General features: G+C 44.0%; 1 protein-coding gene across 1 annotated transcript; it reads right to left on the bottom strand.

Annotated features, from left to right (window-relative positions):
• Positions 1-44,225: 44,225 nt before the first annotated feature.
• KCNB1 (potassium voltage-gated channel subfamily B member 1) lies at positions 44,226-265,040 on the bottom strand. The gene is made up of 3 exons (XM_019484532.2): positions 264,550-265,040; positions 262,327-263,006; positions 44,226-56,032 (listed from the first exon to the last, which is right to left on the bottom strand). The coding sequence occupies exons 2-3, from the start codon at positions 262,891-262,893 to the stop codon at positions 54,011-54,013; spliced, it is 2,589 nt and encodes an 862-aa protein (XP_019340077.2). The 5' UTR covers positions 262,894-263,006; positions 264,550-265,040; the 3' UTR covers positions 44,226-54,010.
• Positions 265,041-280,393: the final 15,353 nt, after the last annotated feature.

Below are 280,393 nucleotides of genomic sequence, written 5' to 3'. Positions count from 1 at the left end.
GACAGGATCCTGGATGAATCTGATCTAGCGAGGCATTTCCTATGCTGCTTTAAATAACTTGCTGTTCCATAGGATGGGGGGCTCTCAATCTTTTTAGACTCAAGGCACCCCTCACAAAATGCGATCTCTTAGCTTTCACCTGGTTGTCGACTACAGAAAAATAACAGCAATTCTTTTGTTGCAAAGACTCACAACAGGTGGGAATGTTTTTAACATTGTGGATTCCTATTTGAAATCTCTGGGTTTGTTTTGTGAAGCATGTTTGTACACCTAACAATCCTAGCTGTATCATCCTGGTCGAAAATCACTTGCTTTAAAGACAACAGCCTTGAGAGTGTAGTGCATTTTGTATCTCTCAGCATAGAAAAAGAAAACTCTGTGAAGCACAGCAGTAGGAGTGCCATTTCAGGCTGGATTTTAATGAGAGTAGTTTTACAGATGATGGTGAAGCACAATTGATGACTGCTAAGGAGGGCAGGCTTACCAGATATGTCACCTCCGCAGCTGACTAAAATGAGCACATCCATCAGGGGGACTCCTGGAAGCAGAAACCTGCCAGCCAGGATAGGAAAGACCTCGACACAATGCACTTACTAAATCTTATAGGACTATGGTTTTACCCTACTGCATCTTGGTTCAGGATGTTTCTGATCAAGGGCGGGTTCCACAAGGTAAAAGCCACATGATTTTGTGTGTTTAAGCTCTTCGGTGCTCTGTGTACTAACGTCATCTTCCCAATTTTGAAACAGTCATTCATGCAGAAGAGCTTAAATATTTCCAAGAGCTGCACTACTATTTATTGTGCTGGGTAAATTGGAAAGTCTTGACTGTGCACTGCACTCCCCAGCCTGAAAGGGAATCAAACAAGGTGAGAGCGCACACACACACACGGGACACAAGCCATCTAACAGGATGATGATACTGTTACTGCAGTGAGGATTAAACTGGTATAAACCTCCCAACCCCCTCCTTTCCTTGCCTTAGTTAAATCAAATGCCAAGGAGCTGTGCTGTAAGCCCAACAAAGGGAAGGCCGTAGGTGAGAGTGGGACAGGAAAGGCAGGACTGGGGACTGAGTTCTCTCTAGTCTGGAGGCTACCAGAATAAGCTGCAGACTCTAGAAGGGGACACCCTTCAAAGTCCTGGCCCCAGAAATGTCCCTTTGTAGCCAGAGGGCTGCCAATAGCAAGAGGCTCTGAAATGCACGTTGAAATATTTCAGATGCTTGATATCTCTTTATGGCTTAGGCATTTTACCTGTGCTCTTGTCTCAGTAAGGTATATATTTTAATAAGACCCTGATCCTACAAACACTTGTAAATAGAATTATAGAAATTAAGGCCAGGAAGGGACCTCAAAAGTCATCGAGTCCAACCCCTCCTGATCTCGGCAGGAATACTGCTGAGATCAAATGATCCCAGCAAGGTGTCTGTCCGGTCTCCTCTTGAAGACTTCCAAGGTTGGAGACTGCACCACCTCCTTGGGAAGTCCACTCCAGATTCCTCCTTACATCCAACCTGAAACTGTCCTCTAACCATTTATGGCCATTGCTCCTTGTCCTCCCCTGGGGCGCCCTAGTGAACAGTTTTTCTCCCAGTTCCCGATATTCACCTCTTACTTACTTAAAGATGGCCACGAAGCCCCACCCCCCGTCTTCTCTTCTCCAGGCTGAACAGTCCCAGATCCCTTAGTCTTTCTTCATAAGGTTTGTCCTCCAGGCCCTTAATCAGCAGTGGATTAAAATTCACTGGGGCCCTGGGCCCATTTTCCCCCTACTCCCCATTGTCTGGGGTCCCCCCCAATCCGCGCCCTGCCCCGTAGGCATGGCTTCTGTCCCCAGCTGGCACGGTAGGAGCAGTGGCCAGAACGGGACACACTGTCCCCCAGGCCCAGGGCAGGAGCCACGGCTGCCCCCACCTGCGTGTCTGTGCTGGTGACAGCACCGGGGGTGCGGAGCCACTGCCCATTGGGAGCATGTGGCGTGGATCTAGCTCTGGGGGCAGCCCCTTACCCTGCCGTGGCTCAGTCTGGCTGTAGTGGTGCCCAGCAAATGGCACCTGGCAGCTATGGCCCACCATATTGCACATGCTCAGCCCAGCTGCCAGTTTCTCGTGTGCCAAGACAGAGGCCCCTGGGCCCAGGCCCAGCTGGCCCGTGCATTAATCACTTATGCCCTTAATCATTCTTGTGGCCCTTCCCTGGACCCTTTCAAGATTCTCCATGTCTTTTTTGGAGTGTGTTGCCCAGAACTGGACACAGTACTCCAGCTGTGGTCTCACTTCCTTAGCCCTGCTTGCAACACATCGACTAATGCCACCCAGTATGCTATTAGCTCTGTTGACTACAGCATTGCACTGGTGGCTGTAGTCAACTATACTGGCTTTTCTCACAGGATTGAATCTAGTTGACTTCAGTGGCACCACTCACATTAGGAAAGTTCAACCAGTTAGGCACATGTCTACAAGACTGGAGACCCTACTCCTCAATCATGTGCTATGTCTTTTATTTTCCAGTCAGCACCATAGTTGGTGCTCTGGGGGACTGAGACACATAATCAGCAAATTTGTTAGCCTTCACACAGACACAGCTTGACTTCCTTAGATACAACTCAGAAGAGGAGACGGTTAACACCGAGTTCATTTAACTACAAATTTAGGTGGTCTGTATTTGCCAGCAATTGTTCACTATTTATATCACACTTAATCTGTAGCGTGCTGTGCAGAGTTTACAGTGTACTTTTCATAGGTATGATGCTAACTGTCTGCTTTCAAGAGAGCACCAGCGTGCAGCTGCACAGAAAACAAATGGTCTGATGTAGTTAGACAAGGTTCTTTGAGTAGATGTGATATCTTTTATTAGACCAACTAAATAGTTGGAAAAATTGGTCTTTGCAAGCTTTCAGGCACAAGCACACTTCTTCAGGCATAAGGAGAGTGCTGTTGTATTGAGTTCTCCTGGATGTAGTATACTTTTGAGAAATTGCATGTGATCAGGTAATTAAAGATCTCTTATTTGGTGATAACAGCTAAAGTAGAATTTATTAGAGCGAGAATCCAGAGTGCCAGTGAAAGACTTACCTTTAGCAAATGCAGGAGGACAGGCTAGGCTGGGGAGGTGGAGACTTGGGTTTGTTGTTGGCTCTGTCACTGTCTTGCTCAAACTGTGCAAGTCCGTTGTGCTTAGGACCTCCTTATTAGAGCTGGGTGAATAAATGATTTGTTGGCAGTTCCAAGAAATTCAAAGATATTTCATTTCTGGGTGTCAGAACATTCTGCTTGACTCAGACTGTGCTGTCTCAGTTTGTTTTCAAGGCTTTTTAGTGTTTTGAAATGAAGTGGAGCTAAATTTAGAAAATAATTGTCATTTTGAATGTTAAAAAAATCAAACTGTTTCTTTTAAAAATGTGGAGACAACATGTTCTGAGGGGTTTTCTTTCTTGTTTCCAGAATTTACTTCAGGCTTTTTTTCTTGACTGAAACCATTTGATGAAATCAACACAGTGAATTATTTAAATTGACTCAAATCTGCAATTTGAGGGAGAGGCGAAAAAAGATTGTGCCTGATAAATTTTGTCCCACCCCGCATCTACCAGGCCAGGTTGGGAGTTCTCAGCTCTGGGCTATGATCCTAAAGGAAAGCTCATGGGTGGGGTCACAGCTATTCTTCCTTTTCCACACTGTTCAATAGGACTGCTAGATCTTGGCTAAATAGGAAAGGAGATTGCAGCAGTGATGGGGTCTGGGTTCAGATTTGAAAAGGTAGAAAACTGTTGTGTTAATGATATTGTAAGTGTATATCATAAGAAGGCAATCTCTTCCCTGAATAGCTAACACCAGGGCTAGGGACAGAAGTTGCACATAAACCAGTTTAAGAGATCAGAAACTGGTTTAAACTTGTAACAGAACAGATGTTCAGTGCACATAAACCAGTTTCAAAATGGCTGAAACTGGTTTAAGATAAACCTGGTTGAACATAGTATCAGACTTAACTGATTTAGGTCAAACCAGCTTATGAAACTTGTGTCCCAGCCCCCTTCCTGGTTTAAGTTAAATCAGAGTCCTCCAGCATCCCAGCATGCTTTTCAGCCCTGGCCTGGGCTGTGTTGTCTGCTCCAGAGAACAGGGCTGGCCCTGCCCATCTGCTCCCTGTCTGGAGCAGTGACAGCTGGCTCACTGGCTAGCTTATTGCCCTCTAACCCCCTGCAAGCCCCAGCTGGGGTCTGGGACCAGGGAGGGTGTTTGAATTTACCTTTCCCCAAGGACAGAGCTGCCCTGCCAAAACTTAGTGCTGGCCACAACTGTGGACTACAAATCCCAGAGGCACCTGGAAGCAGGAAAAGGAAGTGAGTGATGAGCAACCCTGTAGAGTCCTGTTGTTCTCATTGTGAACTCCAAATCCAAGAGACCTCGGGGGCTGCAGGAACAGTAAGCAAACTCTTGTGTTTATACCTCTTCAATTTATAGTTTTTCAGAAAGAGAACTATTCTTGTTCAAACGTTTATGAATTTAATGCCGCTACCTCCCCTCACCCCCGCTCAGACAGAGCATGGGCTGGGGCCTAGCCACGCCCCCTCCATTCCAGCAGGGTTTTCTCTTCCCTCCCCTCGGCAGTGGCTGGCAGCTGTCTGGCTTCAGCCACTGTATATGGCTGGATTTCCTGAATCCGAAGTGAATGTCTGTTCATTTGCTTATCAGTTCATTCTCTGCAGCTTAGACTAACCTACAAAGACTGAATCAATTCAGCCTTTGGCTTTTTGACTGTCTGGGTAATAAAAATCCACTGCTTCATAAGTGGTAGTAAAACTTCCTGTATTAATGTGTGTGAAGTATCTGAGGTCCCTGGATGATAGGCAGTAGGGTTGTGTGAAGCTTTGGTCCCTGATTCAGTTTGGCAGAGATTCAGCCCAATTCAGTGGTTGAATCTCCAAATCTGAATCGAATCAGAGGACCCTTTAATCTCTCCAAATTGAATCGGAACCCTCCAAATCAGTTCGGAGAGATTCAGAAAGATTCGGAGATTTGGACATAGAGACAGCTTTAAATGTTTTTTCTCTAGATAGCAGGCGGCTCATGAGTGCTGTGATGCTGGGGCGCATGGAGTGTCCCACAGAAGCATGGGGGCTTCCCAGCGCACTCAGCAGCAGACCCAGAAGTGGGCCAGAAGCACTTCCGGTCCACTTTTGCGTTGGCCGGGGAGTGCGCTGGGGGCCCTCCACACACCCTCTGGCTTGGCAACTGGTGCCTCCTGGATCTGGGGATGGGCACCCAGGATACCCCTGCGGCTGATCACTGAGCCGGGGAGGTGTGGGGGGTGGGGGCCCCTAGCACAATGCCCAGCAGACCTGGAAGTGGACCAGAAATACTTCCTGTCCGCTTCTGGGTTCACTGCCCAGCATGTGGAGGACCCCATGCACTCCTGGGGGATGCTCCATATGCCCCAGCATTGCAGCGATCACGAGCCATGCCTGGTACCTTGAGGTATGTAGAAAAAACTTTTAAAGCTGTGTGTATGTCCAAATTGCTGATTCTCCAAATCAGCATCAAATTTTCAGATTTGGATTTGGCTGAATTGAATCAGGGACAGTGATCCGAATCAATTAGTCGAATCACTGTCCCTGATTCAAGCCGAATCCGAATCTGAATTGAATAAGGCCTGCTTCGCACACCCCTAGTAGGCAGTACAGACTTTTATGAGTTAATCTTGCTAAATGGTCCTGCCAGGCAGATTTCATTCTGTGTGCCTGTGATGGCTGTGAGCACTATTTTTAGTAAGTTCTTGAGTTTTATAACAAATGAGATGTTTCTGATCTGGATTTAAATTTTTAGAGAGAAAATTAAATATATTTTTACTACAAGTGGAGGTGGTTTCTTGTTCCAGCCAAAGCCAGATAAACTCAAGTGATGTCCTGCCCCGATGCTTTTCATCATATAAATTATTATTTCACTAGTATAGTGTGTCTTAGCAAACTGTCTTATAAAACTTGGAAGTTGGATAAATCTTCTGTTCACAGGGTAAGTATGAAGATTTTCTTAACATGCCAGATGCTTGGCTTAATTTTTGTGTGTGTGTATGTGTATATAACACAAACAGCCTGATGGCAGATGGGAACACTGGGTTTCTGAATTCATTCAGATCCATTAGGCTGCTTTTTGACATTGAGAATTGTAATATTAATGGCAGTTAATGCAGGTTTCATGGAAACAAAGATGATAACTTGAAAACAAATACGTGAAGTAAACTGATATGTTTGCAGGTGAAAAAATTAGTGAAATGTTTACAACAGTTAAAAGGAGGCCGGATACAAATGTTGCTGCAAATGCAAAGGAGACGACGTGTTCTGTGTGCGATAGGTGAAGGCTAGGGCTGCGTGAAACGGCACCGTTCCGTTTCGACTTGCGTTTCGACATTTCCATAGAACAGAATTTCATTTTGAATTTAGTTTCGATTTGAAACTGCTGCTCCATTTTGTTTAGTCAAAACAGTGATGCTGTTTCAACACTGTTTCAACGTTTTGCCCACGGGCTATAATGGGGAAGCTTGAAACAGCCTCTTTCATCCTGCAGGCAGATCAGGCGCCTGCAACCCCAGGAGGGCTGCAGGGGCTGTGCCAGTTCTCCCATGGTTGCAGGCCCCCAATCTGCCTGCCAGACGAAGGAGGGAAGCTGGGTACTGCCGCCTGGGACTGGCGCCAGCACACCTCCGGTCCCAGACAGCAGCACCTGGCTTCTCTCATGTGGCAGGCAGATCAGGTGTCGCAACCCTGGGAGGGCTGTGAGATTGGGCTCAGTTCCCTTCCCCAGCCTGATCGAGCTGGGGAAGGGAGCTGAGTCCGATCGCTCAGTTCCCCTCCCCAGTGCTGCGATCGATTAGGCTGGGGAAGGGAACTCAGTCCAGCTGAGCCGAGTTCCCCTCCTCAACACTAGGATCAGGCTGGGGAAGCCTGATTGTAGCACTGGGGAGGGGAACTTAGCCGGGCTGCTTCAAAACTCGAAACATTTCGAAACTTTTGATATGTTTCAACTGCCCTTGTTTTGAGGCTGTTTCAAAGCCCTTCGTTTTGTTTCGATTTCACTGTTTCGAGCTTGAAATGAGTCGAAACTGTTGAAACGAAACAGCCAGTGAAATTTTGCACAGCCCTAGTGAAGTCATAGCCACTTCTGGCTGCAAGGAGCAAACACTGTGGTGAGGTTTGAAGTAACTGATTTGATCCTAATATTATACAACGGGGTAGAACAGCAGAGACCTAGAGGTAGCACTTAGTTACTGTTGGTGCCAATGAGGGATGATTGTGGGAGTGGAGAGGTCAATGTTAGAGATATGCAAGACTGGGAATCCCGATTGCCAAATGAGCAAGCAGTCTTTAAACACAACCTTCCAAGTTGATAATGGACCTGAAAAAAACCAAATCTGAAGTCACTGCAAAAATAAAGCTCTCTGCTGGTCTCTCACCACACCAATTTCAGTTTGGTACTTGCACTCACTGAACTCAACAGAAAGGGATGTGGTAGCAGAAACATTCAGCAGCACAGCCCATGATTTTAACTTGGAATATATTCTCTACTAAGCTATGGCAAGGAAGGAAGAAAGCAAGAATGGTAGTAGCTAAGAAGGGAGTGAAGTGAGCACTGGTGGGGGGGAGGGAGCGGGAAAGTAGGGACTAAGGCAGGGAACCTGATGACACAGTAAATATCAGGAGAGCTGCATGCCAACACCGAGAACTGCAGATGCACATTGAGGACTGCAAATTTTCTTATGAACAGCTTCTTAAACAGGAATATAACAATTGTATCTACATTTCTTTTATTTGCAGTGGCTTATTAAATAGTTATGATTGGGCAGCCAACACTATAAATGCATTTGCTCTGGATTAATGGTTGCACATTTCATAGTAAATGGTTTAATGAGCGTATTTAAGTTGCTTATTGTGAAGTGTAGAAACTTGACAATTAGGCAAATGCATTTTCCAGGGTTCTAATTGTCCTATGCTCTATACATTATGTAAATTTGCAATGTATTTATCCAGGCTGGTGCCCTATTGATAAGACATGTATAAATAGAATATAAATATAGTGCCCAGTATAGCTCATGTATATACAAAAAAAAGGTCCTTCTAGTTTTCATCCATCTGGAAAACAATCTCAGTGCCACTCAAGCCCAATTGGCTAATTAGGACTTTTCAGATGCAGCCAAATCCTACCAACCTACCCCCATAAAAATGCCCCTATACCAAACGAAAATAATTTGCACAAACTCAAGAACTTCAACAACTCAGGAAGGGAAATCCACGTCCTGGTTTTCGTAGAAGATCTGGAGATCGTTCCGAAAAATATAAAGGAAGCCAGTCTTACTTCTGTCTGTCTGCCTTTTTAATGGATTTAGAGGTATAAGAGGCCCTACCGCTTCAGTGTGTCTGGGTCCCCAGAGTGAACTTGCACGGAAATAATTAGAAAGAGAGCATCTCTTTACTTGCAAACTGAAGAAAAATCTCAGCTACTGTCACTAAGACAAAATAAACATGGGAACTGTCATCATTTAAGAAGCACTTTTCAGAATGAAGCTCTGCTGTGTATCCTCTAACTGCTGCAAGAGTCCACTTCAGACTAAGGATAAAATTAAAAAAATATGTATTATTTTTTTAACCAGTTGGGATCTGAAGTCCAATTATAAAAGTGGCTCCTTAAGTGACCAAAGCCTGTAGGTGCCTATGTTTTCACCAGTGAAATGTCCTACTGCACATGTCATGACTACACATGCTCAGAACTGCCTCCATCTTGGTAGGACACGGCAGCTCAATACCTATTTCATGCCCAAACCCAATCTGGATCTTCATTCTAGGGATTAGTCTGCTGAAGCCCCTTAGGTGTGCTCAGAGCGCTCCCCAGAACACAGTGGTTAGGTCTCCTCTTGTTCATGAATAAGTATTGGTAAGAGTCTTCAGCCAGGGAGTAGGAGGCTCAGCTTCTACTGACAGAGGCCCACTTATTCAGTTTAGGTATCCTCTCAAGGGCTGCATTTCTCTCTCTCCCCCTCCCTTCACCCCTCTCTGGAGCTGCAGCACACCTGGAGCCTCTCTTGCTCTTCTCCTCCCCAGAGGTAGCACACCTTGATCCTTTCTCTCTTTCCCCCTCCCCAGAGTTGTAACATGTTCCGATCCTCTCTCCCCTTCCCTGGAGCTGTTGATGTCCTGATCCTCTATCTCTCTCCCCTTCCTTCCCCACCAGCCCAGAGCTGTAGCATGCCCCAATCCCCATCTCCAACCCAGACCCTGCTGGCCCCATCTGCAGTTTATACCATCACATGTATGGCAGAAGCAGTCCCAGGTGGGGGCCAGCCTCAGCTGTGGATGCACCAGGCAGGTTCTAGGTGGGGATTGGGGCATCCACCCAGGTCCCCAGCTGATGCTCCCCCATCAGTGCTAGGTGGAAGCAGTCCTGCCTACCTACCCTGCACAGTGGAAGCCGTCCCGCCAGCCTGTCTGGCACCATGTAGTGGCTGGAGCTGGAGCTGCCAGACATCCACATCTGGGAGCCACTGGATCCCATGAGTTGGTGGTCACCTGCCTTTGGGCCGGATACAATCAGATAGCAGGCTGGGTCCAGCTCGTGAGCCAGATTTTGCCCACCTCTGCTCTGCTTCATCCTCTGGGATTTCAAGCCCACATCTCTCATGTCCATACAGCAGAAGCTCTCTCATGGTTCAGAAAACAATTCAAGATTCATTGGGCCAGAGAGAGGGAGCTAAGAGGCAGCCTGGTTCTCTAGGCCAGCAAATGGGGTACTCCCCTGTATTTTACATGATTGTGAAATATAAAATGCATAAACAGAGACTGAAAACTGGGTCTCTGTTCTCCCAGGTGGAGGGAATGTACTTAGGAGTCAATTCAGGGCTACAAACCTAGCAAAGCAATGGAAAGACTGGCACTTTCAGTGGAAGCTAAGGGTTATTCTGCCCCAATCCAAAAACAATGTTAATTTGATGTTTAAAAACCCTTGGGTCCTCTGGAAGTCTCGACTAGAATAGTATTTAGATCTAACTGTTGGTGATGGAGAGTGTACAGCTGTTTTAGTCCTGGACGGTGATGTAAAATGATGAGGAGAAGTGAAGGGTGGGACAAAAGTAAAAGGGGTGGTAGGATCTTGCCAGCTTGCACCATGAGGGATTTATTAAAGGTTAGCTGGAAGGTTGTCAAAAACCTAGTATGTGTAAGAGCCTAAATTGCTGTTTTCTGTGTCATCTCTCAAATAGAAATCAAAATTAGTTCTCTATTCACTTGAATTTTGCATACGTTCCTCCTCATAACATTTATAATGGAACCGGGTTGAGCTGGTCAAGGTTAATAAGAAAATTAATTTCAAAGTCCTAGGGATGTAGGTAGTTTTCTTGTAATTGACTATGAAAATAAGGAGTTGCCTGTTACTCTCCCGGCTTTTATCTTTGCATCTATTAATTATTCTGGAACATTTCTTACTCATAACTCATTGGTTGTTTCTGCTCTTGTTCTGAAATTATAAAATGATACAGTTGGCAGGATGGGCACAGACATGCACAGTTAATTGGGTTTTCTCAGAAGGAAATTGCACAGTATAATAATGTACCCAGGGTGCCATGGGAAGTGTAATTTCTCATTGCCTTAGTAAATAGGATTGAGAGAATATGAGCTCAGGATTACAAATTGCTTTAGAACATATCCAAAAGTTGCAGATATTTTTTAAAAGAATAATAATAGAGAGGCTTCTTTTTCCTTGTCAGAAATCACATTTTTTTCCATAACGCTGTTGGGACCACATACTTTTTTTCTAACTGGTGTAATTAGTTGATCACATTTACCATGTGGCCAGCTTGCCTGGGGTGTTCTCTGTGGCTTGGATAGAGTTGGACTAGTATTTACTGTCTGTTGACTCTGGTTTTCTGTCTTCAGCCCTCCATCTCCCTGCATGAACTCATCAAGGTAAACCCACTGCTAGTTTAATTCCACTGAACCCAATGGAATTGCATCAGGGGTAACCTTTATTCCCCTCTTATATCTAGCAAAGCTGGTACATTTGTAAATTTTCTGATGGAAATTGTCATGGATATTTTAAAAATGAAAAGGGAGGGTTTTGTTTTTTTTAGCTCCTTACATTTTTATATCCCCTCTTTCTCCAGAAGTGTGGCCAATTCTAGCGGGGTTGCTGTATGATAGCTCATAGCTACCACCACAATAATGTTTGTCTTTGTTCACCAGAACTGCATCATCCTCTCACTTATATTGTGCCTCCAGGTTGGATTCTCTTGCATGGGATATTGTGTACTGTGAACTTTTCACAGTAGCGACCTTAGGGGAGGGCAAACCGGGCAACCACCTGGGGCCCCACACTTTATAAAAATAAAAATTAATTACACTCAATATTTGTATTATCAATATTGTATTAAGATAGTTTCATTGCAGTTTCATGGACAGGGCAAAGTGAAATTGAAATTGAAAATGTCCAGCTTGCTTATAGGTCATCGAAATTAAACATCTAAGGGGCCCCAAACACGTCCTCTGCCAGGCTGTCCCATTGCCTCCAGTGTTTCCTATGATTTGCTCCAGCTGGTCAGCACAGCAGAGACATGGAAGTGGGGACACTGATCCTTGCTAGACTTTGTGAACTGTTTGGAGATCCTAAGATGAAAGATGCTAAGTGAGCACAAAGAATTAGTGCTCAGCACTGGATACAAAATGTGAAACTCTTCCAGCCTTCTGCACTAATCTCATTAAAACTGTTTTTATGAGTTGGGGATTTTTGTTTGCTGCCGCTGCTGGTGCCTTGCATCAGCACTCATTCTTATAATTAAAGTGACAGCTCCCGAACTAGTACGTCAAAACAGCACAGTTGAGACAGCAAAATGCTGAGAATATCATCTTTAATCAGACAAGAATGATTCATGTTTAACTGGGTAGATGTTAAGTCTAACATCTTGCTGCTCAGACTGAATTCAAGTTTCCCCAAGGATAGTGTGTCGTTGAGAGTTTTCACGCCCCAATTTGGCTTTCTGTGCTTGTTTTTAATTGAAATAATTTGATATACAGCTTCTGTCAGCAGTGTCTTAGGACTGTCACCAAGGAACTCTGAACACCCAGTAAATCTTGCAGGCTTATTTTTTTTAGAAGCTGCATCGAAGAGCTGAGAGACAGGCCCAGACTGAAGCTCCATTGCCAAACTCTGAGAAGTGTGAGCCGTCACTGGGAAATTCATGGACTCGTGGCAGTCAGCTTCACAGACACTGCTTCCTTCTGTCTCTGGGTCAGCAACTCCAGGCCGCCATCTCCACGTTGAACAGAAGGCCCCCTACCAGGCACAGACTCAGCCCCACATTTTCCACCAGCACCCTTAACACCAGCAGCCTTTCTGGTGTGAACAAGGATAATTCTGGGAGTGAGAAGTGGTGCGGAGTCTTGCCCTTCAGCTATTCTGTGGTTGCTGTAAGGTCTGTTGGGTATCTGACTGCAAATTGCAGGCAAACCTAACAGAACAGGGCTTGGTTTAGCTCTTTTCAGCTCTAGGAGTAAAGTCACCAACATCCCCGGTATCAGTCTTTGCACTGTCTCAGAGAGCATTCAGTCCAGAGATCCAGATTGTCGAATGCTCCAGCTGTCATGGACTATCCAGGGTCTTTGGATTTCCCCTGTCCCTTCAGCTTAGCAGCTTTCCATCCCATTTCAAATCACATCTGAGACCATCTTTTCTGCCTTTATTTTTCCACCTGGAGTTTCTATGTGTCTCTGTAAGTAGGCTGTCCCTTTTAATTCTGAGAAGGGTTTGTATATTTATTGCATGAAATACACCCTATAATATAAAGTTCCTTGGTGTTGCATGACATGTTCTATCTGAGACTTTTCTGTGGATTTCCACTTGCCATCAGCAGGAGTGCTGTGTACAAACTAGGGGCAGAATTACTCTGCATACCCGTATAATATGAATGAAATGCAGCTATTTGTCTCTGGACTCCAGACTTATTAGAGTTTAAGTACATTAAAAATACTTGTCTGGCAGCAGCAGTGATCTGAGCAGTCCTGAATGGAGATTAACTCCTGCTGCTTGGTGGTTGCATTTCAGTAAATGAGCTTATTCTCTGCTGCAGATTTGCTGTAGAGTTTATTAGCACTGAGATTGCCTGTCACGCTGTCAGGCAGTGCTGACCTTTTGTTCCAGGTGTTTTCTACACCAGACACTTTATTTAAAAAATCTATGGCAATGTCAAAGGAATTAAGAATAGGTTAAAGAAACTATATTAGGTTTTTATTATGTAAGTTAATCAGAGATGGCTCATTCTTTCTCAACTAATACCATATTTTCTCACATACAACTCACAACTTTCCCACCAAAATCAACCACCCAAAATTGGCATGCATATATTAAGCAGGGAAGCTGATTTTCTGCCTGGGATAAAAGCACCCTCCTTTATTCCTGCTCCACAGTGCGATTGTTGTTGTATTACTAGTTGGGCACTGAGGGAATCAGTAGACTTAATGGCTCATTGTTCTTCACTCCAGAGGTGTTATTCTGTCTTTCACAAATAAAGTGTGCATTATATTCCAGGGTGCATTGTATGTGCAACAATACAGTATGTTAGTGTCTTCTAGAGATATGAACCAAGCTCATGCTTGTTCATATTCTGGAAAGTCATCTCAAGCCTTTAAAAACATATTCAGACCAGTTCAACACTGAATAAGGAGGTAGGCTAAATGGCCAAATAAATCTTCATCTTTCCCTTTCATCTTCACCACTTCTTTTTAAATTGAATTGAATGGAGGTTCATGAAAACTGTTGGGTTGTGTTCCCTACCAAGTGAATGGCCAGGCTCATGCTCCACCCAAGCCTTGTAGCTCATTATTAGGATAGTGTGGCTGAAGCATGCTAGATTCAGTAGCTAACAGCCCACAAAAAAGTGCTGTAGCTAGCATTGCATGTTGCATTGCCCAGTCCAAATAGCTAAGCTCCCACTCATGCCCCTGGGAACAGCCTTTGGGCTTGAACTTGTCTCTCTGGGGCTGTAATAAGACATATGATCCATCCTGCCACAATATCCCAATGTCTTCTATATATCCAGGTGGTACATAATAGATTTCTGGTTACCCAGAAAATAGCTTCCTACTAGACTAAAAATGTATCCCAATTCCAAAGCAAAAGCATGGCTTGCAGAGTCACAGGAGAATTTGGCTTCTATGGACCTTTTAGTCCTTGAACTCTGTTCTGAGGCTGCCTGCTAGTGTTAGGTTTTGTGACATGCCCCTCTAATAGATTCATAAATTCGTAGACATTAAGGCTGGAAGGGACCTTGTAAGATCATCGGGTCCAGCCCCCTGCCCAAATGTGCATCTCTAACCTTACTCTAGTTGGCCCTTTTCCTTTGTAGTGCACTCCTTTACTAGGAATGAGAGTGAGCTTTCCAAATACATTGTTACTTAAGCCACTGGGCTCTCCTCAGATAATAAGAGCATTTAGTCAGGCATAATGGGGGTGAGTTTGAGCTTTTCAGATGAGGGCTTGCCTGTTGCCAATCCCAATTAGACACAAAAACCATTATAGAGCAGTCAGGGGTGATTTATATCTAACCTACCTGACATCTGAACATCCAAGCAAGGAGAATTGCTGTTAAGGTACTGAACAGAGTGTGCCTTTTACTCCACTGGCCTTGTCACAAATTGCCCCTGAGACCTGAATCATCCCAGCCTTCAACCTTCTCCAAATAACCCTTTCTAAACACTTCAGTCTGCCCCTATGTGCCATGTTATGCATCCCTGTTGACAGCTGGTGTGAGTAATGTTATACTAGATGCATAGGCACCTTTGATAGGATGCCACCTTTCACGGGCACAAAATGTGAGGAAGGGTTGTCCACACTTTGACAAGCCAGGAACACAGGGACAGGGACTTGGTCAAGCTCAAACAGAAATTTAATCTAGGTCCCCGGAGTCCTAGTCTGGTACATTATCCATGAGGCCATTTTTTAATCAGTGCCAGAATAGCTGCAGTACAATAAACCACTGGCTTTGGGAGCTAATTTTTTTAACCCAAACATGAGTGCTTGTGATGCCATATAGTTTTAAATCCTTTTTTTAAACATCATTTTGATTCCTTTTCCCCCAACATACTGCAAATTGCTATCATTTAGGCATGCTGAGAGGCCTTTCTCCGTAGCCCACTGTGCTGCAAGCTGACAGTGTCTCGTTGGCAGCCAGAAAGGAGTGCAGGTGCCAGTTCTTCCTCTCATCTGCCAGTCACACACATGTTTGTTGGCAAGTAAAGGTCTGTGACTCTGGTCAGGTGTGAAGATGCCATGAAAATTGGGGCTAGGAAAAATAAGAATATTCCTTGAGCCCTGGCTATGTTTGGAACCAACCCAAATGCACAAAAGCAGCAATGTCTCCAGTTTCTCCAGTGACCTTCCTCTTCAGTGGACCAAGCCCTAACCAAGCCCTCACTCCAAAGCACGAAAAATCAGGTGCTTAAAGATAGCTGCAAGGTGACCTGTCTCTCTCCCCTGGACTCGACAGTCCTAAACCACCTTAGATGTGAAAGAATTAGTTGATCATGACCCCACCTACCTGCTGGCCCAGGTGACTGTCCGATTTCAGGCCTTCCCTGTTTTACTACTACAAAAGAGCAAGTTCTTAGGATTTCTAGACCAGCAGCCTGCTTTGTCCAGCTTACTGAGCATGTAGGCAAGGTCTCTATTTTCAAATGCCCCCTTAGCATCCGATTATGACGTGAGGACAACGTATGTCTGTGCCACAGAGGCAGTGACACTTGACCTTGGCATATGACAAGAGTAAATGATTCTTTTCATCAGTTTTCTCTTCCTGACCAGCAGCATGTTCTTCTAGCAGCCATTTACTATCCTGCCCAGTTATAGCCCAAGACCAGTGAGAAAGGGGGAAGCTGCTAAAAAGCTTTCCTAATTTCCTGACAGAGCATTTTATTATATTTTTGACTTCAAGTCATTAGTCCCGATAGCCCTCCTCACAGTCTCCTTTTTCTCTCACCCCTTCTTCTGGCTTTATCACTCCCCTGGCTGGATCCCTCCAGACACAATCCTTTGCTCTATTTTCTTGAGGTTTCTGTTCACTCAGGCACAGGCCATACATTCAGTTGCACTAAATTAATTTTTCTCTCCCTATCAAAATTTAAATAGTCTGTGGCCTCTAAGGCTCCTTGGGTTTTGCTCTGTGTGAAGGCTGTTACTTTATTACACCATCTACCATTCAGAGTCATTCTTACTGGACTTTATTGGTGGTTGAAATCTGCTTGTTTGGAGTACACCGTTTAACAAGCACAAAGCCCCAAGGCAGACGCACGGGTTTAGGGGAGGTGCTCTCCTTCTCTGAGGGCTCTCTCAATAGGCATCCTGTGGTCTTATGTCTGATATGACTTTTGATTTTGTTCTTCTTATATTAGGTCCAATTTAGCATTCTGTCTGTGGGATTGGAAGGACTTTTCAGATCCAAGTCTTGCTATATGTGAGAGGTGTTTTCCCTACATGTTGGCCCTATATTCTGATTGTGGGACCTGTGAGTCTAGCTGGGTTTTTCTCTTTTCACCAGAACAAGAAGTACTGCAGGCCAATTTATGCCCATGGTATCAGGTGTATAGTCCTAGTGCCTTCAGTGGGGTAGATATAACGGACTGGGAACAGGTAAACAGATCCATTGATAGATCCATTGCTTGTTGTCAAGTATTGTAGACAGGAAGGAGTCAAATGGTGCTCTCATCTGCTCGCTCGCATAGTAAATGCATAGTAAAACTTTATCTTTGTCACTGAGGATACTGAATCTCTGAAGATCATTAATTCTCCCAGGGAGCAGATCTACAACATAAAAAGTTGACATTTCCCTACTTCCCTCCCCCACTCATTTTTCAGAGTAGAATTGTGCTAAAAAGTAAGAAAGAGGTCACCTAAAATGTTTAAAATCTGGCCCAAAGTATTGACCAGTTTTACATTATGGCAGTCTACCAGCAGACTTTGACCAGAGCTTTCTGTTTTACTGCATAGCTGTGTTAAGTAAAATATATATTTGCCATCTGGTGAAATATTACAAAACCATTTTACACTTGGTAGATAAAAAGGATGACGTTTTGTGGTCTGAAGTGGTTCTACCAGGCAACAGGAAAGAATCAGTCTACCTAAAGTACTACACCGCACCCAGAATATATTATGGGTAGCTTGTCTTCCACTGAAGCATCAGATGCTGACCTGTGCTGGAGGAAGGGCATCAGACCAGATAGGCTGGTGTTGATCTGGCGTGGTTGCTTCTGCTATCCTACAATATTTTATGTTTTAATATGATATTTGAACAAAAAGATTTTGGAATTCCACTCATGTACTAACAGATATTAACTGGAAATTTGATATACTGTCAGGGTGGGGAGAGGGTTACATTTTCTTCTCTCTTCCCATCTGCAGCTCAGCAGATTGCAGGCGTGTGACTGATACCTGAGTTTGGTTTTCTAAGTGAAACAGCTGGAATAATGTGCTGGATAAATGAAGGTGCTTGCAGGGATTTGAGTGCTGCTAGAAACCCTGCCAACATGGAAATGAATATACATGACACACTTGTGAATTGCACTAAGTACATAGTTGAACGGTGGGAGGGTGAGGAGGGGGCAGGCTCCCTTCTAGTGGTCTATAATACAGTGAGAGCCTGATGGCTGGGAGCTACTGAAAGGGTTGTAATTGTCTCGCTGAGGACAGCAAATATAATTAAATGGGACAGTAGCAGTTCTTTGTATTCAAAACATTGCACTTTGTCTTGCATGACAATTTTAGTTGTTTAGCGCAGGTGCCACAATCCCAGCAGTTTTAACCTGATCTAATTTTGATGTCAAACTACAAAGAAGAAAAGAAAGTAGTTCAATGTCTGAGGTCACCGACACAGGTGCGGGGTTAATGTGAGAAAATAAGGCAGTAGAAGTAAGGTGCTGTTTTTAAAGACTGAATAGATGTGCCAAGAAAACTGGTAGAGCAATGAGAGCCAGGAGAAACTCGACCGTAACTCTGAACTAGAAAGCACTGGTGGGCATCAGGGAGAAGAGAGAACATGTTATTCCTAGGTGAGTCTGTGCATCTGTCATGCTATTGCCCACAACGATGGTAAAAGATGACTGAAACAGTGTCTGCAGATGTCATTTACTGCATTTTTGCTGGGGACAAGATGTTCAATCACACGGTCTCCAGGATAACAAGCAAAACCTATCATAATCGTTTTCTTTCCTAGTTCAAATATGTAGGTGTCTCTGTTGAAGGAGAAGTCATTGCTAGGATTTACCGACAGAGGCCATGACTCAGGTGCGGATTTGGGAAGCTTTTGTATGCTAAGTATTTAGCTTTCCACAGCTAAGACAAATGAAAATGCCAAGTCTTCTGAAGAACCAAGAGTGTTGGTTTCATCCTGTGCTTGGCCGAAGACGGTAGGCTAACTGCAAAGCTTTGCTCATGTAGAAAGAGAGAGATGGGGCTAGGAATTGGTGAATGGTATTGGTGAAAGGTCAATATATTGCCCACAGGTCCATAACCTGGGCTTGCATTTTCTTTTACTTCTTGGATTAGGTTGGGAACCCATCCTGATTTGGAATAGCATGAAGAGTCATTCTGCAACGTCTTTATTCTTCAGGGATACAATTTCCAGAGCTGTTAGTGTCACATAAAGACAAGATAAGCAGCTGCATGTTCCCCATTCAGATGAATATTTCAAATAAAACAACAACCAACCAAACCTTCACAGAAAACTGGATCTGAACTTTCAGTGAGATTAAAAAGTCTGTGCAGCACTCCTCCATTAGTTATTTACATTACCGATTTCTTTCTGGGACTAAACACGAGTGAGTCAACGTGTTGGGGGAAATCTGTTTTCATCATCTTTCTGCTTTTAGCAGCACTGGAAGGGACCAGGTATGTTTCAGGAAAAGCTGTTCTTTCAAGACTCCCACTCCCAGACTCAGAAGGCTGAAGGCTAGACTATGTATGATGTGTGGCCATTCACCTTGGCCTTACAGCAATGGACTGGATAGTTAAACTGTCCTTTTTTGGTGTTTTATTCACTTTCTCTAACTCACCTTCTGGCCAGTTATAGTTCATAAGTAGTCATCCATCCATTAACTAGTGATCCTTTGTTTTGAAGGGACAGAGTAGTTTCAGGAAACCCTACTTAGGAAGGTAAATGTTAAGGGGTAAATTTTCATCTTGATAGCTCCAGAAAACATTTAAAATATACCTGATTGTACCCTACCTTTAAGATGAGAAATCCAGATTTCATAGATGAATGTATAAGATGTAACTGGAGGGTAAGATGTAAAAATAAAATTGCAAAATTGCCAATTTTGTTTCACATCCTGAGAAATGAAGAAAGAATTTTAATCTTAATGAATAATTTCTAAAAACGCTAGTAGTTGCTACAGGAAATATTCTCTTCAAGGTTTTCCAATGAGCAGGTCTCACTTAAACATTGATTAAAAATTACCAGGTACCTTGATTGGAGCAGCTTAGGCTGTACACGTCTGATGCTCTGGAAGGATGCCAAAAGAAGTAAGTACTGGTATGCTTGGTGCAGCTACCATCAAGCAATAGAAGCAGCTGCAATAGTTATTGATGGATGTACCCCCAGATTTGGGAACGGGATAGACCCTGCACAAGCCTCTGGCAGAAAATTGTCTTAAGGGAGGTCTCCAGAATGTCTCTCTAGTAATGAAAAGCTCCAGCGCTTGATCTTCTCATCAGGGAATTCCTCTTTCTTGTGATCATCCCTTAAAAGCATGGCTTCTGAAAAAACTTCTAGAAAAACTTAGTTATATCCTAGGTAAAATGGTGTCACTTTGACAAGCACTTGGCCCTTGATCTACAAATCACAGGTGAAATCCTGGCTGTGTTGAAGCCAACCGTCTATTCCAACAGTGGGCTGGAATTCCTCCTTCTGCTTCCAGAGACATTTATTGCTGAGCTGACCAGAAGCATGAAACCAGACACAGAAGCCTACTGGATGCTTTGAAATCCTGAATTTGCATCCCTGTATTTAGGAGAGAGGAGATTTGAAATTTAGGCCTAAACCTAGAAGTGGAGCTTGTGAAGAGCTGGGACTGTTCTGATTAATTTTGCTGCCTATTGCTTAGCAATACCATTGGGATGCCAAGTGACTGAAGGATGTGTCATGAGAGAAAAAAAGAAACAGATGGTAGAGGGAGTTACAGTGGGAGGAAAACCCAATTAGAAGCCCCAGTCTGGCTTGTAGTGTGGAGATGGATCTTGTGCCCTGGGTCTCAGCCAGGAAAAGGGAAGGACCCAGTCTTAGCACCAATGATTGGATTGAGACCGTTCTGTTTGCAGTTAGAGGTTGCTATTGAGGCATCTTTTCAAAACTGTAGATTCTTTTCACTGAGAAATGGGAGGAGTGGGAAAGGCAGAGGGAGAGAGAGTTTGTGTGTAGGCTGGCTGCTTCCATAACACTGGCTTGTTATTTCTGAATATTTCCCTTGGAAGAACGTTTTCTTGGCTAAGGCAATAGACTGAGCCTTGGGAGGTTAGTGTTCTGCACCCCTCTTCCTTTTTTGCCACACAATTTTCTTGTGATGCTGGGCAAGTTGCAGCCAAATGTGTCAAAGGGTGGGGCCCTCAGGTTTGGTTGTCCCAAATGAGACACTGGGGACCTGCCTTGAAGAAGTGGTAAGCACTCGCAATTCCACTCAAAGCCAGTGGGATGTGGTCTCCATGTATCTAGTCTTTTTTTTAATCTTAAACTGGAACAACAACTTTCCTATCCACAAAGGGGTTCCACGAGACTAAATTCATTTACATTTGAGAGATGGGTGAATACTACAGTACCGAGTCCCATAAAAAATCTAAGACACACATAAATAAAAAGTATTTCCAGCATAATCAGCGAGAAGACAGTCCAGGCCCAATCCAGCATTAAAATGTATTACAGGGAGCTACATTAGAGCTTTCTTCCTTCTAACATATTCTGCCAGTTCTTGTTGAACTTTACAACACGATTAAAAGAACAGCAGGGAGTCTTAGCTACTGTGAAGGTCTTCTCTTTTCAGAACAGTGCTCAAAAGCAAGGAATCTCAACTGGAGTATTAGAGGGGAGGGTATGATACTGTCCTTAGTAGAAGGATAAATACCTTTTAAAATCCTATCAATAAGTTACTGCAGGCAGGGTCAGAAGCAGCGGTTTTGTTCTCCAGCTATTTATGATCAAAGCCTGCCCTTCTCACTGTGGGCCAGGTACAGGAGGGATCACATTATCTTATGAATTTGCAGCTCTAGTTGAAAGAGCTGGGCATTTCAAAAGCCCAGGTCCTTTCAGGAGCAAGTGTTGGCCCTTTTTTCGTACAGGACAAAGATCATGTTTTGGCCTTTAGAATTTCTCTTTTTGAAGGCATTGACAGACTGGTGGGTTGCTACATCTGGTATGGCAGTTGGGCAGGATTTCCCTGAGCTCCTGCAAAGTGCTGCAATTTGAGTTAGCTTGAAACTGAATTGACAAAAGGGGAAGCTTCTTCATTTCCAGGGTTACATGAGTGCAGCTTTGTTGGATGAATGCCATCATATTTGGCATCTCCTCAGCATTGAATAAATAATTTTGCTCACCTTTGGATCCATACCATAACATCTAGGGCTATGCGAAATTTCGCTGGCTGTTTCGATTCGACACTGTTTCGACTCATTTTGAGCTCGAAACAGTGAAATTGAATTGAAATGAAGGGCTTTGAAACAGCCTTGAAACAAAACAAGGCTAGTTGAAACATTTTGAATTTCAAAGCAGCAACTGGGAGTGCAGCCCTGGGTCTCCCCGTCTCCCGCCACCGGGCTGCAGGAAGCCGATAGCGCAGGGGAAGGGAACTGAGCCCAGCCTCCCCAGCACTGTGATCAGGCTGTTTTGACGTTTTGCTAGATCGGGCTTGGGTCAGGGAGTCAGCCCAGCTGACTTCCCATCCCCAGCGCTAGATTGGGCTGGGAGCGGGAAGTCAGCCCAGCTGGGCTGACTTCCCGCTCCCAGCCCAATCTAGCAAAACATCAAAACAGCGTTGAAACAGCCTCACTGTTTCGATGGAGCAAACTAGAACGGCTGTTTTGAATTAAAATGAAATTCGAAACAGAACGGTGTTCCACTGAAACCTTGAAACTCAAGGCGAAACGGATCGGTGCTGTTTTGCACAGTGCTAATAACATCCATATAAGAAAGCACTGAGTGATGGTTATTCTCAGTCTTTCTCAGGCTGTATGTAAATGAAACAAGAGGCATGTGTGCATGACACTTTAAAGCAGGCTAAATGTTTTTGCACCGCTTTAATGGTGTCAGTGTTTGCATGCCTCGGTGGTGTAGCATTAATTCCAGCCACTGTAGGAAATTCGGTGGCGTAATGCGCCTTAAATGACTTGGGGCTCAGCAAACTAAAACTCCTTTGAGGAGTTTTAGTTTGCTGCTGTGTCCCAGCTTCAGTTGATGCTACCCATCCCAGAACTGGCTCTGATGTTTGGAGCAAACACCTATCGATCCGGTGTGCTGCACAGCTGGGGAAGAGGAGATCAGTGAAGAGGGAATATACATTTGCAGTTTCATCCACCGCTATGATGAGAGTTTGGTTAAAGGACTGGTGCAGAGTGCTCTCAGAATCTCATAATTTCTTCCTGGTGAATAACTGTTCCTATTGTAGATCCAGCAACAGGTCATACGTGCAGCTGTATTTTCCTGATTCTGATCTGTCCAGCTCTAAGACTTTTGATTTCCACACTTCCTTAGCACCTGAGAATAATGTCATATTGTGTCTAATGTTTATTCTGACCCTTAAATATTTTAAGCATGCACTGCATATTATTAGATCACTCATGCAGTGGTAAAATGTAGCAGACGGTCTACATCAGCAATGCCACCTGGTAGAAGTGGGGGGATTGACCACATCTCGAACTGAAACATGAGGGTGAATTTAGGGAGAAGGAATGTAATGGCTGAAGTTGGAATATGTCCATAACATTGTGGCTCAGATCTTCTTTATAGTCTTTTTGAAACTGTAGGATTTTAACAGATCATAAGCCAAATATGGCCTCACTGAAGCCATGGCAAAACTCTTCTTGACTTCATTAGGCCAGTATTTCCCCCAGCTCTTAATATGATTTAGTACAGGCAGGTCTCACTAATGTCGGAAGACTACCATCAAGTCCTTTGCAGGTCATTGGTGGTCTGTGGACAACAGCGTGGATACTAACGTGACGTGGAACACTCAAGCAGATTTACCATTTGTATAGATGTACGATTTGTATAGATGTACGGTTTCACATTGCATAGCCTGCAACTGGTGCAACATGGAAGAAAAATTGAATTCAACAACAGAGGTGATAGGTTTATATGTTTGAGGGGAAGGGCAGGAATCCTAAACCTGTTGCATAGTTGGATGGATCATGTGGTCCTTGTTACGTGGGCTCCCATCTGACCCAACTATTTTCGTAGTTGATTGCACAACACAGCTATCTACCTATTTTTGACTGGTTAAATATTATATATTTTGGGCCTTCGCCCAACTAGATATTATATCTACATGTATAAATATTTAACCAGTCAAAAATAGGTAGATAGCTGTGTTGTGCAATCAGCTATGAAAATATAGCTTGTGTACATGTGGATAATATGCTCAGTAGATTAAACTAGTGTCAAGCAACTTTTAGTCATCAGGATTTTTTTTCTGTTTAAATTGTTTTTACGTGAGGGACTGGACACAACTTTTTTGACTTCCCCATAGGGTTCCTGCCTCATTCAGTGCACAGGAAATGGAATTCAGGTTGTGTGGACCACTGTTAATCTGGCACTTTTTACTATATATATTCAGTATAGCTTTGCTGGGTGATTTGCATACACAGCGTGAACTTCAGCTCAACATTCATGAGCAAAATGAAATTACCGAGCAATAAAGAAATAGCTGTTTATTCTGGAATCTGACAGGGATGCCACTGAAAGGATTAGGGAATATATTAGTGAAAATAGCTTCTGAACAGTGTATAATGAGGCAAAAAGAGGGAATTTGAATGTTTTATTACTGTGGCCAGTTCTTGATTCAGAATTATATTTCTACCTGACATTCCTCTTTTAATAATAATGTTTAATACTAATATACCTCTTTCTAGCCCTGAATCACTTGATCAATATTAATGAACTCATCCATAAAGTACTCCTCTGAAGGTGTAGATAATCATCCACATTTTACACATGAGGAAACTGAAACAGTTAATTGATTTGTTCTTGAAAGAATGGAATGATCGCAGGAAAAGTTACTTTTAAAGTTTAGGAGTCCTTGGGATTCAGTATTATCCTATGGTTGGTAAGGCAAGCTAGATCTCTCCTAGATCATTGTAACCTTGGTGAAATGGACTGAGCACACCCTTCTAATCCTTTTGTTTCACCAAAAAAAAAAAGCAAAAATGGGGAACTGTTTTGGTTTTAAGGGTAGCCAAAGTACGTGACCCTGTACCTTCATGAGAAGTTAGGGCAAACAAAAATCCCAAATCTGTAAATGTCAAATGCTTTTCACCAGCAATAATTGTTTTCTGTTCAAAGTAGCAAATTAGCAATGTTGTAGAATTAGCTGACGGACAGCAGCAGATAATAGGTGGTGTAGAGCTTTCTATTTGGATGAGCTGGTGAGCTGTTCCTAGACCGAGTTGTATTTTTGTACATGTGTAGTCAGCAGCTGTCTTCCAGGACAATATAAATTATCACGGCCAAAGCTAAAAGTGAGAGAGAAGTATTTTTGCAAAAGTGAAAAGCTCTTCCTAGAGCTGAATATTGCAAAACAAGAACCTGAAAAAGAAGACAGTATTATGAAGTAGTCAAGCAGTCCTACAAATTCGGAAATCAATTTTCTCTTCCAATTGATATATCAGAATCTTATAATTGTGAACATTACCAAGCCGTTTAGGGAATACTTCTTGATTAGCAGGCTGCATGGAAACATTATAATATTATAAAAGCCTTAAACATTATAATATTATAAAAGCTCTGTCTGTCTGTCTGTCTGTAATGCTTTATTCGCATGCTGGTTGTCTCGGCAGCCAATCAGAGTGCTCCAAGATCATTCTGGACAGGTGGTGGCAGCACAGTGGAGCCTCGCCAACCCCCGCCCCCCAGCCCTGCTCCCTGGAGGTGGCAGTGATGGAGCAGATGTGGAAGGGGGGTAAGGCCAGCGCTGCTGGCCTTGTCGCCCCCCTGCCAGCCCCTCAGTCCCCACTGTCATGGCATCGCTGTCCCTGCCATCCCCCAGCAGGGCCAGAGCGGGAAGGGTGAGGTCAGCAGTGCTGGGCAAGAAGCTCTGTCCCCACCTGCCCCCCACTCCATGACAGCAGGGACTGAAGAGGGGGGCCTTGTGGGGACTGAGGCCCCCATGACAGCGGGGACTGAGCGGTGCTGGCCTCACCCCCCCACTCTGGTGCACAGTGCCAGACACGAGGGGTGGGGGAGGGCACACAGGGCCAGAGGTGGATCCAGCCTTGCCGCCACATCCAGCAGCACCCCCTGCCACTGGCAGCATGCAGCACTGGCCTCACCCCCCCACCCTGGTGCACGGGGCTGGATGTGGGGGGTGGGGAGTCGCATGGGGCTGGAGGAGGAGCAGCAGCACCACAGGGTGGTGGATGGTTGTGCTCCATCCCTGCCCCACCCATCAGTCATGACGGCCAATGGTGGGGACAGACTGGGATGGCAGCGCAGGGCGGTGGGTGCTGGCGCTCTGTCCCTGCCGCACCCCCCAGCTAGTATTTCTATAAGGTTCAATAAATAAAATCTTTTTTCATCCCCAAATGAAAAGTTTTTGAAATTTGTGAACTGTCTTGAGAAGTGACTTTATTGTAAAAGAACATCTCTGACAAATTATTTCAAAGGAAATTTATGATCATTACCTGAGCAAAAATAATCAAAATGAAATTATTTGAGCCTTTAGAATAGGATCTAGAGGGAAATGATTTTTGCCTTGGAAGCTGCCAGGTATTATTTTATTATACTTGACAGCAACCAAGACATTGTTGTACAAGAGCAGGTGATGATGATTACTAGCTTTGTTTCTGCCGAAGACGGGCTAAGCTGAGAGAAAGCAGCATTACGATCAAAGAACATTTCATTTGCGAATGTGACAGATTTGACTGTCACTGAACTGACAGAAATAGTCCTTGAGCAGTAAAAGGAAATGAGGGATCTCACTTGGTGATTTGCAAAGTCAAGGCTGCGACAATGGGCCAGCCATGAAAGGCAAAGAACAGAGCTCAGAAGAGAATTCAGGACTTCAACAAAAGCATTTTCTTTGTTCTTTGTCGTGTATGTCCTTTGACTCTTGAATATGATGCCCTGAGTTGTTGCATGAAGCTATGGCATTTTTCAATGAGGTTCGAAGTGTTTTGGCAATGCACATCCCACTGAAGCACTGGGGAGTAATTTGTCAACAGGTGACAAACCTATTTCTAAAACCCTTAAGTGAAACAAAAGGGGAAAAGAATGGATGCAATCTGCATGTTTTGGTATCAAGTTTTAAATGTCTGCAATGCTTTAGTTTCAATGCCTCTGATTCAAACCTTAAAGGGATTTGCAGGAAATAAGCAGTGCACCAATGCCAAATTGATGCTCTGTTACTCATAAAATGTGCACCTCTACATTGTTGTTCAATGTGGTGCTGTAGTTCAGCATGAATTACTTTATGAAGTCAACATTTCAAGTATAATGCTTCAAGAAATTGAGGTGGGTATCCAACTTTGCATTAGATAAAAACCTCAAAGGTTTTCATTGAAAATGACTATTCTGATGTAGGATTTACAAGAGTCTTGACTGATGTTAAGGAACTGATTGATGAGCTGGAAATTGAAGATGATTTCCTACAAGAGAAGCAGACCAAAAAGGGAATGTAGGATCACAAGGCCAGAGAGGAATCATTAATTCATCCAGAAAATAACTAGATTTTTTATCATACTCTTTTAGATACTGCCTTAGCGGCACTGAAAGAGAGACATTTACAAGTGGCAAAGCATGTCCTGTTTGGATTTTTGTATGTTATCTGGAACAATGAAGACATGTCCTCCCCCATAAAAAAAAATCCAGCACCCCCCCACCCTCCAAAGAAAAATCTCAAAAGAATTACAGCAACAAAGCATTAATGATGGACAGTCTGATGGAGAGACATAAATGTCATGGATCGTCTGCACCTAACCTGAAGCTCTTGGCAAGCAGCTGAGACCTGGGACATGCCCTAAAGCTACGCTGGGGTTTCTGTGCAAAAGTAAGCCTCGATCCTTGTTTCCTAATGTATCCAACACAATTAGGGTACCAGTAACCTTTTCTGTCACAAGTAGAGAAGGCATTTAAAAACCCCCCACAAATTTATGAAGATATATTTGCATGCAACAAGGTCTGTTTTGTTTGATAGATCTTCCTTTTCCTGGGATCATCTGCAAGTATTTTAATATAACTAAATTCCCTATCAGTGGTTTGGTCTTCCCTGCTCGTTACCTGTGGCACACCTGTAGCATGGTGCCATGTTTTGTTTTGTTTTTTTAAAGGTGTTTTTGCAGCTCTGGTGGTGAGAGTGGCTGTGGGTATGCCATTTTAGACAAATGGTTGCTTGTGAATGCAAAAGACTGGACTTCATAGCTTGAGGCCCTTTCTAGTCCTATGTTCCTATGTTTGATTTCAACTGGAAGCCAAATGGAGAACTTTTATCTGAAAGATGCCATGCACAGGTTTTCAGAGCTGGAGGATACTAGTGACTGGTCTCAAATGTTATTGAAAAAAAGCTTTTGAAGGTCTGGCTGAGTGCTTGATTTGCAACTTCTTCCTTTTTTGTTCCTTTTTTGGGTTATCAAGGAACAGGGGTGATGAAAGTTATTTTCTTATAACCTTATCAGAGAGTCAGGAAGTTAATGGGGAGACTGGCAAGAAATAAGCTAAATTGGCTAGAGATGTCACTAGAATCCCATTAGAACAGGAATGGGCAAAATACAGCCTGTGGGTTGGATCCAGCCCAACGGGCACTTTCATCTGGCTAGCCACCTCCCCAACGAGTTGCACCCTGCCCAGCCCCTCTGCCCATGGGGGTGGGAGCAAGACTCCCACGCATACCAGCCCCGCAACATACCCTATTGGGCCTCGATCCCACCCCCTTGGGCGGAAGGGCTCTGCCCAGCCAGCAGCTTCCAGGCGGGCTCCTGCTGCAGCAGACCCTGCTTGCTCATGGCAGCAGGCAGGGCAGTAGTGGGGCTGGAGGGGAGGGTAGAGTTGCAGCTGGGTGGAAGCGGGAGTGCAGCACGGAGCCTGTGCCCAGAGGGGGAGTACGGACCTCAGCTGGGCATGGTGTGAGGGAGGGTGGGAGTGTAGGGACCTCCCACATGCTCCGCCCATGACATGCAGCCCCTGGTGCCTGGCAGCAGCAGCAGCCGGGCAGGTCAGGGAGCTCAGCTGGGGCTCTGCGCTGTGTGCCTGCAGCTCCAGCACTCACAGCGGGGAAACCCCTGCACTGGAGCCTGCTGGCTCCCCTGCTGCACAGGGCCCTGCACTCCTCCTGGAGTGGATGGAGTGCCTCACCTGCTCCCCCATGGAGTCCAGCATGGGGCTTCCCTGCTGCAGGTATGGAGCTGCAGGCCCGTGGCATGAAGCCCCTGTGATAGAGGTGGCCAGCGCTGCCCTGGGGGCCAGGAGTGCTTCCCTCGCACAGCCTGCCCAGACACTTCTATCACTGGGACTCCGAGCCGTGCTCCTGCAGCTCCGTGCTCGCAGAGGGGAAGCTCCGCGCTGGACTCGGTGGGGAAGCAGGGGAGGCGCTCCGTCCACTCCAGGAGGAGTGCAGGGCCCTGTGCGGCAGGTGAAGCAGCAGGCTCCAGTGCAGGGCTTCCCCCCTACGAGTGCTGAAGCCCCAGTGACAGGGCAGGCTCCACTATTTAATCTATCTATCTATCTATCTATCTATCTATCTATCTATCTATATGGAGAGAGAGAGAGGAAATTCTTCCTCTCTCCCCACTCTGTCCCTTAGTGCCCTTTCTTTCCCTCAGTCCATTTTCTTTCATTGTCAAAAGGATCAAAAACTGGACTAGTTAAAAAAATGGAGGGACAAAAAAGCAAAATATTCAATAGACTAGTGCAGCTGGAGTTACAATCTTACACATCAAATGTAACCCTCAGAGAAAAAAGTGAAATAATCGTGTATCCAGGAATTCTACCCTTACATAATTCAATAAGAGTCTTATTTTCCTACCTTGAGGCAACATGCCTTCTACTATATCTTAATTCTATTCGAATTTATTGGTAGTTATTTTGTTAATGATAATACTCAGCTATATACAAAACAAAGTGTTAGATGTACTGAGTGGAAAAAATTGAGAGAGATAAAATAATGTTCTAATGCTTTGATAATCATTAATCTGAAAACTGGGCTGCAGCACTGCATCTAATATTGTAATGCACAATGTTAGAACAAAGCAAATAGAAAAAAGAAGATCTATCTGGGCATTAAAAAGTGTTGATTTAAATTATTTAATAAAAACACATTCCCTTAGATGTTCTCTATCTAGTTTTACTCCTCTCCACAGGCAGACTTAATTGGCAAACGATGCAATCAATTGGATTGCACACAGCACAGAAAGGTTTAACTGGAGTATGATGGGAATTAGACACCAGTGGCAACCAAAACTGCCCAGATGAGCAAGCCGGGATCAGGCTGACCCTCCAACAGAGAATAAAAGGAAGGGAGCTCTCTGACTGAAGAGATGTCTGTGTAGGAATCTTTGAAGAAGAAACAGGAGCAAGGAATAGATGTATATTATGGCCATAACTAAAAGAGTAACAAGCAAATTCAAGAAAGAAACTGGAATAATGAGGTCAACAGACAGAGCTACTGAAAATGTAACTTCAGGCCCTGAGCTGGGACTCAGGGAGAGGAAAGGCCTTGAGTTGCCCTTTCTCCAAACCCTTTTTTCCACTGGAGGGGGAGGACCTTACTGGTACACAGCAGAAGGATTTATATCACATGCAGCTGTGAAGTCAAATACAAAAGGACAGATTAGATTTATTTTACAGTTGTCAGCTTCATGTTAACGATTAAAGTAGCTCTCAGTACCTAGTCTAGTTAGCCCTGAGCTATTAGGCTTCTGAGAAGTTGCTTGTGTGATCCCTGGACATCCCAAGATTAAAAAAAACAAAAAAAACCCACATTAATATGGCTAAGAGCATCTGTCATTACATGAGAGAGAAAATGAATTAGGAGGTTTATCAACCCTTGTGCCATATGGAATAAAGTAAATATTTGTCCAGGTTTATTGCCTTGCAGCCTTCTCTGAAATAACTGGTGCCGGCCAAATACAGGATACAGACATGTCTCAACCATTAATCTGATGCATTACAACAATTTCTATGTTCCTATGTCCTTGCTCAAAGCAAATGGGTGTATCATATGCATGTGTGTTAATAAGCACTAATATGGTATAAAGGTATACACTGTGGCCACGTCCAGACATGCAGGGGCATGCACTTGCAGTGGCACAACTTTGTGCTGCTATTTTGTGCCTCAGTCCACGTGTGCTTTGTGCCGCTTTTTTTCCGGGTGCTTTTTTTTGCTACTGGGAAATCCTGATAGCAAAATTTACTGCCATGCTGCAAATTTGCAGTGGGGCATGATTTAACATTCTGCAGGTACGGTTTGTGGCACCACAAAGCCTATATGCCTGCATGTCTAGACACGGCCTGTGTTGTCTGTTGAGCAGAAGTGCCGTCCAATGACACACAAAAAAAGCCATTTCCTGCAGGTCTTATTGCCCAGAAGCATCTGTGGTTCTCTCCCCATGCAAGAATTTTTTTCACATGGGGAATATTGGTTTACTCTGAAATGTAGCCTATCCTGACAAACAGATGTTCAACAAAGTAAAGGGCTTTTAAAGGAGTTAAAAGATCAGCATTTAAAGGAATAGCCCTTCTGTCTATGCCACTGGGAACCTAGATAAGAGGAAGAGTTAATTTCCTATTAATATAAATGAGCTCATTAGCTAGTTTGATTTCAGACTGAGTTCAGAAGTTCACAGTCCTCATTTCAGGAAATATAAAAGTTATATAATAAAAATTAAAAGAAAATGAAGGAAGTATACTGTAAATGCCTGCTTCCTGACTAAGTCGTTTTGGTATTCTGGTTTGATGAACAATAAATAAAGCTTTGATGTGATGTTGTACTGACCGGGTCATACTCAGACTTGCTAAGATACGGGTTACAGATCAGCTATAACTTACTAGCATACTTACAGAGGGCTGCCAGAATACCCTGTGTCCCATGATGCTTTGCAGTTATTATACTAGCTGCAATTTCTCTCCTCCCAGCCCCCAAGATCTGTACAATCAATGCAGCACCGTACCTAGACTCCTGGTGGCCCCAGGTTAACTTTTAGTATCAGGCCCCCCCCCCCCCCCCTTCACCAGAGATGATGATAATAATAATTGGACAACAGAAAAAAAATTACCATTTTCGGGTCCCTTTTTTGTCCGGGCTCTGGGAAGTTTCCAGTTTGCCCATACCTGTGTCTGGGTCCAAATCAATGCTTTTAATGCAGGGACGGGCAATTATTTCAGGCACAGGGCTAATTAACAAGTTTTGGTGAGCTGTTGGGGGCCACATAGGTAGCCCTGCCCCTTGATAGTTGCCCTGCTCCCTAGCCGCCACATTGGGACTAGAAGCCCTGCCCCCTAACCCCTGACTTTTGCCACCGGAAGTCCCTCCCCTTGCTCCCCCCTCCCACCCCAAATACTCCTTTTTGGAGGGAGGGTTGCCATCTTACAACCAGAAAAAAACACAAATCATACACCGGAAGGCCAAACCTACTATAATATATTTTAATTTTATTACAAAAAACGTTTGTCATGACTTGTGATTGTGTACTGTAAAACAACTCAAAAATAAAGTGTCACTCTTTTATAGTGTGTGTGTGGGGTGGAGTGTGTGGCTGTGCAGGGGGCACAGGGTATGTTGGGGTGTATGTATATGTCAATGGGGGTTGTGCGGGCAGGGTGTGGGTGCCCCACACACTCCCCGCATGGTGTACAGCTCTGCTGCCTGGCAGCAGTAGCAGCCGGGGAGGTCAGGGAGCTCGTGCCCAGTGTAGGTGTGGCTCCAGCTGCACAATCTCTATGTCAATCTATCTATATCTATAGATAGATAGATATAGATATAGATATATCCCACTCAGAAAGGTTTTAAAATATTTAAACCATCCAGGATTCTTCTGAAATGTTCCACAGTTTTGAAAAATCCAGCTCGACCTTATGTGTTTATATGACCTTCTCAGAATTGATGAATTAGGGCAATATGGGGGCTGATCAGGATACGACTCCTTGGAAAGTGTTGTAACAAAACAAAAATATTTTTATTCAATGTTTTTTGGTTTTGTGGCAGACATTTAAAAAACGAATTAAGCCCCTGCCAAAGTCTTTTTCAATTCTTGTAAGCCAAACAAGTTTGAATCGACCGCTGTATTTTCCCCCCTCAGAAACTCAAAGAAACCAGACCTTTACTATGGAAATTTCAGTTTAGGTAAGAGAAAATGTTGATGGAAAACCTCCCACTTGCTTTAGCATCATGAACCCACAAGTCCGTGTACTTACATGGAGCCCAGGTAGCTCTTTGACTGGTTTCCAGGGAAGGAGGGCACCAATGATGTTGGTAGTTTTCCTCCAGAGCACATGCTCCATTCCCAGTGCAAGTCCCATTTCCTGCTGCAGCAGGGAACGTAGGAAACTTTCGAGAGAGGCTTTAGAGGCTAGCAAACATGTGAAAGGGGTATCACAAAGACAAGGGTGAAGTGATACAAGTGGTCACACACCTGTGCTCTTTTCCTGCTGCTAATGTAGCTAATTGTATTTCTTAGCATGGGATCTGTGATACATCACGTGTATTTTTCTACAACCCAGAGCTCAGGTCAAATCCAGCCCTGGTTAAAACCCCATTAACTTAAGTTAGCTCATAGAAAGATGGAATTTGTACTACACTTTTTTGTTAGTAGAGAACCAAAGTGCAAAACTTATTAAAGTGCATATGGACCCAGAGCTCAGCATTTATCTGCCAGATCTCCCCCTGTTGTGATCCTGCCTTTGGAAAACAAGTGCCATGCTCTAAACCCATATGACATTTTTAGTGCATAGTCATATTTGCATTAGGCAAAGCATTACATAGCACAGTGATATCAGAGGAGAGCTGAAGGCACCATAACAGTTTCATACACATTTGGCACTTTCCTCACAGACATTGGCTCAGGCTGCCAAAATGCTGTGCAGTTTTCATTACCATATGTGCTGATCTTTCTCCCTCTGCAGTAAGTTAGGATTAGGAGAAGATGGAACCAAGCCACTAGTGCTTTGAAGATGTTTAGTTTATGTATTCCTTTGTAGGGTTACATGCTTTCCCTGGCAATAGGTTTTCATTTGAACACTCCATCTTTGTGTTTCTTGCAAGACTATCTACTGCTTGAATTCATAAAGCCCAGACCGTGGCTTGTTCTGTGTTTTTATGCAAAGGAAGTAGGGGGCATAAACTGTCCCCATGATCCTTTGCATTGGGGTGTCATATCACCAAGTTATAGTCTCTAACAGGTGCTGTTTTAGAGGTGGTCCTTTTATCGCTAGCATAGACAAGCCCTTAAGGGAATCATTCTGGAGATGAGCTGTTAGGTCTGAAAAGTTGACTTATCTTCTAGTCTGTTGCTAAGACAAAGTAAAGTCCCCGTAGTTGCAGGGGTGTAGGTTGTGGCCGTGTTGGTCTAAGGACATAGGCAGACAAAGTTCTTTGGGTAAATCTGATATTTGTTATTAGACCAACTCCAAGAGTTGGAAAAATTCTTCTTGCAAGTTTTTGGGTATAAATACTCATCGTCAGGCTGTGGAAGTGTGTTGGAAAAGGAAGAGCACAGACCAACTGCAGATGTTTCCTCAGCCTGATGAAGAGTATTTATACCCAAAAGCTTGTGAAGAATTTTTCCAACTCTTTGAGTTGGTCTAATAAAAGATATCAGATTTACTCAAAGAACCTTTTCATAGATTTCATAGACATTCAGGCTGGAAGGGACTCCGGAGGATCATCAAGTCCAGCCCCCTGTCCCAGGGGCAGGAAGTCAGCAGGGATCGCAGGAGCCCAGCAAGATAAACATCCAAATGTGTCTTGAAGGCGTTCAAAGGGGGTGCTTGAACCACCGCTGGTGGTGGTCTATTCCAAACCTTGGGGGCTTGGACAGTAAATACGTTCTTCCTTATGTCCAGCCTGAATCAGTCGCTGCAGAGTTTTTGACCATTCGATCTTGTCATCCCTTGGGGGGCTATGGTGAACAGATGTTCCCCCAGATCCTGATGAGCACCCCTGATAAACTAGTAGGTGGCCACTAGATCACCCCTGAGCCTGCGCTTTTCTAGGCTGAAGAGTCCCATGGCTCTCAGCCTCTCATCATAAGGTCTGTTTTCCTGACTTCTGATCATGCTCGTGTCTCTTCTTTGGACTCTCTCAAGCTTCTCCACATCCTTTTTGAATTGTAGAGCCCAAAACTGGACGCAGTACTCCAGCTGCGGCCTCACCAAGGCCGAGTACAATGGGAGAATGATGTCCCAGGATTTGCTTGAGAAGCATCTGTGGATGCAAGCCAGCATTTTGCTCGCTTTACTAGCTGCAGCATCACATTGAAAGCTCATGTTCATCTTGTGGTCAATCATGACCCCCAAGTCCCTTTCATCTGTAGTGCTAACCAGCGAAGCACTGCCGAGCCTATAAGCATGCTGCAGGTTTTTCCTCCCAAGGTGGAGAACCTTGCATTTTTCGGTGTTGAACACCATCAGGTACTCATCCACCCATTTCATGAGCCTGTCAAGATCTGCCTGGATCACCCTCCTGTCCTCAGGTGTGGATGCTTTACCCCAGAGTTTGGTGTCGTCAGCAAACTTTGCCAGTCCACTGCTGACACCAGTGTCCACATCACTGATGAAGATGTTAAACAGTACAGGCCCTAGGACAGAGCCTTGAGGGACCCCACTGGTGACCACGCACCAAGGCGATTGGCTCCCATCGACCACCACCCTCTGGTTCCTACTGTGGAGCCAATTCCCCAGCCAGCAGATCGTGGTGAGGTCGAGGCCACAGTTAGCCAGTTTTGCCAAGAGGTGGTCGTGGGATACCAGATCGAAGGCTTTTTTAAAGTCAAGATATACGACATCAATCTCTGCCCCCAATCTCTTCCCCCTTGACAGGTCACCTGGTCATAAAATGAGATTGGTCAAGCAAGACCTACCCGCAACAAACCCATGCTGGGCATCCCTCAGGATATTGCAAGGATATAACCTTGTCTGCCTAAGTCTCTGTAGTGCCATTCACAGGGGACCCAAGTCTTATAAATTCATAATTCATAAATGTTAGGGTCGGAAGGGACCTCAATAGATCATCGAGTCTGACCCCCTGCATAGGCAGGAAAGAGTGCTGGGACTAGATGACCCCAGCTAGATGCATATCCAACCTCCTCTTGAAGACCCCCAGGGTAGGGGAGAGCACCACCTCCCTTGGGAGCCCGTTCCAGACCTTGGCCACTCGAACTGTGAAGAAGTTCTTCCTAATGTCCAATCTAAATCTGCTCTCTGCTAGCTTGTGGCCATTGTTTCTTGTAACCCCCGGGGGCGCCTTGGTGAATATAACCTCACCAGTTCCCTTCTGTGCCCCCGTGATAAACTTATAGGCAGCCACAAGGTCGCCTCTCAACCTTCTCTTGCGGAGGCTGAAAAGGTCCAGGTTCTCTAGTCTCTCCCCGTAGGGCTTGGTCTGCAGGCCCTTAACCATACGAGTGGCCCTTCTCTGGACCCTCTCCAGGTTATCTGCATCCCTCTTGAAGTGCGGTGCCCAGAATTGCACGCAGTACTCCAACTGCGGTCTGACCAGCGCCCGATAGAGGGGAAATATCACCTCTTTGGTCCTGTTCATCAAGCATCTGCTGATGCAGGATAAAGTGCCATTAGCTTTTCTGATGGCTTCGTCACGCTGCCGACTCATGTTCATCTTGGAGTCCACTAGGACTCCAAGATCCCTTTTCACTTCCATGCCACCCAGCAGGTCATTCCCTAGGCAGTAGGTATGCTGGACATTTTTCCTCCCTAGGTGCAGCACTTTGCATTTCTCCTTGTTGAATTGCATTCTATTGTTTTCTGCCCACTTGTCCAACCTGTCCAGGTCTGCTTGCAGCTGTTCCCTGCCCTCCGGCATGTCCACTTCTCCCCATAGCTTTGTGTCATCTGCAGACTTGGACAGAGTACACTTCACTCCCTCGTCCAAGTCGCTGATGAAGACATTAAAGAGTATCGGTCCAAGGACCGAGCCCTGCGGGACTCCACTGCCCACACCCTTCCAGGTCGAGACCGACCCATCCACCACAACTCTCTGGGTGCGGCCCTCTAGCCAATTCGCCACCCACCGGACTGTGTAGTCATCCAAGTCACAGCCTCTTAACTTGTTCACCAGTATGGGGTGGGATACCGTATCGAAGGCCTTCCTGAAGTCTAAGTATACCACATCCACCCCTCCTCCTGTGTGCAGGTGTTTCGTAACCTGGTCATAAAAAGAGACTAGATTAGTCAGGCATGATCTGCCTGCTACGAACCCATGCTGGTTTCCCCTCAGCATAATTTGTCCTGCCGGGCTCTCGCAAATGTGAGCCTTGATAATTTTTTCAAAGACTTTGCCAAGGATGGAGGTGAGACTGACTGGCCTATAGTTGCCCGGGTCCTCCTTCCTCCCCTTCTTGAAAATGGGGACCACATTGGCCCTTTTCCAGTCCTCTGGGACTTGGCCCGTGCGCCATGAGCGTTCAAATATTCCCGCCAGTGGCTCTGCAATGACGTCAGCCAGTGCCTTCAGCACCCTCAGATGGAGCTCATCCAGGCCTGCCGACTTAAAGGCATCCAGTTCTTCCAAGTGACTCTGCACCATCTCAGGGTCTACACATGGAAGTCTGGCGCCTTGCTTCTGCCTCTCTACAATCCCAGTTAGAGACTTGTCTTGCCCCTCGCTTAGGAACACTGAGGCAAAGAACTCGTTGAGGAGTTCAGCCTTGTCCCCCCTGTCCGTCACCAATTGCTTCTGCCCATTTAGTAGGGGTCCTATTCCTCCCTGGGCCTTCCTTTTACTCCCTATATATCTAAAAAACAATTTCTTGTTATCCTTTACTTGGAATGCCATCCTCAGCTCCATGGTAGCTTTGGCCCATCTAACTGCCTCCCTACAAGCACAAGCAGAGGAGGTATACTCCTCTTTGGTGATCTCTCCCTGTTTTTTATGTGCTCCCCTTTTGGCCCGTAGGCTGCCCTGGATTTCTCTGGTCAGCCAAGGAAGCCTCCTGGCCCCTTTCCCTCTTTTTCCTTGCATCAGGATCGTCTCCCTTTGTGCCCAAAGGATCATTTCCTTAAGGCACAGCCACCGTTCTTGGGCTCCCATCACTTCAAAACTCCTACTCTGCCGTGCGTCCTTGACTAATCGCCTGAGTTCATTGAGATCAGCTTTCCTAAAGTCTAGCACTTTCACCCTACTAGTTACCTTACCCACTCGACGTCTTATGAAGAATTCTATTATTAGGTGATCACTGTCTCCCAGATAGCTACCAATCTGGAGGTCCCCTACCATGTCATCCCCCGTTGCCAATACCAGATCCAGTAAGGCATTCCCCCTAGTGGGACCATGTACCTCCTGTGTCAGGTGGAGGTCCTGTACACAGGATAGGAACCTATGTGAACGGTGGGACTTTGCTGTCTGCGTCTCCCAGCAGATGACTGGGTAGTTTAGGTCCCCCATGACTACTGCCTCCTTAGCTTTTATGGTCTCCGAGAGTTGCCTCAGGAGCCCTGAATCTCTTTCTTCCCCTTGATGTGGGGGTCTGTAGCAGACCCCTACCACCAAATCCCTTTCTCCTTGCCCCCCATGTAACCTAACCCACAATCCTTCTACTTCCTCATCCTTCGATTCCGTCTTGATGAGGGTCGATGTATATTGCTCATTGACATAGAGCGCAACCCCTCCCCCTTTCTTCCCCACCCTGTACTTTCTGTACAGCCTATAACCTTCGATATGGGTCTGGTGTCCTAAGTCTCAGGTCTGATATAAAGATTCTCTGGAAATCAAGAATAAAGTGGGCATTGCCTCAGTTTTCTGTCCTCAGGTAGCTATGCGATGCAGTTTATATGTGGGAGTAGGCTTAAAAAGTTATTACACTGAGTTCTTCTCCTCACTTTCTGTCTAGTAGACCTGTGCAAAGCAGCTAGTATTCGCTTCAGATTTGGCTGATTCAGGGAACAGTGATGCAGTTTGGTGATTCGAATGACTGTCCCGAATTGATTCAGCCAAATCTGATTCAGAGATTTGGCTGCTGTTGAATCAGCTGAATCTCTGAATCAGCCAGGCCCATCCCCTCCAGCCCAACAATTGCTGCGCTGCCTGCTCTTTGAAAAAAAAAGCCCCAACTCAGAGGGTGCTGCCAGGCCAGGGGGGCAATCCCTGCTGCCCCCCACTGCACCACGCTTCATGGGGAGCTCTGCAGGAGCCCCCCAGAGCCCCCTCACTCTCCCAGGCCCCCCATAGGTGCCCCGCCAAGGCCAGCTCCAGCCCGTTAAGAAAAAAACAAACAAACAAGAAAAGCCCCAGGACTCACTGTTGCTGATGGCAGGGGGTGATCCCTGCTGCTCCGCACCATGTGGGGAGCTCTGCATGAGTCCCTGAAGCCCCAAGGCCACTGCAGGAGCAGTGAGTCCCAGGGCTTTTCTCCATTTTTTTTTCTTAAAGGACCAGAGCTGGCCCAGGTGGGGCAGCCATGGGGGGAATAGGGTTGTGAGAGGGGGTGGCGGGCTCATACAGAGCCCCCCATGCAGCGTGGGGCAGTGGGGGGCAGCAGGGATTCTCACCTCTGCCCAGCAGCACCCAGTGAGCACTGGAGCTTTTCTTTAAAGCACTGGGAGCTGGGGTGGGCGGGGCAGCCATGGGGCTGGGGGAGTGGAGGGGCTTAGGGGGGCTGGCAGGGGGAAGATTCGGAGAGCTTTGAATCAATTCAGACCTTTTAATTGGTCCTCTGATTTGATTTGGATTTGGAGATTCGGCCACCGAATCAGGCTGAAACTCCTCTGTATTGAATCAGCACCCAAAGCTTCGCACAGCCCTACTGTCTAGACATTAACTGCACTCAGGGTAAATCTATATGGTTCTGTGCAGAGACTGAACATCCAAGCCAGAAGCAATGATGTTAGCTATGTTTGCACTTTGCTACACCCATGCTAATGAGTTGGGCAAAGAGCTAGCTCAGAAGTCTTTACAGACCACTGTACCCTCAATGCCTACACAGAAAAATGAAGGTATGACTGACTAGCATCTTATAGTGCACCATTCCTGGTTTACTCTCTATGGCACCAGTAATGGTAACAATGAAGACACATCAGGAAGAGCTGGGGAAGCAGGAAGACCCTTTTAAGGACCCTGTTTATGTCCTTCTGTTGCTTTTATGTGCTAAAGCCCATGCCACATACTATGATCTCATCTTTGATTTGCTCTGTAGACATCCCCCTCAGTAAGAGCAGGTATTCTGTGTTGAAATTTTCAGTGTCTGTAACCCAAACAGCCTTTTCTTCCATTGAGCTCTCAGTGGTGGTTATTTTCTGCTTCAGACATTTTATGAACATTAATTTCTATTGCAGTGTAGGAGTCCCTGATAATTTACAGTAGCAAGAGACTCCTTTTCCTACTTGGAAGATTCTACAGTCTAAATAAGACATAGCAGACACAAGATGTGGCAACTAGTCAGAAATGGTGAAGTAACAGCATTATTAATGAGAAAAAGGGGAGGGCAGGATCGCCTGAAGAATAAGCTTGGGGGAGCACAAAGTGGATATTTGACAGATATGGAGAAGGGGAAGAAGTGGCTGCCTTCCATTAGTACATATGAGGTCTGCAATGTGCATTGGAACAGCTGTAGAATTGGAAAATCACATTTTTTCTCCCTCCTTGGCAATGTTCCTTTTCTTAGTGACAGTGCCTGAGACAATGGCTGAGCTATTGCTAAGCACATAATGGTCGCTGTCTCTCTATTTAGTCAGTGAACTACTAGAGTCTAACTCACCACTTTGTATATTGCCTCATTATATTTAAGGATGGAAGATGTCCTTAAAAATAAGTCCCTTTGTATTTTAGCTACACAATCATTAATGTGCCTCAATTACAGCACATTAAGTTTAGTACCTGGAATAACAGGTACTAACTTAATGTGCCATAATCTAGCGCTGACGTGGTTTTTTGTAATACTAATGTGCAGTAGGCCCGTGCAAAGCACCTAGTAGTTACTTTGGATTCAGGGCCACTGCTGAATCGGCTGAATCTCCAAATCGGACAAGCCACATCCCCTGCCCACTCTCCCAGCCCTGTCAATGGCTGCCTTCCCTGGCCCCAGCTCCCTGTTCTTTAAAAAAAAAAAAAAAGCCCCAAACTCACCAGATCCTGCCAGGTTGGGGGGGTGATCCCCGCTACCCCCCCACTGCCTTGTGCTGCATGGGGGGCTCTGCCATGAGCCCTCAGAGGCCCTGGCAGCTGCTGCAGCAGCTGGTGAGTGTGGGTTTTTTTAAAAAAACTAACCAGGAGCTGGGGTGGGCAGGGCAGCCATGGGGAGCGGGGGCTGGGAGAGTGGGTGGGGGTCAGAGGGTACTTGGGAGGCTGGGGGAGCATGCAGGGGATAGGGCCTGGCAGGGGTCCCCCCTGATCCCCTCCCCCTAATCCAACTCCTGCTCCTCCACCCTCTACTTACCAGCACAGGTCCAGCTCCCTGCAGCGGCAAGTGGGGACTGTTCAAATCTCTGAAGCTCTCTGAATCTTTTAGAATCAATTTGGACCTTTTTATTGGTCTGCTGATTTGATTTGGAGATTCAGCCACTGAATCGGGCCAAATCTCCTGTGAATCAAATTGGCACCTGAAGCTTCGCACAGTCCTAATGTGCAGTAAACTAAATCTACTGTGCATTATCATGGCTTTTGCCATGATGTGCTAATCAATGCAGAAGAATTAGTCTACTGCACATTTAGTGTCTCACAGCTGTGCTCAGTGAGCCCTAAATTAAACCTTTTTGAAAGCTTAGAACAACTGCCTATGTAACAACTGCAGCACCTTTTTTCCATATGGCCTCTTTAAAGTTGTTTTATGTCAACCCATTGACATACGTTGTAACAGGTCTGGCAAAGTTGTGGTCTGGAAAATTCATATAAAACAAGGCATATTTTCTGTAAATTGGCTTTAACCAGGATAGAAAATACTTAACGTTTCTGATGTGCAAAAGATTTGACAAATTCACTAACCCACCCTCACAATACCCTGTTATACCAGCATTATTCCCATTTTAGTGATGGCTGAGGAGCAGAGCGGGGGATCTGAGCTATAGAAAATAACAAATCAGTTATGGAGTCTGGGTTAGAATTCAGGAGTTCCCATGCTCAGACTATTTAGACAGAAAGCTAAAGCAAAGAAAATGTTGACAAATTCTGCAAGTCTTGGCTTAAAAATGCCAGGGCTCTTATTGCATGGGTTCAAGTCTGCCGTCTGAATATATTTCTACTCTATAGTTGTTTGGGAAATGTTCTATTTCACGAAGTTGAATTTGACTAAATTAAATCAATGCATATTTCATTGTAGTGTTCTGAAGCACTTAGGCCTCGATTAAAAAAAAAAAGCATCCTTATACAAGTCAGCTTTTTGAAGCACAAGGTTAATTTCTAGGCCTGTGCGAAGTGGCAAGTATTTGATTCAGATTTGGATTTGACCAATCGGAGGGACAGTGATTCAATTCAATGATTTGAATCACTGTCCTGATTCAATTTGGCTGATTCGGATCCAAAGATTTGATGCCAATCCAGAGATTTGGCCATAGACTAAACAGGCAGCAGCCCTCAAGGTTGCTGGATGCAGTTGCCTCCAGCTGGTAAGTCTGTTATGGTGGGCAGAGGAGGGAGAAAAGATGTGTGGGGAGGGGGGGCAGATCAATGCCCCTACAGTGAGGGAGGGATCCAGCTGGGGTGGGGGGGCGTGGGCAGAGCCGTCCCTAGGGGTGTGCAGCTAGAGCCGGCAGAGCAGGAGGGGAGCAGGGGTAGTGAGCAGCTGGAGCTGGCAGTGTGCACTGGCAGCAGAGTCAGCAGTGTGCGGCAGTGGTGGCACAAGGCGGCCATGGTGGGGCCTGTACAGGACTGTCCAGGGGCCCCCCATAGCGCAGGGCTCAGGGCAGTCACCCTGATTCGCACCCCCAGGGACGGCCCTGGGTGCAGGACTCAGAGAGGGGGGCTCCCACCACTGTGCTGCGCATCACCGCTCCAGGAGGGCATGGGAGTGGGCATGTGCCCCTGGATTTGCTCAGGGCAGGTTGGGCCAAGCTGTGCTCCGGACAGGTGGTGGAAGGTACTGGGAGTGGGGACTATGCCTTCCCACCGTTTGCCCAGCCTCCCTGTGCCTCCGGCTTCTCCCTGGTGGATGAGCAGCAGCAGGGCATGGGGGCAGGAACATGCACTCAGATTCGAGTGGGGCCAGCAGTAGGGGTTATGGGGAATTTTAGGGTGGCTGCAGCCCCCCCATAACTCCTGCTCCACTGTCCTCTGTGGGGCAGGAGCCAGGGCTGCACTCTGGGCTGCAGCTGGGGCTAGCCACCCAGAGTGCAGCTCTGGCTCCACCTGCCCCGTGGAGTGCAGCCCAGTGGTGGGTGGCTGGGGCTAGCCTCCCAGACCGCAGCCCAGCCCAGGCCGCTCCACACAAATCCAGGGGCACATGCCTGCTCCCATGTCTTCCTGGACCAGTGGTGCGCGGCGGCTCGCAGTGGCAGGGGCCACCTCTCCCTGAGTCCCATGCCCCCCCTGCTCCACCTGGGCAGCTTGCCCCAGCACCAGCCCCAATCCATCCCTCTCTGTGGGGGCCTTGATCTGCCCCCCACCCCCACACCCCTTCTCTCCCCACTCCACCCACCACAACAGACTTACCAGCTGGAGGCAGCTGTATCCAGCATCCTCAAGGACTGTTGCCTGTTTAGTCTATAGCTAAATCTCTAAATTGGCACTGAATCTTTTCCAAATTGATTTGGAGGGTTCCGATTCAATTCAGAGTTTTTATTTGGTCTCCCAATTAGATTCGGAGAGTTGGCCACCAAATTGGGCTGAATCTCCTCCTAGTAAAATTGGCTACTGAAGCTTCGCACAGTCCTATTAACTTCATGTATTAAGTTAATCTGATTTAAATACCATATTTCACAATGTATAAGTTGAGGTTTGAGCACAGAAATGTTACCCTTAAATTTCTACTGTGACCTATACACTGTATCTGGAAGTTGGATCAGGAAGTTGGATCAGGCCCCTGGGAGATTGGGCAGCACCTGGCCAGCTAGCAGCCAGCCTGGCCAGGCCTGGGGGGGTGCTGCCACCATGGAGGGAAGAACTGCCCCCCACCTGAAGCTCAGGGGCTGCCCAGCCTGCCATCAGCTCACCCCCTGGCTGCGGGAGATGTTGGGGGTGGGCAGGCTCCACTGAAAGCAGCATCAGGCCCCACACCATTTTGCCTTGAGCAGGCTTCGGTGGCTGGCAGGATGCCTGGCACCACCTGGGAAAGGGCTGCCTTGCCAGAAGGGCTGCCCTGCCCAACACCTGGCTCTGCCCAACACCCCTAGCCTCTCTTTCTGTATTGCCCTTGGGGTGAGGCAGCCCCTTCCTGGGCAGTGCCAGGTGTCCTGCCAACCACAGGAGCCTGCTGAAGGCAGAAGCAGCGAGGGGTCCAGAGGAGCCTGCCTGCCCCCCACACCCCGCAGCCAGGGGGCGAGCTGTCGGTGGGCCGGGTGCTGACTGAGCTCCCAGGGGCCCAATCCAACTTCCCTAGATCCCACCAGCATATGAGGGTCTGATCCCTTTTCACGTGACAAAGATCAAAGTGAAAATCAACTTATACATTGGAAATATGAAACACTTAACTTTTTTAATAAAAAACTTGGGGGTCTACTTATACACTGTGAAATACGGTACCTGCTTAAAGTTGTGTATGTGCTTAAGTGCTTCCCTGCCCCATATTCTAGATATGAGAATACAGTGTGGACCTAAAACCTACTATCAATTGCTATGACATTGAACAAAACTCAGTGCCAATTAATTGTAGTTATTTCAGTATTACACAGCTCAGTACAGTGAAACCAACCAAGTCAAGTCTCAGTTTTATTCATAGCTTTTTATTTATTTCCGCAGTCTGTAGTAAGGGACCATTGCTTTAAAATCCTTAGACATTTGGACATATTTTACAAGACAGTACAGTTTCTGAATGTCACACATTGATCACAGTTTCATACCACTACATGCATATAAAGACATTGATTTTTTTTAAAATTTGTTGTTAACTTATTTTTATGGAAACAACTGGAGAGATCAATAAACTTCAACAAGGACTAAATTAAAGTTACAAAAAATGTCAGATTAAGTACACTACTAGATGACTAATGGAATTACAATTGCCCCAAAACATTAGGGTGTTGATAAGTGCTCAAATGGTGAGAAAACATTTTCTGATGCACTGCTCTTTACTTTCACGAAATCTGATAGATGGAGAGCTTAGGCTGTGTAGAACCAGCCAGGCCAGGAGGATATTCATATCCTTTCAGCGAGTGCACAGTACATGTGTGCGTATGTAATAATGTTAGGCCAGATTCACCATGTCCTGTGCTTTGCGCACACAGAAAAAAATCCAAAAAGGTACAAGGCAGGTGAGAAAGAGGTCTTGCATTTTCTGCCTTTTGTTCAATCTGGGTTCACAATAACGTCATTTTCCAGACTCATTAATAATCCCATCCAAGGCAGCCTGGAGAGCCACAGGACATAGTTCTAGTTTTTTGTTTGCTATTACATTTCACACTTTTTTCTTACCTTGTGTTGCTTTTATTTCTCCAAGGCCACATCTAGACTGAAAGCTTTCCATGCCTGGCAATGATGCCCTAAAATGCCCTGTGCTGCTCTGAGCAGGGTGCCTCCTAAACCTACAGAAGCAATATAGCCATGTTTGCCCACTGCAATGAGCGGGCTGAGTGACAATACCCATTAGCCCACCCACAGGCTGATTAATCTACCTTCAGCATTGCTTGAACATGGCTACATGCTTATGGAGGCAGCTTGTGTGAAGCCACATGGCATGTTTGAACATGCTGCTGCCACGCATAATAATTTTGCAGTGTAGACGTGGCCTACCATGCTGGCTCGCCCGTAGGCCCATGTCTGCCCTCTGAAGAATACAGTCAGAACTATTTGTGGGTCATCGGCCGTGCCTGTTAGTAGCTAACAGAGGGTGACAGAGCCTGTGCTTTTGAAGTAGGAGGATGCACGTGCTATTACCACTGGCTCCGTGAAGTTCCTCGTTGCCATGATGCGTAGCTTGGTGACAGAGATGTGATTTCCCTAAGTGGTCACAAGTTTGTTCCAACATGCTGGTATGTCCTTGAGGGCATACATAGTAATGCATCTTTAGGTTTTTCTCCCCATTTAAGAACTGCTTCACTGGATTGATTTAAAAAGCAGGACTCTTCCATGTTAAAGTTTGGTGCAGTGACCCAAAATCTAGTCAAAGTACTAAACTAATAAAAGAACATTAAAACAAAAAAAGAGAAAAAGATGTGGGTGGTTTAGAAGCTGTGGCCAACCTTTCAGATTCAGGTGTCATGGCGTCAAAATTCGAAGTAACATGGAGACTCTGCCCCCAAAACAAACCAGTGGGGAATGTTTCATTATGAAAAGAACTATGTGCACCAACCATCACAAAGGGCTCAAAAGTGCCCTGTACCTGTACCTCAAGCCAGCAGCATTGTGATTACAAAAAAAAAAAGTTGTTGGTCAAATGAGGGAAAGTGAAGTTAATATGTCAGAAACAGAAATAACAGGACTTACAAACTAAATGATGTGACTGGGGACAGATCTTAATTGAAATACTGCACAATGACCATGAAATACCGAGTACAGATCAGAACTGATGTGTCCTGAAATAGTCTTAATTGCAAATTATCAAGGAGGCTAAAAGGTGTGGCAGTGTGGCACAGTCAAACATAATTGTTTAAAATATCTGTGCGTAGGTGCTTTGACAAATCCATTGTCTTTTTTCAAGGTTCTGGTAAGTTTAAAAAATGTGGGGTAGATTTCTGATCCCCCTGAGTGAGTTCAATGTGAGTTTCCCCAGGGATATTATTAGGGCTGGTATTCTACCCTAAGTTTTTGATCTAGCTTACTTAGATAGAAATGATGTGGATTGGTTATAAATAAACACATCTTAATGAAATGGTTGTCATTCCCTTTCATGGAGTATTACCCCATTCACATGCTTTCATCTGAGTACTACTGCTTTTCCTTTCCCCCACCCCTCTGGTTTTCAAGCAGATGCATGGACAGATGTCTTCTGTCCCTGAGATTACATAAAGCCTTTCGCTTTTAAAAATATAGGGCCAAATTCTGCAGGGATGTAAATGGGTATGGCTCCATTGGCTTCAATGGACCTTTACTACTTTACATCACCAAAGAGTTTGGATTGTAAAGTGAATTTGGCTAACTGGCATCTTAAAAAGATCTCATTGCGGTGGGCCTTCACTTTGAGTCCAAATAGAATTTTTGTCTTCTTGTAAGTGTAGCATAGCTGTAATATTGTAAGGGTCCCTTTTGCATTTTGAATGTTAATCTTTGCTCAGACCTACAGAACATCAAAAGTATTAATTTCTATTTAAAAACAAAAATGACAAGTTTTCATTTTTAAGCTGAAGACTAATGTGCGACGAAGCCAGAATCAAGCAAAGCAAAATTCTGAGTATTTACAGTTATGAACAGTTGTGGCACCCTACCATTGGTGTCAAAGGACACTTATTGGTGGCTTAGGTAACACCAGCAACAAAGGGGATATGCATGTTGAATGTGAACTTTTAGTTTTCAGAAGGTTTCCTTTGCCTTGCAGAAAAGTAACATTTCTTTAAGGGCATAAATCATATTAGCATATGGCAATATCATACATACTGGAAAACAAATATCTCTTCTTTAATAAGAGAGTTGGCATTTGGAAGTTTTATTTCTTAATGTGGGAGAGGTCAAATGTAACATTGGGATAAACAGGTGCAACCTACATCAGTGATGAGTTTTGCCCATAATGGGGGTGTCCAGATGAGTGTGCACGTGCTTTTCTGGGGGACAAGTAGCAGCAGCACAATGTGTGTCGGGGAATGTCCCTGGCACATGGCAAGTTGCCCTGAGTAGGGTAAGGGAGGCTGGGGCCAGCACCTGGGCTGGCCTCAGCAGCCTCATCTGGGGTCCTGGGGGCCTCCCAGGGCTTCAGCGGCGCGATCTGGCAGTAGGGAGCCTGGCTGGCAGCCGAAGTGTGGCTCTGCCCAGCCAGGCTCTAGTTTTGGGTGGTGCATGCTGCCACCACATGTGCCACTGTTTTTTTCAGGTATGGTTTTTTTGACACTGTGATCTCTTGGTATCAAAAACTGCCCCCACACTGCAAATTAGGAGCAGGGGGAATGCCTGCACGTGTGGTACATGTGGTGTGCAGCACTGCAGATGGATTTGCGTCCTGCATGTCACACATGCACGCTTGTCTGGACCTGCCCAACATGTTGAGGAACCAAATATTGTAAAGGTGTGGAAGGGGCCTTTTGACAGTATCTTGTATGGTCTTTGATATCAGACGTCCAATGCCATCCAAACTGGCTGGCTGTAGGTGCAGCTGCCTTTCAGAAATAAGAAACGCCCATTCTTTCATTTGTTTTCATGGCCTCATGTGGTTGATGAATCTTAATAAGCATAACTGCATGCAAACTAATGTTTGCTGGCTATATTGCAAGACTGTTCATACTGTGACTGCTGATTATTATACACTTTAACAAGTATATACTTCATAATAAATCTTGGTTCAGGTTGGCTCTCTAGGGCTGCAGGCATATAGGAAAATTCTTCGAAGAGACTATCGCTGTATAAATGTGGAGTTGGGCTAACAGAAGGGAACTGTGCCAGACTTTCATCTCGGGGAAGAAATTGCCAATGCACAAATAATCACCTCATTTTTAAATATTTGAACTAATTGAAAAGGAAATACTTGTATATAAATTTAGGGCCAAATTTTAAAACTTATTGTGCAGTTCTTAGCCAGCAAAACTCCCCATTGACTTCAAAGGCCATGAGATGGTATATATCAAGGGCATGCATTTATCTCATGTATTTCGATTTTATTATAATTAGACAGCAGCAAAATGATCATGAAGGAATAAGTACATGGATGAACCTTTGCCCTTACGGAATCCAAATCCAATACCTTTCTGAAATTTGTAAATTCAGGATTTAATTCCCCCAATTTTCCCCCCTTTCCTGGATTTGCCTAGGACTGAAATACCAAAATACAGAAGAATTGCTTGACCCTTCAGTCTTTACACAGGCAAAACTTCCATTTGTGCTTCAGGCTTCACTGGGAACTTCACTTGAATAAAGAATGCATCATCAGGTCTTTGCCTTGGACTAGAGCCTGAAGTTTTGATTATGATGTTTGCCCCACTCCCTCTCTCAAACTTTTGCAGTTGACTCCATTAGTAATTTTTATGACAATGAAGTTGCCAAATTTAGTTCCTTCAACATACTGGGCAAGATTCTGATCTCACCTAGTTCAATTAGTGTAAATCTGGAAAAACTCCACTGAAGCCAAAGGCTGCGGTTAAGAGTTGAAGTCAATAGAATTCCTCTACATTTACACCAGTGGAGCTGAGATCAGCCTCTACCCAGCCTCTCTTGTTCTAAGAAGAAACATCTTAGTTCCCGTAGCCAGTCAGTCCCTTGTTATTTTTGAGTACCACAAACAGGAGAATACAAAAATGTGACAACATCAGACAGACTCTATGACTTTTGGTGGACGCACTTCCAGGAGGGATGTTGCAGGTGTTTTTCAGAACAGAAACATAACAAAAAAAAAAGAGAGGTCAGGAAATCAGCTATGTTAAGTGGACAACCATAAAGCCTCTAATATATTATTCTGTAATACAAAAAGAAGAAATTTGACTTGATTGCCCTATTATAAATTTGCTAAAAATACAGATATATATTTATATTTCATATATATAATTTTTTGAATCTGAACAGAAAAATAGACTACTCTGGAATGCATGAAAGTCACATGACTTTCCAATACATCAGATACTTATAGAGCCAACACAATGGCAAACAGAAGGTACAGAGGTAACTAGAACATCTGTACTTTAATCAAGAACTATTTAAAGCCATATTCTCCCCGACTGGGTGATTCTAAAGCAATCTAAGATAATGCTTTGTTCCTTTTGGTTACCATAAGCTTAAAGATTGATAAAAATCTGAGAGCTTTTCTTAAATAAATATCTCATTTTAACTAATCTTGGAGTAGTCTGGGAAGCTCAAACTCCCCATTTTGTTGACTGTCTGAGCTTGAGCTATGTAATACAACATAAATGCCATACAGTTTCCATTGTTGCATTACCTTACTTAGTAAATCTACTGTTTGCTTAAAATGAGGCGTTCAAAACTATTGTAGATAACATTTATGTGGAATTTATCAACAGAGAGAGAACCTGGCTTTAGAAACCTTGTCTTTTGTAATGAGTTTTAAATACCCCTGTTATTTACTATAAACTGTACCAGTCATAATTCTGTGAAGACATAAATATACAATAGGTACAAATATTAACAATACATTACAATTTTACAGAAGAGAATACTGTTTTCCTTAGAAATGTTTTTCTTATTAGCTGCAAGGGAAGAAAAGGCTACAGTTTATCACAGCCATAGTTGCCAAAGAAACCAACCCCATTGGATTTGTTTCTGCGTGACGTGCACAGACTAATATTCCCCTGGCCTTTGACACACAGCATGTTCAGAAAGGGAATGTGCGTTCCAGTGGTTTTCTTTTTTCTTCTTCTACATTATAGATTCTTGAACCTCTCGTCAAATGTGGGTTTCACAGGAGAGACTGTTTTTCTTTTTCCTTAAGTGTGCTTAGGTGAAGTTGTCTTGGAAAAGGCACTGAGAAATCTACTACAATAAGTTACTTCTGTTTTCTTCTGTACAAAGCTAAAAGTCAAAGAATCTTTGCCTCCTCGTTTAAAAAACTGCACCCATTCTTTCCGCACATAAATATATATTTATATATTTATATTTAAAGGAAAAAAAATTGATTGATTGAGTTACAAGCAAGAACTCCAGACATCACGCATACATGGTCTTTCAGATATAATGTCCTCTGCAGCAGTAGGCAACCCTCTCTCAGCTTGCTTGACACATGGTACACAGTACAGGACGCTAGATGTTAGTGACTGAACTGCAGACTTTAGCCTGATGCAAGAGATACCGCATATTCCCATCCTGTCCCATCCCGTCGCCCAGTTTTATAATGTCAGGGAAATGTGTAGCAAATGAACTGCAAAATGAAACCATCCTTTAAATACCTATAGGATTTGGTTAGTTTAAATTTTTTTTTTTTCAAAGCACTGCCCTTTCTTTTGTAATGAGTACAGACTTACTCTAGCTTAGCTTTTCATTTGAGAGTAGATTTCCCAGTGCTTACATAATATATATATGTGCTATGGGCACACATATGGGTACTTCTTATTCCAACTTTATTTCACTAAAATAAGTTAATTATATATATTTTTAAACTGGGCACAAATCTGAGCTACATCTTCACACACATATAAGAAAGAAATGCTCTTTAAGCATATTATATGCTTAACTTTAAAATAATCTCTTTCTATAAGAAATCTATAGGACTTTGGCTATTAAGACTTAAAAGGTAGATTTTTTTAGTGATACTTTTGAACTTGGCTTTCAAAAGTGACTCCATAAAATGCTACTTTAAAGGTAAGACTAAACTGATGATATAAGGTGTGTGTCGTACTGATCACACAAGGCAGAGAGAGGGCCTTTGGTTACAAGGAGAGTTGCACCAGTTGATTATTGGTAAAAAATGATGTAATTATTGATCTGTACATTTTTGTCAGTGCCATCTATAAACCAAATACTGGTATATCAATTTGAATGAAGGTCTGGAAAATACTACACTATATGGCTATATTTAAACATCCACTTTCCTGATATGTAAAATATGACTTTTTCCACATGAAAGCATCAGCTCTAAAAACATTTAAATTGGAAATCACTATTATTTACTTTATCAAAAAAGTTATTTTTCCCTGATTTTTTTTTATTTTTTTAATTTTTTTTTTTTTACATTTGTGCTGATGGCAGACATGACTGATTGATTACTGAAACATAGAGATTATGTTAAGACTGTTCTCTTTAAAATTTCTCATTTCCACTCTATGGTCTAAGAGCCCATAGAATAAATGAATATTTAAAGCTTATCTGCTGGAAAGTCACTTTAACTTTGCTTTCTAATAATGACTCAATCTTAACAAGTATCTCAGCAATACAATAGTTCCCCTAAGTACACTTGTATTTACTACAGGCCATAGCCTGAAATCCTTAATCAGGCAAAATTCCCGTTCAAATTAATGGGGGTTTTGACTGAGTAAGGACAGAACAAAAGCTAAGGACCCTCAGGAATTGGCCCTATCTAGGTTCTCTGAAGATGCTTTTGTGAGTACGGTACTTTTTATTTAGCTTGAGTACCACCTGTGTAACTCTTTGCATGGAATGAGGTCTGCTCTCCAGTGACCGGGCAAATTCTTGCAATTATTACTCAGTTTTTACTCCTTACTCAAGGAAATTAACAGGTAAAAGCAAGTAAAAGAAAGTACCCCAATTCCCTAGGGGAATTATCAAGATAACTGCAGCACATATGGATCCCTGCATGTGTACAGTATTGTGCCAAGGAGAGACCTAAAAAACTATACTTACAACCCATAATGATTCCTTAAAACATACATGTGCTTATTGCTTTTGTCTGTACATGCTGCACTCACTCTTACTGATCGCAGACAGAAGTGGCATACAGCTTGGATGGACAGACCATTCGTTACGTTCAGGACTAATCAACAGCTATTTCACAAGAGAAAGGAACAGAATGCGCCAGACACAGGTGGTTCATGGGCTTCCTCCAACACATAATGTATTCTTTATAAAAAGTTACACGTTATGTTTACGTACCAAGACCTGTTGCATGCAAGTAGTTACACAGCCCAGCAGGTACTCATAAATATGTACGAAATGCTTATTGACTAAATTATTTACAATTTACTTTTACAGTAAAACAGACGCAACATAAAATGGTTACCATCACAGTTATCACAAGACGGATTGTGGTTTGTTACAGACGTGTAACAAAGCACATTCATGACAGGAGGCACAAATTAAGATAGTGCTTGTTTAAAGTGCTAGATTCTTTTTATCTCTCTCTCTCTCTATATATGTGCACTCTGTTTTGTTGTTCCACCTTTGTGAAGGAAAAAAAGTCAACATAAAGTGCTTTTACTTTTAAATATTAAAAACCAAACAAAAATTACTTTCCTACACAATTTGATGCAACTTGTATTTGAAGGACAATATTTAAAAACCCAAAACCTAGGCTGGTGACTGCTAGTTGTGTTTTTGTTTAAAATGGTCAATTCTAAAAAACTGATTGAATGATATTAAAATTCTGGACCTGATTCTTCTCTGACTTGCTTCCATTTTGCGCGTGCATAACTCTGTTTGGTTTCTGAGGAGTCGCTGCTGATTTGCATCATTACAAGTGAGAGCACAACTAGGCCAGTGGTTCAGAATTCAGCAATCCCTCTTTTTGCATATTTGTTTAACACTTGCATATCTTTTCATTTGACACGGCTTGAGTGCAAAACGCTTCTGACCGACCAGCTCCTCTCTGACTTTCCAAGGTGACCCTTGCATGAGAGTGCGAGTGGCAGCGGGAGAAGCCCAAGGAGCCATCCCTGCCATTCCTTGCCCTCCTGTACAGGGGCTGGCTACAACACAAGCACTGTACAACCTAGGGCTGTCACTATGCTTGGACTCTCCAAACGAGGCCGGGGCGCAGGCCCCACCCTTCCGCACAGGACAGCCGACGTGGGGTAGTGGAACAGTAAGCAAGAGCATGCTACACCCAATAAAAGGGCTGAGCTCTCACATAAGTGTACTGTCCCCCAGCACCGTGGAGGAATTCTGGCAGAGTCAACCAAAATGGCTCTGGAGATTTCTCCTTCTGCATGGCTCCTTCACACTCTCCCAGCGTGGGCTGTTGTTTATTCTAGGGCCATGTTATAGCCCTAAAGTAAGTACTGCTTTTAGCCACGGGTTTCACTATGTTCCAATGGGGGGTGTTTTAAATTAGATACAAGTGGTGCAACTCACCCTGCTGATATTTCAAAATAAAACTTCAGGTCCTACAGTATCTTGTACTATTATTTTGTATAAACACACAGAGAGCATTTTAATAATTTAATTCTCTAGACCACCATTGTTTTAAATGGTTTGATTTTCCCCATAGTGAGAGTGTTCCCTGTTACCTTTAGGCATAGTATCCATCAGAGAGGAAGCTGTGGAAGGGAATATTTGGAACAGCTGCTCTGAAGCAGCGAGTGTTGCATTTCTGCTAACTTTATACCGACCCCAGTAATTTGTTCCAGAGTTTAAATCTGGCTGCTTTGGCCTCTTTTACAGAAGCAATGCAAATCAGATGTTAACATTTCCAAAAGGAGATCCATCATACAAGGGGATTGGATGTATATTTGGTCACACTGGCTTCAATGGAGGACATGAAAGGAGACTGATGTGTAATCAAGATTTGTAGTCCTTATTTTGACTGACATTGGTAGCATGAGTTTGGGCAATGTTAGTATAGCTGTTCCAAAGAAGGACATTTTCACAAACCCACACTGGACCTCCTCCTAGACTTTTAGAAACAGGTGGCTTGTTTCAGTCAAAGTTCATGCCATGCAGAAGCTCTTTTCTTGTGTTGAGTGTAAAGACATTTCTTTTAACTTTCAACAAGTTTTTTTGGGGAGCACGCATCAGATGCTTTGATCACGTATGTTAGTGTGTCCTCCAGGTAATACATGGACCTCTGGTGAAATGTGATTTTCTAGTCTGACCATCTCCTGATTGCCCTGGCTTTTTCCAGTAATACCTTCCATGGAGTAAATGCAGTTTTGCCCTATCAACTTAGGCGAGGTGGGTAAAGCAGCAGCCCCTAGATAGTTCTTCTCTGTTCTATAAATGGTATCCTTTTGCTTTAGATAACCACTGTTTGTAACACTGTACTTGGGGCTTATGTTTCCTGGGAGGCCTTTGGGAGGGCTTGAGTCATAAAGCAACTGACCTTCGTCATCAGTGTCAGCATCTATGTATTTATGTATGCTGGCATCATGGAAGTTGAAAGCTATTGCTGTCTGCTTCTCTGGAGACTTTGGGGGTGTTCTAGCACTTGCAGTAGTATAGATGGAGGTTTCTGGACTCACTAATGATCGATCAGAGAGTAGGGAGCTATCTGCAGCAGCAACTCCCCTGCTCTTGAAAGGATCTGGGTATATTCTCAGTACATTTGATGCTGGTACTAATGTGCTGGTGTCCTCTTCCATAAAGTTGACTTTCAGAGATCTTAATTTTAAAGGATTACTGGCTTGGATGGACCCTTTGGGACTTTCTATGAAAAAAGAAGAGTGGTGGCTGCCTTCAGAGTTGGGATTTGTCTCTATAAACCTGGCCCCGCTCACCTCTGGCCTGACTTGCTCCTGAATCGGATTAACACCACCTTTGCAGGGAAGTGTAGCAAGTGGGCTGTGGGAGAACCTCCCAGAATCAGGAAATTCTGCAGCACAGCTTATAAAACTGTCAATACTTGACATGCTCCTCATGTCAATGATCCCGTCTGCGCGGGTTGTCAGCAGAGGGACCGTAGGGCCAGGAACAGTTTCCATTTCTAGCTCTTCCATTGGCTTTCCAGGCTGACCTGACTCTTTAGTGTTAAGATTTGGCTGTGACTGAGCCTTTGCCATTTTATTGTACATATCCTCCAACTGCTGGACATTCAGATGTTGGGGACTAGAAGAGGACCGAGCTTTTTCTGGAGATCCTTGTTCCTTTGTTTCAAAAGATTTACTAGAGCTAGTTTCTGAGAGAGTTCTCTTGGTCCATTTCCACTTGTTGGGAGATAAGTGATTGTCTTGAACTTTATCCTTTTTGCTTACACCTTCACCGTTCTTTTCTACCACAATGTCCATCAGTTCTATACTGCGAGCAAAAGCATCCTTCATATTCATGGAGACAATACTGCCATTTCTTTTTGCTCTTTCGAGTGCTTCTCTGCGCTTGATAGCTTTCTCCTGCCTCTTTTGCTCTTTGTAGAACTCAGAGAAGTTATTGACAATGATTGGGATTGGAAGAGCAATCACTAGTACTCCAGCAATGCAGCACAACCCTCCTACTATTTTACCTAAAAGAGTTTTGGGGTAGATGTCTCCATAGCCTACTGTTGTCATGGTGATAGTTGCCCACCAGAAGGAAGCTGGGATGCTTTTGAATTTTGTATCATCTTCATCTTTTTCTGCAAAAAATACTAAGCTGGAAAAGATCATAATGCCCATGGCCAAAAACAAGATGAGTAATCCAAGCTCATTATAGCTCCTCCTCAGTGTAAATCCCAAGGATTGTAAACCAGTCGAGTGCCTGGCAAGCTTAAGAATTCGGAGTATCCTCATGATCCGAAATATCTGAACCACCCTTCGTACGTTTTGGAACTGAAGTACACTTTTGTTTGATTCTGTGAGGAAGATAGTGACGTAGTAGGGTAAAATAGCTAGCAAGTCAATAGCGTTCAGTGGGCCTTTGAAAAACTTCCATTTCTTAGGCGAGGATAGGAACCGCAAGAGGTATTCCATTGTAAACCATGCAATGCATACTGCCTCCACATGGGCAAGCTGAGGATTATCTGTGGTTTGTCCAAATTCATCCACGCCTTGTAGTTCAGGAAGTGTGTTAAGTGACAAGGCAATTGTAGATAATACAATGAACATGATGGAAATGATTGCCAAAATCTGCAAGAGAGAGACAGAGAAACTCGTTAGTTCCATGTACGACATATGCTCTGCTTTTATCATCATCAATTACATAGTATTGGAAGTTATCATTGAAACGTTTCAAGCCTGATTTTGCTTTTAGTTATGCAAGTTTAACACCTTTCAATGCATTAGGAGTACATTCTGAAGAGGACCATGCACTGGTTTAAGGTGTATTATGTCTACAACCCAAGTTCAAATGAATTCCAAACCATAAGTCATAAACTTGTAGCTGGACAAGAAACCATGAACAGCAGCACCCTCCCAGTTTTTTAGGGAGTTTGAACCTGGGTCTTGTTAATAGAAGCAAAATTGGCAGGTTTTGCACCCTCTGCAAAATCCTGGTGGTGGCTGGGGGCAAAGGGGAGGGGGAAAAGGTGCTGAACACTATAGAGAAGAAGGGGTGTGGGGTTGACCCCCTGGGGATCCACCATTCTGGTGCCCCCTGTACGTGAATGTCCAGGGCTGATGCCAGGCTCACCCACCCCAAGTTATACTACACTACTGCTTATTAACTTCCCATCACAGCGCTCTAACCAGAATACCACAAGTCAGGATCACCCAGGCCCTCCACCTTTCCTTTCAAAGTGGGGCCAATGAGCAGCCAAGAGAAGTAGATTGATACATTGCACTGGAAGGACAGAAGAGAACCAGGTAGAGAGTGCGGATGCTGTTCTCGAACAGTGCAGGCCCTGGGTTCTAGCCTGGACCCTTGTTCCCAGTGGGACAGAAACTTCCCCTCCTTACTGCTCTCTGTGACTTCCATCCACTGCAGGATAATCTCATGCAGCTGTGAGTCATGCCTAACCTGCTTAACACTTAAGAAGCTGATATATCTTAAAGACTCCAGGGGCTCGAACAGATGAGCGTGGTTGTGCAGTATGTGGCGCTGCGAACACATTTGCAGCACCATATACCTCACAGTCCAGTGTTCTCCATGCTGCAAAGGCATGCTGCCCAAGTGTGTCTATGCCAGTTTTTTTTTCCTGTGGGTTTTTTGACTCCTGGATATCCATCAAAAAAACCTGCAGGAAAAAAAAAATGGAGCAACGACATCTGGAGCCACACTCTGCTGCCAGCCAGGCTCCATGTGGCAGAATCGTTGCGGTGCAGCCCTGGGAGGCCCCCAGGCCCCCAGTTAAGGCTGCTGGGGCCAGCACTGTGCTGGCCCCAGTCTCCCCTACCCCACCCAGGGCAACTTGCCATGCACCAAAGCATGCATGGCATGGGTGTTCCCTGGGGACAAGTAGCTACTTGTCCCTGGAGAACCAAACGTCCATGCACGTCTGGATGTGGCCTAGGTGTCTATACACATGCTCTAGGGTGTTGGCAGAGGGGAGTGTTTTAATTAGAGCAGCTCCTGGACAGCCACTGTAATTAAAACTCTGCAACATCACACGTATTCAGCATCCTGTGTTTCAAAATGGCTTGTTCGATGAGTTTTAATTAAAGCACCCCCACTGCCATTTTGAAACATGGGATGCTGAATACACGTGACATATTCCTAACCCGTGACACAGTGGTTAGCACACTGTACTTGGCATTTGAAGAGAACCAGATTGAAACCCCCACTGGATGAAGGGATTCTAGATCCTGGTTGCATACCCTCACCACTCAGGGCTGAAATATGGATGAGCTCTGCTAATGCTATTTTTTCCCCCAAGACTTATACCACATTACAGCATTCCAAAATGTTCTTAATCCAAATCAAATAGATTTCATAGACATTAGGGCTGGAAGGGACCTTGGAAGATCATCGAGTCCAGCCCCCTGCCCAAAGGGCAGGAAGTCAGCAGGGGTCATAGGATCTCAGCAAGATAAGCATCCAGTTTGTTCTTGAAGGTGTTCAATGTAGGCGCTTGAACCACCTCCGGTGGCAGGCTGTTCCAGACCTTGGGGGCTCGGACAGTAAAGAAATTCTTCCTTATGTCCAGCCTGAAACGGTCTTGTCATGGTTTATGACCGTTTGACCTAGTCGTCATCCCTTGGGGCGCTCTGGTGAACAAACGTTCCCCCAGATACTGGTGGCCACCCCTGATAAACTTATAGGTGGCCATCAGATCACCCCTGAGCCTGCGCTTTTCCAGACTAAAAAGCCCCAGGGCTCTCAGCCTGTCATCGTAGGGTCTGCTTCCCTGACCTCTGATCATGCGCGTGGCTCTTCTCTGGACTCTCTCAAGCTTCTCCACATCCTTTTTGAAATGTGAACCCCAAAACTGAACGCAGTACTCCAGCTGCAGCCTCGCTAAGGCCGAGTACAAGGGGAGAATGACGTCCCGGGATTTGCTTGAGAAGCATCTATGGATGCAAGCCAGCGTTTTGGTCGCTTTACTAGCCGCAGCATTGCACTGCAGGCTCATGTTCATCTTGTGGTCAATGATGACCCCCAAGTCTCTTTCTTCCTTAGTGCTAGCCAACATAGCACTGCCGAGCCTATAAGGATGCTGCGGGTTTTTCTTCCCAAGGTGGAGAACCTTGCATTTATCGGCGTTGAACACCATCACATTCTCGTCCGCCCACTTGCTGAGCCTGTCCAGGTCAGCCTGGATCACCCGCCTGTCTTCTGGCGTGGATGCTTTGCCCCAAAGTTTGGTGTCATCGGCGAACTTGGCCAGTCCGCTTCTGACTTGTGTCCACATTGTTAATGAAGATGTTGAACAGTATGGGTCCAAGGACAGAGCCCTGGGGGACCCCACTGGTCACAGGACACCACGATGAGTGACTTCCATCAATTACTACCCTCTGGGTCCGACCACAGAGCCAATTTTCCAGCCAGTGGATCGTGGAGGACCCAAGGCGACAATTGGCCAGTTTCTCCAAGAGGTGATCATGGGAAACCAGATCGAAGGCTTTTTTGAAGTCAAGATATATGACATCAATCTCTTCTCCCTTGTCCAGGTCGTAGAAGGAAATGAGATTGGTCAAGCAAGACCTACCCGCAACAAACCCATGCTGGCTATCCCTTAAGATGTTGGCGTTGGCCAGTCCATTAAGGATGGCCTCTTTAATAAACTTTTCTAAGATCTTCCCCGGGATAGAAGTCAGGCTGATGGGCCTATAGTTAGCCGGATCCACTTTTCTCCCTTTCTTGAAGATAGGCACCACATTGGCCTTCTTCCAGTCTTCGGGCACTACACCGGAGCGCCAAGAGTTTTCAAAGATCCGTGCTAGAGGCTGGGCTATGATGCTCGCCAGCTCCTTGAGTACCCTGGGGTGAAGATTGTCAGGGCTGGCTGACTTGAAGGTATCCAGCTTCTCAAGATGTTCCTTCACGAAGTCAGCAATAATGGAGGGCAGGGGATCACCCTCACCCGGACTTCCCGGCCCTGTAGCGGGCATGGGCGTCCCATGGGACTGATGAAAGACTGACTCAAAATACCTATTTAATAGGTTGGCTTTTTCCTGGGCGTCAGTTGTCAGTTGCCCCATCTGGTTCAGCAGGGGTCCAATGTTGCCCCTGCTTTTCCTCCGGCTCCCCACATGTCTGAAAAAGGACTTTTTATTGTCCTTGATGCTCAAAGCTAGCTGGAGTTCAGTTGCAGCCTTGGCTTTCCTGGTCTGCTCCCTACAGGACCGGACCAGTGCAGAATAATCCTCCTTGGAGGTGACTCCCATCCTCCATCCTTTGTAGGCCTTTCTTTTTAGCCTCAAGAGGTCTGCTAGGTCCCTGGAGAGCCAGTGGGGCTGCTGTGCCCTCTTGCTGCCTTTCCTCCGAGATGGAATAGACTTAGTTTGTGCATTGAGGATCGCTCCCTTGAGGAGCAACCACTCTTCTGTGTAATGAAATTACACAGCAATGAGAAGGTTAGAGCAGTCAGTTCGAACTTCCAGAAAGCAAAGCATCCATTAGACCCTCATTCCTGGGACAGAAATTTTATTGAGAAAGAGAAAATGGCTGAATTAGAAGAAGAAAGCTGATCTCTTACTGGACCACTGCCTATTGAAACAGGAAATGGTACAGACTTGAATTAATCTATTCTCATTATAAGCTTTGTATTTTATAACAGAGCTGCCTCTCCCCACCTCCTCCCTCCCAATATGTGTTTTATACAGACTTAAATGTTGCATACCTTCATTTTTTGCTTTCAGAAACTCAGTGCATTTTATTTTAAACTTATTTGTAGGAAGCCCTAGAACTGACAGAGAATCTGAGATGCTATTTCTGTAGCAATGGATTGTTTTATTGGTGACCGAGAGGATATCTCATTTCTTAGATTTCTGGCAAAATAGAAAATGCCATAGAGATGCACACACATGACTAATATTTTTATGTATTCCTTATGCTGATTCTTCCTTAAGATTCTTTATGCTTGCTTTTCTGCCACATTGTTTTTAAAAAAAAACAACGTACGGAAATACCACATTGATTAAATATACCATGTGAGACAAAGTCCCCATGGCAGGACTTTAACATAGGCCAGGTATAGACACTCAAAAAGCCTGAGGCAGAAGTAATTTAAGTGTGCTTTACTTTAAGTGGCTTAGGTTAGGTTGGGAGTGAACAGAACAGGTGTTTGCTGTTCGGGGGGCAGGGACTCGCAGGCGGAGGACACTCCTGCAGGCCTCCCAGCAGGCTGCCAGAGAATGCCAAGCCTAGCTGAGCAGCTGGCCACCCCGAATGGCCAGTGCAGTCCCTCTCCCCAGCCTTGCCCCCCCACCAGCAGCCAGCTGTCCTTGGCAGTGGGGAATGGGATGGGGAAGAATGTAGGCCCCTGCCCTGGCCCCCACAGACCTGAGCCAGCACACTTGGGGGGTTTGGGGAGGTCGGCATGCCTCCCTTTTCCCCCTCCACTGCCCAGCCTGGCTGTCAGGTGGAGGCAGGACGTGGGGCTGGGGACAGAGGCTTTGCTGCCTCGGCTGTATGAAAGCCCAGGGTCAGGGCCAGCTAGGCACTCAGCTGAAGCAGCAGTGCGTGAGCTGAGTTCCAGCTTGCCTCCATGCGAGGGTGGGGAGCAGGGGGTTGCAAAAGCACTTGGGATGCTGGCAGACCGCGACCTAACTTGAGTTGGTGGGGGATCTGGTACAGAAGTTCAATAGATTGGTCTAACCTAAATCCCTTCAGTCTGATATTACATCCATCACCTAGGTCTATCTTAGACCGGGTTCCACCATTTTTAAACCAGTCTATGTGTGTTGAACTGTCTTGGTATAGGTGTAGCCTGGTTTCCAAGCACTCGTACCAATATAGGTGTAATCTGTACCTAGCCATAGTGAAATGGAACCATGAAATATGACCCTCCCCGTCACTGGACTTGTCAGACATGTTAGTTTTCCTCATGACAATGTTGCTCAACATATATTGTAGAAAGAATCTGTCAAATATCAAATATCAATTTTCCTGTCATAAACTACAAAAACCACTGCTATCAAGATTCATCAGGCTCTCGTCTTCCTGGACAAAAGCTAAAATGGAACAAAAGAACAGCCGAACCCGAGCTGCTGTAGAAGAATCATCCATTTTGAATCACAATCAGCATAAAGGACAATCCAGTCCTCGGCATGACAGTGCAAATGCCCATTTCCAATCATAATCAAACATACTGCACCTGCCTTTTATTCAAGAAGTAAAAGAAGGACGCATTGTGTAATGTTTGGAAGTGTTACATAGGCTGATGTAATGTGCTTGGGATATGGTTTCAGAGTAGAAGTAGGTTACCTATGCTTTGGGAAAAAAATCTGAAGAGACACTAAATATAACTTTGTGAGAGAACTGGACATGCAGAATGCACTTGGGACAAATTACCAGTAGGAAACAAATAGCTTAGAAATGAATTTAAACAGATACATGAATTGAGTGCTAGACAGTTCATCAGCAGTACAAAGCAGACCCATGAGTAATGAAAAAAACCAGACAAGCAGTGCTTATATCAGCCTATGCCCAGCTTGATTATTGAAGGAGGAGGAAATGGAAGAGATGAAAATTACATCTCCAGGGGTCAAAAGAACCCGTGGAAAAAAAAGTGGAAATGTGCACGCATGGGCAACACGCGCAGCTGAAAAGCTGAGCTGGGCAGCCTGGCTCTGCGCTGCGGCAGCCAGCCAGGCTCTGCCTGGCAGGATAGCTGTTGCTGCAGCCTTTGGAGGCCCCCAGGACCCCAGGTGAGGCTGCTGGGGTTGGCCTAGTGCTGGCCCAGGCTCCCCTACCACCCCCGAGATAATTTGCCATGCGCCAAAGCAAGGTGCACCACTGCTACTTGTCCCTAGGCAACCACATTTCCGTAGTTGTCTGGAAGCAGCTCTAGGGCGTTTCCACACATGCAGGCACGTGCGTTTGCAGCAGCTCAAATAGCAGCAGCACAAATTTGTGCCAGAGATTTGTGCCTCAGTACACGTGCCTGAACGTGCACTTTGGGGTGGGGCACATTGTGCCACTTGGGGCAAACAGACCCTGCACAGCCCCTCCTGGATCTTCAGTCAGGGGGAGCTAGGGGCCAGGCCAGAATCTTCATTCTTGGAGGTTTTCAAGACCCGGCTGGTCAAAGCTTTGGTGGGATGATCTAGCTGGGGGTGGTCCTGCTTTGAGCAGGGGGGTTGGACTAGATGACCTCCTGAGGTCCCTTCCAACCCTAATTTTCTATGATTTCTATATAGAGAGATCAGTTGGGCAATGTGTTATTGATATATTTACAATCTGAAAGCGATTTGGAAGCCTACCAGTGCCCCTAGCATCATAATAAAACAAATTATAAATATAATTATACTTTGGTGTTTGGTTTTGGTTTTTTATTATAGAAAATCAGAGCTGCTCCTGCCTCCTTCCCTCATCAAAATGTTGGGTGCTGAACAGCACTGATATGCCGATGCCCTGCCCCTGCCCTTGCCCCTCCCTCCCAACCCAAATTCCTACCAGTGCCCCTCACTCCTGACCTGCAGCCCCTGCCTGCCCCCACTAGCTCCCTCCCGGCTGCAGCTCCATCTCAGCACCAGGACATGAGTCCAGCTGCAGCTGTCCCACCTGCTGCTTTGTGGCTCTGAGCAGTGCCAGCCCTTGCTGTTCTGGTCCCTGCGCCTGTGCCCAGGCCCCAGTGATCCCCATGCTGTTCCTGGGAAGCCCCTTCTCTTCCAAGCCAGCTTCCCCCTGCACAGGCTGCTCTAGGTGGGGCAGCAGGGGCTCTAAGCCTGGCTCTGGTGGATGCTCTACTCAGAGCACTCCCCCATCCCTGACTCCCATCGCTCTCTCTCACACACACCCCTGTTGCCACCTCTACCCCTCCCCACAGCCCATCACACCCCCCCAAGTGGTTCCTGGGACCAGGACCCCCCCAGGCCAGGGCCACATGTCCCAACACTGGTGTGGGCACAGGGCAGGGCTGCAGTGTGGTGGTTGCCCCTGCAGCCGCGGCTCCTGTCCTATCCCATCTGGTGACTGGGCATGCAGGATGTGAGATATGTGGGGGGGGATGTGGGGTTTGGGAGGGGAAGCAGTGTGGCGGGGGTGTTGCAGGGGTGCTGCTCAGGAGGGGTGGGTCCCCCGCCCGCATGGTGCACAGCCCTCCTGCAGCAGCAGCAGCGGCTGTCAGGATACTCGTGGCTGCTCCTGGCAGAGACCCCCAATGGTGCAGCACCACCGCAGACCCCGGGGGCTGTACATGGTGCATGGTGTGGACCCAGCCTAGTCATGTGCAGCCTTGGGCAAAACCAAGCTGGCTCTTCCTGTCACCTGTGGTTCCCTGCACTGCAGGCAGAAGCTGTGCACCCTCGGGCCAAGCCGGCTCATGCCTTCATGTGTGCCCTGTGTGCTGTTGGGCCAGGCCAGCTCCATGGAGGCAGGACCCGGCCTGGCCCAAGGGTGCATGGCCCCTGCATGCGGTGCTGGGAGCCCGGATAACAGCAAGAGCAGCCCGGTTCTGCTTGAGGGCGTGCGTCAGCAGACCATCCTGTGCCATGTGGAGCCCCCGGGTCTGAGGTGGTGCTGTGCACTGCTGGGGGGCTGTGCCTGCAGTGGGCCATGAGCGCCCCAACAGTTGCTGCTGGCTGCTAAGGCGGGGGGGGGGGGAGGAGGGATACTGTGCACCATGCGTGGGGGCAGGCAGGAAACCCACCCCTCCCAAGCAGCCCTCCCAACCCACAGTCCCCCCCCCACAGTCTCACCCCACCCCCAGTTCCCCCCACCCCCACAACTCCCCACCCCTGCATCCCTACTTGCAGGGGACAGAGCCTGGGTCCAATCCACTGCTGCAGCTTTGCCCCGCTCCTGTTTGCTCTGGCACACTGAGGCAGAGCAGCAGGTGCCAGAGCATCTCTCTGGAAGACGCAGCGTCCAGTTGCTTCAGGGCACACTCCAAGAGCATGCCCTGCACCGCTTTTTCTAGCATGTAATTTTTTGATACCGGGATTTCCCAGTATCAAACGTAGAGTCCACACCGCAAATATGCAGCACAGGGAACATTTTTTCATTCCCAGCGTGCCTCTTGTGGCATCTCAAACTGCTTTGAGGTGCCGCAACAAGCATGCGCTCGCTCATTTGAACAGTCCTAGAGTCTTTTAGAGAGATCAGCTTCTTACGTGAGTCAGAAAGGAGCCCAAGGAGCACAGGTCTTACTCTCCTGCTGCCTGAGGGAATGCTTAGGATCTAAGAAAAAAGGCAGTGCAGGACAGCAGTTGAAATGGCCACCAAAAGAGATGCAAGCAAGACCAGGGTGAAGAGAAGACTACAGCCATGTTGAGTGAGGCCAGGAAAGTTAGAAGGAAGGAAAGCTGGTGAAGGCTACACTACAAAGAAAAATATGAAATAATGGGAGGAGAGGCACAAGGACAAGCAGTAGAAAAGGCCTTTAAAATCTACAGGAAGAGTAGCTTTCAAATCCTGAATTAAAACTTGCAGTCAAGTGTCCAAGCTAAAGCTAGGGGAAATCCAGAATTTTACTCTTTCAGCACTTTGATTCTGCAAAAAGCATTTTCATGAAGGGAAAACACACAACATTGGAAATTACTGCATCATCCTAAAGAAAGCCCCTCATTTTCTGTCCTATAAGGTTTTACTGTTTCTTGCAAATTTTTTTTGGGGGGTGATGTCACCCAGACTTTCCAAATATGTTTGGTCCATTTAAAGTGGTAATTCCCTCGTACGTGATGGGTTTGGTCTTTGCTGAACGGCTTATTTATAGATGTTGGTATGCCTAGTGTGTTTCATCTCCTTCATCTTCAAGGCAGATCCCTTCAGCTTTACTCAATAGATGGCATCCAGCAATAATAACTGGTGTCATACCTTCTGTTTCATTTGATATACTCTCTTTTTTTGAAGATCAAGGCAATCCCAGGTGAACACAACTTGGAGTACTAAGAGATTTGAGAGTAGAATTTCTTCTTGTTTTATCAGATCTGGTCACTGAGCTAAGCAGTAAACAAAGCAAACCTTTTATCATTTTCCTGCAAGTCACAGCAAGATGTCACTTGAACTGCTAAGCTACATATTTCCCTTTTTTTCCTAATCTACAGTGATTCTTTATCTTTAGGAAGCCCATCAAGCTATGAACAGTTTCAAATTAAATTTGTTGAAGCCATCCTGAAGTAAGCAAGAGGGTGTTTCAGCCAGGAGTGTTCCTTGTCCTACAAGGGGAAAACATTTCCAGGCAAGAGTAGAACCTCTTTTTTTCCCCCTAATGCATGAATTCCCCTTGGATCTGATTAACAAGGTAAGGTCTGAACAAGGGAACATTACTAGAAGGGCACTGGATGAGCACATTCAGATCTAGCTGCTGTTATTAGTTATCACACACTAGCAGAAGACTTGGTCACTGTCCCAAAGTGATTGGAATCACAGAATCACAGGTTTGAAAGGGGTCTCGAAAGTCATCTAGTTGAAGTCACTGCAGAAATGCAGGTTAAGCTATTCCTAGCAACCCCAAGAAAACCTCCAGTGGAGGAGACACCACGACTTGCATGGACAGCTTGTTCCATTGCCTCTCTGTTCTTAAAATACAGTCTTTTCTCTTCAGATGTTAATCTCAATCTGTTTTGCTGCAGTTTAAACCCCCTGCTTTGTGTCCCACTTTCTGTGACAAGAGAAAAAGGCTGTTCTCCTCCTTCCTTATGATGGTCTTTCAAGTACTTGAAACTTGCACTCATGTCCCTCCTCAGTCTCTTCTTCTCAAATTACCTCCTTCCCTCAACCTTTCTTTTATGGTTTCCATTTCAACCCTTTTATCACCTTCATCACTTGCCCCTGGATTCCTTCCAGTGTCTCCCCATACTTAAAATGCAGAGCCCAAAACTACACACACAACTCCAGCTGAGGCCTAACTGGCGCCAATTATAATCTGACCTATCTACAATAGAAAAATCAAATCAGATATAACTGGGCATTCCCAACACAGCTGCACCAGACTTCTATTTTAGCAGCGTTAGTAGATTCAGAGCATGCTTTCAAATGTAATCAGTTCTTGCCTTGATTAGATACATGTGTCTTCTTGGTCAGTTTGGAGAAAAGCTGGATTGCCCCTTAGTTTTCCAAGAGGGCTACAGAGAGAGCAGGGATTTGGGATCCATCAGCAATGCAGACAGAGCAGACAAAGGCGGTGTGTGAAGGTGCCAGCGAGGGAAGCGAAGGAGTAGGGAACGGGTGGAATGGTGTCATACAGGGAGGATTCCTATAGGAATCAGAGGGTCCAGCAGAGACTGCAGTGGGTGGACAGAGGCTGCAATGGAAGTGGAAGAAATTATGAGAAACTGGGGTGGACCATCAGGTCCCACAGCTTCCTCCCTTATGTTGTTTAGTTAGCATCCTGCTGAATTTGTCACTGTAAAACTCTTGTAGGAGCAGGAGGTATTTCACCATGAGCTCTCTGTGCAAACCAGTGCAGCCCCCTCACTGCTGTATCCTCCTACAGAGCTAGAGGCTTTTCTTTGCTCAGTTCCAGGAGGCACAGAGATACAAGGAAGAAGTCAAACAATTCACACCAGTAAAAAATCCTCATCTATGTGTCTGAAGAGCAAATATGTTAGTTAGGGGAACTGCGATCCTTGCCTTTGCATTCTGTTTTCCCTATTCCACACCTGCCTGCTCTTCCATCTCCTTTGTCCTCCTCAGATTTCTCTTCTGCCTGATGGGAAGGGTCACTGAGGTTAAATTTCGGCCCAAGCAGGAACAACCCCTCTAAGGGGAATAATTTTCCAGCTACTTAGGCATGTGATAATTTGATACCAATATCTTTCCTACCTGCTCTAGAACATTAACTCTCACTAACAAGTGAATCAACGACCTATCTGCATTTAAACTTAGCTAAAGGGATTTGCTTTTTCTCTATGCTACTTAGCTGGGCCCTAGTCACTGCTCTAAGCACTTGAAACGTTTAGTCCTTTACGGAGAATGTAGAATGGCTTAAGCCTGGCAAAAGGTCTTAGTTTGACAGCCCTCAGGGTGAAGTCCTCTCTTCAATCACAGGATGTGGGCAGAAGTGCAATCTTGGCCTACCCTGCCTGGACAAAGGCAGCAGAAAATTCATTATCCATGGCTTCCTCAGTGATGAGTTCTCTGTTAACATAGCACTAGATGTCCTTAGATGAACTGGAGCAATTTTGTGCTAGGCACTAGACAAATGCATGGCTATAGTATAGATGGTCCAAGATGGTATAATCTAATTGCAAAGAGGACAAAGAGTGGAAGAGGAATAGGAGGACCAGAGAGGTGAAATGACTTGTCTATGGGCACCTGAGACAGTGGCAGAGTCAAGAATAGAAATCAAGTTCCCCTGACTCCCAGTTCCTAACAGCTAGACTATGCTGTCTCTCTTATCAGTTAAGGTCCAAATGGATGGGCATCCACAATGCATCCCCGCAGACTCATCAACACCATTTCTCATCATATTTTTTTTACTTGGAAGCGTGCTACCCGTTCCTTCCCGCCTGAGTTTCAATCCCCTTACTGCAGTTAATTACATATAGGCTGTAATATGTATTCCCCACCTCCTGATTCTTTGTTTAATTATCGGCTGTAATGATTTACCTGCAAGAAAGAAACAGAGTTTGTAATTCCCAATCAAAAACTTCTCTGGGCATCTGCCAGAAGGTATTGGATTGCACTTGCTCCTAATTATATTGCTGTCTTGGAATGTAAGTCTTCATAACTGCAGGCAGAATTTGAGAAGCACAAGAATGCAATAGCTTCCAGAAAAGCTTTTTTCTATGCTAAATTGTTCCCATCACTGCAAAGATTTCATTCATTAGTGCTAAGTAACACTGGGCTAAGCAGGGCAAGGCTTTTAAAGAATTTAAGAATGCAAAATATACATCTAAGGGTAATTATCATGATTGCTTATGCAAATGAGCCTAACAAACCAGTTCTGCGCACAGGTATAACCAGTTTGTGCTTGCAACTGTTGCATAGAGATGAGGCTCAAGTTTTGCATTGTCATTTGCATACTATATTAGTTCCTGAAAAATCTGGCACATCTCTGATTTAGTTAGCCTAGAAGGTACAGCTGTATCCTAACCTTGCCCTTGTCTGCAGAGTGAAGGGAAGGAGGGATCAGAGCAACTATTTGGACTGTGCACTACGGTCCCTTTGCTTATTACTTGTATTATGCTAGTGCTAACCAAGACCAAAGGGGAAAATTAGTGATTTTTTTTCAAAACTGTCAGTATCTGGATGCCCTGTTCCCATTACATTTAACAGGGATTAGATGTTTTAACTGGAAAAAGCTTTAAACATCTTAGCTGAAGATGTGTGAAGATTTGTGATCTTGCTAATAGCAACCAGCCCTTTTGTCTTCGTGTCCAGTAATAAAGTAGCTCTTAAGGGGGGAAGATGAGGTAGGGATGAGATAAGATGGTGTTTGAATATAGATCCAATATTCTTGGAAACACTGCAAGGAAACTGATATGTAATTAAAAAAGCCAATACTGTAAATGATTTGGTCCAAGGCAGGGGCTGTCAATCTTTTAGGAACACTGGGCTGAAAAAATGCAGTTACGTTTGAAGAGGCCACTGCTTGCAACCTGAATGCCACCACTTCCCTCGTGGCTGAATTATTGCTGACAAGCCTGAGATTCACTTATGAATCCCCCACCTCTACTGAACTGTGGTCAGCAGGGGTGGAGAGGGGCTTTGCAGGCCAAATGAAACTACTTGGCAGGCCGGATCCAGCCTCTGGGCTATAGGTGGCTGACCCTGGTCTAAGGCATCTTTTTAGCTACACAGGCATAAACTTGGCACCGAGGCCAAGTTTCATTCGCATATTCCCTTGTGCTAAGGGATTTCCCTGCAGACTTCCTTTTCCCTGCAAGTAAGCAAGGTCCTGTCACTTAGTATAATCCAGGATTCCTTCCTCCCTCGCTAGAAACAGCTCTGTGCAGTTCAGAGCTATGCAGCCTCTGGAAAGTACTGCATAGCTTGAGTGACACCATATGTCATCAGCCTGGCATGGATCTGTTGTAGGTATAAAGCACTCAGCAAGGGTCCATATAAATGCTATCTGCAAACACCCACAGTCAGCCAGATGCTGCTTGGAGACCTTGCAGTTCCATAGGCCTCAGGAAGTGGTTTAAGGGCAAGCGACAGTTCAGAGGTCAAACTGGTGGCAGTATGAAGAGCTAGAACTTCTTCCTGAAGGCTGTTATCTTGTGCTCGGAGAGACTTAGCACAGGCTTCTTTGTTTTCCGTTGTGTGAGCCCTTGTTGTCAAGAAGGCTAAACGGCATACTGGGTTGCATCGGTAGGTCTGTTGCCAGCAGGGCAAGGAAGTGATTATTCCCCTCTATTCAGTGCTGGTGAGGCCACATCTGGAGTACCGTGTTCAGTTTTGAGCCCCCCCCACTACAGACAGGATGTGGACAAGTTGGAGAGAGTCCAGTGGAGGGCAATAAAATGGTGAGTGGGCTGGGGGACATGACTTATAAGGAAAGACTGAGGGAACTGGGTTTACTTAGTCTAGAGAAGAGAAGACTCAGAGGGGATTTAACAGCAGCCTTCAACTACCTGAAGGGCAAGGTTCCCTCTAAGGTGCGCGTGTGCGCGGCAGTGCACAAAAAGAAAATCTTGTTGCACATTAGCTTTGTAATGCCATGCACCTGCCCGGAGAGAAGCTGGGCTGTGGCTTCCTAGAAACCCAGAGCGAGGCAGAGGCACTGGGACCGGTGGTAAGCTACCACTTGGCTGCACTCCACTCCTCACCACGCCGGCATCCCCACAGGGAGAGAGAGCGGTATGGGGCAGGGAGCAGCTCCTCCCCAAGGCAAGGTGGGGGCGGGGACAGGGGCTGGGGTTGGGGCACTGCACGGGCTCCGCTGGCCAGCCCCTTAGGGCGAGCTTCGCCTTGAGCCCCAACACCTTGTGCCTCAACACCTTGTGCCTCCTCGCTGCCTGCTCTGCCCAGAGGCAGGACACACAAGGCTCCACGCTGCTTTCAAAGGCTGCGAAGGCAGTGTGGATCATTTCTGAAAGAGTGATAAAATCTGCCAGATAGGGCAGACCAGGCATACCTTCATTGTTTCACAGGACCTGAGAGCTTTACAGAGTATATTAAATGATGTGATTTATGTCTGTCACATGAAATTCCTTCTCTTTTGCATTCTCAGGTGGAGAATTATACATAAACTTTTCTGTTTTGGTAGGGATTTTTATATTTTAATTTTTAAAAAATAAAATATATAATATATATATAGTTTAGTATTTCAAGAATCTTTTCTCCCAAATAATGTTGTGAGAATAATTTGCTCAGCATGCTGAAAAGGGGAGCTGAGACCAATTCGGGAACAGACCAAAGCAGCACGCTCACAGTCCGAGCAGCACACTCATGAACCAAAGCGGCGCACTCACGGATCACTAAGCCTTAGAGGGAACATTGCTGAAGGCAGGGTCCAAAGAGCATGGAGCTGGATTGCTCTCAGTGGAGGCAGATGACAGAATAAGGAGCAATGGTCTTAAGATGCAGCAAGGGGAGTTCAGGTTAGATATTAGGAAGAATTTTCTCACTAGGAGGATAGTAAAACATTGGACCAGGTTACCCAGAGAGGTAGTGGAAGCTCTATTCTTGGAGGTTTTTAAGCCCCAGTTAGACAAAGCCTTGGATGGGATGATATAGTTGGGGATGGTCCTGCTTTGAGCACAGGGTTGGACTAGATGACCTCTTGAGGTCCCTTCCAATCCAAACTTTCTATGATTCTATGAATCAGGATCAAAGCCCTACAGTGGACTCCATTTCATAGAGGTAGATAGTTTATCTAAATAACTGAATGACTTCTCCCAACACTGATGAATGGCTTAGAGCACCATTTATACACAGGTGCAAGGGACTTATCCCATGTCAGATCCAGGACTAGAATCCAGCTATCTTGATGACTACTCCTCCATGCTTAAGCACTGCATACAATGCACAGGAAGTTACAAAAGGCTCATTGGAAAATCAAATAAAACTGCTTGCTTTCTAAGAGCAGATACTTAGCCAGTGAAACAAAGTTCTCTTCTCATTCATGGACTTCTTTAGCCATATCCTCAATTCTGCATACCATGTGTAGGGATCTTGCTCTTTATGTTTCCAGTGGTCCAGCAACAAAGACTAATAGCTATATTCTATTAAATTACCTAAATGGTCCCAAGGGCTAAGTACAGACAGTCAAAAAGCCTGAGGCTGAATTGATTAAATCTTCTCAGGTTAATCTAATCTGTGTAGATTGACCAGATAAACCTGCAGTGGCTCAAGCCAGAAGCCGGAGGGCACTAGAGCACACCTACCTGCTTGGCTGGAGCAGACAGCTTGGGCCAAGGCTAGTCTTTCCACCCTTGTGGGGGAGGTTGGAGGGGAGGTACAAAGCATCCTGGGATACTGGGGGACTGTGAGTTAGTTTGAATCTGGAGGGTATCTGGGACAGAAGTCCAATAAACTGATTTAACCTAAGTCAGTTAAGTCTGATACCGCAGCCATCTAGGTTTATCTTAAACTGGTTTGGGCCATTTTGAAAGTGGTTTATGCACACTGAACTTCTGTTGTGTTACAGATTTGAACCAGTTTCTGATCACTCATACTGGTTTATGTGTAATTTCTGTCCTTAGCCATGCAGACTGGCAGGCACACAATGTGCGTTGTGACACAGCTCCACACACTCCTGGTATGTGCCCTCAATACACTCCTGGTATGACAATACTTTCAGAGTTTTCATCCACTGCTGAGGAAAACTATAGCCATTTCTAAAAGGATGAGGAGCAATGCTTTTGGTTGTTTAAATATGTATGGAACGGCCTAGATTTATTTATCGTGGTGTAGAAGCAGCAAATGTATTCAGAAGGCAAAAAAGGGATAGACTGTTCAATGGAAAATGTCTAGGATTCAGTGGCAGACAATGTTCTTCGGGTAGATGTGATATCTTTTATTAGACCAACTAAATAGTTGGAAAAATTCTTCAGTGCAAGCTTTCAGGCAAAAACACCCTTCTTCAGGCACAGGGAGAGTCTGGAAGGGTGTTTGTGTCTGAAAGCTTGCAAAGAAGAATTTTCCCAACTATTTAGTTGGTCTAATAAAAGATAATCATATCTACCCAAAGAACCTTGTCTGCCTATAACCAGCAACCCTAAAGCAGGATTCAGTGAAGCAGGGTCTACAGATACATCCAAGCTGCAGGAGCAGCTAAAACTGCATTAAATATTTATCCCTTTTGGGGATTCAAAAAAACCTCTGTACTATAATATGCAAGGCCAGGCCCTCAGTGACAGCCTATTTAGACTGAGCACAACTTGGGAGCTGGGTGTCTGACTCTAAAGTAATTTCTCAGAGGAGGAAGGTTGATCTTGTGGATAAGCCACTGGATTGGGACTCAATTTCTCATTGATCCTTCTGTTCAAGGGAAAGGGTTTAGGCAGGAATGGGTGCATCCTGCAGATCAACAGGCCTCTGGGCCTCCCTCAAAATTGTGCCCCTCCAGACTGAGGAGGCACCAGGCACCCCTGCTTTGTCTAGCTGGGTCTTGAAAACCTCCAAGGATGGCTTCCATCATCTCTCTGGCTAACCTGCTGCAGTGTTTTACTACCCTCCTAGTGAGAAAATTCATCCTAATATCTAAACCTGCCTTGCTGCAACTTGAAACCATTGCTCCTTGTTCTGTCATCTTCCTCCTCTGAGAACAGTCTAGCTCCACCCTCTTTCAAACCCTCCTGCAGGTATTTGAAGGCTGCTATTAAATCTCTGTCTCCTCTTCTCTAGACTAAATAAGTTCAGTTCCCTCAGTTTTTTCTCATAAGTCATGTGCCCCAGCTCCCTCACCATTTTTGTTGCCCTCCACTGGACTCTCTCCAATTTGTCCACATCCTTTCTGTAGTGGGGACCCAAAACTGAACACATGACTCCAGATGTGCCCTCACCAGTGCTGAATGGAGGGGAAGAATCACTTTCTTTGACTTACTGGCAACACACCTACCAATGCAGCCCAGTATGCCATTAACCTTCTTTGCAACAAAGGCACACTCCTGGCTCATACTCAGCTTATTGTCCACAGTTGCCTCCCAGGTCCTTTCCTACAGAACTGCTGCCCAGCCAGTCAGCCTGTCCTAGTGCATGGGATTGTTCCATCCTAAATGCAGGACCTTGCACTTGTCCTTGCTGAACCTCATGAGATTCCTTTTGGCCCAATCCTCCAATTTGTCTAGGTCACTCTGAATCCTAATCCTACCCTCCAGCATAGGTGATGCACGTGCCCCCCCAGATTGGCCACTGCCAATGCTGCCGCCAGCATCTGTGGGTGGTTGCCACTTACCATGCTCCCCGCTGCTGCCGACACTTCTGACACTGCCACAGCTGCCTGTGGGCAGTCCCCGCTTGGCCCACCCTCACCGCCATCATCACTGTGGTTGCCAGCCACTGCCATGTCCCCACTGCTAACACCACTGCCGCTGCCTGCGGACAGTTGCCATGCCCCCCCAGCCTCAGGAGGCCCGAGTTGTTCATGCCCTCCAGTGTATGTACTACTCCTCCCAGCTTGATCTCATCTGCAAATGTGCTGAGGGTGCACTCTATGCCATCTTCCAGGTCATTGATGAAGACATTGAAGAAAACCAGCCCCAGGCCAGACCCCTGGGGCACTCTGCTTGATACTGGCTGTCAACTAGACATTGAGCCATTGATTAGTACTCTTTGAGCCCAATGTTCTAGCCAGTTTTCTATCCACCTTGCAGTTTATTCATCCAGCCCATTCTTCCTGAGCTTGCCTGTGAGAATACTGTGGGAGACCATATCAAATGCCTTGCTAAAATCAAAGTATACCACATCCACCAGTCTCCTCACATCCACAGAGCCAGTCATTTCATTATAGAAGGCAATCAGGTTGGTCAGGCATGACTTGCCCCTGGTAAATCTATGCTGATTGTTCCCAATCAACTGCTCCTTCAAGTTCTTAGAAATGAATTCCTTGAGGATCTGCTCCATGATTTCTCCAGGGACTGAGGTGAGACTGAATGGTCTGTTGTTCCCTCTATCCTCCTTCTTCCCTTTCTTAAAGATGGGCACAACATTTGCCCTTTTCCTGTCATCTGACACCTCTCCTGATAGCCATGAGTTTTCAAAGATGATGGCCAGTGGCTCTGCAATCACATCAGCCAACTCCCTCAGCACTCTTGCATGCATCCCATCTGGCCCCATGGACTTGTACACGTCCAGCTTTTCTAAATAGTCCCTGATCTGTTCTTTCACCACTGAGGGCTGCTCACCTCTTCCCCAAACTGTGCTGCCCAGTGAAATAGTTTGGAAGCTGACCTTGCCTGTGAAGACTGAGACAAAAAAAGGCATTAAGTACTTCAGCTTTCTCTGCATCCTCTGTCACAAGGTTGCCTCCCCTATTCAGTAAGGGACCCACACTTTCTCTGATCTTCCTCTTACTATTGACATACTTGTAAAAAACCCTTCTTGTTACCCTTCACATCCCTTGCTAGCTGCAACTCCAATTGTGCTTTGGCCTTCCTGACTTCATCCCTAGCAATGCTCTTATATTTTTCCCTAGTTATTTGTCCAAGTTTCTACTTCTTATAAGCTTCCCTTGTGTGATTTAGTTTACTGAAGAGTTCCCAGCTAAGTCACACTGATCTCCTGCCATACTTGCTATTCTTCCTGCACATCAGGATGGTTTGTTCCTGCACTCTCAGTAAGGCTTCTTTAAAGTACAGCCAGCTCTCCTGGACTTCTTTCCCCTTCAGACTGTTTTCTCAGGGGATCCTGCCCATGAGTTCCCTGAACAAGTCAAGGTCTTCTTTTCTGAAGTTCAGGGTCCTTACTCAGCTGCTCTTCATCCTTCCTTCCCTCAGGATCCTAAACTCAATCATCTCATGGTCATTGCTACTTAAGTTACCATCCACTACTACATTTCCCACCATGAATGACGCATGCCCCTGGAAGCTGGGGGGCAGGGCGACCGCCCACAGGTGGTGGTGTCGGTGGTGGGGGATGGCAGCGGCAAGTGAGGAGCTCCCACAGGCAGCCACAGCAGTGTTGGTTGTGGGGGGTGGGGGGTGGCAAGCGCCAACTGGCTGTCGGTGACCACCTGCAGATGGCTCTTCTGCTTGCTCATATCCACTTCTATACTTCTGTGCCATGGCTTCGTGCTCCCTATCCCAACAGGCCCATGTGGGAAAAAAAACTGCCCCGTCCTGAGCGGTGCCAAGTTGGGGGGTCAATCTTGGGGGTGGCGGGCACATGTCCCCCTGTAGCTCCCTACCAGTCACCTGTGAGACAGAGTTTTGGCTGGGGTGATCTAGTTGGGGATGGTTCTGCTTTGAGCAGGGGATTGGACTAGATGACTTCCTAAAGTCCCTTCCAACCCTAATTTTCTATGATCCTATGATTTAATTTTTGCTTTCATCACTGACTTTCTTTGTGAGTTTGAGCAAGTTCCTCAGTGTACACTGTTCTCTAGCTCTTCATGGCGATAAGAGTCTTTTCCTAATGAACAGCAGATGCATCAATGTTTAGGGACAAATGTATAAAGGTATGTGGTATAGCCAGCGAGGAATTTTTTGATGATTTTTTTTTTCCATTAGAAAATGCCAATTTGTCAAAAATCAAAGCTGTTTCCAGGAAAGGGTCAGTCTTGATGAAAGTCTCGTTTCAAAACATTGAAATGTCCCATGTAGACATTTTGTTAAAACAGAAAGGTTTTAAAAAGTCTAAACTGACATGTTTGGATATGTAAATTATATAGAATATAGTATATATATATAGTATACATATATAGTAAACAAGTACAAATAAAATGTCAGTGTTAGTATCATTGCAATATAATTTTTCAATAAGCCTGACCCCAGATTTTTTTTTTAAATTTTCCTTTGTGAAAATGTTTAAGATAGCATAATTTCATCCTGATTTGCAAGAGGAAATCTTTCTGGACATTGTAAAATTTCCCACAAGATAAGAAAATTGTTTTCTGTCTTGGTCTTATATTTAGGTGCCTGGAGATGCATGGGGAAAGGGGGCATATGTACAGCTAGCTAAATGTTTAAGCACTTGCATAATTTAAAAAAATGGATCTCAAATGCCTTATTCCTATGGGAATGCAAGCCATATAACTACCTAGATAATGATCTTCAGAGCACTTTTTTGAGGTGATCACAATTAATAAATAAATTACATCCTCTTTGGAAGATTTCTAGTCTCTGGGTAGAAAATAATCACAAAGACTTGAGCAGATTTGATATTCCTGCCAGCAGTGGGTGGTGATTCACACAGCCCATTGAACACATGATCTTATGCATCTTCCCAGAACATAAACACCTTATTGCAATAGATCCTGGTTCTGTGAGCTGTTGCGTGTAGACAGATTCATGTGCCTGTGTGGCGGTGGAGTGTCTGTGCGGAGTCAATTACAGGATCTTGGCCTTGCATTGTAAGTATAAATAAAGACTACAGTTTCCCATTGTGAATTCAGTATGACAGTAAAGTCACCTGCTACACGCACTATAGGCATATGATGGATGCAATGGAAGTTAGAGATGCAGCATTGAGGTGGAATTTTGCCACTGGATTAGCCCATGTGGCCATTTTTCAATACAGGCGTTTGTAGTTCCTCTTCATTAGCTTCAAGAGATTTTTTTTTCCATCTGGCTATTTGCATATTAAGAAACCATACTCTATATTTATTTTATAGAGTAAGGCACCACATTTGTCTATATGCAGAACAGAGAGTTTTCTTAGCAAGGGGCTGGTGGAATTTTTCTCCCAGAAATAGTGAAGCTATGAAGAAAGGCAACCTTTGCTCCTTGAGTACTTCCTTGGGCAACAAGACAAAACAGATGTCAGGAATAAGGCAGAAAGAGGGAGAAATACAGTGATCTTTTATTGTGTTTAGTGTTCCAATTTTTAAGGCACTGAGATACTACAACATAGGCTGGACATCCAACACAGCTTATAAGCATGCCTTTAACTGCACCCTATCCAGCAAAACCCTTATATCCATACATTCAGTGGGATAGCTTGTGCTTAAGTCCTTCACTGATTTAGGGCATCACACCTGCTGGATATTTAGACCTGTATAATATCTCTACACTGCTCTCATTATGAATGCCATACATGCCTATATTATCAGTTGCCCTCTGGTGGTTGAATACTTCCACACATGCCTCATGACATCTCTCTAGTGTGAATGAATATATGTTGGCTGTGTAAGTTTAAACCCGTGTACTAGTCCATAAGCATTAATGAATCATGAGTTTAATGGCTGTAAAACTACTAGACAACCATTTTAATTTTGCTTTGGAAAAATCTGGGTTCTTAAATACTGTATTCCTTGACACAACCTAGATTGATTATTGACTATTTTTATGTCAATTATTATTGCCATGATTTATTTGTCATGAGATCCAATTAAAACGAAATACAGGAATGTTGCTAATTAGGATTCACTAATTCACTTGCTCAAGGCAACCTTTGCATAAGACTCCAAAGAGCCATAACTACAACAGCTGCTGAGCCTGAGCTGAAGTGGCTAGGAAAATACCCTTCAAGCATGCTTGCTTGCAAATTCCTTAATGCCGTTACTTGTCAGAGGATTGTCAAGTCCCATTAAGTGATAGATGTTGTCAGTCTTCCCTTTGAGCACAACCTGGAGTTCTAGATACAACTTTTTGCAGGGAAAATAGAAAATGGTGGATAAAAGAAAATACCAAAAAGACAAACTTCAAAGGCACATAGCATCAATGGACATAAATATAGCACTCAGGCTCAAGAAAGGGATAGGAGGACAATACCTAGAGCATATGAAGTTATAGTCAATTCCCACTACTTCTAGCACAGGAAATATGGGGACAAGAAAACAAAGTTGGGCTCAAGGACACTGAACTTTCTAAATATTTCCTAGACCTTCTTTCTAGCTGGAAGGATAATGCTTTGTAAGAGGTCATTTAAGCCAGAGGTAACCAGAGTACTTAACCAGGCAAGCCTGAGTTGACCCAGTTTCCACAGCTCAGTTGCACTCATCTTTAATGTAGGCCTAGAACACTACAAATCCCAGTAGGCAATGCTCCATTTTATTCTGATCTACCATTTATTTAAATTGAATAGCCTTATTGTTTCTAACAAGCTGACAATGTGGCAGAATTTGGGATGCCCACATTATACTCCATTTCAGTTACCACAATAAAAACAATTCAACCCTATGCTGCAAATGTAGTGACTGAGACCACCTACAGACTGTAAGCATCTCCCGGGAGAGTTGCTACAAAAAAATGGTTGTTCCAGGAGAAAAACAACCTGGGAACAACCATGGTCAAATCACTTCCAGGAGAGTTTCTCCTGGGAGAGCGAATGCCTGTATACATTCCCTGAAAGCAGAGGCAAGTGCCATGGTGGCCATGATTATCATCAATGATTTTGTATCACAGTCCTATGGATTGGTTTCACTAAGTTGGCTATTTTCCACCTTGAGCTAATGATCAGCAAACACCTAGCCAAGTTGTATCTTCAGCACTTGTCTACTGTTATTTCACAACATGAACTCCGAGCCAGTGTGCACGAAGAGCCTGATGCTGTACTATGCACAGTGTGAAATGGGCCATTCTTACCCAGTTAGAGCAATTCTTAGGAATTCTGACCCTTTTTCCATACAGAAGGGCTTTGCCTTCCACCTTGGAAAAGGCCTTTATATTCTGTTTGGTTTTCTTTCTACCTTTTCCCACAGCTCTCTCTTTACTTGATAATTTTAAACTCTTTCTTTTATGTATTCGTAATGCAACAGCATCTCACTGTCATAGATTAAGACCCCATTCTGATCAGCAAAGTACAAAAACACACCACAAAGACAGTTCTGCCTTAAAGGGCTTCCAATGTAGGTTAAAGACACAAGATAGAAACTAACTGAGAGAGAGAGAAACATGCAGGGGGATGACAGCTCAGTACTGGTCAGACTTGCAGGCAGTGCTTTTAGCACCACAGCAGCCTAATCATCATTAAGTTTTTCACAGCTATCGCAGCAAATACTAAGATGTGATCAAGGTTAGAGTCAAGGCCAGGTTTCCAGACACAGCTATCAATGCACTTTGTACTGACTGCCAGCCCCACCCCCCCACCCCCCACCCCCACCTTTCCTTACAGTCATATCAAACTGTGCAGTAGTTTTGTGGCTCAGATAAATCTTCAGTAGGGAATAGGGTGGAACCAGACCACTTAATACGGCCATTCCTGCAGCAGCTTAACATCTGAGCTAGCCCTCCTGATGAAGAGTGCAAACGTACCAGCCTCTTGTAGTACCCAGTTCCCATGGATGCTGTTCTTGTGAAGGTCCTTTTTTGTTTTCACAACTTTACACTGAAAGAAAAAGATTGTAAAGACCCTGCTGTCCTAAGCTATTTGGTTCAACCTTGAATGCTATTTACAGGAAATGTCAGGCTAGAAAATGTTGATGTTGTCTGGTGTGTGTGTGTGTGGGGGGGGGGGGGGTTTGTGGTTAAATTCAATCAGCAATGAGCCAAGATAGCATGAAATCAACTAAATGTAATTAAGCAAAAACTATTAGCTTGATTGCTGAAACCGGGTTTCCTCCCATGAATATGTATGAGAATAATTGATATTAATTCCTTTTAAAAATGAACCCACATTATTATGGCACAATAGGCTATAGGATTTTTTGAAAGAGTAAAACATTTCCACTGTTGCTTTCTAAGAGAGAGAATTATTTTACTGCAGGGAGACGTACGCAGTTGTTGATGTGAGGCAGGTCTGCCACATTGTCAGGAAAGAAGAACAGCATGCAAGTGATGTTAGTTTGCAAAAATGGCTGTGGCCTGCTAAATAATGTTTCCACAGATGCGTTAGCAGAAGCAGCAAATATGGCTAAAGACATCAAACATTCTAATGAATCTATTGACAGACCTGAAAACTAGGGCTGTGCGGAGCTTTAGTAGCCAATTCGATTCGGAGGAGATTCGGCCCGATTTGGGGACCGAATCTCCAAATTGAAATTGAATCAGGAGACCAATTAAAAGCTAAGGATTGATTTGAAGCATCTGAATCAATTCAGAAAAGGTTCGGAGATTTGGCCATAGACTAAACAGGCAGCTGTCAGCTGCCTCCAGCTGGTAAGTCTGTTGGGGTTGGGGGAGAAGGGAGGGCAGGAGCATGGGGGAAGGAGGGATTGGGGCTGGGGCTAGGACATGCAAGTGTGGCAGCACTCAGAGTCGGGACTCTACCCTGCTGCTGCTTGTCCCCTTCTGCCCAGAGTGAACTATGCCTGCATCGAGCCCTGCCATGCCAGCTAGGCAAGCAGCAGCAGGGCAGAGCCCCTGCTTTGAGCGCTGCCATGCCTGCATCCCATGCCCCCCCCCCCAAGTAAAGCGCCCCCCTGCCCTAGCTGGGCAGCTTGTCCCAGCCCCAACCCTAGTCCCTCCCTTCCCCATGCCCCTTCCCTCCCCCCTCCCCCAACCCCAACACACCAGCTGGAGGCAGCTGCCAGCTGTCTGTTTAGTCTATGGCTGAATCTCTGAAGTGGCGCCAAATTTTTTTGGATCTGATTCGGCTGAATCAAATCAGGGAAGTGATTCGAATCTCCGAATTGAATCACTGTCCTCCAAATTGGCCGAATCCGAATCAAAAGTGAATACTTGCCACTTCGCACAGGCCTACTGAAAACCCTAATGAATTTGTTAGCAGCAGTCCAGGTAATTAATACCAGTCAATGCAGCATTCTATCACTGTTCAACGTGTAGGGATTTATGTGGCATTACATTATCCCAGTGCCTGATGTCCTCATGACCTTTAATGTAGTTATGCTCACAACACCCCTAAGCAAGAAGGAAATGCAGTTTTTCTCATTCTACTGGTGGAAGACTGAGCCATGCAGAGACTCAGAATTGGATTCAGAAGGGTATATAGGTACCTGGAGATGCTTAGCAGGACTGCACACTTTTACATGTGCTCCAGGGGTGCGAGGAGCAATGCTTTAAGTAGAGTGGCTCTGAGAGCCGCTCTAATTAAAGCACTGCCATGTCTTGTGTATCGGCCCCCCTGCACTTAAAAATGGTGCTAGGATACTTGAACTAAAGCTCATTCAACAAGCTTTGGTTCAAGCGCCCCCACTGCTATTTTTAAGTGAGGGGACACTGATACACCAGATGCAGGAGGCTGCTGGAGCGCAGTAATTGTCACATTCCAGCAGACTCGCTTAATTGAGTCTGCTCCAATGTGCTGGACTTCCAACCTGCCTATGCATTTCTGAAAATCCCATTGCACTTCTATCTACATATTTACTTATCTAGGCCCACAACTGTTAAAGGTATTTCAGTGGAAGTTCGTTGCCTAAGCACCTTTATGATCTAGATTTTCTAAATGGCAGAGTGAGCTGGAGAACAACCACTCTGATCTGCAACAACTCTGGAGGTCTTGAAAGTTGTTTTCATTTCTCATTAGAACAAAACCAAAACCTGTCAGTGTTCTGCAAAAATGTAGTTGTGTCACGCATCCATTTTCTGAACAAAAGCCTAACCTTTTTATTCAGTACTCTGGAGGTCCACGCTAGACCTTAGTAACCTTCTTGTCAAAAAAGTCTTTCAAAAGCAAGGTTTCTGCAAATATTATTAGGGCTTTTATAAAAGAGCATATTCCAACCAAAAATGTTCTGAGCAGCTTTGTTAAATTCTCTTGAAAAGCTAGCTGTCCGTGACTTGCTTAAGGTCAAGTAGGAAGCTTGTGGGAAAAACAACATAGTTCTTCCAAATTTGAAGCTAGCATGCTCACCACTCATTATACTGCATTGTAGGTGTCCTGATGTCCGTGGAAGGACCAAACCCAAAGATACTAAGACTACAAATGACAAACCCCACTCCAATTATAACCTAGGACTCAAGGGTTGCTAATAGGATATGGGAGTTCTTCACTTCCAAATCACTTACTAAATGTGCTGAGATAGCTGTTACTATATGATGTTTGCCTGCATGATATAGGTTTGGTGCATATTAGCCCCATTCCTAGTGGACATGTATTGACTTCAGTGAAACTACAATCACATTTGGGATATTTTAACAACCTCTTAAGACAGGCCAAGATTATGAAGATTCAGTTGGAAGAAATGAAGCTGAGCTCAACTTGAAGCAGAGAGGTAGGGAGGTGGGAGAAACTGAAGTGTAAAGCTGAACAGAACTTAGACAAAGCTGCAGTATTATTGATTCACGTGTTGAGGAAAAAGGCTTTGTTCCATTATGGGCTAAATTCTCAATGGACCTTGTTTAGTTTGCAACCATAAATAGTGCAAATGGTTGCAGCTCCACCAGCACATATTCGAAGGCATTTTTGTGCCAATTCCATATTGACACATGCACTTACCTGGCCAGCATGAATAGTGGAGCCAAATATTATGAGTGCATTTAAGGAAGCCTCTCAAAAAGTAGTCCTGTTGGTTTATGGCATATCAATGCTTTGCTCTTATATCAGGTTATGAACATTATGGATTGGTTTATTTATTCATTAACAACAACCCACCTTGCAAAAAAGATGCAAATAATCTTATTTTAAGATGGGGTATTTTCAAACCAGAGATGAAGGGCAAACATCAATATATCAAAGCCTGGTTCAGTCTCAATAGGTTCCTAGGTTCTTGTCTTTTGCTATGATCACACCTCTCATCAAGCAGCATACTCTCCCTCTCTGTAATTCTTCTATTTATTTCTGTGTCTCGCAAGCAGACCTTGTATCAGACACAAAGTCTTTGCTTTTTTAATCCCAACCACATTTTTATGTAAATTGATCCATTCATCCCAAGCTAGGTCCCCAAAGCTTTTGCCTGACTGTGATAAATCATAAATCCTTTTGTTAGGGCATCAGTATGAAGCAAATCAAAGTGTTTTAATCTCAAGCACAGATGGTCCTTCTCTTTGTAAGAATTAAACAGTGGATTAGATATCACATATTTAATAAATGGCAGCAATTGCATACAAACCAAAGCAGCTAAAACTAATCCTTGGCAATTAATCATTCATTTTAGCACAAGACCTTAGTAAGTAGTAAATAGATAGTAGATATGGAGTCTGTTTGAAGGAAGAAAAATCAAAACAAAACAGCTTCTGTACACCAACAATTCAACAACTGAGTTAATCCCAACTCAATACAGTTATTTTGCTGCATTCTAGCTGTAAGTATAGAAGATAGAAAAGGAAGCAGAGGGGCTGCATATTTATTGGCTTATTTGTAAAATTCTTTATTAAAATGACAAAATCCTTTTAAATATCAGCTGGGAATCCTGATACACTCATTAGTCCTGTGCTAGCTGGTTTTCTTTATTAGTGATGGGAGTGATATTAACATAATACACTTTTAAAAAACATAGGAAATGAGCATCTTTTTCTCTGTACCTACTCCGGATCTTTTCAAAATCTTTATAGCAGCACTTACTATGGTACAGTATCATATGGGTATGCCAAACAGGCAACACACAGGCAGAGACTAGTCAAGAGGTCAATGTGCATGCACACACACACCCCCATGAGAGAGAGAGAGAGACGGGCCACTGGATCAGCTGAGAATAGCTGGTGCTTTGTCACATCTTCCCTCCTGGCAGTACTCCCAACAAGCTCTGTATGCTAGGGCCTAAACAGTGGCCCACTAGGTTCATCTATGCTCAGTCTACGTCACCTGGGGAATCTCCTTATGTAAAGGACATTCCCTTTAAAGCCCCTTTACGATGCTGGGGTTGGTGGAGAGGGGCTGTATCACACTGGAGAAATGTCTTCATAAAATGGAATCTCATGGCACAGATTTTTCACCCCCATCCCTTAAGATAAAGTCCTCTGAAACCTTATGATGTACAGGGATTACTGCCTTTTGGGGTGGTAGGTGGAAGGAAGATTTTGCTGTAAGTGACAGATTAACATTGTCATGTTGTGCTTCACATTATAATCCACACGTAGACTAGCATGTACTAGTGTCTACAATTAAGGGAAAGGCTGCACTTCACCAGGTTTTACAGCATTTTGACCTGTTTTTACTTGGTTATATGCTAATGTAAGATGAGTCCATTCTATATACCTGACTTGGGAAAATGAAGTGTGTCACAAATGTACTCCTCAGAAAGGTCAATCCTACTCTGGGTCTTAAATTTGAGTTGATTTGACAGTCAAGTTATTCCAAGCAGCAGGCTGTGGAACAGCAAAGTTGAACCTTACTTGAACTTGTCTGTGCACGGACAGTACTTTTTTCTTCTTTCTCTAAACTCCATAGAAGATAATACCCAGGATAATTTTTTTTACAAGTGCAACCTTTTAGTAGCTGTTTGCTAAACTAACATCGAGATCATTGCTATGCTAACAAAGTCACCAGGGAGAGGCCTGGAAAGGAGACAAGTTATCATTTTGCATGGATCGAACCTGTCAACACAATTCTGATGTCCTGGGAAACATGGAATTGTAGTTCTTTTTTTTAGATATGTGGTCCCCATCTCTTACTGTGCTGTTAGTTCAGTGCCTATTTCTTAAATGCTTTTGTTATTTATTTTCTTTTTTTTAAACAAGGAACATTAGTGAGTTGAATTCAGGTCTCTGGGACTGTGTGTCCAAGGACCGAGAAAAGGTCCACTTCTGAGGAATGGGTACACACAAAACACTGACTGGCTAAAGCACTGGACTAGTTCTGTTCTTGACTCTGCCAATGTCTTAGTGCAAATTGCTTAATCTCAACCTTTCTGTTTTCCCATCTATAAAATAGTAAGTTGATACTTCTCTCCTTTGAGAAGTGTCTTGATATCTATCGATGAATAAAAACAGAGACCTTGGTATTATTTATCATTACTTATGGCACTTAGGTCACAAATCTGAAATAAAAAATATGTGGGGGGCTTGAGACATTGGAGGACTGGTAGTAGGGGATGAGAGTTTTTCATTTCTAGGTAACTGTTGCTACTATGACTCAGGCTGGTGGTGATGAAAAGTCATCATGTTTAATAGACAATGTGAAATGAGTTTGGTGATATCAGTGCACTTAGCAGTGACTCTTATTCACATTTATAGACTTGATTCAGTTTGGGTGGGGGTAGTAGGCCTGTGCAAAGTAGCTAGTATTTGCTTTGGATATGGATTCAGCCAATTTCGGGGACAGTGATTTGATTCAGTGATTCGAATCACTGTCCCAAATCGATTCAGCCGAATCTGATTCGGAGATTTGGCTGCTGCCAAATCTCCCAATCAGCCAGGCCAGGCCCATCCCCTGCTTGTTCTCCCAGCCTGGCAATGGCTGCCCTGCCCACCCCAGCTCCCAGCACTTGGGGGGGAAAAAAAAGCCCTGGCTCAGCAGGTGCTGCCAGGTGGGGGGCGATCCCTGCTGCCCCCACTGCCCCACGCTGCGAGACGGGCCCTGTATGAGCCCCCTGACCCCCCCCCCCACTTCCCCAGACCCCGCATTGTTGCCCTGCCCAATGCAGCTCCAACCATTTAAGAAGCTGCAGGAGCTGCAGGATCCTTGAGTCCTGGGATTTTTCTCAGGTTTTTTTTTCTTAAAGGGCCAGAGCTGGGGGAGGGGGGGCAGCCGTGGGAAGGGCTGGGACAGTGGGGAGGGGGGTGGGTTGGAGGGCTTGTGGCAGAACCCCCTGCTTGGGGCAGTGTGGGCAGTGGGGCTGCCCCCCATGCAGCATGACCCCCCATGTACCGGGGGCAGCACCCAGTGAGTCCAGGCTTTATTAAAGGGCCGGCAGCTGGGGTGGGCAGGGCAGCTATGGGGGGAAGCAGGCTGGGGTTGGGAGGTCTGGGGGAGCAGGCAGAGGATGGGGCTGGTAGGTCCCCCCATGGTCCTCTCTCCCCTCCTCCAGCCCCCCCTCCTCCACCCCTACTTACCAGCTCTGAGTCTGGCTCCAGCTCCCTGCTGCAGCCACCAGGGACTGTCTGAATCATCAAAGCTCTCCGTATCTTTTCCAAAGATTTGGAGAGCTTCGAATCAACTTGGACCTTTTTATTGGTCCCCTGATTCAATTCAGATACAGAGATTCAGCCACCAAATCGGGCTGAATCTCCTCCGAATCAAATCAGCACCCGAAGCTTCACACAGCCCTAGGGGATAGCATCTTGTTTTCCTTTTTTTTCTGTTTTACTAAAGTCGCTGTATAGCCCAGCTAAACAGTTCTTGTTTTGATTCGCTGCTGCTTTGAATTTTTCATTTCAGAATATTGGTTTCATTCACTGAATTGGGCAACTGCTGCTTTTTGAATCACAACAAGAAAACAGCTAGAAAGCGAGCACAGCACAGTATGGGTCAGTTGTGTGTAAGAAATATTGGAGGTCTGAGTGATTGGCTGGTAGTACCTGCACCTTCAACTGCATGGGGCTCCTGGCTTCCTTCAACTTAATGTTTCTGTAACACAAAAGCTGAGTCCGTTCTCCTGAAGTTCTGATACCCCCAGAGCACGCGTCTGGTCTGGGTGGGCCAGACTCAAGATATTTGTTCCCTCTGGAGAGACTACAATCTGGTACAAGGTCAGACAAAAGCCACCCTATGAGTTCATTTAGTCATTGGATTATGCTCTGTCTATAATCAAACTGAATTATGCCTAATTAGCATTGTCAGATGCTTCAGCACTGTTCTCCAGTCAAGACACACTAGTAAGGTCCCACATTCTGGATGGCAATGTTGAACTCAAGCAAACTTGCTTGAGTTGCTCTGGCAGATGACGGTTTATTTGCAGAAGCCCTAGTTAGCCAGCTGATGAATGGGGATGCTTGAATTACAAAGGGGTTCCTTAGCAAGATACCTGAATCCCACTTACAGGGTATTAAATTCCAGTTTTACAGAGTTGATTGCTGGTCTGAGCACCTGGGGCTTCACTGATGAACAAACTGGGCTTGAAGTCTGAACAGAGGGAGTAACATTGAAAAAGCAAATGTACAAAAGTCAAAGACTGTACAAAACAATGAAGCCAAAAATCTAACATAGCAGGCAGGCTTGCTTCAGAAATGAAGCAGGTATTTTCTATTAAAGATGGTGTTAGTCTACCAGCTGCTGATCTGAATCCACGCTTTTCTGAAGTCAGGGAATGTTTAGATCCAAGGACTTGTTCTGGGATGTGCTATGGTTTTACATGAAATAGGCTGACAGTCTCAGTCTAGTTCTGTATGGGCAAGTGTCCTCAAATCATAACTTTCCGAAGGATGCAGGATATTTGTCCTTGGCTTGTAAAAGATGATGTTTAGAAATAACAGTGCTGCTAACACTTGCAATTTTGCGGTCCTCACAGTACCACGTGTTTTTCTTAGAGGTCCAACTCCAGGTGAGAATATCATCTCGGGTCTGAGTTTTTGTCTCTTGTGGTTATACAAAAAGAACGAATAAGTGCCTAAGGACATAGCTTCATTGCCTAGAGATTTTGGCAGTGAGTACCTAAGTGAAGCATACCATGCCTGTTTCATACATGCTGTGCCCTAAAACAAATGCAATGCAGCCTCTTTGATCTGGTGCTGGTACCTATGAAGAAGCTCAGTTACTTTTTCCCTGTGTACCTCAGTTTCCATTTCTGTAAAATGGGGCTGTGGAGGAAGAGGGAGTTATATGCATTATTGGTTTTTCATATATATCACATGTCCCTCAAGTTCTCTCCCATTATCTTGCCTGACAGCCAGGAGTAAAATCACTAGAGGCAACCGTGTCAAAGAAAATTACATTATAAATGACAAGAGTCTTAGGGCAAACAATGGAAAAACTTTCTGTTGGGGATTATTATCCAGCTGCATCCAGTCTGGAATTATTAACTCTTCTCAAGGCTGAGTTTTGGAATAAAAAAAATCCTAATTCCCACCCCCTTCCCCCCATTTTATTTGAGGAAGCAAAGGAGGAATCGGCGGTTATCAATGGAAGCTGACATTCAGATTGACAGAGGTACACAGCCCATTTTGCAAACAGGACAAGCTGGCTCTCAAGATCCAAGATGGGATATCCCTGAGCTATGATTACAGATATTAAGATTAGGTAAGGAAGCATGTCTCCAGGCCTTTCACTGTGCTGTACCTTTGAGGAATAAATAAATAATGCTTTATTTTGAAGAGGCTGCAAACATATGCCATAGCAAGTGCCAAAATCAAGTTGGGCCTCTGTTGTTAACATAACATGGAACTGGGAAGGCTGCGGACCAGAGAGCCCATTGCTGGGGTGACTGGATCAGATGATTCCACACATGAGGTTCAGAAAGGCAAGCGTGTCACTGGAGAGATATCTAGTACCTGAGAGGTACTAAAAGAGTCAATGGCACATGGGGACGAGACAGTTGTTTTTATATTTTTCAAATAAGCTGTCAATTTTTTCAAACTTTTCTTAATTGAAATTTTCATTGGGACTGTTTTCAAAATGCAGCACTTACTGAAAGCCTTTTTTTCTGGGGAAAAAATACAGTCATTGATGGAAGTGCTGATAATGTTTTTGCTTAAAAAGTTGAATGAATCTTGTTAAAAAGACGTTTAACCAATGAAATGGGTATCTTGGGCCCTATGAAATGGAAACAAGCTCAACATTTTTCACGCTTTTTGTCTTTGAAGTTTCAGGCCGCTCTCATGTTTATCTCAATGCTCAGACACATCAGGAGGGGGAAAATGGCATGAAATTCTGGCTCTGCTGAAGTCAAGGGCAAAATCCCCATTGCATTCAATGGCTAGGTACAAACATTACCTGCCCTGACTGCCTGAGATGGGCAGGCCATGTCACCAGGATGTCAGATGAGTGACTGCCGAAGAAGGTCTTTTACAGTGAGCTAAAGGAGGGAAAGTGCTCTCAGGGAGGCCAGAAGAAATGTTTCAAAGACTCCCTCAAGTCATCTTTGAAATGTTTCAACATTGACCAAAAGTCTTGGGGAGATCTCGCTCATGATCGTTCCCCCGGCAAAGCTTCATCCATGCTGGAGCTCCAGTCTATGAGCAGAGAACTTTTGAGGCAGAGCAGAAGTGCAAACAGTGTAAATCTCGCAATAGCGGCACATCTGCTGTTGTTCAAGCAACCCAAAGTGGCATCTCTTGCTCAGTGTGTCAGAGACAGTTCAAAGCACAGATTGGCCTGGTCAGCCATTCACGTGCTCACAGAAACCAAACCAACCGGTGATGTCATGGTCATGTTCAAATTTGAAGGATGAACAACAACAGACGTTACACATGAACTGGTATAAATGATCCAAAACGGATCTAAATGTGTAATAGACCAGCCGTTTGGGGCACACAGACTGGTTTAAAAATGGCAGAACCCAGTCTAAGATAGACCTGGATTGATGTAGTATCGGATTGAAGTGATTAGGTTAGACGAGTCTATTGGACTTCTGTACCAGATCCCCTCCTGACTCAAGCTAGGTCACAGTCCCCCGGCATCCCAGGTGCCTTTGGGGGTTCCCACTAAATGTCCCTTGCAGGGCAGCGTGCTAGCCTCAGCGCGTACTCATCTGCTCCAGCTGAGTGCCAGGTTGGCTCCACCCTTGAACGGTCATGAGATGAGCCAGAAAAGCCTCTGTCCTCAGCTCTGGCTCCCGCCTGCGCTTCTCAGCTCCTGTGTGTTCCCCGCAAAGGGTGGGCATGTGTTCTGCTCACTCCCAACTAAACTAGGACGCTTAGAGTAAAGCGCAAAACATAGATCGCTCCTGTCTCAGGCTTCTTGAATGTTTGTACCTGCCAGTGAGGACAGGATTACACAAAGGGTCTTTTCTTTCATGCTGCTTGCCAGTATACTATATAACTTGCATAATGGGTTTTTTTGTGGCAAGAAGGCCTATCACAAAGCAAGAGCTCATTAGGAAACTAAAAGCTAGAGTGAAATCTTATTTGCTAGGTGTCAAACTTAGGTTTAAAACTGAACTGGACCTGAGCCAGTAAGTACTGGCATGGATGTCCAGCTCTGCACACCTGCTTTCATTGCAAGCACAGCCAAGGATTATGGAAAGCTTGCAAACCTCTCTGGTAAATTTGCTTGGAATAGATGTATATCTACTTCAACATGTCCTATAAACTAGTGGCTTCATGTGAGTTTGACTCCAAAGAAGGCAAAACTTGAGAGTTTTGTTTCTGTAACTCGAAGGGAAACTCAGAAGACATGAATCCATTTGTAAAGGTATAAATCTATCCAAAACTACAAGATCCACAAATACCTAATACCCAATCAACAGTAACTGCCAGCTATTTTGGAAGAGAAGCTACTGCTGATTTTTAAAGACATTTCCGCTAAAGCCAGCCCCTTACTGTACTATTAACTTTTGTTCCAAAATCCTTTCAAACAACCAAAGCTAACAATGGTCCTAATTACAAAGGAAGAGGTAACTGAGACAATGAATAGATGGGGGGGAAGGGAAAAAATGGTAAAAAACACATGTTCCTGGTCTTATTTCACTGGGTCACAGGGGATCTTTAAAACACTGCCAGTTTTCCTTGAAGTCCCCCCAAACATTGATGATTGATAAAATATTACCACAAACAGCAACATACCAACAGGGGTCTCTGACAATGAGTGGCATCAGATCCTATTTACTGCACTGTAGTCAGCATCATTTTAACTGCCACTCACCAAGTAGATGTAGTATGGTCTCTTTCTTTCAGTCATACACTTGGAATATATTTCAATATAATTTTTTCACTTTTCACATGCACAAAATGAATATGAACTTACACACGCACAGAATGAACTCTCCTCTGACCCCCAATGCTACTATCACAATTTGAAGAACAAGGCCACGCAGGCACATGTATGATCAGATCGTAATGGAAAAAAGACTAGAAGCAAGAATTGTGGTCAAATACATACGTTTAACAGCACCATCTTTGTGTCAATAAGACGAAAGGATGGATCTTGGTTAAACATCTTTTTTAAACCACTGTCAATTCCAGCACCATCTCTCACTTCTCTCCCCCACCACCCCCAAATTCCCAAAGGAGAGTAAGCTCTTAAAAATACTAGAGAAATAATAATAATTAAAAAAAAATCACTGTGTCTTCAGTAATGAACAGCCCTAAGTCACTGCTGTAATCATTAATCTGAGCTGCAGGAACTGGATCCTATGGTAGGAGAGTTTATCACGGGTAGGTTGGTGGAATTGTGCTCTAGGATGGGCTATCCCTAGTATATAGTAGCTAGGTAGTTTGTGAGCTGTCTAGTCGTTCTCGCAGTCTTCTACATTTTAGAAGTTTGACATGTTGTGTAGAGGTACTAAACACAGTTTTCTGGACCTAACTGTTCCTTTTGCATCTTCCAATGAGCATAACTAAGGGCAGTTAACTGGGACAGGGGGCTGTGCTCAGCGTTGCTCATCCAGAGCTCTTAGCTCTGGCTGCACAGACTGGAAGCAAGAATCCCCTCATCAGCCTCACTCCCCTCCCTCTGCTGCGCGCCCAACCAGTGCTGCATTAACCCTCTCAGTCACTGCTGGAGCATCCGTGAAGCCAGTGAAGACTGCTGTGTGTGACCAGTCCATGGAAAACACCCTTCCTCCCTGCACCAACCTCTTGCAATCCTGCTCCTTCTCGTATGGTGGGAGATTCCTGTGTCATGGAAGCTTCTGCAGCTGCAGAATCAAGGGCGAGATCTACCTGAGTCATGCTTAGGTCCCTAAGTATGCAGTTCTGGTTGGCACAAATCATGTCACACTAGTTGCAATGACAAGGCACGGTGCTATAAAATAAGGTTGTAGATTATGGGCCGAATATTCGATTGTAAACTTCCACGATAGGAATTTTTAATCCCACCATTGGAAGCTTCCCTGGGTACACAGGCTTGCAAAACTAATGCTAGACCCTGTTGGTATGTCTATGGCATGGTGGCAGCACTTCTAAGAAAGGATATTCTTGCTTGCATGTTCCAGACTTGGAAACTTGCCAGCGAAGCAGCTCCAGAGCCTCTACAAAATTTAGATTTCTTCCACGTGAAAACAACCAGTTCTTCCAAATGGGGAGAAATGATGAATTACGAAGGAACCGCAGAATTGTACAAAGAGAAATGGCAACTGTTCCTGTAAAATTTCTCCCAGTTTCTTGGAGCTCTGCTGTGAGGTGGCTGTATCTGAAACTGAGCCATGGCTGATGTTATTTTTGGGGCTGAATGTCAGACTTGCTGTCATTGTCTCAGTGTTTTTGGCTTTATTTATCCTATTTCATTATTCTAGAAAAACTAGTCTAACAGCTGGATTTCTTTGGCAAAATAATAATCAGGTGAATGCTCAATGGATATGGGCAGATTCCAGACAGTCTCTAAGCCCCAGTACAAGTGGCTCCTTCTCTTTATAGGGTCACCTATGCAGATCTCACTACCCAACAGGTGCCCAGGTAACTTTTACAAGTGTGACTTTTGATGCCTGCATTTAAAAATGTGACCCTAGCTATAGAGAGATTTTTTTTTGTCACATCTATAATTTAAAAATGTCCAAACATATTTTTAAGTAACCCTGTAAAATAATGTGCTGCCAGGGTGAGTGATTCTGGTTAAATTATATACCCATGAAAATCACAGTGTGTAAAGGGAAATGCTGAAAGCTGACAGAGCCCTAATTATGCCAGTACCAGTGGGCGATACTGTAATAGTACTGTAGGGTCTGATCAAGTCTGTAGTTGCAGGTCACTGTTTGATCATGTATTTTTTGCATGTTCTTTCAATCTGTATTGCTGGTGAAACAGGTCTACAGGTATTTAAAAAGAAATAACTTTAAAGATTTCAAAATTCAATGTTCTTGTATTAAGTATCCAGACAGATTTTTTGCTGCTTTTGGGAAAAAAAAAGGTTTCTACCTAATATTTGTAGGTACAAAAACATTTGCTGTTCTTTTGTGACAAGGACCTTGTAAAATATATACTTCTTGTGTTGCTAATTCTAGAGTGTTCAGCTTGATACTTAAAATGAAAGAGACTGTCCTTCAAAACTCCCCCATGTACAAAGCCAGATGTCTGCTATGCTGTTTAAAGCCTAAACAAATCATTTAATCATTATGATGTAGAAGGTGTGAGGAATGCTGGATAGACAGTAAAACTAATGAGGTGATGCGTATTTTCCAAGTATTTTGTGACAGAAAAGATATAGTAGAATGGACATGTACATTGGAATGGACATGCAAACTTGGACAAAGTAAATGTACCTGCTTGGACTTATCCAGTTAAATGGGAATAACTTTGCTCCCCCCAAAAAGTGAAATAAACCTTGCATCCAGCATTTCCCTTAAAGACATTGTGACTGGATGAATAGTTTCAGGTGAATATAAAGTCTCTCTAAATCTTAAGGAGCTCCTTTTACTGTAGTATCTGATTGCCTACCAGTCATTAATGAAATAACTCACCCTGTGCCCCTGAGGGCGTGGGAAGTACCATTGTCTCCATTTTACAGGTAGGGAGTGGAGACACAGAAAAATTAAATGACTCGCTTATAATTAGCCATGTGGCCTATGTTAGATCTAGGAGGTGAAGCCACATCTGTGCCGTAAGGCTTGTCTACACAGGGAAATAAGTACACAACAAGGCAGAATGTAAGTCTACACTTCACACCGACTCTCCATGTGGATACTCTTTAGTATCCACGTGTTGGCAGTTATGAACTATTTACTGCACTCTAACCTCCCCATGTATAGCAGCTCCCAAGCTTCAGCCACAAGACATTAGAACCAGTGAGTGTATAGCAAAGTGGAAGGTTATCAATACGTGCCGGCACCTTGGTTCCATGTCCTTCCTGCAGTACTGACCAGAGACTTGCTTCCAGAACTTCAGGTGAAGTCTGGTTATGAGCAGCGTTGTTTAAAACAGCTCCCAGTATCAACCAGATGGTTTAGGAAGTCATACTACATTTTCCACTTCCTAAAAAAAGATTGCAACTGTATGGAAGCCATTTGAGCTCAGCTGAAAAGCAAGAGTTGACCATGGCAAAAGCATAAGTATTATGGCAAAGGAAAAGAAATGTCACATTGAGAACATTGGCGCATGTGACCAAGGTCATTACATTTCCCCAGGATTACAGGGAATGAAGCTCTGCATGTCCCCCAGCAGGCTGAGAACAGATTTCTCACTGGATAAAACTCACAGCTCTCACGAACATTTCTGGGGATGCACAAAGAAAGTCATGTGACACAAAAGTAATCCTTTGTGTGGCTCTTCATTCCTTCTTACTATGGAATTGCCAGATCTTTAGTGAGTGTGCTACTCACAGATCGTAAATCCACTGTGCTTTGGATGCATTTATTAGTCCTATCTTCTGTGGTACCTCAGGCAGGGATTTAAAAAAAAATCATTGAGTTGTTAGTGCAATGTTGTATGGAGACGGTCAGTCTATAGTGCTCAATCTAGGAATTCCAAACTGTATATATAAGGAATCTTTCAGGTTTTGTAAAGATTTAGAGTAGCTCTGTGTGTGAGTGCAAGTACCTAGCTATAGAAACCTGACTCTTTTATCAGTGAGTTACTGCTACTGTAGAGAAAAGGCAGAGATAAGAAAACAGTTGTGTATCTGCCTTGCTGGGCAGGAGTATTAGCAGGATTATTCACTGGCAGCTGAGATCTGCCTCTTTTTATTGTGCTCGATGTGACATTATCACAGCACGATGCAGACTGAGCTCTGCGATCTGTATACCGGGAAGGCCTCAGGAACAGCACTAAATCTGTGGCACCAGCTAAACTCAAACCCAAAGCCACATTACAGTTAATAAAGTAATAGTAATAATAAAACTTTACACTCCTGTAGCTCTTTTTCTAGCAAAGATATCAAAGACCTTTATGAATACAGACTAGCTGTCACAGCACCCTTGCAAGACATAATTTATCAGCTCATTTTACTTTTGGGCATCCAAGGCACAGTGAGGATAACTGCTTTGCCCAAAGCTATAGAGCCTGAAAGACAGGAAGGACTAGAAACCAAGAAATCCGTTGATCTTTTTCTGGCTTTAACCATGACACAAAACCTTCTCTAGCATGAGAACAGTCCAATTCTCAGCCTATTGCACAGCCCACATAGATCCTACAAACACTCTCCACCCCTAAAATGTTTTATGTCTTCTCCATGTTCTGAATTATAGGGTGATTCCAATCCCACGACTCAGCGATCAAAATGATGGCCGGACTCCTACTGTGTGTCAGCTCTGGGCCCACCCAGCTCTCCCCAGCTAGCTTGGGGGTTTCTATTTTGGCCTTCTCCTCCCCTGCGTTGGCCAGCTGCACAATGCACATTAGCCATTAGTCACTCCAGAGGGTCCCTTTGCCTGCCTGTCTCCCCTCATGAACGTTTGCTTTCCTCCTCTGCTTGGTGTCCCTTGTAAACAGGCACTCCCTTCCCCCCATAAAATTCTGCACTAACATAAATCTTCTGCTCTAGTCTAGACTAATTTATTATTGCCTTAGTTTAGCATAGGCTTCCACGGTAGGCTTTAAAAAATGCTATGCTATAGATACAACTGTGCTAATGTGACCACTGGTAATGTGGTCATGTGTTCACTGGCTTCATTGACTCCGTGCTCGAGTGCTTTTGAATATTTCAACCTATTCTTTTAGGTTAGTTTGGTCAGTCTGGACATCCCTTGTGTTTCCATTCATCCCCAGTATTTGCCACAACATACTGTGACTACTGCTGGTTAGTAACAAAGGAAACATTTAAACCTGGGCACTGATGATGGTAGATTTTCCTAGGCTGTTTCTTTTAAGGATTCACAAAGCTCTAGCTCCCAATATATCCTTGCACTGCAACTTTCCTCTCCGCCAACAGTCTTCTCTCCATAGTGGAAACATATACACACTCCATCTAAACAGTTGCATTTAGCTGGAGGTCTGTTGTATGGCATCGTTTTGTAAAAGTTAAAGTTTTAAAGAGGTAGTATAACAACAAGGCTCAGCCAGTGATCCCTTGCATACTCTACCATCTGGAAGTCAACGGCATTTCAGCACAAAAAAAAAGACACGAGAGTATCTTAACACTATAACATAGGGATAGGTTTCAGTCACTTGACCAAAGGAAACTGTTAAACAGGAACATTGCTCTATATTAGATCAACTATGTGTCTAACTCCTCATGACTTGAAATGCATATTATTTATAGGTGATGACTGCGGATGGGGTTGGTGCTGAAAAACCTTCAGGAAGAGTAAACTTCCCCCCAAATGTTTATAGCGTGTATATATGTACAGTATATAAAAAGCATCTTTTGAAAAGATTTTCCTACTGGGTAAAGGCCCATTAGGAGGACTTCCTGGCTTACACAGCTATATATAGCAAGAGCAATCCTATTATACTTATCCTAAACTGTCCTCCACCGAACAGTGAAATGAACTTTACAGAACACTAGAAGCTTAATTAAGCCTTCAAGCCTGCTGTGAAAAAGTGTAGTTCTGCCTCCACATAACTCACAAGCATGTTATCATGGACAACACAAACGCCATACCTGTACCACATCCACACCACACTGCTTTACAATCTTCCATCAGCTTGTTTGTAATCGCTTCTCAATAATTAAGGGCTCAATTCCACTATCACATATATGAGTAACTTTTCTCTTGTAAGCAGTTGCACTGAGATCAGGAGTAATGTTACATGAGTTCACTGTGTTTGCAGAACATTAGTCTACTTCTTGGTTTCTCAATGTGAATAATGATGTTCAGCCAGTAATTCCCAGAGCCTGGCTCCTACAGTAGGCTCTGAAGCTCTTTAAGAAACAACACGTCAAATGCACACAAAGCATTTTTGAAACAAACCATTAGATTGCAGAAACCCATGATACTGTTTTCTCGATCCCTGCAAAATTATTTTTTTAGACCTTCAGCCTACATCTTTTAAAACCAAAAGCAGAACGTAGCAGTGAACAGCTGCGTGCGTTTTCACTGCCAGAGGCCACAGACAGGAACATATGTCCTGGTTATTTCATTTCAGTTGTATACACTGGGGAAACAAAGCCACGTTTTTCTTATATTTTTCCTACTGCATTCACACAGACACACTTTGAACCATTCCAAAAAGAAGTAGGCTCCGATTAAGTTTGGAGGCAGAAAGCATAGAACCTGGGAACCAGTCACACGAATTAACTAGTTAATTAACTAGTTAAAAAGTTAAAGAAATGGCTTTTAATTTGAACTAGTTACATTTTTCAGCTGTCAACTTTTAACTTTAACTAGTTTTAAAAAAAAGTTAACTTCAACTTTTTTTAAAAGTATGAGTTAAAAGTTTTTTTAAAAATGAAATCCAGCTTTCCCAGAGTTTTTCCTGACACAGCCACTCTCTAGGACTTACATGGAATGATATTTTGTATTGAAACTCTAGGACTCCTCGTTCGAGAGGGTAGTGTGCCTTCCTATGAGAGACGGTCTCTTAAGCATGCTGACTTCTGCAAAGGCACAGAAAATGCCAGCATGAACGAAGGAGCTGGCATTTTCTGTGCCTTTGCAGAAGTCAGCAGGGCAGCCAGCTGGCTGCAGGAGAAGGAACAAGCACAAGCAAGCAGAGACATTGATCCCAGGAAGAGTGGGAGCAAGTAGTGAGGGTAAAGCAGATGATGACTTTTTTAATTTTAATGAAGATCAGAATCAGCAACCCAGGGCCCAAGAAGTTGAGCGTTACTTCTCATGTGTGAAAAATTTATCTGAGATGTCACCTACTATGAAATAACTCTTCATCCCTTATAACACAAGAATTCCCTCATTTGCCCATGGAGAGCAATTGTTCAGTAGTTGGGGCTTAGTTTTGCAAGACAGAAGAGGAAAATTGTCAGATGTAAATTTTAAAATGCAGCTTTTGCTGAAGTTCAATAAGCATGTTTAAACAGTTTCTGCTATACAACTGCACATTCTTTTTATCATTTAAACTGATTTTCTCATTTCAGTCTAATTTTGACTTTCAGATACTTTCATTATTTCTAATTCAGATGTACTTCATACCCTTTTGTTACCTTTTGAGCAATAAAAATGGTAACAACAGAGCTTTTCTGTGGAAACAGCTTTCATTTGTCACCTGGCTATGAATATCTCCTTTCTGTTATTCTGGTATACCTAAATGATGCATTGACTTTTACTAAGTACTTCACATGGAGAGGGTGAGAAGGATCTGACATTACATAGGTATTGGTAAATTGTTATATTGTCATACAGTTTTCAGAATAACATTGTTTTCAGGTAAAGCAGGGTGAGTTCTGAGTAAATTAGTGGGCTTCTGTAGGCTTATGGAAAAGAAACCCACTCATTGCATTTAAAAATGAAAAAGGATGCTAAGAGGCAATTTACTGTGTTTCATGCATTTCTCAAGAATCAACTTAACTTTTAACTAGTTACTCTCTTTTTAACTTACCTTTTAACTAGTTGAAAGTGGAAATATTTAATGTTTACCTTAACTCAAGTTAATTTTAAAGGCTGCTAACTTTTAACTTTAACTAGTTACATTTTTCATAAACTTTTCCCATGACTGCTGGGAACCCATTTTTGCTGAGTAAAACTTTTCTCCAGAACAGTGTCACAATGATGGCAGCCAAGAGAGGAAAACTTTGATGAGTATTTCACTTGGGTTATGCACTTCAAAATTGCACTGGATACCTGCATTCCTACTGCCCACTCAACAAGGCACATGGTTGACCCAAAGGCTGACTTTGGCCCACTGCATGGCAGCCATTAAAATATATGTATGCTTTACATGGCAGAGAAAATCATCTACTTCTTGTTAGCCCACAGAGCTGTTCAAACCTTGAAGCAGATACCCTGTCTTTCCTCTGTACAACTTTGTCACCTACTTTGGGAAGCTGGATCTGAAAGGGCCTTTTATCAATGTGAGCATGGATTTGGCATCCACATAAGGGGGAAAGTTTGCCTACTTCATCCTTGCCTGTAAGGTTACATAGTTAGCTGGGTCCATGTGGGTCTCCTTTGACTGCACTTTCCTATTTTAACCCTGCTGCCAAAGATGAATGACAAAGTCCAACTTCTTCAACTGGCCAATCCCTTCTTATTCCTACTTTCTAGGTAATGAAACCCTTCAGAGTCTCCCACTAACAACATGTCTTCTGATCCTTCACCCCAAGTTGCCAAGACCCAGATTCTAGAAGTATTCAGGGAAATCAGTGGAAATTAGTTAACCTAAATAATTTTGAAGGTCTGGGTCTAAAACCCATCAGGCACCATAAAATGACAAGCATCCCTGACCTGCCAGGTGTCAGACCTTCTGTGATGTGCTCTGTGGGTTATGAGACCAGCCCTGGTTTGCTTAGCTTTCCCCCTTCAACAAAGACTTTATTTACTTCTCATGAGATGGGTAGTACAGCATCCATGTCCCATGGGCCTGCCATTGTAGATAGGCTGATACAAGCTGCAGTCAGACAGGGAAGGAAGGGGGAGAAGAAACACAAACTGTTATACAGATGCCATAGGAGAACCTGAATACTGCTGTAAGTTAGCAGCAGGGGTTCATGATGCACAAGGTACAATAGGCCTAAGCCTAAAAGTTCCTTTTACCCTGCGACTCCCTTTGAAATAGTACTCTGCGGGCACATCTACACGTGCAATTAATGTGACTAAATATAATCCAGCTCAATCTGATGTGTCTGAAGGGACTTGTCTCCGATGGGACTATCTGGCAGTGCAGTAAATTAGCCTACTGCACCCTAATTGGTGTGAATGTGTAGATGGTGACGCTTTACTGCGCAGCAAATCAGTCCGCTCTGCAGTAAAGCATTTTGTGTAGATGTGCCCTGAAGCATGTACCTAGTGACCTGCAGGATTGGCCCTTCCATCATTACCACTACAATACATCGGTCTGTTGATATTGCCTAATGTGCAGTCACAGCAACAGCTGTACCTGGACTCATGGCACCTGAGCACCACTAATAACCAGCCAATGCTTTTGATAACATTTTTACGGGCTGGAAATAGAAGCATGACAACTGTGGAAGCAGCCGCAGCCTGTAATGTAAGAGGCTGTATCTCAGTCAGGTCACCGCAGGGAATGGCTTAGAGAAGGGACCTTGGATTGCTCAGTCTGGAGGTGGCAGGGAAATCTTGGCATTTGCTTTTACATAGAAAGCAATTAGATTTCCTTCCTTCAGTCTCCTCTTCCCCTTTCCCTTTGGAGAACAGCTCTTGGTTTCCTGCTAGAAATAAATATATTTAGATGGTTGCAGTTTGGAGTAATGGACTAAGGCAGGCTAAATATTTTGTGTTCTTGCTTTGCCCTGCTGGTAACCCAGATATTATTAATAAAGCACAACTGGGTCATTGGAATTAATATTAGCATCTCCGTTAGTTTCTTTATTTACATCACTGTAGCTGTCAAAAGTAGTAGGTGGTTTAAAATTACTGTGGTTATTCATGTTGACACTAGCAGCAAAATAACTGGAGAAACCAGGGCTGGCTCCTCTAGAACCACAGAACAGGCAGACCCCTAGGGAAATACAGTACTAGGGCAGCCAGAGGATGAGCCACTTGTCTAGTCTGTTGGTGAAAATGGGGTAGTGAGGAGCAGGCATATTCCAGTTTGCAAAAGGCCACCAGCAACCCAACCAACTTGATTTAGATTGACTGTTATTCCTGCTGTTTATGTACTGTCCCAAAATATGCAAGGTCTTTTACCAAAATAAAAGGAACCAAGAAGCCAGATTTTCAAAAGAGGTCATCCCCAATCCAGGCACCAAAATACACATGCAAAAAGTATTTTTTGAAAATCTCTCTGTAAACTCCACAATCACAGTGTCTGGGCTCTGGGTACTTCTGAAAATTTTGCAAGACTGTTGCTCATGTGTCCAGTTGATGGTGTTTTTCTAAATCCCCAGCTGCTTATATGGTATTGCATGAGAATCTCAGCATCTATTTAACCAAAAAAACCTAACAAGAGCAAGTTTCTATTTGTTATAGTTGCGAAGAACAGCTTGAAAAGATGAAGCAAATATATTTTACAGACTAAGAAACCAGAAAGCAAAAGAATAAAACTTAGTATTTGTTACTTAAAAAAATATCAGGCTTCCAAGTTTGTTTGTTTTTTTGTGGGTCAGCCTCATGTCTTTTGACTGTTTGTGGCTGGTTTACTCTGTTCACATGCTCTTTTGAAAATCTTGCTCCAGTTGTGGGTCCTGCAAACTTGACTATCTTGTCCAGGCATTGGTTCATCTGAGATGATAAAAACAAGCAGTAGAGCAAGGGGCAATGTTTAGCATGAGTCTTGGTTTCCTGTCTTTTGTCATTGTTTTCCCGCACATGCTTTCTTCTTTGTAGTTAGGCAGTTTGCAACGTGCTGTTGATCTCAGAATAACAATTGCTTGGTATCCAGTGTGGCAATGAAAACAGGAAACCTATACTCCAAGTCTTAGTAGGTGTGTGCCCATCTAATGAAACAATAACAGCTGGCACTAACAAGTTTCCTTGCTGATAGTCAAGATAGAAAGGGCCAGGTGTGGAAATGAATCAGCTTTCTCTCTTCTCTAAGTCTAGGCAGAGGTGTATTTATGAGGCTGTGTTGGACAGATTGTATAACAGGATTTCAGCTGTTGCAGACTCCGCTAAAGAGCTGTGGCTCTTTAGTTTAACGTAGCAGACCAGCCATTTAGCTCCGAAAGACCCAAGTTCAGTCCCATATATGACAACTATGCACTGGCATTAACAATGCCTGTGCTGTACCTGTTTAGTAAATTTAGGATGCATCACAGTGACTGTGTCTACACGAGACCCTTACTGCACAGTAGCTCGTTACTACTGCTCAGTAGAATTGCATGGCATGAGCCGTGATGCGATGCTACTGCACAGTCAGCGTCACCAGGAAGTCGTGTAGGGATGCTACTGTGCAGTGATGCCAGAAACAGTGTTTCACTTAAATTTAGGGGTTAATTAACTGTCCAAGGCAGAAATGATATAAGCTTTGAACATACAATATATTTGCATCTACCCATAGGACCACTTGGCTACAACAACGGACAGATCAGTGTCAGAGCACTTGATAACATTTTCATTTGGAATGTAAGATTTATTCTGAAAAAGCCAGATTGACTTGTGGTCTGAGCGTTCAGATGCTGATTGGTTCTCCTAGATGGTCAGACCCAAACAAAGCTGGCTAGAAAAAATGCTTTGAATTAGTAACATCTTTGAAAGCAAAAATGTTGAGTAAAGTCTGTGTGGCTGATTATAGAGGAAGCTAAGTGGGGAAATTGCCTACACATCCTCAATTAGCATTGCAATCACAGTGATTGCATGTGCAAATTGGTGATGCACCTGCAGTTAAGTGTAGCCAGTGATGTGCACATCCAGTTGCTCAATTTTACATATGCGCTCACAGTAACTATACATGCAAATTAGGCATGACATTGAGTACACAGGTGCACAAACTCAGAGTTCAGTGTATTTTTCTATCTGTAATATTTTGTTTGCTTTTTAATTTTTTTAGCGGTAGAGGGGTATTTGTTAGGTTATGTCAAGTGAAAACTTCCCTGTACTTTCCAGCCTGACATTTATCCCAAAATGGAGAGAGGACATACGGCTTTTCTTTAGTTCCAATATCTGAAAGATGGCTTTGGGACAAGTAAAAAGCCCTCAATTTTGCAAGAAATCCTGACACTGACTCAATTTTCATTTCTCTCAGGGCTTCTGGAGGAATATTAACATTTGCCTGAGGTAATTCCCTAATGGGCCCATTCTGCTGCTGCCAGTTTGTCTGCAGGTCCTGGTATTTTGTGGATGACAGCCCCACTGATAATAGGGTGATAATTTTCAATAAATTTAGCCATATCAGCTTTGCTTCCAAGACTGAGCCATGACTAGGACATTGTTCTTCTTGCTTAGGCAAAGCACAGCTAGGACTTACATTTGAGAGAGAAATACATCAAGGGAAGGTAAAGGCAGAAATGACTGGTTTAACCCTTGCCCCTTAGAAATGTTTCCTTACCAGCTCTGGAAATGAGCATTCTTGCCACTACACACAGTTGTGTCAAGTGTCACGGGTCTTACTTATAAGAAATTTTTTTTGGCCCAAGCACACAAAGCAGCACTGTATTGCATATTTTTTTTGTCACTGGTGAGGCTGTGAAATGTCACCATAGAGGTAAGGAATGGGAGATCAGGCTATATGAGGTTTTAAAGATTGGGAAAATCTGGCTTGATGCAAACCTATATCTAAAGTATTCTGCAAAAAAGAAACAGAAAAGAGACAGAGTCTAGTGGTTGAAGCAAACCCAGGAGCTTCTGGGCATGTTTACATGTGAGCTTTAATGAGCAGTAGCCTATTTTACTGCATGTTAAAGTATCATGTAAAAAACGGAAAACATGCTAATGCACAGTAAAATAGGCTACTGCGCATTAAGCACCACTAAAAAAGCATGTGCTTTTGCTGCTGCACATTAGGGAAGCCTAATTTGCATTTATTTAGTACCTCACATTGGAGGTACAGGAAACGCTCGCTATTCATGGGTTTGGCATTTGTGATTTCAAATATACGTGAATGCCGAACCCACATTTTAAATACACTTTATACACTTACAGGAACTCCTCGGGAGCTCCCTGCTTGCTGCCACCAGGCTCCCACTGCCGCACTCCCACCGTCGCCACCAGAGCCATGCCCCCCCGCAGCCAGGGGCACTGTGTTCATGAAGGCAGTGCCTTATTCACAGATTTCGCCATTTGCGGGTAATATGAGAACATATCCCCCACGAATGGTGAGGGTTGCCTGTATTAAATTTAATGCACATTAGGAAAAGTGCATTCATGCACTTGTAGATGCACCCACTAAATACAAACCCAAGCTCTGCTACTGTGTGGTCCTAAGCAAGTTACCCATAGCTAAGTACATTCTCTTTTAAAAAGGGAGGATTGATTAATTAATATTTCCATGGTGCTCTGAAAATGTAACATGTACAGGAAGTGCTAAATGAGTTTGATTTTGCAGAATCAGAGGACTTATCCTATGGTTTGTAATGCCAGAGGCCTTTATTGAGTCTTTCAAAAGCACTGAGAGTCTTTCTAATCTATTCTGTATAGAAAAAAGAATACAAAGTTGTTTATACCTTCCTACCCTCTTGGCCTCTCACCTTGCTTTATTTGGCAGTTGTGTTGATTTGAAAAATGAGGCGTCAGGGGCCATATTTCTTACTGTACTATAGAAGCATACCTCTAGAACAAGAATTTTATGCTGCAGCAGTTGTTGTGGTCTGTATGATGGCAAACAAGCAAGACACAGGGTCTTTAGTAAAAGACTTGACTGGAACTAAGAAAGAAAGTATGTTAGGAGTCTTATTTCATGTTATTTTAGGGCACTGGTAAGACATATAGCTGAAGGCTATAACCTAAATGGCTTGAGAGCTCTGTAAGAAAGCGAGCGGATTTTAAAATGCCATGATGTAATGGGGTTTAGGTTGTAGCCATGTTGGTCTAAGGACATAGGCAGACAAGGTTCCTTGGGTGAATTTGATATCTTTTATTAGACCAACCCAAATAGTTGGAGAAAAGTTATTAAGCAAGCTGTCACAGGTGTGACACTTGAAAGCTTGCTTAATAACTTTTCTCCAACTATTTGGGTTGGTCTAATAAAATATATCAAATTCACCCAAGGAACCTTCTCATGATGTAATGGGACACTTACAATGTCTGGGATTCTTCTGAGCCATATTGCCAAGAATTGTGTAAGCTCTTTGAGGCTGGAAACCACCTTGCAGAACGGGCAGGGTGTATATATACAGCACTTAGCACAAACGGTCCCAGCAAGGGCTACTCTATATTTACTTGTATTCCAATACCCAGGACTGGGTAAACAGTGACAAAGCAGTAAGATACTCCATCATGTCTTAGAAAAGTCCAAGTATATAACTATAACCAAGAAACTATTTATTCTGAAGAAGAAAGCCCATAGGTTACAAACTCATTAGTTAAGCAATCCTAGCACTGAGCAACATGGCTTCCCAGGAAGAGGGCAACTAAAGGAACATTGCATAATGCCTAGCTTTATTCTTGATTTCCTTGTGATTGTAAAACCAATCTTCTGGGGACCTGACATAGGATTTCTGAATGTATAGGGTTGGTCATGTTGCCATTATCAGGGAGACATTAAAAATGATACAGTCTCCTTTGACTTGGATTCAGCTCTCAAGTTTCTCTCCATAGTTCAATGAACATTTGCATTAGAAATGAGCACCTGAAGTTCTAATTGCCTTAAGATATTTAGTCAAGTCAGCACACTTTAAAATATTCATGTTTTCCATCTCATTTGCCTGTTTTGTTTTCTCACGTGCAGCAGTGGGTATTTTTAAATAACTCTTGTATTGTTCTGTTTGAAGAGAGCATGTAAACATGTTAATCTGATACGGCCCAATTTACACTAAGTAGGATAGTGACTTTCCATGGTCCAAAGTTTGCCAGACCTGCAAATGTTGATTGTATTTACATTTTGGACAAATTCCATTAACGGGCTGGATTCTGATATATGTCATTATAGCGGTTAGTACTTTATTCATGAGTCATCCCAGTGGACTAGAGAAGACCCACTTAGAGCTTATCTCTATGGGGAGTTTGCATTACTGCAAATCCTGCTATACACTGGTATAAAAGGATCTGCACCCACAGAAAGCAGTTTGTCACATAGATACAAGTGGCTGCAATAACATAATAATTTTTTCTCTTACTGGTGTCAGGAATAATTTCACATCATTATAAGTTATGTTCTCTTAATGTTCATTGCTTTCTTGTGACAAAGTATTTAGCAGAATCCACAGATTTGTTAGAATCTGACAAAGCCACAAGCACTCCTGCTACAGCCTTGAACTTCCAACTCCTGGGCTGCCAACCATGTGACATCGCCCCTGCACCACTCCAGCCCCTGACAGTCATGTGACTGGATCTCTAGTCTGGATTGTGGTGGCTGTCCAGCAGCTGCCTACTTCCACTTCTTTGCACCCTGTTTCATCTGGCCCACCTGTTAAACTGAGTGGTCTTCAATACTATGAACAAACAGCGCCCAGATGTCACTTCTCTACTAATACGTGACCGCATTCTGGTTTTTGTGCTGGCACGTTCCTGAAGTCAATGTACCTGGAAAGTACACCAGCATATTTTTCTAGCTGCCCTGATGCTTGTGCTTCCAACTGGACCTAGGCTGATGTCCAAGATCTCCTTGTCCTCTGGTGCATTGTGAGGTGAAGGTTCAAAAAGTCCTTGTGACCACGCATAGACACTACAATATATCTGATCTATCACTACAATAATGACTGCAGTGGACAGGGCACTACACAGTGCTGTGTGAAGACCAAGAATAAGGACAAAAACAGGTTTCTTCAGCAGTTATCTGCCCTTATTATGAAAAGATGAACAGGATTTCCTCAAGGGATGCTACCATGGAACCATATTATATCTCAGGCTCAGTTAACGGAGGAGGATATCAAAGGACACCAAAGGAGGGATCAACAACTCCATCTACAAAGATGCTCCTGACAGCCAGAAGTTCTTTGATGTGCAGGGGCTCAACTAAGATCTTGAGTAGATGGATCCAGATACCATCTCTGTTTCCAGCCAGCTTTTTGCCCCTGAGAATATTCAGGCTGCCAGCAGCACTGCAGAAGAGACAAGCGTTATTACATTGGTCTTTATTATAAATGACCAACACTGCCTACCAGATATACAGCTGGATGATACCTCATTGGTGGATGTGAGCCAGGACTCTTTCAAGTTCTGCTGCCCTTCCCTTTGAATTAAAACCTCTCCATGTTCAAAATGGTGACTATGGACATAAAAATACAGTACTTAGCCTAGCTGCTGTAACCACTAGCTTGCCATCTCCAGCTCCCTTCTATACATTTCTTTCCTAGTGCTCGAGTTTCCTTCTGAGCCAAACATCAAAACGGTGATCCCACCCCAGTTGACCTTCCTAGTATAGTGCTGGGTTCCTATACCCCTCCCACACCACACTACATGTTCATTGTTCAAATCCTGACTGCACCGAGTTGAAAAAAGAATAACTTATCCTAAATATGTGACTATCAAGAGCTGGTTAGGTTATTCTATAGTTGTATAACAAAGCACATAGTGTGTTTTGATCACCCAAGGAATTTAATTCAAGTAAAGTTTGTTATCAGTGTATACCTTAATGAGGTGTTTTCTTATCAGTACTAATCTCATCAGGGTAGGGTTCCTCTACCCCTAGCCTAGCAAGGTGATTTTTATCAGCACAAATCTTAGAACGGCTATTTTTAATTGGTAAAAACTTAACCAGTACCTTTTTTCAATCTTCTGGAAGCACATGCCAGCAATATGGAAACTACAAGTAGAAAATGCATTTTACAGTACAATTTTCAAGGCGTTAATACTGTTAACTCGCAGAAGGCCTTAAACTCATTGCAAAACAGCATTAACGTTACAGTGAACTTCAGGCATGTCCACAGGGGCTGTAAAATTGGACCTTAGACACAAAGGATGCCTCAATGGTCCTTTAACATCACAAGACAGGGCTGTCTTGCCAAATAGGTGACTGTGCCCGTCCAGTCATGCAGACTGCCCCCCTTTGCTTTTGTAAACAGAACATTTCTTTGCCCTTTTGTCACAGAGACAAGGAAAACATCCACTATTTTTAGGACTGCCTGAGCAGTGTAAAAGAAAGCAATGACCAGCTTGGCCTCAGTAGGAACCCACATCCCTGCAATTCCCCAGTTATACTGTTCATTTGAAACCTGTCCCCATGCAGATTGCCTAATGCGAAGTAACACACAGCACAGTGCAATCTAGCCTGTCCAGAGCAGGTAACAGTTGACCAGCCACCTAATAGCAGCAATCTCTTTGAGCCAGGGAAGCACTGTTCCAAGCAATCTGGGAGAAAAGATGAAAAAAGACTGACTATCTCCAGACTCTCCCATGGGCGAGAAGTGGATTTGAGAAGAACATCCCAAAATAGTAGGGTGCAAGAACCCGCCAACCCTAACAGCCCATCAATCTGTTTCAATTTGTGATTAAAATTCCCCACCCAGCTCTACTCCTATGCCTGTTGAAGAGTCCAGTTACTTAGTGAATTGTCCAAGGCAGAAGTGACAAAGGTTGCTATGAAAGTATAAAGATAGTCCTGTCATTTGCACTATGAACATGTACTTTATAACCCTTTTACACTGTTGTCTCTGTATAATTTATATGGGGAACATCCTTAAGCCGTTGTTTGATTATAAAGGCAACATCTATATTTTAAAAACTCATATGTATATTTAAAAAAATCAGCTATCCCAAAAGCCCAGAGGTATTTTTCTCAGTGGGACTGTAATATTAACAGCTGCTAGATTTCTTTTTGCCCTTCGGAAATGTACAGAAACCATCTGGAGGCTTCATTAACACATGAAAATTACATCTATAATTGTACTTATTTAAACAAAAGTAGAAATCTGGCCAAGGAAAACAAGGTACTCCCTAGTACAGAACATATGGAAGCCACCCTGGAACAACAGAGAGTCTGCCCTCATGGTAATTGGTAATATGCAAATGAGAAGAGAGATTGCAAATGAAACACTACAATTAGAACAAAAGGGGAAAGACCTGCTGCATTTCAATTTTAGTGGGTATTGTCCAGCTCATCTACTGCTTTTGTACCGAAGTTATTATTGGTTCTTCTATCAGCAAATAGTCCAAGGCTACAAAATAGGAATGACGCAATGTCTCTCAAGTGCTTTGGATCAAAATCTGTCAACTTTGTTGCTACTGAAGAAACCTAACCCTGTATAAATTCCCAGCGAAACCAGTGGGATGTTGGGTGTCAGGCAGATTCAGTACTTCTCAGTATAAGAGCGGTGTCTCCCTGAAAGTGCATTTAGTGTTGGTGAGCTCCTGACAGCTCTGAACACTGCATCATTCTGCTGAAGGCAGAAACAGGAGTGGTCTGAGCCCCTTTCACATTGTCCACACACCAATGCTGTCAGGGCGCTACCTCCAAATAGCAATGAAAAGAGTGCAAGGAGAGTGCAACCTTGTGAACAATCTTTTTTCAGCTGTATTTAGGCTACACTGCCATCCCTGCCTCCAAAACAATAATTCAGAAGTGAGCTAATTGAATAACTAATGATTGTCTCATTGGATAAGGGTGTGCAAAGTAGGCCCTATTTGATTCATATTTGGATTTGGCCCGAATTGATTCGTTGATTCAGATCACTCTCCCCCCCAGACCCAGGAGGAACCAGTCACTGAGCCGGGGGGATGTGAGGGGGACGCCCTGCATGCTCCCCAGCAGACCTGGAAGTGAACCAGAAGTGCTTCTGGTCTGCTTCTGGATCTGCTGCTGAGTGTGCTGGGGTGGGACACTCCATCTGCCCCAGCACTGCAGCATTCACGGGCCCCTGCTACCTAGAGGTACGTAGAAAAAACATGTAAAGCTGTGTCTATGTCCGAATCTCTGAATCTTTCCAAATAACTCCAAATTGATTCGGAGAGTTCCGATTTGATTAAAGGGTCCTCAATTCAATTTGGATTTGGAGATTCAGCCACCAAATTAGGATGAATCCCCACCGAATCAAATCAGGAATGAAGCTTCTCATAGCCCTACCATTGGCCTTTTTCAAAAATTTGATAATTCTCCAGTGTTTTGAATCTCTGATGCTTTTTGTATAAGAATAAGAAGGCTACTCTAGCTTATCTACAGTTTTTCAAGGAAAGTAGATCTTTCCTTGTAGTAAGCAACTGAGTACCAGGAGCTGGGGAGCTGGGCCTGCTCATGTGCAGATTTTAATTTCACTTTTCACTTTTGACTGGTGCCAAACTTTTGGAGGGTTTTGTTTTGCCATTTTTTGTTATATTTTATCCCAGTTCAGGATATGAAATCTTCACAATTTCAAAATTTTTTCACAAGATAGAAAAACAATTTCTTGTCCACCTCTATTCATAACATAGATATATTTCTTAGTAAAATATGCTCTGGGACCTGTACTGGACATCTCACATTCAAGAAGCTTTGAAATCCCTTCCTGAACTAATGCCTTCATATCGTTTATAAATATCTCTGTGGTTTTTGATCACATAGAGAACCAACATAGTGGATAACATACATATACCTCAACTATACAAGCTCTTTGAGGCAACTCTCAATAGTCCTATGTCACTTGTTATATTTGCTGATGGAAGGTGAATGTTAATTATGTGCAGTTTATAAGAAGACGTATGATATCTCCTGAAGTTAGCAAGTTTTATATTCTACTCTTTAGCGCTGTCGACTTGACACTCCGAGCACCATCATCATTCTGTATTCTGACAGGCTTCTTGAGGATCTTGTTATATCTTGTTGGAATCGCATACACTATAGGATTCTCATGGAGGTTTGTTAGCCAGCCTGAAATACTCTTTTACTGTACTGATAGGACAGATAGATTTTTTTTGGACTGCTACCAGCTTCCTAGATTTTATGCCATCAGCCATTACAACCAGTAGTAGATTTTAACTGCCCCCTTCTTGTCTTAGACTAAATCTAGGCAATTACCTACCAACTTTATTAGAGTTTCCTCTCTAATCTCTAAGGAAGCCTGAAATAAGTGTAAAATTACACTTCTTATGCTGGCATATATAACCATCCTCAGGCCATCTTTTTAGGCCCTGTCTTGCCTTCTGTCATTTTTCCTCAGGAGAGGCAGGATTACTAAATGTTATCTCACCTTGTTTAAAATCCCACAGAGGATTTTCTAATAGGTGTTATACCCTTGTACTCTGCCTAGTTCTGATAGCAGTGTCCCCACTCTGCTGAGTGGTAACAGCATGTCACAGACCTGCGAACCATCTTCCCACAGGAAAGGAAATAAGTAACGAAGTTTCTAGTTCCACTAACAATGTAACCTGCTTTATTTACACGTATTTGTATGTATACATATACAGCAGTTTTGGAACAGAGAGGGTCAAATGACAAGTAGTTTCATAGTTGTTAGGGGCTGGCAGGGACCTTACGGATCATAGAGTCCAGCCCCCCTGCACTTGGGCAGAAAAGACCTCTGGGATCAGACAACCCCAGTAAGATGGGCATCAAGATGCCTATTGAAGACCACCAGGATGGGTGACTCCGCTACCTCTAGGGGAGCCTGTTGCAAACCCTTGGCACTCGACTTGTAAAGGAATTTTTCCTTATGTCGAGCCTGAAGCAATCCTCAAATCAGCTTGTGCCCATTATTTCTTGTCCTCCCCTGGGGGGGTCTTAGTGAACAGATGCTCCCCAGGCCCTGATGTACACCCTTGACAAATGCTCATTTCCCAAGTAGACAAATGCCCATTTCCCAGGAAGTAATTCTTCCGCAAGAGTGGACTTACGTGCGGAAGAGTAAGATAGAGAGCAAAGGGCCTTTGCAAAACCAAACTAAGGACAAACCCAGCATTTCTTCTAAGACTAACAACACACTTGCACATGAAGACAAAAATTTGGGAAACTGAGTACAGCAATGACATCTGTTTTACAACATACAATGATGGTGCTGCCAAGCTAGGAGGTGACTTGAGGGAGTGACAATCAGCACACTGAAAGACATGTGAGCTTGGGAATGTCAAAGAACATTGCCCTTGCTCGTGGGCATGTGATGGATTTGGGAGCTGCACTTGAGAACACAGTGGAAGCTGTCTATATGGAGGAGAGGAGTTAATTTGATTTCATTGTGGCTGGGTATTTTTGACAGAGCGGTGGAATTAGCTGCTGGCTTTATTTTGTCAGCTTTATTATTACATTTTGGCAAGGTTGCATAGAGCCCAGGAGAAGAACATGTTGTCAATATCATTATAAATCAAAATCAATATGATAAATAATGTGCACTGAAAAATATCACTTACTAACCATATGTGCCATCTACCTAAGAGCTGTACCCTATGAGTCACTACTTGAATTAAAACACAGTACAAAGGACTAAGGCTGAAGTCCACAAATGTATTTAGGTGCCTAACAGCTATTTAGCCCTGTGACACTCACCAAAATCAATATCATTGTGGTATCAATGCCTGAAGGCATTGCAGTGCTGTCTTTGAGTCTCTTTTCACACTCAGCCCTAAGCTGGAGCTAAGCCTCCATGTACAGTGCCAAAGGAGGGTTGGGATCATAAAAATGGAATTACCAGAACCCAGTAAACTGGGCAGGGAGCTGCTTACACTAGCTAGAAAGAAATGCTGGGCATGCACTTCAATGCGCAGTAGCCTATTTTACTGTGCATTAAAGTGCCATGTAAAAAACTGTGCAATTATGCTAATGTGCAGTAAAATAGACTACTGCACAGTAAGCATCACTTAAATACTGTGCACAGTCGTTACTGTGCATTAAGGCTGCCTAATAGGCATTTGATTAGTACCTCACATTGGAGGTACTAAATTTACTGCGCATTAGAAAAAGCACCTTAATGCATATGTAGATGCACCTGCTGAAGAAAGGAGAAAGGTTAGAAGCCATCTGAAAGAGAGTTAGGTGCCTGATGCTAATTTAGAAGGAGGTGACCCCGAGTCCTGTCCCGGAGACAGGCACCACAGCCTGCTCAGCCCTTTCTTTAACAAAAAATAAAAAGTGGAGAAGGAAGTGCTTCCTGCATCCTTGGCCATGGATTGCTTTACCCCTTTCTGGAAATCACCCACCTCTGGGCTGGAGCTCATTAGAATCTGAATGTGTATGCGACGTGAGCCTCGGAAGTGTACTGACCTCGGAACAAGAATTTTCCTGGGAATTAATGACTGGCTGCAGGGTCCCTTGGATGCACTTCAAGGCAATCAGCTATTCCCAGCATGCTGTTAATGTTCAAAGAACTTATTGGGCCTTGGTCATTACTGTTTAAGTGAAGCAAACAGTAAGAAATAGGCACCTCAGTGCTTTCATACAAATCCAAGTAAAAAAAGGCATGCATACTTCATCCTTCTAACAATGCAGCAAGGGTGTGATGGAAACTCACTGACGGCCCATTTAGCTGCACAGTGAATTCTCTTGCTGCCCAGAATTCATTAACCATATTCACAGGAGGGGCGGTTCTGTGCTGTATTGTAAGGAAGCTGAAGTCCTTCTAAGAATTTATCGAAAGTCTGAGAAGGATGCTGTTATTTCCTTAACAGCACCTCCCAACATTTTTTTCCTCTGGTGCTGTATGTTACTTCTCTTTGGAAATTAGAATAATAAGCTATTAAACCATATAAATCTATGAGTTAATCTCCTCCCCACCTTGTGTGTGGTTAAACGAGGCAGATTTGTTTACGATATATTAAGGGCACTGGGAGGGTGAAACATTTTTACCAGCTGTTCCTTGCAATTTTTTGGCAGCTCTCGGGATGTCATTGTTATTCCTCATGTGTCAAAAGATGGTTCTCAAAAACCAAAGGAGAAAGTCTGTATCTGTGAATAGTCCTACTGGGTTCAGTGTGACTGCTACACTCCATCTTGCTGCTGAAAGGAAAAGACATACCTGTGTGTCTCAGATCTCAGAAGCTAGTGATCATCAACAAAGTTGCCATGAGATCCTTTCAAGGGTGTCATGGGAAACCATGCAATGTTAGTATGCATAGGTATACAAATATGATTCACAAGCTAAACACAGAGATTTCAAATAGGAATCCATTATGCTAAAAGCATTCTGACCTGCTGTAGATTTTCTGAGTTCTTTGCAATAGAGGAATTCCTTTAGTATTTTTCTGCAGTAAGAGTGAAAGCTAAGAGTTGGCCTTTTCGGAGGGTTGCCTCAAGTCTATCGAGGGGTCTCTCAAACCTTTCCAGGGGTGCCTCAACTCAATAAAGGTTGAGAACCATTGCCATATGGCCAGAGGCACATGTTCCCAAAAGCAAGCTGCAAAGTGCATTTGAAAGTTAAGATTTAGTCTTTATAAGCTTCTTGGAGGCAGGCTCTCTGATTGAAATATGCCATTATTTGTGAGCCTGGAAGTGTGGGAGCCTAGAGTTAGAGGATGCAAATCAATTTGTATCCTGCTTCAGCACTAGTGGAAGAGAAGAAACATTGCCAAGTTTAATATTTCATTAAACCTTTAATATTTAAAGATTGAAGTGCCCGCTTGCACTCCTTCAATTTTTTAATCAGAATTAAACCAAGGGGGAGAAATATTTATGTCCTGAAATGGTACTGCAAACCCCAAAGTTAAAGAAAAAAGTCACAATTTGCCATCGCTATATCTAGGTGAACTTAAAACACATAGCACAATATGAATAATAAATTCCTTATTCTGTTTTATTACTTTCCCTTGGGTATTTCAGGTTCACATCTTGAAGCTTTTCTCTGCAAGTATAAAGAGTTAGACACTTGCTTTATGTCCATATAATCACCTGGCTCCAACATCTCGGGCTTTAAAAGAAACACCAAATATTGTACAGTTTGAAAACAAATTCAGAGGTGACCTATGCATTAGTAGCTGCTGGAGTGACTGAACAGTGGGCCTTATCATGTGAATGGCTACTTCAATGTGTTGGGCCTCCCATTTCATCATACTCGCTTCCTGTTTCAGCTCTTGCTGTACAACTCCTGCGCTCCCTCATTGTGAGATTTATACAAGAATTGACATTATATCTGAACTTCACTCTTAACATCTTTTCTCATAATATTATTGTCATTAGCAAGTGTCTCAGTCATGTTAATCTTCAGTACCCCAGGCACCTGGATGTGTATCCAGTTGGTATTAACATACACTAATATACATATTTGCTTGGATTCAATTATGTAATCGAAAAAAAAGAGAAAACATTATAGACATGTACAATCTTGTAATATTCACAATAAGAATCCTCCGTAATCCCCAAGCCCACATTTGTTTGTGAGTGTGCATGTCTGATAAGAAATGTCATACTTTACAAGTGCTAAGTCTAAACTGATCAAAATAGACAGCATTTCTAATAGGCAAAGGCAGCAGGTTATAGCTGAAAATGAGCAAAACCACCTGGACTGACTAATAACAACTCAATTAATAGGAAAATAATTTCTAACTGCATGATCCAAAAATATTACATTTGACTATTTTAATAATCTAGCTGAGGAAAAACACCATCTACTGCTGTGTAGGAAGCCAAAGGAAATCTGGAAAAAGCCTCAGCTTCTTGTACCAACCCAAAATGAATGTGAAAAGCTGAGTGATGGAAAGCTCTACAGCTGACATTTTTACTAGTTAAAATTAGTAAGTACTACATTTTCAAAATGCAACTCATTTGTGGAAAATATCCTTCAAAATATTGACTTTCAGTCAGGTGTTCTCTACATTGTTTCCTAAAAATCTGTACAAAATTTAAATTAAAAATGTTTTTGGAATTCTTATTTTTAAAAATGTTCATGAAATTTTGACTAGTTGAACCTATTTCACATTCTGTGGGGCCTTGATAGTCAGAATGAAGTACTAAGCAGCAGCTTGTTGTGGGACGGAGATTGCTCCTTTGCCATAGCACAATCAAGTACCATCCATGGGGTGCGCAGCTTTATATAGATAGCTAGTATGTACTGGATCCTGTATTCCCTACAGTAGGGGTCCCTTAGGATGCATTCCCCTATCTAGAAAATGCACTGCCCTGCACAGCTGATAAGACGAGGGTTGGTATCGACCTGGAAAGGTGTGGGCAGTGCAGTCCCACAAGGCTCGGTCATTGGACCAGTGCTCTTCAATGTCTTCATTAGTGACTTGGAGGAGGGAGTAAAAAGCTGTCCAAATTCACAGAAGATATCAAATTATAGGGTAAAGTTAACACACCAGAGGCTAGGGAATGAATCCAGATGGATTTGGACAGGTTGGAAAAATGGGAGGAACAAAATAGGATGGAGTTAAATAAGGACAAATGCAAGGTGCAGCACCTAGGGAGAAGGAATCACCAGCATGCTTACAGGCTGGGGGAGGACCTTCTCAGCAGTACAGCAGTGGAAAGGGAACTTGGACTCACTGTTGAATCCCAGATGAACACGAGTCGTCAATGTGACGAAGTGATCAGTAAAGCTAACCATACTTCATCATGCATTCGCTGGTGCATGAGAAACAGGTCCAAGGAGGTGATACTTTCCCTTTATGCGGCATTGGTCAGGCTGCGGTTGGAGTACTGCATCCAGTTTTGGGTGCCGCACTTCAAGAGGGATGTGGACAACCTTGAGAGGGTTCAGAGGAGGGCCACTCTTATGGTCAGAGGCCTGCAGGCAAAACCCTATGAGGAGAGATTAAGGGCCCTGGATCTCTTCAGCCTCTGCAAGAGAAGGCTGAGAGGTGATCTTGTGGCTGCTGAAAAATTAACTGGGGGGGGGGGGACAGCAAGAAATAGGAAATGCTCTGTTTACCAGGGCACCCCTTGGAGTAACTAGGAATAATGGCCATAAACTGATGGAGAGCAGATTTAGGTTAGACATCAGGAAGAACTTTATGGTAAGGGTGGCCAAAATTTGGAATGGGCTTCCAAGGGAGGTGGTGCTCTCCCCTACCTTGGGGGTCTTTAAGTGGAGGCTAGACATGTACCTGGCTAGAGTCATCTGACCGCAGCGCTCTCCAGGGCAGGGGGTCAGACTCAATGATCTGCTAAGATCCCTTCTGACCCAAACATCTATGAATCTATTAATCTTATTGTGTTGCCAAATTTTTCAGTTCTTGTTCCTCTGGCTGCCTCTTCATGGAGATTGTTCAGAATTCACAGGCTGCTGGGTCAGTATCAAAGTAGCTCTAGTATTGCTGGCATTTGGGTTGTCTGTGCACTTGCATTTTAAAACCATATTATCTAAACTGACCCTTTCAATGGGTCTAGATATCAACAGTTTCAGCAGATATTCTACTTGCATAACTCTTTCTCTCTATTATAAGCTGCCCCGAGCTTTTTTGTGAAGGGCATATACATCGAATAAATAAATAAATAGGCCGATGATTGCTTAAACCAAGGATACAGTTTCCTTTTCGCTTACAGCAGGAGAAAACTTGTACTGTACTGTCACTTCCTGTGCCATAGATATTCTGTGGCCAAACAGAATGCAAGCTGCAGACCTGGTATTCTGGGATCCTCTGAATACTTTCAAAAGGAGTTGGGTGGCTTAGGGTCACATGTTGAACCTGAAAGTAGGTCTGTGCAAAGCGGCTAGTATTTGCTTTGGATTCAGATTCAGCCGATTCAGGGGACAGTGATTCCATTTGGTGATTCAAATCACTATCCCAAATCAATTCAACCGAATCTGATTTGGAGATTTGGCTGCTGCCAAATCTCCAAATCAGTCAGGCCCATCTCCCCCAGCCTGGAAATGGTTGCTCTGCCTGCCCCAGGTCCTGGCTCTTTGAAAAAAAAAAAAGCCCCAACTCATCGGGTGCTGCTGGGCGGGGGGCAATCCTTGGTGCCCCCCACTGCCTTGCTGCATGTGGGGCTCTGCATGAGCCCCCTGACTCTCCCCTACTGTCCCAGCCCCCCCATGGCTGCCCCGCCGGCTGCAGCTCTGGCCCTTTAAGGAAAAAAAAATGAGAAAAACCCCAGACTCACCGTTCCTGCCAGCGGGGGCCGATCCCCACAGCCCCCTGCTGCCCCATGCCATGTGGGGGGCTCTTCCATGAGCCCCCCAAAACCGCAAGGCCACTGCAGGAGCTGGTGAGTCCTGGGGTTTTCTAGGCTTTGGCAGTTCTCTGGCAGTGTTTTTTGTTCACCTTGGTTCTGTTCTGCAGGTACTTTGGGAAGTTTCACACTGTGTACCTATGATTATCTCTGCAGCCCTGTTTTTTACCCCAGTATTTCACTGACTCCTGAGCTCTGAGCTCCATTATCTGAAGAGGAGGCTCATTTTCCTTCCTCTGACAACTTGTGCCCAGGATTTAAACAGGTTGCTGCCCTGCTTAGACATCTTGCTATAGAGAATAGTAGGGTGGAAATCTTCTGTGAATACCTTATTTCCAGCTGAATAATGCTTCCTGGTAACATGATTCACTTATCCTCCATTCATGGCACTATATCGTGTAATATCCTGTGACTAGCCTCTTCCAACAGGGAGCCAAAATTAAATAAGATCCCACTGGTGCTCAGTTTGATGCTTTGGCACTTTCAAACTTGATTACTGATTTTAAAAAAGATCCTTGCAAGGTCCTCAGAATAATCAGAACTGGCTCCTACATTGATTAGGCAGCTGGAAGGGTCACAAGATTTAGTGTCTCCATAGGGTGAATTCATCTCAGCCAGCATGTGGACTGATGAAGTAATCAGTCCCAGTCCTTACATAACAGGCATTCAAACCCCTGCAGTTATTAAAAGGCTAAAAACTGTAGCTAGCTTACCAAAGTGAAACCAACTTCAAATGAAATAGGGGGCCTCAAGATGCAGTAGGCTCCTAAGGATTCAGATAGAAGTCTGAGTTCACCAGGCATGATGCTACATAAAGACAGACTGGTTGGATAGGTACAAGTACTGCTGTCTGCTGAGGAAGAAAATGGGAAACCACATGGATATGGAATGAGGACTGTCAGTAAGGCAAAGGGACACTGTAAGTGAATGATTGAGGGCCTTAGACGGAGAGGTACAATCTTGGGGCTAAAGCCTGGGAGTTGAGAGAAATGGGTCCTTTTCCTGTTTTTCCAGCCATAGATTTGCTCTAGGACAGCGGGCAATTCACTTTCTCTCTTTGTGACTATCTTCTCCATTGGCAGAATAAAGATCCTGGTTAGCTACTGTGCAGTAACATTGCCTTTCTTGGTTTTTAGCAAACTTACAAGAGATGAGAGTCAGGGCAGAATCTGGCTTTGAATATGTTTGTGACCTGGTAGGAGAGCTATAGCAGTGGTTTTCAACCTGTGGTCTGCAGACCCCTGGGGGTACACAGACTGTCTAATGGGTCTGTGAAAGATGACTTTTTATGGCAGCCTTTAAGTATCTGAAGGCTGGTTCCAAAGAGGATGGAGCTACACTGTTCTCGGGGGTGACAGGTGACAGAACAAGGAGCAGTGGTCTTGAGTTGCAGCAAGGGAGGGAGGTTTAAGTTGGATATTAGGATAAACTATCTCACTAGAAGCGTGGTGAAGCACTGGAACAGGTTACCCAGAGAGGTGGTCGAAACTCTATCGCTGGAGGTTTTTAAGGCCTGTCTTGACAAAGCCCTGGCTGGAATGATCTAGCTGGGGATGGTCGTGCTTTGAGCAGGGGGTTGGACTAGGTGACCTCCTGAGGTCCCTTCCGAACCTAATTTTCTATGATTCTATGACTATGGTCAATCAAAAGTATGTGAATACCCACACTTACAATTCAAAGGGGTCCTCACCTCCATTTGACATTTTAAAAGGGTTTTGCACCTCCACTCAAAATTTTTTAGGGGTTGACAAATGAAAAATGGTTGAAAACTACTGATCTATAGGTTTTCAACAGAATCCCTTCACAATTTACAGCACCACTGAGTGTGTTAGTTTAATACTTCAATCTCCTCTGGTTTGCTTTCAGCCCAGCATAAGACATAATAATGGGAAATCTGACAGGTCTGAAAGCCCAGATAGTGGAGAATGTGTATTTTTTTTCCACTGAGGATGGCAAATCACACTTTCACTAAAGCTGCCTTGTTGTCCTTTCAGTGCCATGACACTGTTTGGGAAGCTAGGTAACAGGAGTAATGGTTTATCATATCTCTTTGATATATTATTTTACTTGAGCATTAGCTAATAAAATTACTCTGGATTTACACTAGTGTATCCGCAAATAGAATTTGGCCTGAAGCAGTCAGAAAACCTTTCTTTGTATTTAACTGGCAAGCTACAACTATGCAAATTCTATGTAATCAACTTCTTGTCTTTGATACTATTAACACACCAGTCTTATTCAGTACATCCCAAAAGCCTTACTAACTTCAGAGGTATAAAACTACTTGCCTGATGTTTCTAATGCAGCAGCTGTTTTCTTTACCCAAATACTGCTTAGCCCCTTTCAGTGGAACATATTTTTGGCTGAAATGTGCTGTTTCCTAAAACTCAAAATATTTAATGGAGACCTGTTGATTTTAATGATGTTTTCAAGTGGACTGTCTCTGAAGTTCAAGGCTCTCAGGTCACTTCTGCATGTAGGGAGAGGGTACATTTTAGATCTGAAAAGAGCTCTGAAAAAAAATATTCTGTTTTGCAAAACCATTTGAATCTTTTATATTGGATCCAATCAAGGAAAAGAAATATTAAAACATTAAATCCTCAAAAGTTGTTATGATACAGTATTGTTGGCCTCTCGTGGAACTTTAGTTTGCACTAAGCTGAAATGCAAAAAAAGAAATTGCATGATAAAGCTAATAGAGAGATAATTGCAATAATAGAGAGACTGCAATATCTAGAAATTGTAAGCAGTAATATGTGAGCAACTTTAGTTGATATGGCACAATACTTCTGTAAGCACTGTTTGCAAATGATGATTAAGAAACTGCTTCACTCCCCTGCAAAGGGGCAGTGTGGGTTGCTAAATTGAGCAATAAACCATTACAGAAAGCAGATAAACCAGAGAACAGCACCTTTATTTTTAGCAATTCATTTAGATTTCTTTTAAAAGAGTTAAAAAGAAGAGTTAAAAGTGCTTTAAGGGGAGGGGTGGGCAGGCCGGGGACAACATTTTAGAAACTTTCCATTCCAGATTTTTTTCCCGATGACTAATAGCTCATTCTAATGCGACTTGAGTAATTCACATCATCACTGTTAAATGTGACATTTACTATGAAGAGTAAAGTTTTGGAGCTGCTGCCAGCCGCAGTTGGAGTTGTAAATATTTTGATGATCAAACAGGAAGTGAGCAAGAAGCCAGTCAGCCTATGCTCACACCCCATAGCAGCATGGAATAAAGTGATGCTTTCACAAAGACCCAAGTGGTTCAGAAATTGCAGCTTTGGCAGAAACATCCCAGAGCTGATGAAGCCAAGGGAGAATGAGTCATGCTTCTGTGCCCTCTGTGTACATTTTAACTAGAATTATGGAGATGGTTCTCTTACAGGAAACTCAGGAAGAGAATATAGGAAGGAGGAGGGGGAGAGGGAAAGAAACTGCCTTTGGGCCCTGCATGCTTTATTTTTCTGCACACTTTAGAACATATTTTCCAAAAAGATGCCAAATGCCCACCGCCTGTATGAACAATGCAGATAACTGCACACCAAGGATGTTCGATATCCCTAGGGACAGTTTACACTGGAGTTTATTGCTCCCAGGCACCACAGCTACGTGTGCGCCCGGGGCTGCAGCACATTGAGCCAGGTTGGAGCAGCCCTGGCTGGCAGGGACCTAGAGAGTCAGCGTACCAGCCTGGGGCTGCTCCAACCCAGCTCAATGTGCTGCTGAAGGGCTGGCTGGGGCACAGGGGTGTTCCAGTGCAGGGGCAGCCAGCAAGCAGACCCCACAATGAAGTACCCACGTGCCCCAGCCAGCCTTATCAGCATGCTGCAGTGCACTAAATAACACCCCCACAGGATAGGGCTTGTGTTTACAAGTATTAACTTATGGTGGTGTTTATAAGTTTACAGAGGCCTAATAGGGCTGCACATGTAAACACTGAGACTTTACTGGGAGCTAATTAGGCAACTGCAGTAAACATTTCATGTAGCCCAGCCCTTTTATTACTGTGTAAATCCATGGAATTATATCAGCAGTATGTCACCTTCCCCAGTGGAGACTGATGTATGCTGCCAGACATGACAGTCCCACAAGTGAGTGATATTTTTTGGTCCTGCCTATAGGTGTACTGGTATATGGAGCTGCTATTGCTCAGCACTTAAGAAAATAAATGAGACCATGTTTACTAGAGAATAATTTTGGGTGTTGGTGCCTAATCTTATACACTCAAATTTGACCATCTGACCTACATTTTTGTACTATGCAATATTTTTGCTCAGTTCAGTGATGAGTTCAATAATGCTAAATCTTTTGACCATGCAGATCCCTTGTGGGGTTGGCACACAGGTTTGGGCCCCTCATAACCAGCGCGGGTCCTGCACCACCTTGGCCTGGCCCTACATGCTTGGATTAGGCCCTGTATTGCCTCGGTCTGGACCTGTCTGCCTGGATCAGGCCTTATGCCTCCTCGACCGGGCCCCATGTTACCTTAATCCAGCCCCACACAGCTCCACCCCTACACACCAAATCTACTGTGTGGGGCCACGCTATCCAGTTTGCTGGGCTCCTCACAGGTCCTGAAATTTGGCAGAAAGAGAACAGCAATTAACACAGTGGGCTAGATGGTATGGCTCCATGGGCTGGATCTGGTCTAGAGGCAGAGCACCCCTGCTGGTTAGTCTAAGGGTTATATATTAGGGCTGTATGAAACCGCTATGTTTCGGTTCAGTTTTGGATTCAGCCATTTCAGAAGACAGTGATTAGTTTTGGTGTTTCAGATCACTGTTCCGTTTCGATTTGGCCGAATCTGTTTCAGTGTTTTGGTGCTGTTTCAGAGATTTGGATCGGCTAGGGAGAGGCAGGCACTGCCGGGTGGCTGCAGGTTCTCTCACAGCTCCTCGGGCTGTGCCTCCCTCTCCCCAGGTGGGGAAAGCTGTGGGAGAAGCCCCCATGGCTGCCCTGCCCAGCCTGATCCCCCACCCGGCCCAAGCCTCCCACCACATTAAAAAAAAAAAAAGCCCCACACTCACTGGCTGCAGCAGCAGGGATCACGGCTTCTGAGGACTCATGGCAGAGCTCCCCCATGCAGTGGGAGGCAGTGGGGGGCAGCAGGGGTTGCCTGCCCCCCTCGCCTGGCACTCATGTGGCAGCTGTTGCATTGCGTGGGTGTAGCACGGCTCGGCAGCTAGGAGCTGGGGTGGCTCCAGCAGTCAGCTGGACCCCAGCACCACTCGGCCCCAGTGGCCCCAGCTCCCAGACAGCACACGGTGTCCTGCCAAGCCAGGCTGCACCATGCCATGGGGCAGCTGCCACGTGGGTGCCACCTGGTGGGGTGATTCCCGCTGCCCTCCACTGCCCCATGCTGTGTGTGGGGGGCTCTGCTATGAGCCCCCAGAGGCCCCAATCTCTGCTGCTGCAGCAGGTGAGTGTGGGGCTCTTTTTTTTTTTTTTTTAACTGCCAGGAGGCAGGAGAAGGGGCCAGGCTGGAAAGCCAGGGGGCTTCTCCCACGGCACCTCCAGCTGTGCCTGCCTCTGCCCAAGCCAAGGGAGCCGCAGGAGAAGCCCCCATGGCTGCCTGCCCGGCCCCATCCTCCGTTCAGCCCAGCCTCCCGGCACTTTAAAAGGAGGGCTGCAGGGTTGTGCCAGACTATTCCCAGGGGACACCTCCAAAACATTCTGAAACATTTCCAAAACATTTTGGATGGTTTAGTTTCATTTTGGAGATGTTTTGGAGCCTTTCATTTAGTTTCGGATTTGGTGTTTCGGGCACCAAAATGGGCTGAAACACCCCTGAAACGAAACAGCTGCCAAAATTTCACACAGCCCTATTATATATTGCTTAATCTACTTCTCCAATAAATGACACATACAGTATGGAAATGAAAATCTGCAATTCTTTCAAGGCTGCACATTATTATAATTGCTGTGGTGTATTCAGGGCACAACAGTATTTCAGGGATTATGAGAGGAAGGGCCCTTGAAAAATAATCAAAGACCCATAGGCTGAATTTCTTCTCTGTATTTCACCAGCTGTGCACCACTCTAAAATAGGAATTGACCACAGGATTTGAACTGGAGGCTGCTAGCATAAGAAATGCACCACAGGACGTAACAAGAGATCTGATTATTGTAGCGTAACCAACAGTCTATCCGATAACAGCTATGTCCTGAACAGGTTTCAGGGAGATGGTCTGATGACACCATCAATATGAGAGCAAGAGAAACAGAACCACAGGATCTATTCAGGTCCAGCAGCCTTGGTAAAGCATCTGCTTTATATTTATTACTACTAAACTTTGGCACTTTACAGTAAAAGACACCACAAATATGTAGTCAATGGTTAGCACTTATCACCTGATGGAGGTACAGCCACGGAAAACATGCTTTTCTGTTACTGAGCAGCAGAAGAAATGCAGGTGGAAAGCTTACATAATGTGATGAGGCATAAGTTATAGGCATATCCACAGGATAAAGTCACTTGTGTACTCCTTTCCCTGTTTTTCCATCAAATTCATTTTGTTTGACTTCTTCTGTTTTTTAGGACAGAGTTAGGGCTGCCTCTTTTGTTTGCTAACTGTGCTGTCAAAATCAAGCAACCTTAGGTACAAACAGAGAAGACTTCTCTGAGAACACAAGAGGTAAAACAGCAGTAAGCAGGGCTGTTGAATAATGGATTATTCAGCCTGGAGTTGAACCAAAAACCGTGGAAAAAAACTCAATTTTGGACTGGCCCCAAAAGTTCTGTTTAACCTGAAATGAAATGTTTTATTCTACACAAAGGGACCAATTTAATTTTGCTCTGGGGTTACTTATTCCCTTCTTTGTAAAGCATTTTAAAACTGGGTTAATTTTGAACCAAAGCACTTCCAAAATGAAAAACTGAAACATTTTATTTAGAAAGTATGTAAACAAAAGTTTTTAAATAAAACTGCCAAAAACAAAATGTTTAGCCCTTTCTAAAAATGTTCCCCATTTTTATTGGCTGAAACTATTGGCCAAATCTGCAAATAGTTTTGGTTTCCTCCAAAACAGATAAGTAGTAAAGTTGCCAAAAAAATGACAACTTGTCCACATGTATTGGCAAGGCAATTTGAAAGCAAGACTTAAGAAAAGGTAAAAGAAAAACATCCCGTTTGTTTAAGAGAAGGAATATTTGGAAAAGGCCCAGCTAAGTCCTTATGAAGATGACCTTCCAACTAGACAAGACATGAGGAACAAGTATTGAAGGCCTGATTACTGTAGAATTGCGTAGTACAGTTCTGATGACAAATAGCTTCATTATTTCCACTATAATCTTTTATCATTGTTTAATTATGTGTATCAATTTTTAATATAGAAGCTTCCTATGGCTATGAATTTGGATTATACTAAAAAGGGCTTTTATTGATTGAAGAAGCATAGCCAATTTGGGCTGATCGTCTGGATACAATGTCAAGATGGCACGAGGGAAAGCATCTTATTTACCTTGGTCTGAAGCGTGAACATATCACTCGTTACTCTTCACTCAGCATCCCTTAATATAAGAAGCTTCCATAGATGGGAGTGATTCTACTGTGCTTTTGAATAAATGATAGATGATAATGAGGGACAACAAGCTATTCACCCCTGTGATAATTACTGCACAATGTTATTAAAGCGGCATTCAAAAAAATCTTCCCCAGTTAATGATGCAATTAATTATTAAATGAAGCACATTATTGTTGGAGAGAAGGCCATTTAGCAGCCATTCACTATTTGCTACTATTTTTTTTTTTTGCAGTGGCCTGGCAGCAGTAGGGAAAGGAATGTAGATTTTTAACTGAAAAATGCCATGTCTTTTAAAAATAAGCAATGTAAAATACTAAAACAATCCTTTCGCTTCATCCCCAAAACAACTACGTTGTTTGCTCATGAAACTAGCTCCCTTTCACGTGGGATTGATTCAGTGAGGTGTCCCTGTTGTGGACTTCAATACCTCTCTGCTCCTCATTGTCTTTCATGAACGTAAGCACATGTTATTACAGCTAAGCACGTGCCTAAGTGCTTTCCTGATTCAGCCCCATGTTTACAGAGTCCCTAAAATGTCACTTCTTCTTCTGTTTTAATTTCCTTTGCCAGGGCTGAAATATGAAGGATAATATAGTACTTAGCAGCAGAGAAAGGACTTTATAACACTGATATTTAAGCCTATTATACAATGAATACCATACTATATACCTTGAACTTACAGCAGCAGAACATTGGTATCCTTGAAGGGCTGAAGGTGAAGCCATATGGTGCTCCACTTTAGAAGCTCATTAGTGGAAGGTGTTTGGTGACTCAGTGTATAATACCACATTAACAATGTTCCTCTGAGCTCGGAGGCAAAATTCCCTACCCTACTCTCTAGCTGGGGTTCCAATTTAGGCCTTTCCTTTTGCTTGAATTCAATAGCAATTGTCCCCAAAGTGAGTTTCTCCTCAAGTTATGAAAGGAATTGTTGCTAAAGTAAAGACATGTGTGAGAGGGTGTTAGGACTGAGACAGGAATACATTTCACAGTAGTTCAGTAGAGGTAGTACGTGTTGTAGGACCCACATGTATACTGCTGGCTAGCTCCGAGCTGTGCACTGCTGGCATCTCTTGCAGAGATCTCAAAAATAAGATCTAAAGCCGAGACAAAGGCAACAAGTATGTGAACAGCAAAGCTGTCTACTCCCCAGACAACACAAGAGTCCTAATTTTCTGACTTTTCCATTGGTCTACTGTTATTTCATCACAACATTTCATTGTGCACTACAAGGTAAGATGAATGAAGGAGAGTAGGTGATGGGATGCATGGAATTACCACCTGTTATCCCCTGATTTGTTTAAGAAGATATACCTAATGGTGCCTCAGTTTTCCTATCTGAAAATGCAGATGATGGTACCACGTCCCTTTCTCTCTAAAACACACTAAGACAGGTGCGGGCAATTATTTCAGGCAGAGGGCCGCATACTGAGTTTTGGCAAGCCATTGAGGGCCGCATGATAGGCAGCCAGGGGCAGATAAATATTAATTTTCTAAATTTTTTAGGGGTCCCGAGGGCCGGATAGCATGGCCTGGCGGGCCACATCTGGCCCGCGAGCTGCATTTTGCCCACCCCTGCACTAAGATGTACAGGTGCAAAATGCTATTAAGAGATTGGTGTTTTTACATACAGGAGCTAATAACATCTTGCAACTGTTGCTGAAGATTATAGCAACACACGATCTGTTTATGGAGAATATTTCGCGCTTATCTGAGGATTTCTGGTTATTTTACAAATATGAATTAATTGAGTCTCAGAACATTCCCCTGAGGGAAATGACTAACAGTGTTATCACAGACATGTTGCAGATGGACAACTGAGATTTAATGACTAATTCAAACTTACATATTGAAACAGTGGCAGACCTGAGAATAGCATTATTATTACAAGTGTTTATAAGGTGTCTATTACTACAGTGTCTGAGTAAACAGAACCTGACTTCCAACTTCCTGCTCTAACTAGTGGATTCGATTTCTTCCTCAGCAAGCATGTATTTAACTCATCTCCTAGGGGGATTCAGAAACCCCTATCCCACTAATGTTAATGAAAACTTGGCATGCGTGTGTCTTAAATAGCTTTGAAAAGTCTTAGCTTTAAATTTTTCTCTTCTTCTCTCTTCTTTGCTCCCTTGACCTCAACCCCCCCAACCCCCCAACCCCCCCAACCCCCAAAACAACACACACAAAAAAACAGGATTTGTTTTTTTAAAACAATATTTCAGAATCATAGAATCACAGAAACTTAGGGTTGGGACTTCAACCCTAAGGACTTCAGCAGGTCACATCTAGTCCAAGCCCCTGCTCAAAGCAGGACCATCCTCAACTATATCATCCCAGCCAAGACTCTATCTAGCCAGGTATGAAAAACCTCCAAGTATTCTACAACCTCTTTGGGTAACCTGTTCCAGTGCTTCATTGTCCTCCTAGTGTGAAAGTTTTTCCTAATATCTAACCTAAACTTCCCTTGCTGCAACTTGAGACCGTTGCTCCTTGTTTTGTCATCTGCCACCATTGAGAACAGTCCAGCTCCATCCTTGTTTGAACCACGCTTCAGGTAGTTGAAGGCTGCTACTAAATCCACTCTCAGTCTTCTCTCTAGACTACATAATCCTAATACCCTCAGTCTTTCCTCATAAGTCATGTGCCCCATCCTTCTAACCATTTTCATTGCCCTCTCCTGGACTCTCTTCAAATTGTCACCATCTTTTCTGTAGTGGGAGGGCCCAAACTGGACACACTACTTTAGTTGTGGACTCACCAGTGTGAATAAATGGGAAGAATCACTTCCTTTGATCTGCTAGCAACACACCTAACAATGCAGCCCAGGATTCCATTAGCCTTTTTGGCAACAAGGACACAATGTTGGCTCACATTCAGCTTGTTGTCCTCAGGTCCTTTTCTGCAGAGCTGCTACCCAACCAGTCAGTCCCCAGCCTGTACTGGTGCATGGGATTGTTCCATCCTAAGTGCAGGACTCTGCACTTGTCCTTGTTGAACCTCATGAGATTTCTTTTGGTCCAATCTTCCAATTTGTCTAGGTCACTCTGGATCCTAGCCCTACCTTCCAGCATATCTACTACTCCCTCCAGCTTGGTGTCACCTGCAAACTTGCTGAGGGTGCACTCTATGCCATCTTCCAGGCTGTTGATGAAGATATTGAACAAAGCGGGCCCCAGGACTGACTCCTGGGACACTCCACTTGATACCAGCTGCCAACTAGACACCAAACCATTGACTACTACCCTCTGAGCCTGATGATCCAGCCAATTTTCTATCCACCTTACAGTCCATTCATCCAACCAATACTTCCTTAGCTTGCCTGTGAGAATGCTGTGGGAGACCATATGAGAAGCTTTGGTAAAGTCAAGGTATACCACATCCACTAGTTTTCCCGCATCCACAAAGCCAGTCATTTCATCATAGAAGGCAATCAGGTTGGTCAGGCATGACTTGCTATTGGTGAATCCATGCTGACTGTTCCTAATCACTTTCTTCTCCTCCAAGTGCTTAGAAATGGATTCCTTGAGGATCTGCTCCATGATTTTTCCAGGGACTAATGCGAGGCTGACTGGTCTATAGTTCCCTGGATCCTCCTTCTTCCCTTTCTTAAAGATGGGCACTATATTTGCCCTTTTCCAATCATCCAGGACCTCTCTCAATCACGATGAGTTTTCAAAGATGATGGCCTGTGGCTCTGCAATCAGTCAACTTCCTCAGCACCCTTGGGTGCATCATGTGTGGCCCGATGTACTTGTACATGTCCAGCTTTTCTAAATAGTCCCTAACCTGTTCTTTCACTACAGTTGGCTCCTCACCTCCTCCCCAGACTGTGCTGCCTAGTGCAGTAGTCTGGGAGATGGCTTTGCCTGTGAAGACTGAGGTGAAAAAGGCATTGAGCACTTCAGCCTTTTTTTCCGTCCTTTAAGTTGCCTCCCCCATTCAGTAAGGGACCCACACTTTCCCTGATCCTCCTCTTGTCACTGACATACTTGTAGAAACCCTTCTTGTTACCCTTCATATCCCTTGCTAGATGCAACTCTAATTGCAATTTAGCCTTCCTGACTTCATCCCTGAATGCCCGAGCAATACTCTTATACTTCTCCCTAGTTGTTTGTCCAAGTTTCCGCTTCTTAGAAGCTTCCTTGTTATGATTTAGCTAACTAAAGAGTTTCCTGCTAAGCCAAGCCAGTCTTCTGGCATACTTGCTAGTCTTCATGCACACTGGGCTGGTTTGTTCCTGCACTCTCAGTAAGGCTTCTTTAAAATACAGCCAGTTCTCCTGGACTGCTCTCCTCAGACTGGCTTCCCAGGGGATCCTGCCCGTGAGTTTCCTGATCAAGACAAAGTCTGTTTTTCTGAAGTCCAGGGTCTTTACTCAGCTCCTCTCCATCTTTCCTTTCCTCAGGATCCTGAACGCAATCATCTTGTGGTCACTGCTGCCCGAGTTGCCATCCACTACTACATTGCCCACCAATTCTTCCCTGTCTGTGAGCAGCAAAATCTAATAGGGAAATCCACAACATCTATTATTCATCCTTTACTCATAAGCAATGCTGTTACATCTATATTCTACAGCAAATCTGTACTGAATATGTGAGAGAGTGTGGATTGATCAAGAACTGGGAATCAAGAATCTCTTTGTTTTGCTCCCTGATTTGCTATTGTGGCCCCAGGCAAATCTCTTAAAATTTTTGTTTTCACAAAAAAAAAATAAAAAATGGTGACATTATTTTTGTGCTATATGATTACTGTCATCCCTGCTTTCCAAAGGGTGGCAGGTTTTTAATCAGTTCATTGACAATGATTTGAAGTGGTATAGGGTTAATGGCCTTTCAAGGGTGGGGCGCCAAAGAGAGGTTAAAGATGCTTATCATCTTGAGGACTAAGGCTTTGAGTATTGGTATCGTGTACCATTCTCCTTGTTTCCAGGGCCTGCTTCTGAGGGCAATATGTAAGCTGTCTCCTGGAGCTTCCCAAACCTCATGAATGGAAACTCTTCAAAACATCTGCCTGGAAATATTGGAGCCAGACATCTATTCCACATACAACTGTGTGGTACTCATTGGAGAGAACCTGTCAGCTTGAAGGCATTGCACACTTCTAGTCATTATGGCCAACTTGCCAAAAACCTTTGGAAGCATGCATGAGCTAATAAAACAATTGATAACTGAGCAATGAGTGATGAGCAGATTAGAAAGCAGATCCAGGGGATTGCAATATAGTCCCATAATTACCCAACATGTCCATACAGGAATCCCAGAGAGAGCATGAGTGAACTGGGTTGCTGTGGAAGAAACTGGCCTTATCTGATACCATGGGACAAGTCCTGAATGTCTTACTACATCATGAACTCAGTCTTTCCTCAGGCGAACCTGCCATTGAAACTATTGGGAACCAAGGTGCGAATTAAGTACCACTCTTTGGCTCCATACAACTGAGACACAAAAATTGTGCAGGGTTATGTCAAGTTATAAAACAGGTCCTTGATTTGCCCTAGCTTAATTAAGATAATGAGACATATAGGATGATGAGCTATGGTTCTAGACAGCAAGAAAAAAAGGATGAAGAGCAATTACATTTGGAAGAGAAAAGATTCTACAGAACTATGGAGCTGGGGAATAAGATGTGACAAAGATAAAGTCAACACCTGATTTGCCAGAACCAAAAATAGGTCAGAGGGGGACTGGGTGGCCCAGGAAATTCTTCAAGGCATAGAGCATCTTAAACAGCAGGAACACAGATCCCACTCCAGCCTGTCGTTCCATCTGAAGTGTGCCAGCAGTGGGACTGCTCAGACATTATATGAATATTTTGCAACAGAGTGAATAATCAGAGGGAGGTTACTGAAGATACTGGCTCTGGGAGAAAATAAGCGAAACATCCTTAATAATAGTTCAGCTAAAACTATGCCTGGCTCCTTCCAAGTGCCTAAATGCTTAATGTGCAATCTTACAGGAAGTTACATACATAATTCTAATACTGCATTACTACGAAGGTACCAAATGCTGAAAATAAGATGCCATATTTCTGACAGGCTAAGATTACTTTCAAGGCATTTAATGAGGGAGAGGTGCATGGTCCAGTGATTCAGAGCAACAACAATTAGGAGAGCAGGGGTGAAACCTGACTACTTTGAAGGCCATAGGAATATCTCCATTGGCTTTTTGGGGGCCAGGATTTCACCCCTGGATTCTGTTGAGAGTCAGCTGCTGATTTGTCCTATGATTCTATAAGACATTTAGGTCCCAGTTCAAGAGAGTGTATGATGATCTTTAACCCCACAAGTACTCCCATCTCAAATAAAAAAAGTGATTCAGTGTTAATTCCCAGTGATTTAAATTGGGACTTAAGCTCTGGCTTATACTGAAAAACATGCTTAAGTACCTTGCCTTCACTTCTGTTAATGATCTCACCTGTGAACGTAGAACAGTGGTGGGGGGCAACCTTTTTGGCAGGCATGCCAAAAATTAACTCTGCAATGTCCATGGGTACCACTCTGATCCCCTTCCCTTGCCCGATCTGCTGCTCTGCTTTCTGCTTCTGGCTCTATTTGCTGCTGTACACCTGCCCCCTCGCAGAGGCTGCTAGTGCCACTTGCAAAGCTAGTGCCAGCTTTGCAAAATACTCTGAGATCCTTAGACAAAAACCACGAGCTTAATGCAAGATACTATAAACATCATTAGCTTTGGATTGAGAGCTGAATTGCTTCAAAACTTTCTAAGGTAAACACAGTCCTTTGCTGATGAGAACTAGACTATGAATTACAAATGTGTGAGAAACAAATGCTTAAATGGCTCACTGTAACACAGTCGGATTTAGTAACAGGATTTAGGCACTGCAGAACAGAGTTCAGCTCATGACCTGGGTCATGAGAGAAAAGAAGCTGTTCCCTTTCTCTGATATCCACACCACCTCATGATTATCAACCTGTACTAAAAGGGGCAGAGAAGGGATTGATAGCTTTGCAGGGCTATGTTATTATGCAATATCTACTTTTGTTGTACAGGAAGTTCCGTTGTTCATATTTCAAGGTCTGGGACTCTAATCCCATCTTATCCCTTCCCTTTGGAGACTTCTTCACAGCCACCCAGAAGTCGCTAGTGATGCAAAGTTTTTTGGTCAGACACCTGAGGAGGATATTATGGCTTAAATACATTTGAAAACATCTGTGTCATTTCCTCTTCACTATCTCTTTCCCCTCTGGTTGGACCAATAATGACCATCCTAATTAGTCATACAGACCATATCACACCTCCCTTTCAATCACCCAGCTTCTTATTCTTGTACATAAGACACTACAACACTACCTCATGCTACGTATTGGAGCCCTCTCTCTTGTTGAAGTGCTGAATCTCTGCTTTTTCCTTTCTGGATTTGCACTCTTTTGCTTTCTCCTCTCACTCCTGCCCTTGCATCTCTTTCAGGCTGCTTTCTTGTGCATGCAATGACCACTATCCACTTGGGAAAGTAGGGTGGCCTTGCAGCTTCATTTATAGAATAGGACTCCTGATCTGGGTTGAGATGCAGTAAATGCAACAGACTTTCTGAGTAGTCTGAAGATTCCCAGCTACAGCGTAAGGGAAAAGAGATCCTTACGCCTCTAAAATCCATCAGAGCTGGGCACCCGACCTTCATTTCCACACTTGAAGATCCTCACTCTGGTTTAATCTGGTCAAGATTTTCAAAAGTATTTAGGTGTTTTTCCACATGGCATTGTAAGTCACAGTAACTTTCAATAAACCTTAACCTTCTAAGTGCCTAAGTCATTTTCATCAAAGGACTTACTCACTTGGACCCTGCAATGCTGAGAGGAGCAGCACCGAAATATATATATAAAAAGCAGGCATCTGTGCCTTAGTTTCCCCAGTATAAAACAGGGATAGTAGCACTTCTCTACCTCACAGAGGTGCTACATTAAATATTGTGAGGTGCTGAGCTGTAGTATGGTGAATGTCAAAATATATACCTGCAATAGGTATTATATCCTTGCCTCACCCAAATCTATCCTGAAATCTGAGTTCCTCAAATCAGGGCACGGGTATGGACACATCAACTAATTATAGCGAATGAGTCTCACCCTAGAGAAGCTAATATGTGGAAACTGTGGCTTCTCTTCGACCACAGTAATTGAAAGCTTAATGGTAGTTGCTTGGTCCTGAATAAAACAGGACTAAGCTGCCATGGTTTAGCTTTCTCTTACTACCAAGTCAGGGAGAGACACTGTTACCATGGGGCAGGTGACATACAGTAACAACCTGCCTCCTTTTAATTCTTTGCAATTTGTTAAAACATTAGATCAGGGGTGTCAAACTTATGACCTGCAGGCTGAATCCAGCCCGTGGAGTCATCTGATCTGGTTTGTGTCTCAGCCTGACCCCACACCACCACATGCCTGTCTGGTGCATGGGCTGGAACTGGTGCTACAGGTGCTGCACGTGGCTCAGGGCACATACTGCATGCTGCACCCTGCCAGACCAGTGCTGATCTGGGTCAGGCCAGGCTGCAGCCAGCACACAGGACCAGTCTGGTGGGGCACCATGTGCAGCTCATACCCCCTGCTGGGCTCCTGTGCTGCTGGCAGCACGTGCAGCCAGTCCAGCCCTATGCGTGCTGTCTGAAGCATTGCCAGCTCCTCTCTGGGGCCTGCACTGTAGGCAATGCATAGGGCCAGCACAGTGCCTTGCCAGACCAGCCATGTGCACTCCCCATGCTCGCACTGTACACCCCATGCTGCTCCATACCCCCAGCTGCTTGCGGGGCTCGAGGCACCGGTTCCAGGCCATGCACTGCCTAACACCCTTCCCCCTGGCCCCCGGCCAGATGAGTTTGACACCCCTGTGTTAGATGTTAACTAATACATTAAATAAAGATGCTAAAATATGATCTGGGCTCACACCTTTCTCTGAGCCTTCCAGCGTATCACATCTTGTCTACATCTGCCTTCTAAACTACGAGCTTACCACGACATGTTCTTGACGGCCAAGTCTTATGCAGCTCTGAGTAAAATTTGATATTCTCCTTAATAATAGTAACAACAACAACAACAACAATAACACACTGGAAATGGAACTGGTAAGCCTGCTGTTACTATATTGCACCAAACACTGTCTGCTGTCTCTGTATCTTCTTTTCAACACAATGCTTTGGATAAGTAGACTCATAAATCACACACTTCCCTGTTCCCTGCAAAATTGTTTCAGTGGCAGCAGAAAAATGTATTCAAGGAAAGTCAAATGCCATGCTAGAATTTAAATGAAGGTAAATTCCAAACAGGTCTTTACACATGTGTTACATAATTTAACAGTGCTATAATTAATTCAGGTCACTTAGTTTTACAAGGAGTCCTTTAGCAATGTAATTAAACCTATCAGTGACCAAATCTGGTCTGACTTCAGCATTAGAATGGTAGCTGGATACAGTATCAGCAGGTGTAAAGGGGAAGGAGAGGTTGAACTAAAGACAGTGGTCAATATTAGAGTAAACTGGAGATTCATCATATACCTCCTTAATGAATATGCATTTAATTTTTGTTCCACTGTGTCTTCTTCACTTGGCTGATGCTGAATTATATTGTTTTTCTATGTGGTTTTTTTTATAGCGTGAGCCCCAAGAGCCATAATTTATTGACATTACTTCATCAATCTTTAAAAAGCCAAGAGAGACTGACTTAATAAGAAAGAAGCACTTCCCTTTTACTTGGATTTGTTTGAAATCAGGTACTTCATGCTTGATAAAATTTAAATGACTAATTATGAATTGATTCCCCCCTTCCTTTTGATGTACCAGCAGTGCTTTCAGCTAATGAACCTCCCTTTCTCCAAGTACTATTAAGGGCTCAATTCTACTTCATGAATAATCCTCACTTATGCAAGCAGTCCCATTGACTTCAGAGTGGAGCTGAGTGAATAATTTACAACAAATAATTTATCTGGCAAATGTTGCCTTTTCTTCTGTTTGCAAATTACCAATAAGCAAGCCATAAGATACCTTTTTGTTTGTTAGTCAGAATTATTTGGGAGTTTTGGCAGGGAATAATTTTGGGTCTTTACATTGAAATGGTTAACAGGTTTTGTACTGTGTTGGTTAGTTATATGAGTCATGGGACTCAGTTTCCATTTTCCAGTGGGTAACCAACCAGGATGGGATGAACTGAATATTTTAATTTCTAATACACAAATTACAATGTGTAGGTAGTGGCTATTTGAGTTTTCTTTTCCCACTTTTCAATACTCCTCAGGTATTTGAATGTTTACAACCCCCGCACAAAAGCGCCCCCCCCCCCCCCCCGAATGAGCCATACATATGGCTAGGAGCACAGTTAAGTTGAGATTTGTAGCAGTGTCAGTAATGGGAAAATGTTTCCTACTATTTGCTTAGCTGTACTTCAGAGCTCTGCTCAAATGCGGGTTTTGCCCATCAGCCCATGCAGGCAGCTGGTTGTGAAACTGAGTCCCTCTGAATGCATTTTGAAAACAGGCAATTCATTTTCTGTCACCTTGAATTATTTATACATGAACTCAGAGACCCCATAATAAATATGTGTTAAAATTAAAATAAATACACAGCTTCTTCACCCACCAGGGTCACAAAATACCTAACCAGCCACAACTGCTGATAGTCAGCACCATGAGGTCTTAAGTGAAAAGACAGTAAGTGTTGTTATTCCTGAATATGCACTCATTTTTCCTGGAGCATGTGCCATCCAAAATGCAATACAAGGCAGTCATTTTAATCCTTCATTTTCCTGTACGAATTCCAGCAAACAGTGTCGAGCATCCTTTAGTGATGCAAATACATACTTCTTGTTTCAATATTGGAACTTTCAGTAGTTGCGAAAATAGCACTTAAGATATTTCCAAACGACTCTTCACGTTGGTATCTACAGAATCGCTCTCCCCAAACTATGACACTGCCAGCAAAATGAAGTTGTTTTCAAGGTACTGGTTCTTTCTGCATTAACCCTACAGTAAATAAGGGACCTTTGTGGACATAAAAGGCAACTTATGATAATTTCACTGGCATGGAAAATTGCTTCTTCTCTCCCCTCGCTGCCACGGCTGAGTAGCAAAAAACAAATTCAGCCCCCACAAAGAACCTGCTGAGATGAATTTTTTCCATTTTAAAATGCTTGCTGAAACATGGCTTCATTATGAGCAGGAATCAGAGGAGTTTGAAACCCCAAATCCAAACAACTTCTAACTTGGAAAAAGGTCTTGGCAAAGGCTGTAGCCAGCTCGTGACTAATTCTGTTTAAGACTGTACTAAATGCATTAGGAAGACTGGTGCAGTCTGAGAACAGGCCGAGGAGACAACACCTTTGAGCTCTGGTCAGGTATTTATTTCCTCAGGAAGGTCAAATCTGTCAACTAAGTTTCCCCATCTGTAAAACAGGAAGAATAAACCTACCCCTAACACCTATGCTCAAATAATTTTAATCTCATTTACATCTCATTTTCAAAAGTGATCTAGGCACCTAGTGATGTGTCCAGATGAGTGTGTACGCGCGTTTACCCAGGGACAAATAGCAGCAGCACATAGTTGTGCCACTGCTACTTGTCCCCGGGGAACACCCATGCACACATGCTCTGGCACATGGCAAGTTGCCTGGGTGGGGTAGGGGAGGCTGCACCTGCACTAGCCCCAGCAGCCTTACCTGGGGTCCTGGGGGCCCTCCTCGGGTTCCAGCAATGGCAATCCAGGTGCACGGAGCCTGGCCAGCAGCTGAAGTGTGGCTCTGGCTGGCCAGACTCCAGTTTCAGGTGGTGCATGCTGCCGCCATGTGTACCACCCCGCTTTTTTCCACCATGGGTTTTTTTGACACTGGGATCTTCCTATCAAAACCCCCTGCTGCACTGCAAATTTACAGTGCAGCAAATACATGCATGTATGGCACCACAGATAGGTCTGCAGTGCTGCAAATCGCATGTGTGCACTTGTTTGGATGCACCGTAGCAGCGTATGTCAGACTGAAAGTCAATAAGATTTAGATCCTCAACACCCAGTGGTCAACTGCTGCTTAATCCTAGAGACTCATGAAGTCATGAAACTTTTTTAATATCAAAATTTCCCATGCATTTAACTTCTGCTTTTGCACATGTCCCAGTCTACACAGGGGGTTTTGGCAACTATTGATCCTTCTGGATCATGGTGTATGTACCAGGGGTCACCCAGATCTTCAACACATGCCTAGGGCAGGAGTTTGAAGGAGTGGAGGCTGCCCAGACCTTCCATCCCCCCTTTAGGGCACTGAAACAGAATCCAAAGGCCAAACGAAGTGCACACATTTGGTTCCTCCATGGCTGTAGTTGTATAAGTATCCAGGAATCAAAACCAGGTCTTCTGTGTGGCAGACAAGTATTCTAGCATTGAACCATAGGGGGACTCAAGCCCTCACAGGGCTGAGCAGGTTATATCTAAACCTATCCTGCTGAAGAGGGGGTTGATCTGGGAGGCACTCACCAAATGCCCATGGGATCAGGCTCTTCACAAGATGCAGCAGCTGGTACCCAGGGGTGGTTGTGCATCCTTTTATCCAATAGCTCTGGAAGTATAGCACACTCATCCCAAATGTGGAAGATAGGTTCAGTTTCCTCCTCTGCCTGAGGGGAGAATTGGACCATAGTTTCCCCTAGTGAGTAGTCTAACCATTGAGCTGTCAAATAAAAGGGTTGGAGGGTTACACCACCTCCTCCAATGGCCATGATTTATAAGAACATTTTTTAAACCAGGATCCTAGGCATCCACCTTCAGGAGAGGTCTCTGGGTTCCCTACCTGTAGCTCTGGGCAAGGGGTACAAGCTCTGGAAAGGCACAGGATTTCATACACATCTGCTCCCATCAGCCTTTCCTTATTGACCAGATGAAGCAGCTCTTTGCTCAGTGTACTCTTGTTGTGGATCCCATTTTGGGCACCTTCATGCACTGTGTGGGGAGCATTGTACCCAACTCAGGGCAGTGGATCATGCTACAGGGGACAGGCACTCCAAAGATATGCTAATGCTTAACTTCTCAGTGCCTAAGGCCTTTGTGCATTTGGCTGCTAGAGTCGCTTTTGAAAATGGGACTTAGCCATCTAAGTCATTTAGGTCTTGCAGAGCTAAGTGGAGAACTACCAAAATCCCTTTAAAACTCTGGGCACTCAGCCCTATCTGTAACTGGAGCATTGCAAGACTTATCAGCTAATAACGTGTGCAGTACATTGCTTTGTAGATGGAAAGCACCACGGTGTTAAGGATGGTTCTATTATTATTATTATTCGGACTGCTGTGTTAGTATTCTCAGCCTTCAAAGGTCTTGGACTGCTGGGCCCTGATGAACAATAGATCTTATTCAGAACAGGTTCCTGTGAACATGCTTGGGGCCAAGGTGAGTGCAGCATGTGAGCTTTACAGGGAGACTCTTTATGTATACAGAAAATATATCATTATCAGATGAATGACATGTAGTCACTTACCTCAGTCTTTTTTTATTGAGGATTTCTCCTCTTTGGTTAAATATTTAATATAACTAGAACAGGTTCATCCCCTGAGAGGATTCATCCAGTAAAAGATTTAAAAAAAAAAATCAGTACAAGGAAGTTTGTAGATCATGCATGAAATGATGTTATTTTTGTCCTGTCGGCCGAGTCCCATTTTATGCGAAACGCTTTCGATTCTAATTCTAAGCCTTTTGACAGGCAATGCAATTTTATATTAGATAAGTGAAATCTCTCTCTGACCTCTGGCCCTTGCTGGTTGCCCTGGAAAATGGACAGATGAAACACAGGGACACTTTAAAGGACTTAACTAAATTGAAATTTTAGATGTAGAACCTTGTTCATGAGCCTGGCTTTGATAATAGGGATATTAATGTTTCCTTGCTGGTACAGCTATTAAATAATTGAACAGTGTTATTGATCAAGCAAGCATTACAAATTGATTTAAATATGGGTTAGATGAATGCAGGGAGCTTGGTGAATGTAAGTTTGATTAGTTCTGGGGTTGGCTTTACACTGATATTACTGGCTTCCAGCTCAGAATGAAAGGGATGCTGGCACATTTTAATTACACTTTGACATGACATTATAGTAGCACTTGTTCTTGGCAAACCAAAGGTCATTCTGAGGCCATTTATAGGGCACAAAGAAACTCTGACAGGCACTAGTTTGCCAGGGTTTGCTTTATTAATCCCATTCTTTAATGAAAATCAACATTCACCAATCAAAGGCAACAAAAGGGATAAAATGACAAAATAGACCCTGAAGCTACTAGAAACTGTATTGAGGACTAAAATCTGCCCCCGCAGAACTAAGGCAGTAGTAGAAACAAGGCATACCTTTGTCTCCCCTGTGGGATGTCTTCTCATACTGAACACAGATAACTCAGAGGCTGCCACTGGCTTACAATTATTTAGTGGTTTGTGCGTGTGTGCTCCTGTTAGGCTTTGCCTTGATTAATTCACCAACACAATACCTCAGTATTATGTACACTGGGAGTTAGGACTCCTGGGGCCTATTCCTGCCTCTGCTATTGCCTCTGCATGTGACCTTGTCCATGGGAAAGTCTCTTTTCTTCTTAGAGCCTAAGTTTCTTCAAAGGGATGTTTGTAAGAGGTGTTGCAATCACCCAATGTAAGGAGTCGTAGCAAATCTAAGTGTTGCTCTTCGTTGACCCTACTTTCACTTAGCAGCTATGACCATATTTTTTTTCAAAAAAGTAGATGCCCATTAAACAAAAATAACCCTGTTGCCATGACAGTAGCTGTATCTGCAAGCACCAAGAGCAGCATGGGCTTTTAGGTAAGTGACAATTGACACTGCTCAGAAAATCAGTCTCCCAGGAAAACTGTGGGCTGTAACTCAAGTCATTGGTTAAAGGGCAAAGGATTTAATGGATTTTTTTTTACATCATCATCATCATCATCATTTTATCTACAACAGATCAACTTTAGAGGAGTAGGCTCACTTGTATAGGGTATAAGATAGCACATGTGTATGACAAAACACATGCAGTACCCTATAGCTTAGGATACTAGCTTGAGTGCATATACTAGTGTGGTATTGCCTACTGGAGCCTGTATTCCTGGGCTGTGTCATGCCTATAGGTAGAACAGTGGTGTGCATGCAGTGCAGCATATGTAATACAGCACCCAAACCTAAAGGCAAAAACTCTCACTGTCTTCAGGTTGCCTCTCTCAGGACTTCAGGGTTTGGTTGCCAGCCCAGGTCAGTCTATGCCTCTGAAGGAGCTGAACACAGGAACACAGGCCGCTGGTTTCTTCCAGGGCTGCAATTCCCCATCTAGCCCATCCTCTGGTTTTCAACAACTAACACCAGATGCTTCAGAGAAAGACGCAAGAGACTCCAGTAGGATAATTTGCACCCTATAAATATCTCATCCTAACCCCTAATAGAGAGGGATTATGAGCCCTGAACCAAAGGTTTTATACCCTTCCAAAAATCTTTTGTTGGCATTAACTCTTATAACTCTGGATATTCATACTCAAACCTTCTGAAATTTGTTACATTTTCAATCTGACACTGCTGGCAATGAGCTCCACAGTCTAATCACACACATCTTTTATCTGTTTCAAGTGTGTTGTCTTCCAGGTGTGTGGAACACCCATTATTTACATAATATGAGGCAGGAAAAAAGGGGGCCCCCAGATACAGCAGATGGGGGATTTACAATGAGGGTGCCTCTTAATAGAAAATGCACTGATGACTAATCTCAGCACACATGGCACAAAGGACACAGTGCTGGGCCTGGGGATCCCACTTAGGTCAGCAGGGACTCTGTGGGCATGGGAGCCCCAGAGCTCCCCATTTCTCTATTTTTGCAGTCTGACACTATTTCAAGTCCTAATGAGAGCATTGCAGCAATCCTGTATAAGGCCTTCCTGGGGACTAGAGATTCTCAGCCATGCTTGGCCTCATGCCTCTGGTATACAGGCACTATCACCAGCCATGTGCCTAATGGGCTTGATATCCCTGATGATTATTTCAGGAAAGCTGATTTCCCGCTTACCAGAAACAGCAGTAGGATGAGCACCAACCAAACATCTCATATGGAGAAGAATAACACGGAGAAACCAACCAACCAAACTGAATTCTCCTTGCTGTTTACACAGTACCTTAGGGACTGATCTTATTCATAGATTTATAGACTGTTAGGGGCAGGAAGGGACCTTGCAGATCATCGGGTTCAGCCCCTGCCTGCTCTAGGCAGGAAGACAAGTGGGGTTAGGTGACCCCAGTGAGATGACTGTCCAGTCTCCTTTTGAAAACCTCCAGGGTAGGTGACTGCACCACCTATGCAGTCTGGATCATGTTTTAAGTGTGAGCAGCAGGTACTGAGCCCAAACCAATTTTAAGAGACATTTTAAAACAATCTAATCAGAAACTCATAGTATGCCTTGCACTTCTAAAGAGTTCTGCTTTAAGAGAGGGATTCTTCTGAGGTTCCTTCTGAACCTCACTATCTACTTCCCACGTGACAGTCTCTGACTGGTCTCACCATTCTGTGGTCCCATGAAGGCCACTGATATTTTTCACTGGAGAGCCACAGACAGAAATGCCACTCCTACATGCATACTTGACAGTACAACCTTTTGCAAAGCCTGTTATCCAGGCCAGAGGCAGCATGTGAGCATAACCCTGAAAGTATGACAATTTATTATAACATTGTCATCTCTTCTTCATTCATCTCCAGTTCTTCGTCCTGTGGATGACTTTGAAAGAAAAAATCCCAGACCTCCTCACAACTTCACCATCTTCTGAGCTCCTACTCCCCCAGTAAGCATCCTCAGAATGGTTTACTCTACAGGCAAGCAGGAAACAGTCTCCAAGGACCACAATGTGACAACTGCTGTCATCACTTGGACCAATAAAAACTTGCCAAAAAATGCCGAACACACAGGGCTTTTGACCAAACAAATCTGTTTTCTTTTGTAAAAAATATTTTCTTTTGTAAAAAATGTTCTATTTTCTGCAGAAAAAGTTGGCTTTCACTGAAAAACAAGTAAAGCCAACTAAAGGAACCTTTTGGCTGAAAGACAAAGTTTTGATTCACAAATGCTGTATTGTACCTCCTTGGAATTAATTGTGTTTTTGTTTTCCTCCAGTGCCTGGACTCCTACCCAGAATACACCTCATGAGATGTAACACTGGTAGTTCAGCAAGACAAGAAACCATGGTTAATTAAAGAAGAGGTAATTTGGCCAAGGAGCTTGATTCATGGAAAAGAAGGGAGGCCTTAGGGACCTGATCTACAACCCTCCTGAGGCCCGGTGGTTTTTCCATCCAGCTTGCAGCCAAAAATGTCTTGGCCTTGATCTTTCATCAAAAGGCACAATATTCGGTGACAGCCCCTCACATTTTTTAACATACTTCATTATAACCCATAGGGACCTCATTATTTAATTGCATGCCCTTTCAGTACTACTCAGCACACCTCCTACTATACAACATTAGTGAAGACAGCATGCATATTTACACCCTGACTGAACAAGGCACAGGATTATGGGCCTCATTTTTTAAGCAAGCGAGTCGTTGATAGGACCGCACATGGATTCAAGTGCTTGACAGAATCCGGACCTAGAAGAACACGTGCCGTTATTTTCATTAATGCCTTGTGACCCTGCAGTGTCATGGACTTGGTTAGGTTAATATGCTCAGATGCCCATGGGAAGTGAACTGTGACCTGTGTTACAGAGAAAGAGAGAGAGAAAAAAGTCCTTGCTGGACTGACCTGGAGGGAAATTCCTTCCTGACCTCATATCTGGTGATCAGTCGGTTTAACCCCGAGCGTGTGAGTGAAACCATAACAAGCAGCACCTGAAAGATTTCTCAGTTCCACTCCCTGCTAAAGGGGAGATATTCACTCACATGAAGCAACTAATAGGACTTTCCATTTTCTATTTATTCAAGAAAGCAACGATTAAAAACAACTTAAACAATGTCAGATCTACGAGGTGCATTGTATAATACAAATACCCCCTTGTATAGTAACCTGATTATAGCCAGAGATAAGTGACCCCACCATGGTCCTGGGACTTGTTTAGGGTTCTCAGCAAGTATAAGAAGCTTAACATATACATCTGTATTTCTGTTGGAATAAGCAGCTTAGACAATATTACTGAGGGTCACTCCATATAATAACTCTGTAATTATATATAGGTCTCTTGTGAGCAATGAAATAGGCTAAGTGCTTCCAGACAACAGTTCAGGTCCTTACTTACAACAAACTCACCCCCTGCCTGAGGCTACAACTAGCCCATGGGTAGCCAACCTTTTTGGCAGGTGTGACACAAGTTAAGCCCCCCTCCATTTCTTGAGTGCCTCTCTGATCCCTGTCCCACTGCCTCCTGCAAGGTGTACCTGATAGCATCAGTGCTTCAACTTATCCCAACACTAGTCAAAATTCAAAACTTCTAATCCCTGAGAAAGTCTGACATACTAAAATTTCCTGCAAGGCAATGTTTCTGGGCAAAAACCATTCTCGGTCAATCAAAATGTTCTGTTTTGATAGAATTGAAAGACCTCATGCTGATTTTGACTTTTTAAAACTGCACATTATAAACCAGAATATTAAAGAAAAATGACTTTTTAAAATGAACAATCAAAACATTTCATTTCAAGCTTATTGGAATCATTTTTTCCCTAACATTTCCATTTCAATCAACAGTGTGACTGAAGCACATGTAGATACACCCAAGGTAGCACTACTCGTGTGAGCATGGTTATCTAAGGAAGTGGAAATGGGATGACTCAGAGGTCATTGTGGGTAGCCATTCAGCTGAGTGCCTAGTTTCTTGGTTAAGCTTATACAATCGGCCACTGATACCCAAGCTAACTAGATTAAATCTAGGTTGGGATGCCTCCACTGCAGTGTAGACATCATAGAAATTTCATTTAAATCAATGCGTTCCCATGGAGTCTTTCAGTTTCAATAGAAGCACTTTCTGTCAATAAAATGTCACATTATAATTTTTTTAACCAGCTCTAGTTAAGACATTGGTCATCACCATTAATTGTTCAGGTACATAAAGGATAGCACCAACAGCCCATTTCAAGTCCCCGCACAATTTCTGCTATAGTGCAATGGCCTGCACAGACACAGAACTCGGATGAGAATCCAAGGGCTTTTCCTGCGCTCTCTCTCTCCTAGTTAATTCAGGCACGAGAGATGTGCAACTTGACAAACACCTTGAGCATCTTTTCTCAGCAGAACCGTTGGCCCAAACTCCTTTTACAAACAGAATCTCACCAACTCAGAAAACCTCTCTTCCTGGCGGTACAAACTAGTCTGTCACTGATTTGAACCATGGAGTTAACTGTCCCAACTAACTGAGATGGGTGCAGGCAGTCAAAATGCTCTCTGCCCTTGGTCTCCAGAGTTATGCAATTCCTTCACAAGCAATAAAGGCAGAGTCAATAAATATGACGTTCCACCTCCTATTCTGAAGCTGGTTATTACATTGTATACCTGAAAGGTCTTCAGACCTATGTTTGTATCACTGTAACATCACGCTTCCACTATGCCGTCAGACACATTAGCAAACAGGCCGCTAACAGACTCTGCCAAGGGAGAGATGCCACCTTACTATATGTAACAGGTAGTTTCATAGTAGTAGTTTCATAGTAGCTAGGGTCAGGAGGGACCTGAACAGATCATCTAGCCTGACCCCCTGCCACAGGCAGGAATGAATGCTGGGTTCACAAGACCCCAGACAGGTGATCATCCAACCTCCTCTTGAATTTGCCCAAGGTAGGGGCGAGGACCACTTCCCTGGGAAGTTGGTTCCAGATTTTGGCCACCCTAACTGTAAAATATTGCCTTCTGATCTCTAACCTAAACCTATTCTCCATCAGCTTATTACCATTGTTCCTTGTCTACTGCATCTCATTCTGCTGAACTAAAAATTAACTGACCCAGGACCTGATCCTTATTACGGTGAAGTAAGATGGATACAAAAAGTAGACCCCAAGCCATTAGCAGTATATTAGCAGCTATTTTAATTGCAGGTGTCCTTCAGCTCTTCTTTGAATGGGGCAAAGGAATGGTGATTTTTTTCATGTGAAATGAACTAGTGGGTTCAGCTTGATTTTTTTCAGCTGGGGTCCATACCATGAAAACCAGTATTACAGTGGGCATTCATTTCTTCTCATTTGTTGCCAAGCTCACCAGGGAGGTCTGGAAGTGAGAGGACCATATAGAGCAGCAAGGATCAAAAGTACTAGACTTTACCAGGAGGTGGCCCCCTGCGGCCTGTCAGCTGGAGAAACTATGCGGGAAGTTTGCACTGCCACTGTCTGGGTAGCACCTGATGCCTGGTGTTTTGTGGTTAGGACTGTAAATCTCCCACTTAAAAAGCAAACAACATCCCCTCTGCCTTTCAAGATGAATCGCTTTGCAACTCAGTCAATCCTCAGCATAATTACACACATCATGTATCATACCAAGAAGCTTCCTTTTGAAGCCAAGAACTTGTGACCTACTTTTTTGTTAGCAGCTCATGGAAGTTTCAAAGCCAGTATATTAAATAACTCTTAGCTCAAGAGAAAGCAACAGTTTTTTCCCCTTTCTTCTTTTTTCCTCAAAACGCTGACTTTTCTTCTTAGTGCCGCATATGTCAACACTCCCTTCCACAAATCAATTATTAATAGGCCCAAGACAAGCCAGCGTTTCACATTCTCTGTGGGTAGAGATGGGAATTAGATAAAAGTATGAGCATTAATAATATGGATCTATGTCAGAAGAGGATTCAGACTGCAAACCAAATGGCTTATGTCCTTCATCTCCAGAGATCAAGGGAGTGGAGGTGGCCACAATTCCCATGTGCTGTGAGCCCATCCATGCCTCCCAGCAGGATATTTGTCTCTGTAACATTTTGGAGTAAACAGATTGCATCAGAATCTTAATATCCCTGTCTGGCATTCACTCTGTTTGAAGATCTATAAAAATGGGTGAGCAAAAAATAAAGGGGCCAGGTATATGTCTGCTGTGAGGGAGCTTTGGGTTCAGCTGTGGCCTTGTAAGAACCCAGGGAGTCAGCGACCACGTCCTACGGCTCCAGCCTTGATCATCCTTTCACTGCTGCTCATTTCCAGCTGCCTCCGGCTGCCTGGCCTTCGAGCCTGTGCCAGCGTCTGTCCTCGCAGAGACCCTGGGGTGAATCTGGCCCTGTAAGAATGTTATTTATGAGACTGCTCTCCATCCTGATGAGAATCACTGTCACGTGTCTGCCCTATCAATGCGTCTTCTGGAGATATCCCAGAAAGCAATGTTTTATCTTTTGACATTGAGCTCCCCAGTCTGGTTCACTGCAGTGAGGTCAGATGGGGGCAGCAAGGTTTTTATAATAGCTAGGGGTCAGAGGCAGATCTACGCGGAGGGAGGGAGAGGCACAGACAGAGAGATTGAGAGGTCAGCTCAGGGTGGTGGCTGGCTTTTGGACGGGGCACAGGGAATAGAACTAGATGTGAAGAGCGGGTCTCGTTGCAAAGGGGACTGTGTCATTGAGTAGGAGCAAGAAAGGGGAAAGGAGATCATGTTTTCTCAATGCTCTTATCTGAAGCAAACCTTTAATAAGGATTGGGATCAGCCTGGACAGAAAGAAGTGCTAGTTCTGACTGAGTGAACTACTGAGAGGAAAGCCAGTTTGCAGTGGGGTGGAGGGGTGGGTGAGCTGTCTGAGTGGAGGGCTGGTTTGGATATAACAAAAGACCAGCCCAGCTCAAGGGAGGCCTGATGTACAGTTAAACCAAATCACATGTGTGTTCAGTTATTCCAGCCTTGTACAACTGCTGGGCAAATATACCTACCCAGACATAAAGCCCTAATCTTTCTCTTACTCGTATGATAAGATTAATATTAAAAAAATGTAAGATATTTCATTGTCTGTAACAAGAGAAACAGTTAAAAAGAAACAAATTCCTTTTTCAAAGTGGGTGAATAAACACTAATGTGAGGACATAGATCCCACCCCCAGAGCTCTGGATTCTCAGTCTACCCTTTCCAGACTTATTTTGCTTGAGACTATGGGACCCTGTAGCTATAGCGGAGCTTATTTTTTTGTGAGTTGCCAAACAAAAGCAAGACCTAAACTGAAAACAAGTCCAGTGCTTTGAGACATCTTTTGTACCCTGTGGGGGCTCTGTCCTCTCCCTGAAAACACAGCCAGCTCAGGAACATTTCAGTGCACCATACCCCCAGGAGCCAACCTGGAAGCAAAACAGATTCATCTTCATAGGTAAAGGGTTTTTCCTGTAAACTGTATGGGAAGAGGACTGCAATAGGAAAAGAGGAAATGAGAGAGGCAGGCAGAAGCACCCTGGGACTGATGCTTCTTACCCCACAGAGACAACAACTATAAACAGGAGTGCTGCTCCCCACAACACTGCTCCCTTTTGAAAACCAGAGGATTGCAGCACTGCTTGCTTGCAACGGTCAGGCTCCATACAGTGTGTGAGCTGAGCCTGGGAACCTAGCAGAAGTCTGTTGGAAATGCCAGGGAAGGCTCTAGGGACCTCTGGGTTTTTATAACATCCACGTTGTTCCAGAAACCCTCCTGTATCACAGTGGAAGCATAGTTCCTAAAGGCCTCTTGCATCCTCCAGCCAGCTCCTTGCCACTCCTATACTTTCCCACCCCAAACCTTGATCCAAGTTGTAGACCAAGGGGGTATCAGGAAGGGCATCTCTGCTGCTCAGAGCAAAGTGCAAACCAAACTGCATATACAGGGGGTGGCTGCCCTAAGAGGGGAACATGAAGCTTCTGTTCTTCCAACTCTTTCCCCATTTTGCTAGTCACATTTACCAAGTAGTGGTTCTCATTTCATGCAGATGTAGCAACAGATTAGCCAACTCCCCACTGTCTTCTGCCCCACTAGGTGTGCTGGAGACTATAATAACCTGCCTCAAATAGCAGTGAAACTCCATTTCCTATTAACTTCAGCACTGCTGGAAACTAACCCTGTGCCGGGGCGTGTGTTTTTTATGACTCTATCCTGGAGATACGCAGTCATTCCTTTCTTTAAACTGCAGGGACAGAATTAGTGAGAATCAAGTGACTGCAAGCAGATCAGCTAGCAATGAGCTCCTAGCTTCCATGCCACTCCTAGCCCTTTCTTCTGTGTTTCCTCTGTTTGCCCTTTAGACATCTCCCTTGCTATGATTTTTGCAGGAACAGGATTTATAAAATCAATGTGAACTATATTGCATGGTCCTTTGCTCTCTAAACAGGGACCCCTGTGGAAATCAATGGGAGTCCTCCATATCACCCCATAGTAATCTGAACAACTGTGTCTTGCCACAGTCCTGGGAGGAGCATAAGAATTAACCACAAGCTATGCCACTGAAGCATTTTTTAAGCAGCTCTGTCTAAGGGCCACCCAAACAGGGCTCAAGAAACTAGGGTTCAACTTCTGGATCTCCCACTGGACTCACTGTATGACTCTGGGCAACTTACTTGACTTACCTGTGCCTCAGTTTACACAAAAACAATGGGGGTAATGGGGGTAACAGTAGGGGGTAACAGTGGGGGTAATGAGACTCATCTTCACAGCATGCTATGAAATGCAAGGATATAAAACTGCTATATACAAGCTTTATGTGGCTACCTTTCCTCTATAAGCCACTGTCTCTGGTAGGATGGAAAAGCAAGACTCTCCATTTAGAAATGCATCACCTGCATTTACCAGAGAAGAGCTCCACCAAGAATTTGAGAGCCAGATTTTCCAAGGTCATAGGTCTTGCTGAGCCCCTCCAAGGCTTGCAGTTCTATATGCAATCGTCTCCCAGTCTGCATGCCCAAATCATACAAGCAGTGCTGGAAAAGAGCAATTAAATCATATATCCCAGCTCACTTTTAGTGCAGGAATATGTCCTACAGCAGAGTCCCTACTTGAATTTAAAACTAGGAATACTCACTCTGTGTCCTGGATCCTCTTTCTAACAGAAAAAAATTCAATAGAGTGCTGAAATCCACTGATGCTTGCCTATACAATTGTAATTAATTCCCACCCACGACTCTACTATACTGCAATTAATATACATTCCTTACTCCATCCAGCTCTTATCCCATCCTTGTCTCAAACATAGGGAAGATAAACTAATGTGATCAATAACGGACTTACAATGGAACATGTTTTAAAGTCAAGAGCCAAAACCAAGACTGCCTTGCAGCTCCATCCCTCTCTATGTTTAAGAAGATCCAGTTTATATGTCTCTGATACATATTTTCAGATCCCCTTTTAAAACAGGGCCTCAAGTGTTACAATACATTGGTGAACTACTGCCAAACTGAATGGAAGCATAATGCATCTAGACCAATTACTCACCATGCAGATTCCTCACTGATGGCTTAGAGGTCTCTGAAGTGCTATTATCTTCTTCACTCCAAATGACTTTGGTAATCAAAGTCTTGTTTGGAAAGCTCCATTTGTATCTCACATAACCATAGCCTTTGACATATGCTAAAATCTCACTTTAATTATGCATGAAATGTACGCCTTGGGTTTTTCAGGACAGAGAAACAGATTTGTCTCGGGGATCACTGTGAATTACTTTGGCTTGGAATCAAGAACCCACTGCCCAATTTCTGCTTGTTTCAGTTTGTTTGGGGCTTACATTAAGTGCAAGAAGTACAACTGTTTGAGATGGGCCTGTTTTATAAAAAGAAAAAGCAGCAAGTTGGTCTCTCATCCTGCCAAATTGCCCCTGTTCCAAACAGAAAAGCTACTTCCTTGAAACTTGTCATGTTATGTGCACAGTTTTTCAGAAGGGACACCTGGGGAACAGTTCTTTCGGGTGTGAGAGGTAGAACATATAATCCTCATCCTGAGTTGTGGCCCCTCTACTCTGGCCCTGAAATGTAAGGATATAGAAAATAAGCAGATCTCCCCAGCTGGACATATGTGGTGTGGGTCCAGTGTAAGAGTCCTATAATAGTTCCCCTTTTGTCTCTCTTTTTGTAGGGATGTGCCAAGCCTGGACAAATATACTGAGAAGATAAAGCATGTGACTAGAGTACTTTTGCTCCCACTGGTCTGGACTGTCTGATTGCTTGATGAGATTTTTACAGTTTGAGCATGAATCAGAGTAACCCTGAATCTCAGAAGTGCTAAGGTCAAACAAAACCACTTTTCCTCTGCCTCCCTCAGCCTCACCTCACCTCATAAACACAGCAGCTCCAAATCAGGATTATCATGACTTTTATGTGTCTACTGTACCTAAATCACTTTTGAACATGGGACACAAGCTTCTAAGACACTTGCAAGCTACTGAAAATTGTACAGCTGATTTTCAGGCAGAAACTTTGTTCCAACTGTGCAAATGTATTCGTAAATGTGTTTGTGAATAGCCAATTTGCAATAGTCAACATGCACAATTCCTGATAAAGGGGATGGAACCTGTGGACCATTTTGGAATCTGTTTATTCGGAGTGTAGTTAGTCCTCCTAATTCTGGTGGGTGGATCATGGATTTGCTTGGATAAGCAAGGTTGGGATTTGATTACTTCATAAATAATTTGCATGAGTTCACTGCTCAGCTGCCTATAAAAGTGGCCTGCTGAACGTTCATCATGACCTATGAATGTATCCAGTCCACACAAGTTAAATGTGCCTTTAAACAGGTGTCTCAGACATATTCAGGAAGAGGGGGAGAAAATCATCAGGTTGTTGTTGCTTGGTTCTCAGATATAATTATGATGAACTGTGTCTGGCTTGCAAATGCAGGTCACACACTAACCAAGGATGATCCTGGATGATCTCTGGGAATCCCGACCCATTTTCATATTCTAACCAGTAGACAAGACTAGGTGTCTCGCTGTTCCAACTCACCACTTGATAATCCCCACAAATTCTACCTGAGACATACCTGTCACATAGTCTCTGAAGAATGAAATGCATGTTTCCCGTCACCTCCACTCCATGTTGCTCCTGTTATCTCTTTCTCTCTTCCCCTCCCTGTTTTTCAGCTTCCCTTCCCATGCTTGCTTGCTTTTTCTCTCTCAGTCTTCCCAATTACTCCTAGTCTTTACATTCCCCACTTTATATTTCATCCTTGTGCTCTAGGCATCAGAGGGATGCATGCCAAGTGGTGAGAAATCCTGCATCTGGACCCAGAACAACAGTTGTGCTTAATGTCTGTAAGGAGGTGTAGCATCCAGGGGAAGAGGTGGATCAATTTATGGCTACAGGGGCAATGCTGGTAACAGCTTTCATTGATAGCCAGGATCTCAGTGTCCTTAGTCCTGTGTTCCCTGTGCAGCTTCATTGCTGTTTCTTGCCAATATGGACCCATGGAAACTTCCTCTTGGGAATCGCTCTACAAACTTCCCCAGTAGTGAAACATGGTGGAAGGAGAGAAAGAGGGGAAAAGAGGGGTGCCAGGCCCAGGCGCTGACTTAGAAGGGGTGTGGGGTGTGAGAGTGATGCCTCCCTCCCCCAGAGTTTCTGCTGCATTTGGAACAGCTCTGCACGCCAGTGATAGGAGCCAAGCTGGAAAAGCAGTGCTGCAGAAGCCGGGACATAACAGGAGCAGTGGGAGTCTTTGAATCCCTGGGGCAGGTAAGAATCCTCTACGGCGAGGCAATACAGAGCCACTCCAGCTCAGTGCTCCTACCGCCAGGCAGCACAGGGCTTCTCCAGAGCTGCTCCAAATGAGGTGAAGGAGCACTCCCTTCCCCTTCCACTCCAAAGTTTTTTACGTGGTGCCAAAATTGATAGCTACATGTCTGATCTTTCCTTGAGCAAAGGTAGATTTTGAGTTCCTGTTTTGTTCTCTATACACAATAGCTTCTCCCTCTATGTTGAACAAACCCTGAAAGTCCTGTCCCAGCCCTAAGAAGAATTTGGGCTAGGATCTGTACATTTTAATCCCTGAAATGGAACGGAGATCACAAACAACAATGCTAAGTCCCATTATTGCTCTGCCAGGCATCGGTAGGCAAGATAGAAAGACGAGAACACCGACAAAATCCTCGTTCTGGTCATTCTCAGTGCATTGTAGCAGTACTGCAGGGCGATGTGGAAGCTGAGAGTCCTTCATTTCAGAAGGAGAACGACACATGTGGGAGGATGGGGTAGGAAGCTCCTTGTGGCAGATATAACTAGGAATTGTTATGACTCTGTTTTCAGTGGGCTGTGCCTTTGCTTTCCGAGAAGCCTCCTGCTAGCAGAAGCCAGCTGCCAATTTGTGAAGTAAAGTGATTGTAATTTGGTATAAAGGGGAGAGCGGCACTCGCTTATTTTTGGTTTGTAGTTCCCTCATTATCTAAATTCAGAGTCTTTGAGAGCAAATGTCTGCAGTTGTGTGCGAAATCAGAACAGAGAAGGCTCCTGCAGCCACGTGGTTGGACTCTAAGCCCATATTCGCGTTTAATAAGCCCTGGGGGTGGCTTCCATTGGTTCTGTGGGGCCATTTATGAAGATAACTATCTAAAGGGAGTAAGTTATCAGAATTTGGACCTGGCTGAATGAACAGCTTTCCACCTTGGCCCCTTCCCCACCAACTCTGGAACGAGAAAAAAAAAAAAATCAAATGAAGGCAGAATAGTATGAATATGGTGCTAGACCGGGAGTTATGAGACCTGAAGTTCATTCCTGACTCAGTCACGACATGGGGCAAGCTGCTGTGCCTCAGTTTCTCTTCTAGCTCACTCTCTGTCAGGCCAGTCTAGATTTTAAGATCTTTGGACAGAGGCCGCCTGTCTTGCAATTGATGTTGGTACAGCTGGTGTCACAATGAGGCTCAGATCTTAGTTGGGACTTCTAGGTCCTATTTTAATAGAAAAGGAAGGGACTTAGTGTTTGCCTGTTGTTTTTGGTTTTTTTTACCTGGGATGAGCCAAATATCAGGCTTGCTTCACTAAAAGGAAAAAAATGGCAAAAATCAAGCATCACCTTTCACTCTAGCAGATGTCTTGATAAGAGTTTTGCTGCTTGACTTGGGGGCCACACAAAGTGCTGTCTATTTCCAGATTATGCTTCCAAGGAAGAGCAAACAATGTGGCACTGCCATGATATATTTAACGATGAGTCATTCTCTTAAAAATTATCAGCTGTGAAAGGCTTTCACCACTCTGGGTATAATGCAATGATGTATTTCATGTGAATCAGTGCAGCATGTATCCATGGCAACCCAAACCTAGCAGTTTGCCAGCAGTTGGGGTAACTGGACTGAAAGAGTTGCAGAAAATAAAACTGCCTATTATGGGCTTTAAAAAAAATCAGTCCTACTCTGAATTCCAAGTGGCTCTTCTGTATGCTCAGCTTAAGCTGGTTTGACTGGCATAACTGGACACAGCTATTGGAAGGAGATCTGTTGTCTCCCATCAGCACCAGCTTCACAGAAATCAAGTCTCTGATTCCTCCACAACACTCAAATTTCACACAAGTGACCAAGTAATGGCGATCATGGCTTCAGACCAGATCAAGGACTGCAGGAGCCCCAACTTACATAGTGTTATAGCTACATGTAGGTATGAAGGCCTAACTGGCCCAAGTGTCAGACTCTAGGAACTTCTTAAATGATAATGTTGACACCCTACAAACAAGCAGATCATTTATTGATTTTAATATATTCAGAAGCACCTGTGAAAGTTGGGAGCCTACTCCCTATTCTCAAAGTTGGGGCCAGATTTTTAAAAGGTTTAGGGAAAATAGGTGCTTACATCCACCATGTTGGGGCTGCCAACAGTTTCAAAGCCCAGTTCAGGCATGTCTACCCCATATAAGTGCCAATGTACCATAGGTGCCTAAGTTTCAAAAGCAGCCTCTGCTAACCCAGTAAACAGCATTTGTTCTAACACCTAAGATCTCCATGGATCTAAGAGTATATCTAGTTAACTTTTTTAAAGCCATTTTTTAATGCTGGAATACTTCTCAATTGAATCAAAGTCAATTGACTCTCATTTGAATCACTTATAGGTGGCAGCCTATAAGTACATAAGGGGTGTGCATCAGGAACTGGGAGAACATCTGTTCACCAGGGCACCCCCAAGGGAAGACAAGGTCCAAAGATCACAAACTCCTAGAAGACCCTTTTAGACTGGACATAAGGAAAAACTTCTTTACCGTCTGAGTCCCCAGGGCCTGGAATAGACTCCCCCCAGAACTGGTGCAAGCACCTACCTTGGACACTTTTAAGAAACACTTGGATGTCTATCTTGCTGGGGTCATTTGATCCCAGCTCACTTCCTGCCCCTTTGGGCAGGGGGCTGGACCCCATGATCTTGTGAGGTCCCTTCCAGCCCTAATGTCTATGAAATCTATGAAATCAAAAATGCTTATGAAAAAGACTGCACTCAGGTTCTGAAACAACTTCCATATTATTATACATAGTGTGGGATTTTGCTAAACATAGAAACCTTTGAAACGATAAAAACCTGCAGAACTCAACAAATTAACATTTGTATCCATTTGTTTGGATCCATATTTGTGTATATATATTAACAGCTTCCTAGAGGCAAAATTTTATCTTTTTATTTGAAAAAACAAAACAATGAAACAAAGCTTCAAGTGGATTCTGTAATACAGAACAGCTCTCAATACAGCTTCAGGATTGAGGTGGCAGAACAAAAGCTGGTTTTCTGCCAGTGAAACCAGCAAACCAAAAATTTGTTCCATTTTGTTCCTGGCTCGGCTAGTTCAGTTGTGTCAGGCTCTCTTCTGGGTTTGTTTATGCTAATACTCTTTATAACCTAAAGAAAAAATAGCAGCATAACAGGAGTTGTTTGATGTTGCCTACAACTAGAATTCTGTAAAGGTGAAGAGATATTTTTAATACTGAGCAACCCCCATCAAACAAGGTGTTTCACCCTGGCCAAATCTCTCTGAAATCCTTCCCAGCTCCTCCTCATTGTAAATCACTCATGGCCATACTCATAAATACATTTTATATGGTGCTTTAAACTCCTTTAGGGAAGGGGTGGCCAACTTACAGAATGTGCCACAAGTGGCATGGAGAGCCCCTGTCTCATGGCACGCAGCAGCTTGGGGAGGTGACAGACAGCACGGTGGCAGATAGACCAGGAAGCAGAAAGCCGAGCAGTAGATTAGGTAGGGGAAATTAATCAGAGTGGGACTCGGGTCTAATTTGTGGCATGCCTGCCGAAAAGGTTGTGCCCGCTGCATTAGGAATGAGGTGGCCTTGTGGACACTAAGCGATCAGGATTAGTGAACTACTCTGGATATGCCTCAGAGAGTGTTCTGGATTTCTGAATGAAGTTAAGTCAGTTTTCAGATGTTGATAACTAGGGGTGGATGTCTACTAAAAAGTTGGATGTAGGCCTGGACTGGAATGGGCCCAATATTTGGAGTTAGAAGATAATGTGGGATCCAGGTTTTGAGGCCAGGCATATCTCTAATGCTAGAGAGCACTGTAGCTATGCTCTGTGTCAGAGCTCTTGCTCAGTGCATTGCTGCAATGTGGGTACAGTGGTTAGAGACATCAGTTCTCTGGAAAGGGTGAAGATGCTAGAAAATCATCACTCACTGAGGTTGTGTGACTACAGCATCTCTTTTATGTAACACCCTGAGGGTGTCCAGTCTATTTATATTATTGTGTACAAAACATTTTGAAGAGACTTTCAACATGCCTAGAAAATGACATGCACGCCCAGCAAGTGGTACTAATAAAAACACTAACGGTAAGAAGATAACTATCAATCTCTGACTATTGCTATAAAAAGAGTTGAAGTGGCAGACTCATCTCTCCTCTTTTCAGCTCCCTGTCCCAACAGAAGTGTCTTTATGTTAAAATATACAAAGTGCATGCATATATTTATCTATGCATTTTTAATTTATCCCTTCCATGCAATAAGACAGAAAATAAGACAGAGCAAGAAGATAAAGGAATAGGCAGAGGAAGGAGACATCCCTGTTTTCAACTGCATGAAGTTAATCAGAGGTTTCTGAAAAGAACAGACTAAATCTTTTCATATGTCAGCGTTTCCTCTTCTCCAAAACTTCACCAGCTCATTAGCTGCTAGGTCTGCAGAGACGCTGTGACAGATTTCCTCACCTGGAGGCCTTCTACTCTTCTGCCTAAGCAAAGCCAGTCATTCAGGTATGAATACCTCTCTAAAGAACCAAGATTTCCATAAACTGGAGAGTTTCCAAGATGTTGGGATATGTCCTAAAACACTGTTCTGAGCAGTAATTTTTTATGATGTATCCATCACCATATTACCAGTAATTTTCCTACCCATGTGTAGGCAAAATGATCGTGACCTGGGACAGCCCCAGAACACACTCACTAGCCCCACAGTCAATAGTCTGTTTTAGCAAAACACATACAGGGCGTGTCTACACAGGAAATTAGTGTGATGCAATAAACTCTGGCAGAGTTTGCCCAGGGTTTATTGCTCCTGGGTGCAGCACTTACATGCATGTCCAGGACCACAGCATGTTGAGCTGGGACGGTGCAGCCCTGGCCGGCAGGGGGCCCCAGGAGTCAGCCTGCCAGCCTGGGGCTGCTCTGACCTGGCTCTGACCCAGTGCGGCTGGCTGGGTCACAGGGGTGCTACCGTGTGGGGCTGACTAGCAGGCAAATCCCACACTGTAGCACCCTTGTGCCCCAGCCAGCCTCATCACTGTCTACACGTGTGTTGTGGCAAAGCAAATAACTCTGCCATAGGGTAGTACTTGTGTCGGGAAGTAGTATTCTACAGTGGAGTTAATTAGTTTACTCTGGTCTAATGGTCCTGCATGTGTAGACAGTGACACTTTACTGTGGAGCTAATTAGGAACCTCCTCAGTAAGCCTCTTGTGTAGCTGCCCCAAAAGTAGCCTACCAGACACCTGGGAGAATAAAATTGTATGGAGCTTTTGTCTTAACTGTAGATCACCAGAAAAGTTTTTGGTGTTTTATAAGACACTTCCCCATTGATTAGAGTTCAAGGATATATGCACATATATACTTCCCTATTGATTAGAGTTCAAGGATATATATACATATCTTTGACACCACTAATCTAGATCATGCAGATTCTTTATGATTGGGAAACTGGGCAAATCTATCAAGTGCAAGTTTGAAGTCTCTACCTCCAGTACATCAAGATCAAGTTGCCTTGCAGGAAGATCTTCAACTGAAATAAAGCCATGTAGCTGGACCAAGGAGGCTGTATTGGTAGAATGGTAGTAAACAAAGTCAATCCTCAAAGACCAACTGAGAGATGCAAATTATTCCTTTATCCATCCACTCTCCATATTAATGACTTCCTTTGGACTTTCAAGAGTGGGTTGCCCCAAAATACAGCACGATCATGGAAGAAGAGAAGTCTATGCTATAGTGGACATCCTCCAGTGTAAATGGCAGTAGGCTGAATGGAGTATTCCTGCCACTGAGAAGGGATGGAATGACTCCCATTCCAACCACAATTCAAGAGCTGTCTGCTCCATTATATTCTAAAGCAACAGGGTTGGCTAGATAGGGACAAAAACTGTAGGATAATGTTGCAAGTTGGCAAAACAGGAGCCTCCAGATATGACTGGGCATTTTCACAAAGCCCCACCAGGGAAACTTTGAGGAAATGTAATTTAGTTTTCTAAAATAAAATGGAGGCTTCTACGAAGTTCTAGGAAGCACATTCATTTTAATTGTATAAAAGTGATGTTGCAGCTGTGACGGTCCAGAAATAATACAAGAGGCAAGGATTTCTTAAGCTGATATCTTTTATTGGACCAACTGTGTATTACGTAAAGTTAGACCAGCTTTTGAATGCAAGACATTCCTCAAAGAAGACCTGAGGAAGAAAGTCTTGCATTCAAAAGCTGGCCTAACTTTATCCTAACTACAGAGTTGGTCCAATAAAATACATCACCTTAAGAAATCCTTGCCTCTTGCATTCATTTTGATCACATTAATGTTGCTACCAAGGCAACCCCCATTGAGAAGGAGAAGTCCTAAATATTTTATGTTTGGGCTGCCATGTCAAATTTTCATTATCATAGGCTCCCCTATGAGTTGCCTACTTAAGCCCAGAATCCCAATGGATATGTCTTCAGAGGTATCCAATTGCATTACGTAGGTACAGTAGGTTAGAAAGAGGATCTTCAGGTTTAGGTATGAACCAGAGCATCACCAGAGTATGAAACACTGCTTTGTGCCCTGTTTGGACTATGCGGAGATCCTGCACAGACCGATTTGTACAGAGAGCAATAGGTAAAGGTTCTAGGGCAAGGTCAAACAGCCACGGCAAGAGGGGTCAATGCGGCTGTCTCAGTTTTGTGAAGTGGGAGCAGTTCTGAAATGGTGACATTGGTAACCGCCCTCAGAGAGGGATTCATATACAGAAGTTTAATCCAGGAGATAAATTAACTACTAAAGATGAATTTAACAAGCATGTAACAGAAGTAATCTCAGGATCTATAGTTAGAGGCCTTCTCAGCATCTGAGGAGATGATGGCAAAAGACTCCTTTGCCAGATGAACGGATGAACCTCCACCTGACTGCCATACAGATTTGGGACAGGTTATTACTAAGCCTAATGACAAGTGTTGCAGCTAATATTCTGGATTCACAATTGATGAAGGAGGGTAGCCTAGAGCTACCACACAGCATGGGAACATTACTGGATTTGAGGATGACTGAAACGACAGCTTCTCTAAATGTGTGAGGAAGTCAATTATTACTACTGGCTTCATTGTACATGTCCAATTACTTGGGAGTTAGGCTCTCAGAATTAAAAAAAAAAATTCAATAGCAGATATGTCTCTACCTGGTGCTTTACCAATTCTCCTTCTTTTGATTTCCAGATTCGGGTCTGTTAATTCCAGGGAAGCCCCCAAAGCTGCTTTCTGAGAGGAAGAGACCTGTAGCAATGTCATATTGTTGAGGAAATCTTCCAAAGCATCTCAGAGCAAAATGGCTTTAACTGATCAATGATTGCCCATCGTATTGTGCAGATTTTGTTATTCGCATCTGATGAGTTAATTTTGATTTTTTTTTATTTAAATCTATAAGTCAGCAGCTTGTCAGTTCTTTCACCATATTCCCAAAAATCCTGTTTTAAGCAAAACAGGGCAGATCTGCCCTTTGTGTCTGTGTGTGGAGCTCACTCCTCTCATTGCTTAAGTTAATAAGGATCCAGAATCACTCTGAAGAGGGGAGGGTCAGAGCACTAGGTGTTTCATTCCTGCTGCCAGTGTAGTTTAGCTCTGCGCCACTTCCTTTCAAAAGGGGCAGGATTTGATTTAATCATAATAATTTCATCTCATCACTGAAGCCCGGAGGTTCCCTTATGATGAGCAGCGGAAGAAAACAAAGCTATAGCAAAACCAGGATAAACAGAACAGGTGGACAACCTGGAGGGGAAAGGCATCTTGAGAGCATATCACATCTTATGGCTTCCTGTTGCCCTTGTGTAGAGCATAGCAGGAGAGCAGCTGTGGGTTTATCAGTAGTGGGTGCATCTACATGTGCAATTAATGTGAAGCAATAAATTCTGGGGTTTATTGCTCTGGAGTTTATTGCCCCTGTGCGCGCTGTTTGGACGTGCGCCTGGGAGCACATAATGTTGAGCCAGGTCAAAGCAGCCCCAGCTGGCAGAGGGTCCTGGGGGCCAGCCTGCCAGCCCGGGTCTACTCCGACCCAGCTCAATGTGCTGTGGAGGGGCTGGCTGGGGCAGGAGGGTGCTTCAGCATGAGGCTAGCTGGCAGGCACCCCCCACCCTGGTGCCCCAGCCAGTTAGGACACCATCTACATGTGCGCTGCTGCAGAGTCAAAAACTCCACAGCAGGACAGTACTTGCATTTACAAGTACTACCCTGCTGCAGAGTTAATTAGTTTACTCCAGCCTAATAGGGGCACATGTGTAGACGCACAATGTTTACTGCAGAGCTAGTTAGTCAATTTGGTAGTAAATGTTGCACGTAGACACATCCAGTGTGTAGCCGTATGGCATCTATCCCAGCTGTGCTTCCAGTCATGGTAGGTGGTAGGAGGGATGAGCACCAGGAAAGTCTGGCTCAGGCAAGACTGAAAAGGATGGTCCCTATCAATCCCTGGTTTTCACCCCTCTGAATACCATGCATTTTCCCTATGTCTCACAGTGTTCTGTAGTTAATGAATACTTATTTATTCAACTCCACAAAGGTACATGGTATTTTATAGACAAGTAAAGACATGCTTCCCCCTCCAAAGAATTTAAGGACAGTCTACCACAAAGCTGCAGGTTGAACAATGCTTTCTAATGTGATAGTCAGATGGGCTCACTGGAAGTAACAGAGACTGAGCCTAAGGAAAGAGAAACGTGAGATACTGTATTCTCATAACAACCCTGTGTGTTCCTATACCTACATTTATGCATAGGGAAATGGAGGCATGGAGCGAAGCAGTGACTCACTCTGGCATAGAGTCACTCTAGGCGCATCTACATGAGACACTTAACTGTGCAGTTTACTGCACAATAAGTGTGCATGTCTACACATAAAATCCCCTAATTGCGAGTAAACTTGATACCTGGTGCCACAGCAAATCCAGGTGTAGATGTGACCTTGGCCCAGGATTACAGCCCAGAAGTCCTGACTCCTAAGACTGCTTTTCACCAAGACTCTGCTGGCACAATCTGGCCATTTCAACAGACTGCTCTATGGAGTTTTGAGCCACACCTGGAGGGCAGGGGTGGTCTGAATACAACCAAAAATCAATGGGCCTTTTGTGGTAATACCTCCCTGTCTACATGCTTTATCACAAGTGAAGAGGATCTGGGTTCCAGCTTTTCAACAGCCATACATTCTCTGACTCAGCCCCCATATTAACAGAGATATCACCTCCATGTAATAGATTAGATTTACATTTAGATCTGCCATATCAGGATAACAATGTGGTTCCAGGCTGCAAAGTCAGAATCTGGAACCAGACATGAACAACCCTAAGACTAATGGATATTTAGGGCAGGCATGTTGGTTCAGCCTTCTTCCATCACTTGTGGATTGGTAAATGGCAGGAGTCAGAGGTCATAAGCAGAAAATCTCAATATTCAGGCAGTCTTTCAAGGTAATGTCTCCCACCTGCTCACTCGCACTACTCTCTCAGCCCCTTTTCCCCATTTTGGTAACATTTGAATAGTGCACCTCTCTGCTGCTCCTCATACTTTATTGATGCAGATTCTTGGTAACCTCTTGTTGCAGATCACTCAACAAGGCCTTCCTGGACACTCAACATGCCTCCTGCACCTTCTCCCCATGTCTATATTTGATTTCTGCCTACTGCTGGCTCTTCTCCAGAAAATTCTCTATATGCAAGTCCATGGCAGCTTCAGCTGGCTCAAGCCAGTCAGCTGTGATTGGTTATGCTAATAACCAACAGATAAAATGGAACTACTCTAATTAACAACAGGATCTGCAAGCATTGACTATAATTAGCACTGTACAAACATGTGAAGGCAGTTGTTTGAGCTGAAAGGTCTATCAACCTGAATTCACCCAAAATGGTCATATTTTTGCTGCCCGCATCTGCTGTGAACTATTTCTCAGCCTTCTTGGAAACAACAATAAATCTGTTCTAGCTAAATCAGGCTGAGTGTCATGAATTTCCATAGCAGTCAAAGAGCTTACTGTGCTCCCCTCCATCCCAGTGGTTCTCTGTATGCAGACGTATTATCATAACAATGCTGGTAATATTCATTATAAAAAGCCCAGTATTATATGTATCGTAATAATAAGATCAATGCATCTTCACCACAAAAGATGTAATAAATTGGGACTCATTTTAGATAAGAACCAAAGATCTATTTTCTAAGGCCTCAGTTTTGTATTAGGATCTGCTAGAATGGACTCCTGCAATGTTAGAGTGCCATCAAATTAAACTGGACTCAGGACAAGCTTTTTGTTATTTTTGAGTTCATGCTGTGCTCAGAAGTGTGCCTTGCTGGAAATGACCACAACTTTGTATATAAAGACATGATTTTTTGAAAATACGGCTCTAAAAATTTGACCTATTGTACAAACATCTAAGCTAGTAAATAGCAAACTAATTTTCTGATACTTAGAAAAGGGTTTTAAAAAAGCAGTTTTCCATTGTGTACAGTTCCAATATTGACACTCAGTTAATTTCTTACCTTTCATCTCTAAAGCTTAGGCAGTAATTCCCACTTTACACTTGTGATGTGGGTGAACAGGTGTTTAGCCCCATTCTATCAGTGGGAGAAGGGAGTCCTGAAAATGACTTTGCCAAGGTTAATATAGAACTGGAGAATGAATCCTTGCAGCCCAAATGAAAACCCACAGATTTGGATTCTCAGTCCCCACTAGGCTACTCTCTCTCCCCCATTAAGTAACAGAACTGATTCCATCCTTTTCTCTAGAAGAGAGAAACCCTCGACACAAACTTTTCAAATACCTCCTCCCACTGATTTCCCCCAGAGGGGGCAATTTCCCTGAAGAAGGAACTATGAAATGAACAGTTCTGATTAGATGCCATGATAGTATTGTCCTAGTCTGTCACAATCTCGCGCTCTAAAGTAATACCAGCTGAGTTGCAAAACAAAGTAACCAAAAACAGACATCAGAGTGCAAATTTACATGATTGCTATGACAACTGGCATGCTTTGTTTAGATAAGACTAAATGGCCTGGAGGTGAGAATAAAAGGAACATGCACGCACCAAAAACAAATTCAAATCTGGGATAGGTTCCTTTCTTTTGCTCAGACACATGAGAGTTTATTGCCAATTTCCCTTGGCCTCCAAACGAAGTGACACGCTGTTGGATTAACTCAGGGGTGCTTAACTTGCAGCCCATGGGCCAGATGTGGCCTGCGGAGCCATTGTATCTGGCTCTCAGGGCTTTCCACGAGTCAGGAAATTTAGCAGTGGGGAGTAGTGGCCATTAATACAACCACCCTCCCCACCTCCAAATCCCCAAACAAAATGTTATCAAAACTAAAAAAAGAAAGTCATAGTGCTTTGAGGTTTTCCTCTCAGCTCTTGTGGAAATTGAAATATTTAATATTTTTGTGTGTCCATTTTGATGAGTGTGCAGGAAAGCAGTGAAGTGTTATAGAGGAAGACTTCTCTGCTGCCCTCCATTATCTCTGTATCTGGTTTAAACTAGAACTCCTGGCTCTAGCTGAGCTGCCATGCAGCAGACAGATGGCTGGCTGCTTTTAGCTGGCTTGTTGGATCTTGAGCGACACAATGAACCTGGTTTTCAGCTTTGCAAGAAACCAGCAAATCCTGTATTCCTTTTCCCCATGTATTTGACTGGGAAAGCCTGAAATGTGCAAGTGCATGTCAGTTATGCAGAAGGAGCATATGGTCATAGCATACTCTAAGCCAGTGGTGTTTGCTCAACCTTTTTGCCTGATGGGCCAGATGGAGAGCCTAGTCTGACTGCTGGCTGGATGGTGGTTTCGATCCAGTGCCCAGGGATGGTACAGCAGCCACCATCAGGCAATAGTGGGGAGGCAATAGTGCTCAGCTCTGCAGTGGGGGAAGGGGGCTTCACCCACCCCTCTGGGGCGGGGGGAGGAGAGCAGGATGTGACCCAACACTGTGTTGGGGGGACGGGAAAGGGGCCTGACCCAGCCCCAACCTAGCCCCTGGGGAAAAGGGAGCATGGCCTGGCCCCATGGGAGGGAAGACGGCATGGCATGGCCATGGCCAAGCTTCACGGGGAAAGGTGTGTGACACAGCCTCCTGGGGGGAAAGGGGGCATGGCCCAGCCCCAACCTGGCCCATCATGGGGTGGATAGCACGGCTTGGCCCCACTTGGGCATGTGGGGTTTGAAGGGGAGGGTGCTGCAAATTTTCTGACCCATGGGGAGACCTGCAGGCCAGAAGCAATGGCTCTGCAGGCCACGTTCGGCTTGTGGGCTAAAGATTAAGCACCCCTGCCCTAAACAAAAGTCTGTCATATGTGACTCTATAATGCTAGGTTTTTGGCCATCACACAGTGATTACACACAGGTGGCACCAGGAACGTCACCTTTGCAGAGAGTTCCATGGAGCTAGGGCTATATGAGAGAGACGACTTCTTTATTTGAGGTAAGGGCTTGAAACCTGATGTCGTTGGGTTACTAGGTGTTTTGGAGGGCAAAGTGTCTCGATACACTTTGAATCCAATTCTGTATAATACCAAATGTTAATTCAAGATGAGTGGAGAATACTCAGCACCTTTCAAGTCCATGCCTTTAGCCTGCAAATATAGTCATCAAGCACTTCCGATTCGATGTGAATCATGTTCCTGCCAAATCATGTTATAGGCTGGATTTAAAAAAAAACCATATGATCCTATTTTAATAATGCATAGGACCTTTCGGAAAAGCCAACCTATATATCTCAAGCATGTCATTTGACACAGAAGATGCATTTTAACTGGAGCAAATTGAACAATATGTGTAAGTTTTCCAAAATGGAATATGCTGGGACTTGATTGAATATTTTTTACACAGTTTTCCCAGCATGCATGGAACGCCATGCATGAATTGTAAAGGTTATTTAGGATAGGATGTCATTCCAAACTGCTTGATATTTCCAGCTTTGCCCTTTAATATTCTAGGGAGAAAAAAAAATCTTAATTCCCGATTTTGGTTTTGACTTCCGGCAGTCTGTGTTTACCACCTGTTTATAAAGCAGTGTCTAAACCAACCAATTATTTAAACATCAGAACATAGATAGCATCTGTGACTCAATTAGGCTGCTTCCCCTACCTCTGCTACCAGAGACTGTTCCCATTCTCACTCTGGGGCTCTTGCATTGACTTATCCAGCCAGTGAAAAACAGCCAAGCCAAAAATGATTTGCTAGAATGGTTCTACCGGCCAATTCAACCACAGGAGAGGATGAGAAAACTAATTTCCAAGCAATTCTGTTACACACTGTGAGCATATCCTTGGCTTTGTGACCAGATGATATGATCAATCAATAGGGGCATCTGTACAGTTGCTGGATAACAGTAAATACTTGAACAAAGAGTACAGTTCATCTAAAGGTTCTGCATCCATATACATTTCTATACAATACGTTGTGAGTAAACAACAGGGTATAAATAGCTCACCCTAGGTGAAGGTAAGGTACAAAACCAAGGTGTTTTGAACATCCGTGAAGTGGCAGCTGTGGTAAACCATGACGTATATCTCTTATATAGCACTTTACAAAGGCAGACAAAGCTTCTGGATGTCCATTTTATAGTCAAAGGTTACGCGTACAGCAAAGCCAGGAACAAGCACCTAAGTCTCATAGATCCCTGTTGAGAGCCTACCCACTAACCTGAAGCCTGACTGTTCCTGTTGTAATTTTTTTTTTAATTTTGTTGGCCTTATTTACTGGTACATTGCACCTTCAGTCTTCAATTCTCTGTTTATGACTTTGGTTTCTTTTTGGTGATACAGTCCATGCCTTGCATACACCTTTTGGCTAGGGACAGAAATCACACACAAACCAGTATCAGTGATCGGAAACTGGTTCAAATCTGTAACACAACAGAAGTACAGTGGACTTAAGCCACTTTCAAAATGGCTGAAACCAGTTTAAGATAAGCCTGGATGGGTGTAGTATCAGACTTAACTGATTTCAGTTTAATCAGTTTACTGAACTTATGACCCCGATCCCCTCCAGATTCAAGCTGTCTGCTTCAGCCAAGCAGGGAGGCATGCTCTAGCGCGCCCCAGCTTCTAGCCTGGGCCGCTGCAGGCATGTGGCTGCATATCTGGAATCAAAAGTGAACATCTGTTCACTTGCTCATCAGTTCAATCTACACAGCTTAGACTAACCTGCCAAGATTGAATCGATTCAGCCTTGGGCTTTTGGACTGTCTGTACTTAGCCCATATGCACACACATTCCTAATATGCACCTAGTATAATGAGATTTCGTTTTCTTTATCTTAACAAGACTACCACAAAGGTATTATATAAATTATTATATATATTATACAAATATGGCACGGTTGGATATAAAGTGTGGGAAAACATGTAGAGAAATTAACCTCCTTTTGGATGGATGGATAGGCAGATAGGCTTAGAAACCATCAGACATACAGGTGGAACTTGATCTGGCATTGGGTCATTTTAGTGAAAGTATGAGGGTTTCCCTAATGAAAGCATGAACACTTTTCACTACTTCCATTTCTCTCTTCCCCTTCCCTCCAGTTCCCTCCTCCTTTCCCATATCCATCACCCTCAGCCTCCACCCCCACCATGCATCTTCCATCATCTCTTCCCTCCCCTGTTGGATGCAGCATTCACAAGTTATTGTGGGACTTATATCCAGACAGACAGAAACGTCATCATCAAGTTGAGTGGAAGGCTTTTGCCAGCTTGGCCAATAGCTTGCAGTTTTAGAGCAACTTTAATTCCAGAGAATCCTGAAGCAATTAAACAGACTGAAAACACTCGCTGTCATTGGTTAGAGATCACCTCACCCAGCACTGAGCAGAAACTGCTTAACAAGTTAAAGCAACCTACATAACCATTTATTACAAAGATGTGAAGAACTGAAGGAGGAAGAGCAAGACAGGGTTCTAAATGGGCAGAATGTGCACATCCAAGGTACTTTTTAAATGAAAGCTGGAGAAATCAAACGCATAGATGAAATAGAAAACACTTTATGTCTCACTCTCTGATAGTAGGTGGATCCTAGACAGCTCTGAAACAAAATTGCACATTTGCTCTGAAGAGCATTATTAAGTCCTGAGAAGAACATGGGACCTAATTTTCTGAGAGGCATGTACAAAAAGGTATGCTTGGCTTAAACATACAGATAGCCCAATGCCAAATAATGACTTGGACACAGTGGGGCATTCACTGGACAAGAGAGACGGCTTTTGGGTAAAGGTGCAGGTTTTGGTTCTGGAGGAGAGAGGCAGTTTGAGAATTAATTTTAGCTGTTCCATGGATTTTCTGTGAGCCCTGGGGCCAGGTTATCAAAGAAGCCTGGAGGTTTGGGGCTAGACCACTTAAAAAAGTTGGCCCTCGATGCCCCACCCAAAGCCCAATGAAATCAGTAAAAAGGCTTCTTTTTATGTTAACGGTTTTGGATTGGACTTGTGCAGCTCAATTCCTCATCTGTATATGGAAGATAAACAGATGTCTCATCTTCCTCTCTTTTGTCTTTCTTGCTTGTTTAGATTGCTTTAAGCTTTTTGGGATTGGGGAAGGTATTTTGCTGTATGTATATAAAATGCCCTGCACGGCAGAGCCCTGATCTTAACTGGGCCTGTTTTTGCCATTTAATAATCAATTTGGGTGCCTAATTTAGACATATGCGTCACAAAAAATTATGAGTTGGGGATTATTACTGCACACAAAGTTAACCACCAACAACTGTGGGGTTAATTTGACAGCTGCCATACTGGTTGGCATTTCCAGGCTTTTGCTGACAACCTTCACAGCCAACAATGAGCTGTCCCTGTCTGACCCAAAAAGGCAACACTCTCTAATACATTCATAACCACTGCGCTGGGGAGAAATATGATGGGTAGACAGCTACGTCTGCATGCACAACTGATCCTCAACTGGTATAAACTGATCTAGCTCCATTCACTGCAGTGGATCTAGGGTGATTTACATAAGCTAAGTAGCTGTCCTGCTGTTTATTTAAAGGGGTGGGGGGAGCACTGTTCCTTGGGTCACACATTAACAGTATAGCGATGCATCGATATTATAACACTGCTTGCTTGATGTCACATATAAGACAATAAGTTCTATGGAACAAACTGTAGCTGCTCATCATTTTTAACCTCCAGCTATGCAAGCATAGGACAAAACAATACCTACATGGCTGCCTCAAAAATAGACATGGCACAAAAACAAATCCAATTTTAAATGCTAAGACCAGTCTGCACACAGAAATTCTCACCATATGGGAAAATTAAATCACAAATCCCACTGGGCAAGTTGATAAACAAAGCATGTTTTATCCAGACCCTGAATTTTAGCTTATGCACATCACTGGTCCATTCCTCTCCCAAAGAAATACATGTAGAGCAGAGTTGAGCCATCATTCACACAATAAGATTCAGATTCTTTGAGAAGTCATTCAGCAGTCTCTGTAACACAAACTAGTGGAGATGTTAGCAATAGCCTCCCAGCATTTCTGGTTTGAAGTCCAGCACCTTTTCCACTGGGAATGGGAACAATTTGGTTGTAACTTGGCCCTTTCACTTTAAACCCCAACCAAATTCAAAACTTTGCTGAGTCTAGGAAAAGTTTGGTTCCTTTTTGTTTTTAATTTCCCCATCCGTAAAACATCTTGGTCTGAGCAGAATCACCATAGTTAATTGTTTTCATTACTTTTCTGAACTGGCTTAAAAATAAAAATTAGGAACATTAGAAATCCTAGGGGGAAAATCTTTTCTTTTGAGATTTCCAGGTCAGAGGTGAGTTCAGACAAGCTACAGAAAAACAGATGCTAATCTACTGGATGATTTTCCAAATGGAGCTATGAGATGCCGGAGCTCTGGGGGCTTGATCTGAACACGTGGCAGGCAGTGGAAAGAATCCCATTTAATTCATAGATTTGGGATCAGGCTATAACATTGGCTAGTCTGGACCAGGACTGTTTCCACTGAAGTCAAGAGAATGATAATGGTTTAAAAATGGGGGTGAAGTGAAGTCACGTCAGACTCAGAACCTAAGTCACAGGCCTCACAAGCGTCATTATCTCTTTCAATGAAATATGAACCACATATGGATTGCAGATTTTTTTTAAAAAAAGTTAAGGATGACCTTAATATATACCAAAGCTGAGCTAAATAGATAAACACTTTATTCTTCCTTTGAGAAAACTTGAAAGAGAAGGGAGACATCCAAAATAACAGACCCAATTATACTGTTCATCCCAACAGAAAAACCCACCTCTATTCGGCTTAGATCCTTAGAACAGGAGACCTTTATTCTTTCTATGCAGTATAAGGATTTTTCATTGCTTACTTGTTGCACATTTTGTATTTCTACCCTAACCAGCAGCAGTTATTCCTAGTAGCATTTCTCTGCAGAGTCCAGCGATTGCCTAAGTATTTCACATTATATTTGCTGCTGCTTCAGAGCCAGAATGCTGTAAATAATGTACCACTAGACCTTATTACTGCCTCTACTGCCAAGGCTCACTGCTCTTGCTGCATAGCATTAGTTTTTTGTTTTTTGGTGGGGGGGGGGAGGTTAATGGAAATCTAGAAAAGACAAAGAGCTTGCTTCTCCTCTTGTGTATATGAGTAACCCTGCTGAAGCCACTGGGTTATGTAAGCATAAAGCAGTAAGAAAGAGGGAATTTTTGCCATTGTTTATTGTTTGCATTGCAATAACAACTGTAACCCAGGTGGTACCCAAGGTTGTACTCCCCTCTCCAAACGTAGGGAATGTTTGCAGGGCAGGTGCGCTGTGGGGTGAAACTGCCTGTGGCACAGAGTTTCCCTCCTTCCCCCTATAGAGCAAGGCCAGAATATGTGTTAAAGATTAACTATAGACAAATGTAATAAGATATAAAAGTTATAGTGTTAATATATTTACACATAAGATACAGGAGCTAAACAGCTTATATACAAGTCAATACAAACACTCTATGTACAGGTGAGAAATCAAAAGAGGTCGAAGCAAGCGTATCATTAAATGTCATTCAACCTTATACTCTAATGAGGTGTGAAGTTTACAAAGCATGAGGTGCAGGATTCACAAAATACGAGGTGCAGAAACATCAGATGAAAAAGCTAGATCTCTAAAAGGAACAAAAGAACAGCCCTTGTCCTGTGGCAATGCCCCAAAGATAAGGAGAGGGAGAAAATCCCCTGCTTCCAGACCTCAATGCACCGCCTGTGAACTGTGTTCCTGGCCTTGTGCTGGGGATTACAGACCCGAGCTGCCTTGAACAGCTCCTGGATCCCGGTCTGCTCCTGGACCCTTGGTGCACCGTCTGTGCACTGACTGCCTGGCCTTGTGCCAGGGGTCAGAGACCCGAGCTGCCTTGTGCAGCTCCCAGGGTCTTGGTTCCTCTCAGACCCCACGTGCACTAACTGTGCACCACCTGCCACGCTCCCTTGAGGCGGGGTTGGGGGACATGGCCGCTTTGCCGCTCCCTTCCCGACAAGGAGGCTTCGACTCTTCCAGGATTGAAAACAGACCAATCAAAAGAGAGGGGAGTTAGTCCCCTCTCAGGTCCAGCTCTTCACCTTGCCCCTGGGTAGGGGCGGAGCAAGCCTCTCCCCTGCCATTCGCTCAGAGCCTTTCCAAGCCAGCAAGCGGGGCTGCTGCCGGCAAGCCGCCATACAGCACATAGCACCAATTATATCTGTGGTCCCATTGTACTCAGTGCTTTACAAGCACAATCCTCAGTAACAATCCAATTAGGATCAAGCCCATCTTTTAACCCTCTCAGGTGGCTGAGTGAATTTGGTTTCTCTGCTTTGGCAGGCACTCATATGTACATTGACACAATGTATGAAGCAGCTCAGCTCTTAGTAAGGAGGCAAAATGTTGCAGCCAAGCTCCTCGTCTACCTTGCTAACTTTTAGTCTGCTCAGCTGATTTCTGAAGCCAAGGTGTGAGACTCATGCACTGGACAGGAAAGTTTTAATTGATGCTTACTGCACCATGCAAAAGCGCCACTGAAAATGTTAGCTGCATGAAAACAGTGGAACTTTGGGGATATGCAACCAACCACCTAGATCAGCCGCATGATGAGGCCATCTTCCTCCTCCTGCTTACACCTTTGCTTTCATCATGTCATTCTAGACTTTGGCCGCCTATATAAGTGCATAGGGGTGGGCGTTTTAGAGTTTTTCCTGGACAGCCGCTCTAGTTAAAATGGCTTACCATCATGTGTATTAAGCCCCTGTGCATTTCAAAATGGCCACAGGAAACTTTATCTAAAGCTCATTCAATGAGGTTTAGAAAAAGTGCCCCCATGGCCATTTTGAAATGTGCAGGGGCTTAATATACATAATGGTTAGGCGACACTGGAGCGTCGCAATTAGAACGCAGAGCAGACTTGATTAATTGTTTTAATTTGAACATGAGTGAGCACATCTATAGGCACCCTTAGGTTCCAGGGCTGCAAACGCGTGCTGCTGGATGCTGTTAACTGTTCATGGCATTGATCAGTGATCACTCTGCCCAGCATTCAGCATTTACTGGTTTCCAGCCCTGTCACGAGTTCCTTGGAAAACGTCTTATTTGTTTGTCTGGGAAACTGAAGTAGACAAACAAACGAGAAAAGCTAGTTAAGAAGTATGAATGCTCAGCTTCCCCCAAACATGCTTTGAGCTGTTGAAATTTGCTCATTCCAAGTGAAAACCTGGGGGCAGAAGGAAGGGGTGAGGTGGGGACTGGACTTTTTTTTCCCCTTGATAACATCCCCGCCAAGACATCAGAATCTTTTGGTTTCCCACGAGTGGAATCTGAAAGGCCTGGGCTGAGTCCCTCCACTGTGCTGTGTGAAAGCCGCCTCCAGGCTCACAGCAGCAAGAGCTGGGCAACAGGGAAGCGGCTCTGGCCCCAGGGACAAAGCTTGGAGAAGTACAAGCAAAATGCCTTGCACAGGCAGGGAATCTGGCAAGAGGCAGTTGCTATTTCTGTGTAGGGAGCTAAGGGAACTCAGCTGGAGGTCTGCTAGGGAGGCAGACAGCTCAGCGCAGATGTTAATGATGCACCGGTCTGAACAGCCTTTGTTTCTGCTGGGATTCAGGGGGAGCATGCTACAAACAGGGGATGTTCCTGGCTTCACCCTTTATGCCCTGAACACCCCCAAACTTGTCAAGCCTGTATTGCATAGAAGGGCTTACTCACGCCTACAGAGAGAACAGAGAGCTTGCTTCAGGGCTGCCCTATTAGCACTCTCCCTTGGGTGTTCCTGTTCTTTCCAAACCCTTTCCATCCCAGCTCTGAAATCTGTGTTTTTGCTTAATGTTTACAGGACTTAAACAGTCCAAAAAGTCAGACTACATGGAACTGCTTGACCTTTCTGATAGATGCAAACTGTCTTTGGCTGGGTTAAAAGTCTCTCTGTCTCTTTAGGAGGCATGAGACAAAAATAATCATTCTCTGTAGGACATGAGGTTTGCTGTGCTTAAATTGAACAATATAAAGGTCTGAAATGTATTTCTAGCATAGAAATCTTTGGATTTTGCTTTATGGAGATCCACTGAATGCACCCCTCTGCTGCAGAGAGGCATCCGCTGTTTGGCATTTACAGAAAAGTAGAAAAACATGTCAGTGCTTTCTGTCTTAGCAAGACACAGCTCTGGTGTCTGCTCCTCTCATATGGGAGTTATACTTGATTATTCCTGGTTTAACTTAAACCAGAGTCCCCCACCATCCCAGATGCTTTGCAGCCCTGGGCGGGGCTCTCTGCTCTGGAAAGCAGGGCTGGCCCTGCCTCTCTGCTCCCTGGCCAGAGCTCTGGCAGAGGCAGCAGGCACAGCAGCATCTGCCTGGCTTCCCTGTTCCCCCGCCACCCCACTCCCTGCTCAAGCAGGGATTTCCCCCTCCCCTTTACCACAACATGGACCATAGCCAGCATGTGGTATGCTAGCTAATGCTGAGAGGTGTCTGTGTAAGGCAGCCAGGACAAAGTCCGCTTAGGGCTTTTTGGAACTAATCAACAGGTCAGCTGGTAATGTCCCTCCATTCCTTCCTTGGAAAAAGTTGTTGAACTAATGACAGAGGATTTTGTTTTCTGATGGGCTGATAAATGCTCTGTTATCAACTTCCTGCTGGGCTGGTCAGGAGCAGTGAGGCAGGGGGGGCTCCCTAATCACAGCATCTGTGGGGGCCTGGCCAATGCACCCCCTCAGCTCAGCACTTTAGAAGGGAAGGGAGGGCTGTTCTAGCATCCTCCCCCGGCTTCTAGTCTGAGCCACTGCAGGCATGTGCCTGTATTTCTTCAGTCCAGAGGGGATGTCTGTTTGGTTACAAACTAGTTCAGACTAGCCAGGTTAGACTAACCTGAAAAAAATAAATCAATTCAGGCTCAGGATTTTTGAATGTCTGTCCCTAGCTTTAGAGTGGTGAAGGGGCTGACATTTTTTAGAAGAGGACTAGCTTAGGCTACATAAAGAAATACCAACTGTGTACTCAGAGTGCTCTGGTTCTTTCACGCAATAACTTTCTTCCTTCCAAACCGCAATGACAAGATAGAAGGGAGTGGTGTAGGGGAGGGGCAGCACTGTGCCCATGTCAACCTGAGTTTAAGCTGCATGAGATTCTCAGAGTGGGGGACAAGTTTTCAGGCGCTGGTCTGTGTCAGGACAAACAGTGCACTGAGCAGCTGTCGGGACGGTGGCTCAGTCTGTTATTCAGGAAGCTCACAGAGCTCCCGTGTCATGGTTCTTGCACTGAGTTTAAAGGCGTTGCACTCAGCTGAGAAGACTGAAACGGTTTTAGAGCATTTCTGCTTCTCCGTAGCCAGGCACAGTGATGCTGTCTCACAAAAACTCCTGCAGACTCGCACCTACAGCTTTAGGCACTTCTCATATGCATTCACCACTCAAGTGCTGTTTAGTTGCTTCAAAGCCAAACTGTTTTACTTCCGCAACTAATTATTTTAATTTAAAAAAAGTGCCTGCAGGCAGCTCCCTTGGCTCACGTACAATAAAAAACATTGTACGACTCTCAACGATTGGTCACTCAGAACGAATCTAGTGACCCCCATCTTCTTCCATATTTCTCGAAAGCCCAAAAAAGCTGCCAGGCTCTGTAGTGTGGCTAGAAGATCAGCTGATCTGTCAGACCGGCGACAGATGTGCACACCAGAGTCATGGGGCGGGAAAGCCTTTCACTAAAACTCTCACTGTTTGAATGAACATTTCCACTGACCTCCAACAGGTCAAACAAAGAGGGCGTGATTAGGTCACAGATGACTCAAAGGCTCTAAGAGGGAAACTCAGCACCATGAAAAGCTCCTAAAGATGACCTGGAAGCCAGTGCACAACATGCAGCCAGACAGATGAAAGTTTAATTTGTCAGCACTCCCTGCCCAGAGGCTATTAGAATGCTTTAGCCCTTGAGCATTTGTATCCAGGGTTGTAAATCTATTCTGCAAAGCCCATTCCTTCATGTCTCCCTCAAAAGAATTTCCTATTAGCCTGATGGCCTTCTAACCTTACCACAACGCTTCATCTCAGAATAGACGTTTAGGAATTAAGTAGAGCGTTAAGGTTTAGCAATGCTTTTAATGGAGACTGCTTAAATGCCTTCAGACTCTTATTTCTCCAATTTCTGTGTTAGAAGATAAATAATCACTTCAGGTCTGAAACAGCTGAGCTAGCAGCTCTCCTGTAAATCATCGTAAGAGCTAAAAGACAGCCTTGACCTGTATGGGGAAGAGATGCAAAAGTAATATACATACTGCCTCTCCTGCTGAACATACTCACTGCCCAGTGACCTTATGTTGTTATTGCCTATTTATTGCACTCCTCTATTACTTCCAAATGATCACCCTTCCATTACATTTCCATTCATCACTATAATGATCTTCGCTGTCTCTGGATTCCTAGAATTGAAAAACAGGATTGCTGGAACCAAGTAAAAAAAGGTGCGTTTGCAGCATAGGTAGGCACATCTGCATTACCTTTAATTTTGCTTGCTTGGGTAGCAGTAACAAGGAAAAAATATTGGCACAGATTTCAGTGCAGGCTGGCAACCCAAGTACATACCCAGAGTCCCCAGCAGGCTTGAAGTGGTCATATATGAACTAATAAGCTATGTGTGAACAATGTACACATAGGAGCAAGATACCTGTTCTGATATTAGTTCAAAATATCTACTCAAACTGTCCTTTCTCTTGCAAAACAAGAGAATACAGCTTGGTACTCAGCTTCTTTACTATAGACAGTATATTCCTTTTAGTGAGATATCAGACAGGGTGTCAGAGGAGTTTGAGTAGAGGTGCATTCTGTTATGTTTTTCATAATGACTTTGTATGGCCAGATTTTTCACAAAGGAAGGAAGGGTGCAAAAATCCTGGCACAAGCTTTAACAAGTCCATGTCCTGCTCCCTCACAATACGGAGGGAGCATTACCTTGGTGGCTTTTTGCACTTAAAAGCTAGTAGTTATTCTAGGAACTAGTATTTGGGAGCAGTTTGAGCATGGGGGTGAGTTATTGCCCTGTGACAACCCCCGGCCTCCAGAAGGGATTGTTTGTGCAACACACTAGAGAGGAAGCAATATGCCTCTTTGTTCCTAGGATTATTTTAATATCCCTGAAATATGCATATAATAGCAATGCATGTGTGAAACCTTGAAATATGGAGATTACCATCACTTGTCCTGTTCTGTAAATACACGTATGCACACAGGTAATATTGCACATAAGGGATTAACTTATATGGTGGATTGGATTTTTAAAGACAGCAGCGTGGGAGAGCCACTCTGGGAGACTCGTCCAGTCCCCGTTCTCTTTGTAGCGGGTCAGAGAAAATGAAAAACCACAATTTTATTTTTCCAAAAGCCTTACTGAGCTTTACAAAAGATAAGACAGGAAACTAAGGCAGCAACAAGAGAGGGAACAGCTGGGAGAGATGGCAATAATTGTGACAAAACAGCTTATCCTCTGGGGGGGAAGGAGAGCACCGACGTATGATGAGGTCAGTTGATAAACACGGCCATCTGGAAACCTGCATATTCTGGCTAGGTAGAAACATTCAAAAAGCCCGAGGTGGAAGTAATTTAAGTTTCATGCTTTACTCTAGATTGGGAGTGAGCACAACAGGCACTCACCCTTCAGTGCGGGGGGACACAGGCTGCCTGCACTGGCCGAGGCCAGAAGCTTCAGGGTGGTCCCGCATGCCTCCTAACTTCAGGATGTCGGAGTATGCCAAGCCCAGTCAAGCAGCTTGACCACCCCGATTGGGCAGTGTGGCTCCTCTCCCTAGCTCTGGCCCCCTGCCAGAGGCTGGCTGTATGTTGGGGGGGGAAACAGAGGCCCCTGCCCTGGCCCCAGGCCCCCTAGACCGGAGCCCTCCCCCACCGCCCCGCTGCCCAGCCCAGTTGACAACTGGTGCCATGCCTCCTGCCTGTACCTGTTAGCTGGGCTAGTCAGCTGGGGGGTTGAGGGGGAGAAGTGGAGGTCCCACCCCAACCCCGACTCCCCCAGACCCAAGGCAGTATTGTTGGGGGGGCCATGCCAGGGGCCTCCACCCTCCAACTGCTACCCAGCCCAGCTGACAGGTGCAGGCAGGATGCTGGGCTGGGGACTGCCTCAGCTCTGTGACAGCCCAGAGGCAGGGCCAGCTAGCACGTGGCCGGAGCAGCCAAGCATGAGCTGAGTTTCAGCATGCCTCCAAGTGCCTGGGATGCTGGTGGACTGCAACCCGACTTGAGGCACTAGGGGATCTAGTACAGAAGTTTAATAGAACAATCTGACCTACATTGCTGAAGTCTGATACCACATTGATCCAGATCTATCTTAGACCAGGTTCCACCATTTTCAAATCAATCTATGTGCACTGAACTGCTGTTCAGGTACAGGTATAGGCCAGTTTCCGAGCACTTACATCAGTTTCTGTGTAATGTCTGTACCTGGCATCTGAGTCAGAGAGATGAGAACCACCAGAGTGAACGGGTGTAAACACAGGGTTTCAGAAAGACGTAACATGGGAGATATAGCTGGGAGGATAGACAGTAGTACTAACTGCCTGGGACAGACACACAGACACCATGGTGATGAGGCCATTTATAAGAGCAGAGCTGAGTAAGAAATGGTTCTCTAGTCCCCAGAATATATTTTTTTTCCTCTTTGAGATTTCAAAATGTTTCATTCTGAATTACTACCTACATCCAAAAGTCCTTTTTTCCTGTTTAGTATACATTAATGAGAATTTTGTAAGGAAAAAGTCATCTCAAATCAAACTCTGAAACTTTTCACTTTGAAAATGCTGAAACAGCTCATATCTACAATTTTAAGAATACTTTTGATTTTTTTTCCCTTCAAAACTGGGAAATTCCTGAAAACAGAGTCTTTTCCCTGAACAGCTTTGGCTTTGAAGAATCATCATTGTCTGATGACTTTGCCAGAAAACTCCCAGGGCTGCTGGAGGGATAAAGCCACAATGGGAAATGTGGCCATGTGAGGGCTGCAACTTGTATGGCTTCTCCTTGTAGTTTATCCTCCTTCCCCAAACATGGGATTTAAATATTTCTAAACTCTGAGCTATACAAATGGCTGCCACCTGCAAAACTTATTAGTTGCTATCCTGTCACAAAAAAAAAAACTGCTGGACCTCAGGCAGCAAGTATAAGAGTAAGGAAAGACGGTTTGGAAGTTAGATGGACTGGCTTGGAAGTCAGATAATCTGAGTCCTGTTTATGGTTTTGCCATAAAGTATCTGTGTAGTTTTGGGCAGGTCATTTAATCTCTCTGTGCCTCAGTTTCTCATCTGTAACCCAAAGATCATTATGTTTCTTTTTCCCCCCCACCACATTTTATTCATGTTTTGTACATAGACAGTTAACTCTTTAGAGCAGGGACTATTGCTTGTTACACATCTGTATAGCACCAAGCAAGGTGGGGGGCTCCAATCAATCCATCCCCCCCACTCCCATGCAGGCTGGAAAAACAGACCGCCCCTTCCCTGCCTTCTCCCCCTCCCATCCGGAGACAGCACTAGGGGCTAAGGGGGTGGGGGTGGAACTAGGGGAAGAGACTGCAGAGACTCAGCCTCTCTCCCTGGATTGACTCCAAATTGGAGCTGGATTCCCCACCCTCCCAACCCAACAGCTAACATCTGTTGGGTTGGGAGGATCAGTTTAACTCATGGTGCTTTGTGTGAAGCACCATGAGTTAGACTGGAGAGCTGCACTTCTGTCTGCGCCTAAAATGTTCCCTAAATAAATATCAGAATAAAGAGAGTATCCAGAGCAGGAATTGTGTATAAAATGAATAGAGGAAGGGTAGTCATGAAATTAAACTGAGTTTGTAATCCTTTTAGGATCCCGAGTACAAGGATTTACAAGAAACTCTGGCTTTTTCCGCAAAAAAAAGTCACAAAAAACTGCTGGACCTATGTGGAAAGGGACCTAGCTACTCACACCCCGAGTGACAGCCTGCTATTTCTCTCTCTCCTCTAAAGGAATCTTCTCCCCCTCCTGACTCACCGCAATAATTGAGAGAACCTTGACCATGAATCGTGTCACTTTATGGGCAAGTGAAGAAGATCCTCTACCATGATTATCTTTTCAATTCACACTGACAACTGGCTTATACATGAGGTTTTAAGTCATTCACGTTTGACAAGACTGGCTATTACCTCTTGGCAAGTGCACTGCACAGGAACAGGGAAGTTTGATGGCAGAATTTCTACCTGGATTTGTTCTGCGAGTACAAACATCAATTTTCTCTCGTGCCTGATGGCATTCCTTAAGCAAAAGCTTAAAAAGGCACTTGAACCCGATGGCTGCATGTTTGCCTATGTGAACTGAACTAGTGGTCTCACACCTCCTGTCCAAGTCATGACAACCAGCAGCCACCCCAAGAATCATCTCAGCACAGAGATCAAATATTGATTCTGGCATGGAGGCTAAATACTACTCTCATTTCTATACCAGTAAGTACATGGTGAGGGATACTCGCAGGGGACATCTTTCATTGCCTTTGTCTGTGCTGTCTCAGGCCTTCAGTGGCAGCCTCATAGCTCTCAATCCAGAATTTTTCTCCAGCAGTGAACTGACAACAAATGCAGCCTGGGATTTTCTTTACAATCTCACACAACCCTGCCTCAATGCAGTCTAGGCTTTCCTGGCTATGATGGCCTGTACCAAAGCTCACTGAAGTGAAAGGAAAGACTTCCACTGACTTCAGTTGGGTTTGTACTGGGGAAAATGAGGCAATGGGATCAAAAAAGAACAGGCGTGATGCGATCTGCAGAATGCCACCGGCCAAGAGGGAGAGTGTCATGAGGTTATGGTGGTCTCCAAACAAAGCATCCTGGTGTCACCAAGCTGTTCTGCAAGTCTGTGCCTCAGACTTACAATGGGGTTTGCGTCATTTCCTTGTGGTCTTTTCAAACAACACTCAGGTGAAGTGAGCTCTACATTCATGATGAACATTAGCTCTTCTTGTGCATCTGCACCTTGCTTGACTGCCTGACAGCAAGAAAACGGTGGCTTAGATGTTTGTGAAACTTGGCTATCACCTCCTTACCCCTTTGTGTTGCTTAAAGTTTGGTTATAGCAAACATTGCTTCATACTTGAATTGGAGGAGGCAGCAATTGGAAACTGAGTAAAGCTGAAACGTGAAGCTTTTCACAATTTTGGTCCATTTTAAGATGAGACACACACGCATCTCCCAACAGAGCAAGATTCTTGTCTTGACATCTGCGTCTGTGCCTGAAGTCCTGCCAGAAAAATTCTTTGAGGTGAACTCTCCTGATTTATTCAATGTTTCCGAGTCAGGAAATTCTCAGATCTTTCCATTCGGTTGTTCTAAAAATGAAATGCCACGCATTTTTCTTCCCCTTCGCCCCCAGATTATTTTTTCTCTTGGAACAATAAGCACCCTGGGAAGCACTAAGGTAAAAGGCTCCATCCTTGGGACCATTCTCATAACTAGTTATAATCACTTTTGTTTCTGAGGTGCTACAATCCATATATACAAGCTGCCACAGAACTATGCTATTGGAGAAAGCCTATGCCATACATAGGCTGGGAGTCATTGGAGTTTTAGGAAAGCTGTTATTCTGACACAGGACATCAGAAAACGATGAAGGCTGAGAGCCAGGTGCTATGGCTGGATTGCTGGTCCCATGATCATCTTATATTTGGACTAGAGACCATCCAGCCAAACCAAAACTCAGTTTGGACTCCGGTGCATTTATGGATGATTTAACTGATTTTTTTTTTTTTTTTTGCTGTGACAATCTCTGGACACATTCCCCCTCAGGTAGTTTAACAGGTTTTAAAAGCCCAAGAAAATTCAGCAGTGTTGTAGCTGTGATGGCCCAGGAGATGTGTAAGCAGCAGGATTTGTTTGGGAGAGGAGTAGATACAGCTAATGCTAAATACCAGGAAGAATAATGACTTTTGTTTAACCCTACCATGTAAATCAGGGGTGGGCAATTATTTTAGCTGGAGGATTGTTTAATAAGTTTTGGCAAGCTGTAGAGGGCTGCAAGGGTAGCCACACCCCTTGACCAATGCCCCGCCCCCTGGTCACCATCTTGGGACCTGAATTCCCACCCCCCTAGCTCCTGACCTTTGCCACTAGAAGTCCCTCCCCTCATCCCAGAAGTACTCCTGTTGGGAAGGGAGTTTGCCATCTTGGAACTGGAAAAAAACCCAAATTATATACTAAAAATTAAATATCCACAATAATGTTATTTAAAAATACATTTTTGTCCTGATTTGTGTGCTTTTGTGTCATGTATGTAGAGGTGATTTTATACTAACTCAAAATGGGGTCTTCAAGAAGAGGTTAGATAGGCATCTAGCTGGGGTCATCTAAACCCAGCACTCTCTTCTGCCTGTGCAGGGGGTCGGACTCCATGATCTATTGAGGTCCCTTCCAATCCTGAGTCTATGAAGTCTTATGCATATATTGCAGGGGGTATGGGGAGGTGTTTGTGGGAATGTGTGGGTGGGTATGGAGTGTGCATGGAGGGGTGTGTGTGCATGTGCACATTGCAGTGAGTGGAGCTCCCCCAAGAGGCACGCTGTGTGTGTGCGTGGGTGGGGGGTGCAGTGTTTGTGGAGTATGTGATTGTGTGTGGGGGAGGGTGTGGTTATGGTGAGGTGTGCATGGGAACCCCCCCCAACGTGCACCCCACAAGCTGGTCAGCACCCGCCCCCGTCCTGCAACAGCCCAGAGCCCACGTGCCCTGCAGCATTTCCCAGCCAATGCCAATACCCCACAGCCCCATCCCGCCTGCTCCAGACTCACCCCAGTGGGAGTGGATCAACAGGAAGCCATGCCACAGCCCCAACCTGGCACACCCTGCACCTGCTCTGGACTTGTTGCTGTGTAGCACCCGCCCAGAGCCCATGCCCAGGCTGCCCTGCAGCTTCTCTCTGCTGCTGTCACCACCACCTCTGGGCTGCCCTGCGGAGAAGTGGTGGCAGCTCAAAGCACAGCTCACAGGGAAGCCCAGTGTGGGCTCTGGGTGGCTGTAGCAGGGAGCACTGGGCAGCAGCGAGGGGGAGAGGGAGAGACCACTGTTCTCCTGTGCTGAGCAACAGTTTCTGCTTCTGGCATTGTTTCGCGTGAGCAGGTGAGTCCAGAGGAGGCGTGGGATGCAATGTGTTGAGACTGTGCACACGAGTCTCCACCAGTATCGGGAAGCTGACGGCGGCAGATGGAAGAAGCTGCTGCCACATGATTTGCCTAGAAAACCAGTTCAGCCATGAAGCCACCCCAGCCCCACTGCATGCCCAGGAGGAGGCAGGATGTGCCATGGCCAGACAGTGCCTAGGCCAGGCAGGCCGGACAAAGCCCCTCTGCGGCCACATTTTGCCCACCCCTGGTGTAAATGAAGGTGGCCAGTAAAGGAGGGCAGTGGGCAGTAAACTTGTAGAGCATAGAGAAGTTAACAGAAGTAGAGAGAGGTAGTTAGCCATGTTAATCTGAAGTCAGGTAGAAAGCGGGGCAGAGATGCACCTTATAGATTAACTGAATCAGAGATGCAAGAACTTTCATGAACAAGAACTAACTTTGTCAGCTGCTAATTAACAGAAGTAGTTACAGACCAAGTAAACCTAATTCCATCCATAATTACTTCTGTCATCTCTGCTCCACAGTTTATTGCCCACATTCCTTTTTATGTGACCACTTTCATTTACATAATAGAGTTAAACAAAAGTGATTGTTCCATTTGGTTAATAAACCTTTTTTTTGTTCATTTCCCTGAAAACAACAGAGCCTCTAAACTGAACTAGTTTCAGCTGCATCCATCACCACCATTGCAGTACTCAACTGATCTTTTACTTCTTGTGCAGGTGAGAAGGGCATTCTGTAGTTACCCGTGATTAGGAAGACACCTGGAACTGGTACCAAGGGAATCTGTTATAATTTAATTCCTAGACTTTCACTCTTGTGTCTGCCTTGACAGAGATACAATGCATCCTCTTTGGGCTCTCAATTATTTCTATACCCCAGTCTGTAGAAGAGAATGCTGAAAAGTAAAGCCATAACTAAAGAAAGAACTCCTGAGGTTTCCTATGAGCGACAGGCTTTCTTGCTGGAGTACAGAACTATCTACTCGAATCACTTGCAAAATTCCCAGATCTATAGTCAGGTCAGGCTCAAAAAGCAGCACTTAATGATCTCAAAATAGCAATTATGATCTACAGACTTTTTAAATAAGCTTCACAGTCAGGGACATTTCTACAAAAGAAATGGCCAAGAAATGGAAACGTGTGTGCGTGTGCTTGCGCACACATGCACTAAACCAGGGTCAGAACAAGTATGAGCTTACTATTTTTGTTCATAGAACTTATAAAATAACCATGTGCCAGCAGTTCCCATAACCTTCCTTGCATAGAAAGAAGTCGGTTCACCCTGCTACTCTGTTTTAAAATGAAAACATTCAGGATACTTCTGACCTAGTTTTTTACTTGCATAACAGAGACAGACACCAGAGGAATCACAACCATGAAGGGGCTTTCTGGTTTCTTTATTCTAGTGTGCTGTACCCTTGGCAATTGCTTGACTTCTTCAACAAGGCTTCAGCCTATTACAGCAAGTGAGGTTCCTACACACAACACCTATATTGAAGGGGTAAGTGTCCGACAAAATATGTTGCTCCGCACCATTCTTGTCAATAATAATTTTAGCAGCTGACAGAAAAAGCAAGACGTGCAGGGTGAGCCTCATGATTAGAAGGTGCAATAAATGAAGGTCAGAGATCACCAGTTCAAAACAAATAGGCTGAATTGTAGGCTTTACCTAGTTTTCCACAGGAAGGAAATCCCAGCTGTCATGAAACTACCTAACCTAACTAAGCAGATGTGGGGTTAGCCAATTTACAGCAATTAGACCTCAAAAGGCTGGTTTTGTGGCTGAAGTGTAAAGATGGGAGCTTGCGAGTTCAGGATTTAAATTCTGTTATGCCACTGCCTGTCTGTGTCGAGCTGGGCTGTGCAGATAGCTTAGCAGAAGACTGAATAGAATTTTAATTTTACCTGAGCTTGTAAGCATGCTCCCACGTGGGGCTTATGGCCTTAAACCCTTCCCTCTACTACAGTGTATAAGGAGTCATGATCTAGCATCTAATAGAGTTCATTTCAGTCTCAATGAAGTAGAAACCTAGAGAGGCACTGGCATTAGAACAGGTCATATATGAGCTGGTCCTTTATCTCCTCTCCAGCCTGGATGCCTTACCAGCTTTAACTCATGGGGGAAGAGGAGGCCCACACACAACCACACAAAATACGTCTCTTGGACTTTGGTCATGAAACTTATTTTTAAAGAAAGTGCTAAAGGGAATGATGATCTCCACATGGAGCTAATGGCCTTGTAACACTTCTGAATTTACTTGCGGTGATAATGGATTTGCAATGGCAAGAACCAGTAAATAGTGTGGATAAATGGTTAATGTTGCCTGCAGATGCTCACAGCTTATTAGTATTATAATCAATGAGAGACAGGCAGGAGAGACTTGATTAGCAGCCAAAACTCTCTCACTTTTCTACTTTGCCAGAGCTTCTCCCTTTCAGAGTCCCCTTATGTTAACTAGGAGGGCCAGAGAGCTGCCTACAAGCACCTGTAGCACTTGCAAATGCAAGCCATTCTGTGAGCAATCACCCCTGCTGAACCTGCAGTCCCTTCTGCCATGGGCCTGATTTGAGGTCCGTGGAAACTAGTGGGAGTTTTTCAGGTCAGGCGTTAGAGTCCAGGTAAAATACAACGTGATTATCTGAGTTTCAGTGGTGGGGGAAATTAAGCACAGAGGAAAACAAGTGACTTGTACAAATCACTTAGGGTGACGGAGGGCTGGAACTTGGACTTCATCTCCCAAGCCAATGCCTCAGCCATAAACCCATCTTTCTGCTTGGCTTTTCATGCTCCTTGCATAATGTCTTCACCTGATGCTCACTGAGCAAATCTAACTCAAGGCAAAGCATTCATCCAATTCCAATTCATCCAAGCCAAGAAGCGACGGAAAGATTCCTGCACACAGAGTTACGTAATGCAACTGCCAGCACATACTGGAGTTATTTCCATTGCTGTTGATAGCTAAGAGTTCTGGGGAACCAAAAGATTCAGGCATTCAGCTGAAACCAATGACATCTACATGGGAAGGCATAAGTTCCTTGCTACTTTGCGACTGTCAGCCTTGATTGTGATAGCTTTCAACATCACAAAAAACACATAAATACAAGCACATCAAAGGAAAGGCTGATGTGATATTGCCTCCTTCATTTATACTGTTCTCTTAGTCTCTGGCTAAACCTCAGTGTTGTACAAAGCATTTGCTAGAGTTGGAACAACTTGTGTTCCAGGAACGACTGACTATGCTATGCCACCTGAGTTAAAAGACATGTATATGGTACATGGTTACAAAGGGTGTATCTGCCATATTGCTCTGCAGTGAAATAATAAAAAGCCAAAGAAATACATTTTATTTTCCAACTTATTTTTAATACTGAAAATAAGATTGAAAATTGGAAAACTACAATAAGTAGAAGCTGTTTTCTAGCCTTTCATGGATTTTAATTAGGCATCATTGCCTATAACCAAGAACTATAAAAATATCACAAAAATGCATTTTGATGCATTACAGCAGTGATCCTCAACCTTTTTTGTACCAGGACCCATTTGTGAACATTGATGGCCAGCCCTGACCCAGTTCCCCTACTCCCAACCCGCTGCTCCCTGCCCCCAGTTGCCCTGTGTGGGGGACAGGGGGTGGGTGTTTGGGGGGCATGAGGGGCCCCAGGCAGCTCCTTGCAGGCTGGAACTCTGCCAGCCTCCAAGGGAAAACCCACAGTTTCCCATGTTTTTCTCCTTTAAAGGAGAATCCGTTTTTAGTTTGTTGATCCATTTTTAAAGTTTTGTTCACAACCCTTGCATATACTCTTGCGATCCACTTTTGAGTCGCAGCCCATGAGTTGAGAAATGCTGTATTACAGGATTGTGTTACAGGATGAGAGTAGGAGATAAAAAGCCAGCAATGATTTTAACAATCTTCTCTGTAAAATTAATGCATGCAATAAATATCTCTCTCCTGGTATGCCGAGTATTTGCTGGAGTACTTGATCATGGCGCATATTTTACAGTCACAATTTTATTAACTACAGTTTACACTCCCCAGTGTCTTACATGACATGCATGAAACGAACAGGTCTCCACCCAGGAAACATCTTTGCAGATAGTAACACACACAGAAATGTGAGTAAGGTAAATTCAACAATTTCCTGTTAGACTAAAGATCATTTACCCAGTGATCGTTGCTAAACAGAGACCAAAATATAAATGCTTAATGAGTGTCTGATCATCTGCTGCAGCTGTCTAGGGGAGAAAATTTGATTTTAATGTAAAATTTGAAGGTATCATCACAGCAGTGTACTCATTTTTGGTGGGCTGCCACACATAATAGCCTTCCTGACATTTGCTATTTTTAGCCCAATTATAAAAATATTCCATACCGGTCTTCAGTCCAGGCAGATGACAGAAAGGCCACTCTCTCTACCCAAAGAGTTAGGCATGATGGCTAATTCCATTTTCTTAATGTTTCTTATGGTACTTGGTGAGGCGATGTATACACAAGTAGCATTCAAAGTGCTCTAGACATCGTGGCTAGGTACAGACATTCAAAACACCTGAGGCAGAATTGATCTAAGTTACATGGTTTTCTGCAAGTGCCGTAGTTTAGAACAGTGAACAGAACGTGCATTCACCCTCTGGTGGGGGGTGCAAATCTTAGCTTGGGTTTTGCCATTTTTAAACCAGTCTGCGTGTGCTGAACTTCTGTTCTATTACAGGTATAAATCGGTTTCCAATCACTTATACCAGTAAAAGTGTAATGTCTGTACTTGGCCTGAGCAATGACCATGCGACTGCATCAAAAGAATAGTGAACTCTTTTCAATGTTATTTGAGTCTTTAATTTTGGAAAAAGCACTTTAAAGTCCTAAAACCAGCAGTATTTTGCTAGGGATTGCACATTAGCAAAGTAGGACTCTTTAGAAACTGACTATTGTTTAATCTTGGCATGTCATCTAAGCTGTTACTGGCAACAGAAACTGAACATACAAAGAACCTTAAGGGGCAGAATTTTAGAAAACTTCAGGTGAACAATTTCAGAGTCTAATTATAACTGTACAGAAACAATTCAGACATGGTAGTTGCATATGAAAACTAGGCACATGATATGCACATAAAATATTTAGCACTAAAAATAATACTGGATCTTCAGCTGGTGCAAATCACTGGATGTAAATCTTTTCTGGCTTACTCCTATTGAGGATCTGGTCCATGATTTTCAACCTAACAGTGTTCCTTTAATTGAAAAGTGGTAGTTGATATTTATCACATTGCCTTACAATGCTCAAAATAGACCGTGTAAATATGTTTTTAGAATGCGGAGGTGGTTCATCCAGCAAAGCAAAAATGAGGAGGGAGACAGAGCGAGGAGATGGACGCATCTTAGTTCTCATGGATTGATCTGAGTCAGTGTGTTCTGCATATGTTCATTAATGAGACAGAGAGGAAGCTCTGATCTTATTCACAGAGAGCACAACGTGCATTCAAAGAAGAGAATGAAACCTGGGAATGACAGGACTTTGATTTCTCACAAAAGGATGCAGAAGAACCACTGCCTAACGTGTCCTAGAATTCTGCACAGTAAGAGAAAAGAGCGTGTGTCCAGCATTCAAATGCTAATGCACGGGCTTCAAACAAGGACTATGGAATCTTCCCAAATTCATCGTATTAGTACTTCAAGTCTATGGGCTGCACGAGGGGAAAGGGAATTAAGAAAATACAAAAACATAGCCAAACACTTCTTCTGCATAAAAGACTACACAGGATCTCAGCAAAAAGAGACACAAAAACAAAATCCCATACAAACCTAGATTAATAGAGGGCTGCTTAGGCTTCAAAGTCAAGGAGCTGAAAATTAGGACATGCCAGATCCACAGTGGTCTGTGCAAAGTTAATTCTGCCCTCTTGGGGACGAGGTATCACCTCCCCAAGAGTTCCGATTACTTTTTTCCTGCAGACCAACATGGCTACCTGGATCTCTGAAACATGGAAAATATCGAAATTAGCTGTTTTGGAATGAAAACATCATTATTTTACAAGAAAGAAGCAAAATTCAACACCTTGAAACCTGCAAGCTGACTTTTGCTCCAGCCTTTTGTTTTGAGTCAAATTTGCAAGCTCACAGAGCAGCCCTGAACACAAGAGAAATTCCTTGCCCAGGAGAGACTTCCATCACCATCCTCCTGTGAAATATGAAACATCATAACAAGAAAGAAGCATAATTCAATGCCCTGCTTTTCATTAGACAACTCCGAGGTAAATTGACTGCTCCAACTTTTATCTGAGCCTATTTTGCATAAAACTTTTCCAACTAGGAGAACTTATACCATTTTTCAGCTCTCCTGTGAAATATGAAATTTCATATGTCTCCCGCCTGGGAGAAATGTTACAATCTTTGCACTTTCCTATGCCTGAGGAATGGCTCACGTGCCTAAAAGCTTGCAAATAATTGCAAAAAAATAAATGGCCTAATAAAAGCTATCACTTCCCCAAGAAGTCTGCAGGCAAAAGTAATCAGAACAACACGGCTACAACCTGTATCCCTTCTGCCCTTTTGTGCATATGTAGTATGCGCTGTAAGCCCTGTGGAAAAGACTTATGTGATGATTATATAACTGAAGACCATATCATAGTGCAGATGCACAGGGTGAAGGGGTGGCAGGAGAGCTAAGGTTTCACAGGCAAATCATCTACCATGCACCATCAGCAGGGTTCAGCTGTGAACTTAACCTCAAGACGAGACCTACAAACTGACAGCAAAATAAGGCTGCGAGACCTGAGGAAAGGTAAACTCCTGGGTCTTGGTGGGTATTTGGTCAGAAAGAAAGTGCTGTTGGGAGAATGAAAGGGAGAAGTCTGGGCTGACACAACTGGGGGTGGGAGAGGCTGGGTCCAGGGCCTGATTTTGGACCAGCCTATTGTGTACTCTCCTTCACTTGCAGCTCCTCTTCAGTACAGGGGAATTTCCAGGTATGCGTGTTGGGCGAGAGGGTGAGGGAGCACACAAAAACATGTTGCTAGGTCAAACAAAATAGAAATCACAGGTACACTGCTGATCAGGGGTGCTCATCCTCTGGTCCCAGGTGCATCTGGCCCACAGGGCTCCCCATGGGTCAGGAAATTTGGCCATTAATACTGCCACTCTCCCCTACTGCTGAATTGCCATGCCTCCTTACTACCACAGCCAGATGAGGCCAGGCTAGACTCCCTTCTCTCCATGTGGCCAGGTTGCGGCTGGGTCACACACCCTTCCCTCAGCAGGGCTGGATCAGGGCCAGGCTGCTTCTCGACCTCCCTCCGCATGGCCATGACCTGCCCCAGACAACAGATCAGGGTCACAGGCCAGATCTAGCCTGCAGAAGGGCCAGGCACTGACCATCTAGCCCACCAGGGAAAAAAGGTTGAGCATCACTGCTCTAGATACACACCTATGAATATAGAAAAGACAGGCAGCAGCATGTTGTGGATCGAATCATTTGTAGCAGTTTAGTTGGCCAATTAGTTGCAAACTTGCACATAGAGTTTTGATAACTTGGGAGTCAGATGGTATGTGCAAGTTAATCTCATTACAGGTTGGCAAGAGCAGTTCTTCTAATGGCACACACATTTATTGCCTGGTTGCATCCCTAAATATTGAGAAAATGTGGCGCTGTGTGTGTGTGTGTGTGTGTGTGTGTGAGAGAGAGAGAGAGAGAGAGAGAGAGAGCTTCTACATCTGTAAAACAAGAAAAATAAACACTAATAGCACCTACTGCCCTAATTTATAAGGGCATTTTGAAAATTATTTACTGAACAGTTGAGCAATGTTTTTGAAATGTAGGTCTTCATAAGTGCTTGGTATTTTTATGATGCACAGTTTGTGTTAGTTATTCTAAATAAAGAGTGTCACTCCAGCAAGTAGTTCTCTCAGTTGTTGCAAGAAGAAAAAAAGGTGACACTTGAGATCTATGAAGAATATTCAAGAGCAAATTATGAGGATAGGCAAAAGCTGGAAGAAACCAATTACTAGCTGAAATCTACAGTTTGCTACAACCTCAAGCTTTTCATGACTGGCAAGACATAGTAAAGTCATTGCATAATAAATTGCTCTAAATAAAAATAGGTCAATTGTAAGTAAGTGCAGAAAAACTCTTCTTGTCAAGAGTGCAGATGGGCTGTAGGAGAAGGAAAGAATCAGAGAATGTTTATGATAGCAACAGGAAGCCAAGCCTTTTGAACAAGAGATCCAAAGAAGAGGATGGACAATGTGTGTCTCCATAGTAATTTTTAATAATAATAATAAATTCAAGAACTGGGAAATTCAATTTCACAAGGCCTGGTCTGAAAATCAGCCTAAATTAGCAGAATCCCTAGGAAAGAAAGAGCTCTGGATCTGCCCATCTTCATTACCCGTGCCCTGATTCAGCAAGACTCTTAAACATATGCTATCCCCATAGACTGCAGTGGGATGGGAAAGTAGTGAGTTCATGTGGATAAGAACTTGGTTTAGGCTTTAGGAAACAAAGTTGATTCATTCTCTACCACTGCTTTGCTGAATAACTTTGGGCAAGTTGCTCACCTCAGTTTTCCCCATCAGCGACATGGAAATTATGCTGCTTGTCTGCTTTATAAAGCACTGAGATCCATGGATGAAAAGTGCAATCTATATATGAGCTAAGCATTATTAATGTATATGCCAAGTACCAGGACCTTAGGGAGAATGCCAGATAAGTGGAGGTGCTAGCACTAAACATTCAAAACTTATAAGAAAGGCATGAATTAACAGGTGGGGTTCTTTTCATTTGCCTCTTTTTTAAACTTTAAGATTTCACTTTTTAAGCTTTCGTCTGTAGCCACAAATCTTAAAAAGACATTAAAAAAAAAATAAAGAAATTAAAATTTTCATGAGGTTCTCATGATTTCAGGAGATGGAGCTTTAAAACAAGAAATCTTGGATATCATGATTCACAATAACATCATGAGTGCCTCATACAGGTTTCACTATAGTGCAAGGAATTAGCTCTGTCAGTTTGGTGGGTTACACTACAACTTTGAAGTACCCGCTTAGCTATAGTCCATAATATACAGAGACAAGAGACTTAAAAATATATTCTGAACTTCTCTGTCAGGTACATCTGTGTATATTTCTAAGTCCTAGGATATTAAACAATGGCATGCTAAGTCGTTACCGCAGGAAGCCCAAGCAATGAATTACTCAGTGTTTTCTCAAAGAGAACAGTGGCATTTTCCTCTTCATCCATTACACAGATCAATGCATAGTTTCACTGAAGAGTTGCCAAATACTCTAAAATTAATATTGGCAGCTTGATCATTTGTTGCCGCTTCTATAAACTGGCTGGGCTCAAAATCAGGAGCAAAAGCCTGGCTCCTTTGAAGTCAAAGCAAATTTCTCATCGATTGCAATAAGGCCAGCGTTATCAACCCAGATATTTACCTTACTAAATTGACAACAGAGTTTAATATTAGAGATGGTTGGAAATTTTACATTCAAATAATTTTCAGACAGAAAATGACCTTTCTGCCAAGTTTTTCTCCCGATTCAAGATAAGGGGAAGAAGCACCCACTTTTTAACGGGAATGGATTTTCATTCTTAGCCTGTTCTCCTGGGAATGCTGGCTGCTGTGTTGCATCACATCATGTCATACCAAGAAATCCCCTCACATGATGGGATATGGCAACACAACTCAATTCACTGATAGTGACATAACGTGACACAGCTTGTCACGAAAGTGCTACATCTGAAGGCTGATGTGAGAATCCAAAAAGACCACAGTATCTTGGGGGCGGGGGGAAGGAAAATCCTGACATTTAGCAAACAGCCAGGGGCACCTTGCCAATGCATGGCTTCCAGTTCTCAATACACAGCCATTTAAGCATTGTGGGAATAAACATCTCCTAATCAATTGTTGTATATAGCATATAACCTTGCTATTAATGATGATAATGCACTAGAATTAGATGTGTCCTTCGTTGCAGCTCCTTTCTACTCTTGTGTATTTATAACCTCCTTCAGTCCAGATAACATGGCTGACAAAGCAGGATTGATTTGATTAACATGTAAATAAAGCCCCATGGCTGCCACTTATTTGCCTGTCATGGTTATGTTGTGATGGGATTTCTGTCTGCCTTTCCTCTTTTTTTTTTTTAATCTTTTTGTTCACTGTTCTTAGACTACAGCAGGATGAATTGCTCAAACAAGCTCCTCATTGGCATTTGAAAGTGAATAGCAGTTTACCTGTAGCAACCTCTTCAGGTTCATTTTCCCTGAACATTTGACTGCTCAAGCATTACACTGTCCTACTCTGAAACCAAACCTTATAAATGAGGGAAACTGCATGGAAAAAAAACCCAAAAAACAAAACAGTGGATCTGCACCCATTTGCACTGACAAAGAATTTGCCCCATATGCTACTGTTCGTGCTTTCACTTGGAGAAATAACATCTGTACGCAGATACTAGAAGACTGCAGCTGTGAGATTAATCAGTGCACAGGAAATTCAGACGTCTGTATGAGCCAAACTTACCCTCCTTTGTAAACAGAATGAAGCAAACAGTCCATCAGAACAGGTTAAGAACCATTTTCTACTCTTGCTTGGGCTACAAACAGCAGCAAAATCCTCCTGTCACAGCATTTTAGCACTTTGCAAGTAAATCCCTTCCCCAATAAGTTCCAGCTTCTTTGGAGACCGAAGAACCAACTGTTACATGCAAAAATAAAACAGATTTTTGAGTGCCAGAAAGCTATTTGGATTCCCTTAAAGCTAAAAGTATGGGCTAGTTTTACATATGCAGTTAGGAAAACCTTGACTGCAGCATGTAGGTGGAAGGTGTGCATGAACAGGAAACTGTTTCCAACCCCGTACTGCTCTGGAAATGGCAGGGAGTGCCTGAGGAAATATGTCTTCCCGAGACCAAGATTTGCCTTGGCTCTCCAAAGACACCAGATCATGCTGTCTTTCAAATAAACTTAGGCATGATGCTTAGCTGATTAAATCTGGGTGCACTGGCTGATAAGGGACAGCCAGAATAGGAGAACTAGCCTCTCCCTCAGATGTTGCTTTATAAGTGCTACCAAACACCAGAGAAAACGGCTGCTCTGCTGAAGGAAATGAGTAAATGCTTCGAGTGAGTTGGACCCAGTTCAGGGTTAGGAAGAGCGGAGATGAAATCAGTGCTGGCCATGGTACCCTCTGCTGCTTCTCCCAAAGGCCAGAGAAGATTTTGATCCACAGTGCTCCCTCTCCGCATAAGAAGGGATGTCACACTTCACTGCAAACACTTATACAGGGAGACATACTGCCCCAGCTGTACGAACTGGACCACATTGTAGTGGTCTGTTTGCTCTGCCTCGTTAGGTGCCAGAAACGATGCATCGTTATTTTTCATAATTAGACAATTCTGAACAAGTAAGGGGGAGACCAAGAATTCAAGCTAAACATTGTTTTCATAAGCATTGGTGCCCAGGTACGACAGCGATGAATATTACAAATGGAAATTTTCTAAACTGGGCTATTTAGGTTGATCTTTCATGTTTGTGCAGACATAAATTTGGGTCTATAGAATAAAACAAACAGAACCCTTAAGTAAATGCATTTTACAGCCCTCTACCCAGTCAATTATAAGAGATGGGGCTATTTTTAGTCCTCTCTAGCAAGGAAGTATAAATCTGCTGGTTTTGTTCTAAACAGTAATAGTTAGCAACTGAACCCTGACAGTGAAACATATTCAGCAATAACAATTTATCTGGAGACAATCTCAGTAAATTAAAGTGCCAAAAATCCACAATACAAAGTGACAGACTGCAAGCTAGAATTGATCATCAAATAAATCATCGTTATCGTCAATATAAGACTAAAAAAAAAAATAATCAAGTGCTCCATTCAATACAAAACACAGAGTTAGCTGCTCAGTGGCAGGATCCGTTCTGGATACATGGGATGTGTCAGACATTTTCTCCAGAGTTATAACATTTAGTTCTGGGCATAAGAGGTTACATCTTCCCAATTAGAGGCAACAAATGTAAAGACCCTGATGTTCTTTTAGGCCAGGGACACTTCACACTGCTAGAGAGATGCAAAGGGACACTAAATAAAAATCAGTGTAAAATCTGAAGCTGAACAGTCGTGTTGGCTTGTTACTTATAGGACATGCTTGAGAAAGACACTGCATACCGAGCTGCATGACTCTGGGCAGTCTATCCTAAGTACTGGAAATCTGTTCCTCCACTGCATATGGGCAAAACATATTTCACCATACAGCTCGCAAGTAAGTTAAAGAACTTGGTATACAATAATTTTTAATTGCGTAAAGCTCTTGGTCTCCCTACAATAAAAGAAAATCAGGGCCAGAACTTTGTCCTGACATTGGGGCTGCTCAATTATGATGTTTCCTTGGTCTTATAAGAAGAAAATCAGTCTGTTCCTCATATAAACATAAAGAGAATTAATATAGCTCAAGTGAGGCCAAAATCCCCTTTCAGATCAAAATGTCATACATGCAAACCTTCAGTCTGTTCCACTTGGATCTCCCCAGACAAGGATGGTTTAACCAATATTCAGATTCTGATCTTATGATGGTTTTAATGCACTGCAGTTACTGTTGTTCATTCATCCCAACAAGGCAGGACAATGAGGGATGTGCACCATTACCCAAGAGACGTCCTCAAAAGATTTTTTCAGCTCATTTCATCTGGATACTTGTTCCTTTTCTCCCCACCCTCAACCCAAACTTTAACATTTTCAACATCATCTAAGTGAAAAAAAAGAATAAAAAAAGAAAGGGAAAACAATTTGAACACATCCTCATTGAATGTTCAAATTTGGGCAAAGCTGAGTTTTCTAGCAGATCGCTTGTTAGAACTGGGCTAAAAAAAAAAAAATTAAAACTGATGGAAAAGTTCTCTCACTGTTTGAGTTCCAAGATGGAAAAGGTGAAGGAAAGATGGCTTCAGGGTCCTTGGCCAAGTTCTCTCTCCTTAACACTCGGGAAACCTGGGGTTTCACTCCCTGTATTGGCTCAAGTGACTTAAGGAACTCAAGGTGCAGACAGAAGAGCAGCTCCCTGTTGTAATTTATGGCACTTCACAGGAAGTGCCATGAGTTACAACAACCCCAGACCCAACAGTCTGGGTCCCAGAGATTAGGGAATCCAGCTGCTGGCTGTGCCCCTGCAGCCAGTCTCCCCTAGCAACTCCCCTCCCCGCTCCCAGCCCCAGCACTGTTTTCAGAACTGGGAGGAAGGAAGGGAGTGGAGGGAGCTCATTCTGCGGGTGGCCCAGCGATCCGCCCACCCCACCCTCCCGCACTGGCTGAAACCCCCCCAGACTGAATTCCCTCTGCTCCCTTTCCCCCCCCATTCAGAAAACAGCACTGGGGCTGAGAGGTGGCACAGACACAAGTTACTGAAGCTGCTCCATTTTGGAGCAGCTTCAGTAACTTGTGTTACTGCAATGTGTCATGCAATGAGGGTTCAGCTTTTCACAGGACTGGGCCCTTTTACAGTGCTCTGCAGCCATGCACTTCTGTCTGGTCACAACTATAGAGCACGTTCAGGATCCAGACCAGGTGAAAAAACTGTCAGTCTATGGTTTCAGTCTCTTTGGCCAGATACAGCCATTACACTTTTACCAGTATAAATTATCAGAAGCTAGTTTAAACTCATAACAGAATGGACTTTCAGCATATATAAATTGATTTAAAAATTGTGAAACCCAGTCTAAGATTCCCCCCCCCACCCACAAGAGCAAATGTATATTTGGTTTGCTATCAGTCTAAACTACATTACTTACAGAAAACCACATAACTTAGATCGATTCCACCTTGGGTTTTTTGAATGTCTGTACCTAGCCTTTGTGCTTCAGTTTCCATATGTAAAAACCGAGCAGTCATTAGCTGGAAGCACAAATCATTGAAGCTTACATGATGCCTAGTTCCTATGTTGAGGAAGGCCTCATAAGTTCCTTTAATGACTAAGAAGCCTCAAGTTTTGACTACTTCCATGCCTATGCAGGGCTCAGAGGCAGCCAAAAGGACAACATATATTTACAAAACAAGATCACCAGGATTACTCAACAGATTTTTCTTTGATCCAGATTTCTTCCAAGCTAACAAGCAATTTGAGCACACAAACAAGTCACACTGGATTTTTTTTTAACTGACATTTGTATTAAATTTTGTGAATTATGAGGGTCTAGGATATAAAAATGGCCTGGTACTAAGAGTCTGAGCAATTCCTAGAGAGTGTCCAGAATATTTCCCTGGTTTTCAATGGGAGTTGAAGGGGCTGAACACCTCCAAGGCTGGGGCTTGACAGGGAGAACATATCTGGGTAAAACTTCGGCAGTGGACAGAAGCATTGACTGAACCCTGTTACTGTTGACATTCATGGTGAAAAAACCCTAACTTCAGGAAGGCAAAATAAGGGCAACACTGAGTGCTTTTGAAAATCCCTCCCAAGTTAGTACTGAGTCACCTGGCCTGAAACTGCCACATGGTGGACTCCTGCCAATATTTTTGACCTTTGGGTTAGGCGAAAGCAGGTTTCATCACTGAAGCCTTTCAGGATAATACATTAGACATTATAGATGCTGACATATCAGCCTTTGTTTCCTAATAAAATTTATCAGATGAATCCCTCCTTTATGGATGTTAGGTTAGGCTGCAGACTGACAGGCGGCATGGCAGGATTATATTATACAAAGGAAGCACCAGCCAAAGACAGCCTAATGTCATTTTCCCTCATTCAGAATGTTATTAGGAACTCCAGCTACAGATGGGCAGCATTATACTGCCAGCTGTATTCTGACTCTGCAGTAGTTCAAGGGACACTATTTCCTATTCTAATTTACATTAAAAGGGAGAGGCAAAGGCCCAGACTTCCACAGCAGTATGCTCATGGACCATTGGTAACCTGCTTTTATCAACTCAGGCAGGTAAACAGATGTGTGCCTAAACTGGACAGATATACCTGGGGCCACAGGTGCAAATATGTACCCATGTATAGGGATACGCCCCTACTTTATGTACAGTGCTATGTATGTGCCCACTGGGAAGTCTGCAAATATGTATCCAAAGATCCCCTGATTGTGCACGCATGGAAGTTCATGAGCCTACAATCACTGAAAAGTAGGACCTAGAAGAGGGTCCAACCATGCTCCTCTGCAGGAATTTCAACGTTGTGTGAGGACCAAACTGAGCTTTTCATAAGTACAAAACCCCCCTATAAAAACTTCATATGCATAATTGTGACTAGATACTCAGCAGTTAGAACTGGCCAGAAACCACAACTTTCATTTCACAGGAAATCCTGAAATTAAGGAACAAATTGTTACTGGAAAATAAAAACAGTTTGGAATTTCCCATAGGATGACAGTCCAGTGTGCAATTATTGAAAGTGTGGTTGCAATTACAATGAACCATATGATCATACAAATATTAGATATGATATGCCCGATAGCTAGAATATCAAAATTTACATTAAAATATAATATGAGGGCAAATGAAAACCAAAACCAAGAAAAGTCAAAACCATTCATTTTGGCTTTGACCGGTAGAAAATATAATACTATTGTCAATAATAATATCAGTATTTCCTGGAAACTGATATTAAAAGTATCGTCATGCCCCTTTATAAATCTATGGTGCATCCATACCTTGAATAATGTACCCAGTTCTGGTCCCCACACCTCCAAAAGGTTACAGAAGAACTAGGGAAGGTACAGAGAAGGGCAACAAGGACAATTAATAGTATGGAGGGCCTTCCATATAAAGAGAAATTAAAGAGGCTAGACCTATTTATTTTAGAAAAGAGACGCTTGAGGGAGAACATGATAAGAGTTTACAAAACACTAAATGGCAAAGAGAAAGTAAAATAGGGATTTATTGTTTACTGTCTTACACTACAAGAACTGGGGGGAGGGGGGTCACAAAATGAAACGAGTAGGTTTGTAAGTTTAAAAGGATGTTCTTTGTCACACAGCGTGTCACTGAGATGTGGTACTCATTGCCACTAGACCTTCTGGAAGTTGACCGTTTACCCAAATTCAAAAAGGGACTGGACAAATTCTTGGAGGAAAGGGACATCAGTAGCTATTGAGCATGGGAGTGAAGGCCACAACCTCTGAAATACACCTTCCTAGACCTTAAAAGCTGGAGGCTGTAAGTGAAAGAGTATCAGTGGAAGAAAAACCCTGGTCATACCCACCTCGCTTTCCCTTTCAGCATCCGCTCTGTGCGGATCATCGCATGGCACAGGATGCTGGACAAGATGGACCTATGGTCTGACCCAGTCAATGGCAATTCTTATGTTCTTATAACTGATCTTGACAAAGCAATATTTTCTGATGGAAAATTGTTCTACTGAATGTTTTTTTAACCAGCTCTATTAAATGTCCTGACAGCGTTTTGAAAATATGGTTCTGTGGGGAAAATCAAATCTGCTGAGGTAATCCCAGATGAGAACATTTAGGAATAGATCTGAACATCTCCACAGGTCAGGAGCGTTTGCATTTGGACAATAGCATAGGTCAATCTCTACTTCTTAACTGACCTTGCAGAGAGCAGCTCCCATCTATGTCTTTGCTTTGACTGAAAACATTTAACAAACAACATTTAAAAAAATATTTAAAAAAAAAAGCACTATCCACCCTTTTTCTCTAGATTCTTTTTATTACCTTCTTAATGGAATTTGAGGTACTTTGGGAAAGTTTGCCGTGATCTTCATTCCCTTAGCAGACAAGGAGTGACTATAATCTTATAACCCAGGACGCAAACCAGGACACTGAATCTTTGGGCGAAGCCCTGTTCTGTCTCTCTCGCAGCATGCTATTTTTATCCATTACAGAGTTCAGGGGAAAAAAAACCCCAGACATTGGCTGAATCTTTTGTCATTTTGTGTGCTAGTTCCAGGCTCCGAGTCCCACCCTGCTCCAGGGGGTGCCCCAGCCCCACAGCCCCCCCTTCACCCAGTAAAAGGCTTGACCTGATAACTATCTCCTGTGTCTTGTTTGTTTGCCTGTCACAGATATGAAGCCGTTCCTTCATCATCTGTGCTATCAGCATGCCCCAGTGCTGCTTGCCATTTTTGGCAGTCAAGCCCAGAAATATGCATGAGACATAAATAATTCCTTTTTAGAATTTGGTCAAAAGGACACAGCACTGACTCTTGCCAGGAGAGCACAATAACTCAGGCTGAAAATTGCCAGCTCTGAGAAGCAAGGGCCAGGGGATGGGGAGAGGGAAGATGAAAAATGAAAATAACTGACAAACTTCAGACTTTGGGTAGTACAAAGGAGACCCATTTTCCTCCAAAACTGCAGTGCACCGACACCTCCTTGATAGCGTGGGTGTCACAAACCAACCCCCAGCAGAATGGGATGAACAGCAATATCCTAAGGCAGCAGGAATCGTGCGCATTTCAGCAGGAAAGTTAGGGCAAAAGTAGTTTTCCAATTCATCCCTATAAAAGGAGCTTAATTGACAACAGGAGACGGGTGTTGTTAAGAATCAAATCTGTTCCTCAGCCTCTGGGTGATCATGTGGTTAATTCCCTGTCCCCCACACCCTCTTCTTTTACATTGGTCTTGCAGCAGCAGTTAGGAATCTAGTCACCAGCCTGGCTGTGCTTGCACCATACAAATGCAGAACAAAACCATATAGTCTCTGTTCAAAGATTTACAGCCACACCCTCAATTATGGGATGCCCAGTGTCACACAACAGGCTGCCCCTCAGACCTGGCCAGAAATAAAGCACTTGTGGAAGGGGGTGAGGATGCCACACTGTTTGCCAGGGCAGTGGGCAAGGGCACTGTGGGGATCTTCTTGGTGCCAAATCCACAACAGTGGTTCAGTAAGCTGGCATGCTTGCTCAGTTCACATAAATGCTGCACACAGCAGAGGTATGATCTCAGACTCGGGCTGGGTCAAGACATCAAGGTTGAGAGGAATGACATGGCTTCTTCTCCTCCAGTGCCATACAATGCTGAAGACGTACCCCATGGTGTGCCCCCTGGATCTATTGTGGCTGGTCACAGTTAGAGGTTGAGGAGCCTACTGTGGCTCTGAAGCTGGTTTTCTAGCTCAGGCACCAGGTTCAATTTCTACTGCACATGACCCACCCAAGGACATGGCATTTCAAAGACACCTCTCACTGTTTTTCCTTAGAAGCAATAATCTAGGCTGAATCTGAGCTATAAAGCCACAAAATTAATGTCATCCAGTAGGGCAGAATCCCACCTGTTCAGGGTAGTACGGACTTGTGAGGTAGGGTGGGTCTATACCATGCTCCCAACACTGTCTCAAGCACACTCTCAAACATGTGCCAAAGCTGGAAACATGACACTGAATCCCCTCTGGGATGTGCCTTCTGGCTGCCCCCAAAGACAGCGGTCTCGTGGTGCACTCCGGAGTGACGTGGTCACTGTTATTTCTAGGTTTGGAGTATGCTATTTGATCCTTGGCCTCTCTACTGCTACTGCCAACAAAGGGCCCCCCTCGCAACTCTTTGTGACGGACAGTTTCTACATTCAGTTTTGTTAACACTAGGCACCTAATTACATATACCTTAAGAGCAGGGGGATGATATTACATCCCCAATGCCAGTGTTAGCTCATTGTGCACTTCCGCAATGTCACGATGTGAACACACAGCACTGCGACGCTGATATCCTTCAAGACAAGGAGGTGCCAAAGGACTCGGTGAAAAGCTGGCTCTCCCACTGCCCAGCAATGAAATTTCATGCACTCACAATAGCATTTTAAGACTGGGGCAGCTCATTTAAATACATTCATAATTCTGTTGCTTCCCTTTAAAGAGGCAAAAAAGCAATTTGTGCAAGATAACTCTCTCTCCACAGAACACATATAGATTTTCTCCATTGGCTCCAACAGAAGCAGAAGTAGTTTAGTATGGGAGTTTCAGAGAGTCCCATACCACAAATTATATTGGATAGCAGAGTGAATCCTGAGGATGTGCTAGCTGTCAAGAGCACTGTTATACTCGCAAGACAGGTAAGAATGATCCCTGGGCAGCAACGTAAGTCTTATACACTGCCAATTGATGATCACCGAACATCAGGCCTGCCAAGCCCCCAGACAGATTCCTTGGGTTTTTTTCTTTAGTCTGTTTTCAACCTGAAACATATGGTCTCATTCTTAGCCTTACCTAGTGCACATGGTAATCTCCCGAGGAGTTAGATATGGCTGAGAACTTGAGAGGTGCTGGGGTCCCTGTTTAATTGGAGACACTGCCTCAGACTCCAGCAGGTCAGTACTCCCCGGCCTACATCATTACTCTGCTTGCGGACGTCAAGCCTACGCCACCCAGCCCTTCCTCTCCAACCTCATTTGAAAACCATCAGGGAATGCTCCGAGTCTAAGCCCACTCCCTCCAAACAAGTACCTCCTACATAAGAGAGGGAAAGAAAACACTGACAGGCAGTTTCCAAAAGAGAAGAGAAAGAAAAAAAAACAGCCCCCCGCATTCAGTTACAGCAGCTTAATTCACAAATTCTGACTGTCGCCCCCCAGTAGGTTATAAAAAAAAAGAAAAAAAAAGAAGAAACAACAACAACAAAAACCTCAATGCATGCAGATCTCCAGGTCTGTACAGAACCAGGGAAGCAGCAGGTTAACTGCTGTGAATGACTGATAAGCAGAGTTCAGGAAAGCATTTATGACATATGAGATGTCCTGCCCTGTCCAGCCAAGAAGAAGGGGTGACATCTCTGATCACAGGTAAGATTTCCCCCACTGCTTCTTTGAGACCTGTCAGTAATACTACTCCCCATTGACAAATGCCTGGAAAGATACCCCAGACCCATACTCTGCACTGCAAGAAGAACAGGAAGTGTCCAGGCTTCACTGCTGGCTTGGAGTAGCACAATGCCAGGCTGTAAAATTCCCTGCCCAGCAAAATGCCACAGAACCCCACATGCGCAGATTACATGCCATCTATATGCCCAGTGCAGCCCTTAGCATTGGCCATGCTTCCTTTATGCAAATATTGATGCTAAGGCTTGCAGTATCCTACCAGAAAAAAAACCTGTGACAACCTGCTGGTGCCCTGAAACCAAACAGCTACGGAGAAGCAGGGGCCAGGTGCTCAGCTGGCGTTAGCAGGTACTGAATGCAATGAACCTGGCCCCTCTGTTCCAAGGCCACAGTTATACAAGGCCACCATATACATGCTCTTCCTCCTGTTAGTGTACTTCCTGCCAGTGCTGACAGGTACAAATCCACTGAAATCAAAGGAATAACTAAAAGCTTGTTTGCTTTCAGTTGAGCGATAAGCAATCTTCTTGCTGCAGAAAGAGCAAATAGTAGATTGCTTGCTATATAAAGCATATATTTGATAGTCATTCAAAAAGCCCAAGGGAGGAATCAATCCAAGTTATGCAGTTTTCTGTAAGCGGCGTAGTTTAGACCGGTAGCCAACAGAACACGCATTCACCCCTTGGTGGTTGGGCGAATCTTAGACCAAGTTCTGCTATATTGGCACCCGCAGACTGGTTTAAAACCTCTGTTCTGTTCTGAGTATAGACCAGTTTCTGATCACTTATTCTGGTAAAAGTGTAATGTCTGCACCTGGCATAAAAGTCAGCTGAACTCACAAATTGCCTTACATTTTCTCAATACAAAAAAAAAAAAATACATGGAAGCTACAGCCCCTCTTTAATGCACAATTACTTAGTAATTTAGCATGGCTGAACAGTCTTTAATGAGATCATTTCAAAGCCCCTTGTCATGTAAAACAGTGGTTCTCAACTTTTTTGTACCAGTACCTACTTGTAAACATGGATGGCCAGACCCGTCCCAGCACCTCCCACTCCTGTGCTGCTGCCCCTGCCCCTGGGCCCCAGCACCGCAGTGTGTGTATGGCAGGGGAGGGTGTGTGGGGCATGAGGGGCCCCAAGCAGCCCTTTGCAGGCTGAAACTCTGCCAGTCTGCAAGGGAAAAGCCACAGTTTTCTATGTTTTTTCCTTGAAAGAAGAATCCATTTTTAAAGTTTATTGATCCATTTTTAAAGTTTGTCCAATACCCTTTCATATAGTCTTGTGACCCAATTTCAGATCACAACCCACGGGTTGAGAACCACTGACCTAAAAGACCACCAGGAATTTCACCTTTCTGTAGATTCAGGGAACTGCTACATCCCTTTAAAGAGCAAACAGCCCCTGCACAAATACCGAGTGATGGCCATGACATATTCCATGGACCTTTCCCCTTTGGAACAGGATGCAAATTCATCCAGAGACTGCCTGGGTCTTTTAATCAGAAGCATGAAGATAGCAGTGGTGAAAGAGGTCTGCTACCTCGTGTGATTGCAGAATACAGACACAAGGGGTATTTGCGTTTTCCTTTGCATTATTTTAATTGTCCCCAGTCACACAGCTCAGCTCCAAGCATGGGAATCAGCTGCCATGGAAACCTTGCAACTTGCCCTTTTCATGCAGTTACTTCCTAAACACAGATGAAGATCATCTCCCAACCACTCAGTGGGAAACAGGACTCTGAAATTACCCCTGCCAGCCATCATGAAAGTCTGTGCGTGTGGGATGCAGTATCAAGATAAAACGGCTTAAAAACCTGTTATGCCATGCGTCGGCCACAATGGATAAGGGTCACAAAAACATAAGCATTAAGAAAAATGCAGGTTTATGCCATTACATTTCAGGCCTGTATGAGGTTAGCAAGAGTCCTCTAAAACAACCACCACCAGTGAAAAGATATTTCCTAGAGTACTGCTGCAATTTGATACATAAGCCTGAAAACTAGAAAAATATATGGCATTCAAATGATATCACCACCCCTACATAATGTCTTTTAATAATGCATTAGAAAGCCACTTGGCAGGGTTCATTGAACCCAAGGACACGCAGATAAGACAGATAATTGTCCTATACTTATGGGTGAAGTGAGGAGTGAAACACTTTATAGGATAAGTTGTGTCACCTATGAGTGAAGGTCCTAATCAGCCCTTAGCACCAGCATTGAAGGGCAGGCACAAGGAATCTCCTTGGTGCTAGTGGCAGTATGCAGAGAGACCCTGCTTCCACCTTGTACTGCAATGATCAGCACTGCAGACAGTCCCACTCCTTGGCCTTTCTGAAGCCTAATTCATTCCTCACAGCTGGATTGCTAAGGGAATTTAGGTGCCAAAAGATTTGTACCTACTGGTCTTTTAAAAAAATGCCTACACAGGATTCCTAATTAGGAACCTAACTGATATTAAAAAAAAACAACCAACAGGAGTTAGGCATTTAACATGCTTGGGCACCCTTGAACAGCCCACAGGACACCTAGCTGCACCTTTGGGTAGCTGAATACCTTTGGAAAATCCAGCCCTATGTTTCTGCTACAAGTTTGCATGACATTTCAGCTCAGTCAAAGTTACAAGCAACTGAACCCACAATTGCAATAGGAATTATCAGGCAGCTTCGATGCCCAGTTACCAGCCACTCAGTTCTTAAAGAGCATAAACAATATGCAGGGTATTTCACAGTCCAGAATGAAGATAGGGTGCATGTGCAAGGTGCTTAGTCTAACTCCCCAGCCAAGAGGCAAGGCAAGGGTAAGGGAAAAGAGTATGAGATACGAGAGAGAGAGAGGTTTACTATTTAGTACATAGTTAGCTGCAGGTTTCTTAATTGCAGGCCTCAAGGACTTTTTCCAATTATTTGTCACGTGCCTTCCTGAAGGGATGAACAGGATTTGCAAGGACATGTTTTCCTTGGTGACCTGAGTGAAAGGTGGAATGAAAGCAGAAGTGAAAACGTGGAGGGAACTAGTCAGTGAGAACTTCTGACTCAGATGTGCAGAGGACAAGAAGGGAAGAGGATACTCATAGGCAGAAAGATGTGTAACCTGGGTAGACTAGAGATCAGAAGGATGAGAATTAGGGCCAGATTTTCCAGAGAGCTCACCACACAGCATGCTTCATTTAATATTTTCCTATTGTCCCATCCCTAACCAGAACAAGCAATGGTTCTACTGCAACAACTTATCAATTCTGGCTATGTCCTCATCATGGGCTTCTTTGTTCACTTGTTGTGCTTGGCTAATCTGTCTTTAATCATTTCAAATTATCTACCATTCAACTGAGATGCCATTTATAGGCTTTAATTGCTAAGCTCCTACCAGTTTCTGTTGTTGCAAAGCCCTTTTGCTGTCAATCAGAGATGGTCCCTTGTTGTAAGATAACAACATTTAATTTGTCTATACAGAAGAGACCTTGCACGCGATTAGCATCTAATTATGGTGAGATACAAGAAATGGGTAATATCTTCATCAAAATACTGTGCAATGTGCTCAACATGCAAAATAACCGCAGCTGAAAGCATGGGTTGTCATGCAGTCCGCAAACTTTCAGCTCAATTTTAGCTGTTTTCTATAATTCACCCTATAGTTTGGCAGTGTAGCTGAGTGGGAAAGCTGGGCATTCTCATGGATTTTGCTCAAGCAAGAGCCAAGATAATAGATGAATTATCCCTTTTTGACCTGAGAAGTTATGCAAGTTCAGGGTGTTACAGGTGGTTTCCATTCGGAGGAGAATCAATGAGGTAGTCTGGGTCTTCTTGAATGTACTTCTGTTCCTTTGCAAAGAATGTAGAGTCTTGTTTCCCTGAACACAATGGAAATCAAATAGCAAGAGATAATTTCTTTGCTCACAGCCCTGAGCCAGCCAGCACTCAGCCCAAAAACACTCTTTCTTTAGGCTTCTCTCAAAGCCATGCTCACAGTGCTTGCGAGGCTGTGTCCTTGATGCTCTCAGTCTCCAGTTCTCTGACCTTTCAGATTCTTTTACCAGACACCAGAAGTTCACAAACCAATAGCCAGCAAAAACCCTTGCCCATGTGTGTGCCTTGCATACATCTTTATGCAGTGACGTGCCCCTCCATTTGGAGTGAAGCCTGCTATTATTTCAGCTATGTGAAGAAACTTAATTGTTTCTTACAATTGTTTGAAAATGAAATACAGCAATTACACACAAACACCCCCGTAACACACCTGTCTCAGCATTTCCTATAGCTCTGAAGAAGTCTTAAATGGCAACACTAAATAAGTTATCCCAGGCAGAAAAAATATGTACAACCTGCCAATGATACAATCTTAACTGCTCCCATATTTACAGCATCTTTCTGTCAGGATATAGTTCACATCATTACTGCCAAACAATTTTATTCATGCCCAAATCTGTTTGGTGTTTTTCTTTTACTGCAGACCCTGGAGATCTTCAGCAGGAGACTGGATGCACACCTTGCTGGGGTTATGACTCCAGCAGCCTTTCCTGCCCAGAGCAAGGGGACAGGACCTAGTGATCTCACAAGGTCCCTTCCAGCCCCAAACTTCAGTGAATCTGTGATCTTCTAATGCTTAAGGCCTTTCTGAGCCTGATCACTAGCATCTGGGTGCAATATAAACGTGATTTTGGAATTTAGGTAGGCTAAAGGAGGTACAGGCACAGGAGCCGCCCTGAAAATGCAAGTTCAGGCTATGCTAACCCAACAATGGCATCCCTGTCTCTCCTTTGCCTTTGCAATCATTTGGAAAATCTGTGAGTGAATCTTCTGTGACTGGAGTGGTACACTGAAAAACTCAGCACACCTGGGAGCTCTGGGGGGTTGGCAAAGCCTCTTTTTTTTTTGTTATTGGTCAATGGAAATTAGTTTACCCCTGCACTACTTGTATTCTCCATGCAAACTACCTGTTTTAGAAGCAAATCATATTTCTTTGGGCTCGCTTTCAGAGTGTCAGCTTTAGGCTTAGCACAGTCAGTTTGCAAATGTATCAGTTCTGGTTCAACGGTTTTAGCATGAACCAGAATATCATATAGTACATCAGAAGCAGGCTGAGGATAGCCTGGCATGCAATACCTTCTCAATGTGGCAGGTTCATTGTACAAGCTAAAGGTCAGCACTTCAAAAAGCCACAAACTGTCCTGTTTGAAAAGCAGTCTTTTCCCTCTCCTATATTCTTTTCCACTTTATACAATTCACTCTTAAGATCCAGAGTAGAAAAGGAAATTGAGCCTTCTGCAGCATTTAATGTTGCTGATGATTCTGGAGAAGAATCCTATTAAGTGGCTTCATTTTGTCTCCTCTAATCCACAAAAATCTGGCACTACCATCTTTCTTCTTAACCAAATGATGAGCAAAACCTGAAGTCTGGGTGACAGCTCAAATATGTCTTCCTAATACTTGAGGTGCACCAATAAAGATTTTCTTAGCCAATACTGATAGCCGATTATTTATCAGCCATATTGGCTGATACTGATCCAATTGCCGATTTACAGGAATGCAGCCTGGCAGCTTGGAGAGTAGCATCCTGCTGGTAAGTCTGTGGGGGGGAAAGGGCATTGTGGGGGCACATAGAGGCACCCATGGTGAGGGAGGAAGAGGCAGGGGCAGATACTGCCCAGCCAGGGTGGTGAATATGACCCCAGGAGTGGGATGAAGCCACAGGCAACCCATCCAGGGGGCATGGGATATAGCCCTCCCTACTACCACCCCTGCTGGGATGATGACCATGATCCTGTATTTAGATTGCAGAATTAGAGGGCTGGAAGGGACCCTAGTAGTCATCTGGTCCAACCCCTGCAGGGTACAAACTCCTGTTATTTCAACCCTCTGCTTCCATAAAGGAGCTAGGCAGGCCAGATTCTATGGCATCTATTAGGCATGTAAGTGGACTTAGGTGCCCAAATGCAATTCTATCCCAACCTGCTTGAGTCCTTGAAAACAGTTAATGCAAAAGGTGAGTGGGTCCTCCTTTTTCTTGCTGCTTGCTGCTTTTAAGTAACTCAAGCTTAAGGGTCAGTTTATAGTGTGTTAGCAAAGCAGATTTATTAATGGATTTTCAGTATTTCAATGGGGTGGAATAGCGTTACACTTAGGCACCTAAAGCTCACTTAAATGCTCAATAGATGGACTAGAATCAGGCCCTAACTGTTTCCTATAGCTACCTTAAATGAAAGGTGGCTGTTACATGCAGCCAATACTAGATACACGTAATAGATTTATGCAGAGGAGGCACAGCATATCCTAAAGGATGGAAGAGAGGAGTGGATTTCAGGAGATCATGTAACTATTCCTGACTCCATCACTGACTCTATTTTAGAGCCTTGGGCAAGTTACTTGGTCTCTTGCACTAAAAATTTCCTATCTCCGAAATAGAGACAAGAAAAGCCTCCAGTAAACCTTTCCCCAAGGTTAGTTGCATAACTGCATTGATTGCATGTAAATCATATACATTAGCATAGAGCTACCCAATTTAGATGTAGAATCCAGGCAGGCCAGGTGTGTAGATTAGTGACATCATTATGAGCCTAACTTTTCTGAAGCTCTGAGCCTAAATATATTTTTGAGATTATAGTCTATAAACAGCAGGGATTGTTAAGCACTGATTATTGTTGAACAGTTGCTCTAAATGGGGTCTCTGAGTGCATTGTTCCCTTTGTGTTTGCTGAAAATACAGGACCATACTCGTTTTGAGTTCAGCATCCCTACACCAGGTTCAGATTAACTCATAGGAAACCTAGGCACATGGCTAGGGCCCTAAGTGAACAAGGGGCCCAGTTGTACTTATTTTGCCATGGCAGTGCTGCTGCCATACCGCTGCAGTGCCACCCAGCAACTTTTCCCTTCTGGGGCTGCACTCTGCAGCTCCAAACCCCAGCGGTGCCAATGCAAAGAAACAAGGTGCATAGTTTGCTTGCCTAGAGCCCACTAAAGGGTTAATCTGGCCCGGCCCTGCACACTGCTTTAACTTCAGATATAAAAAGGAAGTGTTTCTCTACTTGCCAACTTTTTAAAAGAAAAGCGGCAGTGATAACAGTTTTTATCTTTTTTAACTTTACTTACTAATGAATCCAATCCATAAAATAACAGGTTTAACATTCAAACGCATATCCAATCCCCGGAAACATTCACAAAGACAGACATTAATCTATTGACAGTGCTACAACAATCCCAATCAATGTGCATAAAAGTTGTGTTCTCTTTCTGTCCTCCAAACCAGTCTCTGACAGTTCTTCAGTGTTTCCATCAATACCAAGCCCCTGTGTTTCTTCATCTCTATACAATAATCCGCCCCTTCTTTTTCCCTAGAACTCTGCATAGCACAAATGTCATTATATTCTACTTATCTCTGCTTTTAAATTTATTCTAAATTTATTCTTAAGTGTTAGCTCATGGAACTTGCACTCCAGTATTCAAAAAAGTTTCTCAATTTTTCTGGTTTGGGGCCAGAAAAAGATTCTTTTTTAGGAAATTTCAAAAATTTCCATCAGATTTCCAAGTGAGCATCTTTTTCCCTTTCCCCCTGTAGAATACAGACTTGATAGGACAACTTTTCCATTACTAAAACTTCCCAACCTTTTTTGGATAATGTGTTTATTGGCAGAGGGATAAAGGAGATTTCTCTGCTGGAAAGACCTTAAAGGATAACTGTTTGTTTGAACTAATTTGAGGTTGTCTAGAGACTTCCAGCTGAATGAGAAACATGGGTTTTTTCCTCCCCCCCCCTTAAAATCCCTGCACCTGATATTGCTCCAAGTAAGAGGCAGGACTGCTTATGTCTGTGTCTCCAGCTAACACAGGGAGAGCAGAGGAGGAGTGTAGAAGATGCTGGAGTCTGAAGAAAAGCAGAACCCTCTTGTGACATAGTACAGAGCTGGGCAGTTCAGAGGGGTCAGACCTCCCTCCCAGTGGAAATCCAATCTTTGGAGACATCAGAGAGGATTTCAGGGCTGCTGCTTTATTTTTTACAAAAAAGCTATTCCTTTCTATAGCTGGGGCTAGGATGCAGCCCCTGCTAAACCCCCAAAGGAGGGGCCGTGCCAGGAAGAAACTCACCCAGTGGGGCCTGGATGGGCTGTGCCTTTCCAGCATGCCAGCGACAAGCCCCAGTGAAAAACCTATCTGGCGGGGTCCAGGCAAGCCACACCACCCGGCACGCTAAAGAAGGATGCCGGGGGGGCAAGGAACTCACCTTGTGGGACCCAGATGAGCCACACTTCCCCGGTGCACCAGAGACAAGCTCTGGGGAGTGGGGGAAAAACTTACCTAGCAGGGGCCAGACAAGGCACATTGCCCAGCATAGCAGGGAAGAATACTGGGGGAGGGGAACCCACCTGGCAGGGTCTGAACGAGCCATGCTTCCCCAGCATGCCGAAAGGAGCTCTGGGGGAAAAACTGGAGCAGCACACCAGGTCTGGGAAACATGTGCCTTGGGGGCTGGTGCTGACTGGCCAGGAGGAAGCCCAGGAAGTTTAAAGGAGGATGTTGAAAGAGGTTTGGTGTTCAGCACCCAGGGAAAAAAGGATGGTGCAGCAGGACTGGGAAGAGGACTCCACTGCAACAGAGACTCAGCCAGCTGAACCCTCACGGTTACACCAGGATACTGCGACCATGAGTGAGTGACCAACCCGATCCATAGAACGAGATAAGTAACACTGGATGGCATGGTACTTGTGGGTAGACCCACCAGTCAGAGGGACAGGGACACTGGGAGAGAGTGTCCAGTGAAAGTTTATCAAGTCCAACAGCAGAGAGACCATGAACAGACAGCAGAGATGGTCTTAGCCTTGTGGGGCCCTAGATAGCCCGGGCAAAGGAGAGATTTGGAGGGACTGAATAAATGGTCACCAGATTCAAACCAGCTGTAGGGAGCTGAGCTGGACCTCTGAACCCAGGTTCTGAGTTTTTTTTCCTGAAAAAGTAATATAAACATGGGGACGAGAGTCTGTTTTCCTTTTATTTGTCATTCAGTACTCTCAATCAAGTGGGAGATAGCAGGGGAAAGTTAGATCCCCCAAGCACCTGAGTTATAGTTAATTAAGTCATAGGACATACACCTGGGCCCTAGTGAGTCATGTGATTGAAAACCTTGGAGACTGGCAGGTAGAGATCTCATCATCCAGGATCCACCAACCCTGGTGAGAAGGAAGACTGCCTCAAGTTAGGCTGGAACATTCAAGAATGAGCCCCATCTAGACAGGATGGCCACCAACCCTTCGGGAAGTCAGCAACTGAATCAGACCAGGAGAAGCCAAGAACCAGTGACTCACACTCATTGTCAGAGGAGAAGGACGATTCATCACCCAAGAGGAAAGGGGCAGAGTGTAGGGGTGGTGGAGCCCTGCGGAAGACCAACCCTCATCTGTACGACTATTACTCTAGGCACCATCCGTACTCCCAAAGAATACTGTAACATCAAGATGTGGCAGGAAAGAGGGAGAGAAGACAAGGCAGAGGTCCCAGTGATTCCAACATGATGAAAGGGAAGCAAGTGGACCCACCTGCTTACACTTTACCTAAAGTGGTAAAGAAGGTATAAAGTACTTTTGCAGGTACTGGCTGTAAACTGCAGAACAAGATGAAAATCACCCGTGCTAGTAAAGCACTGGAACAGGTTACCCAGAGAGGTTGAGGAATCTCCATCCTTGGAGGTTATTAAGACCAGTCTAGACAAAGCCTTGGGTGGGATGATACAGCTAGGGATAATACTGCTTCGAGCAGGAGGTTGGACTAGATGACCTCCTGAGGTCCCTTCCAACCCTAATTTTCTATGATTCTATGAAATAGTTGAATATGTACATCTCAAAATATCAGGATGCCAGAACACAAGGCCAGCATCATAGATATTGCCAAGAAGCCAACTCTTAAGGAACACATTACATTGAAGATCCTGCTTTTTAAGTAAGTTTGGGCTGGCAATTATGTGCCTAATCATTATCAATGCATGCACTGACAAGAACTGAACTTGCAAATTGTATCACGGCACACACAATTGGCTGATTGTGATCCTTAACAGAGTTGGATTGGGGGGGAGGGGTGTAGTGGTGTGTTCGTACCTGCCTTTGATTCCTGCTCCACCCAACTTTAAAACCAACTACCTGGGAGGGACAGCAGCATTTCTATTCTGGCAGCACTGAGGGAATAATTGACTTCATGACTCATTGTAATCTACAAGATTCCTACTAATCTCTCTTCACTTCCAGGTGTTAATGACTCGCTCTCCTTTTTAATGGCCTTGATATTCCACTATTCAAACTATCCTGTCTTCTGCAATTTTTCTCTGTTAGCCATTCCTGGTAATGTCTATCTTCTATTTCATTCCCCTGAAGATTGTTTTTAACTCCAAAAACCTTTACTCAGGTATGGTAATATTTACTCAGGTGTAGAAATGACTGACACTGAAGCTTTGGAGGCACTGTCAAGAGGTTCAGGAAGACTATATTTTATTTTATGAATCTGAATAAGAGGTGTACATTTAACTATAATGACTTCAGGACTAATGACACAATATCTTCTGACAATTTTTGCCTAGTTTGTGTTTTTTAAATGTAATATGTTATCTAGCAAATTCGTGTACATGCCAATAAAGTTATAATTTGTTGTTGCTTTGATTTTTAAACTGAATAATGCAGCAATAGGCTCCTAGCAATAGGCAGCTAGGGCTGTGAGAAACTTCAGTCCCTGATTCGATTCAGCAGAGATTTGGCCTAATTCGGTGGCCAAATCTTTGAAACCAAATCATATCAAAGGACCCTTTAATTTCTCTGCATCAAATCAGAACCCTCTGAATCAATCTGGAGAGATTTGGAATGATTTGATGAGTCAGATATAGGCACAGCTTTAAATGTTTTTTCTACATACCTCAAGGTACCAGGCAGCTCGTTAACGTTGCAATGGTGAGGTAGATGGAGCATCCCACAGGAGTGCAAGGGCCTCTCCAGTGTGCTTGGCAGCAGACCCAAAAGTGGACCAGAAGCACTTCCAGTCCACTTCTGGGTCCACCAGAGACCACAGAGACCACGCCGGTGGGGAGGGGGAAGGCCACTCCCCCCCAGCTCAGTAACTGTTGCCTCCTGGGTCTGGGGGAACACCTGGGGTACAAGTGGAAGTACTTCTGGTCCACTTCTGGGGTCACTGCCGAGCACGCAGGGCCCCCCTGCACACTCCTGTGGGATGCTCTATGTGTCCCAGCATCGCAGTGTTCATGAGCCGTGCCTAGTACCTTGAGGTCTGTAGAAAAAACATATAAAGCTGTGTCTATGGCTGTATCGCAGATTCTCTGGATCAGCATCAAATCCTCAGATTCAGATTTAGTTAAATTGAATCAGGGACAGTGATCAGAATCAGCAAATCGAATCACTGTCTCCAATTCGGGCCGAGTTGAATACGGCCTATTTCGCACACCCCTACTCCTAGCATATTAGTAAAGCTTCTAGTCTTTCTTTAACTGGAGAAAAATATGACATGCCACACCACTTACACCCCCCTTTTCAAAATCCTAGATCCACTCAAGATCCTTTGTATATTCAATTACCCGAAATGCGTTCTCCATGAGCACTTGGATCCCTTAGCAGTGGAAACATAGGAATGCTCATAAATTAAAAAAAATGGGTAATAAGACTGAATTAATAAATGTCTGCAGAGTAGGGGCATACTGTACACCCATTCAGAATTTCTTAGTTAGATTTGTTACAAGTCTGGGTCTAATGCTTGAAAATCTGGCTATTCCTATTCCAGAGTTTGAACTTGCTTTGAAACATTCAGACTTTGTTACACTGGTTTCTACGGAGTCACTTCAAGCAATTGCAGTTCTGCTTAGCTCTGTCTAATAATTTATGCTGACAAGTCCTAACTGGGCTTCCAATACGGTTTGATGCAGGTGGCAGCAGGAGCCTTTTGAAGGTCTGAACAGTATGATATCAACAAAGCTGGCACTTCTCTCAGCAGGAGAGAGAAATGTCTAAGGAACCATGGGGTAGTGAAAAATGTGAGGCTCTTGCTTATTTGAAGGACTTGGAAAGTATGGTGCCATTAGAGAACATTGACATTTGAATCTTTGTTATAGGCATAACCACAGTTAAACTTCCAATTTTAATTGAAAAAACAAAATTGCCAAGTCTATTCTCAGATTTATGGCCACTTGAAAGCAACTCCAAATATTTCCTGAATTGCTGCTTTAATGAGTCAACAGAAAACTCTTTGTACAGATTTTACCAGAGAGGAAAAGTGATATGTTTACAGCATAGTATAACTTTTCCTTTGTTTAAGGAGCGTGTATTCTTCCTCACATGGTATAGTACACCTGGGATTTATTAGCAGCAGCAGTACACTGAAAGGGTTAATGAAGACTTTCTTCAAACTCTTTTCTCAATAGATTGAAACAGTCCACGATAACTATCAGACTGCCCAGTTATTCTAGTCCTCTGCAAACATTTCTCGCTTGCATTCTTCTCAGTAGGTAACATATCTTTTGGAAATACACAAAGCTAACATCTAAAATTTGAAGGGAAAAAAGGTCTTTTAAAAATGCACAAATTTCAACAATGATAGCTTCAGAGCCAGATGAGATCTTGGCTCATTTTTCAAAATGATTATTATGGGCCAGCTCGTGTTATTGTCAGTAGATGCTGCTGAAGGTTGAGCAATTTTGAAAATCAGGTCTTTAATCGCTGTGAAATATTCTTGCCAATAACATTTTCAGTTGAACGGACCCTTCCTCTCCAATTTTTGGGGGTCATTTTGTTTTTGAAGGAAACATTCACCATCATCATGATGAACCAGTTGCCCCAAGGTTAACCAACTCTAGCCAAAGACAGAAAAGGCCTATCCAGAAGCACTTTGATTTTCCAAGCAATTATGTAGTGAATGAGAATGACCATTAAAAGATACAGGGCAATGTGGTCTTGGAAAATTGCTGAAAAGGGTTTCAGGAGTAAGTGAACTAAATTTCAACTTAGAAAGAGGGGCCTCATTTCTTGCCAATGCCATGAAAGATTTTGGTCCCTGCTTTTACCCTTGCATGGTCAAATTCTCAAATATATGCATACAAATCTGCACCTGCGGCTACAAATACTAGCGTGCACATGGTAAAACAGTAGGGCTATGCAAAATTTTGCTGGCAGTTTCATTTCGAGGCTGTTTAGACTCGTTTCAAGCTCAAAACAGCAAAATTGAAATGAAACAGAGAGCTTTGAGAAAGCCTCGAAACAAAACAAGGCAAGTGAAAACATTTCAAAATTTTCAAAACGTTTTGAAGCTCAAGCTGGGCTTGCCTGCCTGGAAACAGAAACTAAAGTGAGGAGAGGGAGGAGGGAGAGCGGGGAAGGGCGGGGAGGGGGAAAGGAGTGCTCTCATTATTGACTGCGTAGGTGGCCAGTGACTGTCATCCTTTCCTGAGGTCCCTTCCAATCCCAGTGCTCTGGGGGAGGGATGGAAAAACTGCATAAAAGGCAGCATTGTTCAAACTGCCCTGCTTTCTGCCTTGGTGTCAGTCGAGTGAGGGCGCACCTTAACACACACACAGTGTCACCCACCCATGTCACGAGTGTTGCCTGTCAGCAGGTAGAGGTGCAGGGCCCCAGAACCCAGACTCCCCCTGCACCAATCTCCTTGACAGCTGTCAAGCTTCGTGGCCTCAGCAGGGGCTAGCAGGCCTGCAGCTTTCATCCTGCTGCGCCTTAACACACTCAGTGTCACCCATGTCATGAGTTTTGCTTCTCCGCAGCTGGAGGTGCAGTTTCCCTCAAACTTCTGCACCTATCTCCTTGAAACTTGGCCGGCTTCATGCCCTCAGAAGGGGCTACCATCCAAATCAGGCCAGAAATGACAGTTATAGGCTGTTTCGAGCTTCCCCATTATAGCCTATGGGCAAAACGTCAAAACAGCATCGAAACAGCGAAACCGTTTTGACGAAATGAAATGGAATAGCAGTTTTGAATTGAAACGAATTTTGAAATGAAACACTGTTCCATCAAAATGCAAGTTGAAATGGAACGGTGCCGTTTTGCACAGCCTGATCAAACAGTCTAATATCAACATGCTATCAAGTAAAACCTATTGCAGGTTGTGGGTACAAGTGCTAAGTGTGTGTGCGGCTGCACTAGTGTGAGTTCTGGCAACCTGCAGGTGCATGGTTGTGCAAGGTTACTTTGTTTGTCCTCCAAAGAGACCCCAGAAAAAAATACCCCTTTGTAGGATTAATTCTGCTGCAAACGTATTGTCATTTGGAAAACATCCATTTCCAAATATAACAGCTGCTAAATTATGTGCAGTGAGATGCATACATGTAACATGACATCTCTTGCACGTGGACTGCTTTGTGCCAGATCCTTCTGCAAAGCAATCCTAAAGTCAACATGGTCAGTCATATAAGGATTGACATGAGGCAGAAGGATCTTCTGGTAACACTGAAGTTAGATAGAGGTTGATGAAATGGGCAATGAAGTGAGGGAAAAGGAGCAGCTACAGCAAGGCCTTCCTGCACATTGGATTGTGATTTGGGAGTGTTCATATGCTTCCCCTTGGGACCTACAGTCCAGCTGCCTCCTGCCTTCATTCACCTCTACAGGCTAATTCACTGATCAGACTTTATCTACCACGGTGCTCCAGGGTTCCCATCTTGAGACACGACCATGGTGCGTCAAGGGAGTCCCATGAATGGTACACCAAAGGAAATGTAGTTCAGTGGGTGAGCCCTGCGTGAACAGACAAATAGGCATGTGGGGCATCCAAATAACAAAACACAGGACACACTGCACCTGCAACTCCAAATAATCTGGGTTTCAGCTGCAAATTTTCATCTGGGAGTTTTTTGGGGTTTTTTAATGAATGGTCAAAATGCTCTCTGAAAAGAGACACTTTTCACACTTTCATTTTGTTGAAATTTTTAATCAGAAAAGCTGTTCTGACGGAAAATTTTTCAACAGCTCTAGTTGCAACATAATAACATTGCTTCCAGCCACCCATTGGAAAGGATGTGACAGGAATAGATGGCTGGTTTATTGCCAACATGAAAAGAACCATAACCATTACAGATGGGACAGACCAATTAGATCACACAGTCTCTTCCACTGACAGTGTGGGATAATTCCTGTATTGAGACACTTGTTTTGGTTCAATAGAAAAGTGTTTCTAGGAAAAAATACTGTAACCAGTACATATCCATACTTCATTTTACCTCCAAATTCGCTCTGCATTCAGCATATCTTGTGACCATGATTAGGTTTTGCCTTACCCTCCGTTAATGAGTAACAATTATGTGCCCCCATTTTTAGAAAGAGTAATGAATATTTGATCTCCCTTTCCCTCTCGGTAGGTTGTGGCAGCTGTGAGTGTGTGTGTAAGGCAGCCCTCTGCCACACGGGGTAGCTAGGAAAAGCATTGTCTACCTCTATATAAAGCTTCCTTATTTTCTGTTATGCTAGTGAGTGGGTGTCAGTTAAATGGATGTTTTCTGTCAGGGCTGACAGTACCAGGGTGAGTGTCTGCCTCCTTGGTAGCATCACCGAGACTGGAAATCACGCAGGATTCTTAGATGAAAACATCCTTGGATTCAGCTGCCATTTATACACACATCTCCCACGAGGGGGGATTTCTTTCATTGTCTTTCTGCCGCTCTAATCACCTCCTGAATCCAAGGAAGCAGACAGTAGCCGAGCACACTGCCAAATGCAGTGTTAAATTTTGCCTTATATCCTGTGTGCTCCTTGAATGAAAAGAGCCATCCATTGGTTTTATAAGGTAGAAGGACAGGCCATGAATCCTCTAGTTGCTCCCACTGTGTTCTCTTTTAGGAGCTGTGAGAACCCAGAATAGCCACAGAGATATAGCGAAGCTTTCTACCACTCCTATTAAATACAATGATTTGAGAGCCAGCTGTATTCACTCTTCATATTACTTTTGTTATGTTAAACAGCTAAAGACTCAACAGGTTTCCAAACCACAAAGAAGGCTCCCATAATTATGGTGGTAAGACTTTCAGTCAAAGGAAATAGATTGCTTCAGGCACTGCAAAGTGGGCAAGAGACCAAAGGCATGCTTTTAGGGAAACACTGAACCGTTCTATAAAGGTCAACGTACTCATAACCAGCCAGGGAACCAAAACATTGAAAACCTTACACACACACACACACAAATTAAGGAAAATCCACTCAAACCTTGAAGAGTCTCAGTCCTGTGAAGCTGAGCTTTGCATGAAAAAGGGGAGGAGAAGGAAGGAATTTTTCACTGTCCACTTAGAGGCGCTGTAATAACCATTCTCAGGACTGCAGTTCCCGCGGCACTTTCTCCTCCACGTGCATTTACTCACTGATGGATCTGTCTCTCAGTGCATCCAGTGGTTCTTGCCACATGGGAGGACCTACGCTGATAACAGTAAGTCTACTGAGCATAGAAGGTATCCCTACACTCCGCAAAGCTGTGTGCTGTCTTGCTGGGCACAGGATCTTCGTCAGCCATGCAGGCCAGGGCAGGATTTGTCCCATGGCTATCAAGCTGTTATAAAGCTAGAAAGACTGCTGTAGCTAGGATAATAGGTTACTGGACAGAACACTGGAGAACATGCTCTAATGAACCATCTTAAATAGGCTCAGCCTGGACACGCTAATATAATAGGATTTTTCAGTTGCTCATTTCTGAACCTTCATGAGAGTTATTAATGAGCCCTTCCTTGCTGGTAGAAGTCTGCTAGAGTCAAGTGAGAGACTGGATTATTTAGCAGATTTTTTTCACTCCTGCTAATTTTAGCCCCTTATATAACATTTCCTTTGACTATAACCCAGATTCTCAGGCTCACTTAATTCATGTTACTACTTCTTTTGCATCCATGTCCTTGGGGACATCTTCACAGCAACTCTGGACTTCTTGCAGATGGGTCCTCTTGAGCATGCCTCACCCACCCACTCCTGTTTGTGTGCACCAAACCCAGAAGCTTCACAGCTGCATTTCCCAAGATGCTGAGCTGAACCTGGGACTCAGTTGTGCTAGGAGCTATACAAACACAAAAGCAGCAGCAATCTCTGCCCCAAAAAGATTTAGACTGCTAAATAGCTCTATTTACACTGCTGAATAGAGGCAGGAGAGGCCATTGAGGTGCAAGGAAATTAAGGGACTTGCCCAAGGTCACACAGCAAGTCAGTGTCGGAATGAAGATGCAAATGCCATTTCCCTGAATCTAGTGACCTGTCTGCACAACCACTGCCTCAAGCACCCCTTGCAAGGTACAGGATGGAAGAGATTTACCGAGATCACAAAATACCTTCCTCATCTAATAGCTGCAGTCCATAACTACTAGGGTTGTCTCATGTCATCTGAATCAGTAGTTTCATGTGCATTATTGACACAGTTAATTGTTACAATATGATTTTAGCTTTTGTCTGCATTTTTTCCATCCATTTTCCAACTTGCCTTCAGCTGCCAGATTTGACTGCAGGGGGTGGGGGTAGGGGTTCTTACTTCCAGAAGTAAAATCTCAAGGTTTTATTGTGGTGCTGAAAAGCGCATCAAAAATACATCAAAATAGCTCACGCAAGCTTTGATGGATTGCATAAAGTTTGCCATTAGCATTTCAAAGCGATGATTGGGCATGTAAGGAAAAAAGAAAACAGAGAGAAAACATACACAAAACTGCCAATTACACTTTTATATTAAGGGATGGTGAAAGCCACAGAAATAAACACTTCAGGACAAATTTATCCCTGACGTAGCATCACTGAAGCAGGGGCTGTTTTACCAGAGATATGCTTCGCCTATATTTCTTTCCTGCATCCCTCTTGCCTTGCCCGTTCATGTAAAAATGTCCAGCAATCCAGCATCCTGCCACTGGCTGGCATTCTCAGTGTAGTACCTAGCTAAGTGCAGATTGATTCAGTTACTCAACTAGAAAATAAATAGATTCCATAGCAAGGCATAAAGAGTTGCTTGCAAATCCAGAGCATTTATATAGGTGCCCCTAAAATGAGAGGCCAAAAAAAAAAATCACTCATTAAGGCACAAAACACTACTGCAGACTAAGCAGAAAGAATATGTGAACAAGGACCCCATATATGAATTGGGCTGGGAACTATTGATTTGTCTTACAACCAACCCTCTGTAATGAAAGGCAATCTTTTCAATTCCCTTTCCCTTGAGCTTCGTTTCTAATGTAAAGGCAACTGTGGTTATTTATATGGTTTTTGGATTGTTTCATTATTTCATCTCTATTTAGTCAGGCTATTGTGTTCATTATGCCAGGGATTCCTAGCAAAGTTTTCAATAAGTAATGAGTACCTGATTCTACTTTACAGTAATTAATCTTGGGGATACTGAACTAATTCTCCAATGCTGGAAGCATTTGTCTTTTTCCTAATAAAGAATCTGCATTACTGGAGAAAAGCCCTATTACAGGCCAGGAGAAAAGAAGGGGAAAAAAGCTGTATCTAAGCCATGCGCATCTTCTCTGTTTCTAACTCCCTTCTTGAGAGCTAAAGTACATGTTCTATATAGCAGGGGGTGGTCATGTAGTTTAAGCCATCTTTATAGGAGGTGGAATACAGAATGGCTGCTCATTGTACTTGGAACACTTATGACTTGAATTATTTAGCTTTCTGAGATCTTTTTTTCCTTCCCAAATCAACATGTTTTTCTTCCATACAAGTAAATTTGTTTTAGAGTTAATAAAAGATATCAAATTCACCCAAGGAACCTTGTCTGCCTTTTGGAGTTAATAGTACTTGGTTGACAGCCCTAGTGATAACCACACTATGTATATGTCCACACTGTGACTGGAGGTGTGACTGCAGCCAGGCTTGGCATATGCAGTAGTCGTCATTTAGTTAGCACAGTAGATTTGCCATGCAGACTTCAGAATGACTTATCCCCCTGCATAAACACCCAAGTTCCTCAGCAGGAATTTACAAAGGCCAAAGCCTGTGCCGCTGCATTTCACAACCTTTGTTACCTGAATTAGCTAAATTAAAGCTACTGCAGATGTTCCCACCAATGCTGCAAGCACACCTATCCCCAGAAGCATACAGCAGGAACAGGGATGGTGGAAGATTCCCTTTGTTTTCTTGCCAGTGTATGACTCAGCTCAGGTTTGGAAGGACCAGCTTTGTTCAGCCCCAAAGGTCCATTCTTCCAACAACCCGTCTGCTGAAAATGCTATGGAGGGTACTGGTTGAAACCAAATTCTAGTGATGGAAACTTTTATACTGTGATCTAGCAGCCATTATTATTTCTGTTATCAGCCCATCACTAGATACCTGCCATATATGCCTTGCAGGCATGTAGATCCTAAATGGTGCCTGGAGCCTACCCCCACCCCTCAATCATCTAACTAGGAATATTAACAATCCCTCTCACTTCTGCCAAGACCTTGACAACAACTGGGCAGCCTGTGTTCTGAAATCACAGCCCACCATGCTGGCAACTATTGTTTCATTGCTTCCTTGAACTTTCCTGTGTACCTGTGTCCCATACCCATTTCCTGTCTGATGCTTAACTTGTAAGTTTTCTGGGGCAGAGACCATCTCCCTGCTGCATGCTAGTCCAGCACCTGGCCCAATGGGGTTTTGGTTCAGGACAGGGGTTCCTAGACACCACTCTAAGATGTATAAACGTTTTGAATCTGGAACGGATCCTGAAAGTCTGATGGTTCCTAGGACCATTCAGGGAGTAATGCTTTGCAAAGGAATAAGCAACTAGAGTGCCTGTAATTAAGTGAGTTGGCATGGGACAAATAACTTCATTTGCCACAAAGACCAAATCTGCACACACTAGATTTGAGCCTAATTCTTGGCAGAAAATTATTTTTATCTGCAGCCCTGGACTATTTCCTTTCACCACTGAAAATCATCTGAATGCTAAGTATCTAAAAATGTTTTAGAATCCATAGTGTTTCCCTAGTCAGTGTAAGTATTAATAATAAAGTAAATCTTATCACTTTCACCCATTAAAATAGCTTATACTTTTACTATCAAAATGACCAGTAATATATTACAATACCTTTGAGATAAATAAATGGCCAGATCCTCAGCTAATATAAATCCATGGAGTGCCACAGGCTCTCACACATTTGTGACAATTGACATCCATTGAGTATCTAGTCCAATAAGGAGAGTACTAGTGAGCTAGTGTCTTGTAAGTACCACAGTTGTTCTTCAGTGGAAATGACAGCCAAGAGGGTCTAGCCTTGTGGATAAGGTTAAGAAGGGTTTCCATACAAAGGGGAAGAAATTGCACAGGCAGTAGTGTTCAAGATGAACAGAAGTGGCATTATGGAAGTTAAGGCTCTTTCACCACACAGCTGTTCAGGGTGATGAGGAGGTAGCTTCAGGACAATGGTAAGAGTGTCATGGCTTGCCATCAACAGAATTCAATCAGTCCAAGTAGAAAGGGGCTCTGCTCCCGATTCCCTCACCTCGTCAGAGCTGTAAGAACAGGGTTACTTGGAGCCCTGAGTGTAACAATAGTTTAGCTCAGCCTCTTTGATTGTACAGCTGCCTGCTTAATGATCTGTTGCAGCACTGTCTACAATCTTTCTGTCTAAGGCTGTCCCTTAAGCACTGGAAATATTAATTATAACAGTATCATGCCAATGTTTGTGGAACTGTCAGCAAGGCCTATTAATAGGACTATTGAAATCCATAGATTTGTAGGACAAAAATCAATGAAAAGGGAACAGCAATTAAGAGAGAGTTCCCAATTTCACATGCAAACAGGAGCACAGAATGGGGCACACTAGGTCATCAGCTTCAGCCCCCAGTGTTTGCAGACAGCTAGTTTCCTAAATTTACCTAAAATTATCCATACCAGACCTTCTCACACCACAGCCATGAAGCACCTTATAAAAACCAACCAGGAGCACACCACAGGTAAAAGTTAAGGAGACAAGCATGCCACTAATGCCCTGCCACTGCAGTGGCAGAGAGGTTACTGGTTAATATGCTTGGTGATCCCTTTGGCGATGCATAGGGGGAGCATGGGGGGGCAGGTACCTCCCTGACAGTGAGCGCTTCAGCTAGTAGGGGGGCATGAAGCACACCAGTGCCCCCCTGAAATTGGCTCCGTTTGTGGGACATCTGCCACCGGCACTTCCACTGCCACCATGCTGCATGCAGAAGTGCTAGTACTTCTGCTGCCGCCGGGCTGCTAGTCCCCAGCTGCTGGGGGACCCACTCTTACCTGTGAGGGGGGAGGTTGTGGGGGACATGCAAAGCATCCTGGGATGCTGGGAGACTGTGAGTTCACTTGAATCTGGAGGGGATCTGGGAAAGAAGTTCAATAAAATGATTTAACCTAAATTAGTTAAGTCTGGTATCACATCCATCCCAGCTTATCTTGAACCTGTTTTGCCCATTTTGAAAGCTGTTTATGTGCACTCAACTTCTGTTGTGTTACAAATTTGAACCAGTTTCCAATCATTTATACTGGTTTATGTGTAACTTCTGTCCTTAGCCCTTTATTATATTTCTCTTATTGTAAGCACAGTGTAGAAGAGTAGATGGGGTGGGAGGAGAAAAATCGACGCTCGCTCCCTTCCCCTTAGTACCTGGAAGTCAAGTAAAGTAGCCCCAACAGTAAAAGGGCAGGCTACAGGAGCAGTTGAACAGGGCAACTGCAGAGCCTGCTTGGAGGCAGCAAACAGAAGAAGCCCCTAGACAGGTCTGGGAGCATGGAAAGGACTAAACCCTACCTGCAGAGCACGCTAAGGTGGAGGAGAGAAGTATCCCAGCAGAGGAAGCCTGTGCTGCAGACAGCCCCAAGAGAACAGAGACAGTCTGGCCCCCTTAAGGTTCCTACTGGGGAACAGAGGCCCTGGAAAGGGAATGCCCTATTTGGAAACACTAAGATGAGACTAGAACAGCCCAGGCTGTTCATAACACCAGGGGAGGAATCACTTGATGTTAACTCAGCCCAGGTGTCTCCCCTCAATACAGGACAGATAAGCTACAGCTGGGAACCTGAAACCAGCATTGATAGGCTGGGAGTGCAAGGTGGAGAGCCCAAAAGGACACAAGCAGTAGTGAAAGGAATACCCCTGCCCATATTTTTGCATTTTTGTTTCTAATGGACTGCAAAGGCTTCCTGGGAGTCTAATACCTCAAGAAGGTATTGAGAGCTGCTCCTAGCTGTAATGCCTTAATAGCAGGAGCCTGGACTTAAACCCAGCAGACTGTGGTGGGGGTACTGGGGTTGGAGGAGCCCCCTGTAAAGCCTGTGAGGCTCTGCTACAGGCCATAACTGGTTATTTTGGATTATTAGACACAGCCCTGACAGCAAAGCTGGTTTTCCTTCTTGGGGAGAGAATTCTCCAACTTTTACCATCAAGTTATGGCAGGTGAGTGCCCCGAGGAGATAGCGTACCCCTTTAGGGTTGCATGGCACTGGTTGAGCCATATACAAAGGGACTCATCCGCCCACTGCTACTGGGTTCATAGCACATCATGAGCTCTTGCCAGCTCTAATTCAGTTTTACACACACATTCTCAGTCAGGAAGAATCACAAAAATACTATGTATCCATGAAGAAGTGTTTCCAAAAAGTAAGGAAAACAAAATGTAGATACTATTCCACCTTTGAACTTTCTTTAGTTGGAAAGCTCTGTGTCTTTTTAATTGAAGAGAGATCCATATTACAAATTCAAATTAAAGAGCGTGTATATTCAGGAGTATTTACATCTAACTCTCTGATTTGCGCCCATTACTAATTTTCAGTATAGCCTGTTCATTGTTTTTGTTAGTGCCAGTTCCTTCTGCTTTCCCTAGATTGTTTCTTCATCTGCATTCACCTTGTAATATCATCTCCATGGACTTCCCTTGACATTGTTTTGTCTTTCTTCACCTTGTAACATCATCTCCTCAGACAGACATTAGCATCGTGTTCTCGTGGCTCCGTAGGCAGGCAACAAGCATTACATTTAATTTAATTCCATTTTTCACCAGTCATCATATGAAAAGGTATTTCTCTGCTGCTGTGACCTCAAGAACTATGCAGAATTCCACGGAAGTGGAAAAAGAAAATTTAATCACAAAAATATGCTGGGAAGAAGCATCCTCTGGGCATTCATTTGTGATATACAATTTGAAACATAACTATCTTGCCCACTTTACAAGGCTTCCCTACCAGATGCCTTAAACAGCAAGGATTTAGGGTTCCAGTTCTGCTTGCTTTAGTGACATAGAACAACACTTTCTTTATGATAAGATTCTTATTGTACCAATTATGCAGTGTTGTAAACTTAAGGGGAATGTGCTCTCTCTTTAGACATGTATTAGATTTGGGGGATTCACTTAGAAACAAAGCATTCCTTAGCTATATACTATATCCAAAGCTGTATCCACGACACCTCTGTAAATTCTCTAGTGTTCTCGTTTATGTATTAAGACCTTTTGTGAAAGTTCAGGATGAGCCAATCCAACCTGAGTCTCCTCTGGAAGTTTTCATGAGTGCAATCGATTTGTGGATTCTTTAGAGCTTTCTCCTTTACCAAGAAGCATAATGTAAGAGATGGAATATTGATGGGGATTTGGCAGGCTAGTGGTCTACAAAAGAGCAACAGGGGCTTGCTCATTTGAGGTTCACACTGGCATCCAAAAAAACAGGTTAATCTATAAAGACCCTGAATTTACTTGCCAGCTTCTCATTCAATTCTAGACTGTTCCTAATTCTAAAGTAGCCACACGCGAGAAGGGATAGAGACAGGAAAACAACCCTTTGCCTTCCCAAGTGTCCATGTCATGGCTGCTCAGATTGCACCTGTGGACATGAGGCTAGGGACAGATGTTACACATAAACCAGTGTAAGCAATCGGAAACCAGTTTAAACATTTAAAAGAGCAGATGCTCAGTGCATATAAACCAGTGTGAAAATTGGCTGAAACCTGTTTGAGATAAACCTGGTTGAATGTAGTATCAGACTTAACTGATTTGGGTCAAACCGGCTTATGCAATGTCTGTCCCACACCCCTTGCTGGTTTAAGATAAATCAGACACCCCCAGCATCCCGGCATACTCTTTGGCCTGGGCGGGGCTCTCTGCTCCACAGCAGGGCTGGCCCCGCTCCTCTGATCCCTGGATGGAGCTCCAGGAGAGACTGCAGACACAGTAGGGTCAACCTGGGTTCCCCTTGCCCTACTCCTCCCCTTGCTGCTCACTGCTTAATGAGGAACCCCCCACTCCCTTCCTCCCATCTCCCACAGCACAGACACCAGCCCCATGAACCCTAGGCATGTGGTATGCTAGCTAATGTGTGTGTCTCTCTTCAGTTTCACTGGGACAGGCAGACAGAACAGGCTTTTTGGGGCTAATCAACAGGTCAGCTGGTAAGCTGTTTAAGAAGAGTTTGAACTAATGGAGAGAGCCTATTATTTTGCTGATGAGGTGGTAATCACTGTTATCAGCCCCTTGCTGGCTTGCTTACCTATTAGTTTGCTGCAAACAGTATAAAGAAGCAGGGAGGGAGATTGATACAGAGCTTTTCATCAACAGATGCATGCACTGCACCCCCCTGCCCCTTGCCTCAGAGTGCTAGCCCAGGGCTGGGGGCTGGCAGCATTCCCACCCCCTGAGTAGTAATCAGGGAAAAGTCTGAGATGGTGCAGGCATACCTTCCTAATCAGAGTGTCCTGCCGGGGCCTGGCCATGCCCTCCTCTGCTCAGCACTGATGCAGGGAAGGGAGGGCTGCTCTAGCAGACCCTGGCTTCTAGCCTGAGCCACTGCAGGCATATGCCTGCATTTCCTCAGTCCAGAGACCATGTCTGTCCAGTTACAAACCAGTTCAGCCTGGCCAGGTTAGATTAACCTGCAAAGACTGAATCAATTCAGGCTCAGGCTTTTTGAATGTCTGTCCCTAGCTAGGGAGGCTCGAGATGAGTGCATGGACTTCAAGACCTTCTCCCTTCATGAGCAGCCAATAGACAAGAAGTAGGCAGCTTCATGGTAGGAGTGATAGATTGATAGGGAGCACCATGTAATGGAAAATCATTAAGGATCCTTCTACCCCATCAATTCAAGAATGGAGCACTGAGAAGATACCGAGACACAGCGTCTCCTCAGGCTCCCTTCAGTGTGTCTTACGTAACACTGCTTGCTGAGAGCACAAATCTCATCCTGAAAAAGACAAGCCTGAGGAATTCCAAAATGCAGATGCACTTCCACATGCTATATAAGTGCATATGTGTCCGTGTAAACTGAAACACAGAGCTCAACCAGACATAAACGGATAAGGATATTTTTCTGTCTCTTGCTGTATACATCTAATAATGGTGAAGCTGCTGCAGAAAGGAGATTTTGAAATTCACTACAAGGTCAAAAGTGAGCCCATCTTGCCAAAGGATTCACCTCTGTAATCCCTATCGTAATTAACTAAATGCAGTCTTCCTCCTTCCCAACACACATTCATAAGGGACCTGAGAATTTTAGAAATAACTGATATCAGAATTATAACCTGCTCCCACTGGAGAAGTAAGCCCCAGTTCTGGTGAAAATAAGCCCATTTCTTCTCATCCAGAGCAGCTTTGAAATTCAACATTTGCTATGATCAAATTCCACATGGTCCTGCATAGACAGAGACAGGTTTCTGAACTGTGAAGTTTGCTAAAAGGTGAAATTTCAGAAGAGCAGAAAGTGTAAAAGCCAAATTTCATGGAGCATTTTCTTCTGGTTTCACAAAAGCCATAACAAGACAGTCTTGTATGTGCATATATGGTTTGAATGTCAGACTTCCATCGCATTTCTCATTGTTTGCATGAAAGGATGAACATATGCAGACTCATATTTGTTTCAGCATGTTGAAAGCTGTATACATAATCAGTAGGAGAAAATATTATTGGTGGGGGGTGGTACTGAGTCCCACCTGACGCCCGCCGCTCCCTCCTGTGGTGCCGTTGTAGGGCTGTTGCGCACTGGTGCTGTACGCAGCAGCGGAGAAGAATCTGTATGCCGAGTGGTACCAGGCACTGTGGGATGGCAGCATTGTGGTGCTGCTGCTTGCTGTCGCCAGCCACTGCAAAAAGTTTGAGGGGTGCTAAGCCCCATTAGCCCTGGCCTTCCACCACCTATGGCTTTATAGGAAGTTGACTTTAAGCCCTTCCAGTGCATTTGGCTTCTTACTTAATATGCATACAGCTTTGTATTTGCACACAGCTTATTACAACAGAAAAACTATTAAACCCAATATTAAATGCAACACTTATCTAAGTGGATGCTTCTCTCTTATGTGTTCTGCATAGCCAAAGTGAATGGGCTTATTCATATGAAGTCTATTTGTATGGAGAAGGGTTTTGTAGGATGAGTCCAAAAAGACTAGAGCTGATCAACGGTAGATATTAAAGTACTAGATTTTCACTGGAGGTAAATCCTTGTGGCCACACTGGCTTCGGTGGAACTATTGAGATTTACAGCAGCTGAGAATCTTGGTCAAACACTTTTAGGCTAGATACAAACCTTACACTTACCACGATAAGTGATCAGAAATGGTCTATACCCATAACAGAAGTTCAGCACACACAGACTGGTTTAAAAATAACAGAACCTGGTCTAAGATTTGCCCCACTGTCTCCAAAGGGTAAAGGTGTGTTCTGGTGGCTACCCATCTAAACTACGCCGCTTACAGACAACTGCATAACTTAGATTTATTCCGCCTCGGGCTTTTTGAATGTCTGTACCTAGCCTGGAAGTCTAGCTCTCAAAATTCACTTATGTGGAAACCTATGAGAAAAAAACACTTTGTCAAGGGATATATATATTTTTAAAAATTCTGGCTGGATTTTCAAATGTAGGAATAAACAAGACAACACACTTTCCTACAGAGGACATTTCCAAGCTCTGCCTGGAGCAGTATTAGCCAAGTCTAAATGAAGTAGTTATCTCATGACTCATAGTTTCCACTCCTCATAATCTCTGTGAGTAGGTTTCAGACTTGAGAATTTTCCTTTCTCTAACTTCAATTTTGCCATAATTTATGCACCTGCCTTTCTAAGAGCCTTTGAATGTTTGACAGGAAAGAAACAAAGAAAACATTTCCTATATCTGATGCCGGGTGTAAATAAAACCCAGCCAAATTCTAGATTGCCAGGAAATTTGCTTGTCTTCTATGTGAATAGCTTTGTAGCAGGCTGGTAGTAATCTTAATAATCAAAAATAAACCTGGAATCCTGTCAGAACAAGTATAGAGTTGAAATGAAAAAATAAGCAATTACATTCAATCAGAAATGTGAGGCTGACATTAAAAACAGACAAATTCTTTTTTTAAATACACATTTATGAATTATTTACTAGTTTATATCCTGGGCTTGATCCCACATGTGCTGAAATTAATAGAAAGACTGACTTTAATGGGTATTGGACCAGGCTGTATAAGCCACCAAAGTTTCTTTTAAGGGAACTGCATGAGATCGTGTGTCAGTTTGTACAGGCACTTACTGCATGGATTTTAGAAATATAAATGACACATTTGTGGCTGCTGACAGATATAAGGAAAAAAGCCCCAGCAAAACAGTGTCTTACCAGAAGAGGAATTGCATTAATTTTAGGAAATATTTCTTAATGCTTACATCAATGCATCTTCAACCAGTTCATTCATTGTCTTTAAACTTTGTGGAACTGCAAGTTAATGCTTTGAGTTTGCAGAGCATGAGCCAACAGACTGAAACACCTTTCTCCTCTAATCCCTATGGGTTAGATCCTCCCATACCAATTAAGCACCTAATGGCATCCTATTCCACCCAGAAAACTTTGAATACATCTACTTTTTGTAACACGCTGTCACTGTAGCCATAAAATTAAGTTACAACAAAGCAGCAAGGAGGGGGAGCGCCTACCCACCTTTTGTGTTAACAGGTTTTCAGGAACTCGAGCAGAGTGGAACAGGTTCTATTTTAGGCACCTAAATCTACTTGGCCCCTTAATAAATGCAGAAGGATCTGGGTGTTTGTGTGAAATCTTGTCCCCTACTAAAGTCAATGAGACTTTAAAACTGATTTCAGTGGGGCCATGACGTCACCCCATAATCTCATTCCCAACATTTTTCTTTCTAGTCTTCCCTTTTTTTGCCGCCTCAATCATGTTACTTCCCTTTGGATGCTTTCTTGGGCTTCTCAACCTTGTCTTCAAGTTCCTGCCTCATTAACACTCAAAGATTTAGTTTACCTCTGCTTTCTTACCAGTTGGTGTCTACCTGCACTCCCGTGTAATACTGCAACATAAAAAAATTAAGTTAAACAGGCTCACTGCCTGGGAAAAGCTGCCGGTATATCTGAGGATAGATTTTTATCCTTTAGAAACTGCAAAAAAGAACTCTGTGGGCAGACTCAGGAATTTGCACAAAGTCCCATCATAGTCAGAAGGCTGTGTGGAAGAGTAAAGGTCTTCAGCAAGATTTGAAGGACCTGGATCTGCTACTGCATTACACAATAGAAGAAACCACCAAGGAAGTCAGTGGAACTGCTGTGGCTAGAGGTATTAATGACTGCGTTTTCTTTATTATGCACTGACAATGTTCTTCCTGAGCAGGCAACCTCAGTTGGGTTAGGAATAATGCAGTCAATCCTGAGAGGTGATAGCTAATAAACCGTAAGAGCTCCCTCCCAACTACATAATTCCATCATTCAGTGCATAAATGATGGTTGCTGGGTTTTGTGTTTGGTTGTCTGGTTTGGTTCAACATGGAACAAAAAGATCAAAGGAAAAATCAAACACACACAACCATTTTTTCTCCCCTAAATTAAAAAAAAAAATCATATGGAAAAAAATAATTTCACATTTTAAAAGATTTCATGCAACTCCAAATACACTGTTCTGTTTCATGTTTAGGTTTTTCACCATTTTAAGTCATCTAACAGAATAAAGGGCTTAGTCTGTCTGTCTGTAATGCTTTTGATCAAGTGCATATCCACCGCTGTTGAGATAGGGTTACCATAAGTCTGGATGTCCCCAGACGTGTGCCTGCTTTTTTTAAGCCCTCTGATCCAGGTGGGTTGTCTGGGATTTCCCTTTGCTCCACTGAGGGGAGGGTTGCCTGTTCTCCAGTGGGGAAAGGAACAGGGGACTGGGGGAGAGACTTGGAGGGCAGTGGGGAACTCTGTGACTGACCGACAGCACGGGGCCAGTGCCTGTGCTCTGCTCACGGGAGCTGAGCAGCCGCAAGATTGGGGGGGGGGGAGGGGGGCGCCATGGCCGAGTTGCCTGGTGCAGTGCAGCAGCCCCATGCCAAGGCAGAGGCTGCCACAAGCCTCCCCTCCTCTTCCTTCAGCCCATGCTGGGGCTGGATGTGCTTCGCCGCCGCATGCATAAATCGGTGCCACCATGCTCTGGCCCAATCAGGACAGGGACAGCTGAGGCCCCTCCGGCAGGGCTGGGACGGCAGGGGGCTGCAGGTCGGGAGTGAGGGCAACTGGGGTGGCGGTGGGGGATCATGGCTTAGGAGTGCGGGGCGGGGGGACAGGCACTGGCAGCGCCATGGGGTTGTGGGTCGGGAGTCAGGGTCACCATCAGGGCCCAGGGGGGGCAGAGTACTGCAGTTTGGTGAGTAAGAGGCACTGGCAGGGCTGCGGTTTGTAGGTTGGGAGTGAGGGGCAGCAGCAGGGCTGGGGGGGCTCTGGCTCGGGAGTGTGCGGTACCAGAGTGGGGGCAGGGGACTATGGGTTGGGAGTGTGGGGGGCACTGGCAGTGCCAGGGGGCTATGGGTCAGGAGTGAGGGGCACGAGCAGGGACAGGGGTGGGGGGCTGTGGGTTGGGGCTGAGGGGCACCATCAGGGCCCAGGGGGACAGGGTACTGCAGTTTGGTGAGTGAGGGGCAGCAGCAGGGCTTGGGGGGCTGTGGCTTGGCAGTGAGGGGCAGCAGACTGGGCAGGGGCAAGGCCACCCTTCAGGGCTGGCCATGTAAACACTCCTTTGAAATCCATCATTCATGATGGGCATTTGGCTAGTTTTTTTTAATAAAGAGTCTGGTTTCAAAACAAAAAGTCAAAACAATTCCTTAAAAATGTTGAAAACCATTTTATTTTAAAAATAGAAAACAAAATATTGCCCCCCTTTGCTTAGTTAGCTAAATTTGACACAACTTATTTTGGCTCCTTTGAAGTTTCATTGCCAGCATATTTACTACTCAACAAAAAAATTCACACAGTTCTGCTCTATTCCAATATTTCAGATCAAGGGAATAATTAAAAAATTGTCAGCTATATACCTCAGACTGTTGTCAGACCAGCAAAAAAAAAGACACATACAATAACATACAAAACATTTATAAGGCACCAAGATATAGCTCCCTGATCACATTTTTTGTGTTTTAAGATGATCACTATAGCCCTGTGATGCTTTATATTTAATGTCAATCAAATACAATCTATAGCATGCTGTAATTAGGGGTTATCAAGTCTAGATGGTATGGCTATAGTTTTATATTATCTACCTGGCTCTGCCTTTGTCCAGAAACTCAAGACAAGTTTTTATTGTAGTTGAGTTGCTTTCAGTACAAAAGTAAAAGAATATAGCAATTAGCTAAAATTGGGTAATGCAATTCTATTCTTACCCATTGTGATCAATGGAAAATCTCTAATTGACTTCCAAAGTTTTTCAATCAGGCCCTTTCAGGATTAATCAGAAAATCATAGATAGATTCATAGAACATTAGGGTGGGAAGGAACCTCAGGACATCACATCTAGTCCAACCCCCTGCTCAAAGCAGGACCATCCCCAACTATATCATCCCAGCCAAGGCTTTGTCTAGCTGGGTCTTAAAAACCTCCAAGGACGGAGAGTGCACAACCTCTCTGGGTAACCTGTTCCATTGTTTTACTACCCTCCTACTGAGAAAGTTTTCCCTACTATCTCACCTAAACTCTCCTTGCTGCAACTTGAGACCACCGCTCCTTGTTCTGTAATCTGCCACCACTGAGAACAGTTTAGCTCCATCCTTTCAAACCTCACTTCAGACAGTTGATGGCTGCTATCAAATCCCCCCTCAGCCTTCTCTTCTCTAAACTAAAAAGCCCAATTCCCTCAGCATCTCCTCACAAGTCATATGCCCCAGCCTCCTAACCATTTTTCTTGCCCTCTGCTGGACTCTCTCCAATTTATCCACATCCTTTCTGTAGTGGGGGACCCAAAACTGGACACACTAATCCATATGTGGCCTTGCCAGTGCTGAATAGAGGGGAATAAGTCCCTTGATCTGCTAGTAATACTCCTACGAGTGTAGCCCAGTATGCCATTAGCCTTCTTGGCAACAAGGACATACTGTTGCCTCACATTCAGCTTTCATTGTCCACTGTAACCCCCAGATCCTGGGCATTTCTGCAGAGCTGTTGCCCAGCCAGTCACTCCCCAGCCTGTACTGGTGCATGGGATTGTTCCATCTTAAATGCAGGACTCTGCACTTGTCCTTGTTGAACCTCGGGAGATTTCTTTTGGTCCAATCTTCCAATTTGTCTAGGTCACTCTGAATCCTAAACCTACCATCCAGAGTATCTACTGCTCCCCACAGCTTAGTGTCATCTGCAAACTTGCTGAGGGTGCACTATGCCATCTTCCAGGACACTGATGAAGATATTGAACAAAACCGGCCCCAGGACGAACCCCTGGGGTGCTCAACTTGATACCAGCTGCCAACTAGACACCAAGCCATTGACTACTACCCTCTGAACTCAATGCTCCAGCCAGTTTTCTATCCACCTTACAATCCATTCATCCAACCCATACTTCTTTAGCTTGCCTGGGAAAATGTTGTGGGAAACTGTATCAAAACCTTGCTGAAGTCAAGGTATACCGCATCCACTGGTCTCCCCACATCTACAGAGCCAGTCATCTCATCATAGAAGGCAATCAGGTTGGCCAGGCATGACTTGCCCTTGGTGAATCCATGCTGACTATTCCTAGTCACCACCTTCTCCTCCCAGTGCTTAGAAATGTATTCCTTGAGGACCTGCTCCATGATTTTTCCAGGGACTAATGTGAGGCTGACTGGTCTATAGCTCCCTGCATCCTCCCCCATTCAGTATGGGACCCACACTTTCCCTGATCTTCCTCTTACTACTGACATACTTGTAAAAAACTCTTATTGATACCCTTCACACCCCTCACAGCCGCAGCTCCAATTGTGCTTTGGCCTTCCTGACTTCATCCCTGAATGCCCAAGCAATACTCTTATACTTCTCCCTAGTTGTTTGTCCGCTTCTTATATGCTTCCTTTTTGTGATTTAGCTAACTGAAGAGTTACCTCCTAAGCCAAGCTGGTCTTCTGCCATGCTTGCTAGTCTTCCTGCACGGGATGGTTTGTTCCTGCACTCTCAGTAAGGTTTCTTTAAAGTACAGCCAGCTCTCCTAGACTACTCTCCCCCTCAGACTGGCTTCCCAGGGGATCCTGGCAGGAGTTCCCTGAGTGAGTTAAAGTCTGCTTTTCTGAAGTCCAGGGTCCTTACTGTGCTGCTCTCCATCCTTCCTTCTCTTAGGATCCTGAACTCAATCATCTCATGGTCGCTGCTGCCCAAGTTGCCATCCACTACTGCATTCCCCACCAATTTCTCCCTATTCGTGAGCAGCAGGTCAAAAATACTGTTACCACAGTGGTTTTTGTTTTGTTTTGTTTTGTTTTTTGGAAAAAAGATGTACCCTAATCTGGGAATTGCATTTAATTTCCTATGGGGACATTTATTGGAAGTTTCTTTCTAATGCTGTAAGTCCAGGTTTGAGTCCCATTAATTACTCTAGACATGATTGAAGGAGGAAAATCCTCCCTCCAGACTTCAGGTCATGAGGTTAGATAGCTGTTAGATCACAAGACTGTAGATTGTATGTGGGGCAACACTCAGAACCCACAGTTAGTACAGGTTAATTCGAATAGTTTACTTATGTGCACGCACAGGGCATTATTGACATAGGTTGTTATTTAGCTATCTGTTTTAGCTTTATTGTTATTAGATACAGTCTTTATAGGGATATGCTGTTTAATGAACCAGCTTCCCACAGTATTTGGTTAGTTATATCAAGAGCCCAGCTAAACTTTGTATAACCTTTAGCCTAGCCAACTGTTTTTAAGAATTGTTTACTAAGGGCTTTTCCTCTGGACTGACCTAAATAAACTGTGCATCTTGCAATTTTTGTGTTTCCTCTTTTAAGAATGCCAGAGGGTTACCAGGAAGAATGATTTGTGTACCTGGCATTGAGGTATTTTTATACAGTTCTCCTTTGGAGATAAGTATGTGTGGATGAGCTAATTCTACAGGGTTATAATATGTAAACATTACAAATTAGCTAAAAAAAACCCCTGAATTTAGATGCTGAGCTTGCTTTTGTCTGAATTACTGTGGCATTCCCACAGACCAAGGGCCAATGGCATATACTTTATGTCACCGATTGCTTATGGCCTTTCCTAGTTCTAATCAATAAACCAGTTGAGCTGTGTTGTATGGAGCTCCTCAATGATTATTTATATTAAAACTATGAGTCAGCAGCAATCATATTACAGCTATGCTTCAGAGATTGCATTGATCTCCCAGGCATTTATGGGTGCAGTTCAGAGTGTTAGTTTTGCTCTAGGAGGCTTTTTGGGACTTGAGCCAGGAGTATGTGTCAGGTCACCTGTTTCTTAAGATTAACCTGACACTTGGCATCCAGGGGGTGCTCGGCTTCAATGGTTTGCAAAGAAACACTCCATGCTCACCGTTTCCTTGTTAGTAGAATCAGTTTCCTCACTGAGGGCCTAACCCAAAACCCACTGTAGTCAATAGAAGTACTGTAGTAACAAAGGAAAAGGAATAGGTTGCAAGGCCTATCCGTTACACAGCGTTTTTCCCCCTAAGGCTGAGTTGAGGGAAGAGTGTAGTATGATGAATGAAACTGGAGAAAAAAGGTCATGTTTCAGAGAAGACACAGTTTAATGGGAGTCAGGCTTGCAAGCTGATGGCAAAGTGACCTCGTGGAATGCAACCACGACCAGGATGCATGCTCTTCCTGCCCCCTGCATCATATACTGCTAATGAAACAGGGAGCTTATCCCTTGATAGATATTTATTTGGTGTCAACTTACTGCTCTCTTGACTTGGGTCATTGTAGAGTTTTAAAAATTGGATTGTTCCCCTCTACCTACAGAGAGGCTGGTTGGTGCATAGTAGTCATTCTAGATGCTTTCAGTAAATATGTGCACCTGGTTTTTAGTTTATCCACCTCTAAAATGGACATACCAGTAAATATCTACCTATGTGTGGAAGTGGTTGAGATGCTGATTAATATTTGCAAAGTATATGCATGAGAGGAATGGTGCCATCTGTGGAAATTACGTGTTTTGGCTGTTCAGAAAAACTAAGGAATATATGAATAATTGAGCCAGACCTGTTTAAACAAAGTCAGTTTATCAATTTATAGCAATTCCTATTACCCCACTTAGCCAATATAGAGATGCTGTAAAACTGCCAAGGTGCTGAGCAATTTCAGGATATTACAAACCCAACTGATGATATCACAGAGCTTTTGCAATGGATTCATATACTGGTAATCCATCTGTATTCTACAATCACTGACCGGATCTTGTCAGAAACACCTGGTGGCCTTTACCTTCCCTAATCTTAATGGCTACAAATATTTTTTTAATGATGTAAGCTCCATGAATTATTTGGCCCCTGTAAAAGCTCATGAGATTTTAAAACTCTTTTCATGGGACTCTCTTCTTTGACGTTTGACTTCCGGACCTTTGAAGCTGTACAACTAAAAACATGAATGCTGAAAAGGCTATTTTGGTGCCAGTAGGAATAAACCCACCAAAGGGCTGCTGTTCTACATTAACAGGACATCTGGTAATAGGAATCAATCTTTAAATGTCCCCATGTTACGTGTGACCTTGATCGTTCTTGATGGTTGCTGACAGGAATACATTTCTTCACAGTTTCTCTTTCCATAAAAAAGGAGCAAAACCAGAATGTTTGCAGTTTTTCTACCCTTCCCCCAGCAGTGGTTCAGTATTAGCAGAGAAACTTCACATACAACACAGGTGTCAGCTCTATAATTAGATCAGTTAGGTCATTTTTAATGTAATGTGTGTTATTCACTCCAACTAACAAATAACCTGCAGTTCCACCCACACTGCATACACCTTTCTAAAAGCTGAGAAACGCACACACACATTGTTGTCTACACAGTGTTGCAATGAATGGCTCTGATACATTCTAAATCATCATGCAGAATACCTGGTCCAAAGCTCAGCCCAGATAAAATTAGCTGCTATCCTATCCCCAGGTGAAAGAAAAGATTTTTTTTCACTTCTTTGTCAGCATGAAGCTCCGTATAAAAGAACTGAACTAAATCTCATTGAAAAGCAAGGCAGGTGGCCTGTGCATTGGATGCTGGCTGACCTAAAGGTGACTATCCACAAAGATAGTGATAAGTTCAGGGTTTTCAACCTCCACTACTGAGTGCTTTTGCAATGAGATGAAAGGACACTCAGCATCAAATCATCCTATCTCCTCCCGATAGATTTTATCCTCTTATGTTACATAAAAATCTTGTAAACCACTTCAGATCACTGCAAAATAAAAGGGATAATGCAAACAACTTTAAAACATGTGTTGTAACCACTGTAAGAAATCTGGGGGGTGAGGGAGGGCGGCAATGTGCATGAGTGTCACAAGTGGCATGCAGCAGATTGGGGAGGGTAGAAGTAATGCAGTAACAGATAGGGTAAAAAGCAGGAAAAAAAGGAGCAGAATAAGCAGGGTGCACAGGGAAGGATGTAGAGAGCAAAGCAGCAGATCAGGCAGGGAGCACCAGGCTGAGAGGGCAGTAAGCAGAGCAGCAGGTTGGGCAAAGTAAGGGGTTTGGAAGCGCTTGAGGAGGGAGTGGGCTAATTTATGGCACACCAGCCAAAAAGGTTGGCCCCCACGTAGACCAGCCAACAGCAGCATTCACTGTGTCCCTTTCAGATTCATCTCTCAATTTCTTCAGTACCAGAAGCAAAGGCATGCTACCATCCCTGTACTGTATGGGTAAGCCTATCAGGGTCCAAAATGTGCAAGTGGCAACAGGGAAATCTTAAAAAAAAACAAACCAACAACTTGGAGTTGACATATGGTTTGGATAAAATCCAGATATTTTTCTAAAACTTATTTGCAGATTCTAGTTTTGGCTGGGTCCAAAATTTGCCAACAATCTTGGAAGAGGAGGGTTTTGCTTGCAGTTTACTATACTCCCTCTTTCCTGTCCAAGTAGAAACACCAGAAGTTTTTCATCTTCTGGTGTCAGCCCCACATGAAACACAATGGGGAAATGGTACTTAGGACTGAGACTCTTCAGAAAACAAAAGATAGACTGAAACCAACCACCAGCTTCAGAACAATCCCTCAGTTTTGAAAGAAAAGTGTTTGCATTTCGAACTCAGAGCCCGAAGTTGAGAGAGCTGAATCAGAATCTGTAGATCCTCAACTGCTTCCTAACTCTGCTTTCCTTTTACTGTATTGCCATGTTATTTATGTCTTTTACCTTATGCAATGAGTGGATTTCGTGTTTGTGAACGGTACTAAATCCCAGCTGTAGAGACAGAGACCTTTTATTTAATATTCACCATAGCTGTTTTGAAGACTGGTCTATGCAGGGAGGTTAGTGCATGCTAAATAAGGATGTGACTTGACTGTGTACTGCCACTTTGCACTAACATCCCATATAGACACTTTCACACTTGGGAATGTAATTTGGAAAGGGAGCTTACTCTACCCTATTCTTCTTCTTGGTTCAAATCTTATTCTTCAAATCTACCTACATACCCTGTTACTCCATTTTCAATGACTGACTTTCACCAGAAATACTTGATAGCATTTGCTACCTATAAGCTTAATAGCTGGAAATAGCTAGCAGGTGAGTAAGCTACCATGTACTGAGATTACACTAACACCATGTTTATACTGTCAAAGGATTGCTTTGCTAAAGAGAGTGCCAAACCCACTTTGTGTGCACTGCACTCCATACGAATTGCATGTAGTCACTTTAGTGGGGCGCTGGACACAAATCAGTGAATGCTCCCAGGCATAAGTTTCTGGATAGCACAAAATTAGGTGGTAACATTACATCCATTTCACTGTAGCATATATAAAGCAGGTCTGGCAGCCTCCTCACAGTGCTCCCTAGCATGGTCCTTTTTTTGGTACGGACATACTTTAAATTGTTCACACAGGAGGTGAGTGGAGAACAGCTAGTGGATTACAAATGTTTTGCATCCCCCAAACCAACTTCCCAATGTAGACCAGTTGATGGCTACTAAATCTTTACTAATACTACATGCCTTCTCTAACACAAATGCTAATGCTTAAAAAAAAAAAAAATTATATAACTGAACCAAAGCACCAATCTAATCAAACAATATTGGTTTTGTAGTGAACCTCTGTTTCTGTGATTGCTGGTCTACTTCTGAAACATGTTTTCCAAACTGTGCAAAAATAAAAAGCATGGAGAAATCGAGTTAAGAGCATAGCAAACACTATATCTAAAAGGAAGCATTAATTTCACATCAGAAATACAGAAGTTGATATGTTGGGTTTTAATGTACAGTGTACATCTCCTTCCACTTGACAATAATTAGGTTTCAAAAGTTTCCCATCACTATATAATCAGGCATATTTTAATCCATGTTTTACCTTAAGGGGGGAATTCAAAATGCCAAACTCATTTGCAAAACTGCAGATGAAGATTGCAGCTGAATACAGTATGGGAATGAGAGAATGCTCTCTGAAGGAAACAACAGTATTGTCAATGTGTTCAGGGAAAGACTTTATTAGTGACAGCATGTCCTAGGGAGAGGGATGTCTGGCTAAGAGCAGAATGCATTGCCTATGTCGGATTTACAAATAGATGTTACAGACTCATGGCTAGGGCTTAAGGTACTGGAGTGTTAAGAGTTAGGTGTAATCTCATCTTTCTCTCTTTCTCTCTTTTTTTTGGTGAGGTTTCTCAAATCTCACAGCTGCAAATAAAGACTTGAAAACATGGCCTGAGTGTAAACAAATGTAGGGAGGTCTGCCCAAGACTGCACACAGCTTGCAACAATAGCTCTAAGAGAGGGAACTGCTTCATTTATCTCAACAGGATGTGAATACTGTGATTTATTGTTCTGGGGGGCTGCTAATACCAATCTAACAGACACCAGGACATGCAGCAGGAGCCTGGCCAGACTAGTTGAGGATGTGCCTGGCAGCTGCATGGAATCCTCTGCTCCCTTTTTTGTCTCTTGGGGTGGGAGCGGGCGCTCCTGCAGCCCCCTCAGCATAAAAGGGGCCGTGCAAGTACTACTGGAGAAAAGGAGACCCCATATAATCCCTGTATCTCTGCTAATGTGCTGGGGCCCTATATTGCCTTAATCTACCTGGGTATTGATGAATAAGATACCCAATTCAGAAAAGTACTAAGCATTCTTCCCTTCGATTCTAAACAAAATTGCATTTATATCTAGAAACTATATTTGTTTCCTGCCAAAAGTTCCATACGACAGACAGAGAGGCCACCTTTAAATAACAGGTCGCACAGTTACGGTTACTGTGGTTCTCCTCTAGGGGAAAGCCAGGCCTAATACTTACTCCTGCACATACATTAACATCCACGGCCCTCCACTTCTCCCAGATGTGGTCATGATGTCTTTCCCACAGTGTGTTTTTGGTGTACAATAGCTTTCCAGCTTAAACTTAGTGAACTATGTGGAGGTTTATAATGCAATAGCCTCTTTCTATGAAGATAACAGACCTTCCCCCTTACAGTATAAACAAGAAGCATGCAACGGTACATTGTCCAGAAGGAAAACAGAGCATGAGTTGCATATTAATTTCTTGTGGCGTAGAGCCCAGGCAAGGTTGCTGCTCCATAATCAAGTAATAAATCTGTCCAAATAAGATTCAGAACATGTCCCCATTGTTTATATTACAGAATTTTATGACCATGTGATTCCTCACCTGCAGGAGAAGAGTATCTGTGCAGTTAGAGATAATGATCAAGAGTTATCATCTGATATAAAATGAACTCAGAGTGTTATGCAGGATTCCCTTGCCTAATGGTTCAAAGCAGCTGCTGTTAGTCTCTGCAGACTGCCTGTAGCTTAAGTTTTGACCATCTGATATGAATGTCACAGGACTTCCCCAAATTAGAGATGTAAAATTTAAGGAAGAGGGGGGACCTACTTGTTTCCAGTGTTGGGGATCTGTTACTAGAGCTGAATGAAAATGGCAATACTTTGTGTGAAGGATTCCTCATTTTATTTCCTCAAACTGTTTTAAATTTAAAAAGACCCAGTTAAACATTAACCTTACATAAATACATATCCTCCAAGACTGTTGATCTAACTAAATCTGTTGCCAAGTCAATAATTATGCACATGCTTGTGTGTACACATGAGCACACATTGGATGTGATTCTGCTGTTTGACAATCATGTTTACTCAGAAATTTTCTAGACCAGCTATCCTACCCAACAACAGCTGAACTGTTCAGGAGAACATAGATCTATATCCACAAGAACCAAGGGGCAAAAGCCATGGCAAGATTTTCATTTTGTAATTCAGTAAAACAGTGTTGGCACCTGAGTGCTGGTGTTGCAAATTCTATGGTCTGGGACCCTAAAAGACTGTGCAATGTAGGGGGTGGGAAATCACAAAATAAGAACAAGGAAGCTGCTCCAGCAAGTGTAAAGCACTGACAGATCTGAGGATCTACAGTGTCTCCTTCATAAATATTTAACAAGATGATTTTTAATTGCTTTTGGTGACAACTACAGTGACAAGAGTAGGCCAGACTTTTAGCTAACGCTACCATCTTCACTGAAATCAGTGTAGCTTCACTAATTTATACCAATTCATGTACACCTGCCTTCTGCAGTCACGTTCTCCATCAAACTACTCAACATTCAGGATGTTATGGTTGTTTATATCAGGGGTGTCAAAGATCCAGCCCACAGGGCCCCGTCATTTGGCCCCTGGTGTAGCCCCTGGGTCCAGAGTTAACCTATACCAGCATGGTGATGTAGCATGGATTTGGGTCTTGGGCCACAGCAGCACCCACCCTGACTGGTCTGGAATACATGGTGCCTGCTCCACCCAGTCCAGGATGTATGCTGGATGCTGCATCCTGGACTGGGCCTACATGTAGCACAGTCCCAGTTCCACTGCATAAACTGGATGTGGCATTTAGAGATGGGGGTCTATGGTCCCACTCCAGCCTGTAGGGCTGGCCCTGCATCATTTATTTAACTTTCAGGGTGAGAAGAGCTCAACACCCTTGGTTTATACCAATAAGAAACTTGGTCTTAGAGACACTATACAGATTTTAGTTTTTCTGTAATCCAGATTATATTTGGTCCAAATGCACCCTAAAAGGGACTTTCTTACTATGGTGTCTTGATTTTGCATCGTTCTTTCATAGCTGAAATGGTTTTATAGTATAAGCAGGAGTAACCTAATGCTGCTTCTTGTCAGGGAAATGAAAGGTCACCATGTGACAACTCAGCAGAAAGCACATTGGCTGCAAAAGGAGGGACATTAAAAAGACAGTCACCTTTCTGATCATAACCAGGCTTGAAAGTCCCTAGCTTAGTCCACTCTCCACTGGGCTAACAAGAGCTTTGCCACTAGGCTCCAGTGACAGCGAGAAAAGAAAGTGAACTTTCTTCTAAAAGACCCCATTTGGTAACCTTCTTACCTTTCCAACAGAAAATGAACCTCTAGAGTAGTATAAGGAATAGTACAAGCAATTCTTCATTTGCTGTAGTCATGAGACACTGAGGGGCAAGTTGAAACCACCTTAGTTTTGTGAATAATCCCATTGGTTTCATTGCAGTACAAAGGCCACCACAGTCTGACCCTGAAAGAGCAGCCAAAACCCCATATACGTCATGCAAGGTCTTAATGGACAACAGTGTATACATGTATATGAACATGTGAACACGAGCACATACTGTATGAGGCAGCAAGTTCAATGCCAAAAGCCCTGGACTGGAAGTCAGGAAGCTTGGGTTTTATTCCCAAATATTGCCTGCTGAGTGACCTTCAGTAAATCCTGGTCCACCTTTTGCATCAGTTTTCCCATCTGTAAAATGGAGACAGTACTACTGAACTCGATGCACTATTCCAAGATTGACTGAGGAAGAGTGTTATACAAGAGTTGGGGATTACTATTTACTACTACTACTGCATCTTCTTCAAATATTGGCATACCCCTGAAGTACACATTTATGTGTTTTATTTCTGCCAGTTGCAACATACACACACACAGACACATATACATACATACATACCAGGATTGTGCAAAGCTTCAGGTGCTGATTTGATTCGGAGGAGATTCGGCCTGATTCGGTGGCCAAATCTCCAAATCCGATTCAAATCAGGGGAATAAAAAGGTCCGAATTGATTCGAAGCTCTCTGAATCGATTTGGAAAAGATTCAGAGAGCTTTGATGATTCAAGCAGTCCCTGTCCACTACAGCAAGGAGCTGGAGCCAGACTCAGAGTTGGTAAGTAGGGGGTGGGGAAGGGGAGGGTGGAGGAGGGGACCATGGGGGGGACCCACACCAGGCCCCATCCCCTGTCTGCTCCTCCAGTCCCCCCGAGGTCCCCTCGACTCCCGCCCCCTCCCCCAGCCCCCCCATGGCTGCCCTGCCCACCCCAGCTCCCCGTGCTTTAAAAAAAAGCCTGCACTCACCTGGTGCTGCCTGGCAGGGGGGCAATCCCCGCTGCCCCCCACTGCCCCATGCCACATGGGGGGCTCTGCACAAGCCCCCTGATCCCCACCCACTCCCCCAACCCCCACATGACTGCCCCACTTGCCCCAACTCTAGCCCTTTAAGAAAAAATAAAACCAAAAAAACCCTGGGCTCACCAGCTTCTGCAGCAGCCTCAGGGCTTCTGGGTGTTTGTGTAGAGCCCCCATGTGGCGTGGAACAGTGGGGGGCAGTGGGGATCACCCCCCCACCCCCCGCCCAGCAGCACCCACTGAGTTGGGGTTTTTTTTTCCAAGTGCCATGAGCTGGGGCAGGTGAGGCAGCCATTGCCAGGCTGGGAGAGCCATTGCCAGGCAGGGGATGGGCCTGGGTGATATGAAGATTCAGCAGCAGCCGAATCTCTGAATCAGATTCGGCTGAATCAATTCAAGACAGTGATTCAAATCACTGAATCCAATCACTGTCCGCTGAATAGGCTGAATCTGAATCCAAAGCAAATACTAGCTGCTTTGCACAGGCCTAATACACACACACACATACACACACACACACACACACACACACACACACACACACACACACACACACACGGCATTTGTTGCCACTAGCAGAAATCAAATATATATAAGTTTACTTCAGGGGCATGCCTCTGAAGAGCTCTCTCCAGGCCTTCATTATCTTCAAACATTGGCATACCCCTGAAGTATGGCATCTGTTACCACTGGCGATATATATGCCAGTTGTTGCCACTGGCAGAAATAAAATATGTATGTACTTCAGGGGTTATGACAATATTAGAAGATATCAAAGGGCTGAAGAGAGCTTTTCTGTGGAACAGCAGTTAAGGTAAATACATTAGGACTGTGCAAAGCTTCAGTCCCTGATTTGATTCTGCAGAGATTCGGCCCGATTTGGTGGCTGAATCTCTTAATCCGAATTGAATCAGAGGACATTTTAATCTTTCTGAATGAAATTGGAACCCTCCAAATCAATTCGGAGAGCTTTGGAAAGATTTGAACATGGGGACACATACATTTTTCTACATACCTCAAGGTACCAGGCGGCTTATGAATGCTACAATGCTGGGGCACATGGAGCATCCCACAGGAGCATGGAGGGTTCCCTGGCATGCTCAGCAGCAGACCCTGAAGTGGACCAAAAGCACTTATGGTCCAGCATCACAGCGATCACAAGCCGCACTGGTACCTCAAGGTATGTAGAAAAAACTTTTAAAGCTGCATCTGTGTCCGAATCACGGATTCTCCGAATCAACAACGAATCTTCAGATTCGGATTCGGCCAAATCGAATCAGGGACAGTGATCCTAATCATCTAATCGAATCACTGTCCCCAATTCAGGCCAAATCAGAATCAAATAGGGCCTGCTTCGCACACCCCTAATATACATATATATACATACCTGAACTGCTGTTCCACAGAAGAGCTCTCTCCAGGCCTTTGATATGCTACAGCTTACAAACTAGGCTCAAGCATTTTTAAAAAATATTAATGAAAGGAAGAAGAATTCCTGATCTCCCACAGTAATTTAGAGTGGATGTTTCTTAGCCGTCTTAGTGAAATGAGCAGCGGACTAGTGTTCCAATTCAAGACACTTAAGTAGGCACTTAATTTGAAGCCAGTGTGTCAGCCCCATCCCTTTCAGTGAGACAACTGGTATGCTTGAGGTTAAGTGCATAAGAACGTACAACTGCATTTTCAGGCAGAAGAAATCCCTGCAACTACAAGGAACAACAGCTGAAACACCCTGCTTACATGCTCTGCTGGAAGGATATTAGTGGACTCTTCACTTCATCAAAAATGGTACCATCTGGAGAGTCTGATAGGGTCTATTAAGGATGCTATGGGGACAGAAATAATAAGCTCTACCTGTCAGCTCTGATATTAGCACTTTCCTCTTGTGAAAAGATCTCACTGCTCCAAAGTCTTTTGTGTTCCAGTAAGTCCCTATGGGAAGTATTTGAAATAATCCATATTCATTAGACCGTTTAATCTGTCACCTACTAGAATTTAGCAGACCGCTAATGAAGAAAACAATCATAGAGCACTTCAAAAACATCTCAGAACAGGTGCAACAGCTAGAGCTTAGCCACATTTGTTCTCTGTGCTCTGACATTATTCTATTTTAAACTACTGGAACATCACAACAGTTTAAGGAGCCAATCAGAAAAGGAAGCAGTGACCGGGCCATCAAGGATATTTTGCCCGAAAGTTGCCATCAAAACACTTGACCAAGCTAAGCTTTATATATTTTGCTTTGGACCATCACAAGCATATGCAGCATTATACAAACACAGAAGTAAGAGTGCAAAAATTAAGACAAGTGGTTTAACAGTGGCAGTGAAATTAGAGTTCCAGTGTCCTGGGGCGGTATGTGGGTAAAGCAAAAGAGTGAACACCGATATTACAATCTGAACAGATAAAACAGACAGGTGGGGAATAGAGATTAAGTGACTCCCAAGATTATGCAGGAAGTCAATGGCACAGTTGCCCTGAGTTTCACCTGTTAGGGAATCCTTTCTGTGGAATCCTGTCTTACCTTTCATCCTCCCCTAAATGGAGCTGTGTAGGGCACACCACATACTGGAGCAGACCATGGCCAGATGTCCTAGTTATGGTTGAATGCAGACATAGCTGATGTATCAGGAACATTTTGAATGCAAAATCATGCAGTAAGGAGGCCAGTACTGAAAGTCTTTTGTGGATGGAAGTGAGCTTTCAAGCAGGGATTCAGAAAGAGCTTTACATCCATCAAGCGATTATGGTGTACATAGGAAAACAGGTTTAGGACGTAGCCTGAAGTCTATGGAACCATTGGAAAGAAACATGCAAGTCAATCTGTGAGAGTTTGAGGAGACAGAGCAGAGAGCAAGAGGGAGAATGAAAGCAGTATTGGGGGCAGGAGCAGAGAAATGGCAAGCCTTGAGGAAGATGACGACAAAAAGTATTGAAGACCATTTAGACACACAATTGCACCCTGTGCAATTACACATCTAATTTGCCCACACAATTAGCCTGTTTTTCCACACGGAGATTGGGTAATTGTGTATGTAAACTGCAAAATTCATTTGCATATTCAATTGCCTGATTTACATACTAAATCACAGTAATTGTATATATAAAATTAGGTATTCACTTTTTTTTTCTTTTTTTTTTAACGCAAATGCTTATCTAATTCATTCAAAATGTCAGGCCTAAATAATGTCTACCGAGAAGACAACAGTAGCAACTCTATTTTAGTTAAACTGGTACAAAAAGCCATGTGTGGACACTCCTAAGTTGCTTTTAGTTAGTTGATATCAGTTTAGTTTCTGCTGGTTCCTTACTAAGCAAAGTTAAAATCAGCACACAGAGAAAGACTGATCATATCCAAGGCTGCAGTTATTTAATTATATTGGTTTAACACAAACACTGTTAGGACTTGTCTACCTAGGGATACTCCCCTACAAGTGGCGATTTTACAGAGCCATTGTCACTCTCTAGCTTTCCCATGAACACTACGGTATTCCAAAAAAATATCCCCCTGGGAGACCACGTAGAGCAGCTGGCATACTGTAAATTTACACCCCAATTTACTTCCCAAGAAATTTCCTCTGTAGGCAAATTGACATACCATTAGGAGTAAAACTGCATAATCACTGGGTCTTACATTTCTCTCGTCTTTCCACTACTTCACATCCTGCTGATGCATCTGCTCCTGATATTGCTCCATTCAAAGCAATGAAAATCAGGACTTGTGGGGTAAAGGATGCAGGTTTTGAATGGACCTACTAGATAAGTGAAAAAGGTCATGCTAATTTGCAATGAAATTTTAAACAAATTGACCACATTAGTGTGGACTTAAGTTGGTTTATGCTTACAGACATTGAAAATGGTCCTTTTGATAACACACTTTTTCTTCTTTAAAATGGGTTGCATTTATTAATCATATTATTGCACTGCCTAGGAGCTATGAACCAGGACTCAATTTTTTGAATTGTTATATGAATGCAACAAAAAGATTGTACGTTCTATAAAGGAGTATACATGCCAGGTAACAGATCTGTACGACTTCCTGAAAAGTGACCCATATTATCTTTAAAATTTTTTTTAAGTTTCCCCACTTAAAACGGCGATGGAAAATAATAGGAATTTGTTCACTAGCCGGAGAGTTTAGCAGCCGTTGAAATCCCTAATATACTCTGTAGTTTATGAATATGCAGAAATATGAAGTTATATATGCCCCAGTGACCAGCAAAAACTGAACTAGAGTCAGCCATCGCTCAAGTGAGAGACCAGATGGGTTTGCCTGGCATAATAAACATCTTATGTTTCAGGAGGTTAATTTAATATGCTGAAGTTGGTTTTGGCCAGTACTATAGGTGTTTAACAAGATTTAATTTGGATTCACTGGCATTGTTAGGAGTCTTAGGTTACTCCTATAAAATTACACTCTGCATTTTAAATTGATTTAAAATGCTGCATTCTGTGACCCCAGCTGACTTCCTGACCCTCGGGCAGGGAGCTGGACTCGATGATCTTCCGAGGTCCCTTCCAGCCCTAATGTCTATGAAATCTATGAAATCTAGTTCCATATTAGGGATACATCTTCCTACTGTGACAGCAAGGAAAAGGCACAGCTACCCTGAACCACACTGCTAATTTGAGATGACTGAGTACAGCATGTATTGGAGCTGTTGACACTTAAGCGGTCAGGCTTGCTCCTGAAAATCTTCACTGAAATAAATGGGAGCTCTGCTTCAGTAAGTCTGGGCTATCAGACACCAAATCAATGGGAATTTAGCTGAAACCCCCTAAATTTGGACCTAAGGATTAGGCCCTCTGGGAAGAACCCATTCCAAATTTAGCTTTAAAAAAAAAAAAAATCCGAAGTAATTTTAGCCAGCTCTCAGTCTTGGAAGTTTATCACCAGGGATCTGGGTTTTCCCATTTCCCACAGGAAAAAAAGAGAAAACCATGAATTGTACCTTTTACCGGAGGCAAACGCAAATTTCTCATTTTAGTGGAGAAACCCACGGATTTTGCAGTTTCGTGATGAGCTCCCTGCAGGCTGGCAGAGTTTCCAGTCTGCAAGGGGCTGGGAGGGAGCGGGAGAAGGGCAGTCAGGCAGGGGGCACATGGCCCCAGGCAGCCTGGAGAGCAGCTTCCACAGGTAAGTGAGGGGGGGAGGTAGTTGGGATCGAGGCCCCCATAGGGAGGGAGGGACTGAGTTGGGCAGGGCTGGGGCTTGGGGCCACAGGGCCCCAGCAGGGAGCAGGATGGGGCCATGAGCGGCTCATCTTGGGGCAGGGGATGAGCTGCCTGATCTGTGTCCAGGATGTGAGTGCAGGCTGCCTGCTTCAGGCTCAGGCTTCAGCCCTATTGCCCTCCCACAGGGCCTCCGCAGCCCAGTGTGCGCAATCCAGTGCTGCAAAGAGCAGTGGGGCCATGCAGGAAAGCTGCTTGCCACTGTGAGCTCTGCACTGCCCTGGCAAAGCCTCCTCTGTGTGCAACACTGCTGCCCCTGCTGCAGCGGACACGTTGACAGGGCAGCATGGAGTTCGCAGTGGCAAGCAGCTTTCCTGCGTGGCCCTGTTGTTCTTTGCAGTGCCAAGTTGCACCTGCAGAACTGCAAAGGCCCTGGGGAAGGGCAGCAGTGTGGGAGCCCGAACTCACAGGGGGCAGCGCACAGCCTCTGCCCCATGCACACATCTGTGGGGCGCAGGTCCCCTCTGCCCCCTGGGAGTGCATGCCACAGAAGGGAGCCAGCCCCACCCCTGCTCATGCCCACAGCAGTGTGGGAAGCCAGACTCCACTTCGCGGAGGCAGCCACTGCCTTATGCCAGGGCAGGGGGTTGTGGACCCAGGTCTCTGGCCCCATAGCTCTGGCAGTTGGTGGCCCCCTCCAGCAGCACTGGGAGAGCAGGAGCTGTGGGTGGGGGATGTGGGGCACCAGCAGGACTAGGGAGGTTGTGGGAGGGAGTGACGGACACCAGCAGGGCTGGTGGGGAAGTGAGGGGGAGCCGTTCATTTTAATCATGGATTTTGCAATTTTTTAAGTCAGAGAATTTGCTATTTTTATCAGGGAAAACCAGGTTCCCTGCTGATCACAGCCCTGCAGGGGGCCCATGAAGCCATGAGGAGCACTAGGTGTTCAGTCTGCCTAATAAATCAAGTCTATATTGCTATCTCACAGTCCTTGCAGCACTAACAGAGTCTGTGTCTCCATGCACCACAAAAGCAGATAGGCATATCCTTAGCAATGCATACAAAAGCTGCTATTGTTCTTTCTTAATAGTAACAGGTACCATGTTCAAAAGATTGAGCTCTTAGCAGCAAAATACTGGGGCACCTGCTGCGATCAGTCAAAAGTTAGCATGAGAATGATTAGAGGTTCAGTATAGCCATATGCTGAAAGACCTACATGTAATTCAGCTTGCTGGAAATATGAGAGGGGTAGCTAGGAAAGAGGAGGCATTTCAGGACATTTGGGCTAAGTACAGACAGTTGAAAGCCTGAGGCTGAATTGAATCAATCTTCGCAGGTTAGTCTAAGCTGCATAGATTGAACTAATAAGCAAGTGAACAGATATTCATTTTGATTCCAGAAATGCAGCAACAGGCCTGAAATGGCTCAGGCCAGAAGCCAGGGCAGGGGCAAGCAGACAGCTTGGGCTAAACCTAGTCCACCCACCCTGCGAGGGGAGGGATTGCAGGGCAGGTGCAAAGCATCCAGGGATGCTGAGGGACTGCGAGTTAACTTGTATATGGAAGGGATCTGGAACAAAGTTCAATAAACCGATTTAACCTAAATCAGTAAAGTCTGACACTACACCCATCCAGATTTATCTTAATGAGCCAGTTTTGGCCATTTTGAAAGCAGTTTATGTGCATTGAACTTCTGTTGTGTTACAGAGCCGAACAAGTTTCCGATCACTTATATCAGTTTCTGTGTAATATCTGTCCCTAGCTTTGCTGCCAGATTGTAGGTATTTATTATCTACTTAAAAAAAAAAAAGCCATAAAAATCCAAGCTACATCCTTATTCAAAAACTTGTTTTGGAATGATACTTGGTCAGGATAACAAGCAGCTTCAACATTCACACAACTTTCAATTCATTTTATCAACAAAAGGCAAAGACAAAGAATACAGGTGAGCCTTTCCCTTAATCTAAAGGTTAACAAATGCAAACTCTTTCAAAGAAGGGGGAAAAATGAGGATCATTCCCCTCAAAAAAACTATACACTCACCCACCCACCCTTGCTTTCTTTTAAGCTGGGAAGATGCTAAATTGAATTCTGCTGCTAAATGCAAATTTTCTCATGACAACGATAATATTCTATAGAAAGGTAAATAATGCAGAATACATTTTCAACCTTGGTCAGAGATTTATCAGCCTCAAATTCATTGTTACCTACAAAATAAAGTGAATAGACAGATACATGTTTAAAAAACCCTGGAAAATTATAGTCTGGTAACAGCTAGTGCAATCTTTCTAAGACAAGTCTGTGGTTGCTATTCTGCACCTCAAAGAAGAATTTCTTATTTACTATTTCCTTTGCAGTGTCATTTTTAAATAGTAGATTGATAATAATAGTTATCCACCTCACCAAGTTGTTGTGAGTGTTACGTAATTAGTATTTGTAAGGCACTTGAAGATCCTTAGATGAAAGGAGCTAAGACTTGCAAGGTTAATTATTATGTATTATTAGTAAACTCTTGCATGCTGATGGCAGATACTTTCTTTTTTTCTAAAGTTCCTTCTTTCATGATATGAAAGGTATACTCAGCCTGGAGTTCAAAAACAAGTGCACAAACCAAGATGTTCTTGGTATAAATACATTCTGATTGCAGGACTGAGGATAACAAAATCCAGACAATCTACTTAACAGGTGAAGTATAGTGCTACTTTGCTTCAGGTGTTTGAGAAGGACATAATTTGGAGAATGTCAAGGTGCAGGCAGGGAAGGGGACACTGCTTCAATTCCTGGGTTTTGGATAGGCAGACATAACTATTATGACAAGTTGCACCTAGAGCTCATGGTCAGCAAAGTTAAGAAATGCACATGGAGTGAAAAGAAAAAATGCTCAGCGCAGTGAATGGTTGCTTTGAGAATAGGAATATTAGAACAGCTCAGGCTAATGCACTGGGGACCAAGTGTGCCACAAAGAAGTCCCACAGCCTGCCCGAGTGCCACTCTGCTCCCCTTCCCTGCCTGACTTGCTGCTCAGTTTTCTTTTCCCGACCCTATCTGGTGCTGTGCTGCCTGTCCCACTTCCCAATCTGCCACGTGCCACACACAGGTTCCCTGTGCTATTTGCGGCAGCATGCCGCAGGTTGACCACCCCGATAGGCACTGTGACTGTGAGCCTGCCCAGTATGAAGGACATTCTCAGACATAGGTTTTCATATAGTTTTATAGAAATGCTGAGGTCTTGCTTTTGATAATGTTCCCTCCTTTGTGTTTGTGAAACATTACGGTTTGGCTCCTGCACCAACGAGAGGAAAGCTAATCCAGCAATGAGGATAGTAAGGCTAGGAACCTACTTCTTGGCCCATCACAGATTCCTCATATGACTGGACAAGCCACTTGCTTTCTCTGTAGCACAGCTCCCCCCACATAAAATGGGGGCAAAAGCACTTTCCTCTTTCAAATAGGCACTGCAAGGATAAATATATTAAAGGCATCAGACACTATGGGAGAGATTAGACAAAGACCCAAGATATAAATTGCTATCGACTTCCACAGGGATTGGATAGTCCATATCTTGAAATGGCTGCTTGGATAGCTGAAACCCAAAGGCACTCATTTCTGTGCCATGCTGACCAGTGTGTTCCATCACTTTTTTGTTTAAAAAAAAAAAAATCTACAATTAACTCCTGTTGCTAGCGAGCATCTTGTGGAATTTATAAGCCAGTCTTCAGATGGCATAACTCAACACTGGCCTCACTGCTGTGTTGATTTACACCACTTGATGAGTTGGCCTTTTGTAGTTACACCAAACTAATAAACAAACCCCAGCCACTTGGAAGACTTGTTAGACGTGCTTAGATTCCCCCCACCCCCTCTTATTGGTCTGTTGATGTGAAAATGTCGAGGAGTCTAGAGGAAACAGTGGGGCCGTCCACTGGAATTAAGATTTGGCAGTCAGAGAAGTCAAGAAATGGTAGTGCTTAAGGCAGAGAGATAGTAAGAGACAAACAAGTTAGAGGTTCACTGGTAACTGATATGGCAAACATGTATAGGAGATTAAACCTGCCATTAAATATATATACTTCTACAATTTATATCCACGTTTCAAAAGTCCTTGTAGGGAAGCTTGCCTAAACTTTTGCTCAGTTCTTCAATTTATTCTTTTAGGCAAATGATCCATTGGACCAAGTATTTTCATTATAACAACCAAAACTTAATTTGGAGTTAGAACTTTGAAACGTTTTCACTGATTAATACCAGGGAGAGAGATTATATTAGTCTTTATTCTGTTTACCCAAAACAAACTTAAAAATCCAAGCAGTTAGTAAATGGGCACTGGCAAATGGAATCAGGTCAAATAAAACCAACGTGGGTTTGGGGCTAGAAATTCACTTTGGATTCACAGGTTTGATAGATTCAGTTTGTGATAACTAGAGCTGCTTCTGTACTACAAAAGACCTTCCTTGAGCTTTTGAATGAATTGCAGATTTCCATCTGATTTCATACCGCTTTGTGCTGGAATGAATGAGGGAGGAACACTGGTCTTCACAAAAGGTTCTTCAAAAGTGTTCAGACAACAACAAAGAGCATTTGTTATTTGTTCTTAGCTATTACTTTCTCTAGCGTCAAATTTGAGTTTCAGTCATCTAATCAAGAAGTAGAAGGCATTGACAAGCAAGTCATGCAACCTCTCATACATGCTGAAGAGTTAACATCTGAAGTGGAAATTCACAACCAATCACAGCCTGCAGACTGTGCACGCTGAGAATCAACAAAGACCATTCACCAAGATCAGGGAAAAAACTTCTGAACAGATGGGAAAAGGGCTACATCCAAAATAAATCCTCACAATGCATCGAATGCTAGTATTTATTTTTCTACACACTCTTTCATATCTGGACAGCATAAGGAATCAGACCTTGAAAAAAACCCAGATGCAACACCACTGATTGTGTTCAAAATGTCAAGCCACGCAGACTTTGGTTCCTAATTCATGTGAAAAAGGGTCTGTCCAAATGAAGAGTCTTACTGACTGTCGTGGAATACTGTTCTTACTAAGAGACTGGAAGACTTACTGAAAAGACCTTTTGCTAACAGTATCATTGCCAGGCTTCATTTGCAGAATTTGAACATGAAATTATATAAAACAGATTAATTTCAGAGTGAAGCTGTCCTCCAAGTGATTTAGGTTATTTTTTATTTTACTGTTTTTGCAGAAGAGGATATGGGGGAAATCAGCTAATAAAATATGATATGCTTTTAATTAAATGTCACTACCTTTCTTGTATAGATTAAAGATTTAGTACTTGGTAAGACAGACCTTTAGTGTCAATTTAATTCCATCTAATTTACTAGAGTGTAAAAATATTTCAGAAAAATGTAGCTGTTCCATAGAGCATAATACAGAATTAAACGCCTATTGTAGATTTCCATAGGATAATTCTGAAAAATCTATCAGTATAGAAAGGATTGAATTCTATACTGAGAGCTACACATTTTGGGGGATAACTTATGTGGAATCCTATTCTCTTTCTATGCAGTCTTTCATTCTGTCGAGTTCTCCAGGATTTTGCCATAAGGGTTGGGATTTTACAAATACAACTCCCTATGTTACAGATGGGTTTACCTTTTTACCTCCACAATCCCAAATGAAGAATACTCAGAAAGCAGCCGTTTAGTGTCATCTTGTAGTGCCTCCAGTAATGTCTCAGGATACTAGAACACATATTAGGATAGTTTGGGTACCTGGAAAGCTTGGCCAAGCAAAGTAAACAGAATCATGCTAAGTGCGGTGTGCTGTAGTGGTTAGAGCAGCAAGTCATGTCAGTTGTCTGGCGTTTCCTCCTGACTCTGCCACTGATTTTCTGAGTGACCCTGGACAAATCATTTAGCTTCTATTTAAGAGGGGGATAATACTTATATTGTATCCCCGAGGTGTTTCAAGACTTAAGCAAGCCACCTTGTCAAAATACTTTGAGAGCTTCTCTCAGTAGGTGCAGGTATTACAATAAGAATATGTTCCCATTGAACTCAGCAGAGTTTTACCTTCAAAGGAAGCAGAACAAGATCCTTCACTAATGCTGTGGAAAATTGGAAACTATCAGTCTTTTAGTATTTTTATGCTAGTGCTTACTATGGGCCTGTAATAGGGAAACAGACTCAAAAGACCCTTGGATGGCAACTCCTTCCTCTCCTGAAGAGTCACTCTAGACTTCAGGTACTAAAATCACTGCCTTAAGGCATGTTACTGCCAAGTCATGACCACTTACATCCAGCCTGATTTTAAGGAAGCAGGGAAAGCCAGAACAGAGAAGGTCTTGGAGGGAAGCTATAGAAGAGCCAAGTTGCAGGAGGACATTTAGGCTAAATTCCAGGTTGTGCGATTGAATTGAGTAACTAAAGACACCAAACTATGGGAAGAGGGTGAATTTGGATACTACCTCAGTGCTCTGTGCTCCCCTAAGGGTAAGGAAAGGACTCAGCCAATTTACCTGGTGACCAAGGTGAAGATGCTTGCAATGTAGAAGTCCTTTTAGGTGCATGCTGACAGAGTCTAGCTTCCTGGACCCTGGGGTAAGACTCCACTGAGTTTAGAGGAAGCTGAAGCAGGCCCTCACTTCTCTGGGTGAGACTAATATTAATGTGTTGATGGGCTGTGTTTGCCTCTTCTGTTACTGCCAGATACCTCCATAGTGTAAATCATATTGACTGTGTTTATTACAAGAACTTAAGTGATCAGCAGGGAACTTTTGGTGATCTAAATATTTTGCCATTAGTAATGACAAATAGCAATAGTCATATTGTAAAAGTAACATTAGATTATTCTGCTCCCTCTGGGGCTTTATGGGAGGGAAAAATTCAAAGGGAATTTTGGCTGCCCTGATTAAAAGGGGCAAACAACAACAAGAATTGATGACTAAGTGTCATGTTTACTCTGAAAATTAGACTGAATTAAAATCAAGGATTTTATTTGAAAAAAAAAAATCAAAAGGAAGCAGCTTTCAGACCATTTAAGGGTTCTACCACATGCTTTGCTTTTTAGTGCAGCTACAACATGCATGTACCGATCCAGTAATAACACATTCTGCTGACCATAATTAGCAATCAGTGTACACACTGCTTCTGTGCGTGACAGCATGCCTAGACTCTGAAAACCAGACCCAGAGCTTTTTCCTCCCCCTGCCCATGAACATCAGCAGCAACAATCACCTGCATTGAGAATACAGTGAAAGGTAGAGTTTTCATTCTGTAGAAAATGAGCACGTTTTGACGTATCTTTTAATCCCAAATCAGAATGAAAAGTTGAAAGGCTGAAATTTTATTAGAAAGGAAATTAAACAAGAAAAAAAAATCTGAAAACATAAAAGGATTTCATTTCAACCCAAAATACTTTCACTGTGTAAATTCACCATTTAACTAAATGTTCCCACTAATGTGCATTGCCTCATGTCATGAAACCTCTAGCTTGAGAGCTCAAAAGCCCCCGTTTCCCACCAGGGGCCAAGCTTTCTGCCCAGACTACAACTCCCATGATTCTCTGAGCCATGCAATTCCCTAATGCACCACATACAGTACTGGTCAGAGGTAATTTCACATCGCATTGTGGGAGACATCCTCCTCCATAGAGCTTGTCCTATAGGAGAGAGCCTGGCAGCTTCTGTAAGGCACTGTGCCATTTAACTCTTATTGAGCTGATCCAAAAGCAAGTGTTGTGCAGCAGTTCAGCACAATGAAGTATTGAAATGTGATTCAAACAGTCCTGAAACAACTTTCCACTTGATTTCCGATGGAAAATGGAAACATTTCAGCAAAACTGAAATTATCCTGGAGCTAATTTTGACTTTACAGAAACTACATTTTCTGTCGGGGGAGAATTCCCAAACATCTAAGATCTCTTTCAGTTAGTAACATAACTAGGGAGGAGCGAGTGGGGTGCCAGCCTCAGGTGCCAACTTGGAGGAGATGCCAGAATTGCCCCCTGAGAGGTTTTTGCCATGGCAGGGGAAACCTTGCACTTCTGCCCAGGTATAGAAGCTGGGCAGGGTGGTGCTGCAACGAACAGCACATCTGGGGATAAAGGGCCAATGGACTGAGCAGAATTGTGCCTCCCCCTGCCTGTCCCCCCCTGCCCCCCCCCTTACAAACCTTGCATCAAAACTGCAGAATACTGGCTCTAATTCCATCCTTATAAAAGTGGCATGACTCCACAGAAGTCACTAGTCCTGAATTTGCCTAAGTGAGCTTAAGATACCATATCTTCTTGCATACCACATGCCCCCAAATAACACACACCCCTTGTTGTTGGAAGGCAGAACATAGCAGGGGAAAGACTTTTCTAGAGTCTTGGCCAACTGTACCATGGGAAGTGAAACACTAGGAAGTAATTGAGCTAGTTTCTTTTGGAAAAGTAGAATTCCAAAGTGGCAAGTACAGCTCAGACTATTATTATTAATAGTAATAAAATAAAATAAAATAAAATAAAAGAGATTTGTAGAGGAGCCTCTTTAATCCCAAAGTAATGCATCCAAAGATTAACAGCATAGAGAAATGGGCAGCCTAGAAAGAAAAGCTGTTGTGCAGATGTAGAGGCATGCATAATAAGATTACTGAATTGAAGTTGCATGTTTTCAAGGATAAATGTGATAATGCTGCAACAGCAGAGATATGGCAGAAACAGGAGACTGAATGGGAATTTGGCACACCAGAACTGATGGATTATGACAGTTATACTCCTAATAATGCAGGGAGGGAAGGCAGCATAAAAGAGGCAGAAGGAGTGCACCTGCAGGAGGAAAAAAAAGGGTACAGGCATTTCACTTGGTTTGGCAAGATGAGGAGAAGCTTTTCAGGGACAGGGTAATGTGGGTGATTTTGACATGCTGCTTTTGGTCCTCTGGACTGGAAAAAAAAGTGTATAGGGTCTGCTCCTACTGGGAAGTCTGTAAGATCAGAGGTTTTTTTCCCTCAGGGATAGTTTAATTTCTCCATTATGGAGCAGGATAAGAATCTGTGAAACCTAGAGGATTTTTCCCTTAAGAGGCAAGACAATAGTTTCCTTGCAGACTTGTCTGAAAGGCCTAGATGTTTCAAGGCCACAATTCTAGTAAATGAGCCAAATATGCAAATTGAAGAGCTTAGCAGACTTCTTTTGTAATTTATTTTTACAGGAAAACTTGGACCAAATGTAGCCCGGGGTTCCCAGGGAATCCCTGGTCATGAGCCAGCTTTACAGCTGACAGCAACACAAAGAGAGTTAATGCCTGGCCAGAGATCACTGGGGCCAGGTCTCCACTAGGAATGCCTAACTGGTATAGGACCACTAGTATATTCTTTGGGAACAGTGCTTCTACTGTGGCCTCAGTACTTCTGATCTCAGTGCTGGTTTAGAAGAACAAGCTTCTGTGAGCAAAACAAGCAATACTGGCCAATCAGCCCTTTTTACTAGTATAGTCATCTCCATGAGTGGCTTCAGCACAGCAGGCAAGAAAGCTACTAGCAGAACTGCTAATATAGATATGTCTTCCATGAATGAATGGCGTGGTTGGGATTTAAGTCACCATCAAAGAACTTGAAGCCTCTGTTGATCCTGGCATTGCTGGAAGAAGAGTACAGACCTTCTACTTATGACAACTGGAAAGGATGCTTTGGAGGGAAGTGCAAGGGAAGCGTACCTGCAAAAAAAAGCTGTTTAAGAAAGGATCTGCAAATTGTTGGGTTTTAGTCTTAGTTAAATCCAAATAGAAGCGAGAGCAACAGAGGCCTATGTGGTTAAGTGCAGAGCTATCGAGCAATCCAGTCACAAAGGAGAAAGCATTAAGAATATTATATACGAACAAGCTCCAAGAAAGACTGGGACATGTATAAAAATAAAAAGAGAATGGATCAGTAATCACAGGAGCACAAGGCAGCATTGACTACAATTATGGTGAGTAATTCAGGTGTCAAAGGGTAAGACAGCCACAGTAGACATAAGAAACTGATCTATTAAAGGAGCCCATTAGAATTAGAGCTAGGTGATAAGAAAATAAATGGAAGGTTTTATCAAACAGACTTATTTATATGATGGAGAGCAGCCTATGGCTTTAGTCCTACAGGCTTTTGCAATGAGCAAATAACTTTATGCACATAAATATTTCCATAGAATACAATTGGGTTGACCAAAGTTCAGTGGAACTACTACTGTATAAAAATAAACCCAGGGAAAATTCTTTGCATTACCCAGTAGTGGAGGTCAGGAGTGTAATTGTGTGCATGAAAGAATGGAAATTGGAATTATTATACATCTCTGTAGCACCTATCACTAAGGATCTGGGTGTTCTGAGTATGATAGTGTGAGGAAACCAGGTGGAAAAAGGGTTAAAAAAAAAATCTGGCATATTCCTCAAGTCTTAAAAGAAATATCATCAACAGCAAGACAGTAATTTCTATTTTTTTAGAGTTCTCCAGAGCAGGTCTTAAATATCTAGAGTCTCTCAGGGGACTGGATATTATGAAATCTGTTTAACAACACTATTCCTATGTTTGAGGCACTAATGATGTGCTCAGCATGGCATGAGATATAAATAAGACATTATTTGCCCTAAGATGGTTAGTCTAAAAGCCAGACAAATTAGGGGGGAAAAGTATATGAGGAAACCCAGAGGAGGTGATGTTTATTACGGGTATTTTTTTATTTTTATTTCCTTCATTTCCTCTCTTTTCTTTAAAAAAAAAAATCCCTTCCTCCCATGATATACATTGTATGATCCATCTCTGTCTATAACGATTGTGTTAGGTTAGAACTGGGTCCAGTTACCTAGCAGGTGTTCTACAATAACATTATTATACAGTAGTTGGATTAAGCATTGCCAAGAAAAATGTTAGAATAGCCACAATGACAGAGCGATATTAAGGATCAGAACAGAATACATTCAAAGTCTTTTTGCATCATCAGATGGTGGGACTAAAGCAAGATATTGAATGTTGATGGCTTTAATCACTGGCTTATGTAAGAATAAGCATAACAATCCTTTGCTGAATTTTTAAAACCTGCTTAACAAGAGGAAGCAGCAAACACCCATATTTGTGACTTTTCTAGGAGCATCAGACTGGAAGGGACCTCCTGAACCATGCAATTGCAGGCAATCATGCAACAGACATCTGTCCAAAAGGGTTCACAGGAGGTCCACCCTGTCTCCTTCAGCATACTATAAATACAAAAGCACCCCCAAAAAACCCCTACACAGGAAGAGAGGAGGGTGCCACCGGTGCATTGGTGGCTGCAGTGGCAGGGCACATGTTAAGTAAAATATTCTCAAAGGGATCCTAGGAAGTAGACCATATTCCATGCTAAAGAGGAAAGCAAAAAAGCAGGGGTCCTTGCCTGAGGGGAAAACCTCCATTCTGGCAACCTGTTTAACCTTTAGGGCATGAACAAGGCCCTGTAGAATGGGCTGATATTTACCTGGAAACATCTTTCCTGGGAAAGCCCAGAGGTAGCTTGCTTAACCTGTATAGCTAGGTCAGATGACTGACTTGCACATCACAACCAATATGGACTTCTAAAAGAGTTCCCCCTGCCTTTGCCCTGCCTAAGCATAGTTCATCATGGTTGGGGTCCTAGCACAGATGTTCCCAGTCCACCTTCCTAATAGGGCATGCAAAACAGGCTATGGTGGCCCTGGAGACAGTGGATGGGAAAAGGAAGAGATGAGGGTTCCACTGAGCAAGGAAGAAATTTGGAAGTGTGTGAAAGATTTTGTCAAGTATTTCAGTCTGAACCGACTGTAAAAATAAAACATAGGTGTATAAGGAACCAGTTAGAGATGATTAACTGAACCTCAGCTTCAGGAATTCATTTGTATTCCCTCTCCATAAGAGAGGTTTATATGCTGTGGAGAGTAAATAATGCTAGCAAAGCAGAATCCTTTTGGTTCTAAGAAGAAACCTGAATGAGGCTAAACTAGCAGGAAATTACCTAGAGGTTGCTGGCTCCGACAGGACTCACGACAAGCCTGGAAGTAAGATCAACTTTAAAAGAACAGAACTGATCCCTGAGTGTAATTGTTTGGCAAAATAATGGGCCAGACCCCTCAAATCCTTAGCATAGTCAAGCTTCCAGTGATTTAGGTCAGGTCTTTGCCTGTGTAAATACTTCCTGATTGGGCCCAGTCAGTACAATGTATGGAATGAGCTCTCAAGGGAAAGTTAGCCTTGCAAACAATACATGATGTATGAGCTCAAGCACAGATTTTAGTGTGAAAGGGGAGGTATTCAGGAGCAGGGAAAGAAAGGAATAAAGTATAGGGTTACAAGGCTTTCTCTGACTAGCAAACTAATAATTAATCATGCCCAGTTTCCTTGCTACAGTTAAAATGTCCAGAATCTGTATTTGAGAATTGCTGACATACTTGAAGATTGACAACTTACAGTACCAGCTCTATCATTATAACAACTGAACCTCAAAGTGGTAGCTAACCTGGGAAAGACAATAATGCATTGGTAGTTCACTCTAATTTAGTCCAAGGTGAGCAATGGTGAATGTATTCACTCTGAGAATTTTCTCAGAAGACAAATCCGGAGCGGTTTTCACTGGTAAATCACAAAAGATACTTAGCCACCAAGAGTGACCCCTGCTCATATACAGTAAATCACAAACATTGACAGTCTAATGGATTTTGATTTGGTGCCACAGCCAACTAAGCCCGAGGCCTGCGTTTCAGGATTCCAGAACAGTGCCAAAATATCCTTATAAATTATTAATGTGTTCAGCACACCGTCATCTGTGCCATTTAAAATCAAGAGACATTTGGTGGCTCCTTCTGCCATTAAAAAAAAAAGTAATAAGCCGTTCAAAGTAACACACCTTTCCTTTTCCCTTCCAAAGTAAATCATTAATCCACATTTGCCCCTCCCCTCAACACTGTGAAATGTCTTCCCTGAACTCTAAAAGATACTTTTGTTTCTACCTGCAGTGTTACAATGGAAAAAGCCCATTTTAGAAAGAATATAATCCAGGCGGCAGGGACAAAGCTGCAATTTGCATACAGGAACATATGACAAGATGATGACATTGACAGAAATAGCTCAGATTTCCTTTTGTTTTATAGAAGTTTAGTGGAAATATTGATCCCAGAATTTTCAAGGTTTCCATCCTTCCTGCTGCATTTTTCAACCTCCTAGTCTTCATTTTTGTCCCTTCAGTTACCAAATCTCTGCACTTGGTTGCTGAGGTTTCATCACCAATAGAAATGTGCAACTGCAAGGGTGCTCATTAAGTGAAGCACCTAATTAGCTGTCAACTATGACACCAATTTCTCAGCACTGTGATCTTTGAAAGTATACAAATACTAGCACTGAATACAAAGTGTAACAAGTTCTAACCCAGACTTCAACTACTGGACCATCAATAGTATTATAAGAGGCAGGAAGTGAAATATGCTGGAAGCAGGTAAAAGACAGAGTCAAATCATTGTTTTTAGAAGATCTGAAGAGTGAAAGTTTGCAAGAGACTCTCAGAAGTCATATTTTACCTTGAAATGTTAAGATAAGCCTTAGATGACAGATTTTATTAGTGCAGCATCACTACTTAAGACCAGGTAGTTAGAAATGATTTCTAATAACTGTACCCTGAGAGACTCGCTTTCATTTCTACTAGTTCAATTAAACCTACCATAACTCACAGTAAACTTTACAGAGATCATGAACATTTTGGGCCCCAGATGGACATCTGTTCATCTGCTCTTGTCTTAAGGCATTGTCATAGCAGCATGCACATCTTAAACTCAGGAAAAAATGGCAAAAGTTGGGTAAAACAAGCCATGCTGAAGGTTAAATTAACATGGTTGCACTTCTGGTGTTCATCATTTCACATATTCCAGCATTAGAATCCGTTCAATCATTTTTTGCTCTTCTTCAGCTCTTTAATCTACCATTAAAATATATACAGATGTGCATGTGAGTGTGTGCATGCATGCATGTTCCTTACCCTGTTCCATATGAGCAACAAAGAAGTGTGTGGAGTACAGAGTAACATTTACACATGAAGGGAGGGATCTAACCCAGAGAGGGAGAAGAGCTAGGGACCCAATGAAGGCCACAAAGGACTGCTCTATCACTAATCAATTTTACATGGAAGGCCCCCAGACACTTGGGTGACGGGCAGTAGTACCAGACTGAAAGATAGGTATGTCTGCACAGTGCCCCCCAGTTTACTTGAGAGCCTCTTGCAGCAAACTACCTCTTACAAGACCTGTGACCAGCAAAAACAGAACAGTGACTCAAGAAGTTACCTTGGCCGCTACTGAAGAGTTGGGTTTCTCTAGAAGATCCCAGAGTTTTTTCCTTTTGTCGGCGCAGCAGGTGTTATCAAACTCCTCTCCTTCCCTTTCCCTCAGTGTCTCAGCTTCTCTCTTCAGCTCCTCATTCATTTGCTCTTTCTTCTGGTGGTATCTCGCCTGGCAGCATGACTCCAGATAGATCTCATCGATCCCCCAATAGTCCAGTTCTTGGCTGAAGGACAAAGCACACATTTCCTCCATCATGTGCAACTTGCCCGTGCGGTAGAAGTTCAAGATTGAAGTAAATGCCCCCGGGTGCCTGTCAAAGAAATACTCGTTCTCCTCCAGGTTATAGTCATCACATATTTCCATGAGGGATTCATGAGTGTTGTAGTCTCTGAGCTTACCCAGTCTGGTCCGTGGCAACCTGTCCAGGGTTCTCCATAAAACTTCATGCGCCAGACCCCCCACATTCAGCTTGACCCTGCGGGAGCAGGCCTTGCTCCGAACGATCTCCATGGGGTCTGGAGGCAAAGAGGTAGTAGACCGAGATCCATGCTTATTCATCCCCGCAGGCATTTCTGTCTCCGTAAGGCTCTACGGGGGTGGGTTTCCAGGGGTGGCTGGGCAGGACGCTCACTCTTCAGAGCCGGGTCGCTTCACCTGTTCTCCTTCCCCTCCATGCTGAAGAGCTGCAAGAGAGAAACCAAGCCATGGATCATTTTCCTGCTCCTGCTGCTGTGCGTGGGGCCGCGGGTGACCTACACAATAAGCAGAGCCTCCTTCAGGCCGAGCCGGCGGCTTTATCCATTAATCAGACGAACAAATAGCTCGTTTAATCTGCTTTGCGCCCGGCTGCGGGAGAGCGTCGGGCGCTGTTCGACCTCCTGGTGCTGAAACGGACCAGGGCCACGGGAGCCGCTCTGCCGGCCGGCCGGGCGGGCCCAGCCGAGCCGCACCCCGGCGGAGGGCCCCGGCGCTGTCCACGCCTGGGGTGCTGAACACGTGCTTGCGGGCACTGGGCTCCGGGGAGCGGGGGGCGCTGGCGCTGCCTTAGCCCGGGCTGGCCGGCTCCATGGCTGCTCCCATTGCAACGCGGGGGCTTCGCGATCTAGAGGCTTGAAGGGAGGGAGAAAGCAGCCTGTTAGGGAAGCACGGGAGGGCAGGTTCCCCGAGGGGACGGGGCTGGCGTCCAGAGGTGCTAGATCCTCACGCCTCCCTTCCCTGATCGATGCACACGGGCGCTGGCCTCTGCCCAGACCCCAATGGCCAGGGCATGCCCAGTGCCACCGGCATGCCCGCTGGATGCACACCCACGGGACCTACGTGCTGCCGAAGCAGCAGCGCACAGACACCCTGGCAGGCAGCAGCCGCGGTTCACATCCGGAGCGCGGCTCCCCGGGCTGGAGGCGGCCTTGGCGCCGCGATGGCCTCTCCCCTCCGGCCCTGACAGTTTTGCTTTCGCTGGAAAAGGGCTAAGGCGCCGGGAGCCGGCGGGGGCAGACTGTGCGGGGCTTAGCACGGATCTGCCCTGCACTCCCCGCAGGGACCAGCCGGGCTGCACTGGAGCCCTCGCCCCTTCTCAGCTGTTACCTGCTTATAAATGTAATGCCAAGGCGTCAGGGCCGGCGAGGATTGACGCGGTGACACGCCACTTGCCCCGTCCTGCACGAGATCGCCGGGCCGGGGCGGCGGGAGAGCCGGCTGCAGCAGGCACAGCCAAGCCGTGCTCGGAGCGCCCCGGGGGGGAAGCGCTCCCATTCCCGCCCGCCCCCCCGTGCAGAGCAGCCCCTGCACTCAGGCAGCCTCTCTCCTGCGGATGCTTCTTATAACTGGGGTTGGCTGGTGAAGTTCCCCGCGGGAATGGCTGCGGGGGAGCGGGGTTGTTTCCAGGCACTTTCCCCGCGCGTTCAACACGTCCGGGCTTCTCTGTCTCCCGGACCCATCGCCTTCCCCGCCGGCAGGGACCGGCTCGCAGCGGGCCCCGGCACTGTTGCTTGCACAAGATGGCTTAGGATCCGGGCCGGCGCGCGTGGGGAGCGGCTTCCTCCGTGCCCGGCCCCGCGCCATCTGCGGGGAAGGGAGGGATCACAGATCTCCCAGTGTAGGGACACCCCACCCCGCAGCTCCGGGCTGTGCCTGCGAGCAGCCGCCGGATCCGCCGCGATCGTGGCTGGAGCCCTGCCCTGCCCTGCCCTGCCCTCCGGGAAGCCGAGGGCCCCAGCAGCTACCTACCTCCCTCCTCCTCCTCCGGGATCGCGGCGGACGCAGAGCCGGGCCCTCAGCGCCGAGCCTGGGGCCGCATCATGCATCGGCCGGCGGGGCGAGCACCAGGGAGACGCTGCTGTGCATCTCGCCGGGGAAGCCTGATGCGGAAAGCTCACAAGCAAATTCCAGTATGTCCAAGACCCCCGGAGAAAGGGGGCGGGCGAAGGAGGAAGGGAAGCGAGGCCGACCCGGTCCCCGGCGCCTGGAAGCTGCACGATTTTTCCGGCGCCCTTTAGCAAGAAGCTCCCCGAGGCCTTCTTCGTCAGCCGGGCTTGCTCCTCCGCCCCCCGCTACATGGGAGGATGGAGCCACATCTGGTTTTTTCCTCCCCCCTCCCCCCGGCACGAAGGCGAGCTCCGGGACTTCCCTCCGCCGCCTCGTACCAGCGATCAACAAGTCTGGTGCGAAGCTCCAGCTTTCCCCCTGCAATCCCGTCCCGGAGTTGTTGCAAGTTGGGGGTTGAAGAGAGGGGGCAGCTCCACCGTGAGCCAGGCTGCAGCACTGCAGGGGGAGTTACCGGCGAGGGAGGAGACTGGCCAGGCAGGAGGAGCCTGGCAGCCTCTCTCTCTAGGCTGCATCTCACGTGGCCTGGCCCCCCACCCCTCGACTCCCCCTGCGCTACCAGCGCCAAGGAGGCACTGTCACGCTGAGGAGCAGAAGGCAGCGACTCGCTGCTGAACCTCTGTGGCCTTTGCTCGGCTCCCAGCTGAGCCAGGAGCTGCAGAGTTAAGGGGGTTGTTGCACAGGCACCATCTAGATGTTCTCCTTGCCTGGCATCTAGCCCTTTGCTGCAGTGGCACATGCTGTTGCTCTGAGTTAAGACTGCAGGATTTCCCCCTGGTCCCTAGCCCCCTGCCTTTGTTCCGTCCTCATCACTGCAATCACTTGTGGATACTTAAAGATGAGAAGAAGCGGCAGATCCGAGGTGTAGATCAGGATTATGAGTGTCATTAAGTGTGGCAAGGAGAAACAAGGCTTGGGACTCGGGGTCATAAGGAACAAACCAGCTAGCCAAGTACTGAGTCTCTTTGCACCTCTCCATCGACCTTGCTTTGCCCATTGCTTGCTTCTTTTCTCACTCTGGGGCTGTAGAGTGGCAATTAATACTGGAGGCTGAGGCTCCTAAGTGTGTGGGATGCTTGGTCAGTTCTGGGACACTATATCAATAATCAAGGGATTCTTCATGCTAATCGTTGTCCTGTTTGCTACTATCTTTATCTCACCCTCCAGTCCCAGGTGCTCACCATCATTTAATACTCATATGTTAATCTATTGTCCTTGAACCTACGAAATCATCCTCATCTGGAATTCCCAGTGAAATCCAAGCCAGCTCAAAGTCACAATGCTTGCATGGTCAGGCTCTCCTATCTAAACATGTAATAGGTAGTTCTTATACAGGCAATACCATCAGTAGATCTCAAGCACTTAATTCAGGTAGGCATCATTATATTCATTTTACAGGTAAAGAAACTGAGGCACAGAGAATTGATTTGCCCAATGTCTACCAGCAGAGCTGGGAATAAAACTCAAAGTGTAAAGCACTCCAATCAGTGCTCTGTCCACTAGGCCACTCTTCCTTGGGCTTGTCATTAAAGCACATGATCAGTAGTGGGAACATCTGGGTCCTATCCTTGCTTCTGCAAATCATTTCCTGGCTGTCCCTCCACTTCCTTATATGACGCATAACAATGTTTAAGTACTGTTCAGTGGATTTTGAGGCTACGTGTACTAACATTTACTAACTTGATAAAGTGCTTTACCTGAGCAGGTGCTGAATGAAATCTAATGGCTGTTTGTTTGCAGTAATATCCACCCATCTTAGGTGCATCATCTTACAGTCCAACAGGGGAAACAGGAAAACAAGTAACTCAATACAAGACAATGAATCAGTCGACAGATAAATCACTAAGGAAGAGACAACTCTGGTTTTACTCACCAGAGCATTTGTAACCTATACCACTCTTGTTACAGTTCCAATAGCATTCACATATTAATGCACCAGACCAAAGACTAGTTAGTTGAACAGTAATGATGAGAGGGCCACAATGTAATAGCCCAAGAGCAAGTTGGCAACACAGTGGTGCTTGTTCACATTAGACCACCAATTCCAGCTCCAGTGAATAGCCAAAACAACTTCTCATATACAAACTGCAAGACTGGGGCTTCAATAAAGAAACGATCAGCAACAAATTGCACCTGAAATGAGCAAGCCATCTATTTTTCTAGTACACACCTACTCTTTGAAGTAAATGAGTTTTTATTTCTCTGACTTTGATTCTCCCAAAACTTCTCTCTATATCAGCGCAGAGTTTGTCTGCAAGGGGCAGTATAGGCATGAGAATGAGATGATGCAATACAGGATGTACCTTTTGGTAAGGTTATCTAACCCAATAGCACATTGTCTCTTCAGATAATCTCTCACATTTGATATTTTCATGCCCCAGGCTTCTCAAATCTTCATTTGTGGCTTTGGGTAAATGTGATACCTTTTATTTAATAAAAGATCTAATCTTTTTATCTAATCTTTTATTAGATAAATGATATTACATTACCCAAAGAATCTTGTCTGCCTATGTCCTTAGACCAACACAGCTACAACCAACAACCCTCATTTGTGGCTTATTTTCAAGACCTCTGGAGCCATCCAAACACTTGAATACAGTGAGTGGCAGATCTTGTTCCTTTCCAAGTGGCTACAGAGTTATTGATAAGAAAATACTTTAAACCTCAAGTACTTCAGAGGAAAACATATGGCTCAGTGCATTTTCCTGGGCTCACTAACTACATTTACATATCTATATATCTGGTTTCACCTCACATGCTGCCAAGGAGAGTGAACCAGCCTCTTCAGCATTTATCCAAGGGCTATAAACACAAGAGTTAAACATCCTGAGGTGAATTGTGAGAATGCCCTGTCACTCATGCATGCCCTAAAGTGCTGCTACACAATTAAAAACAAACCCATAAAATACTGGGCTCACTTCCAAAAAGCCTTCCTCACCAATGGCTGACCTTCCATCTGGCCAGTCTTCTTTGATTAAAGTCTTATCATACTGGTTTCAATTGCAGCTGCAGCCTTATGCTGCCCCACAGCCTGCAAAGCAATTGATCATGGACCTTTAAATTTCCCCCTCAGGGAACAAGTGAAGAACTTGGGATGGATGGCCTACTGCACTGGATCTTTTCATGTAAGGCACAGAGCAGGAGAAAGACTTAGTTAGGACTGGAGAGGGGAACAGAGGGGAAAAGGATCAAGCCATAGGGCAATTTCACTTGTCTGAAGAATAGTCTCAAATATAAAAAGGAGATGGGTTGTTGCAAGAAGAATGCTATAAGGAAGAGAAGCTGCTGCAGGGAATTGTGTTTATAACAGCATGGGGTAATGCCTATTCAACAAGGACTGAAGGACAGGTAATGACAGAGAAATTCTTCTAGAAGTCCAGGATCTACTCAGTCTGGATAAAGCTGGAGTTTATTTGAACCTTTATGAAGTTTTTCCCAGCACGAACTTCCAGCATCATCACATGCTGGGGAGGGGGGAGTCTGTACATCAACACTGACACTATAACCCTCAATTCCAGGCAAAAGACTGCACTTTCCTTATGAATGGTGCAGTTCAGGAGAAGGTGCACTGTTGTAGAGCTTCATACTATTCATTTGGAAAGGTCTTCACTGGACTTACTGCTGGTTCTTTTTCATGGTTGGCTCCCTTAGTCTGATTCAATTCTTAAAGACGTTCTATTTCAAATTACCAGAAAGCACATCAAAAGCTGTCCCGCTTACCTCTAGCTTCACATGTTGCACTGAAGGAGTCTCCCCTCGCATACATTAAATAGCATTTCAGCACTTACTGACCGTACACAAACATTACCGTCTCTCTTCCTAAGAATGATTCCGTCAGCCCCAATGTTCTCAGTGCCGTTAATGAAGATGAATCTAGACAACTGATAGCTCTTAAGTGTTGCAGAAACACTGGTATATTCCCTACGGTGGTTGCATGTGTAAATCTACATTACCTACAGCCACATTAGTCTTGGTAATGTTGGATTTGAGACAGAATATAAATACTTACAGAAGGAAAAAACATTTTAAAACCCATCTTCTATGATGTAGCCCAGAGAAAGGGAGGAAATTGCAAGGCATATGGCCCATGGGGCCACATTCTACACTGGCTATAGCCAAAAGCTATGTCTGTCCCTTGCTTGACCAGAGGGTTACATTTTATTCTCACTACTCCACACCCTTAAGAGCATCCTAGATCCTATTATCTAATACTCACCTTTAAATTTTACTGTTTACAGTATTGTGTGGCCACAAATAAGTAGGCTGAAATACACAAGGCCTTTAACACTAGACCCTGCAATATGCTTCATGGGTGCATATCAGGAACAAAAGAATCAATAAAGTTGCTCCATCTTTGCACCAGCATAACTGAGAGCAGGGACTGCTAGCCAGGGTATGCTTAGATAAGCCATGTAGCAGTGTGAGAACTAGGCTAGTCTTTTGAGAAAAGGGGCATCTTAGACTGTCAAAGGATGATGCTCAGACAGTGTTACGGCTTCCAGTAGGTAAGGTAGTTCATGCAGAGATAGCTCAGACCAGTCTGTACAACATTGCCTTGTACACACTTATAGGGTTTACCATGGTCCATCAGAACTAAAACCTTTTCCTGATGGTAAGCAACCTGGCGCTGTCTGGTTCTATAGGCATATACGCAGTTATGAGCCAGGCCAAGAGTCACAGATTCGCACAAGTTTAGGGCTGGAAGAGACCTTGTGAGATCATTGGGTCCAGCCCCCCCATATTAACCAATCCCTTGTTACCCCAGTACAAACCTGCAGGACCTCTGTTCCTCTGCCAACATGAAGGCAGTCACTTGAGCTTCAAAGGAAAACAAAAATCCATCAACCCCACTCCCAGCAAGGCACTTTGCCAAATGTGCAGGGCTCATAGGAAAAAAAATAAAATTTATTTCCTGACCAGTTTATGCTGTGAAAGCTGAGACTGATTTTCCCTCATCTTAGCAAGCAAGGTTACAAGCATTAGACTTGACCCTGACTGGTGAGGAGCATCTGCAACTGCCTATCAGTGTAAACAGGACTTTCAGTGGCCCATCACTTCCCCTGTTGCTATTGATCTCCAGGTGATGCAGTGTCCAGTCCTGTTTGATCTCCAGCTGTGGCATTTCAGCCTACAGGTATTTCTGCTGCAGCTTCAGTCTAGACCTTGTGGAGCAAAGTAGATGTCCCTAAACTAGCTAGCCTGGTATCTACTGGTATGAGGATAAGATGTGCCAAGTGTGGGTCAAAACCAGGGGTGGATTAAGATTCAATGGGTCCCTGAGCCCAGCCCTCCCCCACCCCCAACCTGCACCTGCAGGCTCCATCCCTAGCCAGCACAGCAAAAGCAGCAGCCAGAGCAGGACATGCTGCCCTCCAGGCCCAGGGCACGAGCTGCCCACCTACAGGTCTGCACTGCAGCCAGAGACTGGGGCCGGTTACACTGAACCCCACACAACATCATCCCATGACCAAGTGGCACCGGGGGTGCAAAGCCACTGCCCACCAGGCACATGCAGCATGGACCAAGCTCCAGAGGCAATCACTCACCCTGCTGCAGCTCAGTGCGTCTGCAGTGGCACCCAGCAAATTAGCAGGATTGCAGCCCTGCTGAGCTGGGACCTGGCTGCACTGCAGCTGCTCCATCTCCAGCAGGTTCTAGCGACGCACCGTGCCCGGCTCTGCTCCCTACCGCCAACAGCTCCGGCTGTTCCCAGGGCTCCAATGCAGTTGTGCCCTGCACCCCACCCAGTACCCGACAGCCATGGCCTGCCGTATTGCACACAGCAGCTCATCCACACCAAGCTGCTCCCTTTCCCCTGTGCCTACCCTACAGGCATCCAGGAGCCACTGTTTGGCAGGGGCTCCTGTGCCCAGGCCCAGCTGACCCATGTGGTAATCCACCTATAGTCAAAACTCATGTCTCTCTCTGCCTAACAGCAGCTACTGGGCACTGCAAAGGCCAGACTTTTGGTACTTGTGCTAGTCATGAGAAAAATAGAGGTGAGGCTCAGTGGAATGCCTTCATTAGCCATAGCACTTGCTGACTGCTGCAGTATGCAAAGCAAACACAACCTCCATCCTCATACCAGGGTCAAGGTGGCAAATATTTTCAATCTAGGGAATAGCCCGAACAATGAACATAGGGGTATGGTTGGGGTCATTGTATATGTCAGTATGGCCATAGCCAACACTGAATGCATGTTAATCTGCTGCTATTCAGCAATATGAAGAGCAGGAGTGCCCTTAGAGGGGTAGGCACATACTTCCTGAAGCTGTTCCAGTGCTGGGAAAAGGACAGCTAGGTCAGGTTATTTTCAGGCTGCTGCTCCTGAGAAGGAAAGAGTACTCAGGAGGGCGCAGGGGAAGAATAGAGTTTTTAAAGGCAGTCACTACTGCAAAGTAAGTAAAGATGAATTGTAGCAGGGTTAACAGCATTTATGAATCTCAAATGCTAGTAATACATGTTTGATTCTAGAGCAAACTCAGAAGTCAAAGACTGATTTTCATTGCACACCTATGTGAGAACATGAAAACAACCCATGTGCTCTTCAGAGTATTTAAACCCTATTGAAATCTAGGGAAGTTAGGTGTCAGCTACATAAACAAATACATTTCTCTCTGTAGGGTGGAATCACATTCTTTAAAATTCAGTATAAAAATGGCTCACAATTATTAATTTCTATCTGAGCTTTCTGGCTTAAGCACTTTTGATACCATCATTGTGGGATCAAGGGCCCAACAAAGAAGAAAGAGACTCCCACTCTCCCCCTCTGATCTAGCTCAAAATAATTCATCAGGAGCATCTTATTTCATCCCTACCCACCTAGGTAAGCATAATCTGCTCCACCCCCCCATCCAACTCTTTCCTGGGGAGTGGTTACTCAAAAAACTGCTAAATGATTAAGCTATTTGTAAGAAAATATCTACAGCTAGGAGTGGAAACATGCAGATACAGAAATGAGGTAGCCACTGACTTTAGGCAACATTAGCAAACTTCAGTTGTTTGCCATGGGATATAAATAGTAAAGGAGTTATTACAAGATACAGATTGTCAAGCCAACTATGTTTGTGGGAAGCACTGTATTATGCATAATTCTGATTCAGAGGCTGTGAATGATATTTCTGGGTTGGAAAAAGCCCTGCTCGCCTACCAGGCTTTAGAAAACCTGTAGCCCTACAGCAGGTGTTGTGAGACCAGTTCTGGTGACTGACTGGCATAACTGCTGAGAAAGAGCAAATCATTGCAACATAGGAGAGGGGGAAATAAACACTCCCGGTTCAGATGAGAGAGAGATCTGATTGAAAGTTCCCGGATAGGATCTTTTATGGAAGGCTTTAGACAGCCAAGCCCTACACTGGTAGAGCTAGCAATCAGCTCTGCAAGAGAATTCCAGCCTGTTTGTCTGTACATACTCCATATTAGTTGTTATAAAATGAAACTCTGTTGCAACTAATCTGAGCATTTTAAGTCTCTGGGCATTGCTGCACTGTGTGACAAGGCTAGACAGAACTTCCCTGTGATACCAGGAAACCAAATGTGTTTAGATCCTCCTCCCCACAGAAGCTTCCATTTGAACACAAGGGTAATTGGATAAATACGTTAGGGTAGGTAAGCAGTATACAGGTTGTGATGACATACAGAAAGCAGTTCTGAATCCAGCCAACAAAAAAACAAAAAAAAAAGGCCCGGGAAGGGCCTCAAAGGCCAAAGAATCCACCCCTGCCTCTGCCCAGAATAGGACTGGCCCTGTCTAAAGTATCTAAGACAAGTGTTTCTCTCACACGCTCTTAAAAACTTCCAGTGATGGAGATCAGACAGCCTCTCTTCGCACTCTATTCCAGTGTTTAAGTGCCCTCCCCAATAGAAAATTCTTCCCAATTTCTAACTCAATTTTCCCTTGTTGCAATTTAAGCCCATTATTTCTCATTTCCATTTAACCCCAGTTCTCCCTTGTTGCAATTGAAGCCCCTACTCCTGTGGCCAGAGAGAACAACTGATCACCATCCTTTCCATAACAACCCTTTTTGTATTTAATCTTTTGTTATCCACTCCCTCTCCCTCAGCCTATAACTAAATCATTCCAATTCTTCCAATCTTTCCTCAGATATTATGTTTTCTAACGCTCCAATCATTTCTGTTGCTTTCCTCTGGACCATACAGACATTACACAATACACCGGTATTACTTATGTCCTCCACCCCTTCAGCAATGCAGAGCAGGGAGGTAATAACTATAAGCCTTATTCTGCTTAAGGGACACAGCCACTCTACAGAGATTCAGAGGTGGCTACTCACCAAAGGAGAATGAAATGCAGCACTTTAAACTGCTCGGTCATCTTGACCTAATTGGATGCACTACAATTGAGTATGAAGCACTCTCAGTCAAGCAATGTTGAGGACAACCAGATGTGAAGTACTAAGTCTGTTGCCATCCACTTGTCACTTCCCATGAAACAGCTATTTACATACACACCAATCTACATAACTGCATAGTCTATCCAGGGAACCAGCTTGATGGCCTGCAAGGGTAGAATTTGAAATGATGCTATTAAAGCTAGCAAGTTCCTCACCATTCAAAAGAAAAAGGACTAGAACCTGGTCTGCATTCACATTCACACATTTAAGAAAACGTTCATTAACCAAGGAAGCTTGAATAATCTGTGTCAATTTTACTCTGAAGTCTGTCTGCTCTGTGTGTGCTCTTCAGGTAGGAACTGACTGGCTTCCTGCCCAGTTCTTAAGCTTGTCAGACAGGCAGTGATAAAAAGGGACTCCTTATTTTCCCGAGCTCCAGCTTTATACACAGCATCACCAGGGGTGGGCGAGGGTAGATTGGGAGTGAGCATATGCACCAGAGTCAGACTTTCATCATATCACCTCAATCTTATCTCCCAGCTGGGACCCTTCTTTCTCACATCACATTCCTGTTTCTTGACTTCTACTAACTCATCCCCTGATGTGAAGCTCCTCTTCCCAGCTCCCTCATCATGGCTCCTTAATTAATATGGGGCGGGGCAGAGACTTACAGATAATATGAAACACACAACTAGTTCCATATAACAAGCACCACAATAAATCCCAGAGTAGGAGCCAATCCTGGCAAACCCACCACTTTAACCAGGCTTGAACTGTTCCTTTCAGGCTATTGACAGAAATAAGATCCTGCCCTTTCTTATGATGCTCTATCAGGCCTTTGTAAACATTTATTCATTTCAAAAGCAATTTCAGTAAAGGAGGTACTATTTGCCCCTTTCCCAGATAAGGAAACTGAGGCAAGGGAAGGTTAAATGACCTCCTCAAAGTTGCACAGGGAATAACTAAACTGGTTATAAATCTCAGGAGGCTTCTTTTAAAAGTGATTCTACTACTATTATATAACCTTGTTATATGCTCATCCAGATACCTGGAGACTGTATATTTCAGCCATTACCAGCATAAATAAAAGATGCTTTTATGGGATTAGTTACTGATGCACATATTTTTAAGTGAGGATAAATTAGCTACTGTTTCTATGCATTTCAGTTTGACTTCTGTCTAAAAATACGTTATACCTAAACAACATGAAATATAATGGCTTGGAAGGGTAAAGACCACTGGTCACATTGTACCCTCACTTACCTGTCCAGCTTGCCCCTGAAGGGTGGTAACCGACAGCAGAATTTGCCTTCTCGTATTAATAAACAGCCCTGTTAATTTTCCCTGCCTTTAATGTAGTTTAGCAATAACAAAAGTTACAGCTGGTTTGCAGTTTGGAATGTTTTAAGTCAACCACTGCAAAGTAATAAATGAAAAAAAAGTAATTTAAAGTAAATATTTAATGAAATTAGCTGCAAGTCCTGAAGGAATGCTATCCAGGGGCATGTCCATATGTGCCTAGATTAACTGGATGCAGGGAAAGCACAGTAGCAACCCTGCAAAAGGCATGTGTCAGTAATTAGTTACCCTCATGCCAAGCTATGCTCTCCAAGGCAATAGGAAATCTTTGCTCTAACGTTGTCCAACAGAAGACAGACAGCAAACAACTCTAGCACCCATTTTGCAGATTGAAGATCTTCTGGGAGCCATGAATTGGATCTATTGCCATCCCCTCTGTACAGCTGTTCTGAGGCTGAGCTGCAGAGAAACCTCCAGAATCCCCATGTCATAAGAAGACTCATTTTGAAATGCTGTAGGAAGGCCAGGAATAGATTAAGGCAGACCACTGGGACATCCAGCTTCAGGCCTTGAGTATGGATTTGAGACCATGGATCTCCAAACATCTGCTGCCTAGGGGTTGGGAGCAAAAAGGGTCTGATTTGCTCTATGGAGCATGTTTTGGTCAGTGGTAGACTCACTCTACTAGAGAATAAACACAAGATCCTAAGAGCTGGTGGTGACCTGCAACTGACTGGCTCTCTCTGGCATAGTAGGAATAATGCAGGAGGGAGGCCAGGGACTTTTGGTACCTTTAAATCCTATTTGGGTTTTGGATCCAATTTCCTGCAAACTGCAGTAGCAAGGCCAGTTCATTGCTCCCAAATCAAGTTCTGGGCTGTAATGAGCCTTCATAGCCTATGACTTGAACATATCCCCTGTTTGCTATCACAGTTGGCTGTACTGGACACCCATTGCAATTCTTTTTTATTATTACTTTGTCCTGTGGTGGTACCTATGAACCCTATTCATGGACTAAGTCCCCAGTTTTCTGTACACAGAAACAGAAGACAAAGAGATGATCCCCCGGTATAGGAACATGCCAGCTATATACCAAGAACCAGGCCAAAAGGCAGATCTTGTATAAATTGTTTGATGTGTCCATTGTTGGGCTGAGAGAGATTAAGGGATTATAAAATTTAGTGAAAAAAGTAATCCGCTGAAGCCACTCGTATTGAATTATTCCATTGTTGCTAGCACTTGTGGCCATGGACTGAACATTGCAGCCACAGAGTAAGTCTTATCTCCTAGGTTCAAGTGCTCATTGGGATACTGGAGCAGAGGAGGCTCACAATAAACCAAGTTGTCACACATCACTGATTTCATTGGCTAGGCAAGCCCAGCATTGTGTGCATGCAAGAAGGCTCTTTAATGGCATTGTTATTTTGAAACAGTGACCCCACAGTAAAAAAGCTGGCAAGTAAAATGCATTACCAGACAGGAGCTCCCAAGCCAGGAGAGGCTAGGCATGCTGAAGGAGCTGTATTTAACTCCTGGATGGGAAAAGAGCATTTTGATTTGCGACAGGCTGACTGTGGCAAGAGGAACACAGATGGTTGCTGGCAGGAGCCAGTTACACACTTCCTTTACCAGATGGTTGATAGTCTCTTTCTCAATGCGACTGTCACCTTTCACCTGTCAGGAACTTGATGGGGATTGTCTTTACAGCCAGTCACCACCCCTCTTTCAACATTTCCCAGGATCCCACTGAGTAAAGATTCCCTTCTTCCCTAGGGGCAAGTGTGCTACTTTCTTGATTGAACTCACATAACGTTCCTTCACCAATTGTGTATATTTTATTAAAGCCATTTTAATTCATAGTTTCATAGTTGGTAGGGTCGGAAGGGACCTAAGCAGATCATCAAGTCCGACCCCCTGCCATGGGCAGGAAGGGATGTTGGGGTCAAATGACCCCGGCTAGGTGGCTGTCTAGCCTCCTTAGGCTTAAGGAGATTATTTTAAAGAAGCCCATCTAATTCTGTTTACTTTCAATGTCTTTCTTTTTCCACCCAAAATGCCTGTCGCTGTCAGGTTGAAGACTTAAAGAAAACCCCACAAAAACTATCCTTCAAGGTTGTCAGGGTTTAAGCCACTTCACATGGGACAACAACATTCCCCATGAATGCTAATACTCTCTTTTGCAACATGGAAGAGTTGGCTGATGGCAGAGTTCTTGTTCATCTGCATACATGTCACTGACAATCCAGAAGAACTGGATTGTAAATTGGATATAGTCTTTTGAAATGAAAACATTGCCATAGTCTGCCTGAGATCCACTCCTGCAAGATACTGATCACACTCCTTTAGGGGGAATTGAGGATGCTCAGAACTTTGCAGAAGTTGTTCCAGTGCCCAGTTCCAGGGTGCCCCCAGAACAGACTTCAAAACTCTTTGAGTTTGGCACTTGGCCTTCTGCTGAGAACAGCTAGGCAAGTGAATGGGTTTTGAGACAGCCAGCATGCTCTAGGCGCTGCCACCGAGAGCCAGCCGACAGGAAGTGCTGAGGACAGGGGTGACTTAAACCCCGCCAGTGTCTGGGCTTAAGTGGTTCCTTCAGGACTGCAGGTAAGTACCTCCAACCACTAGATCCACAGCTTGGAATGCTTTTGTGAAAGTAGGCACCCATGACCTCTCAAAGAAGTAGTTATAGCTCATGGTAGTCTTGTGAAGCACAGCCAACGGCTGGTACAGGCAGCCCTGTTTTATATAATAGCCTAAGGGCTCAGGAAATGAGACCCAGATTGGATTCCCTGTTCAGTCTGAGCAGACTCAAATTGACATTCCCCTCCTCTTAAGAGAAAGCCCTAACCACTAGGATCCATGTTATTTTAAGTATGTGCAAGGGGAAGGCATTCTTTAACTCCTGTTGAAACTGTGCCACTCTGAAGTAAAGGGTGTTCAGGACTCTCTAGTTCTGAGAAAAGCAGGTACAAAAAGGACCATGGTTTTCTAGCTTGGTGACTAAAGTACTCACCTGGGAAAGGGGAGTCTGCAGTTTCTGTCCCTATTCCCAATGTGGCTTGTGCATTTTACATTAAACTATCAGTTGGTAATGTTCAGAAGCAGCCCTTGAAAAAAAAAAAAAAAAAAAAAGGGCTGGAACACAGGACCTCCATCCTTAGGTTATTGCCCTAATCACACTCTGGCCCAGGAATCAAGCTGCACGCTCTGAAGAAAAGCAGTCTACAAATGGGAGGGAGACTATACCCACCCAATGGGAACTGAACCTGGACAAGTTGTGAGAATGCCTACTAGACTGAGATCCTTGGAGGGATTTAGATGGGGGAAATGGCTAGTTTCTTTATCCAGTCATATTTAAGCATGAGTTCAGTGCCCAGCTGGACAGTTCTAGGCATGCACAGAGATGCTGTTCTAGATGTCCAGGGAACCATGAAGTCAAGAAAGCGAGATGCCTGTGGAGATAGGCACATCCAAGGTCAGACAGTGACTGAGCAAGGCTTTCAATATAGTAATTGAAGTGATTCTGAAATCCCAATTTAGGGCCCTATGTTCCCTTCTGAACCAGGCTCAATTATCTTTAATCAATTTGGATTGTTGAATTCCAATGCAGGTGACTGTATGAAATGAGATACAGATTTAACACTGTTTCTCATGGCATTGATAGGATAGGTATACACTTACACAATTTTTAAGAGGAAGGGGACTTACTGTTCAAGAGCACATCAGATGATTCAGTGCAATTTTTAAATCTAATTTGCAGTAAATGAAGCTCAACCACAGTAAACTTGCCCCTGCATGAAAAAGGGTAAGTAAGTTACTGTAGTTTGGCTTCACTTACCATGGACTAAAAAGAGACAGACAGACAAAACAATTAATGGGATGCATACGATTCAATACAAGTCATCCAGGGTGTATTTGGGTGTAAGGGTTTCGCCTGTCCACACCTTATATTTCCAACCGTAAAATATGTTGTGAAATCATTTTTCCTGTTGGAAGTAATATAGGTGATGTGGAGTCAAGCATTTCAGCAAATCTTTCCTTTTTGAGCAGGAGCAATTGTAGTGCAAATTCCTCTGCTAAATGCATCAGTCCACTACTTCTGTTAGACAATATAAGAACCTGATCCAAACCCGCCTGAAGACATTGCAAAAGCTCCCACTGAGTGCCTGATCTTTGCATCAAGCCCTAAGCTGTCAGCACAATACCTGCAGTATTCTATTTTCATATACCAGCTTTAAATTCAGAGGGATCTTCATCAAAGCTCAGATGCATTCTGGCCACATGAATGAAAGCTCAGATGTACTGCAGAGGAAGGCAGCAGCATTAGAAAGTGTTCTGTGCTTGAAACAAGGAGCAAAGGTCTCCCTACATTTAATCTTAGCTCCACCACAACTTCCCATGCAGCCTTGGTCAGGTAACTTCCCCTCTGTGCTCCACTTTCTCTGAGATTTGAGGTAATCTATGAAGCTTTGGTTCATTAGGATTTGTTACCTGATGTAAAGCAGCCCAAAGACACACGACACTGTTCAACAAAAGTATTACTGTTTTTTTCCCCTCTGGTGGTATGGAGCCTACCAACATCATACAGCATGCATTCTGACATGGTAAATAAATCACAGTTGAAATTCAAAAGTATAATTTCCTTTTTTGAAAACATATATATATTTTTGCCTTCCTTCCCCACTTTTTAGGGGGGAAAAAAGAAAGAGAATAATTTTAACTAGTGAGGCAAGTGTTAAATAAACATAATTAAAAAAAGGTAAGACCCTTTACACAAATTGGCAAGCCTCCACTGTTAGCAGTTATCCCATTAGTTTCAGGCCAGCTACTTTTAGGGATAACTGCTTGTTAATGGGAATACAGCCCACAAATCAAATGATATGGGATAAGAGGCAAAAATAAAACACCACAAAGCAACCACATGGGCCAAATTCAAACAGTCTTATCTAGGGTTTCTAGCACTGCACTTCACCGATATCACCAGGACCACTTTTGGAGGAAAAGTGTTATCCATCAGAAAAAAGAATTTGGCTTGCTTTGTTACCTCTGGCCAGGCCAGTCCATGGTGGCTAGCGATGGAGTTCAATAATGAAGTGAGGATTTGTGGCACATGTGTTATTAATTGGGACTCAGTCCCGATCGCCACGGGGAGTACTTGTGCCGCAGCTGTTTTCCCTGGCTCACCAGCTTTTTTTTCTCCTTCTTTTTCTTTCCCATTCCCATTTAGGTTGTAAACTCTTCAGAACAAAGCTCCATTCTCTTGATGTTTGTACAGTGCCCCGGCACAATGGGACTTCAATCCTAATTGCCGCAACATAAGCGGAGCAACTGAACAAAGAACAGTCCATAAGGAGCTACTATTATGGATACTTTTTCAAGAAATTGGCATCTGTCTGCTTCTTATCTTCCCTGCACATTAAAAATTGACAATGAAGCAGGTTATCATAAAGAAAAAGTCACATTTAGAAGGCCCTAAATTTATGTATTTCCCCTCAAATAGACTGAGAATATTGTCTCTAACAAACCCAGCGGCTCCTGATACACCCTTCTGTAAGGGGCGTCCATTTGTACAATTTACTATCGCCCTCTAAAGTACTTTAGAGGCCTTCACCGTATGAGACTTGCCCAGGTTTTTGCACCACATCTTAGTGGAATTTGCAATAAAGCAAGTTGTTTGGCCATAAGCTAGCCATCTGGCTCTGTAGGTTTGTGTGACTTTTTAAAGTGAATAAATCAATCTTTTAGATGCTTTGTTAATAAAGGATCACAGCAATAGAAGTCCCTAATAAAATCTTTCACAACACATAGCATAGTTCTTTTTCCCACCCCCAGCTGCTGCTAACCTGTGCTAATAGCAGTTTTCTTTCCTCTCCCTGCCAGCTCAGTTGTGCTAAATGGAGAGAGTCAAGGGAAAAGCAAATTCCCTCTATCCCTTTCCATTTATCTCTGTGCAGAAGAGGGTTAATAACTGCTCTCTTTCACTTTTCCACTCCCTCCCCCCCAATACTCCAATACTTTCCTGCACAGCCATGAAATGTAAATCACAATCCAGCTCTTAATAACAAGGAAGGGAGGTACCCTCTCCCATTTTAGTG

This window comes from Alligator mississippiensis, chromosome 9 (genome assembly GCF_030867095.1).
Source record: "Alligator mississippiensis isolate rAllMis1 chromosome 9, rAllMis1, whole genome shotgun sequence".
Taxonomy (NCBI): domain Eukaryota; kingdom Metazoa; phylum Chordata; order Crocodylia; family Alligatoridae; genus Alligator; species Alligator mississippiensis.
Note: the sequence above shows the minus strand (reverse complement) of the source record. Positions and strands in the feature narration are given on the sequence as shown.

Coding starts and splice junctions, on each gene's coding strand:
- KCNB1 (XM_019484532.2), bottom strand. CDS start 262,893: ATGCCTGCGGGGATGAATAAGCATGGATCTCGGTCTACTACCTCTTTG. Junction 56,033..262,326: donor ACTCTTCAGTAGCGGCCAAG/GTAACTTCTTGA, acceptor TCTCTCTTGCAG/ATTTTGGCAATCATTTCCAT.